Source organism: Colletes gigas, unplaced genomic scaffold (genome assembly GCF_013123115.1).
Source record: "Colletes gigas isolate AHSC1104 unplaced genomic scaffold, ASM1312311v1 Colletes_gigas_Sc00016, whole genome shotgun sequence".
Classification (NCBI taxonomy): Eukaryota; Metazoa; Arthropoda; class Insecta; order Hymenoptera; family Colletidae; genus Colletes; species Colletes gigas.
The window spans coordinates 5,982,348-6,224,401 of NW_025106645.1; the positions used below are offsets into that span (position 1 = coordinate 5,982,348).

A 242,054-nucleotide genomic window follows, 5' to 3' on the forward strand; every position below is an offset into this window, starting at 1 on the left:
AATATCACCATTTTAATATCATCATGTAACGATATTCTTCATTATTGCCCCAAGATTTTTTACTAAAAAATTCTGAATCTTCTTGAGCTCACGGTTTACGCGAAACGAATCCGGCCCCAGTTCTTGACGATAAATAATTACAGCGAGAACTTTGAAAACTATAAAAAATGTGTTTCCTGTTTCATGGTGGTTAAGAATCACTGGCGTAGAAAATAAACTGGTAGCCTTTATTCACCGGACCTGTCGACGACTCGTCGCCATTTTTTCAAACATCTCTTACGGTCACGGTCTTAACACGTTCACTGCTGGTTGAAACGTACAGGGTGTCCAGTAATCAGTGATCCAAACGATAGTTTAATCATTCTAGAAAATATGGAATACAAAATTTTTCTTTGGATCCTTCTTTATCTTGTTGACATTGGAGTCATTTTGTAATTTATGGTGGTTCCTTATCTACAAGGAATACTTATAAAAACGATTGAATCGATTGTCGGAGAAGCTTTGGTATATCAAAGAATTATGTAAATAAATGAATAATATCAAATGTGCAAACTTGAATGATAAAATTTGTGATTATTTTAATTTTAATAAGAGTAGCAGCGATCAACTTCTGTAGACTCGGAGTCACTGACAAGATGGCGCGGCGAGAGACTAGTCCGCGCGATATTTGCTTTGTTTTAACATCCTTTATACGTGCATGGAAAGCAAGATCGATACAACTATTATAAAAGCAATCTCTGTTGCATAGAACATTTTTTTTTAAGGGGTTAACCCCTTATCTTTATTTTTCGACAAGGTTTATTTTTCTCATCGCCTCCCCTTTGCGTTACTAATTAATTTTACCGAACATTGATAATATTCTATGAGAAACACTTGTTTTAACGATCTAAAGGAAACGTACAAAATTTTGTTCAGTCAATAATCTATTCTTACACAAAACGTGCGATTGTATTACTAATAATCTCAAATAATCTCCAATAATCTTCAATAATCTCAACAAAAGTTGACCATCGATCACGAAACCTTACAGTGCATCCGAACTCACAAAATTCATCAAACGCATTGATCACGCGATCAACACACTACGTTCGTTGGCATCAGACGTAAACAAACGACTAGAAACAATGTTTTATTCCCCCCCTCCCAAAAAAAAAAAAATGAAAGCAACTGTAACGTTACACCGCGATCAATTTCGACGGTTTCCGGAAGTCAAAAGGGCAAGTTTGCACCATCGTTCGGGTAAGATCGACGATCCATTCTGTGAATTGATTTGGCTTCGATTACAATCACAACTTTGATATTGCTGGTTTTAAGTAGATTTATATATCGCCAATGTTTGATGGAGTTTGATCGTTGCCATCTTGACACTTGCAGGATATTTCAACCATTCTTAGTCCCAAAAGTGTAGTTCTACGTATTTTACATTTAGTTTTCTTTTTTTAAATGGCTAATTTTCAGCGTGTACTTTCATCCAAAAGAGAACGATCTAATCCTCTACGAAGCTCCCATTTCACTAATTCTATTTATAAGAATATGAATGTAAATATGATAAGAGTGTTCAATGCATATAGATCCGCAGTGAAATTCTAAATTTCGATGGTTCTCGAATTAGAAAGGGCAAGTTTGCACCAAACGACTCTGTGAACTGATTTGGTTCCAATTATATTCACAACTTTGATACTGTTAGTTTTACAATTAGTTTTGCAAATTAGTTACACCGTGATGAATAGACTGCGGATGTTTATGCATCCAATGGAAAATTTTAATTTTCAAAAAGCTACAAACGTATGAGAAATAAAGGAAGATACGAATTATTATATCGAAGGGTCGAGACAACCCTCTACGAAGCTCCCATTTCATCGATTCTATTAAGAAAAATATGAATTTGCATAGAGATCCACAGTCTAGCGATGAATTTCTATGGTTATCGAATTCGAAAGGGCAAGTTTTCACCACCGATCGACGAACGACTCCGCGAACTGATTTGGCTCTGTCAGGGACGCGTAGCGTCTTTCGGGTGGCTGCGGCCACCGGGCGTCGAGGACGCGATCGCGTAAGCTGGAGGACCCAGCGGCGACGAACGTAGGAGGCGCGAGAGAGAAGGTATCGCTTGTACGCGAGAAAGAGGCGAAATAAAACGCAGAGGAGAGGGTAGGGTACGAATCGATTAGGTCTGTCGGCCATTTTGTTGGCGGCTCGAGCCGGCCAAGTGTGCCGCAGCTGCCCCCAGGAGGCGTGGAAGCGACAGAGTCGACTCCATCGGGAGAACGAATGGTTCGACGTCGGCGTGGAACCGAGGCACGGATCCTCGCCACCGGATAGGACGTGATCGAGGAACCTGGGGTGGTGGTAACCGACCTCGGAGTGGGGTCGAAAAGGTCGACCTAGAAGGTGGGGGCCTCGGGTGGTTAGGTTGGGTTCTATAGGAGCCTAACCGGCAGTCAGTGCCTCCCAGGGCCCCGCGCCGTCAGTTTCGTTGGTGTTGTGTCGTGTAACGTGTCCTCTCTCTCTCTCTTTTTTCTCTCTCTTCCTTCTCTCTCTGCCTCGAGCCCTCTCCCTCTCCCCCGTCCACCCCGTTCTCGTCGGTATATATCCTCTCGCGTTCGCCACCACGATCGACGCCCGCTCCCGCCCGCGAGTGATAACGGAATAATCGTACACGCGCGCGACTCTCGACGCTCCTTTTTGGTGATGGATGGTGCGTGTCCCGGAATCCAACCCCAGGGTCACGGTTCCCGCTGATCCCACCGGACGTCCAGGTGGCCACGAGCCTGGAAACACGCTGAAAACCCTGGGATACCGGCCACGATCGACGCTGGGATCTATCGAAGGGTACGCAGGACCAGCCCAGCAATCGTGCCGGACGGTGGATCGCGAAGGCTCGACAGATCTGCGCAGAAACGCGGGCAAGAATGCGGAGGATCGATCAGTCGGCTCTGGAAAGGTAGCCGTGGACGACTTCGGAAGAATTCGAGTGATCCAAACGGATGGATTAACGCGAGTGACGAGGTATTGAGAGCATCCGCGATCGAGGTAGCCGTGTTATGACGGCCGGAAGTCGCGCGGAGAGCGATCGTCGTCGGTAACAGTGAGTTCCTGTCGGCGTAGTACCCTTCCCGGAGGACGTAAACGAAGCAAAATGGCGTGGGTTCCGGCGAACTGTCGTCGGACGTGCGAAACCCGATGCGCGGATCCGTCGATCGGAGCGTGAAACCTGTGCGTACGAGACTCTGAGCGATATCTGTGCGTCGATTTTTTTGGTTATGTGAAATCAACGATTCTCCGAAATCTAGCGCGAAACTTCCGGGGATGAGCGAGTGTTGATCGAATTATTCCGTACTTTGAACGATCGAGGAGACTGGGTTTTTTTGGTTTTTGAGTGGAAAGTGGAAGCTCGAATCGTAAAAATTTCGTTCTCGACGCTCGGACGAGGTGTCGTCGAGTGCACGAAGATAGAAACAACGACTTGTCCGCGGCTCGTACACTGTGATTCGAGAAAAGGAGGTGTAGCCTTCGAGGTTCGAACTTTCGTCAAGTTATTTCGAGAAAGTAAGTACGACCGGCGGTCGTACTTGGCGCGAAGGCCTCAAAATTGCTCGAAAATCGTCGAAAGAGGTGCGCAGGGCTGGAAGAGCGATGGAAATCGGGGGTGCGGCGATGCAGAGGTTGGGCACTGCCGGGGGGCCCGGGCCCCTCAGCCTTCAGGGCCCTCCAAGGTCAGTGAAAATCTCACCCGTTAACATACAGCACGAGCCTGGTGACCTCACTTCCCAAAGTACGTATACCACCCATGTATTCCAACTTTTTATTAACCGATCGCGGATCTTTCGTCTCGAAACTGACATAATCGTTACTGACGAATCACCTTTCGCCGGGGAAATAACGAATAAATTAAAAAATGCTTAACGAACGTGATTTATCACGCAAACGTTTCGACACGACGCGACGGTTGGATCCCCCTTGAAATTGTGTTCTCGTTTGTTCAAGAAAAGCTCCATTACAAAGCAAGATGTAACACAAATATTAATTTAACCGAATTGTATTGTAATAATTGGAAACATTAATTACAAAGTTGAAAGTATTGAAAACTTCGTAATCTTTTATTTAAATATTTGTTTCTTTGAAATTATATCGAAGAAGAAACGTCGAGTCGAAAAGTTTGAGTGTTAAGTAAATTCTGTTCGTTAGGGCTACTTTCTTTATTTCCTAAATATTGTATTCGTTGTTTCGACCACGTGCATGTCCTGAACTGTCGAGTCAAATTATACATCAAGTTCGAATTTTGAAAATTTAATATCTTAAATCGAAGTGAAACATACGCGCGATTTTATTCTAAATTTAAAAACTTTTAGTAGAACATAGTTGCTTGGTCGTTGATAGAAATAAAAGGATTTTATTAATAAGAGAATTTTCATATGTGGTTGAAACGTCGAATGATGTATTGAAAATTTGAAAACCATTAAGTGAAAACAGAAAATGTTTGGTCAGAATCCCTAACAGAAGCTTCGAGTAATTATCAACAAAACAATATACGATACGATAGATTTCTTTCTTTCGTTTAACTCGTCGATTAAACGAGTGTTTTTAAAAGTTTTTCTGGCCAACGTGCTGTAGAACCTCGATAACTGCAAGAAATCGTGACCGACGTTCGTTGCAATAAGCGAGGTAGCTAATCCAACGACTACTAGCCATTCACAGTCTATCCCCACTACTGTCTCGTGTCTACTTGTTGCTTAGCGACGATCCCCTCCACTTATCGACACCCTAATAGATCGTATTAAATTGTAATGTAGATAAGTTTTAATACGTATGTATTTGCAATAATTAAATTCGTTCGAAAATCCAACAATTTTCCATTGCATTTCGCGTTTGAAACGTAGAACCGTGAATTTGCACAGCGTACGTACTCTAGATTATTCGTAAAATCCGTAAGAACGTATCCTCGAATCCAATAAATTATTTTTTGTCAAACATTAAAGCCATTACGAGACATGATAGTCGCGCGAAATCGTAGAAAATGGCAGCCGTGGCAGATCTGCGTCAGTGAATATTTTATGGACGGGGAAACGTTGGAAGCGCAATAATCGGATCGAACGATGGCTGGCTCGCGTTCGTGCCAAAATTTGCGGAAAATGTTCTAATTGATGGATTCGCGTTAATCCAATATCGTGATATTATACATCGATAAACGAGTCATCGTAAAACGACAATGGACTTCGATAAAACGTTTTGTTCCAAAATCGCGTCATTGCCGATCGCTTCCCATAAATTCTCTCAAACTTTTCCACGTCGTTTTTAATATTCATATTTCGAAACTTTTTTAGTCTTGTAATAACGATAAACAATCCGAAATAATATTATTTGTAACGATCCATCAGCAACGTCTATACACTAACCATAATATATAATTAACAAAATAAGTGTATCGACTATTTTTTGTTTATATGTTATATTTAATGAATGAATTTAAAAGGAACGATTTGCAACAACCTACACATTTTTTGAATAATATATTATTATTTATGATATATATTATTATTACAGAATAAAAGCACGTTTCAAATCCTTTTTTCATCACACATTAGTGAAATATACCATAGAAACAATTTTCTATTAATTTTCTAACATGACGGCATAACATTCACATTTAACCTAAAACAATAATAGCTTTTCTCATTTATTCCATCTTATAAACTTATATTTGTATGCATTCTAACTTCCTTGAACGTACAACGTAATTTACAAATTTTGTTTCTTGTGATTTTCAAACATAGAAAAAAATGATTATGTTTGTCATTACAATTTCATTTAACATGTAAGAACCTGTATAAACGTAACCACGTGTACGTCGCCATAACCTACAGATAGACGTGTTACAAATAAAAGGACTCAACTCCATAAAATAAAAAATTGATGGTGTTAAAAAGAAATGACATTGAAACATTTTTGTTATACAAAGACCAAAAATAGTTTTATTCGTGTTGAGACGATATTTAAATTGCAATAACATAGTTTACATTTCCATTTCCTATTATCCTGTTTTTCCAACACATTTTCTGTTACCCGAAGAAAATTGTTTTCTAGAAAATTCTGAATAACAAAACAAAGATGCCCATTTGTTATTCGTTAAATAAAAATTTCAATTATGGGATATTTTGCAAGAATCAAGCAAACATTGACAGTTCGATCGAATAAATTGCTGGAAATTGCCCTCGTTAATTATTTATTGTTCGAAGAAAATTGTGCAAAATTGTAAATTATGCGTTCGATGAAATTAGGAGTGGAATAATAGTGATTTAGACTAGATAGAAAGTTTTTAAATACGCATTGCTTGGTATGACTGAATTGAATATGTATTTTGTGGACACAAGTGCTCACGATGATAATTATTCGTATAAAAAGAAAATTAATAAATGGATCCAAAGGTTACTTTTCTTTCCGATTTTTAAGATAAGGGGACACCCAACAGTGATCAGCGAAGATATAATGATAATTGATCTCGAATGAGTATCGAACGATGTTCGACGCAACGTAATCGCAACAAATTTCCGCCGACGGCTGTCGCGTCGTGTTTCACTCGATCTAACTGCGAACCAATAAACACGAATACAGGTTTCTTCGAACTTTATGTCCACTGTTACCGCAAAAGGATAGCTATTTCGCGGCTATAATATGTGTATTTTGAACACTTCCCCGTGGAAACCGAATTTCGTCCAGTAATCAAGGAGAAACAGTCAATTTTTAAAAAATTCTATTAAAACATAGTTTTCTTGCTTAAAAGAATATTTATTCTCATAGTATTTTCACTATGGGACGATTCAGACGAAAATACAATACGTATTTTGTAATTTCTAAATTAAAATTTTGTTTTAAACATATAACATATCATATCGAAGAAATTAAAACCTTTATCAATATATTTATAATTTATTTCTATTCTATGCATTTATTTAATTTGCAATTGAAAATCTTATTTTAAATATAAAAATTGCAATGTTAAAATAATTAAAATCCTCGTTGATAAATTTATGATCCTTTCGATATTTTCGTGTTCTTTAAATTTTATTTTGAATATAAAAATTTTAATGTTGAGAGAATTACAAATTTTGTCGATATATGTATGATTCTTTCCTTTTTTATGTGTTCTTAAAAATTTTGTTTTAAATATAAAAATTTTAATTGGAAGAGAATTTAAATCTTACTGATAAATTTACGTTTCATTTCATTTTCATGTGTTATATAAAGTCAGGAATGTGAGATACGCATAACGAATAATGTCTTGGAACGCGACTCGTTCGTGAGCCGAAAGTTACCCCGCTGAAACACTGGCAGTGGTACGATTTAATAGATTTAGAAGCACTTTCTGCGACGTCTTTTACAACGAATATGAAATATGAGTTCTGGGTAAGTGCGTGCCAACATCGAAATTTTGATTTTATCAAGACACTTGTGCAAAATTCATATTTCACTTGAAACAAACGACCAACGATATCCGATTTTCCCAATGGCAGTTACTAACATCATTTATGATCTATAACAGAAAATTCATAATTTCTAATTTCCCTATCCTCTTAACTAAACACATCTCAGACTTAAGAAATGTTCAACTCATAATTTGTAGTACTGTAAAATAAATAAATTAAAAAAAACTATCGCGTCCCTATCTAACATAAAAACATCACCACTTTAAAATTAATTTTCAAGCCATTACGTATGCATTATTATTTAAAAAATATCCACAAACCGTATCTGACCAAAGATTAGGTAAACACACTTATAGTTAATGGTAATCGTTAAAACTCGTAAACTGTTTTCTATTTTTAGATTGTTTTAAAATCGAGATCGATTGGTAGCATATATTCGGTGCAACGAATATTGTAATGAATGCAATTGTGATATTATGCGCGCAGAACTATTCGAATGTCGGCGATCGAATGCTTAGATATTCGAATCGTTGGAATATTTGCGGTATATTCGAGTGGCCCCCTAGGCTCCCGGGGTGAAACATTTTGAAAGAACAACCACTGAAAGTAATTCATTGACAGAAGTCAAGCCCCCATACGTGCTTTCTCGAATCAGATAATTCGCCAACACGATCTCCCGTGGCTATAGAATATTCAGTAGCGTACAACGATACGACGATAACTGTCTATCGTTGTACATTACCCGCTGTTACGGCGGCTAGTTTAACACGTATTTTCCATGTTTCGCGAACGATCGTGGATCCCGTACATCGATCGTAATTACATTGTCCGAACACCAATATCCGTGCGTCTATCTTGTGTAATTATTGCGCCGCGACATCGTTTATGAATAAGGCAACGATGCAAATCCGGCTGCAATTTATTCGAAACGCTCGCGCCACAATTCTGCCGCGATGGATAAACAAAAATCAGCCGACGTGTTCCGATCAATTTTATTCTAATCCGGTTCCATGACCTCGCTGAGAAAATTTAACTCGAATCTATGCTAGTAGCGTGTAACATAAATAAGTCTTTTATAGTTCATCAAATTTTCATACCTTTTTTCTCAATTTTTATTCCAAGGGGGTTGAAAACTGAGAATAAAAATTCCTTTTTTAATCGACGAAAAATTTAGCTCGAATTTGTGCTCGCAACGTGTATAATAAATGGTTGCTTTTTATAGTCCACGAAATTTTCGTATCTTTTATCAATTTTTATTCCGAGGGGCCAGAAAGGGTTGAAAACTGAGAGTAAAAATTCTTTTTTTAATCGACGAAGTTATATTAGTATTCGAATTATTCATATTTTTAACATCGACGCGACTAAAATTAGTTTCGAATTGTAATGAATTCGATCTAATAATACTAATCTCTCGGAAATTTTTAGTATTATTATATAATCTACTTATTTATTTGACTAAAATAGTTTCTTATACTTTGTTTTCGAAAGGAAGGTATAAAGATAAACATTGAGTCTTCTTCGAGCTCCTCAATATCATTAGTAATGGCACATTCAATAAAATTTGCAATTTTTTATTACCTATCTTGTTACGTTATTAAATCGAATTCATTATTCCATAATAAACACTTTAAATGATTGTAATAAGAATTAAATATTTCAAATGAATTCGTTGTTGAATAATGAACTGTCAGAAATTATTATTAATAGTGTCGCTGCATGTTTGAGTGTCATAATAGGCTGATTGTCTAATTGCATAAGGACGAAGTATTTAAAGACGAAGGCCGCTTTTTAAACTTAACCTCAAATTATACCAAAACTATCTTCTGGATGATCAGAAGTGGAAATGCACTTTTCTGTCTACGTTCTTAAACAACATAAATAACACAATACAGTAATGCCATGTATCGTTTTACTTATCTAATTCTAATATAAGTCAATTTATGTCAATTAACGAGTTGATGGATGATATCGAAAATTACTTTGTTTCCTTGACAATAATTATTATTATTGCAAAACTTACTAGATTATCGAATTTCAAACATAAATTGCGAATATCGATGAGACGATTTATATAATTGCGTGAAAACAAAGTACGATCGAAGACAAGTTTCGAGAGCTAGCCTCAAATTGCGCGCCAAATATGGGGGGGCCAAACATTGTGCGTTTTCGACGAACCCTGTCTGAAATTCTAACATTAATCGACTCGTGACTACAAATATACAGGAAATAATTATCATTACATATTACAAAACTTATGTAGTTTATCGAATTTCAAGCATAAATTGCGAATATCGGTGAGACGATTTATATAATTGCGTGAAAACAAAGTACGATCGAAGACAAGTTTCGAGACCTAGCCTCAAATTGCGCGCCAAATATGGGGGGCCAAACATGGTGCGTTTTCGACGAACCCTGTCTGAAATTCTAACATTAATCGACTCGTGACTATAAATATACAGGAAATAATTATCATTATTACAAAACTTATGTATTTTATCGAATTTCAAACATAAATTGCGAATATCGATGAGACGATTTATATAATTGCGTGAAAACAAAGTACGATCGAAGACAAGTTTTGAGACCTAGCCTCAAATTGTGCCCCAAATATGGGGGACCAAAAATGGCGCGTCTTGAACGAATCCTGCCCGACATGACGTATCCGTTCTAATATTAATCGACTCGTGGCTATAAATGTACGAGGAAATAATTTCTCTTCCGAAATATGGAATAAAGTTCGCGGGTATAGAGGGTCGAGAAAGTATTCGTGAAATGAGGAAATGCAGAGTTTGGGAACGGGTCGCGTTGAATAATCGAGGCCCTGGGCTGAATTATTCCCATTGCTCGGCTAAAATCGAGCGAGACAGAGACGAAGAAAACGAGGATCGGGTCGATCCGTCGGTCGCGTTTGATTTCGAAAAACTATTTAGAGCGGCACCGAAGACCGCGGTCTTAGTTCGAATTCCACGAATTCGTTTCATTTGTTTCTACTTAACTGCCGAATAGCCGGCCGACGAATCGGTCCATGGGTGCAATCAAAAATAAACTCAAGTGAAATCCGGCTCGCCACATCGAACGATTCTAATACCGACGATTTTCGAAATGGTGAGAAATGGTTGGTCCACGGTGGCCTGCAAAACTCTCTGTACGCTTTGAAAGAAGCCAAGATAAATGTCAAATCACACAGAATCAACGTTAGGGTTGGATTTCAGAGATTACGATAATGATCGTGGCCCTCCCTGTTCAACAGTTACGAATCTTTAAAAAATAATTTATCATTCATTTTTATTACGTTACATGAACGTGTTTGAATATGTGCGTAAACAAATAATTAATGTGAACTTGACTATCGAGGCTACTAGAATGATGCAAATATTAATAAATAAATTTTTAACAAATTTTAAATGGGAGTTATAAAATAGATACCTATAAGTAGCAGATGTCTATATAATTATACTTAGCTAATTATACCTAGCTAACATCTAATGTACATTTCAAGTTGGGTACCTTAGCAAGATATAAATTGGGTGATTAGCTTCTTCTGTCAAGTGACAGTAGACGTCACTAGCAACGAAGAAGTTTATGTCTTTGGTGTCCTTCTGACAAATAATATCACTCAAATTCGTCTATTTTGTCAAAGTACTGCCAATCGCCAGTAAACAAATGTTTTCATGACGTAAATAGCAACGAAAGGGTTCAGGTGTTTGGCACCTTATTGGAAGCTAAAGTTCCTTGCGTAGTTCCAATATTTTTCCAAGCGTCTGCAAACACTGATGACAATGAATTATCCTGACGGATAAAGTCACGTGTGTAATTCACCTAATTCGCCAAGTGCTTCTGGACAGCAAGAACAATGAAAGGGGTTAGGTGTTTACAGTGCAATTCTCTCATTTTGTTAAGATTTTATCAACGACTTTGGATACCAATAGTACTGAATGAAGGTTACTTGCTAACAGATGAACCCAGTTGTATAATTTGCTCGTTTGTCATGATTTTGTCGATGAACAGTGTCTGGTACCTTCTGGTCAGCTAAAGTCACTCGAGTAGTTCAATTATTTCATCAATATTCCTTTATTTTCTCTGCCCTATCAACAACGATAGAGTTCAAGTCTTTGGTGCCTTATAAACTGATAAATTTGCTTATTTAACTCATTTGTTTCGACTAATCTGCCTCAGCTCTCTGACCAGTAGGTTGTCTGACACAATCAGAATGAAGCATTGATGAACAAAACGTATGAATCCTTTTAACAATAAATGAAACTAGGTCTTTGATAGTTTCTCGACAGAATCACTCGTGTCCTCCACTTACTTTGTCAAGATTTCATCAATCGTCTGAGGGTCCTAACAACTATGATAGAGTTCAAGTCTTTGGTGCTTTATAAACTGATAAATTTGCTTATTTAACTCATTTGTTTCGACTAATCTGCCTCAGCTCTCTGACCAGTAGGTTGTCTGACACAATCAGAATGAAGCATTGATGAACAAAACGTATGAATCCTTTTAACAATAAATGAAACTAGGTCTTTGATAGTTTCTCGACAGAATCACTCGTGTCCTCCACTTACTTTGTCAAGATTTCATCAATCGTCTGAGGTTCCTAACAACTATGATAGAGTTCAAGTCTTTGGTGCTTTATAAACTGATAAATTTGCTTATTTAACTCATTTGTTTCGACTAATCTGCCTCAGCTCTCTGACCAGTAGGTTGTCTGACACAATCAGAATGAAGCATTATTGAACAAAACGTATGAATCCTTCTAACAATAAATGAAACTAGGTCTTTGGTAGTTTCTCGATAGAATCACTCGTGTCCCCCACTTACTTTGTCAAGATTTCATCAATCGTCTGAGGGTCCTAACAACTATGATAGAGTTCAAGTCTTTGGTGCTTTATAAACTGATAAATTTGCTTATTTAACTCATTTGTTTCGACTAATCTGCCTCAGCTCTCTGACCAGTCGGTTGTCTGACACAATCAGAATGAAGCATTATTGAACAAAACGTATGAATCCTTCTAACAATAAATGAAACTAGGTCTTTGGTAGTTTCTCGATAGAATCACTCGTGTCCCCCACTTACTTTGTCAAGATTTCATCAATCGTCTGAGGGTCCTAACAACTATGATAGAGTTCAAGTCTTTGGTGCTTTATAAACTGATAAATTTGCTTATTTAACTCATTTGTTTCGACTAATCTGCCTCAGCTCTCTGACCAGTCGGTTGTCTGACACAATCAGAATGAAGCATTATTGAACAAAACGTATGAATCCTTCTAACAATAAATAAAAACTCATCAATCGTTTGAGGGTCCTATCAACAACGATAGAGTACGAGCCTTTGGTACCTCATAAACTGACAAATTTGCTTATTTAACTCATTTATTTCAACTAAACTGTCTCAGCTCTCTGACCAGTAGGTTGTCTGATACAATCAGAATGAAGCATTATTGAACAAAACGTATGAATCCTTCTAACAATAAATAAAAACTCATCAATCGTTTGAGGCTTTTATCAACAACGAGTACCAGTCTTTGGTACCTCATAAACTAATAAATTTGCTTAATTTAACTGGCTTTTTCGACTAATCTGTCCAGTAGTATGTCCAACACAATCGAAACGAGTCATTTTGGTGAACGAAACGCGAGAATCTGAATGGTGGAGATCGCGAATCCTCGAAGGGAGTAATGTTTTTCAGCAATTGCGACCGAACAAAATGCAGCTTCGCGTCGATTTTAATTAACGGCTCATACATTTGCATGATCAGAGCCTGAAAGTTGCGCGGTATCAGCATTCCGTTCGCCGAAAACAACCACGGCATTAATGACGGTATTCCTCGTCTCTTCGTCGTTCACCGACGCGTACAATTTTGCCTGGCGTCGGCTTTAAATATTCAAATATCCGCCTATCGTTCCGACTCCCTTTCTTGGTTCCATCGAGTGTAACGCGAGCTTCGATAAAAGAAGAATGGTAGAGTAAAGGTGTATTATTATAGCCTGCCACAGTTATGTGAAATTGAACGAAGCGGAAGCGTACGCGCGCGATAGCAACTAATGTCAGCGGCGTATGATTCTGGCTTAAAAGGTATTCTATTATGAATCGTTTGATACGAACGGTACTCTATTACAGTGTCTATTACGCGTCAGTCCTCCGGGACTCTCCGAGTGCAATAATTAAAAAATTCAGTTCACCGCAGGAACGAGTTCGCTCGTGAACGTTAAAATGAGGATGCAGCTTTTCACCCTTTGCGATGCATCTTCGAAACTGTGCAGAATTTTGCGAAATATGCGAAATAATATTTTGTTAAGTAGCTTTCAGGGGATATAACAAGACTCTGTTTAACTCTCTACGATAAATTTTATCGGACGTACAGCGCTTCAAAGTTGAACTGTCAAAGTGCAAGTAGTCAGCGCCTCGTTTTCACATATTGTCGCGTAAATTTTTTCTCAAGCCCCGGATCGGGAAAATGTATATAACGTTTTTTAAAGTAGACTGTGTAACGAGAAGAATGAGACCTCGTGGAGTTGTATACGATCGAAAGGACGGAAGATATTTAATTGCCAAATCAGAAACGCTTGAAGTGACAGGTTTTGGTTGAGAACCGCTGGAAAGTCATTTCTAAGTTTCGAAGTCGACTTGGCGCTGACAAACGTTCGAAGAAATATTTATTGACAATATATTGCTCTTTATTTGATTCTATTCATTGATAACGCGATGTTTAAATAATTAGAGACACCGATACAGTATCAACAACAACATACAAACAATGGTATTTTCTATTTGAACTTCTTTTTATGGACTTATAAATTCTTCATATTAATTAAATGCATTTAATGTTTTTCTTTTATTCAAATGTGCGCAAATTTTTCCATTAAATGTTTTCATAGTTGCAAAACTACGTCAAAGCAAATAAGTTTGAAATAATTGTACTTCGAAACTTTATATTAAATAATTACAGATAATTCGAAGGATTGCAATTTCGAAAAGTAATGAAAAATTACGTGTAATTATGATACGTAATCGTGAGTTGGACTATATTTGTACTAACTTCAAGTACGTCGGTATTTCAGACACACTAGCATCAATAAACAACGCGTCTATATTACGATAAAATTAAAATAGAGTCACGCGGAGGTGAGGTATAATGCAATAGTATTTATTATTATTCTCGCGGTAAAAATAAGTCGTAAAACTACAGAAGATACTTTTTAGACTTTACAGCATAGCTTGGGCAATAATATAAATTCTAATTTTTTAAATGCATTTCCAAATACTCGTATAAAAGTAAATAAATGTGAAACGATTCGTTATTTATTTATTTTGAGAACGAAACTGTTTCGTGCGAAATATCTTGTTTCCCGTGGGAACAAAGCTGCCATTTTGTAGTTTAACGAAACAGAAGCGTATCTCTTCGGGTATTATTCCAAAAAAATCAAATTTTAATAATAAGCGTTGAGAATATGTTAATACTTCTTGCAGTTTATGTTCGTTACATGTTTTCGAAGGTCTTGCATTTTTACCATAATTTATAAACCTATATTTATACTCACACCAGTGGTACTATTAGTTACAAGTACTTAGTAGCACCTTTCTCTTTGCTTGTTGCAATTAATTCTCGTGATAAAGGCAATGTGCCAAAACATACTATAAACCTGTTCTAATAAATCACCTCGAGTCTCTGTTATCGTTATACAGGTTTCGTTTTCTTTTTTTCCGGACGATATTCCGTTTCTTATCAATGGTTCTACGGAATGATTGAAAAGGAAGGATTCGAGTTTTTCGGGGCGCACGCTATTCATTAAACCGATTAGAAACTGTTCGATCGATGTAGGTCGAAAAATGAAACCTGACAAAGTTAGAACCTACGCTGAAGATCGATAATATGGCGGGTTTCTGATTGTCGCGGTTCCCGCCATTTTCTGCAATTCCATTTCTCGTGTCCGCGTTACGGAATTCCGGACTCTTAAAAAAATATTAAAATTCCAATCGCTTCGTGTATTTCACATTTTTACTTCGTTACAACAGTTTCGGTAGAATTTATTAGGAGACAACAATAATATACATGAAACTAAATTGGGAAAAATAAAAAATCTCTCTACTTTTTTTCTCGATTATTGCAGAAAAGTTTGTTTGCTTTTTTTCTTTTTGAAAACAATGAAATTTTTCAGATTTTTGCAATTGGATGGTATATTATTTATTTTTTTTTACAGTGACTCTCAAAATAAATTGCTTCTGTCTACTATTATCGATCGCTTATTACGCAAATAAATTCTGTTACCAGGAAAATAATAAAGTTATTTTTCTAGCCTTTCCAGGCGTTTCTATGTTTTCTTCGTTTCTCTTTCGGTGAAAGGTGAAAAAAATATTTATTTTTTTGTTGGTTCAATGGCTCGATATAGCAGAATTTATGGCAGGAGTATGTGGAATGTCTCGTTCGGTGAAACGAGACGAAGGCATTGATTAACATTAAAAGCAAAGGGCTCCCAGCGAGACACTGATAGATGTCTACGTGCGCCGATAGAAAAAGGAGCTGGGTCTAATTCAATTGCAGGCCGCCGTTCCGCAAACACTCATGATAATTCAATCAAGCTCACCCCATCGAGTTATACCCATTCCTCCCTCCGTAGCGACCCCCGTTCGACCAAGAATCCCGTAGGAGCACTACAGAGGGTGGAGAAACGGCTTATAATCTCCGTACGAGAACATCTGCACTCTAATCGGCTGATGATTTCCACCTAAACCTTCGTCCGTCTTTTTCTAGCCACCCCAAGTGTCCCCTGTACACACACACCGCCCTTCGTCGGTAAATCATGGGGCTGTCTATGAAAATTTTCACCCAACGTTCGTCATTTCGAAGCCCACGTTTCAATTATTTCGATATCTTAACCCCTATATGCTTCGCGTTAAGAAATTACAAGCTTTCGTATACTTTCGAACGTCGGTGGAACCTCCCAAGGCGCAGTTCACATTGAAAACTCAATGAATTTTTTAATTTTACATCTAATACTGCTTCGTTTTCATTTGATAGACACATTTATTTGGTAACATATTTTTCTCAAAATTCAAAATTCAAAGTTCGAAAAATCACTGATTTAAGTAAGGAGATTAGGCAGTCAGATTGAGCCATTTTGTAAGGACTTATTAAAAGAAATCGGTTAGATACAAATAATTTCTCTTTTACACGATGTTTTGGAAGCTTAATGTATATACGAATACAAATTTTTTATTGTAAGAAGATACATATCGATAAATAGGCTGCAAATTCAACAATTTCTGTCTCGCTGAATAATGTTTTTGGGGCAATTTTCCGGACTAAATTGTTAAAATTTTCGTTTGCATTCTGTGTACAGCCACCAATACTTTTCAGAAACGGATAAAATTACTTTGAAAACATCATCGAGAAGTGCTGGTTTGTGTTTATAACCGACGAAATTATTTTGGGCCTTTGCTTTGCCTCCTTCTTGACTAATTCCGACATCTTCGACTTCTGCACTCGACATTTTCATCTCCCAAAACCTTACTTTTCACCAGAACGCCATGAAACTTTTATTTCATTTCTGAATAACATTAATTTCGAAATCAAAATTAAAAAGAAATCGATTTTCTGACTGTCTGGTCTCCTTAAGCCCAACAAATGGTTATGGGCCCAGGGACTAAGTATATTTACATAAAGTTTTCTTTCGTTGAAGAAGTAACAGTTGTCTATAGTGTTGAGTGATTATGGTAACCACATGTTCATAAAAATTAAGATGTTTAATTTGTTCCTTTAACGAGGAACAACTATGATACTTGGAAGCTGCGTGTACAGGCACTTCTTACAAAAAATGATGGCTGGGTATACGTAAACGAGACACTTCTAAAATCAGCACCAAAAAAATTTTTTAAAAATCGTTCTTCCGACTTCCTGGTCCCCTGAACACGAAGACGTTAACGTCTCAAAAACAGCTTTTAAATTCGATCTGGAAAATTTTTGGAACTCGATTCTTCCAACGTCGCGAGAATCGAGAAATCCAGATGTGGAAAAAAACGACATTCACCGATATTTGTGATGCGTAATCAGTCGGCACACATCGTTATCAGCGATCGAAAACATCCTTCGAGTATTACTAATGCCGAAAAATAAAATCAATGCTTTTCATACATCAAAGGCGGGCCGCTACGTTGGAAAAGAGTGTTTCCCGTATCAGTGGGGCCGATAACATCGACGTTATCGGTCGAACGAATTTACTAACTGTCCGATAACTGACAAGAATCTCGACAATCGTCATCAAGTCTGACCCTACGTCGCGATTCTGTTTTTTCCTGCGTGTCGGGCGTCGATAAAAAAATCTCGACTCTCGATGACTTCGTTTGTTTACCGCGAGTTTTGAGGTTAAGTTGCCACGGCAGCCATTTTAATTCTGCAATTCGCAACGATATTTGGTAATTGATGGTAACAGTTTAACTATGGTTACCAACGAAGCATTTTAAATCTAGAAAAATTTTTATTACACCGGGAATTACCTATAAAACATTTTTTACTTTCGAAGAGAAACTTTTTATTGGGAAAATTTCTCTGTATTCCTTTAAAAAGCGTGTCACTAGTTTTGTACGCATTGCATCTTATAACATATGCAATTAATTAAATTTTTACACATATTATGCAACTGTATTATATCAAAGGGTGCACAAACCCCTAAACAAATAAATAAATAAATAAAAATTGTAAAGTATTCTCGTTCTCGATGCTTGTCTGGTGATTTTGAACAGCAATAAATCTAGTTTTCTTTATTAAAAATTGTAAACAACTCCACGTGAAAATAATTTCTATCGTGTGCATCGAGCTTGAAGAAAATTAAGTCGACGTTCGATGTAAAAATGACTTTTAACGTGGACATAATATTCTATCTTAAGTAGAATATAATACTCTATCATAATTCTAAAACTAACAGAACTTCGTTATCGTAATGGAACCAGAAGTACTCAAACTCTTATCGATAATTTTTCTAATCGACCGGATCAGTTTCAATTATTCCCGATTTACTTGAACGGCTCGAAAATCACTCTTTTATTGCCTGAAAGTAAGATAACGACTGCTTCGAGTCTGTTTCGTACGATTACTATTATCTAATAAAGTAGTCATAAATAAATGGATCGAAAAAGAGAATATGTAATACTTGATGTTGTACAGCAGACGATTTTAGTGTCGTCGAACAACTCATTAATTTCAATATTTTGGTTCCATTTGTAGAATTACGAAAAAAATATGTTCAATAGTAAGAGCATTCGAATTAAACGATTATGGGCGACTGGAAAAGTTACATAAATTATGTACGATGTTATTTTGAGAGCTATTATATTGAATGAAATGTCGTATTTTATTAAATATACAGTACTTTCTCGTTTCTGTTATTTGATTAATTTCCACGAATCTGATATTTATTTTATTTTCTTGACACGAGACTCGTTAATTGCATCGAGCTGTGCATTCTCGTTCATTATTTGTTTTAATGGCCTTTATTATTGGGAAATATGATGTAAATAATTAAAGAGTGCAATCCGGGAACTGTTGCCACATTCATCATATTCACACAACCTTGCACCGTTCGAGTACCATTTTAATTCGATCGTTGGATCTCTTTAAGTATATCAACGCGTATGCGTGCGTATCGTTAATTATTCTGAAATGGAAATTGTGGAAATAATCACTGCAATTCCGAATAAATGTTTACTATTAACTCGTATACTTATCCGATATGGTTACATCGTCGCTAATTTTTTTTCATTTCTCACTAAATATGACTATTAGTAATCGAATAAAAATTTCATATATCGTTATTGATACAAAAAAAAATACAATACAATTTTCAGTACGTATTTTGAGTAAAAATGAAATTATATGGGAAGCAATTTCTTGTTTTCTTGAGAACCTATGTATCCCTCCATCATGGTTTAATAAACATCCCAAATCGAGAGAAGTGATCAGGAAAAGTCACGTATACGTGACAGCGGCTGGTATCTGCTGACTAACGAAGTCGCGTATACACGTGAGATTGCTATGAAAATGTTAAAACATATTCCCTCTAGCAATTCACAGACATATGTTATTCACTAATCCTAATTATCCCTGGGCACACATAACTTTTATCTTAGAAATCGACGGTAAGGTAAAGCAAACAAACAGTGGCGTAGCTCCGTATCTCTCGCAGACTCTGTTGACACGTAAAAATCTCAGAGATAAAGGGCCCATCGATCCGTTGAGGGGTCAAAAGTGGGACTTATGGGCCTAACTCAGATTTATGTACAGTTTGACGAAATCGAGAACAGTTTTTATCTTAGAAATCAACGGTAACGTAAAGCAAACAAACAGTGGCGAAAAAATCAGAGATAGAGGGTCCATCAACCCGTTGAGGGGTCAAAAGTACTGATGGGACTTATGGGCCACACTATGTATTATTTATCTTAGAAATCAACGATAACGTAAAATAAACAAACAGTGGCAAAAATCTCAGAGATAGAGGGTCCATCAACCCGTTGAGGGGGCAAAAGAACTGATGGGACTTGTGGGCCAGACTGAGTATAGTTTGACGAAATCGAGAACAGTTTTTATCTTAGAAATCAACGGTAACGTAAGGTAAACAAACAGTGGCGAAAATCTGAGAGATAGAGGGCCCATCAACCCATTGAGGAGTTTGATGGGACTTACGGGCCAGACAATGTATAGTTGAACGAAATCGAGAACAGTTATTTCCTAGGGGGTAGGTATAACTGCAGGGTAAGCTTGAATCGAAGCTTAGGCTTAGAAACTACGAAACGGAAGGACAGTGGTCCCCGCGCTCGTTAAACCGAACTAATGACGGGGACCGTATCGATTCCGTGTCGTAAACCCGGGGCCTGGCGCCGGCGTTAGGTCCCCGGAAAGCTCGGTTTACAATCGTCGGGAAGAAGGTCGTGGCTGACGGGTGTCTCGTGGGGCCTTCTGCACATCATTCTCCCGAAAGGCGGCCAAATGGGCCCCGCGATAACCATAAGCTGTAAAACCATGTCGTAGTACTGGTCGATGAGCAGTCGTCAAGGTCTACTTCTTGTCAGCGACGCTAATTTCGCTGGAGAATTAGGAAACTCGGGGCCCTTATTGGGACCGATCCTACCACGTAATAACACGGGACGCGATGCGAAAGGCATGAATGTCAGTCGGTATCGCTATAACGCATGTACGCCGGTAATTTGTTGGCCGCTTCAATGTCAGTCGAACACGATGGCGGATTTGCAATATTGTCGACGATACGCGTTACTAGACGAATAAATTTCTACGGTCGAGACAACTACGCCATCCCTGGATCCTCGGAAAGGAATACATCAGGAGTTGATCCCCAAAGAAACATAGAATTCGAGGTGATTCCCCTGTTACGAACCTTCGGAAAAATCGATTATTTGTTATAAAAAAATTTTCTGCATACAATCGCAGGGGTCTGTTCTTAAAAATAATTCAAAACTTTAGGCGTGTTTTTTTCGAAACTATGATTTTCAAAATGGCGTCCATGATATGTGTAAACATAGCCCTTACTTTTTAGTTTTTTCTCGGATCCTTGAAATAGATATAAATAAACTTCGAAGTGTTTTAGCACCTTTTCTCATTCCAAACAAACAAAATGGTTGCTATCGTATTTGAGAAAATCCAGTGCTACTAATTTAAACTTTTCTTGGCCCGAAACATTTAAAAATGTTATTCCAAATACGAATAATCTTTGTAAATTTGTGTACAAGAGCTATTATCGTATTTTGGCGGTCCGTATTTGAGGTTAGGTTTAGAAGCAGATTCGAGATTAGATTCGTACACCTCCTTTTTCCGTATTAGTGTATACTTAATAATTATAACGACGTTGAGTAAATAAATAAAAAGGGGAATAAATATTTATTTAAGAAGTTGCGTTCGATACTAAACTCTTTGATGGTTATTTACAATTCGTTACTTTCTTACTTGCATTTCATTGCCCTCGGTGGTGAATCGCAGCCGAAAGCAACTTTCGAAGAGCTATAAATTTGTTATTGCAAAAGTGTTTTAACCCTTTCGAGCATAAAATTAAAACCACTTTAACCTCTTCATTTTATGCGGCTATATAATTCCTCGAAATCGTAGTCATTAAAATATAATAATCCGTACGAACGAGAGTCGCTTGGTATTAGGAAAACGTACGCGTAATAAATATTTAACGTGCAACGAGCTTTAAAAATTGCATACCGTGACTTTTATTTATTTAACAGCCAGTACAGCTAATTAGAATCTTCAAAAACGTGAATATTTCAAGCAAATTCCATGTTTCGAAGTTTTCAGAAACTGTGACATTACCTCGTTTGTTCAACATTCTATCAATATTGGTATTCAAATTTTTGAGAGAAATTGTTCCTTCGACTCTTGATGTAAGCAAGATTAATTTATATAATTTGTATTATAACAATTTTCTAATTTTGTTAAATCGTTAAGGACTCGAATCGCCAAGCAATTAACAAAAACAGAGTGTGTCGTAGTAAAGAATAAGTTTTTCTCGAAAGAATAAATCCTACAGAAAAATTTTAAATTGAGTTCAAAAATTTACAGAAGCAGAAATTTATTTATCTTTCTTTTATCGGAAATTGCATAAATTTTTGGAAAATTTCTTTTTCTCATCGCAATCGATTTACTTTGAATAAAATTGGGACGCGTTAAACCGAGTACAAATTTACTTTTCAATATTTATAAGCGCTACGTGGGTGGACCCGCGCGAATCTTTCCGCTCGAACCAATCCTAATCGTTACGTGTTCCGACTACGATTTATCCCCTCTGCTTCACTCTACTCCGAGGGTTCAACAGTGCATAACTATGCAACCGACATGTTAACCAGGACGACAAGAAAGCGCCAGTTTTTCGATCGCTGTTTCCACACACTCGCCTTGCACAAGCCTCGTCGTTTATAAAATAAAATTTTGCTTCCCACAGGGCGATACGTACAAGTGCTCAATTTTACTAAAGTTTCATTCTACTAGAGTAGGTACCATTTTCTTCGAGTTCCATTTTATTAGTTCCATTATATTAAATTTCTATTTTACTAGAATTTGATTCAACTGAAGTACCATCTTTTTGGGTACCATTTTCTTCGAGTTCCATTTTATTAGTTCCATTATATTATATTTCTATTTTTCTAAAATTCGAGTCTACTAGTACCATTTTCTTGGGTACCATTTTCCTCGAGTCTCCATTTTATTAGTTCCATTACATTAAATTTCTATTTTACTAGAATTTGATTCAACTAGAGTACCATCTTTTTGGGTACCATTTTCCTCGAGTCTCCATTTTATTAGTTCCATGAAATTAAATTTCTATTTTACTAAAATTTGATTCAACTAGAGTACCATTTTCTTGGGTACCATCTTTCTCGAGTCTCCATTCTATTAGTTCCATCAAATTAAATTTCTATTTTTCTAAAATTCGAGTCTACTAGAGTACCATTTTCTTGGGTACCATTCTTCTCGAGTCTCTACTTTATTAGTTCCATCACATTAAATTTCTATTTTTCTAAAATTCGAGTCTATTAGAGTACCATTTTCCTCGAGTCTCCATTTTATTAGTTCGATCACATTCAATTTCTATTTTTCTAAAATTCGAGTCTACTAGTACCATCTTTTTGGGTACCATTGTTCTCGAGTCTCCATTCTATTAGTTCCATCACACAAAATTTCTATTTTTCTAAAATTCGAGTCTATTAGAGTACCATTTTTCTAGAGTCTCCATTTTATTAGTTCCATGAAATTAAATTTCTATTTTACTAAAATTTGATTCAACTAGAGTACCATTTTCTTGGGTACCATTTTTCTCGAGTCTCCATTTTATTAGTTCCATCACATTAACTTTCTATTTTTCTAAAATTCGAGTCTATTAGAGTACCATTTTCCTCGAGTCTCCATTTTATTAGTTCGATCACATTCAATTTCTATTTTTCTAAAATTCGAGTCTACTAGTACCATCTTTTTGGGTACCATTGTTCTCGAGTCTCCATTCTATTAGTTCCATCACACAAAATTTCTATTTTTCTAAAATTCGAGTCTATTAGAGTACCATTTTTCTAGAGTCTCCATTTTATTAGTTCCATGAAATTAAATTTCTATTTTACTAAAATTTGATTCAACTAGAGTACCATTTTCTTGGGTACCATTTTTCTCGAGTCTCCATTTTATTAGTTCCATCACACAAAATTTCTATTTTTCTAAAATTCGAGTCTACTAGAGTACCATTTTCTTGGGTACCATTCTTCTCGAGTCTCCATTTTATTAGTTCCATCAAATTAAATTTCTATTTTTCTAAAATTCGAGTCTACTAGAGTACCATTTTCCTCGAGTCTCCATTTTATTAGTTCCATCACATTAAATTTCTATTTTTCTAAAATTCGAGTCTACTAGTACCATCTTTTTGGGTGCCATTGTTCTCGAGTCTCCATTTTATTAGTTCCATCACAATAAATTTCTATTTTTCTAAAATTCGAGTCTACTAGAGTACCATTTTTTTGGGTACCATTTTTATCGAGTCTCTACTTTATTAGTTTCATCACATTAAATTTCTATTTTTCTAAAATTCGAGTCTACTAGAGTACCATTTTCTTGGGTACCATTTTCCTCGAGTACCATTTTTCCTTGTCACCATTCTTTCAGCTTCATATTTCACTTTGGTACCGTCATACTCTGCTACCCTTTCACCATAGCGCTATTTTCCTCGAGTACCATTTTTCTCATTTACCAAAAATCTTGACCGATAGCAAGAAACATTCTGAGCTGCCTGCGAGTACAATATATCCCTCCAGAATCGTCTCAATTTTGCCAGTTCGCGCGTCAAAGTATAAAATACGAGCGGGGGATACCGTGGCGCAGCCTTTCCGCGATCGGTCGCAGCAGAAGAGAGCCGATTCGAGGAACCGAGCCGCGGTCACACGAATTAGAACCTGCTCTTGGGCGACACCGGGGCGCCGGGTGGACGCAAAGGAATGCCAGCCGGACTGATAAAAGCCACGGACAACACCTACATAAATTTCGGCCGGGGATATCTAAGGACGACCTTTCGTTCATTTAAGCATACATCCTAAATTTAGTGCTGGTCACGGTGCTGTATCGGCCGCCACGGATACGGGAGGCGCCTGCTTTGCGTGCAGGAGCTCGTTGCTCCGTCGCGACGCCCAGCTTTCGTTCGGGAACGTTATCGGTCTTTGGCTTATTATTCCGGGAAACTGCTCGAAGCCGCAGTCTCGAGCCACGGCACGTGATGGTAGTCCACGTTGGTTTAAATAATTGCAAATTTCTCGCCACTCTGTGTGATTGTGCGTGAAGATATATTTACTTGGGCCATCGACCATTCGAAACACCGAAAATTCGTGGTGAGTGTTTATTATCGAACTATTTTTTATTCTATCGTAGGTGAAGATTTTCGATGTTTAATTAATTAGAAAACAACGATGGAAGTTATGAAAATAATTGGAGAAAAAACCTAAAAATCGTGCACTAGTGAAATGGTACTTCGATAAAGTAGTAAGAATTCCAGTAGAATGGAGGCGTATTAAAACTTTACCAAAATTGAACTCCGGTGGAAATTGACTTTTAGTAGACGGGGTCCATTTAAGAGCGAATGTGCTTTAATGTCTTGCTTGAAAATGTTCAGTAATACTAGTAATTCTTTTACCGAAGTTGAAGTTTAAGCTTGCTTGAAACTCCGTTCGACCAGCCGCAAGCCACCTCATTCAAACGTTAATTTCCTTTGCTAAGAAATTCTCTTGAAACGATGTCTGCTTTTATTAAGAAGTTGACTGTAGAGTGAAAACCGCGGTAGCTAATTTCTCAGCGACCTGAACCTTTAATTCTGGAGGTAGGAGAGTGCCATTGAAATTTAACGGCACTTTTCTCAGGTGAATTTGGCTAATCATAGCGCCTGAATGGAGAATCGAGGAGATTTGAAATAGTTGCCAACTTTTATAAACATTGTTCCATTTAACATTTTGAGAGAATTATAAACCTCAAGGATCGAGTAAATTTCTTTGGTATAAATGATAAATTAAATAAATTCAATGACGCCGGACATTTTGTTCGAAACGTTCACGTGTTTGATATAAAATGAATAAATGCAACAATGAAGCACGTACAAAGTTTAGTACAAAACCCTACTTCCGGATGAAATGGTCGATCCACAAGCGCGATAAAGCAATTAAAGATGTAGCTTGGAGCATAAGTTATCGTAATAAAAAAAAAAAATCATGATTCACACGTTGAAACACGCTCGCAGCCAGAAGTGGAACTATGTAACTTGCCATTATCATTTCGTGTCATCCCAATTAACTCTCATCGTGAGATATCATCGGTACACCTGTCCCATCGCAGAGAAATTTGTTCATACATTTTAAACTGCTTCTAATTACCATATCTCTCTTTGCAAGATGACTTCTGCATTGATGTTTCCCCTGACGGTTACGCAACGCTTTTGAGGTTAGGTTTCGAACCGCTCTCTCGCTTCGATATTTCTCGCAACGCTTGTAAGTCAATTATCGTAAATATTTCACTCGTTTCTCGAGATACGAACGAATCTGAGAGGAAGGGATTATTATTTCGGTGCGCGAAAATATTGCAATTTTTTTACAAAATTTTCGATTTCGAAATCAAACCTTTGATTGGAATATATGGATGTTAGAACGACTTCAATTGCCATATAAAATGGAGCATTTCTTCTAAAATTACTTTGGATTGAAATTGAAATAAAAAAATGGCCACACCAAGACGACACAGGATGTACTATTTTAACAATGACCTAAACGATCAGAATGGTACTCCAATATACGAACGTTTCAACGCCTCCAATTGTCAGTTATATAAAATGGTACATCACTTCTAAAATGTCTGGATTGAAATGTAAATAAAAAAATGGCCTCACCAAGAGTTCTACAGAATGTACTATTTTAACCCAAACCCAATCAATAAGGATGATACTCGAATATATGAAAGTTTCATCGTCTCCAATTGTCAGTTATATAAAATGGTATATCATTTGTAAAATGTCTTTGGATTGAAATTGAAATAAAAAAATGGCCACACCAAGAGTTCCGCAGGATATACTATTTTAACAATGACCTAAACGATCAGAATGGTACTACAATATACGAACGTTTCAACGCCAACAATTGTCAGTTATATAAAATGGTATATCATTTGTAAAATGTCTTTGGATTGAAATTGAAATAAAAAAATGGCCACACCAAGAGTTCCGCAGGATATACTATTTTAACAATGACCTAAACGATCAGAATGGTACTACAATATACGAACGTTTCAACGCCAACAATTGTCAGTTATATAAAATGGTATATTATTTGTAAAATGTCTTTGAATTGAAATTGAAATGAAAAAATGGCCACACCAAGAGTTCTACAGAATGTACTATTTTAACCCAAACCCAATCAATAAGGATGATACTCGAATATTCGAAAGTTTTGATGTCTTCAATTGCCAGTAAACAAAATGGCACATCTCATCTAAAATGTCTTTGGATTGAAATTGAAATAAAAAAATGGCCACACCAAGAGTTCCGCAGGATGTATAATACTATTTTAACAATGACCCAAATGGGGATGGTACTCGAATATACGAACATTTTGGCGTCCCCAGTTTCCAGTAAACAAAATGGTACATCTAATCCAAAAGGACTTTAGATCGAAATTGAAATAAAAGAATGTCCACACGAAGAGTTCCACCGGATGTAATGTTTCAACAATGACCCCAGGCGAGGAGGACGGTACTCGTTAGACGAGAAAATGAAGAATCCAAGAGTACACGAGCCGCGATGCGTGCGTTTATAAATGATATTCCACGGACGCATTTTACATCGAGCCTCGGCTCGAGGTACCCGGACCCCGGACTCGCAACTTGTAAGGTGCATTCCCGATCCAGCTACGAAACCGGCCCCGGGTCACACAAAAAAAGGGAAATAATTAGCGGAGGTGTTAATGAAATACCAAACGAACGCCGTGGGACACCGGGTCGGCGCCTCTGAACTGCCAACCAGACATCCTCGACACAGTCCACGGCGCCGTTTTCTTTTCCTCGTCCTTCTGCGGGCGCTGCAACCACCGCTCCTAACGTATCTCCTTGTTTTCTGCCTTCGTCCTTCCCTTGCCCCGCGTTTCCGCCTTTACCAGTCCGCGTCTTATCCGACACTTTTAACTCTTCCCCGATTTTTTGACTTTCGAAGAATGCGTCCGTTGCTCGAGAAACTCTTTCTCGTTTCGGGGGACTTTGAGAGGTGGGGGGACACCGATCGCCATAGATCTGAACAATGTCGGTGGTCTTTCAGAGACCTTTGACGTTGCTTCGAAACCAGTAATTCCAAACCCATTGGAAAAATGTAAATAGAAGTATATTAAATAATATACTAATTTGTTCTATTAGCCACTGCGTGTTAACAAACATTGTACAACCAGATAAAGCTGATATCGTTCACGAAAACATTGCAGAAGTGCTTGAGGCCATAATCGGTAAAAATTGTAATAATTGGACGAAAACATGAACGAAACGATAAGGATGCGTTTCGCGCCGTTGTACAATTGGATTGTACACGTGTTATTTTTATAAATATGTATGCAAATATTTACACGCGGACAAACATATGTATGTATGTCGGTTGAGCGAGCGGAATTATTCGAAGTCGAGGAAACGTATTCGAGAAACGAAGTTTGCATATTTATCGCGATATTATTTGGTCGTTGTGTTGCGACCGTTTGTTTAATTTTCTCGGCTGATTAATATGTATCGACGACGGTTTAACGAACTGAAAATTACAGCGTTCTTTTGTAATACAACGAATTAGTTTCTGAACAACAAATTACGAACTTGAAAAGGAGATATTCGTATCTTGTTTTACTGGAAATTAAATAAATTCATTGTCAGTAATTTATTAATGTAAATGATGATGCTTTATCTTGTCACTTTTAAAATTGATGTTGATTCAAATAAATTTCTTTCTTCTAATGACCCTCAAATGGAACGTATTAAAAAATTTAATTTTTTCTAACGAATAACGTGGAAAATACGGAGCAAACGAACGTTTTTCTGATTAATGCTCAACGTTGGAAGGCAGATATGTAAATTATGATACTCGATATTCGGTTTCCGAACCGCTAATCAAACATTCTTAATCGTACATTCTTTTTCTTCGTTCTTTTACAGCAACACGCTACCTAAGATCCCTCGCCTCCCCCTCCCACCCCCGTATCTTTTCTGGCTTCACTCTCGTCCTCTTACTCTATTTATGTCCCTTTTTATTTTTGTACCCCTCTTCTTCGTCTTATCTACCTGCTCTAAATTCAGCATTTTTTATGCGGCTCCCATCGTCCTACCGTCAAGGGTTATCCATCGTTTTACACGAGTACGCGTTTCTCGGAAGTGAGGATTATAAAGTCAAAATGTGTCTCAATCGCGTCTGGAGCCCTCACTGTCTGCGCAATGGAGGCAGAAAATCCTCCAAGTTCCCCGTAAATCTCGAAATTCATCGTTGAGAATCGAACAATCTTTGTAGAAAACAATATATCGAATATTATCGAATATTCTTCGATGAATGTTACGAATTATATTTCACGCAAACAAAGAAGTCACAATCTGAAAAAATTATTTTCGGTTGCGAGGGTCAATTACGATCATTTTTTATCATTAGACATACCTGCGAAATCCTATCCACTTTCGAGAAAAAAATTCGAGGTGTGAAATTTTTCGACAAAAATAAAAAATTTCAAATCAATCTGAAAAAATTATTTTTGCATGCTAGGGACAATTATAATCATTTTTGGTGGATACATATATCCCCGAAATCCTACACACTTTCGAGAAAAAAATTCGAGAAGGTGTGAAATTTTTCAGCAAAATTAAACAATTTCAAATCAATCTGAAAAAATTATTTTTGCATGCTAGGGACAATTATAATCATTTTTTGTGGATACATGTACCCTCGAAATCCTACACACTTTCAAGGAAAAAAATTTATAAAATTAATAAAAATCGTAACTTGGAAAAAATCGAAAGTAATCGTTTCAAAGGATTGTCAAAGTTTTGAATGTATCGTAAATTTAAATTCGTTAAATTTAAAAATTTTTTAAAATTAATTTTTGTTTAGCTCCTTAGTGAAAAATGAAAAAATAGGATTTTCAAAATTTTGAGTGTGTCAATGTTAATAATTCGTAAGTTTTAATTCCTTACACATTAGAATTCTTAAAAATTAATTTTTTTTTACCTCCTTAGTGAAAAATCATATCACCCATTTATGTATAAGTGACGTTGCAGTCAATATATTAATAAGTATTGCAATATAATTGTAAAGGGATGTTTCTATACATCCTTCTGTCGTAAAACTTGCTCCTCCATATTTAGTTTAGTATTTGTCGTGCGCGTGACACTTTCTTAAAATCATCGGAATGCATTACATGTGGATTCGTCGGGAAACATTACGTTATTCTAGAACTCCGAATCACAGTCCGTATGTCGTCGTCCGAATTCTAACTCTTTTTTTCTAGTACCTCGTGTGTTACATCGGCATTTTTTCTTATACGAATACTTTCGTTCTCCAACGTACCTACACGAGCGTGTCCGCCGGTGTTCTAAAAATGTTAGAGCAAAGCACGTTTCTCAAGAGGCTCGGACGCAGCGACGAAGATGCCCTGATTTATTGTTCGAGGCGTCTCCGAAACTCTGTTGTTTCAAAATACACGGCCAGAGCGTAGTTTGATCAACTTTCACTAATGTATCACCGCTGGGAGCAGCGTTAGTAGCCAATAAAATTTAATTTACACGTCGGCGTGTCCTTCGGAGAAACAAGAAACAAGCTCGCGGGAAAGCTGATGGATAATTATACCGCGATTAAATTTCATTCACGGTTTCGTTGAACCGGAAACAAAGTTTGTTCGTACAGTGAAATTTTTATTCGTTTCTTTCGCGAATTACTTTATTTTATACTCGAAACTCCAATTTTTTATTCTCGAGTAACACGAATCTTATATTTATAATTTGAAATTTTTGTAGAATTCAAACTGTACGTAAATTTCTTTTAAAACGATTCTAATTCAAATTGAAAAGCAGAGAAAAATTTGTACAACATACCAGCAGATTTGCTTACGTTTGTAGTAATATTTGTGATTACAAATTACTAACTCTCTAAATTGAAAAATGAGAAATTTACCCAATTTAAAATTTTATTTATCTCCATTTTCACAGACACACATATTTTCAAATTGTGATATCATCTGTTACCAAGGTCTTTCAATGCCTCGTTATATAAATATATTTTCTGGTTATAATAATTCTTATAATTCATCTATCACATTTACATGAACATGTTTTTGTTCTTTACAGTGAAATAAATAAACACGTAGAAGAGTACGACATGTGACACTAAGACTGACGATGATTCGCCACCCACATTCTGTCAGTAGCAAGCTACTATAAAGTCCCCCCCCCCTTTTCTTCTTCCTTTTTCTCCTTTATGATCCCCATCGGTCTTCGACGTTATCCTTCTGCGTGTTCCAGGATCCAACCTTCCTGTCAATCAAACCTCCCTAAATATCGTAGATAATATAAATTCCCAACAGCGAGTCGAACATTCTATCAGGTTGTGTAATAAGAACAAATACTGTCAATTTTATATAAAATTTATTTAATCCATATATAAATGTCCACCTTTTTTTAGGGTCTTCTGCAATCTTTCAGGCAAATTAAATACTTCTTCACCATAAAATTTTATTTATTCAAAAAATCTAGATTCGACTGTATTTATTACAAAATAAATAAAAACCAAATTCATGGTGCAAATTAAATCCAGCAGATTCTAAGGCTGAAATTAAGGTAAAAATTTTTTTGTGAAAATTGTTTTTATTTACACAACCTAATAATTTGACTGATTTAAAAAGCCCAGGTTCCTGGATCCACCTTCGTTTCGAAATAGTAAATCGACGTCCTTTAATGTCACATCTGGTTGATTCGTGTTTCCAACGAATCGATTAACTTTGAATAATCGATATCGCGAACGACAAGGATGCACAATTACGCAAGGAGCATTTGCAGCCTCCGAATTTCTCCCGTATTGCCTTAATATTCAAATCGCGAGTAGCGGCGCCGGGATGCATTATTCATAATTTCCAGAAATCAGCCGCGTCGATGCAGCGCGAACTTTTATCGTACGGTTCAATGTCGACCATTCGGAAACGTCGTTTTTCCCCCAAATGCAATTCGTACGGCAACGGTAATCGGTAAACTCTCTATTTACTTTGTCAACGGCTGATAAGGATTTTACGAACGTGCCAAGAATTTCCGACTTGCGCGGCAGGTTCCCCCGTCAGAATGTACCCGAGGACCTTCGTAAGCGTTTAATTTGCAAATTAACGCGACAACGAAACCGACGCTTGGCAAATTATATTTTTTTAAACGGGTACAGGATCTCCCGCGTAACTGTAGTCACGATTTTTAAACGGGAACAAGTCAGTTTTCCGTAAAGCAATAATTGCTGTATTAAAAGTAGTTCTGGTGGCTGTGGAAAATTTTCAAAGATGGCTGCCTCTTGTGTTCCACGTTAATAACCAAATAGAGAAACTTATAATTTAGAGGAAGACGATATAAGATATTCTTTGGTTACTTTAGTGTGTAGATTTAGTTCTCGAAGTATTTAATGTATTTTTTAGGCATTGTGTATGAAACAGAAACTTCATCCAAAGCAAAATTAACCCCTTGTCGTACAATGACGAGTTTGACTCATAAGTTCTTGAGGCTACTCACTCGTCATCGAGTCTTGCGTGTTAAAATCAACACATTTTTACATTTGTGAAGTATTCACGAAAGAAATCTATTCTTTCTCATGGCCATTCCTTGTACGAACAAGTTTAAACAAAATTGAATAGTATAGGTTTGACAAATTATTTGAAATTAAATCGTACGTCAAGGGGTTAAAAGTACTCCTGTTAGTACTTGAATGTTTCCAAAGATGTCAGCTCTTTCTGTTGCATATCACCAGCCCATCTAGGACAATTTATAATTTTCTTGGACAAGATACAATGAGTAACTTGAGGATATCAAAGCACTGATAAGATGAAGTCAATATAGAACATTCTTTAGTTATTTTGGAGTATTAATTTAGCTCTTGTACTATTTAATGTATTTCTAAAACCTTCTATGTGAGATAGAAACCTCATCCAAAGTAATGTTAAAAGTACTTTTATTAGCATTTGCAAGTTTCCAAAGATGTCAGCTCTTTCTGTTGCATATCAACAGCCCATCTAGGACAATTTACAATTTTCTCGAACAAGATATAGTAACTTGAGGATATCAAAGCACTGATAAGATGAAGTCAATATAGAACATTCTTTAGTTATTTTGGAGTATTAATCTAGCTCTTGAACTATTTAATGTATTTCTAAAACCTTCTATATGAGATAGAAACCTCATCCAAAGCAGTGTTAAAAGTACTTTTATTAGCATTTGAAAGTTTCCAAAGATATCAGCTCTTTCTGTTGTATATCAATAACCCATCTAGGACAATTTACAATTTTCTCGAACAAGATATGGTAACTTGAGAGTATGAAAGCACTGAAACGATGAGGTCAATATGGATCATTCTTTAGTTATTTTACTTTATTTCTGAAACACTCTGTACGAGACAGAAACCTGATCCAAAGGGTAAAATAAGGGAACCCCGAAAAGCTCTGGTGGCCGAATTCGAATTCGAATTCCAATCGAAGACGTAACGACGACCACTCGAGCTGGCCGGATACATGTCGTTCATGTGTACGTTGAAAAGGACAGGACACAGAGGTGATCCCTGAAACATCATAAATCCGAACGTTCCATATTTATAAGAGGCAGAGAAACGAAGAGGCGCATGGGTGCATCGGTGTATCGGCGTACAGGCAACGTTCGGAGATACGAGGTGGTTGTCGTCTCTGGGAGCTAATGGGACGCCGCCGACACTCTCCTCTCTTTCGAATCTCTTTGATCCTGGCCGAACTTGCCCTTGCCTCTGCCTTCGCGACTCCTGTCCTCCTTCTGCTTCTCCTCGTCCCTCCTTGTTCCCGATTCGAACGTCTTGACCTTATCCGCAGCCTCCTCGGGATCTTCATGGTGGTCGCGGGTCTCATGCGTGTACGGTGTTGCGCAGAGACGATCCGTTGGAAATGATCAATTTTTGCGTCGCCTGGGAGCCGGGTCATTTGTCACGTTACTTTGTACCGCGTGGGGTTACCCGTAGCTCGTGGGATACCGCGATAGCTGCGCTCGAACCTCCACATATTAGCGTCTCCGTTATCCGAACCTTAGAACCACCATAGAGTATTTCTTTTTATCACCTTCAATCCCCGATCAAAATTATTTTTATAATTTACTATCGAAATTTATTTCCCTCCACATCTCTCAAACTTGGGAATTCATTTTTAGCAGGACTTAATCATTGTACACTACATAACCTGCAATTTCTTTCATTTACTTTTGTAAAATCCTATCTAAATTTATTTTCCCGCAACTTGAGAATTAATTTTTGTAATTCAATAGTGGTATCGTACTCTGCAAGACTTAAAACTTTGATTTCAGATCATTGTATAACCTACAATTTGTTCTATTTATTTTTGTAAAAATTTTGCCACATCTCTCAACTTGAGAATTAATTTTTCTACTTTCATAGTGGTATGATATTCTGAAAGATTTAAAACTATGATTTCAGACCATTATAAACCACATAACCTAAAATTTTTCTTATTTTTGCAGCCTAGTTAAAATTGCACTTAAAAAGCCAGCCAAATTTCAGTATATGTATTATTAACAATGTTTCTATCTCGTTGTCTTTAATAAAAATTTAGTCTTCGCCCGCTATCGAAAGTGTTAATATATACGTTTATAGTAATATTTGTAATTATAAATTGTTGGTAGAAATTTTTTTCCTTTTATATTCTTTGCATTATAGAATTTAATCCTAAATAAAATTGCTGAATTCTAAATTTATTTCTATTTTCACAGACACACATTTTTTCAAATTGTGATATTATCTATTATCACCGACTTTCAATGTGTGATGAATATTAATATACAGGGTGTTCGGCCACCTCTAGCAAAAATTTTAATGAGCGATAGTAGAAGCCAAAATAAGACGAAAATCAAGAATACCAATTTGTTGATGGAAGCTTCGTTAAAAAGTTATTAACGTTTAAAGTGCCGCCCTTACTGAATTTTTTTCTCGAAAATGCGCAAGATTTCGGGGGTATGTCTATTCACCAAAAATGACTGTAATTGAACCCTACAACCGAAAATAATTTTTCCACAACGATTTGCAATTTTTTAATTTTCTCGAATAATTTCACACCTTCTCTATTTTTTTTCTCGAAAGTGGGCAGGATTTCGTAGGTATGTCTAATGACAAAAACTGATTGTAATTGACCCCCGCAACCGAAAATAATTTTTCCAGAATGATTTGAAATTTTTGAATTTAATTGTTAATAACTTTTTAACGAAGCTTCCATCAACAAATTAGTATTCTTGATTTTCGTCTTATTTTGGCCTCTACTATCGCTCATTAAAATTTTTGCTAGAGGTGGCCGAACACCCTGTATAAGAACGTCTTTTTACGCCACCAAACTATAATTCTGATCATTTCGATCGTTCCAAAACCAATATTACGTCCATTATCTAACATAAAATCTCGTCTCGTTTGTCCAGAATAAACATATATTCAACGATAATTCGAATCGAAACGGTACCACAGCCGATGTCCTCCGCTCGTAAGAGTTAAAATATATTTGAACGAAAACAGATCGTCGTTTGGAATATTCCTGCCTTTTCCCCGATTCGGTGTTTATCCCCGGTGATTTTAATTCAGGTCAAATTCCTCGCCGTCTTAACACGTTACGTATGTATGTACGGCCCTCTGCCGCGCTCCTTTTCTCTCTTCTTAAATCTTATCCGCGCACAGTTGAGACCTTTCAGGGTGGTCGTAAATCTCAACCCTTTTCCATGCGCATTTACATCTGGCTGTACGCGCGGTGGACAGAGCAAAAAAGAAGGAAAGCTCATCTGTAAGCTTATCCACGCTATCGTGTACGCCGTGGACGTTCTTCTTATTTTCCAACCGGTTGGGAAACGTTCGAGGGACCCGTGTTTTTACCGGTTTCGAGGTAAAATTTCGAGAAGTCGGAAGCCAAGCTGGCACGGCTCGCCGATGCTCGGATCGATCGTAAAATTATAACATCGAGGCGAATCGGTTCCCAAATTCTCGTCGATTCTCTTCCCAGGCTTGTGGAATCGAGCTCACATGTTACTATTTACTAGAAACCGTTTCTTTTTTTTATGACGATAATATCTTTTACCTAAATTATATACAACGAGAAAGTAACCTATTCTGCAATTTTTCTTCGGACGATTTACACGATCGAATTCTGTTTTTAATTTCATTGCTGTGAAACAGAATTTTTGGAAGTCGAGTAATAATATTAAATTATTCAAATAGTCTATTTTTAATAATCGAGTACGTTCTCTTAATCTCGTCAAGGATACAACACATACGTGTACTTTTACCGCGTAAGTTATTTTAAATATTGCAACATTGCATACATTCACGAACATTGTGAATAAATATTCATTATTAGATTTACCAATATAACACATCTTTCCAAGATCAATATATGCTATAGGTCGATGACGGGTTGAATTTTTAATTCGAATAAAGTAATTAATTCTTCAAGAAATTCTGTGTCGAAATATTTCAAAATTCAAAAGTTTTTCGATGGATCAAAAACATAATATAACAATGCAAAAGTCCATCTGTAATATATTTTTTCATCCTCTTTGATAATAACCTTCTAATTAATTAAATATCGAGTTTAATACAGAATATCTTTCCAAATTACCGTTTCTCATGTTTGAATTTCCCGCCATTCGTTCACGATTTCGCGCGCGTTAATTGAATACCAAATTATTCACAGTAATTTGTTTAATTTGAGTTTTAAATGTTTAAGTTTCACAACGAATATTCCCAGGTACTGTTTTTATAATAATAATTATCTTTTGCTCGATATTTTTCTTTTTCGCGAAATCTAACCTGAAAATTCCTTTTCTAATTAAATTGAAAAATAAATGTTCTTATGTATCTACAGAATTATTTACCAGTGATACACTTTTTTATTTATTTCTAGACGATATATGTTACGTTCAGATTTTTGTTCCTTTTTTCAAAAAAATGGTGTGAGAAGACCCTTCATCCATCTTAATAGAATCGTTATAGATTAAATTTCATTACACGTTATAAGAATAGAAGAAACACATGTATCAACTATAGCTATACCTCGGTAACCATACTTGCGCTTGCATAATACTTTGAGATTTAAATATAGCGTCTAAAATCATAGGCCACACTCGAAGTCCTCTTATATAAACCTTTAAATAATCTTCATTGCCGGCCATATTTCATTTGTGGCATTTATTTCTCTCCTTAATAAGCCCCCGAGGGATTCTAACGTATTTCACGATGTGCATTAGAAAACAGATTGCAGAACGATTTATCGCCAAGTAGATACGCAATTTGACAACCACTGGCGCAGTATTTCATACTTGACTCGTAATAATAATTTATGTCGATCGCACAGGTTCGTTGTCCCTATCTATATTTCAAGAACAATTTCTTCCTGTTGCGTGTCTGTAGACTCGTGACCCATATTTTTCCTTTGTATTATACACGTCTACATATATATTTTAGAAATAATTCGTTAGAATTAATGTTTTTCCCCTACAAATTTTGTGTATTTTCAAACTGTAACAAGTAGCGCATTATTACACACTGTAGGTAATTCGACGGACTACACAATTTGAGGTTAGATTTTTCCCTTGTTCCCTAGGGTTGAGCCTCTCTTTACTAATTTTATAAAGGAACGATTTCATCGAATTCAATTAATAATTTCCTCGAAGACTTTATTTTAGTATTTTCAAATTTTTCCTAACGATAAAATCACAAAACAGGTTAAGAATTTTATATAGATACTAAAAATTTGAATTTCGACAGTTACTTTGCACCAAAATCATCCACAGATATCTATAATTTAAATTTCATTTGTACATTTCCTAAGTTCAATTTGTATTACCACCATAAAACTTAATTACGTTTCTCGCCGTAGCGGCGCCACCGTAGCGCAAAGGGTTAAAAAGACAAAAGTTGAACGGTTTTTCCCCGAAAGCACGGGACAGCCCCCAGTGCAGGAATCGCGTAGCAAAGATTTCCGAGCGAATTTCCGCGGAGAAATGATCGAAATGGATCGCGGATCGCTCGAAGAGAACGAACAGGCGGCGAAATAAACGAGGGAGGAAAAAGCGCGCAGCGTGGCGCTTCGTGGAACAATATTACGACAGCCGTCAGATTTAGGAGCGAGCTGGAAGGAGTGACGGGAGAGATGGTGCGCCGAAATTTATCGAACATCTCTCGACGGTTCGCCGATAAGACGTCAGGGGTTCCCCGGCCCCTCGAGCGCCGCGGTGAAACGACGCGTTCGAGACGAGAGAGGCGAGGAGCCAGCGCGCCGACTCGATGGTTTCGGCCTCGGAAATCTGGGCGGAGTTTCGAGCTACCGAGCCGAGCACGCGCCGCCCAACTTCGTCTCCTGTTCGTCCTTCCGCGCTCACCGTTCCCCACCGTACGTACGCGACGGGGCTTCCCAGCCACGGGGGCATCTTCCGCGGCGCAAACGCGCCACCACGTCGACTATTTAATTTCAGACCGACGCGACCGACGGTGGGGGGCAGACACTGGCCGCCGTCCGCAGCCGTATCGATGCTCGCCGTTTCTGATGCTCTTTGTTTCCTTTCTGACGATTACGAGCAGACCGGGGACCGCTCGAATAATTTAACCCCCGTGTCGACGACCGGTAAGGCAGTCCTGCGTTACTCCCTGTCTGAGCGCAATAATCACCAACCATATCAGTGGCAACCCTTTTCAAGCGCGACTATCTAGTAACATGCTCAATATCTACTGTTATTTTTTATGTAAAACTGTTCTAAGTGTCATATTTTTGGGACCTTTTGAATAATTTAACCCCTATGTCGACGACCGGTAAGGCAGTCCTGTATTATTCCCCGTTTGGGTCCAAAAATCACCAACCATATTAGTGGCAACCCTTTTCAAGCGCGACTATCTAGTAACATGCTCGATATCTACAGTTATATTTTATGTAAAACTGTTCTAAGTGTCATATTTTTTGGACCTTTTGAATAATTTAACCCCTATGTCGACGACCGGTAAGGCAGTCCTGTGTTATTCCCAGTTTGGGTGCAAAAATCACCAACCATATTAGTGGCACCCCTTTTGAAGCGCGACTATCTAGTAACATGCTCGATATCTACAGTTATATTTTATGTAAAACTGTTCTAAGTGTCATATTTTTGGGACCTTTTGAATAATTTAACCCCTATGTCGACGACCGGTAAGGCAGTCCTGTATTATTCCCCGTTTGGGTCCAAAAATCACCAACCATATTAGTGGCAACCCTTTTCAAGCGCGACTATCTAGTAACATGCTCGATATCTACAGTTATATTTTATGTAAAACTGTTCTAAGTGTCATATTTTTTGGACCTTTTGAATAATTTAACCCCTATGTCGACGACCGGTAAGGCAGTCCTGTGTTATTCCCCGTTTGGGTGCAATAATCACCAACCATATCAGTGGCAACCCTTTTCAAGCGCGACTATCTAGTAACATGCTCAATATCTACTGTTATATTTTATGTAAAACTGTTCTAAGTGTCATATTTTTGGGATCTTTTGAATAATTTAACCCCTATGTCGACGACTGGTAAGGCAGTCCTGTGTTAATCCCCGTTTGGGTGTAAAAATCACCAACCATATTAGTGGCACCCCTTTTGAAGCGCGACTATCTAGTAACATGCTCAATATCTACTGTTATATTTTATGTAAAACTGTTCTAAGTGTCATATTTTTGGGACCTTTTGAATAATTTAACCCCTATGTCGACAATCGGTAAGGCAGTCCTGTGTTATTCCCCGTTTGGGTGCAATAATCACCAACCATATCAGTTGCAACCCTTTTTAAGCGCGACTATCTAGTAACATGCTCAATATCTACTGCTATATTTTATGTAAAACTGTTCTAAGTGTCATATTTTTGGGATCTTTTGAATAATTTAACCCCTATGTCGACGACTGGTAAGGCAGTCCTGTGTTAATCCCCGTTTGGGTGTAAAAATCACCAACCATATTAGTGGCACCCCTTTTGAAGCGCGACTATCTAGTAACATGCTCAATATCTACTGTTATATTTTATGTAAAACTGTTCTAAGTGTCATATTTTTGGGACCTTTTGAATAATTTAACCCCTATGTCGACAATCGGTAAGGCAGTCCTGTGTTATTCCCCGTTTGGGTGCAATAATCACCAACCATATCAGTTGCAACCCTTTTTAAGCGCGACTATCTAGTAACATGCTCGATATCTACTGTTATATTTTATGTAAAACTGTTCTAAGTGTCATATTTTTGGGACCTTTTGAATAATTTAACCCCTATGTCGACAACCGGTAAGGCAGTCCTGTGTTAATCCCCGTTTGGGTGTAAAAATCACCAACCATATTAGTGGCACCCCTTTTGAAGCGCGACTATCTAGTAACATGCTCAATATCTACTGTTATATTTTATGTAAAACTGTTCTAAGTGTCATATTTTTGGGATCTTTTGAATAATTTAACCACTATGTCGACAACCGGTATGGCAGTTCTGTGTTAATCCCCGTTTGGGTGCAAAAATCACCAACCATATCAGTGGCAACCCTCTGTACGCGCGACTATCGAGTCAAATGCTCAGTATCTATTATATTTTATGGAAAAATTGTCCAACATTCCATGTTTCTGGGACCTTTCGAATAGTTTCTATGTCACAACCGGTAAGGCAGTTCTGTGTTATTCCCTATCAATGTTTTTCAGTAAATTTTTCGCGAGAAATTTAGTTTTACGATGGTTGCGCCCCGTATATAAGAATTGTAAGAGTGAATCGAATTTGCTCGACGATGGGGCTCTTTAGGCGTCGCTGTTCCCTTTTACGCGCGAAAGCTTATCGATATCCACTCGCTGAAATCTCGACTTCCCCGCTTTTTTGTACGCGTCTCCTGAAACAAAAGATGATGACTGTAATTTTCGCGAGAAGTGTCTGCAGTGGCGGCCCATTTGACGCCACGCCACCCTCTATCAAGTACCGCTTCACCGAGAGATTTTACATGCGCGAATTGCAACAATAGTCACACTTTTGCACGATCTTTTATCCCGTCACAAAAGAATTACAACTATACTATTAAGTGATTGTAATTTATACAAGGTGACTCACACGACTTAATCAAATTAATTTATTCTATTACCAACGAGTTTTTCAAATGATTCTACTAAATTTTTTGCAAATTACTTTCTTGCTGGAAGTTTTGAAGAATTGTTTAGGTTTAAAAAAAAGAATAAATTAATTTCTATTCTCTAAATGTAACGTTCGTAACAAATTACTTCACATTGGTTGAAAATGTAGCTGGTCGACTAAAGAATTAGAAAAAAGCACAATTTGTTGGATCGAACGAACATCGTAAATAAATCGTGACGAGTTCGTACAAGATTTTGCTCCTTTGGAGCCTACGCGACGGCCATTTTGTAAATCGGTGGCTCTCGAAGGGTAGACCAGTCGACCAGTACATGAGAATTGCAAGGTTACTCGACTGGAAATGGCGGTGACGTTGCCACGAAGGCCACGCCGCTAACGTAACGGGTATTTTATTCATTTTATCCATTATTGTGACCGATTTGTTTAGGTTAATTTGTTGGGGAAAATTATCAGATTGCCTTCGACCGAATCGCTCGAACATCATCGACGTGTAATCGTGTCGGATCCATCACTATGGAGCCGTTAGTTTATCGGCGAAATCTAGCTAATGAATCATGACAAAAGCGGAGAAAAGCTTGTTGAACTTAATCGACAGCGCAATCTGATTACCCCGTGACTGGTAAACCTCATTCGTAATTTATCGACCGACATTCAATGCATTAACATTGATCTCGACGCTAATACGTGACTAATACGCAACGAATGGATGACTTGTTATGATCGATTCAGCGAATAAACGAAAGGGGCATCGATATCATCGATAATGCACTTTCGCGTACTCTAGTTCTCTGTTGCTCTAGCTGTCTGCTCAATACAACAGCCATTATTGTACATTTTATCATATTTGCGAACTTTTAAACGGTGAATGAAGTATTCAAACAGTATCGAGATCACCTGGGAACCCCTACAGAGCTCTTTTAATTATCTTTACAACGTTGATCCTTTTCTGTTTAATTGTATCGAGGATGCAGACCTAGCAAAAGACGAAGTCGTTAATTTTTGTTTCGTATCGTGAAAATACTGTACTTAATATCGTATTGCGTAATAAGTACCGTCCTTAATATTGTACGAAAAGAATTTATTGACGCGTGCAAGTGTATTTTATTTTTCAAATTTACGCGTTCGAGATAAAGTCTGCGTACGTAAGGGAACCTCTTCTTTTTTTTTCCAGAAAGCACAACTTCGCATTGCGTGGGCTGCGGCGGACGAATTCACGACCAGTGGATCTTACGAGTTGCGCCAGATTTGGAGTGGCACGCCGCTTGTTTGAAGTGCACGGAGTGCCAGCAATTTTTGGACGAGAATTGCACCTGCTTCGTGCGGGATGGAAAAACTTACTGTAAACGGGATTACGTCAGGTAATGAATTATTCAATGTATTAAACGTGACAGTGTCGAAATTGGGAAAAAGTTTCAGAATCGGAACGTACGATCGCGAATAATCTGATAAATATATTAAGCGTGCCGTAAAAAGGAAAGGGAATTAAAATAACGAAAAATTGGTACGAAATTTTCTACAAAATTTTAGAAACTTTTCCTACCTCTTTTTGAAAACCAATTATCCATAAAAAAAGAACAGTTTTTGAAACGCTGTTTTACCGCGTTAATTTTCAAAGAGCCTTCCTCTTTATTTGGCGGACCGTGTTTATCTTATAATTCGCGTGCAAAGAAAATTAAAAGAAGGGCGTACGCCTTGCGAGATCTTTGGTGAAAAAGTAAAAAATAAAAAGAGGACAGGACCGAGTGCACTATGGTAATTAATGCAAAACTGGTAGCATTCTCGAACGACACGCGATACGGTCTTTTCGGTACGCGTTCGCAAACGGTGAGATTCCAGGCAAATAAAAACAGAAAAAGAAAGGGCTTCGGGCGAGGGAGAGAGACAGGGAGGGAACCGAAGAAAGTAAGAACTGACAGACCGTTTCTTCGGAGTATTTTTATCTGAGATATACTGAGCAGAAGCTGCAGCCCGCTTGGAGAAATGCATCCGTAACAAAAAGTGCAGTTCACACGTGGTTGCTTCGAACAGACGGAATCGAACGGAGAATTAATGTCTCCGACTTCACAGTGACGCACAGTAGTGGGGGCCCATTACGTACTGAACATACTAAAATCTCGTTTTCAAACATTGTTCTTACGATGAGAAATTTCACGATTATAGTATTAACTTCCGACTGTACTCTGGATTATAAAATAACAAATAGAATTATTTATGCTGCTACTATACAATTTCAATGGTATCGATGATAGAGTTAAATGAGACTTTAGAAATATAAATAATGGGCACGTGACTGTCTGGGTTAGGTAAATGTTAATGAACGTAAACTTCCAACTGTACTTTGGATTATAAAATAACAAATAGAATTATTTATGCTGCTACTATAAAATTTCAATGGTATTAAATAGATAGAGTTAAATGAGACTTTAACAATGTAAATAATGGGCACGTGACTCCATGCTCGATATTATAGAAGGTTAATTTTACACTTTGAAATTGTTAATTATTACGTAACAACGTTGTTAAGCTTCGTCATTACTCAGGTTTTAGAATATATACGCAACATGTACAAAGATAGAATATTGATGTAGTAAATGAACGTGTAAGAGGCGAGGTGAAGCTGAAAACGCCATTACAAAACCTAACCTCGTAAAATATTATTTCGGAGTATTAACTTCGTCGTTACTCGAGTTTCAGGCTGTATACGCACACATGTGTAGAGATAAAATATCAGTAAATGCATAAGAGACCAGATGCAGCTAGAAACGCCATTAAAAAACCTAACCTCGCACAAATCGCGTATGCGCGTTACCGCGAAGTCCGAGAGGGTCGAATACAACGGTAAAGTTTCTATTTAAACGTGGAATTAAGTAACCACCGACGTAAAACGCGAATAATATAAACAAATAGATGATTCCGCGCCATTTGCAACGTAATCCGAAACGAGTGGTGTCCTCGAAAAGAAAGACGAGACTTTTTAACTGGCAGCATTGATCGGGAATCCCCTCCCCCTCTCCCGCCCTTCTATCCTGGCAACCTGCGCCAAATATTTTTCTCCGCCCGGGACAGACGGTTTATTTGCATTGATCCATCGGACGTCGAAATGCCTCCGAAACGAAGAAGAAGACTGGCGTATCCGGTCGACACGGATTTGCCAGGCCTCGAGAGACACCGATGACGCGTGTTTGTTGTTACTATCGCCTTGTTCGAAAAGTCGAAACAACCGGGGCAAAATGTTCCCTTCTGGGTGTTCCCTCGCGTAAAGTTTTGGTGCTTCCATTGCCTTCCGACCGAAGGGAGAGCTTTCGAAAGTTGGCCGAATAAAATTATTTTGAAACGACTAATCCAATCCCAATACTTACCCCGACTATTCCTCCATAAATGTTACGGATTCTATTTCACACAAGTAAAGAATTCACAGCCGCATGCAGCCAATGGGGACATTGATACTAAACAGTTGACGAATAAAGCGTAGCAATTTTATATATTCTACTTTTTATTAATAAATTGTATTACTACATTACCCATGGTTGTGTTTATTCAGAATAAAAAACTAATTTTTAAGAAATATCGACAGGGGGAGGCTCAATTTTTCGGCGAAAAAAAAAATTTCAAATTGGTCTGGAAAAATTATTTTTAGTTGCGGGGGTTAATTACAAACATTTTTGGTCAATAGACATACACTCAAAATCTTATGAATTTTCGAGAAAAAAATTCCAGTAGGTGGAGAAACTTTTCGACGAAATTAAAAAATTTCAAATCGTTCTGAAAAAATTATTTTTCACGAGGGTCAATTACAATCATTTTTGTGGGGTTAAAATAATTTTGGAACGACCGTTTTCTTGCAATTGTGAAATTTATTTTTGTGGCGTTTTTCGGTGAAATTGTGCGAAACGGGGACGTTAAAAATTATCTTTTGCGAGTTTCAGTTTACAAATTTGATACAATGAAAATTATTATTATTTGTTTGAGAAAAATTGTTATGGTATGAGGTATGCAAATACTCCTTTTGCCCAACAATAAATACCTGAGCGACGAGTTGGAGGTAAAATGCTGTCGTTGTAGCCTAACTTCAAATGTCACAACAGCCAAGGTGTCGAACAATAGCATCAGAAATACCAACGCCAACGCTGCGTCAATTATTAATTTCTAAATATGATTTATCGTTATTGTTACCTTCGTGTTTCTTCATTTTTACCCGCACACCGAGTATTCCTTTCGTTCGATCCTAAAAGATGATTAAATAACCGTGTTACATTGTATCATAGCTGAAAAGCGACTGAAATGTGAACTATTTCGATTATTTGTCATTTAAACACCGTGATGTAATTAGTCGAGTAACTGTTAGTCGATCGACTGCCTCCGAAGTGGATTCTGTGCCGCACGAAACTTTATTATTAATAAAATTAGGTAATTTTGAGGTCGCTCAACTAATGAATGCAATTTACCTCGATCGGAGAAGCCGAGACACAATTAGCTTAAAAACCGATAATTAACTGTTCCATTCAACGTGTAAGCGAAATTTCGCGGAAACGTGCAAACACGTGTAAGAGAACGTAAATTGCCACAATTAATTAACTTACGAATAAAGAAAGTTTACCGCGATTTCATCTCGGATGAAAATAACTCAGCCGTTCTATTATTACTTGAGATTTTATAGAGTTCTCGGAATAGGTATTGGAACATCCATACAATTTAATTTAATGCTTGCTCGAGGTCAACGATTTTTTAAGATTAGAAATCGAAACATAAATCGACTGCATATATTAGTTATTTACCTACACTCACTACGAGGCTTCCTCGAAAATCTCCATACCAGAGACACCCAGAGACGCCGAGGCTGCGAAATAAATAAAAGTTTAAACTCGGAATCGACCCATGACATCTATTAGCGTCATGTTGCGTCGCGAAAAAGTTTAATTATGATTATTTATTCACAACTCGAGCGGTGACCTCCGTGCATACGGTATTCAAAATACGTTGAAAATTAAATATGCACGGGGCGATATCGACGAAGAAGCTAACGCAATTAAATTCTTTTTTCTGATTACCAGACTGCCCGATCGGGGCAGAAATTATCGACGAGCCGCGATCGAAAATCCGATTACTGACCGAACCGATCGATAATGAAATTTGTTCCAGGCTGTTCGGCACGAAGTGCGACAAGTGCAGCGAGTGCTTCAGCAAGGACGACTACGTAATGAGAGCGAAGAGCAAGATTTATCACATAAAGTGCTTCCGATGTTCGGCGTGCATGAGGCAGCTAGTACCTGGCGACGAATTTGCCTTGAGACAGGATGGTCTCTTCTGCAGACACGATCACGACGTGCTCGAGGGTGGAAAGCTCTGTTCGGGGGCTGGCGGTGTTCCCGGGAACGAGAACAACAACAACGCGTCCCTCATGAACAACAACCACCATCTGCATCCCAACGACGGCTCGATATCAGGTAAACGGACCATTTTGTTCGCGTTCACTGCCACGTCACCCACATAGAGACAGCATGATTTACGAGGGTCGTTCAATAAGTCCTCAGAAAAAGATAGAAAAAGAAATTATTTTAGGTAGATTTTTCTTTATTTTTCGACATAATCTCCTCGAGGCGTTAATCCGACTGGAAATTTTCATAAAACGGTGCACGATTGGACACTGGATGACTCTTATCGCGTGGTTGGATGGGAGCAACTTACTTGAGGATTAAATTGTCTGAACATGGGCTATCAGGGCACAAAGGGTAAATTTGCGAAAGGGTACACGCTCTAGGGGTAGCTCAAAGGGACCTTCTGACATAACGGTATTGTGTTAGGATCTCGGGTCATAATTAGGTGTTGATAATTGAAGCCGCTAAGACCTGGAAGGCTTGACCACTTCCCTCCTACGCAGCGGGATTACACAGGATTACTGTTTCTCGAGCCAGCCGTCCTAATATGTGAATACACATTGAATGGATAGGCTGGATTAAACCTCCAATGAGGCTCGCGTTCGTGATAATTTAATTACACGAGTTCGCGTCGCATTACACCGCCCGTGGGTCGCGAAAATACGCGAAACGTTAGAAGCTGACGAACTTTATAGGAATGTGTACTTTTATACGTTTATTAAATGGCACTCAAGCAAAATGGTTCTCAAAAATGTCATTCGAGAAAAATGGTACTCGAATAAAATGGCACTTGATTAAAATTGTAATGGTGATAATCGTACTCAGAAAAGGCACTCGAGCAAAATGGTACCCAAAAATGGTACTCGAGAAAAATGGTACTCGAATAAAATGACACTTGATTAAAATGGTAATGGTGATAATCGTACTCAGAAAAGGCACTCGTGCAAAATGGTTCTCAAAAATGGCACTCGAGCAAAATGGTACCCGAGTAAAATGGCGCTTGATTAAAATAGTAATGGCGATAATGCTCGATTAAAATGAATGTGACTAAAAGATATTTGCATGGAATCTATTGTGAAGCTCGCGAGGAAGAGGAGATTTATTCGATTGTTTATTTTTTCTCTGACGAAACTGTGAATCGAGACGAATATTTTTGTTATCCAGCGTACATTTAGACGTACGTTCTAACGACTTGTCACGGCGTTGGTTAATTGGTGATAATTGGAAATTGTATAGTATGGGAGACAGGGGTCGGCCGGAAACACGTCCCTCCTAATTCTCGCCGTAAACAATTTCGTAGAGTCGCGCGCGACCCGCCTATATTCGATGGTGTTTGTCACTTGGCTTCCTTATGGAAATTGTTGCGTCTAAACATCTTTTTCACCGATCCACGACAAGACGTGTACCACGGGGACCGGTGACGGCAGTGGTTTGACAACTCTTTACAGAGGCGCCGAGGTGTCAAATGTAACACCTCTCTGCCAACTACCGTGGCACATAACTACGCACGATCCCTTTCATTTCTATTTTTTCTTCTTCTCCTTTATGAAAGTTTATTCATTTTTGTCTCCCTTTCGGGAGTCGCTTCCTTCTTACCCAACTTAATGGGAGGACCAGCTATGAAAATCACGTTCCAAGCAAGATTTTTAACCGTCGTTGGCCAACTTCTTTTCTAAAATTCTTGGCGTTTATTAATACTCGAGAGGAACTGACACATGTAACACCTCGGGTTACTAGTTGGCGCGGATTTCAAGACGCGGCTAAAGCCTTTGTAATCGAAACACCGTTTGATCGCCATTGATCATTCGCAGACTTTGCTGAAATTTTTGTTTGTATAGAAATTGAAAAGTTTGTATAGAAATATTTACTTTTTCGTAGATTTTTCTTCACGACGTATCAGACTCTTCGTTTATATTTGTTGTATATTTGTTTGCTTTTTTGTACGATTATAATTTTGTTTAATAGCATTATATTGCTCGACTAGTTTCATGTAATTTCTTTCAGTTAGGGATGAAAAGATCTTTCTTCGTCGCCAAAAAAACCAATAAAGGTTTTAACTATTCCTACATCTACAGAAAAGTTCATCCTTCAAGTAAAAGAAAATAATGATCTTCTGTACCGTTCGTTAATAGCAAAATGATTTGAACAACGCCATATTTTTTGGAATAGTCTGGTAGCAAGAACCCGTAAAAATAGTCGTAGGATTTCGTTTGCTCGTCTTAGCATCCGCAAACATTCGATTTCGTGCGGCCACCAAATCCTTCCGAAGGACGCCGCCAAGGAAACTGGATCCTTATCGCGGCACGAGTTACTTATTACTCGTTAATTGGGAGTTAATGAAATTCGACGCTCAACAGGTTTCGCTGTTTGGCCGGCTAAAATGTGCCCGAAAGGTTTGTGATTCTTCTTTTTCTGCTCGTTCGAGCGCTTCTTCGCTGATCGATGCGACCAACAAGGGAGCCGAACCCGAAATCCGTGATCTTTGTTCAAAGTTTACTGACTCGTAGAAACAAACATTTATTTTTCATTTTCAATTCCAACACAAATTTAACTAACTACAGAATCTATAAATAAAACATTGCGATGACAATTTATATTTTTTTAACATCGAGAAGATTTGGTGAAAACTCAAAACTTTTGTATTCTGGATGATCCAACGACCGCTTGAAGACTATATTTTTGTAAAACTGTTCTCGATTTCCGTGCAACCTCGAAAGCTGATCAAACTTGGGAACGATTTCACGCGAGCCAACGGAGCTCAGGCTCTTCTCGATGACGTTCGATCTCACGGAAACGGTCACCGAGACGTCTTGGATCTTCCTTTTTGGGCTCGACGCCGATCGCGGAATCGCGGTCAAAGTTTGCTCATCGACAATATTGTCTTTCGCCTCTCGAATACCCGGCAGGCGTTCGTCTTTGCGTTCTCCATCCGCCATGTTGAACCACTATCCGGATCTCCCATTAGCCAGCGAGGAACGTTTCGCAGGACCGGTTGGGACGACAATCGCAGGCATTCTACTCTGCATTCTCCTGATTTAGTCGCGTTGCTCTTCCTCGAGAAGTCCGCTTCCAAATAAGCAGCGTCTCAGCCCATGAAATAGTCCTTCGAAACCTTCCTCGTTGCAAACTTCTTCAAAAAAATATTTCTCTATTACATTCCCGTTATCCAAAACAAGTGATTTAAGGTGGTCAAGTTAGAAACACTCTGCATATCGATGAGAAACAGTGTAAGTCGATGCAGATAACTTTGTTGCAACTGGACAGGCAGGTATCCTCAAAATACATCTTCGATTCCATAACTACTAATCGTTGATAAGGAGTCTGAATCAAACGATTTATATCTGTGAATATATCTAGGGCTTGATTACTTTATTTAACTTACTTTATAGCAACCTGACAGGGAGGTATCCTAAAAATACATCTTCGATTCAATAGCTACTAATTGTTGACATGGAGTCTAAACTATACAATGAAGATCTGTGAATGTATCTAGGACTTGTTCCACTATTTAACTTACTTTGTAGCAACTTAACAGGGAAGTATCCTAAAAATACATCTTTGATTCTATAGCTAGCAATTGTTCATAGGTAGTAATTACTACAAGGAGTCTAAACCATACAATGTAGATCTGTGAATGTATCTAGGACTTGATTTCACTATAAATCATGAACTATTTATATAGAAACATTAAAATGTCAACTATCTGACCTAAAATGATCCACAGATCGAATCTCGAAAGATTGACACGACTAATCGTTGCCCTCAGATTCCGGGTCCGAAAGTGGATCGCACAAGGCCAGCGTGGGTGGGAATCGAGGATCGGGCAGCCATAAAAGCAGCGGCGGTTCTGACGGAAAGCCGACCAGAGTGCGCACGGTTCTGAACGAGAAGCAGCTCCACACTCTGAGGACCTGTTACGCCGCGAATCCTCGACCTGACGCGTTGATGAAGGAGCAGTTGGTAGAAATGACGGGGCTCAGTCCGCGCGTGATCAGGGTATGGTTCCAGAACAAACGTTGCAAGGACAAGAAGAAGACGATCGCCATGAAGCAACAGATGCAGGAAAAGGTGAGTACAGCGTGTGTCTGGACGACGATGAGCTTATTCATTCGCGTCAGAACACTCGTGAAACTTTCGTTCGCACGCAGAGCAACAATTTAACGAATCGAAGTGGTTTCCGTTGCAGGACGGTCGTAAACTAGGCTTCGGAGGAATGCACGGGATTCCTATGGTGGCCAGCAGTCCTGTGAGGCACGAGAGTTCCATAGGGATGACGCCACTGGAGGTGCAAGCTTACCAACCACCGTGGAAAGCGCTTTCCGACTTTGCTCTTCACACTGACTTGGACAGGCTAGACCCTAACACACCTTCGTTCCATCACTTGGTATCACAGGTAATTTCACTGCAACAGTATTTAGTGTAACACTAGTGGAAAGTAGCTATTCCAATATGTCTGCTTTCTCTGGACATGAGTTATATTTTATCATTGCATTCGAATGTTATATTCGAACAAAAGATGGCGTGCATGTTTGCCAACATGGAAAAGAGAAACATTTCCAACAATGATTATAATTATTACATTTACATTATTAATTATAATAGATATAACTAATAGTTTTATAAATCGATATTTATTAAAACATCATACAATTGAAATTGTATGAACAATTTTACTAATAATAATTTTAATAATCATTGCATTTCCATAATTGGAGACACTATATTTTATTGACGAAAGATGACTTGATAATTTTTGTTTCAGATGCACGGCTACGATCTCCACGGTGGACCACCTCAATTACCACCGCCAGGTATGCTCGGTGGACCTATGAACGACGGCGGAGGTGGTGGAGGCGGCGGTCCATTGCCACCACCCGGACCACATCATCCTGGCAGCGGTGGACCAGATATGGGACAGCATCCCGACAGCACGGATAGCTACGTAACTTATCTCGAAAGTGATAGTGACTCCCTTCACCACGATACAGGAAGTCCATAGTGTTGTGCAGTGGGCCAGAACGAAAGTGTCCGCTTTCTTCGTGGTCTTCTTTTAACAAGTGCTTGAAGAGAATAGTAGTCTGCGTGGACACATAGGGTGAAATGAACAGCAAACACGGAACGATGAAAGTTGTTCGGATACTTGCAACATTTCTGAAAGGTAGCTTGACCCTTTCGCGCCGGAACCACGGTTAAACTTGAGAAACCAGCGAAGGTTTGTTACCGAAATTTACACAAATACTGACTCTTGTTTTACAGTAATATTCTGACAAAATCGCAACGAAATTGTATTTGCATAAATTATTGGTATATTTATAGCGCGTACGCGTTCTACTTACTCTTTTTAAAAATTTGTAAATTAATATTTAAATGTGTATTAAATGTGAAATGTTATGTACTTTCTCTGCAAAATTGGGTTAGCGGTATGTAAGCGCATGAGATAATTATTTTACGAACAATTCGACAACGAATAATTTTGCAGCTATAGGAGTAATACATAATTACTTTAACGGTGCAATAGGAGAAATTTTTTTAATAATTTAATAACTGGATAACAATGAAGTACAATGAATCCAGAAAGTAGTTATAACCCCTACTATTAACGCTGTTAGTAGAGAAAAAGATGAAACACAACGCTACTATAGTCGTGGGACAACTATATTTTGGCTCATTATACTTTAACAGATATCAAAAGTGTATTTCGATTTCATAAAAATTATTATTAATGTCCTAAATATTTTTCTACAAAGATATTAAATATTAATGTTGTCTAATTCGATTCTGATTCCTCCTTGCCGCGACGAAATGGTTTCAAACAAAATTAACGATTTAACTCGATAACGGCGAAGTTAATTTCCGCGCGAAAGGGTTAAGAACAATCAACCTTTTCTGTAATAAAAAAACTAAAGAAAACGAAAGAATTGTAACGATGAAAATAATTCGCAGGAACAAGAGCTTAAATAATAAACGATCGAAGCGATTTTGCCGTCGTCAGGTCGGAAGGAATAATTAAAAAATTATCGTGAAAACTCCAGGGAAGAAGATGCGTGTCTGATCCGAACTTCGGGGCGAATAAAAGTCGACGGTTATTTAAGAATATTATTTTGCCAAAATTGTAAGCGTCGTGCTCCAAAAGTTTCGCAAATTAAACATTCGTGTCGTGGACGAGAGAAACTCGATTATTAATTACGAATAAAATCTGTTCGACGGAAGTCTCAGGTACTGTTGGAAGCTGACGAGAAAGGACCTGGGAAAAGAACGCGTCCGATTGGTCGGAACGCTCGACCTATGCGCACGCGCTAAGCGTTATCGAGCACACGTAATCCCGTCCTTCTAGTTATCGCGTAGTGAATCCCCGCCACTCGCCGGAACTGTGCGCGCAGGTCCTGCCCTACCATCTGCTCCCTCTCAGTGTATTTTTATTTTCTCGTTCAGAGTCAAACGAGCACAACGTCAAACAGCACCGTATCACACCTGACCTTCAAGCTGTCGCTCGAGCAACATTGTACTACCACGGACACACGTTTCAAAAAGCAGATTCGAGAAGGTTTTTCTTTGTATCATGGTACGTATCCCAGGTTCATTTTTGTCAGCTCCCAACAGTAGAATATACATATAATGATTTATCAAACTATCGACGATCGAATTTGTCGTAGTAATGGTCGAATAATGGTCGTAAATTAAAGTCGGAAACGACGAATGACCGAAGAAACGAGATTGTTATAATTTGCAAAGCGAATACGGTAGAGAAAGTGAAAATGACGATTAATTTGAATATTTATAAAGATAGTTTGCCGCCGTGCAGATATTTTTAAGCGAAATTCACCCTCGTACACTGAAACTGTCGAAGAAATTGACAGCGATCGATTGGAATAATTTCGTGAAAAAATAACAACTCGTTCATTGTATATTAATTATCGAATAATAGAAATTAATTAACGATTTCGAAATCCCGTCGAATCGTTTCGTCGATGTTTATACAGTTTCAGTGAATTTTTACGAGCGGAGGGGTGCAATACATATAGTGAAATTTTTCTTAGATCATCCCTCGAAACAATAAACTGTTGTATAATTAAGTTTTCAATAATTTGTTGGGAACGTAGTGTTGTGTTGGCGACAAAAGTTATCGGGAGGATGAACATTAACGTATCGATGTTGAACGAATTGTGATTACGTCTGAAATTCTGTTTCGCGTCTGAAATCCAGCGATTGCGTCGAAAGTTAACGGTAATTGAATTTTGTATCTTTTGTGCTTTGGATGATCTTTGTTTATTCTCGAGTTTCTTTTAAACTCGTTGAAACGACCAAAGAGAGTTTTTATCACCGAGACAAAGAAAGAGGGAGAAAAAAGGGAGAACGACGTCGCAGTTTCGTCGACAGAGTTGGGCAAATTTGTGTATAAAAAGAAAAAAAAAAAGAATCGAAATCAAAACAGTAATAATGTGTGTTCGTTCGTGGTAAATAAAATATTTATTTGAAGAAAATTTTATTTGTGAATGAAGGATAACCTTTCTGTTCAAATTTTACAAAAAAGTTGTTTTCTTTTATCATTTCGAAAGGCCCCTTTTCATCTTCCAATAATTTACATCCACGTTTTTGTTCGTGTTCTCGAAAATTATTTTATCATTTCTTTTCTAGAAATTAGTACTTTCCAGTATTGATAATTTCGATGTTATCGACACTCGCGATAATTTCTTTTCGAGTGTTTATATTTTAATTATTGCGTACAAAGTAATTGCTTACGATATTCATTGCAGGTATGTATAGAAGGGTTAAATAGATTTTGTGTACTAATATTTAAATAACCTTTTAAATTAAACATCTTTGTTAATTTTGATGAAAATTATAGTCGAACGCAACGTTAAACAGAAACTTTAAATTTCATTTGTACACATGTTCAGCCTCGTGTAAAGATCGACGCTGCATTAGAAATTTTTATTTAATAAATTTAAAAATAATTAAGTATCTCATCGGTCATTCAAATTCAAATCACTTAAATTGTGACATGGTAAGGTCTCTTTGGAGGGAATAAAATTCAAACGCGTGCAATAACACTTTCCAATCTTTGGAGGCAAGCATTTTAGTTGCGATCCAAAAAAAAAAATTATAAAAATTGTACACGCTCGTCGAAACGTTTCTCGATGTAAGTCCACGTTAAATGTTACTACCAAATTTATTCGCGTTGCGTGTAATTTTCCATAATACGACAAAAAGTGAAAAAAAAAGAAAATGTTCAACTCTGATCGCCCAGCTGCGCTGCTGAGAGCAAAGAAAACGCCTAACTTTACGTTGTAAATATAATTGTGCCCGCTGTAAATTCAGGTCGCAATATACCAACGGGCGGAGTTCACTCGTAATATCAATAAACGAATAGCCGACTCACGTTTAAAGAATAAAGAAGTTAATATCGACGATAGCACGTTATTCCCGATTTACGTTGTAAGTCGTATTGTAAACACAGGTATGTACATTCGATTAATACCAAAGTGTGCGGGAGTTTCATGTGAACACAGGAACGCACTGAATTGTAAATAATAGTCCCCGAAACCCCCCTCAACCCCTTCCCCCATTTCCCCCTACGTTTCATTGTCGCTAATTAGTGGTTCGTTTTAGTGGTGATTCGTTTAGATGTTTGTATAGAATCGTTCCACATCGCTCCTCTTGTAATGTACATGTATAAAAGCGAGAACATCGTAAACCCAACGTTTTCGTAATCTACCCGGATCGTCTTCGGATTTGTATAACATTTCTATACCGGCGCACACGTAATAAATTGTCCAATTAAATTACTGGTATCTCGATTCATTTGTCACAAGACCTGTAACACTTTTTGTTACCGATTTTTTACTTATAACGTCTTCCAAAGGTACATTAGGCAGCATGCATCATATTATTCATTATAACTACACCCAGTTTATTCGAAATTTCTTTTTAGAATTCTAATTAAAAATTTTCAGAGTAACATTTTCATTAAAAATTTCGTTTTTAGTACAGGCATACAGGGTGTTCAGTAACCCATGGGGAAAATTATAATGGGGGATTCTAGGTGCCAAAATAAGACGAAAATCAAGAATACCACTTTGTTGATTGAGGTTTCTTTAAACAGTTATTAACGTTCAAAGTTTCGCCAGTAGAACGGCAATTTGCGAACAGCTGCGCGCGCACGTTAGTGGTTCTCATTCACAAAACTGTAAGACTGTCGATATGTCAGACAGTTCTACGTTAATAACTTTAAACGTTAATAACTCTTTAACAAAGCCTCGATTAACAAATTACTATTCTTGATTTTTGTCTTATTTTGGCCTCTAGAATCTCCCGTTAAAATTTTTCCCATGGGTGGCCGGACACCCTGTATAAAGTAACACTTTAAACGATAAAATTCATTAAAAAAAATTGTGAGCATATTTTTTTTAATATTGCATGAATAGTACAATATTATTTTGTTAATTATGAAAGAAAATATACTTACCGATGGTGGTGGAATGTTTTCAATAGCCATAACAAGATTCATCGTTCATAATAATTAAAATTAATTATTCATTATAAACATGTATATTTGTTTCAAAAATTAATTTATCATATCGAATTTCACATATTTATAAATTTAAATGTAGGTAACCTAACAAAAGTATTATGCATGTATGTTTCCAAACATTGTGTTACAAAAAGAAATTTACAATCTAGAAAACATAAATAGACGACTTCTAAATTATAATTTAAATTATCGTTATTATACAGGAATTATATCGTATGACTTTAACAGTTATATAGCAGACATCTATTGATTTTAATTAGTTGCAGTACATTGTAAAATCTGTAAACTTAAATAAATTGACGTTAGGTGAAAATGACCCGTATACATTTCAAGCTGAACTACTGAATTGTACTGAAATAGGTGTACACATAGAAAAACATAGTCTTACACGTAGAAAATAGTATTTAGATTCTTAAATTTTATCATTTAACGAGAACGCCGAGGTTTCTATCATTACGAAAAATAAATGCAACAATTGTATCGATAAGTGAGATATAGATCGAACATTCGATCCGACGATAAAATTTAATAGCCGACTGACTGGATAGAAGACAGCGTATAAAAAGTTACACCAACAATAATTCAAACTTTTATCAACGAAATCCATGAAATTTTTCTTTGCTGGTTTATGTTACACATAAACCACAACTCGTCTGATGACGATCAATAGGTACTGTACACATATCTGGTTAACTGTGTCTTACATATATGTATAACAAGGCATACTAAATACTAGGGGTGTGCGAGATATCGAAAATATCGAAATCTCGATGTTTGAGACGAGACGAGAAGAATCGAGTCGAGATCTCGAAAATCTTCGAGTTCTCGAATGTATTCAAATGTACCCTATTATCAAACAATGTAAAACAATTAGCATTTTTACATGTGAATTCTATATAAAATATTATATTATTACTTACCTGTCATATACCTATTTCCTTTCTCCTAATGCGAGATTCTAAAAGCCAAAGTAAGACGGAACTCAAGAATATCAATTTCTTGATTAAGGCTTCGTTAAAAAGTTAATAAAAATTTTCAAATTATGCTGAAAAAATTATTTTTAGCTACGGAGGTCAATTACAACCATTTTTGGTGAACAGACATATCCCCGAAATCCTACGCACTTTCGAGAAAAAAATTCGAGTAGGTGCTGAAATTAAAAAATTTCAAATCGTTCTAAAAAAATTATTTTCAGCCGCGGGGGTCAATTATAATAATTTTTGGTCAATACACATACCCCCGAAATCCTACTCGCTTTCGAGAAAAAAATTCAAGTAGATGGACAAATTGCCGTTCTACAGCCGGAACTTTGAACGTTAATAACTTTTTAATGAAACCTCGATCAACAAATTGGCATTCTTGATCGCCAAACACCCCGTATGTCTTTTTATATTCTTATCCCAATTTTTTCCCCGTTAATTAAAAATAAATATTATTATTATCATCATTTAATTAAGTTCTTGAAATTTTCGAGAATTTCGATATGTTCGAGATTCTCGAGTATTTCCAAGAACTCGCCTCGATCTCGACTCGAGATTTTCGAAACATCGCACACCCCTACTAAATACATATAAATATTAAATAACGTTTCACATATCTATACATCCAACATGAATCGTGTATACATATATATATAAATAATATCATCTAATCTAACGTTAAATAATAGAAACAATCTTGTACATTTATGTAGTAATAAGCGTACAGTACGAGTGAGCTTACAAATATAGGAATGTATATCGCGCGAGAAATGTGAAAACAGTTATTGTTGTTCGTCAGCTGAAATAAGAAAAGACGTTTATGGCATACTTTCCAGGCAACTCTTGATATGCTGCCAAGCTTGCAGCCCCTGCAATTGTTTAAGATAACGTCGATCTATCGGTGCAAGGATACGGAATTAATCGCGGCTATGTTAAAAAGTGAACTACCTACCTTCCTAGCGAGCTTGAATTGTAAAATGCAATAAGCTGCCAAAATCTCTTTTAAATCTACTACCTTTTGATGTTGAAATCTCTCTATGTCCATCATAGCTTTAATAGAAAAAGATCTAGAAAAATCAGACATAAAATGCATAAAAATTGTATTCTTATAGGGGAGTTAATTTTTTGAGCTAACGTCATTTCAATTTACGTTCGTATGTTATCTGCGAATTGCAAACGATGGTAAAAAGGAATACTATTTTAAACGCAATATTTAATCAAAATTTCGTACTTTAAATCTTCATCCACTTGTTTGACAGCTTCTTCGTGCTGTGCAATTCTTTGCTCTAGTTGCAATATCTTCAATTCACGAACTTCCTCTGTATCCACGGAACCAAATAATCGTGACATTAAGCCTGACTTACCTATAACAGTGCACGTTAATACGTAATAGATCCTATAACTTTAATTAGCAATAATACGTGACGTAGAACAGAACCTTGCATGACTTTTTCCTTCTGATCAAACGTATTAGTCAATGCATCGTGAGCTTCGTCTTTAGCTAACTGTAAAGCCTCCCTTCGTCTGACTACTGCTTGTAGCGCAGAAGCACCAAACAACCATTCTTTTAACTGATCTGCTATCAGTTCTTCCTCCTCAAGAATCGTGTCTATCATTGCTGCTAACGAGTCCAGATAGTGGCCCGATTTCTACGAAAATAGGCTGTAATGCAGTGTGTTTTGCAATACACATAGTTGCTAGGGTGTATCATAATCTTATTATTTAAAGTTATCTCGAAGCCGTTCGGAATTCCCGAAAACGTCTGTGATTCCCAACATTTTTTGTTCCCAACAAAAGATAGGGGTGCGCGAGGTCTCGAAAATGTCGAGTTTTTCACGAGATCGAGATGAACCCTCGAAAGTATCGTGTCAATCGAGAATATCGATATATTCGAGATCTCCTAAACATGGAGATCTCGATATATTCGAGGCCTCGTATACTCCTAATAAAAGGCTAATAATTTTAATATTTTCACGAACAAAACAATTGTAAGACATTTTAAATACCTACCTGCAAACCATCACCCATTTCCCTCTCTATGGCACTCCACTCACTGAACACGCGACCATAATTTGCATGTAGTTTGTACAAACTGTATTGCTTTTCTACCAATCGCGCACGCACACGAAGAAGATTGCATAAGTTATTCTAAAATGGATATTAAAAGAGTATTATATTCAATTCGTACTTACTTTCGAATAGTTAACTAAATAATCAACGTACTTGAAGTTCAATTCCATAATTTTTTATTGTTTCGAATCGTTTGTCCGGTTTTCTTAATCGCACTGCTACGCTCAGTGCTTTTAATTTTGATTCTGCTAGCTGCAAGTATCCTATGTAGAAGTAGAAACGATTACAATAGATTTTTGGAATATATGATATAACTTAACAGTAACGTATTTTTAATAAGTTATTCAATTTACCAGTCTCTTTAATACTTTCCCTCCAGCCATCCTTCTGTTGTAGAAACCCCATAAAATGCTCATCGCGAGACAGTATAGGATGCGATGCTACCCTTAGAAGGAAATTCTTCAAAAAAATTGTTAACGAATTTTAAAATATATGTAACAAAATAATAAAGAATATGAATATGTAGACATACTTCAAGACCTGCTCTACGCCGGTCAACAAAGTCTGGATCAAATGTGTCGGTGGTAACTTTTTGCCATGCGTATAGTACTTTTTTTTCTGGCAATGGAGGCAGTACAATGTACGGATAAGAAATCTCTAAATAAGCTCGAAGCAGTTCAAATTCTGTGTATCGACGCCACAGAGAACTTACTTTGGTGAGTGCACCTTTAAAGTCAGGATCAGTAACTCTACAATAATATTGTACACTAAAATACTTTCCACTTTCAAAAATCTGATATTAAAACAGTATAAATTCTAACGTGAGAATATTAATTTCGTTACACTATTACTCACTTAGTCTCAATGAGGTAGACTGTATAAAATTCTCTTAAATTCAATGCTCCGTTTGCTCGTTTTTCAGCCTCAGCTATTGAGATCTCCATATGCTCGAATAATGAATCCTAATACACAAATTAAGTAATGCAAAATCCCAAGGTACAGGAAATGTAGGTATATGATTTATTTAGAACTAGGTTTTTGTACACGAAGTGCTAAGTTTCTACCATTCTAAATTATGCTTTTGTAACAAAAAGTTAACAGTAGACATTACATGTTATATGTGGAATTAAAACATACAGGAATGTTTTATAAAGTAGGCTAAAGCATTGTTTTGAACAATGGAAGATTTGCATGAAGCGTTGTAGGGATAAAGGAGGGGTATATGTTGAAGGTGATAATGAGTAAATATGTATGAAATCAAAATAAAATGTTTTACAGCGTACAGTCCCATTATTTAATAGCCACACCTCATATACTTCACAACAATTATCAATAATCTTTGATCATTTGATACCTTCATACCAATAAAACACTGAAACTCATGCAAAAGGTAAATTACTATTCAAAAAAAGATTATAGTGACAGTTCAGTATAGGTAGTTATACATTAGTATTTTGTTAAATTAGACAGGAGAAACCACAAATGCAAAAAATAGTGTGCAGGATTCCAACAATTGTGTAAAAAATTATATATGAAATAGTTTTTACTAATTGTAAACATTCCATGTTGTTCTATTACTGCATAATAATGTTTAGCTGTAAATGGCATGTACAAAGGTACAAGTATAAAATTCTCCCTCATTCACCATGGTTATCATACATATTCTTCAAAATAATAACAGTACATTGCAAAAGAATACATAAAAATTAAGAATAACCTTAAATATATGGTATAAAATAATGTACAAGCACATGAGGTAAATGTGTATACATTAAATAATTATTACAAAAATTTAACAACAGAAATTATTAATGACATGGTATTTTATTATTAAATTATATTAAAACCTATAAATATAAAATCATGCAACTGGATAACATTCATTAACAACGATTCAATTTTAGTTCGAGTTTGTACATGCTTAGATGCCTGTTTAAAATATAGGTTTAAATGCTTTGAAACAGTCGCGTGTATATACATACTCTAAGTACCGCCAACACTAATGCAATGGTGCTCACAAACAATTTATGACCTACTTCCACGTAATTCCAAACAAAACGAAATCTTTCGGTCTATCGTTTCCTTAACGAAATTAATCATTTTCGAGAAACGCGATACTTTTTTTTATATAGACGCAGAAATAATTATCACTTCCTGTGCAGGTATTTTCATTAAAAATAATATAATAAATGGAAAATTTCAAAACTGATGACATCCATCGATTGAATGCACACCACCGTAAATTCATTAAGAACACAAACATAGTTGTCAAAAACAAGGTCATATAGTCACATCAAACACAGAGGCGTGAAGCTTTAATTTCTTATATCAACCATAACAAAGCATGAGAAACACTGCGCACCGTTTCAATTCTTTTAGAACAAATGTACGCGTGATTTCAGTATCGTTGTAACTAAAATCTCCGGTTAGTGCAACGTCGATGTCTGCGATTCACAGAAATAGAATGACAATCAACAAATTCGCAAAGCTATTCAAAGAGGAACGCGTTTAAAGCATAGTATCGATTTGGCGGACGAATTAAAACGGAAGGAGACTCGAAGCGTCACTTACCTCTTTCTGCGTCTCCGCGGCTGTCATATTTGCGTTTGCCTCCCTCTGGTAATTTCCGTTTTGAAACACCTCTTCCATGATTCCAAACCGGCCTACAAATCTACGAAGTAGTAAAGGAATTTCGAAACCTTTCACATCACGTACACTTTCTCCATTACTGGCGAACCGCTCGATTCGACTGAGCACTGTTCATTGCACCTAGCTAAATTCCCTTTGAAACTCTCGATAAAAAGGCCGTTTTATCAGTGTCTCTTTTTCAAACACTTTTCGTTAATTTGATGGTCGCGTTCGTTATAATTCTCCTAAATAATTCACTGGTAGATGTTCGTTTGGAACACAGTCGCATCTTCCGAATATTTGTAACTGACGACGGTTTAAATTCTGTCTAGGGATTTTTTGCGGTTACGTTAAAAACTCCCGAAATGGGCGCGCACATTTGATTCTTTCTAGGGTTGAAATAGCTTCCGTATTATGCATTGGTATTCATTCATCCCTCGCATTGCAAATGCGAAAAGAGGTATAACAATTTATAGATTGGATATAAGTATTACAGTTTACTGGACAGGAGTAAGAAATTAAACTTCTAATGTCGCGTTTACTTTAAAACAATAATAAAACGGATTTATTGTATAACAAGATTGCTGTTTCATTAATACGTTATTTTGATATTTAATTAATGTACTACTTAACAATTCACTGGCTGGTAGATTATTTAAAACCGATAGGGAATCGTTCTAAAATAATTTCATGCCATGCAGTCACGAGATTTACTAAAAATCTCACTTACGACACGCACTCAGTTCCGCGGCTCGCTTGATTTCACGCACACATATAAAACGTGAGGAGACCTTAATGCTACATGAGTGCAATTGCACTGTATTTACATATTTACATGATGAAAAATCATGCACCCAAATTACACAGTTGGTGAAAGACCAGGGACAAAGTATATTTACACGTAATCCTTTCAGCTATAATTAGCTGATGCTACAATTTCAATCGGCTAAGTTGACCTCAATATTCGTAAACACTGATGTCAAGCTATGTCCTTTGATTTTTCCGTTTGTGGCTTCTTTCGAGGTAAAAGAAGCACCAAAAAGGCTGATACTGAAAAATAAATATTTAAAATAAAGCATTAAACATTATAAAGTCTCAGTGATGATGCAGAAGCTATCATTTTTTAAAATAAATCACATTGCCTCTTGAATGGTGACTGAAGTACTACTTCGTGTGAGGGGAAAGTCCCTAACTTTTACACCAATTATGTTTTTTCTCCTTCAGGGAGGGGTCTTGATTAGTACTAGAGCTAGTGACTTTTTTCTTATGGCGTGAGAGTAGTATTTTAGTCGCCGTCCAGATGGCGCGCATGGTTTATTCTCAAAGATGGCAGCTTTGTGATTATTGACAAAACTTTACCAATCCATTTGCATTAATAATAATAATTATTATGCATTATATGCATTAATAATAATTTTATAAAACTTTACCTAGAGAAGCACATCCAATCATAACGAAGGGACCCAGGCAGGACAATTTGAACAGAACTGGGAACAATGTATTGCCTAAAACTGCTCCAAATCTACCAATCATCATAGTTAAGCTAACTGCCATAGTCCTGTAGACAAGTATAAAGTGATTGATCAGTGATTGATCACGTAATAGAAAATAATACGCTTTATTACAAAATTGTTGTACCTGAAACGCGTTGGAAAATTATCGACAATAACGTTTACGACACAAGCACCGCCTATGCTCGACATAGCGACGAAAACTGAAGATAAACCGAGAATACTGTTTGAGCTTGCCGCCCAATAAAGAGATCCGCAGCAGGCAGCTGCTACCATGAAACAGGTCGCTGAAAGTAGAAATTAAAAATGCGTTCAAATTGCACGGACTCTGTATTTAATTGAAGATTTTTTATTTAGTAATAATTTCACTCGAATAATTTTTTAATTTAGCAATCTCACCTATGAGTTTCTTTTTTCCTACCACGGTAATTAACGTGCCAGCCAACGTATACCCGATAACTCCTGTAGTAGCTATCACGATGGAATTAATAAACACTCTTGCATTCAATTCCGCCTAAAATTAAACATATATAAGAGCTATGACGATCGTTGGATTTTTATTAATTATAACAGTCTTGACAGAGTAGAGTTTGAACAGTTGCTTATATGATATCTTTTACTGATTTTTGTGTATACTCTGAACAATTTTAAAAGCTAGGACAAATCGTATCTTTTTAATTGCAAGCAGACAAATATGGATACTATCTTTTTTTTTTGTATATTTCGAATTGAGTCTGTATTACTAAAATTAGTAACTAGCAAGTGATTTCAGACGACAGTCGTTAATGACTCATTCAAGAAAATAATTATCACTGTAAATGTTGTAATACCGGTATGCACTCGTGTGCAAGGCTTAAAGTTCCATTAACGGAACTTGTTGGGAAACTATTCGTTTGATCTTGGCCTAACATATAGCAGAAGCGTGGCTGCGTACTCGAGTATTCGATCGTATGGTAGTTGTTCTTGAAATGTTCCATCATTGAGAACAATTGAGGCATCCACAGTCTGATTGAGTTCGATCTAAAAATTGAAAATCATGTTGTCATCTCGTGTACGGTTTTGCTAATAATGAAAATGATACCACGAACACCGCGACAGCGAGATTGGATTAAGAGAAATTTATTTATTCTGACCCTAGTGTTGCGCCAAGTTGAATCAAACTGATCGCGAAGAGTTTGTAGACATTGGGTGGCAAGAAAAGGGGTTTGACCTGTTGCAAGCACGATCTCACTTTATCCTTGAAGTTCTCTTTCGTAGTTTTAACGGAATACTCATCCTGAAGATCCTTTATCTGTTAATGAAAATTCATGTTCAAGCTAGTCCCGAAAAATAACGATTATTCAGTCCTTAAATTAAAATTGATTCTAAAAATTCTGCAATAGTAAATTCACTTTGAATATAGTAAACTGTACATTTAATCAAGGAAACTCCGTCGTTAAAAATCATTTTTAAAGAAGAAACAAATATTGTGAACACTGGTAATGCAAAATGGCGTAAGTCTCGAGCATTCATGATTTATGACCAAAAAAAACAGACGCAACAGAGTCAAAGAAACACGTCAGGCCGGATGTAATTATACATACATGTAAAATTTGATTTTTATCTATAGACTAATAAGTATAATTTGTTCGTGCATGGTAATAACTGCTTAACATTTTTTTACCGGATATGTATCTGGATCATTGCCTGTATTAACCGAGTAGATTTTCTTGAAAACCTCCAAAGCCTCTTCCCTTCTGCCTTTCAACAGGAGAAAACGCGGACTTTCGGGGAACGCGAATATTGCTATACAAGCAAGAAACTCTGGTAACGAGCAAATTGCCAGAAACACTCTCCAAGAGCTGATTTCTACCGTTCTGCTCAGGATATTTATATTCCATTTCTGTGGTATGATCAGCCACGCGATGCCTGCAATAATTATTTTTACGTTTCTGTACAATTTATGCCAAAAGAAACTGCAAGTAGCTGAATCAATTAAACAACGAGATAGAAGAGTTAATAGATAATAAACAAAATTTATTCTTCGGTTTTTATTATGGAATGAAATTCTAAAAACTAGTACATCGACGATTATTGAAGTAAGTACTCGTGAGGTCATTAGCAGGCGTAGTAGCTTTGTTTTGTGGTTTCTCTTGAATGTAGAAAGTATATTCAAGATCTATTGCTATACTCTACTACAGAATTATGTAAAAAACAATGGAAAGCTCATCTATATTGGAATTTATTTATAACGTATTATATTCGTATGTTACAGCTATTATCAAGGGACAGTCTTCTGCGCATCTACCTTGCGCACATGCAACTCCGCTGATGGCGCTAGTGTCCTGTGACCTCGTGGAAACTTCAACCATCGTTGGTCTACATATGAGTAACGTATCTTTATTTTTATTAACTTAAGTTTATATAGTAATATATAGTAATATTTTGTAGAAATTAATTATTCAATTTCATCGCCAAATGCAAGTTTTAGAAAAAACGAAGTTAAATGGGGAAATGAAAATCGAGTATTAGAATATAATGAGGAATTTAATATCAGAATATGAAGAACGCGATACTTACAAGGCAAGGAAATATTTCCAAGCGAAAAAAATACACCTAACCACATGTAGGTTCGAGATCGTTGTGTTTCGTTGTGTAATTCCGCCAAATACGACATCAAGGCAGCGTACGGGCCAGATATACTAAAAATATTGAAGGATTCGATTAAATTATCGTCGCGAAATCATGTTTATGCTCGGACCATAAATATACGCGAACATTCATGCATGATTTCTATAATTACTTTTACATATCCCGAAGAAAGATAATGTGTGAAGATATAATTCTTATTTTGACGAAGTTTTAGTCGAAGAAACGTTGATCTTTTATTTATTTTTCATTTTAAAGTGATAATTTTTTTTTCCTCTTTTTTTTTGTTAATGACTCATACATATAAAATTACTTCGCGTAAAATTTGTGTGATAATAATTATTTGAAACGTTCCACGATTTCATGGTATTGATCATCTTTGTATAAACTTACATCACGCCGTCGAGAAATTTGAACAAAATTAAAATCCAAGAGGTATGCGAGAAACATGTCGCCAGACTCAAGATCCCGGTGAACATGTAACCATAAAACATGATCTTCCTACGACCATACGTATCGGTCATGAATACCCAGAAAAACGAAGAGCTGATCATACCTGAAAGCAATCGAATCTTCAGTAACAATTGCAGCCTCAAAGATTGCTGTTTATCTGTGACATATAGTAACGATACAATTTAAACTGTATAGAAAATTACCAATTAATCGCATAGGAAAGGAGAGTTTACGTTTTCAGAGAATTCAACCTGATCGAAGTATTTTGTTCGAAACAATAGGGAAAATAAAGAACAAATCCGAAACGTAGATAGCCGGTGGTAGCATTATTATTTAGAATAATATGTTTCGACTTCTGGTTTAGGTTCTCTTTAGTATTTAAAATTAGAATCTAGGAAGAAGCATGCAATAGAACCTCGATTATTGCATGAAAGCCTCGTTCATTGTACGATGTTGACAAATGGTGGTCGCTAAATAACAAATATACAGGGTGTTCAGACACCCCTGGGAAAAATTTTAATGGGAGTTTCTAGAGGCCAAAATAAGACGAAAATCAAGGATACTAATTTGTTGATTGAGGCTTCGTTAAAAAGTTATAGAAACATTTCTGGCCACACAGTATATTTTCGGTGAAGAATTTTTTTCTTGAAAGTGCGTAGGATTTCGAGGGTATGTCTATTCACCAAAAATGATTATAATTGTCCCTAGTATGCAAAAAATAATTTTTTCAGAATAATTTGAAATTTTTTAATTCAATTTTTTAATAACTTTTTAAGGTAGCCTCAATCAACAAATTGATATTCTTGATTTTCGTCTTATTTTTGTCTCTAGAATCTCCCATTAAAATTTTTATTCTATATTTTTAGAAAATATAAAAAGTTTTATTCAACATTTTGGATTTATTTTTTTTCACGTAGAATCATTTCTTAATATTTAAATACACGTGAACAGGACAGTGACAAGGCAGGTGCAGAAGGGGCCCTGGGCGTCATATCATAACAATTTAAAGAAAATTACTTTAACACTACACTGTCCACATGATTTGTGTAAAAACTCTTTTGTACACTCTGAAAAATGCTTCTATTTATTCCTGCTTTTTCTACCAAAATTCAAAAACAAAATTTTGTCGCAACGAAAATGCAAAATATCTGTATACACTACTTCTTAAAAGTATTTGATCATGCGTGGCGTCGTTGAACTTGCATATATTTATTGTTATAAAAACAATAAAACGACATATATTATTGATTTCTAAAAAAGTGGTAATCAAATACGTATCTATGTTAAGTTAGCTCCCTCCACCAGCACAAATAAAATATTGCGCTATTTTTGTGCTAATAAAGTATGCAAATAGTCATAATCATCAACCATAATGTGGAACCCCGTCATTCCTTCCATTTAAGTGGAGGTTACGCAATTAATTAGTAAAAAAAATAGCAGAATATTTTACAGTAAATACGAATTCTTTTTGGTGGGAGAAGGCTAACTTAATATAGGTAAAAGTCTAATTCTTTTATCAATCGTTCGTATAACAAATGATCAAGTCAAGGTAGTGTATGTGTATTTGCTACAAGGAAACGAAGAAAGGGTGTGTCGATATTGTCCCAGGGGCCAGGATACCTAGGCACGGCCCTGCACGCGAAATAGAAACCTCTAGTTCAAATCAAACTCGAAGCGTACCGAGTGCACTTTGACCCCTCTTGACAGGCATAAGCTCATCCGGGGATTACGGTCGCGATTACGTAACTGCCAATAACTGAATACCACCTGCGAATGTCATCGAGTTGAGTAGACCCTTGCGGATCATAGTGAGGCCCAGGTCGCATTCCGCGGACGGCAGCACGTACGATATCGCTGACGACGAGAAGATGCTGGAGAAACTGGCAGGCAGCACAGCTAGCAGCAACAAGTAGTTGAACTTTCCATAACCTAGTGGCAGATTAACGGCGTGGTATGACACTTATCATCAAATTAATCTCGTGGAATGACGCTTGTCACTCGGGGCTTACAAGGGTATTCGACCATCTCTGGGAAAAATTTTAATGAGAGATTCTATATGCCAAAATAAGACGAAAATCAAGAATAGTAATTTGTTGATAGATGCTTCGTTAAGAAGTTATTGACGTTTAAAGTTACGCCTGTAGAACGGCAATTTGCGAACAGCTGCGCGCGCACGATAGTGGTTCTCATTCACAAAACTGTAAGACTGCCGATTAGTCAGATAGTTCTACAGGCGGAACTTTAAACGTTAATAACTTTTTAACGAAGCCTCGATCAACAAATTACTATTCTTGATTTTCGTCTTATTTTGGCCTCCAGAATCTCCCATTACAATTTTTACCCTGTATAAATGAAATTTCGTAGAGTGATGAAACTTGGATTGCTGAAAATCCTGATATATGGATTTTGTTTAAAAAATTCGAGCCTTTCTAACATTTAAAGAACGAAAAAGTTTTATCGTAAATTTTGTCGACTATGCCACACTGTTATTGTTATAGAATCTCAATAATAAAGCAGATGATTACTTTTGAAAACACTAACGTGTCTTTTAAATTAGTAACTGAAGTTCTGTTATTGTATAAAAGGTTGTTTGAATATCGGCATACCCATTAAGAACCAAAGGCTTTGACTGAAAGCTCTTTGTTTTGAGCATTTTTTTTTTTAAGTTGAACGATAAATTAATAATTGCATAATAGGACAGTTGAGTGTTTTGTTTCTGACATGCATGCTTACCAGATTTTACTATCGCCTTTTCGAAATCTGCTGGGCCGGGCTCCTCGGGCTGTACGTCCTTACCTATAATTAAAAGTATGTAAAATTATATTTTTATCGAAGCATTACTAGAATAATTATTGAAAGCGTTAATATTACATTTCGAAATTCGTAATTATTTTGCTTGTTTACATTTTTTTTAAATTACAGTTTGCATAAACGTTCAACTTTGATAAGATATGAATATTATCAATGTATGGTTGTTGTTAACTATGTGAAAAGATAAATTATTATTGTGGAATTAAATTAAATATGGTTATCGTATATTGCATTACAGAGATAGCGAAGTTATTTGTATAATAATTATTAGACATCTATATAATTAAATTCTGTGGCAATAAAAATAAAGAAATGTTTAAATAACGTACACCGGATCTGCGAGTAGCTGAACATTGTAAGTATATCGATGAATTTTTGGAACACCATTGTTCACGCACTATGTTTAACACAATTAATTGATATTATTAAACGTTTGTTTGAAATATAATAACTCATTAATGATTTATATATTTAATCTCTCGTTTTCATATTAAAATCTATAAAATTGTAATGATAACCGAATTCTGAATTTGAATTCAAATATCTATTTTGGAAATTAAACTTGGTTAATTTCAATACAGAATTACTATTTAATATTTAATTATACTCTTACGATTTATTCGACATTTATTTAATAGCGTCTAGTAGTTACTTAATTATTTAATTTTGTACACTATTTTTCCTTGAATATTTGACTTTGAACGACCGTGTACGGACCTCGAATGACTTTTCAAAATCAAAACGTTTCATTTGCCACGTTGTTTCAGTTTGTTAATATTTTATTATTAAAAGTTTGTTGTTCAATACATAAAAATATTTCAATTGATCAATTTGACAGTAATAATTATAAACTAGAGAAATAAAAATCTTAGTACAAATTTTACTATAGTTTATATAATATAATGAAAAGTTAAAGGTAGTTAAATAGTAATCGAATTATATTAAAAACTGTAACAATATTGTTAATGATTACTGTTATCTGATCTTACGTATGATTATGTTATTTCACAGTAGAAATGGTTAAAAGAACCGTTTATAGACAAAATGTGGTAAATTTTACACTTAAAAGACAAGTATTCGGTTCAATCTTGGTTAGATTTCTAAGGTTGCAGCACAATTTTAACAAATTAGATTTAAACGGTGGCGAAACGATAGTGAACGAAACACGACTGAAGATCAACTCGAATACCAGAATTCTAGGCCAATTAGCTGTTTACATTGATGGGTTATTGTTTTCGTATATCTGTACAAGCAGAGCTCTCATACAATACCGAGTGTCTGATAATTTCCTAACATAAATTTTGTGTAGTATATTCTTATTTTGGTTTTAATAATTTTGGCCCTCTTTGGGAACACATTACACGTATATAAATTCTATAGAAACAAAAGTAAGTAATTGATTATCGTGGAAATTGTAAAAACATTTATTTTATTCATAATTGTTAAAGAACTGATAATAACCAACTGACATTCTGGATTTTCCAATCATTTTGTGTGCAATTTTGGTGAAACATTTTATTCTTTCTGGTGGATGTACATGATATTTAACTGACTTTTAGAATAAATATGATGGATAAGAATTATCCATCAAACAGAGAATAGGCTAATAGAAATGGTCTTTAAACCCTGATTTACCAGTTATACATGTTTCGTCGCGAAAGTGTGATATAAAGAGAAAGTGTGAATTAGTTTTGTGGTAGAACATACTGCAACAACTTTGCATTGATGCTAATCTCCTGCAGATGGATTCAATGCCTTTTTACGTTTCTACAAGTAGTATTCAACGTATGCGCATACATTAAATAAATCGAGTAATTGATTTAGTAATTAAAAATCGATCTAGTCTCTAGCAGTAAACTCATTTAAATTTAAAAACAGATCGATCTATAATTGAATTACAAGTTCATTGCAAAGAATCGTATCTACAATTTTTCTAATCGACTTTCCAGATCGTAATTCAATTTAAAGTGTTTAAATGTAGGCAAACAATTATAGTATCACGTCATGCCATACTATATTCAATATTTTGTCAATAGTTAATCCCGTTTAGGCTAGATATTTCGTTAGAACTGTTGTGTCATGTGATTGGTAACACAATGCTTCTGCGCACCTACCTTGCGCAGTTATTTAGCGTTTCGATGCGCGAAACCGAGACGCATAGAAAGAAGTGGCTTGAACTGAGCCACTTAGTTCTATGTTATTATACCTAACTACGTTACGATATTTGAAATAGAAAATTATGAAACAACGATCGAAGCAACAAACATGCTATATTGTATTAGTTTAAAATCTATCACAATGCAACTCTAACAAATAGAAACCAAAGTTTAGTAGAATTCTTTTGTAGATGAAAATATCAAAATATGAGTAAAACATAAATGATATAAACAATAAGTGTTTATCTGTTGCTCGATAAAGAAAATTAAAAAGTTGAATTATACAATAAAATATTTCACATCTATGTATATCTAAATCCAAGTAAATATTACCAGAATCGTATTACTACATTAACATCTTGCAATAATACAAAACAAACTACAAAAATAATATCGTTACGAGATAAATCTCATTATCTTCCAAATTATTTATAGTTACGTCCTCTAATTATAATTCGAAAATATTCATCACTCTTCAATATTTTCTATCTGATGATTGATTTAATACATATGTTTATCACAATTCTATTTGTGGAGGATTATACGAAGTTATCTTGAAAAAGTCGTACATTTTAAGCCAAATTGTTGATATAAATAAAATGCTCGTTGCTGTCACATCAATGGCGTAACGAGGCGTGTACAGCGTGTGTGCAGCACGTGGAAGCTTATATTGTGGGAGGGGGTGGAGGGACTTTGTAACAAATAAAAAACATGATATCCGTTCATTTTTCCTCATTTTTTTTCTGTTAACTATACATACTTCTTTCGCAAATATAAATTTTTTATTACACAAAGAAAGTTCCCCGATTGTTTTTATACAAAAATTTTTGGCATAATACGACAGATGTTGGTTCACAAGTTTTGTCGATAATTTTTCGTCAACAATTAAAAATATCTTTAAGCGAGCCAAACTAGCTCAATGTTAAATAGGAGAATAAAAATTTAGCAATTTTACTTTTTCTTCGTATTACATGACTTTATCTTGAACAGTTTAAACGATACAGTTTCTAATAAGCGAGTACCCGTATATAATAAGTGCCAACCGAAACAATGTCACGATTACGCAATTATATGACCATGTTATTTGTGAAGAAGTTATCGCAACATTTATAGCTCCTTTCGAGAAGTTCACACAATTCCAATACGATTCTTTTATTTTCGTAAAAATGTATACACTGCAAAATTGCCTGTAGTTATAATATCTGTTAATGGTGTTAAAATACAAATTCGTATCATTGCATCGATATATTTCAACGTAAATAACTTGCAAATAATATTTATGGGTTGTGGTAACTTTAAATATGGAATGTGAAACCCGTTGAATTGACGGATTCCGTGCTTCTGGTGCAAATAATTCTGCCATCTTCTTTTCTTTTTGTTGCTACTGTTATGCACGTATTCGATCCGACAGATAAATAGTAAATCGTTTCGATACGATCAGCAACGAGGAACAATTTTGTAATAGAAGAACGGTGTGTTTGAACATCGATGAAAATAAATATTAATGAACCCATCATTCTCTAATGATTGTTGGTCCCGCGCGTGTTTATCGTGATTGAATGATTATCTTTTTTCGATTAATCGGTGCGTTCTCTCCGAGTGTCGCAATCGCCGCCATTTAGATTTTCACCCAACGTTTCCGGAAAATTTCCGTGTAAAAGCAAAGACGAACAAGTATGTTGATTAATAAATAAAAGATAAACAAAATTGAAAATAGCCTTCTCGAGCAAATAAATTACATTTAATATTTCAACATCAACTTAAAAATACAATACAAATCTAGACTCTTCTGTGCTCGAAACATCAATGGCCCTGAAATCTTCGAAAAGTGACTTTGGAAAATATATTTTCATTTAATTAGATAGATAGATTTACATAAAAATAATTCTTGAATTTAAAAATTTTTTTTTAATTAATTCTCATTTTCAATGGAAGTTTCATTGTCAATGGAAACTTCTTAGATAATAAATAAATAGTTATTGCATTAGATATCCCCGATATCAATATATTTCTATTCAATGAATTGTTAAATTGTTAAATCGTCCTTCGATAGTTCGATAATGTTAATAGCTCTCACTATAAAAACTTACGATGTGTAAAGTTTACTATTAAATTATTTATCTTTTTAAATACGCTGGCTTGTCTTCGTTTAAATTAAAGCGTTTCCTGTTGTTATTGTGTAATATGCGAACGAACGTACAGAATTTTTTTTCGTAAAATGCATCAGCATGCGAAATTTTACTTCCGGGCGCACTGTTTATAGCGTTGCAAAAGATTGCACGTGTTTGTTTAGAAACGATACTCATCGCGTTCAATAAAACTTTACGTGACTTTCGAAAGAATTCCATGCTTACATACGTGATTTTCTGGTTTTTTAAATTCGATAAATGGAAGAAGATGTAACATTAGGGCATCAATATGAACTTATTTTTTACAGCAGAAATATTTCCCAATTAAATTCCACGTTAAATTCTTTAATTAAAAAATAATTCTAAAATTATAAAAAAATCAATTTTTTAATTTAAATTAAAGCATAATGGGTTATGTATTGAACGTGGAGTTTAATTATCATAAGACACAGTGGCCTTTTGTATTATGCATTGTGTAAAATTTGTTATTATAAGAAAGATTAATTCTTACTCCATTTTCCAAATTTTTAAAATTTTACCCTCTATTATACAATATTAATATTGCAAATGATAGGTATTTAAAAAATTTTGTAATTACATACTCTAAATTATAATATAATGATCATTTATCTCGTTTCAAAGACTTCCATGATTTTTCTGTTCATCAATTTGCGTTAGGTTCTATAACAGCATTATTTGTTGAACGTTGCCCGCAAAAAAAAATAAAATAAAAACAAACAAATATACACGGTGTCCCACGCAACTGGAACAGGCTATACCTCCTAAACGGTTGGGAATAGAAAAATATGTTATAAGTAAATGCCATAATTTCAAAACACTGGGACAGCATACAGTGACTAGTATCAGCAGCCACGAAGCATTGTAAGGCAGCACAAACATTGTAAAACAACAGAAACATTGTAATGGATTCGGAGAACTTTTATCTTCGATAACTGCCTAACGGATAAGTTTAGGGCATAAGTATGTTAGTACTTTTATGTAGAGCATAAGAAACCACATCAACTGATGCAGTAAAAAATGTAGGCTTCCATTTAAAAAAAAGGTGCAGTTGCATTTTTCTGATGCACCAATGCACAAAAGTGCATAAAATTAGTTGCATATTACACATCGTCTGATACCATTTAACTTTGAATTACAACATATTTTTCTATTCCCAACCGTTTAGGAGGTATAGCCTGTTCCAGTTGCGTGGGCCACCCTGTATAAATAATGCAGATTCAAATTAACTTTTCTTAAGACGACAGCCACGAAGGAAATGCACTCCAACGTTTGCATTAAATTTTCTACAAAATATCTTCCTCCAGATTTTACGTGTGCAAAAAAAATTCCGTTGTTCGTCGAGAATTCTGCCACCACCACTTCACAAACAAAACTTGCCTCTGTATTTCACGGACGAATTCATTAAATATCCTCTTATTTGTGCGTTTCTCTTCAATCGGTCGTCGGGTGGGTCTGACGGTGAAAAAAAACTCACACAAAGTAAACAGGGCGCAGGGAAACGGTGGACGTCGATCGAGAAAAGGAAATTGAAAAGACCGCGGGTCGCGCACCGGTAAAACTGCAACGTGCACCGCGAGACGAGTACGAACTTAGGCAGTTTCAGTCGCGGACACCTCACATGCCTGCCGCGAAACTACAATTCGCGTGGAAATCGCGCGAACGCAAAAGCCACCTGTACCGTTTATGTAAATGTCGCCCCTTGGTGGGGCGAAACAGGTTGCTGAAGCAAATCGCGGCAGAGATAGGCAAAAACGTCACCTCCACCCACGTCTGTGTGTTTGTGAAGTTGTAATTGTTCCCTTTTTTACTATAGATTTCATCAGACAACCGTTCGTCAGGTGCAACCCCCAAACCGGGGATTCCCCGAACTTATACTGGCCCAGATCCATTCTCGAAAACTTACTTTCGAATTAATATTAGTTTTTAATGGGATCCTAGAGCAGAGATTCCTAACTTGGGGGTCCATTGTTGTCGTAGATTTGTTCGCGAATTTAGACAGAGAATTACTATTTTTTTTTTAAACAATAATTTTGCTCATTTTGTGCTTCGAAACGCCGACAGTTAGACTACGATAAATCTTCCAATGTCGTGAAGTCACCATTACGTTTATTACCGAGATATTATAATCTTTCTTGACTAAACTGTCGTAAATTGTGAAACGTTGGCGAAAATGCTACCAATCGTTTTGGAATGAAATGTGAAAAAATTAGTTTTCGTTGTCAGGACGTTGACTATATTTGAGACAGAATAAATTGCTCTGTCAAGGTCGCTAAGAGGCTTCCTCTACTATAGAATTTAGGCAACCAGTTTATCTAATCTGTGGTGTGCATGTGGCATGATTAGAAACACATAGAGAGTAAAAGTGCTGGTCTGGCATGATTTATAGCCGAGGAAATGATCTTGACAAGCCAACTTTCTCTGCTTCTGGTGTAACAAAAATTTGCTCAAGTATTGAATAAGACATCTTAGTTTTGTAACAGTAGCAATCCAACGTATAACAAAGCGCAGCTATCTGGAAGAACATTTTTTATGCATCGAATCGTTAATAGACAAATATAAATGTGAGATCAAAACTTCATGATAATAATATTCATCTGAAATCCTAACCTCAACTGTTAGGTTCGAGTATTAGAATGAAATTAATAATAAATCTCTATGAAAAATTGATGTATAAACTCTGTCAAATATCTATTTATATTTGTATTATTGGAGTAATTTCTGAACCGAAGAAATATTCCAACGAATTATGAATTCAGCTACTATAGCCAATCAAACATGGCGTTTCGAAAGAAGAAAGAGCACGGTTTATTTTTGCTTCTATCAGTTGCGGATGGAGATAATTTTGTAGGAAACGAAGTAACTGGATAGTTCGGATAATAATTGACCGAGCAACAATTTTCTTTTCATTTTCTGAAGAAATTTTTATATGTTTGCTGCTGTAAACCAAACATTATCCCAGATCGCTACCGGCAGTGATGGATCTAGATCTATAGGCGTCCGAAACGTTCGAAATATTTTGTGAAAAATAATACTATTATTAACACACATTTATCACTACTCTTCTCACGCTTTGATCTCTCTCCTTGTTGCAAAATAATGGAAAAAATCTTGGGGAAATTTTAAAGTTTGCTCTTTATTAATTTGTTAATTATAAACGTTATAATTCAGGTAGTACTTCCGTGCACTTATTATAGTTTACTACCCTTCTGCAAAATAATCATTAATAAATCTATAGGTGTTTTCTAAATTAATGTTCAGCGCAATCAACAAACTCATGTACCAACTTTGTATATACCCATGTGTCTTTTGTAATAACTTTCAGTCTTTGCTTTCATCTAGCAATATGTATAACACCCTGGTCATAATTGTGTTAATAATTTAACTTGCCTAGGTGTCAGGTTCGTTCAACTACGCTCCTGCCTGTGGCTCCTGTTCACGAGCAACGTCAAGAAGAAGTCCTTTTTACTCCTCGTGAAGATGATGCATGAGAAGATGACCCGTAGGAATGTGGGTGCCATTAGTCATAATATTTACAGCTTCTAGGTCACACGAACTATGCAAAAAATCAAGTAAGTTGTCGACAAATCAAATCGTTTGCACCACTTTCAATGGGGGGCATGAGGCTGGAGTGGGACTTCCTGGCAATCTTCCAGGTCGAAAACCCCGATGGAGCTGATGTTCTGCTATATCTGGGTTACTGCTTCGGTAGTGATCTGGTGAGGAGAATTTCGGTGAAGTTGACGGGTCCTACTCTGGTCAAATCCACTCGCCTCACCTCCACGTGGGGCCCCTGGGACCCTGGCCCGACTTGATCGGGACTGGGTGCGAAAGAGCGAGTGGTAAACATGAGAATTAATTCATATGTTTAGAAAGAATGACCCAAAAGTAAATTTAGTACCAAATTGACTTGAATTGGTAGAATGATACACAAGTCAAGTTGCAACCCTGTGAATCAAGGAATTCCAAGAGCTGGAGAGGTAGAATGATACTGATTTTACCACCTCCATTTTCACGATTTCTCATTGTTGACTAAGTCAATCCGCAAGTACAGTGACACCTAGGTTCTGGATGAGTGTATCTCTTTTCAATGTGAATTGTTAAGTTTGTTGTACATATTGTGAAATCTCTGTGTTCAGTTCTGTTGAAATCTCCACGTGAACGGCTTGAAATTTGCGAGTGCAGTGATCAGTGAGTTCTGGTGTTTCAATTCCTGAATTTTCTATTGTGTTTTCAATTTTATGGCTTTGTTATTGGCTCTGTAGCAGGCAAGTAATTTACATGCATTTAAGTGAACTATAATAACCTTACTGATAACTGCATAATAGATATTTAAAGTTGTCGTTATCATCACTAAATTATGGGATGCCTGAAGCGAGGACTAACCTACCGTATTAATTTTGTTTAAGTACAGTTGTCTGTAAGTTTTGTAGTAGAAATAAAAAATATTCTGTTGTAATAAATAAGGGTAGATATTACAAGAAGACAATGTCTGTTAAGAAACCGTCTGTGTATTTAATGGAAGGCAGCAGTGTCCTGATAATGGACCAAATCCACTTGAAAACGTGTGATGTATGAAACCAAAGCTTTGAAAAAAGACTGTATGGAGTTGAAAACAATCTATTTGAAAATTTCGGGTAATATGACAATCGTTGCTCCGAGAATATACGGAGAAATTAGTGGATAGCATGCCCAAAAAATGCCAGAATATAATAGATAACAATGGAGATTAGACAACATATTCGTAAGAACGAATCGTAGTTTGAAGATACACAAAATAATTGAAAGTGGTTTTATTTAATAATCTTCAACTGTTTGAAAATAATGGCGTGCACGCTTTCGTTAGACATACTATAAGCGGATGGTTTGTTGATACGAGAACTTTCTAGTTGCACCTCGCGTGCAACGGCCAATCGTTTTACGTGACACTTGAAAACTACAAATAAAGTTGGATTAGCAATGAACAATTAACACACTTCGCAAATGTCAAGACATTCTTGTCTCGGAGGGAAAATGTCAACACATTCTTGTTTCGTATGTTTTTAATTATTTGCCATAAACGAAGAAACAGAAAATACATTTCAATGGACTTTTGAAGCCTGCCATAATCGAATTCCGTCATTCAAAACTCGCTTAGACAGTTATTAAGTCCATTTGTGTTCAAAATATCTTTTTCTGTCCTTTTATTTAGTGAACAATGATCTTCGATTAACTATAGCCTGTTAAAAATGTTTAAATAAGTTCATCGAACAATAAAAATTAATGGACCCGTATTTATATTATATAATTCTTTCTAAATGGTTTGGTCGCGTCATCCCCTTTTCTCGACGCGCGTTTTAATCACGTGCGCCAATACGCTTGAAGATTGCGCACTAGAGCTGCGCAGAATCGTTATACAATCGTTTAAACAAACAACTCCAACCTTTGCACAACAAGTTTTACAAGTTATCGCGAAATAACAAACTTCCGTTAACAGACGAACAACATGTAGAGTTTAATATTAGTTACCAATCTCAGAATTAAACTATTATTTTTTTTCCAATGGTGTAAATGTATAAATATAAAGTGGAGCATAGGAAAAGTTAGTTTCAAAAAGCAATTATACAATATATAATTAAAATTATAATAAGGTTCTTCTTTTAAATATACAACAAACGACACGATATTAAATTATGTAAAGTTGAGAAAATTAATCACAGTGGCTCTCAATGTTTGCTTCAAGCAGAAGATGCAACCATGAAAGCAAAAATACTTGTTCGAGTAGCATTATTTAGCCACGAATGATCTTTTATTGAAAATATTGTTACCTTGATGGAACAGGCTACAACCGGAAACAGTTCATTTCGAATCGATTGAAATCTTGTATGCATTAACATACTAAATCATCGGACGAAGTGTATGGAATAATTCTAAAAAATTATCAACATCCACATTCAAAGAAATTTATGAATAAAAAGTGACGTAAGATATACGTGGCAATGTTTATGCGCAGATTTGTTATTAGCATGGTATGACGCCGTGATTAGACCGGTACATTCGTAATCCAGTAAAAATATAGCGACTTTGACAACATTTTTTAGGGATTTTCCACGTGTAAAACAAAGGAAAAGATAAATATTTACTAAAATTACAATCAATCGACGATTTACACTTTCAAAAAGGACTTGAATCGAAATATTTGTGATCGTAGATCTTCAGTAATTGTACGAAAATGAAAAATTCTTGCGAGTATCGAGACTAGTGCGAAGATCGGGGTAACTATTGCAACGAAAAGACTGTAGTTATATTCCTACTACGTATAGTATAGTTATTGTCAACTACCTTACTGCATCTAAACCTGCAAACCTTCAATCTTATCTGGTGTTTTAATTATTAACCGAGGTTTGCTTAATTGAGTTCGAATAATTGAGATTCCAATCGATGAAATTGGAACGGAAACAGAAACTGGAAAGGTTATGTGCATTCTGTGAAAAATCCTTCAGCTTTTGGTACGCCTGTGTTAATTGTTAAATATGCGTTACACAAAAAACAGCAAATGCATGTTTCGTATTTAATCGACGTAAAATAATAAAATTGGAAAATAAAATAGTAAAATGGCGGCACATACATGAAGCTCAAGTTTACCATAATGATGAAACATTTTCTGCCGTTTGCAGCACCTGGTAATTCAATGGTATTTTCCACTATTGTAAAAACGCCTAACAAAAAACAGTGACAAGAAGTATGTGGTTGCAAAAATTATACCAGTTATAATGTCGTCTGTTAAGAATGTAAATTTCCAAGGTAACTAGTATTCACACATAGTATCACAAATTAATTACAATATAGACAGTTCTTTCAACTCTTCCCTCTACATTTTTCAAGCTACAAACACATTTTCTTATTATTAAACAACAACTATCTAAATTTACTATAGTACCCATAATTATTAGATCATTTTGTGAATCTTTGCGTATTTTTGTTCAAATAAATCGTATTTGTAGGAGGTACGTACAGATACGCAAAAATATTCATCATTCACAAAATGGCCATCTTCTTGTACAACGTTCTTCTAACACTAAATTAATTTATCCAAGCCATTCAAGATTATAATTTTGGGAACAATATCTCGACTTCGAAATAAATACTACTTAATAGTTTAGAAATTAATGTGTTAATTAACAATTAAAGCTTTATAAATTTATTAGTGTACGTTCGTGTATACTGAAGGTTAATCGATCCTATTAGCCATAATTTACACGTGCTATGAATATTTGTAACCGGTTTATCACCGGATAAATACTAATTGTCGAGATTACGATCACTGTTTAACAAATTGTAGGTGGCAGTAAACAAAAAAACAATTAATATTGATAGATTTGTTCCATCTTCGACTATGATTTCAGCTACTAGATGGCCATTTCTTCGTCCTGGGTTCCACGTAATTTATAATTGTTAATTATACTGTACCTGCAAAATTATTTTTAAAACAGAGACCAAATATGTTGTGTTAACCTTAAGCAATGCGACTGACATGATCTGGAACTTCATAACTGTCAATTATCAGTGACCATAAAATTATTGTTCAATAGGGGACCATAATTTGTATGATTTTAGGTTTAAGCAACGCGACTGAAATGATTTTTTCCATGCATATTTAACATTTGACCATACGTTTCTAACGGAATGTCTTCTAATAACAGACGCAACTTTCGCTGCAAGAACTTAGTATAATTCCAACCCTTCAGCCCAGAGGGTATGGAAACTGGTCCATTTAAATAATACCTCATGACGCCAATCAAAACATGCCATGGAAATTACTGCTGTCGCGATTGAAAGATAGCATGTGGATTTTCATCTGCCTAGTGCTTATTATGAAAATTCGTGATTGCATTCGTGGAAAGTACTTACATAGCATTGAGTTGAAGAGAAATGAAACTTCTGCAAAAGCAACGAGTTCTACTTTTGCTATAGAAGTTCGATTTCATTCTGTTTGCACACATGTTTATTTATCTAAACTTTCCGAGGAATCGATTTATGTAATCGGAAATGCCACGAACGTATGAGATCTCATGGCATACAACGTGATACGGAATAAACAACGTTCGAGATATTTCATTGATTAAAACGAGAAATCTGAAACGAAATCTTAAATACTTGGGAAAGTAAACAAAGATACTGGATTCTAATAAGTTCTCCATTTTATCAATATACGATTACGTGGCGCCACCACTCGGATGACGTTGAAAGCATAATTGACTGTGGAATTTTTTTCTCTATGTTTTGTACGAGATCCTTTTACGTGATAAATGTGTTTTTCGATTTAATTGACGCGATGAATCCTATAAACACAGGAAAAATTTAACGAAGATTCATGAGATTTTTTACAAACTAAACAGGAATTAATATTTATACTAAACACAGTCCGTTCAAGTTGATTCCAAAGAACTTGAAAAATCGTGAATGTGAGTTTGTTTCTTTGAGTTTAAGCAAACAGTTCATAAAAAAACGCCAATTTTATCTCGATATCGTCTCTGCGCAGGCGCAGTTGCATTTCACAGTTTTCCCGCTGGCGGCGTCAGTAGCAGGATGAACAACTTTCAGCCCATTGTACCTGGATTCGTTGGAAAACATTGCACGCGTACATTTGACTAATCTTCGAGTCCATTGACGATGCTCCTTAAGAAATCACAAACGTTCCATCCTGTTTTTTGTCCTGACAAGCGGTTTCTTGACCCCGTAACCGGGCCAAGAATAAGATAAAGCCCGATATCATTCTACTACGAACAATAGCATGTTCGGAAGTTAGCTCGCGCGCAATGTCCACAACAGTATCACGAACATTGACGACAGATTTTCTTCCGACCGCTTCTCAAAAGATTAGTTGAACGTTTGTGTTGTGCTATTGTATAAGATCGTTGACTGTTGATTTACCAACGTTCAATGCCACAACAATTTCTCTCGACGTCATTCCATTATCCGACCTTTCACATAATTGAATATTCGTATGACACAGCGTTTCGACGAACCAACGATACGGTATCTGTCTGGTAATTAACAATGAGACGAAACAGTAAATAAACGAATCACGCATAATGAATGAAGGTCAGCGCGTGTATACAAAGTAACTGTTTGTGTCAAAAATATCAGTTTTACATTGAACGTCAGTAAACGTATATACTCTTATTATCCATAGAAATTCTTGATATCGTTTTGGAAAAGTAATATACAGGGTGTTTTAAAGTAACATATTTAATGGGAGAGACTAGAAGATGTCTAAGGGATTATTATTTTAAAATAATGATGTAACTAATGTCTTTAGGAGAATAAATAAATTTAACTATCTTCTTCTACTTTATCTACGGAACAGCTAATTTCTAGAAATAGCGCCAAGTGCGTGAGAATGAAACGTTCTAGCATTGCAAGGATTTGTTCCACGGGCGATTCGCCAAGTAGGTCGAACTATTCAAGTTTAACTAGCGACCGAATACCGAAAAGTACTACGGAACCTCGTAGTTTCTGGCATATTCGCTTCGTCTTCTCTATCCGAATATCGGGGACGAATCTAAAGGCCCACTTAGAAAAGGGAGGGACGGAGAGTATGCAAAACTATATTTTTGAACCTTGGCTTGCACAATTCGACATTTGTTTGTAATTTATTTATTAATTTTGTACTTAAATAATTAAATCATAGAGTAAAATCAACAAGAAATATATGTTTCTAAGATTTCGCCTCTCCCTCGCATCCGCCATTTTTAGAAGTCAAGTGCAACCACGATCGATGAATGAAAAACGTGAATCAGAGAAACATACATCCTCGATTAATGTTTATTATTGTCACATTGTTTTAATGTATTCGTTTTCAGCTAGAAATACTCGGAAATCGCAGTATATTTTCCGGTTCGATAAATTATTCAGATCTTCTGACACTTCCTGCGCGAGTAACGCGATTGAGTCTCGTCGTTTCTCCGCTGGCGGCGCTAGCGACGTGGAGGGAACTATTTTTTGGCCAATTGCCACCAAAACTCGTAACAAGGCCCAATTTTTAGATTCGCGAAACTCGAATTCGAAACCTTGTTGACTCCTGGAACTCGAAACCTTCGAAATTTTTTGAATTTTTGAAGTTTTTCGTGGGTATCTTGGGAACATCTGAACTTCCCATTGCACGTTTCACGTTTCCCCCCGTTGACGTCGGAGCAAACGCGATAATTCGAACGTACGAGCAATACTCTTCAGAAAATCATAGATATCGTTCACTTTCTACAAACAAATGACGCGATTTCCCGCGTAGGATCCAGATAATGTGCGAACAAAACACGTTTCTCCGAGTGTCAATATGCATGCTCCCTTTCGCGACCCCGCGACACTGCGTCAGCGTATCCTCGAATTAATCGTAACCGTTAAATTACTAAGATCGAACTGGTGTTTTTCAGCGCATGATCAAACGCGTAACTTGTGCTCCACATATGTCGCACCGTAAATAAGTCGCTGTCGTTGTTTGATTAATTTTCAATCGTGTGTCGCAATTGACATGCGTGCTCGTTCGATTGCACAACGACGTCACGTTGTGAATGATATTTCCTTGTACTATGCCGCGACGTTATTAAGATGTGTACATCTTTGTTTACATAGTTAAAGCTTATAACAACGTACATTAAATCTATTTTATTCTCGTGTCAAAATTACTTTACTTTACTTTCAACGTTAAATACTTTGTGGTACATAGTCGTGCACAATTCAGTATAATTTTTTCTTTTGATACATGTTATATTTCATTTTTTCTTTTATCACGAGAACTTTATACAAAGAAACCTTTATTCTTCCTATTTTGTAATAATATTTATTTGCCTCCTATGACAAAATATTTTGCTGTTAATTTGAAGCAAATTGGCCATAAAAATTAATTTCTAGTATAAAGATTGTACTATATTCGATTAATATTGCAATATAATGATGTTTGTATGATTCAAATAATTATACACGTAAAATATACATAATAGATAATATATACATAATAGATTTTTATTTAACGCGTGCTAAATATATTACCAGACGTCGAATTCCAAACGATGTCTGAGGTGAATATAGATGTGGTTCTGCAAAGGAGTAAAACGTTGGCAAGACGTAAAGTTGACGATTGATATTAAGCAAATGACTAATTCGAACGATAAAATTCATTACAGAATTCGTAAACAAGCGATAATAATAGTGGGAGCGTGTGAATGTTATCAGATGGACTTTTCTGTTTAGGAGCAGAGTCCATTAAGTGCAAAGAAATAGATAAATTAAACTTGTTGAAGTTTGCAACATAAACTTATTAAAAATACGTACAAAAAATCGTTACGAATATATTTTGCATAGGTGTACGGGTACAACACGTGTCTATGCAATAATGTGTTTGCAATAATGATTTTCTTTTAAAACTTTTGGAGTGATCAACAGTTGGGATAATCGAGTCTCTGAAAACTGACGATTCAAACAATGGCGGATCAAACAACATTTCAAATAACGCGTTTTCCGATACGTGGTTCTGGCCACAAGTTTTAAATGCCCATTTATAATTGCAAATTTCCGCGATACGTCTTAGTGGAAATACGCAGAATTGTCTGTTTACGTGACATTATTTTTCATGTAAATTATAAGACCCTGTGCAACCAGGTATTTATATAAATATGCAACGACCGATCGTATATAAGTTATTTTTAGTACCTCGTTATTAAAGTAACGAGTACAGGTATGAGTAGTAAGAAAAATCATGAAATATTAAACGATAAAAGTAGCTTAGTCGTTATTTATATATAGTATCAACGAGCAGTTAACAATGAAATTGTGCTCAAAATTAAAAAATTGTATTCAAATGATTATATAAAAATTACAGTTACCAAACTGTGTATTCGTTAGTTGCATTTATTTATAACGGTTCTAGTCATCGATAGATAACGAAATTAATTGACTGTAAAGAAGTCGAGCTCTGACGTGTACAATAATAATTGCTTTTAATCGAGTTCGTATAATCTCTATATTGGACAGCAGGATATATTTTGTCAATAGAAACACCGTTTGGAAAAAAGAAAAACAGTAACTCCCCTTGTCATTAGCAGATAACGGAATTAATTGTCTGTAAAGAAGTCGAGCTCTGACGTGTTGCTTTTAATCGAATTCGTATAATTTCTATATTGGATAGCAGGATAACAATATATTCTGCCAACAAATACACCCCTTGGACGAAGAAAATAACAAGAAAAACAATACTCCCCTTGTCCTCGGGCAGATAACGCTATTAATTGGCTGTGAAAGAGGATTCGATGTACAATTGCACTGGAAATATAATAAAAGAGATTTTAATTAAACAGAGCTAGTCGTTTTCCGTCAACGTTACAAATCTTCCTTTTTGGATGAAAAAAGAATTTAGAAAATTATATTGTATTCGTTGATGAAGTATAATAAAATTAATACTTGGTTCCTTTGTGGTACCCATCTGTTTTGTTATAAAATTATATTATATTTGGTGGTGCCTATCTGATTAATTATGGATTATTGCATACGATTTCATATGCTGTTCTTCTGGATTGATGAACCCTGGAACTCCAACTATACTCGACTATTGATTGAAATTCTCCAATTATTCTATAACATTCTATTATATTTTGAATGGGCACTAGAAAGGAAATGGCAAAGGCGTCAGCTAATAGTTGGGTGTGTTTCGACTTCCAGGGTTCGTCAAACGAGAAAAATAGCGTATCTTTTGTATAAAATATAATATAATTTTCTTTCTAGTACCCATCTGTTTTATCATGAAATTATATTGTATAAAATGCTTTAAAATTGTATTATACAAAATATAAAATATAACAGAATATTATTGGAGTACCAGGGTTCGTCAATTCAGAAGAATAACGTATCGTCTGAAATCTTTATTTATACTTACTCAGATGGACGCCATAAAATGTAATATAATTTTACAATAAAACGGATGGATACCAGAAATGAAATGGCAAAGACGTCAGCTAATAGTTGGGTGTGTTTCGACTTCCAGGGTTCGTCAAACGAGAAAAATAGCGTATCTTTTGTATAAAATATAATATAATTTTCTTTCTAGTACCCATCTGTTTTATCATGAAATTATATTGTATAAAATGCTTTAAAATTGTATTATACAAAATATAAAATATAACAGAATATTATTGGAGTACCAGGGTTCGTCAATTCAGAAGAATAACGTATCGTCTGAAATCTTTATTTATACTTACTCAGATGGACGCCATAAAATGTAATATAATTTTACAATAAAACGGATGGATACCAGAAATGAAATGGCAAAGACGTCAGCTAATAGTTGGGTGTGTTTCGACTTCCAGGGTTCGTCAAACGAGAAAAATAGCGTATCTTTTGTATAAAATATAATATAATTTTCTTTCTAGTACCCATCTGTTTTATCATGAAATTATATTGTATAAAATGCTTTAAAATTGTATTATACAAAATATAAAATATAACAGAATATTATTGGAGTACCAGGGTTCGTCAATTCAGAAGAATAGCGTACCGTCTGAAATCTTTATTTATACTTACTCAGATGGACGCCATAAAATGTAATATAATTTTGTAATAAAACAGATGGTCATCAGAAAGTAAAAGGCAAAGGGGTCAGCCAATAGTTAAGGGTTAGTAGATCCATAAGAATAGCGTATCGTTTGAAATCTATGAGCAGAGAAATCGCAAGAAAGCTTGTTAGAGGAACGAGTATGAATGGTACTGGCAACGGATGAATTCCCCAACGAGGCGGACGTTTTATCCGGGGTGAAGATCGACCCGGAACGACCTCGTCCGGTCAAAGAGAGAGACGGGCAGATGATCGAGTCATCAGTAAGAGCGTCAAGCAGGACCGCGCTATCTAGAATCACTTGTTGCCCGATAGAGTTCGTCTTCGTATATAGTTGCAGTTAGAAAGCGAGGATCAGCCAGAAGCGCAGTCGAAGTGGCACGAATACGATCCTCGGGTCTAATATAAACCGGCCAAGGTGCCTAAAATCAGTAGCCAGTTCAACGTATTCGCGTACCAGTCATCCTGATTCGAGCGACCACGCCAACCGTGAGTAGCCTCTGTCTTTCTCCTCCGTCGTGCTCGTATCTCGATTAGATCCTTTTTTTTTCTCCTTAATTAATCTGCTTTGTCGTGGCGATCCCCGATGACTGTAACGTCGAACAGAGACATCTTCGAATTCGCGATAAGTCGTTACGTAGAATTACGGAGTCATTGATTCGAAACGTGCTCGTCTTTCAGCCGTAATCTCAAACGCCTCGTTTATAATACCGATAGCTTATTGGTAACTTATTTTTCTTGCTTTGGGCAGATTGTGGTAGACTTAATTTTTCTTTGTGTTCAAATCTCCAAACGTTTTTATTGCTAAGTTTATATCACTGATAGTTTATTGGTAACTCATGGACCAAACTGATCTGGTCTCACTTGGCTGGAGGAATATTTTTTATTTTTGCTTTGGGCAGAGATACCAAATTTTGATAAACTTAATTTTTCTTTGCGTTAAAGTTTATATTATTGATAGTTTATTGGTAACTCATGGACCCAACTAATCTGATCTCACTTGGCTGGAGGACTATTTTTCATTTTTGCTTTGAATAGATATCCCGAAATTCTGGTAAACTTAATTTTCTACATTCGGTGGTTGAACAAACGAATTTACCAATGAGATGAGTGACGTAATATTGTCGTTTGTGCTACGAGAATTTCGTAGAAGGGGACTCATGGTCGGTCGGATCAGGGGTCGGCAACCTCTTTTCTGACAGGGACCAGTGGCCATAGCGGGTGGATGGCCACATTTATATAATTAATAAGCTTCTGTTCTTGCAACCACCACCACCGCGAGTCCTTGCATCGCAGAAATCTCCCTCAAATGTATTTTATGTTACATAAAACCGTGGATCAACAGAGTAGAAAAAGTTTTCTTTCATTTCTGAACGGCTTCCAAACATTTATATGGCGGAATACCGATAGAAACTATCAGAAGTGTTTACGTCAAGTCTAATATAAACACAAGAATTATTTTATTTAATCGTTGCGATTTAAATACTGCACATCGCGTAATGATAAAATGACAAACGAGTATGCGACTATAGGTTTTGCAATAGGTGTAAAGTGACCTAGATTCTGATGGTTATTTTTAAAAGACGTCGAAGCAACTGTTGATAACGGAGATACTACGCTGCGATTTTTTAAATGAATGAAAATTTTATCTTTGGATGCAATCGCTGCTACGTAAATTACAATTATTCGTGACAAAATCAAAGTTATAAACTACGATATGTCCCTGTCGTGGTAAATTTAAAAATTATCACCGAACTGTACCGAAGCTTTTGCAAAAATACACGCATTAGCTAGTGCTAAATAATTTTATAGTAGTTTTCGTTCCTGTTGTTTAAATTTATTACTTTTGGTGTAAAACTCGGAGTGTTAATCGTCTCTGTTATTGTTAATTTAGTTTTTTCGTATCGAAGTCATTTAAAAGACCGTCGCCGACAGTTTTATTCTTTCGTATCAAATTTCAAATCAAATATTCCCGCCAAAAGTGTAGTAATCGCAGTTATCGAACAAGCAGAGCCATGTGTAGTTCCATGCTGCACGTAATAGATGACGTATTCGTCGCACTGAATGATTTCGTTATTACGCAACGAAGACAATTTTCGAAAAAACAAGGTCGAATCAGAAACTTTCGTTTTTGATTTAATTTATAATATCGTTAATTTAAATGCCCATTTTAATAGGGTACATTACGAAATTCTCATTGATTGTTTCTAAGAGTAAATTATTATTAACTTACTTCGATATAAATACAATAATTCTATAAAACTTGTCGATTCGATATAATTTTTATTTTCTTCGTGGTCTACTGTTTCACAGAACAATTCAGTTGAAACTAGTAATTAATAGCACAAGTTACATAATTTTGAATACCAATAGTAATCACATAATTCGTGGAACAGTTATATAATAATAGTGACTGAAAGAGTAATATAGATTTCATTATTTTATCGTGGAAACGTACAGTAATAGTCCAAATAGTATATTTTAAACTGTCCCCCTTATTAAAAATAACACGATGAGCATCCACAGATACACTACAACCTGTTCGTTGCGAAATGATAAATAAGAAGTATAATATATGTGCAAGCTAAAAGCCTTGAGTTAATAAATGTTTACAATGTACGCTTCTTAGTTCCCACCAAAGATATTTCGATTTCTGCAATCCCAAATGTTTGAATTTTTTAATTCTTCGAAATATTCTGCTCGAAATAGTTATATAATCGTTAAGCTTTATTATTCTTTTCTAAACGAAACAGGGAAGAAAATTGTCTCATAAAATGCTCACATTTTTTAAATTCAATGCCGTTTCAAGGTCATAGTTTTACGAGGTCTTTGAACTTACCTCGACGTTTGTTACGACACAATGAAGTAAAAATTAACAAAATCAAGACGACCTTAATTTTTGATGGAAAAAATTATTCTTTAGAAATTTTTAACATTGCAATTTGTAATCGATATAAACTTATTTTTTACAGAATTTCTTATCTCGAATCTTGATCGAAAATATCGTACCGCCTAATTAATTCTATCGTTAAACGTAATCGTTCGAGCAGGTGGAAATCGATTGGTGTCGGTTGCGATAAGCAAGAAAAAGGATACCGGTAATTTAACCGACTTTTCAAGTTTCTCGTTACGAAGCTTTTGTTGTGCAAGGTCTTATGTTCTCGCTCAAAGAGACCACGCGTTATCGATATATTCATTTTTTGTTCAGTTATAGGATATAAAGGTTATAATAACAATTTCATTGCAACGTTATGAGTCGTGGTACTTCATGGTCATCCCGCGATCTGGCGACTTTGGGCATAACAGGCCACTCCTTTCCAAAATAAATTAAATATTAAAAAGTCTCGCGGTCCTTGTATCGAGATTAATATGGGATTATGGTTTCCACGAAGGAAGAAAAAACATCACTTTTTTTTCTAAAATGAATATTTATAGTGAAAAATACCATTCTTCTGGTCATCTTCTTCTGGTAAATCTTGTCATTTTTCATTTCTTGTTTATATAAACAGTAGAATATGCGAAGTTAAATACGTGGAATACACTTTTATACATCATTCCCTTTCACGTTGTCACAAATTCGAGACCTACATTGTGACAACATGAAAGGGAGAATTGTGTCAGTCCAAAAGAGAATACCAACACCAGAATCACTAAGTGGTTGAAACAGATTTCTGGAAAAACGTAAAACAAGCCTGTTTATAGTTCAGAAGTGACATTCAAACACTAATTCAGGGCCAGTTAATTTCTATATCAGTATTCAACTCTTGTGCCAGTTACAGTTCATTAATATTCGACTGTTATATCAGTGCTACTTCGATACCAGCTCCAAATTCTATTTATTCTATTACTATATTCAGTGAGACACCATGTATAGTGCATGGAACAAATGTAGCGATCTCGTAAGAATCACAAGCATAGTTGGGGGTTAGGTTAACAGTAAAATTTTGAAGATTTGATATAAACAGTCCTCAGAAGCTACTTCAAAAAAGAGGTTCCAATATTACCATAATATTTCAAAATTTTTTTACGAAAGTATTTTCGTTCAATTTTTTCTCTGGTACATTGTACATTTAGAAATAATCGAATTAAACGGGCCATTAAAATGAGTATTACACTTCAACTTAGAAGCAATTTGTTGGTTATAGTTAATAGTTGGCCATTCATTCGCTGACTCGTTCATCGCAGGGAACAAAATTGCTGCGCACAAACTATCATTAGTCCATTTAAAGCGATTTCAATCATAAAGGAAATTGCAGCCCCGACCGCTCCAATCGAAGCTTTCATTTTCTTTGTCGCTGTCAGCTGATACGCACGAATCCATATCGTGTTCATTAAGACTATATTCAGACGTCTCTAAACAGAAATGCAACAGCCGCAGGCAACGTACAACAATTTTTAAGCTTTCACAAACGTTCATCTCCAGAAAACAAACAAGGCAATCTCAATTTTCTCTTTCTAAATAATTTTTATTTCATGGTTCTTCCATTCCACAAATATCTTGCACTTATTATTATACAAATTATACTTTAATAAAATATTACTATTTTCCGGCAGTTTAAAATTACAAGTCAAAAATTAAAGGATTTAAAATCACCGATACATTTTTGTATTCTTGCAAAATACGTTGAGATTTCAGAAATTGGCCAAAACCGCTCCAAAAATTTAGAAAAGCCTTATTTAAAAAAAAAATTCCCCAGTATGTCAAACCGTTTGAAACACGTACGATTAAAAATAAAGGCTATTCGATAAAATATCAGAGGTTTGCAAATGTGATATAATTTTGCTTTTCTAATTAAAATAAATGAAGTGTTTCGATATTTTTTAAATATGAAATTCCGTATTTCTCGCAAGAAAATCTGGTTTCGATAACTGGAGTTCCACTGTATGGTTGAAAACGAGCTACAACTATAACTATAACTATATTATAGATGGGCTATCGTTTTGTCCCGCGCTGTAGAAGTGCAATCTGTTCGGAGCAGACGCAAGAAACGGTAAACGCCAGCCGGTCGAGCGAGCACGTGATACACGCGTGCTGGATAAGCATTCCAAACAATCTTCCTGTGGCCTGCCATCCCCCACTCCCCGTTGCAAAGAAGTAGGGTCGTTGGTTTTACCATTCTGCTCCCACTACCCGTGTATTCGCTTTTTGCTACGTGACGGTTTCTCACGACGTAACAGGCGGACCGGCAACAGCGATAATATTCCTTTTCGCTTATTTATTCTCCGTGTGTATCGGCCAGCCTGGATATGCGCATTAATTAAACGACAGTATTTTTAGAACTTGTCATGCCCCCACCGAATGAATTTTTCTCGTTCGTTCGTCCTCCCAACAGAAACAAATCATTATTTCAAATCCTTTCTACGCGTTAATTAACGGATGCTCTCCGTGCAAGAATCTGGATAACTCCGTTTAATTGGAGCGAGGATCTACGTTTCTAAATATCTTTTTTTTTAATTAAAACGCCAAAACACAAAAATGTACCGGTGATTTTGAATCGTTTAATTTTTGACTGCAGGAAAATAGTAATATTTTATTAAAGTGGAATTTGTATAATAATATTGATACGTCTAGAGAAAGAATTATATATTGTCCTTAAAAATTCCTCGATACTATTGCAAAATTCCGGTTAGTTAGGTTAGGTTACGTTAGGCCTACGGTAGGAAGAATTTCTGTGATCGTCAAAGAAAATTCCTCGGTGTTATTGCGAAATTGCGATGTTCTCAGTTACCGAACTAGGATTCGAGCAGTTCTAACCGAATTATTACGAATAGCGATAGATTCGAACTACTCAAAAACAACTACTCCAATCTAACAAGAAAACATTGTAGGCTATAATATTGTAAGATAGTTTTATCTAAATTTGGGGTTATTTTGGACTTAAGTAATCAAGTAAACTACTACTAAACATAAAAAATTATCAATCTGTGTAGATCTCAACTTTGTATCCTGAAAATTACATATTTAAATAAATTTTACTATTGGCAAAGAGGTGCTTTTTTTAAATGTTTCTTTACTAGTGTACCGATACGTAGTTTACGATGTTTAGTATAAATTATTAGGGTAATAAAACGTAACCCTCAACCCTAGAATCGATCGTCCATCGTCTACAGAACATTATCGGTTCTATTGTTGGCACGCATGGGCGCAGGCATTGTCGTTCCGGGAGCGGCGCATGCGCATCGCGGATAATATTCCGGAGGGGCAGGTTTCACCGGGAGAAGTCGAATTCGGGTGGTGGATAGTGCAGGAAGTACGTCCAGCCTGTGAGTGTTCCCTGTGCATCTTTTCCAAAACGACGTTTCGTTTATTGTTCGTCGTAAATTTCTCTTAAAAATTGCATTCTGTCGTTGGAAATTTATCGTCAGAGAACGGAGGACGCGTAAGACAGTGTTTGATAATTGTTGGTCGCGTTATTGATCTCACGGAAGACGTGTTCCCTGCTCGTCGATTTTCCTGAAACTTGAGCCCGTTCGCGTAGGGCTCCAGCAGCCCCCGATCACTCGATTTCCCGGCGGAAAAATGAGCGAGGACGTGTTGGGCTTCCTTTCCGAGAACTTGCGTGTCGAGCGCTTCAAAAAGTCGTACTTAGGTAAGAGACAGTCAACATCCATTGGCGTAGGCGCTTCACCAAACTGAATTCTTATGGTAGACATTTTGAAGTCATAGTTAATTTCCTTGCATAGCAATATATTTTTACAATTTGAAATAATTTATGTTATCGTGTCAGTAATGTAAAGAGGTAAATTACTTTGGAAATAAGGGCTTGTTGAAATACACAAATATCCTAATCCCTAAAAATTAACCAAACTGAATTCTTATGGTAGACATTTTGAAGTCATAGTTAATTTCCTTGCATAGCAATATATTTTTACAATTTGAAATAATTTATGTTATCGTGTCAGTAATGTAAAGAAGTAAATTACTTTGGAAATAAGGGCTTGTTGAAATACACAAATATCCTAATCCCTAAAAATTAACCAAACTGAATTCTTACGGTAGACGTTTTGAAAAGTGATAGTTGTGGGGTGCAAATGTTTTTTTTTTAATTTTAATCCGTTAATTACCATTTGGTAATGGATATTTTCGCTGGTGTCGAGATCAAAAATGAAATTACGCGAATAAAATCTGCTCGATTCTGCGTAAAATGATTTTAACTTATGTTATACATTATGTTATAATTCACGTTCGTTCTTAAATACGAGTATCCGTGTATAATGATTAATTTTCATTATAGATACGCTCAAAAATAGCTTTCTTATCACCGATTTATAAAATTCGAGGAACGCGTGGCCAGTTCACGAAATGCGAGGTCGCCTAGGGGTTAATTTGATAGGAGTTTAGTTTTTTATTCGAGCATTAAATCTCTTAACTTATCTCACAGCTCATTTATTCTGTCCTAGTACAGTATACGATAATTTAATGAACGACGAAGGCGTTAAAAAAATTTCAATTAATTTTTACCAAAATCGAATAACAGAGTTTTACAGTGATGCAACAAATAAAGATGATTCTTCAAATATTTTGTTTAATACTTGAATATGTACTTACTTTGAATTCTAAATAATGATTTTAAGGAATTCTCGAAATTATCTAGCTACATTTTTAAATTTTAAAATAAATTTTATATCAGAAACCAAACCAAACAAATATGGCCACTAAAACCCCCAAAGGGGGCATGCAATTTGGAACAAAATAAATATTAATGATTGATTATTATATAGTTGAAAACAAATTTGGAAATAACGTGAAATTTACAGCATTAAAAAAAAAATGTTCAATCAATAATTCAATCAATAATCTTTTCATTGGTAATGTTATTAATTGTAAAGTAAACGTTGGGAAATAATATGAATAGAAAATATGCAGGCTTTCTAAATCAGTCATGCTATCACAGAAAGTGGACTTTCATTGGATGGCAGGAATCGATATAATCTAACTATAATACATTGTACGAATTGAATAATCTTTGATTCCTTTTGAATGTAAAAATATTACTAAATCTCAATTCAATGTTGGAACTTCTAAATCGTTTTCATTGTAATGAAAATACATAGTAGAATTGATATAACGAGGGTATAGTAAAGTTACAACAAAAACATTTTAATAGCCTTTACTTCGACATCGTTCAAATATGTTGACAGAGTTCGTGTCAACGAAAAGTACGAAAATTAGTATGTTTTCGCAAATACACGCCAGAATGTTAATTTCTGTGTTCACAATAATTATGCAATAGAACGAGAAGGTCAAAGTGGCAAATTTTTTTATGTGCATAAATTCAGACGTGTTTACTGCGTTGTTATGAAAAAATTATTCTTTCAGTTTAAAATTGCAGCTGAATTTTGTGTTCCCCTTGGAAATTTCAAAATTCCTCTTCTCAATTAAAAATGTTTAATGTACATCCAAAGGTTTTTTGATTCAATAAATTTGAAAGGTCCAAAGTAATAATATTAAAAAACAATTATGCAACTAATCTCGTCCATATATCGTTTATAAATAGCGATCGTTATTATTCTCCTTGGTTTGAAATCATGAATGCAATTGTGACGTCATTGTTGCAGCTTTCGTACGGAGTACTCGCATAATTTACTCATCCAATACGTATTTAAAAAGAGGTTCAATTGACTTATCACCCTTTCGCTTGTAATTGTTCTCGTTTCGCTGATTCTTTGCGACTATGACACAATTTCTATTTCTATTTCGGTGTAGAAAGAACGAACAGTAATATTTTCAAATGTCTAATTTAGTTTGATTACGTAACGTATAATTGCTCAAAGAAAAGTGTGAAAAAATGTTGAAAACTAGAAATAGTTTTAGCGCCAGTTTGTATTTGCTTGACAATACACGCCTACTTTTTGTCTGTTAGTTACAATTATGACAAATGATGTTAACCATAAATAACTGTGCATATTAAATCGATAAAATTACTATATTGGGTATCTTATGACTATACTGGATTTTCTAATGGTTTTGCTATATTAATTTCATTAAAATTGTTTATTATTAACAGTTTATGCAAAATAATGTTCCCTCTACTAATTAAACAATTGTTCTAGTAAAATAACCAATAAATATTGCTGCAACATAATTAATATTTAAATGTATACAAGTACAAAATTGCACAGTTAAATAACCTCCAATTTTAAATGGATCAAACATCAATAATAGAATATAGTAACGATATTGTTTTTCTGTATGAATTGAAATAAGACAAAAATGACAATCCAAATATAAAAACAGTAATAAAATATAGTAAAATTGCTTATTATTATTAATTTATATTAGAGAAACATGACAGTGTTAAATATTTCTTTCTTTCTGATTTGTTGAAAGATGTTCCAATTCTTCGTTGAGATATAACGAGATAAATAAATGTCGATTTGTTGATATCGATTTAACGTTGAGTTTGCGCGTTTGTCTAACTAATATGCTCTTGTTTTGTACCCTTATAAGAACGAGAACTGCGCAGGACAGAAATGTCCAGTGAAAGCAGTGGAATAGTACTGGAATGGTTGGGAGGGTACGATAAGCCAGTAAATACGGTTAAAAGGGATTTATAGGGTGCAACTAGAAACACGGGGGTCTCTTTCTTGAACCAGGTATATTTATAGAGTTTCTCGTGTCCCTAAGTTTCTTAGCTCACAGGGAGGGACGCTATATTTACATCTATCTTTTACTTATACTCGAGGATTCGAAGAATTCATTGAAGAAATCGAAATACGTTTATCTAGGAATATTTAAAATTCAAACATTGAAAATATGAATCGAGCATTTATTATTAAATGTAAGTTATGAAGAAATCTTAAAAATTTTGGTTAATTACGAAAACGAGTCGAATAACGATTGTTTTGTTTGGAAAATAGACGATTCTTTTGAGGTTGGAGCGACAGACGAGTACAGCTCCATCTACATTGCGAACCTCCTATTTAGGTTGAATCCTAAAAGAACATGAAATACATTTTTAACACTAGAACTATCAAAGCAGTCAAAATGATTTGTAATTTCTAATGAAATTTGTAAAAAATTTACTCGACTGAATTTTAGTCTGAATTTTATCTATTGTTTTAATTTCTTTAGTAGAAATGAATACACTATAGTTGTCGATAGTTCTAGTGTTAAAAGATAACGAGTTGGGAAGGAGGGTGAAATATATTAAATCTTCCATAAAATAAAAAAAATGTCCAAAAGAATTGTTATTCGGACGACACAGAACACTTTTCAGAAGATAACAAGCGCTCGGTATAATTTTGTTTATGTGAACGTACCGAGTGGCCTTCAGAATATAATTCCCACCGAGTCGAAACATTTTCACAAACAAGTGAACTTAACACGCAAACACGTTAAAGAAAATAAACCGATAACAGGAATTATGTTCTCGGCGAAAAATATTTCCAAGAGTTGGGTTTCCCGTGGAGGGTTGAAAGGGTACAGTTGGCAGGCCTGTAGCCAGGGCGTAGCGGCCCCTGAACGCTGCTTGTTTGCTCGCACCGAGGAATATTCTCACGGACTATGAGCTTGAGGCCTGTTCTAAATTCTATAGAAAAGGCTGCACAACGGAACGTTCGAGACGGAACGACAGAGAGAGACGGGAGTATCGCGAGAGAGAGGGACGAACGAAAGACAACGATGGAAAGAGAGAGAGCAGAGATTCGCTTAGGCTCTGTGGCCACGGTGCTCGCGCGTTCAGTCGTCCCTGCTCCCTCGAACGCGCCTCTTGGCTCGCCTCTGCGTAGTTTTCGCAACTTTAGCGTATCCGCGAGTAAAAAATTTCTCGTTTGCACCTGCTTCACCAGGTGGTCGTGCACACGCGAGGAGTTTCCGTTCGCGGCCGCGAGTTAACGAGCGAAAAGAAATCGAGTACGTTTCGAGAATCAGCCAAAGAGGGGATTCGGGAGTCGAAATCGTTTTGAAGTTACTTGATGTTTCGGTAGTATACGGAATTACCGTTTCACCGTGTACAACGCAGCTGTTTAGCTTTTCGATAGAGAATGTTTCTTCTCGCGCCGGTCGACAACAATCGCTGGGCCTACACGATGCACGGTTTGGAGAAACCTATGGATCATGTGTCCGGTAATTTGAACATTTATTCATCCTCTTTTTCTTTAAATAAAAACAATACAATAACGAGTGTTTAAACCGATTTAAGTTAGGATCGTGTTCTCGAGGCTATGGTACACCCGGCCATAGTGATTCTCGGTCCGTCTAGGAGAAAGTCACGAGCTCCGATACCAAACATGACGCCCGCCCGAATGAGATGGAGGCCTTGATTGGTGCTGGAGCTCTGGTGACTTATTTCTGCAAGGACGACACTGTGGCCAGGTGTTTGGTAAATTATAGCAATTCCGTCAGAGAGGGTTTTTGTTTACTGATCAAAATGCCATTTTTAGGTGTGTTGATTGGTAAACAAATAGAATTAGGTTTGATTGTTATTTGGGTTGCTCAAGTTTGCCACGTGGGCAGAATTCTATTAGTTACAAAAGTAGGAAGAAAGGATAGGGTTTTCGATACTTGAATATTCAGTTATTCGGTTTAGTGAAAGTTGGTACGACCCGCTATCAAGTAACGAGACCAGTTTTCTCGAATACGGGGTAGGTAGCGAGCTTATCATTACAGTGATTGAAAAATCGATCACGTGTTGCATATCTCTTATCGGCAACAATTCTCTGTATTATTATCGATCGAGATGGGTCCCCCGATAAAAATGATCCCAAACACGACTTCGGTTGCTGACATTCTAGTCTAGTTGAGATATCAGACGTTCGTTGATTATTCATAAATAAATTTCTGTCAATGCAAAATATGATAAAGACTTGATTAGGAAGGAAATGAGAGAATAATTTGCAAAAAGAAATACTTGTTTATTCGAGTAATCTTGACGGACAGTTGTCTGAAAATAATGCTCCATCAAAGAAGATAATTTATTATTCCAACAGCCTTTCGCCTTTGCGTTATTCCAACGCTGATGGTTGACTTACGAACCGATGTTTACTAATATGTTTCTGATGTTTCTGTCCAAAGTTATACACCGTGTGTTTGTGAACACGCCGTGTGACTTAATTAGCAATTAGTGGTTCAGTTATGATGAGGTCACACAGATCTTTCAAACGTTGCCCAATGTTTCTGTGTTAACTTAGTATTATCTCCATTTAGTAATTAAATTAAATAGTCTACTTTGGTTGATAACTACAATCGTTAATACCGTAATAATAATACTAAACAAAGTGTAGTTCTGATTAGACTTTACTGGTTATTTCACCAGATTATCAAGCTTGTATTTTGGAGCAAATTTTGTTTGCATGAAAATTGTTAGACACTTCGTAGGAAATGTACCGGTTCGTAATCTACGACTATACAGCAAGATTATATATCCAAGGCTATTAACGTTAAAGAGAATAAACAAAAAAATTTTCTGCAATGAACAATAAATTCTTTTTTGTATATAACTTAATTATCATAGTATTTTAAGGGTATAGTTCAATAACAATATATTCAAAGCACGTGCTAATAATAGTTGGACTGTAAAGTAGCTATTTCTAGAGAGCAAAAGAATTTGAGGAAAAAGTATGTGGCGAGAAATAAACTTATTCCTCGGGGGAAAAACAAGAATTTAGTGAAAAAGACTTCTCAAAATTTGTTATTGAATATTAGAAAAATTGTATTGTTATTATTATTACGTTCAGTCGTGTATACAATGGTAATTATATATTGCATTATATTATGTACAAAAGTATCGTTGAGACAGAATTAAAAGTTGTTGAAATTCCCAAGTAGTATACACATTCTAACGATAACTGAAACACGCAAATAAAGGAAATTTTTAATTGCTGCGTTTTATTAATTAATTTTCATTATCAGGTAATAAAGGACTTTCAGATAAACATCGACAAAAGTAAATCTCTCTATCTTTTCCTTTGTTTATTATTCTGATACTTCTAGTAGTCTTCCATTGTATATCCACGTGTTCTAAAACTACGCCAAATATCCGCCATCTTTGTATTTTTAAGTACACTGAAATCGACTCTAAATCCCTCTATCTTACATACGTATACTATAGTACAGAAGTTGGAATGTTTATAAACGAGATCACTACAAATTATCGAATATTTGTAAAAAAAAAAATAGAAAAAGTGAAAGAAGCTCCATTTTGTGAAGATGAGTAATATTACAAAGTTCAAAGGGACATTTTCAATTTAGAAAAACATTTCTTCAACGTTGCTTTATATTTGTATTTTAACTTGTTATTCCAGATGATTATTCTTGCATCGTGTTTTGCCAAAAAAATTCATTAAATTTTATACGCCAACGTTGATTTTTTCGCGAGCTTTCGTCGCCTTTTTGCAAACGCCACACATTATCGATCATGCTGCAAAGATTATTTACCCGATATCGTAACACGTGCCAATATTGTTTGAACAGAAAATGGAGGCGTGTTTACGTGAAATTGGTAACCTTTTAAAGACGGTCATCTTCTGTTTCCGAAGAGTCTAGAACGCGATCGTAAACGAACGATTGATTATTATGCAACGCGCATCGTGTGGAAACGACACAATGCATAATTCAAGGTCTGTTTGCGATTCTTTATAGGCGCTAGCTTCGCGCCGTACTTGGTATTACATAAACGAAAATATTCTTCCCTGCTGGAATTTGCAAACGTTCGTTTCGAATAAAATTAGATCGACGATAAACTTATTTTTCCGTGCCTCGATAAAGAACTTTCGTTCGTTCGATGCCTCGTAGGCTGTTTTATAACTAATATTTTCGCAAATTAAACAGCCTATATTTCACGTTGGAGAATAAAGAGCGACTGAACAAAATTTCATCCGAATTTGACAAAAATAGTAGGAGTTATAGGCAAATCACGAACACACAGACTCTGAATTTTACAGACGATCGCAGTAGTTGTAAATAGTTGACGATTGCACTATGCGTTCTAGATAATGCAAGTAATACGGGACCCGTCGCCTTTGATTAGTTTCAATGGTAAAATTGCTAACTGTCACTTATTTCTGCTGGAAACAATTTCACAGTTAAGGTCTTGGTTATCTAGAATACAGAGTTGCTATTCTAGTACTTCTAAAAATGTCGACTTGTTAGAAATAGAGCTTGGTACTGTTCGAATAATTTAAGATTTCACTTAGAATATTTGCCTGTTCGAATATTATCAGTCATCTTTGACTATTTTTTAGATTCGAAGTGAAAATAAAATAGTTGATTATTAATAGTACAGCGTTGGTTGAATAGATTTTTAGTTATTTTTAAATATTTTTAAATTACGGCTACGCAGTCCGATGCTATTTACAAAACGCGTGCTACGTAATATTACTATCTTTATCGTTACCTTATCGTTGTTTATATTCCGCTATCGCGTCGAACCAATGACACACAATGCTAACATTCTTATACGTTCGAACGTTGGAATTTTTCCATAATCTGATAAACTCTTCACTGTTTGTAAATTCCGAGACAATGCATTTGCAGACCTTAGACGATTCGTAATTTTCCAGCTAATCGTCGACGATGGAAACCGAGACGTTCTTTTCGATCCATCGATTCATTCAAATCTCGATTAATATTCAATTGGATATTTGCGTTTAATCGAAAACAGTTCCTCGTGCCATTTGACGTTTAATTTTAGCCACAGACGAATTTAAACGGCTCAATGGAAAAGAATAGGAGTTGCAAAGCAGCATCGATGAACTATTAATTATCATACGAATCTCATTCACGAGCGTATAATTTCAATTGTACGGCGCTTATTTTCCGAGCAGAATATATTCTGGGTTAGGTTGAAGGATCTGGAGGTCCAAACAAAGGAAATATTCGAAAACTATAATTTCCTTTTCCCTGTGATATCTTCAGAATGGTGAGAAATATTCCCATGAACGTTTCAATAAAAGATGGAAACTATTATCGAGAAATCCCTACTTTTCAACATTTAGGATTTTTGTATTTTTTAAACGTTTGCAAAGATATTCTTTCTTTGTTCAACTGCAAGAGTTGGTTTTGGAGTATATTGACAATTGCTTCTACTCTCATTGCTCTTAAAAAATTAGTATTACACACTCTGTCATGTACATAAATTTGGATAGAATATAGCTTAAATATAGTCAAACTGTATCACTTGTGCAGTACCCATTCGCGAATATATACCAGCTTTTAAGTCAAAAGTTCGTGAAGTTCTATCATACTCTGTACTGGCATTAACATTTTTTTTCTATTATTGGATCTATTGTCCAACGCGTTCAGTTCATCATAAATGCAGATTGAGCGTTCCAACGAGCAACAGCTGTAACGCATAATGACGTGTGACGCAACGCCTTTTGAAACTTCAGTTATGTAGATTATCGGGAACCAGCAACCGACGATATAAATAACTTTGAAGAACGTTAACAAAGATCGTGACAAGTGTCGTTTACAGTTTCCGAATAGTCTGTCTGGTTTGTGTTACGAAAGATCGTGTCTATTCTCATCCGCCATGACACCACCAATTTTCATTCCTAAATTTATGTGAATCATGTGACAGTGTCTAGGAGAAAGTTGTTGCATCCTAAGAAGCAAAAAAAAATAAATTCATTTGAATTTACGCTGTTTAGATGTTTGTTAAAACGAGGGACTTTCATTGGAGTCGATTCCTTGCGTAAAAAGGAATCGAAAAGTCCTTTACCATTTTTCAATCTCAAGCTTCGTTACCGAGATATTAACAGTTAAAGATTACCGACGTGATATTCCCAGTCAGCTGACCGCGTGACCGCGCATGCGCAGTTGAATTCGAAAACCGTTCTCGCGCGCAAAAAGTTTAACTGCCTGTATCTTGATAACGAAGCCTCGGATCGTAAAGTGGAAAAGGAGTTTTCGATTTGTATTTGCACAAGGATTTCGCATCTAATCCACACGCTGCAAGAGAATTTTCGGATGATAAAACGACGAGTGCTCGATTCCATATACAAGGTGATTCCGTTATTCGTGGTACAACCTGGCATAGGGTGATTCCTCGTGAACAAAAGACAAGTGAAATTTGTTCTTTTCAAGGGGGTCGCCTTCTACAAATTTTGGGAACTATTAGCTATTATTAAAATGTCATCGTTTTCGTACACGAAAGTGGTGGTCGAGACACTATTTCTCGACCACCACGCGAATTGTGAAATCGATGCTTAGTAGAACGCAATAGAAAATAAAAAATTGTCTTGTTTACGGTGCACGATTCGTCGTGGAGATTCGACGTTGGGAATAGGGAAACACATCGACGCGCGACGAATTTGAATCGTAAAGGTTAACGCCAGGAATAAACAAGCCATAAATTAGCAATCATAAGCGCGCAAATTTTGATTAAGTCGCAGAATTGAAACAAAGGGGGGATAAAATGGGTAAAAAATTGTAAACAACGAGTTTATGACGACGTTACTCCGGCGATCGTATAAAACAGAATACACCGGAGGAAAATAAACTCAGTTATCTATAGTGCTTCAAACGAGAACGTTCGCTGAGCCCCGACACAAGAGATTTTTCTTTATTCCGAGGATGATTTATCTATAGTATAAGTAGGAGGGAGCAAACCACGTTTTTCCTTATATCGTCGCGAACAACGGTAGAAAATTGATCGATCGTGACAGTGGCGAACTTGCAACTCTCTTGTTTCGCAATTCTCCAAATCGTTGAGAACGTTTATTCAAAATTTGTTAACGTGAGTATTTGGGAAAATTACTGAAAATTCAGAAGTCTGATTCATAAGTCTCTAGATATTTGTTTGTAATTATTTTTTAGCCGTCAGAGTGTTAATTGTGGTTGTTGATACCAGATTAAGTATCCAAACTATTTAAAAATATCGACCAGAGATTTGTATTCCTATTTATATTTCTGTGATTAGATATGATGCTATAGAGATGTAAACACGCCTGAAGCCACGTGTTATTTACTAACAGTACGTTATTAACACCGATTGGCATCCACGACCGTTAATAAAAATATTCAAAACTTGAAATACTTGAGGCTATTTCAAATTTTCGTCGCGTCTTCGAAGCTAATTTAAAAGTTTACGTAATTTAAATATCAATGAATAGCACTTGGTTTTCTTTTGCTTTAAAATGGCTGAATTTTCGGTTGGACGTAACGAAACAAATGCTGTGCTTCGTTCGTTATCAGAAACGATTCAGCTAGCAAATCCAGGCCACGGAGTCGATTGCGACACCCGGCTTTTTGTGATAAAAACGACACGAAAATTCAGCCTCGGATCGATTCTGCAAACATGTGCGTGGCGCGTTGATACGCACGCGTTGAATCATTCGTTAGGAAACTTTAATGAGGAGTAAAACGCGAATGAATCGTTTCGTTCTGTTGCAGCAGGTAGCCTAATGGCGGGTTCCGTGGTGACTTTGGCGGTCCTATGGGTCTCCCTGCAGACCATGGGATTCCTTGGCAATTCGCACTCTATCGGTGCTTACAAGTTGCCGGTGTCCTTGCAGAACTACCTCGTTAGTTACGCAGGTAAGTGGGTCATTGCTTTCCTGCCTTTTTTATCGAAGGAAAACTTGATCGTAAGTTCACTCTCGATGATAAGTTCGACTCTCAGGGATGGGGCAAGTCTATTCAAGCAATAGACCAAAAAAAAAGTATCGTAGTATTATTTGACCAAACGATAGCTAAAATAATTTTTGTTCCGAAAAATTTGACCTTTACATACTGGCAAACTGGCCTGATTTGGCTATTTTAAAAATTTTTCAATTTACATTTATTTCTTGCACAAATTGCAGCCTGTTAAATTTTTTTTTAGGTTCTTTACTTTGTAAGTACTTTGGAAATGATATATTTGAAAAAAATACCTTACTTTAATTAAAATAAAAAATAATAGAAATAAGTAAAAAATCGAACAGCTAAATTTAGTTTCGTTTACGAGTAATTACAAATATATTTGATACTTCTATTTTGGAGACTCGTCGCAAATTATACAGCACCAGCTTCCACCTAAAATAGAGAAAATGAAATAATATTAATTCGAACCTTTATTTTTTTAATATTTAAATAGAGATTAAACGGATCAGATTTTTATTCGCTGTTTGATTGGATCACTGACAATAAATTTTAATATTATTATTTCTCGATCAACATTGAAGAAAAGACTAGGTGTGCTAGATAGTTGATATATACAGATTTCATGGAACTAAAATTTATCACACTCTTCCTCTAATATACAACGAATTCGCCTGATTATTAGATTACATTGGAAAAAAGTAATGTCGAAGAGCTAAAAAATCGTCGATTATTAGCTCAAGAATTACGAGAACGAGTAAACGAGATAATAAAAGTACGTAATTAAAAAAAATTAACACAATTGGATTTTAGATATCTCGCTGGAATTCCTTAATAACGTTTAATAATCTGTTAGCATAGCTATAAAGATAAAGAGTACCACTATAGAGTGCCTAACGAAGAGGATTCAAAATATTAAGTTATCGTACATATTTCACTTCACATTGCTTTAAAAACAATGGACGCCATCAGGCAACTTGCGTTGCACGTGCTCCGTTAACAACGTTTAATTCGAGAACGAACGGTCATTGGTGCTCGTAAAAATTTGCACCAGTGCTCGGTGTATACACGAATACGTGGTGAAAATTTGAAACGGACAGGATCAATAGTTTTTTTTTCTTAAATAATCCTTGGTCCTCTTCCCCCTTTAAATACGCGAACCCATCCGAGCGACCGAATCCTTTTTACTGACGTTTTCAAGGGATCCTTTCAGGTTTGCCGCTGTCAAACTACCCTTACGAAGTCGTCGTAGACACGGGTCGTTTCCAAAATCGGCGTTTACCTCACATTGACGAGGCAGTCTTGAACAACTCGATCACATTCGCGCAAAGCTTGGTCAATCGTATGAGCACCCTCGAAAGGAATATCGTGAACGCTGGCGTCGAAGTGAAGGCTCACACGCCGGTTGGAAAGCAATTCCTTGATTCTTATCCTTCCGAGGATGCTTTTAAGAGAGGCCTCGACGCCATTGTAGCGACGAAAGCTTCGTCCTATCTCCTTCACCAGAGCTGCCGCAGGTAATATACCTCTTAGGTCCGAAGACACAAGTCGGTTCTAGTTGACCACTTTTATTTAATTAAATTGTACAATGTTCGCGTAATCGGTCGTAGCTGTTTCACGAATCGATCAAACGTTTAGAAACGGTGGAAAAGGTTCATGCAAACAGACGGTCAGCCATTTTTGAAGCTCACGTCGAAGCAGGAGTTTGAACAGTACAGATGGGTGGAAAGTGAGATAAGTTTGCAAACATTCGATGGGCAACATGTTTGATTGAACGTTTTTTATTGTATTTAAATGTTGGATATTTTTCTGATATCAGCTGCATCGTAATGGGAACATGTACCTTACATTTACAATGATCTCATGGTTTCTGGGAAGAGAAGGGTAATTGTGCAAAAGGAAGATTGTACGGAAATATTAATCAACACTGTTTGTTTGGCATTTAAAGTAGAATATTTAAGGAAAATACTTTACAGAGATTATTTTTGCTGAACTTTCTATACTGGTTCATTATTTACAACATTTCGTATCTGAAATTTTATTAAATTTTAACTCGAGATGAACGAAGTTAATCTCCAGAAGGCAATTTTTATAAATCGAATTTGCTTTTTTTATCGAGGAATCCAAGATTTACACCATATCTCTATAATTTAATCTTGATTTAGAATAGAATTGAAAGATTCCCAATAGAAATATCTTTTTGCACAATAGAGAATTCCTTGAAGATACTTTGTGTTATTGGAACACAACAGAAACGGCGCTTATGAAGAAGAGACACTTTGTCGTGTTTAATGGTAATCGATAAAATTATGCCAGTAACGTGTCTGTCTGATGCTATGCGAATACAGTAATTTTTTCTTTCAAATAAAATAATAAAAATCGCGTTCGTTTCAAAAGCAAAGTAGATATTTTTATTTTTAACCACGAAACATCGAATCACCGATGTGAAACAAGTATTTTTTTATTTTTTTTTACGATAGTATTAGCAATGGATTAACGAGGTTTCAGACTATGTTTAGTTACACATTGTTTGTATTGCTTCCAACTACGAGTAATTAAAAATAGTCTTGAAACGAGGTCGTGTTTGAACACACAACCATCAGAACTTCGTCGATCCATGGGTAACCTTCATAAAAATATAAAAAAGTTTCCCCCAAAGGATCGAAAACGAATGACCTGCTCAAAGATTTTTGCTCGAACGAGAAATTACATATATCAATACAGCAATTGAAATAAAAAATTATTTGAACACACTTTATTCGAACTAAAGACAAAACAAAGTTAAAAATTGTTTCAGTATTTGTTTTTAAAACCTTGTTAAAATTCAGAAATCCTATTTAAATTTATTTCTCCAAACGTCTCAGCTTGAAAATTAATTTTTCTAATTCCACAGTATAATATTCTTCAAAATTTTAATCTTGGACTATTGTAAACTACATAACCTAGAATTTGTTTTACTTATTTTTGTAACTCGACTCGAGAATTAGTTTTTCTGATTCCACAGTGACATAATATTCTGCTAAATTTTAATTCTAAACTATAGTAAGCTACCATAACCTAGAAATTTGTTTTACTTATTTTTGTAACCTTGCCGCAATTCACAAGTTCCATTCAAATTCGTTTCTCTCAACTCGAGAATGAATTTTTCGTGACGATCAAAGCGTTAAGGCGGAGCCCGATACATCTCGAGGACGAGTGGTACCGAGAACACCCGAAGTGACCCGAATCGTTCCGAGTTGTCTCGGGCTCCGTCGAACCCCGAATTTCGCGCAACGAGCGCGCGAGTTTTCGAAAAAGCGAAGCAACGTTTATTGTCTTTTGCAGATTCGGGCTGGACAAGGACGATTGCGTGCGTTTCATATCGACGCTGCCGCTCCATGGCACACTCTTGAGCTCTGCCTGTTCGACGTCGCCAGTCACTGACTGTAAAACCAACGCCAAATATCGAACCATCGACGGCAGTTGCAATAACGTCGAAAATCCAAGTTGGGGTAGTGCGATGACCGCGTACACCAGAATTCTCTTCCCCCAATATTTCGACGGTAAGGATCCCCTCCCTACCGTGTGACGTTAAAGATAGGACATTTTCATTTAGTATCCCCGTTCACGCGAGCCCCCGCGATCCGGTATCATCGGTCTCGTTGATCGTTAGCGGCACGACTCGCGATCGGTTTGTCCAGCGTCTATCGTTTCCGTCCCCTCGGGTCCACCATTTTCTAATACGGGCTTACGATTAGGACGGGAGTAACGAAGATTCGAGATGCACCAAACGTTTACCGCGTTACCGTTATTTGTGTGGAATAATAATCGTACAATTATTTGCAGCCTCTGAACGCTTGGCGCTTCCTTCTCCTCATCTCTCATCTGTCCTGATCCCTCCGCGATATCTGGTTTTCTCAGCTCTTTATCTCTCGTTTCTCACGGTTCTGTTACACTTTCCTCGAGACATCAACTTTCCGGGACAATGGCCGACGATCCAGGATATTTAACACTAAACCTACCGACACTTCGTGTATATTCCTCCCATGACCGGTCAAATGACCTTTCGTTTTCATTTTTAGCAAGGCAAGCTACTGACCGGTCGTGGTAGGTTTAGTGTTAAATCACTGCAGTTGCGTTTTCTTATCGCAGTTTTTCGTTTAAATGAGTGACTCTTCAAGAGTGCAACTATGTACGCAAAGTATCCCAAAAGCGTATTGCTCCAGTCATTGTGTCGTTCTGCAGTTTCGAAGGTTAAAATTTTTAGCTAGAATTGGTTTGGAAACTGTGTACATTGATTAGATTTGCGCCTCCTGTTTATTAGGATGTATCATAGTTTTTAAAGAAATGATGCAAAGCAACACACGCTTAGAATATCGAAATTCCGTTCAAATGTAGTTCTAGGACATCTTGCACGTTTTAACTTTTTAACATAATTTTCACCATGTTCGAGATAAAAGATTACTTTCGATCGATCACGGTGTGACTAACTTCTTCTCTCGAGGTGTGAATGGGTTCTCTTTTAACGACAGGTTACAATTATCATGATATCATTTGGTTCTTCGTCAGGCTTTATTTGTCGGCCATTTTTTCGAGATCTCTAAAGGTTCAGCCTAGCAATACAACAAATTGCTGTTCTCTATACACGAATATCGTGTACACTCGAGTCGCCAACCTCGACCTACTAACCCACCCAATCCGCTCACATCGACACCTTGCAACGATCGCATATACTCACACACACATACACAGACGAGAATCAGACAGATACACATTACACACGAAACATCCAAAGCAAAGCAAAAAAGATTTTAACGAATACACTCTGATCCTTGGGCGCTAATGGATGATAAGAAAAAAAAAAGAAAAAAGAAAAACGTTCGTCGATTGGCTTAACAAATTATATTCTGTGATTTGCATTACAGTTGTTGTGCGATAAGGCACATAGAGCATAAAATGCCTGAGTGTAGCAGTGAATAATACTGTCTACAATAGGGTGCCCCGGTCGGGAGATTCTATCCAGCAGTAGAATGTGTATGTAAACTAATTCGGATATACCTAATAATGTATCATATTTATTTTTGTAACACTAGTTCAAATATTTTCTGTTGTTCGCGGTATACGGGTCTCGTTAAAGGTGTCCGAGCCAGAGAAGCGGAAATTGGGAGACGTTCGCGGTATCTCCTGTTCCTTTCGATATTCAAAGAAATTTACGACGCACAGGATCCGACAGATCGCTGAGATATTCGTCTCTCAGTTTGATTCTCTCGCTTGGGCACCTTCATCAGCCACCTAGATAAGTCACTTGATTCCTTCTGCGAGCGTTCTCGACGCGATCGTTCGGGCAATTGAACAAATTTTTGCCCACGCATGAACATTCCGTCGTTCTCAATTAGACAAGGTCTGAACGCGTCCCGTCGACAACGCAATCAGAACGTCATGTCGAAGTAGAAGCAAGTATCTCATACTTGTGCTCTGCAGCGCGAGAGCCGCTGTTTGCCAGTCGAGGCAGGGGATCTATCGAGGTCGACAATCGATCGTCGACGCGGGGTCGCGGATCGAGGCAGGTTTAGGCGCGCGCGGCTAGGCGCGAGATTCGAACAGGGCTACCTCGATTCTGTCATTAACGATCAGAGACGCGCAAATCGTGGCTCGCTCTCGCGCTGCACCGGACATGTTTATTACGCACGCGCGACAGATCTCGTGGAAATCGGAGTAATCGTTAAATGTGGACAAAATTCAAACCGTCATCGTTTCACCGATGATGCTCGAATTGGAGCGAGGAAACGTTGCAAAGTGAAAGATCACGTTCGATGTATGGACATTTGTTGAGACGTAGTGCAGATTTACTCCGATTCGACGACGTGAAATCACAGTGGGATTTCGAGTGTCTAATGCTTTGTTTGGCGACCAGGGATTCAAGAACCGAGGCACATGGGGCACGCCAGAAAGCCGCTGCCCGGTGCAAGGAGCATAAGCGTGGCTCTCTTGACTTCCAACGATCTGTCGGATGTCAGTAGAACGTTGGCGGTTATGCAATGGGGACAGTTCATTGCAAACGACCTTTCTTACACGCCGGTGCGCAAGATGGGTAAGGCTCGTTTACGATGAAAACTGCTATTTCGAATAGTTCTCGTATAACAGTTATTGTTACACTTTTAACTATTCTGTTAAAATTTAAAATTTAACTGATCATACAATTAATTGTAATTGTTGTTTTCAGTGTCATCAGGAAAGCCAATTTCGTGCTGTCGATCGGACGGAAGTACCTTGTCTCCGCGACACATTCATCCCGATTGTTCAGCGATTACGGTGTCTGAAAGGGATCCCGTTTATGGCGAGCATTATGTTCGATGCATGAATTATGTACGATCGATGCCTGCTCTTAGACCCGAGTGCACTTTTGGACCCGTGGAACAGGTTAATATATTTTGTTTCTATTATTTTTTTATAGAATTTCTTGACAGTATTTATAATTGGAACAAGATTAATTTTGGTAAATTTTATTATTCTCTTTCTCAATTTTTCTTGCATATATTCATCACCTTGAACCCATAAATAAATTTCATTGATATGCTACCCCAAGTGGAGGGTTATTATTTCAAATTGTAATCTCAATTTATAAACTTGTATTTATAACACAATTTATTCTATTTTTTTATATTACGTTTGCAACAAATATATATTTTTGATTTATAAATATATTTTACTGGCTTGATAATAAACCACAATTTTCGATCGATAGATGAATCAGGCGAGCCACTTCCTGGATGGTTCGATGATTTATGGTTCTACCGTAACAAAATCTCGAGAACTCCGTACGTTCCAAACAGGACGACTACGGGTTCGCAAAGAAAACAATCACGATTTCTTGCCTGCCGGAAGTTTGGAAACATTGTTCGAGTGTGACGAAGACTGTTACAATACTGGTAACTATTATTTTTGAGTAATTCGTTATTACGATTCGACTACATTAATTGTCTCATTTATCTTCGATTTCAAACATAAAATGAAATTTCTTTCCACTTAAAAATTCCTCTGGAAATAAATAGACGTGGTAGGTACATCAGGAATGCAATAATTGCAACAGTATAAATCTGTGACTTTTTCCCTGAGGTGGCAGAACATCTTGTATATATTTGCTAATTGTAAAATCCTCTTTCTCGTTCTACTCGGTGAATCGAACATTCTTCGTTCGAAATTAATCGTTCCTTTGAAATATTCACCACCAGGCGATCATCGTGTGAACACACACCCCCAATTGGCCGTGTTGCACACTGTCTGGCTTCGCGAGCATAACAGAATCGCCGAGAAGCTCGCCGAGATGAACCAGTATTGGTCGGAGGAGAAAGTCTATCAGGAAGCTAGGCGAATAGTTATTGCTGAAATTCAGCATATCACTTACAAGGAATGGTTGCCTATACTGCTTGGCAAGAGGCACACTCAAGCTGTTGGGCTCGGCGTTGGAAGTAGTTACAGTCATAACTATAATTCCGCGGACGACCCAGCAGTCAGTAACGAGGTTGCAACGGCGGCTCTGCGTTTTCTGACTTCCTTGATGCAAGGACAGTTACGGTAAGTTACAAGATTTAATTTAATATTGCTTCGAGCGACTAGAAGATCGTTTCTATGAAAGATCCTTTCACGTTAAATTAATTGCATGCTTAAAGGAAACGTCAAAATGTTTACTTATCGATTCACCAGTTGCTGTTTCAACGTATTTATCGAATACAATTACCATAATTGCGATAGTATGTTCTATGTTTACTTTTCTAGCTTGACGGACGACACGCGCCAGGTGAACACGACGCTCTCGCTAACGGAATCGTTCTCCAACCCTAGCGTGATCGAGTCAGACGAAGTGTTCGACGGGCTGCTTCGTGGTATGGCTACCCAGACCTCCCAGAAAATGGACATCAACATAATTTCAGACGTGAGTATAAATTACTACCATGAAGTAGAGAGTAGTTAGATGGTAAGATGGTGGATCAAGGAAGAGCTTTTTCTCCTCACTAATTGTTACAATGCAAAGATGGACATATATGTGTCTGGGTTAGGTTAAAAGTTTTATAAATCACGACGAGTTAAGTAGAGTTAATCAAAAGCTCTGGTTCCTTTGGAAAAATTGTTTGTCTGAGGAATAATTATTTGCGGTTTGCAGGTGACGAGCAAATTGTTCGCTAGTAGAGGCAATCATCTTGGTTTGGACGCCATCAGTTTGGACATTCAACGTGGTCGCGATCACGGTTTACCGGGTTACAATCACTATCGTAAATACTGCGGACTTCCGGCCGCGAAGAACTTCGAGGACTTCCTGGATCACATTCCACTGGAGGTGAATATCTAAAAAAAAAAAAATAGAAACTTGGTACTACCATACGATTCCATCGAGAGGATTGGAAAGAGTTCCAAACGAAAACAAGCATCGTGGAATTGTTGCAACGATTATTAAAAATTACTGTTCTTCGTTGTTGATAGATGGTGAAGAAATTACGGACAACGTACGCTCATCCTAACGACGTCGATCTTATTGTTGGCGGAATGGCTGAGAGGCCAATAGACGATGGGTTGTTGGGACCCACTTTCCGCTGTTTGATCTTTGAACAATTTTCGAGAACTCGTCGCACAGACAGATACTTCTACGATTCCATTTATCAGCCATATCCTTTCACACCAGGTAAGAGATAATCGAATCTTAGACATATGATAGACATTACAAAAATTTAATTTAATACTGAGCAACTGTACGCTAAAATTGACATGACAGAATTAAACACTGTTTTTTCATCTCCTTTTTCAGTTTGAATTATGGTCGTCTTAGTGGTGCCGTTTTTTGAATATTTATTCATTTCTGTTATAGAACAACTGGCAGAGATTCGCAACGTAACATTGGCAAGAGTATTCTGCGATAATGGCAACAACATTACACACATGCAGCTTAATGTTTTCCTTAAGCCACAAATAGGGTAAGTCATTATGTTTAGAATATGTATACATATATCCAGGGTGTTGGCTAACCCCAGGAAAAATTGTAATGGGAGATTCTAGAGACCAAAATGGGACGAAAATCAAGAATACCAATTTGTTGATAGAGGCTTCGTTAAAAAGTTATGATCGTTTAAAGTTCCGGCTGTAGAACGGCAATTTGTCCACTTACTCGAATTTTTTTCTCGAAAGTGTGTAGAATTTCGAGGGTATGTGTATTCACCAAAAATTATTGTAACTGATCCCCGTAACCGAAAATAATTTTTCCCGAACGATTTGGAATTTTTTTTTCGCCGACAAATTTAGGCATACCCCTGTCGATTTTTCTTAAAAATTAGTTTTTCATTTTTAATAAATTTGGTTGGCACTGTACAGAAAAGTTGTCCAATACTTTTTTGTAGGTATCCATGAACTCTACTTTCTCCTAAAATTTCAATCAGATACCTTCACTATTGTAGGAGTTATGGTCGTTTGAAAATTGGACCATTTTTAGGGGGTTTTTCTCATTTTCCAGGGTCAAGATACAACTTTTCGAATGTTCTTAAAATATCTACATATTCTTCACTAAAATACGCGTTGTTTGCATTTTTGAACATTAAAATCGTCCAATCCGTCCAGGAGTTATGATGTTTCAAAGATTCACATGATATTTCAGTGAAACATATCAACGGTATGGTCAGACATGAAATTTTCGGTAATGAATTTTTTTCTCGAAAGTGCGTAGGATTTCGGGGGTATATGTATTCACCAAAATTGATTGTAATTGACCCCTTCAACCAAAAATAATTTTTTTAGAACAATCTGACATTTTTTAATTTTGTCGATAAATTGCACACGTACCCGAATTTTTTTCTCGAAAATGGGTAGGATTTCGGGGGTATGTCTATTGACCAAAAATAATTGGAATTGACCCGCACAACTAAAAATAATTTTTCCAGAAGGATTTGAAATTTTTTAATTTAATTTTTTTAAAACTTTTTAATGAAATTTCAATTAAGAAATTGATATTCTTGATTTTCGTTTTATTTTGGGCTCTAGAATCGTTCATTAATATTTTCCCAGGGGTGGGCGAACATCCTGTATATTAATCTCCTTGTTTATGTGAATATCCTTGACATTTTACAGTAGTATTTCAAATATGGTAACTACATTCTTTATAGTATAGTTAGAGTACTTCGAGTCGAATTTATCGTACAATTTTTATTTCATTAACCTCTACAAATTGATTACCGTTTGGTCTGTTAGAAGTTATATTTGATTTACAAGAAAGAATTTACGTTCCAGAGTGCTACCATATCTGTTACGATTAGACTGTGAATGTTTATGCATTTGTGGGAAATTTTAATTCTAAAAAACCTACAAAATGCACTTAATATGCAAAAGTATAAGGAACACTTAAAAATACGAATTATTATATTTAGGGGTTGAGGCAACAAAGCTCCCATTTCATTAATTTCAACGTCTCAAATCTAGAAAGGGTACATCAAATCCCACAAGAAAAGAGACTACGTCACTTAGGATCAGAAGCTAATTTTCATCAGAGTTGGCTGTGAATCGCTTATAAACGGAAGAATTTTTGTTTTCCAGTAAAAACGAGCTGAGATTGTGCTCGGACCTAACAGCGATCCCCAGCGTGGACTTGTTTGCCTGGGCGGAAAAGGCAAAGGCGTACCGTTGAAATCTCCCCTTAATTGGCTGGTCACATAGCCGCGTCCGATTCGCCCGAGTCGCAGGATGGGCGTGATAGAGGCCACAAGTGTGATGATAAAAGCCCACAATCGGAGGACACTGGCGATATTTACTCGAATTGAGTCGGGTTACAGGGTCGCTATGTGATTGGGGAAAGGAACGAAGTTCAACGCTTGATGCCGGGCCCTGCTAGCGCGATGGACGACGAACGGGCACGTTGAAAGGGGGGCAGGGGGGGTTAATGGGATTAAAAGTAAAATAATTATGCACTAGACGCAGAATAAGAACGATAAAAGGTGCACCTGCAAACGTGACTAGTCGATTAAACGAGCACGCGATGGGGCTACGCGTGAGCAACGCAAATACGTCGATCCGTGAGAAAAGACGACCGCGAACGTAGATGTTTAAAGGGCTACAGAGAGACTCTTGTATGCGGAGGGACGTTGTTTAAAAGTAGTATAGGAACACTGCGGAGAACACTCGTTTATCTTCGCGGTAGACGCGAGAAAAGCTGAAATTTGTAGTATTCGAACCTGATCAAACTTAATCGTACCGTTACTATGCGTTTCAAATGAGTGTTTGTTTCGTCTTCGCCCAGAAAGCGGGGACATTTTGTTTCTTTTCTTTACTTTTGGCATCCTTTCTTCGTTTCGTTGTCGCGAGGAGCGTCAGCAAGTTTGTTCTCGTAGACCATAGTTGTACGATATTTAGAATGACCCGTAGAGTGTATAGTACGTAAGCGAGAGTCTTCGTGTTTTCGAATGTTTTACGGTCGTGTGTGTATCTTTTTTGTGTGAATCCGGATTACAAAAGAATCGTTCACCGACAGGGGGTTTTAGTATGTTCGTGACGACCGAGTAACTCCAGTTCCCAGAATTTAGTTTGCTAAAACGAACTCGAAACGACAACTAGCCCTGTACAGCTAGAAAGTGCGTCGTCGTTTGTTCAAGTTTCATCATCTTTTTTTTCCCACAGAAGTAGTCCCTAGGAGGTCTTACGTAGAAACGTAATAATCGAACGGAATAAGTTTATAAATGAAATTTATCACAAAGCGTGTTTAAATTAAGCGAAACGAGCTATTGTTTTCTGAGCGGTTTGAGAGCAATGCACGAAAATGCGAAAGGAACGATAAACGAGACTGCATGAGTGAGTTCGATGGATTATGTCGAAATAGGAGAATCCTAATGAGCAATAACTTTTGGAAAAATAATCGATATTGTAACATTTCGGAATGAATGAATTGCATTATAACTATGGAAATCATAAAGTGTGTGATCGTTTGTACGAGTTTCAGAGAGAGTAAAAGGAAATAGTTAAAAAATGTTCAGATTAATTGGTTTCCAATAATTATAAATCTTACGAAGATTTGTACTGTGGTATATAGTATTTTGTTTAAGAAAGTCTACCGAATTTGTCGAATATCGATTGCTATAAGAGATTATAATACATAGATCTTAAATCTGTTATTTAGAAGCAGATATTGAACCCGCCTGAAAGAAATTTTTTTTTTCATTTGTCCAGTCTTGAGGAGTAATTTCAACAAAATTCTATTCAATGTTCAAGTTTTGCACGGTTACAAGCGATTTACTGTTCAAATATGGAGTATGACTGACTAGTTTTTAAGAAGAGAGCAACATTGTTGAATGTTTTGTACACGATTAGGATTAATTGTACTTACCGCGTCCAATACGATCCATATTTTTATCGAATTCGATTAAAAATGGGGCTTAACCGTATTGCGCGTTTAAAAAATAAAATAAAATCAACGAATTTGTATGCTTCAATATTCTATAGATACACCTTGGGTAATAGCAAGTTCCAGAACTATGTGTCAGAGATCTATTGGAAAGTAAGTATATTCTTTCTTTATCAACTTAAAAAGTTTATTGAAAAGTTCCACGAGACCATACTTTTATTGCTTTATATATTTTACGATTAATCAAGAAAAATTGGTGAAATATAACTTAGTAAATTATTCGATAATTATTCATTAAAAAACGTGATAAATGATCGTAATTGATCTTTCCAACCAAAAATAATTTGAAAATTTTTAATTTCGTCGAAAAATTCCAGCATCTACCCCCTGTCGATTTTTCTTAAAGTTTTTGATTTTTAATAAATTTCTTTGACGTTGTACGGAAATGTTATCTAATACTTTTTCATAGGTATCCATAAACTCTACTTCCTCCCAAAATTTTAATGAAATATATTCGCTATTGCACGAGTTATGGACGCTTGAAAATTGGACCATTTTTAGGGGGTTTTTCTCACTTTCCAGGGTTAAGATACAACTTTTCGAATATTCTTAAAATTTCCACATATTCTACGCTAAAATACGCGTCGTTTGTATTTTGAAACATTAAAATCGTCCAGTCCGTTTAGGAGTTATGATTTTTTAAAGACATGCATGAAATTTCGAGGAACCATTTCTGGCCAGAAATTATACTTTCGGTCACGAATTTTTTTCTCGAAAGTGCGCAGGATTTCGAGGGTATGTATATCCACCAAAAATGATTGTAATTGACCCCTTCAACCAAAAATAATTTTTTTAGAACAATTTGACATTTTTTAATTTTGTCGAAAAATTGCACACCTACTCGAATTTTTTTCTCGAAAATGGGTAGGATTTCGGGGGTATGTCTATTGACCAAAAATAATTAGAATTGACCCCTACAACTAAAAATAATTTTTTTAGAACGATCTGACATTTTTTAATTTTGTCGAAAAATTGCACACCTACTCGAATTTTTTTCTCGAAAATGGGTAGGATTTCGGGGCCATGTGTATTCACCAAAGATGATTGTAATTGGCCCCTTCAACCAAAAATAATTTTTTTAGAACGATCTGACATTTTTTAATTTTGTCGAAAAATTGCACACCTACTCGAATTTTTTTCTCGAAAATGGGTAGGATTTCGGGGCCATGTGTATTCACCAAAAATGATTGTAATTGACCCTCGCAACCAAACATAATTTTTCCAGAACGATTTGACATTTTTTTTCCCCCTGTCGATTTTTCTTAAAAATTCGTTTTTGATTTTTAATAAATTTGTAGATAATTTGTAATCAATTTTTCTAGATATCCATGAGCTCTATTTCATAGATAAATTTCAATAAAACACTCACTATTGTAGGAGGCTATTAGAGTCAACTACTTCCTCGAACCCCCGAAGCTATACGAAGCGCCAGAACTCATATAAAAGATGGCTATGCATCAGTGTGAGTAAGTGAGTAGTGTGTGAGTAGTGTGAGTAAGATTGAAAGATCAAACGCGCAGCGTGTTTTAACAAGGAAGAAATTTTCAGGTCCGCAACTGTCGAGTACTGGATATGCTATAATCAGTGTCAAGGAGATTCGACTCGATCGCAAAACAGCCATAATTGCGCGTTTGCACGAGGAGGTATTACCCGGGTTTCGATCTGAATTTTGGCAAACGTTCACTTCTACTTTCGAAAAGGACACAAAGCATTCTGGGGAACGCTGGATCTGACAGGACACGCAACTTTCTTTCGTAAACACGGGCCTTCTCTGTCGCCCTGGTTTCTCTAGGCAACAGATTCTCCTTCCTCATTGTAAATTTCATGGTAAAAGTGAAGTTCGATGCACTGGTTCGAAATATTTTGCGACTTTTCACCGTGAAAAGAATATTTCAGTAGTTGCAAGGGGTAGTTACTCGGGTGGTAAAACAGTTTCTAAACTATAACGGTCGGTAAGTCTTTCAAAAAATTCGAACTCCTTGCTTTTTTCCCCATAATTCTTTACTTCACGAATATGCTAAAAAATACTTTAAACGCGTCTTTTTATTTTTTTTGTAATTCCAAGAAATGGTGATGTTGACTCGTGGACATATAAGCATATAAATTTGTGCATTATTGTATCTCGAAAACGAAGCTTCAGATCGCAAAATGGTAAAAGATTTTTCGATTTCTTTTTGCATAAGAAATTTTAACGCTTCGTCAAAATAAATTATAATTGATTATGAATTGTTTATTGATTATGAATTTATAATATCTCATATTCTTGATGTTATATATATCAACCTTTGTTGATCGTTTCTTAACTTCTGCTCCACTCTTCGGGATCGTTGTGCAATTTATTTAGAACACGTATCTTCAAATTTTCGAAAGTACCCTTTCTCCCATAAAAAAAACCACTCGTCATGTTGTGCTCTTTGAACGGCACTCTACATTTCTCTGTTCACGTTCTTAAACTACATTTATAAACCTAATTCGGTAACATAATATCATGTATCATTTTAATGATCCGATCCTAAGACAACCTAACTTATGTTATATCTACGTTCTCACTATTAGAACCCATCTAATCGGGTCTGGCTCGGAGCAGTTCACACAATAAATTATTAAGTTTTACAATACGGAGCATCGTCGTGGAAACATACTCATTTGTTTACGTTTCTCTCTGAATGAACTCCTGAATTATACTTTGGTCGTAGATTTCGTTACTTCACAATCAGATAATTAAATTCAAGCAATTACTTTAGGATCGCGTAATATTTCCTATTGCGTGTGTTTCGAATTGTTTTGTCTTCGTCCAGGTTGTAGAAAAAATATTTAAAAAATAATAGATGATTCAATTTTTTACAAAATATCAACTTTAAACCATCGAACCAAAATAAATCTTTCGATTTCGAAGTCTTCGAACGTCTCAAAGTGCCATCTCGTCTTCAATTTTGCAGAGTCTACGAGCTTCGATGTATGTACTTTCAAAAATAGACTGTGGTTAAGAACCGTTTTAGACCACTTTCGATAATTAATTTCGAATCACGGATCAGAAAAAAATTACAGTCATATTCGACGGTTCGCTGCTTTCCCCTCTGCAAGGATCAAGGATCGAAGTTGCGCGGCGCGGAGTGACTCGCGCGTAAGAAATAAAAGTCGGAAAGAAACCGAACGTGTCGCGGTGAAATAAAAAAAGGAATAGGGGAGTACGATCCTTTCTAAAACGGCGTATCAAGACGTTAACATCGCTGAAGGTGGAAACGACACTAAAAATCAAGGTGGATACGTCGAAGCTTTTGGGAGCGTGGGGTACCTGCCGATCAACGATACCGTGCCTCCTGTGCACTTTCTCCCACCATTTATAAAGTTCGGCTCGTATCTTAGGCTCGCTCAGTCGTCCTGGTATCACGTGTTCGGTATATATCGCACGATTAAACGCGTATGAAGTGATCTCGTTCAACTTGTGCGTCGACGAGAAGTTCCGTCGGGTCAGCAGCTTGGCGTTCGAAGGATCCGAAGTTTCCTTTTCCGGTAAGTTCGAAACATCACCCAGCGGATCGAAACATCCGCAACTTCCTGAGGGGCGGTCCACGGCTCGTTATCTCGCGCCTCGATGCGTAGAATAATTAATTGTATTTTTCTAAAAAATTATAAAAATAGAATTCGATTCGTCGGTGACGTTTTCCAAATGAAGATAGATTTTGAATTGTTACTTAGGTTTTACCAAATTGTACTTCTTGCCTTACAATAGTTTTTGGCTTCATAGACACTTGAATTAAATCGACGCTTGAATTTGAAATTTTTTATGCGAGTAAAAATTTTTTTTTAGTAGATTCTTCCTTATTTTGGGCTAAATTTGTTTCACTATCGAAAATGAATTTTTTGAATATTTTTTTTATTAATAAAACTATTATCGCCAGTTTAGTATTTTGTCAAAAGTCGATTAATATCTGTCATTAATTTCCCACGGCGTAAATTTTGTAATTCCAACGAGGTATAAAGGTCCTAAAATTTTATATCGCCTACTAAACGAAAAGAATTTTTTTTTACAATAATTATCCACATAAATTGCCATTGCTTTCGATTTTATTCGAAATTCTTTGTTCCCCGAACCATTTATATTACAATCTGCACTTATTTTAGAAAAAGTTGAACACTTGAATCCGAGTGATGATATTTGGGATGAAAAATAGATTTTGCAGTTACCTATGTTGTAATTTCCGAGATTAAATGTACTTAACTTAAGGTGCAATTAATTCGCAGAAAATATTCGAGAGTGTTTCGCGAATTTATCTGTCGCGCGAAAATGCATCAACTTCCCTTGCCCCGGGGAACATGATTAATGTTTCGGCTACTTGTGACAGCTGTTAGGAATGCAAAGGCATTAATCACCAGCGCGTCGTGATAATGCAAGTGAATTCATTACTTCGTAAATTATTCCTTAGAAATTGACAAGGGCCTCGGATTATTTAACAAACATCACCGAGCGTGGCGTAACATTTTTTTTTTTTGATTAACAAAATTAGACATATACGTGTAAAAATAATGAAATAAAAGCAACAAAAACGAAATACGAGTTATGTTCACTCGTTACAATACGAAATGAAAAGTGTAAATATTGTAGAAGTGTACTGAGTTCCTAGCTCTTTTAAATCTGCCTTATCTTTAGAAAGTTTATTTATAAATAATTCGTATCCAACAGATAACAAAAATATTCCTTTAGTTTCTCCAAAGTCATAGATTATTGCATTAATTTCGTTTGAGAAATACGTAAAACGTATTAAATTATATCAGATGAGTGAATTAAATTAAATTGAAAACGCAAAACTGTTAATTGGTTATGATATAGTGATGAAAATTCATTTATTTACCCAAGAAAAATATAATTCAGTTTCGATATTTGCTATTGTAGATATTGGTACGAATTTTAAATGTTGAAAAATAATAATCACAACATAAAGATTTCGTTGGTCAAAAAATGGAGTCCACCTTATGCATAATGTTTTTATTTGATTTTCTTTCTTTTCTGATCAACCAGCAACTCATAGTGATATATAATTAAATGATAGTTAATTTATTCTTTGTTTAATTGCAAGTGGCATAGAGAAGTGTCCTCGGTCGTAGATGAACCAGAGAAAATACCTTGGACTTGCCATTTAGCATCTGCCGTGTGAATATTCCGACGATTAAAGGTTAAACAATGCTTAAGTTGAACTATTAGCGAGCTTCGCTCGATACATTGCCTTCTATTCCGAAATCGACAGCTCCCAGATATATCCCTGTTTATATACTAATATATAAACCTAATACATCGTACAATTGTTCATTTTCTCAAGAAATATAATGAACAACACTCGAAGTCTTCAATTGTCTGTTTATGCCCAGAAATATGAAAATTTCGACGAATTTATATTATTTTCTTACTGCTTTTAAGTACACTCAGTTTTAATAAACATAAACAGGTATATTTGTTATAAAAATAATATAAATTCGTTGAAATTTTCATATTTCTAGGCATAAACGAACAATTGAAGACTTCGAGTCTCGTTCATTATATTTCTTGAGCAAATAAACAGTCGTACGATACGCAATGATGCAAGAAACAGAAGAGATATATTTAAAGAAAATGCAAATTATTTGTATCTTCTGATCGGTGTATTAATTAACACACAATGTAGTAATATCGTTGAGAAGTATCACGGTTGCAACGAGTATTCCAAACAATTTATGTCGAAAATACTAATTAAATAATGCAATTGGAGACTAATAAATCACACATAATGGACATTATTACATGCTGTTTTGTTAAAATTTCTGGCGTCAATTATAAAGGCTCGTGTCATCATTTCTTTTAATGTTGTAACGTAACACGATCAATTATATTAATATTTTTAAAGAATCCTTTTACTACAATTTCTTATACATCTTATGTTTGTTATTATATATTTTTGTTTTAATAATGAACTGACAAAATGTTTATTACACCTGTTCAACAACAATTTTACAAAATCTTTATACATTTTTTATGTATCTAAGAACGAATAGAAATCAAAAAAATTGTAAATAATCACTTTTGTAAACAATATTTACGAGGATACAGAACTCTTTGAAATTGAGTCTTCAGGTAAATCAATCAGGTTTGAAAATTATTACAATACTAAAGTATAATAATTTTTTTTTACGACAACTTTCGCGTAGTGCTTTAAAAAGAATGAAAATCACTATTGTGAAACGAATTTATCGTATACTGCAATCATTAATGTATACCGAGTGGAAATAAATTCGATGGATTTATAAAACTAACGAACGCGAACGATAAATGTGTCAGATAACTGATAGTTCCAGAGATATTCATTTAATTTGAAAGTCAGTAGTTCTTTTTCTGTATCCTGTGCAATGATTAATGAGCTCGTGTAAAGGAAGAGTGCAAAAAATTGCGTTCAATTAACCCGCCATTATTCCGACCATTTGCCAAGTATACGATATTATTAATTTATAAATTGAAAATACGTTTTTTAACCAAAGGAAACGATTTAGGAGGTTGAAGCAGCAATGTCTAATCAAATCAAACTTCGCAGTAAGCGAAAAATGGATCGTTCAACGTTATTTAGCGTACTTCCATCGAGCAAATTTTGTTTTAACGCATGCGTACGCACAACCAGCGTAAAAATGTGGCTTAATTATCCGCATTCAGAAGATAGCGATCTATTTTCCGTACGTTTTAGCTAAACACGCGTGCACGCAAAACTTTCTCCTAGCATTATGCGCGGGGATTTGCATTTCTTTGATCTTCGCGCAACAGGTATCATTAAAGAAATTCAACGTTCCTTGACGCACGTCCTTGATTCGGTCGTTCGAAGAACGCCACACGCAAAGAGAGTTACGAAAACGCGACGGGACAGAAGTTTATTATTGTAGTTAGGATATTCAATAAAAGAACCGAAAGGTAAAAGAGTTTGATTTAATTAAATATGAAGAAAATAAAGTCCGTGATCATTCGAGGCTCTGGAAGGACTGCCGGCGCGTGCCACGCTGCAGCCGCCCGGTAACGCATTTTTGGAAAACAAAGACCTAACGGGGACTTTCCGTCTGCATGGTTCCCCGATCGATAGAAAGACGAGAATGTTCCAGCACACACATACATAAGGAAAACCATAACGGTCGAGGATAGACATTGTAATATCTCAACATTTATTATAATTCATTAAGTTATATTGCGATTTTCATCAAGGTCTGGGTTAGGAATATCTTGCGACACAATACAGATTATGCACCTCGTGCTTTTAATACGATTTGTAAACATTGTTGTAGATACAATTATTTATTTAATCGTCAACTATACTTAGAGTGACATAGAGTGTCCGAATCAACTCTTTTTTTCTTTAAATATGAGGTAATAATTCTTCCGCGCATCTACCTTGCGCACACGTTTAAACGATGGCGCTAGTGTCTCGTAACCTCGCGGGAACTTCAATGATATACGTTCAATATCGTCGTAAATAAAATGTTCTACATAGTTGTAAATTAAAATAACATACTACGTAAAATTTATATTAATTTCTTTTTTTATTTATAATAATTTCGTTTAATACAACTTGTACATTTAATACAACTGTGCTCAAAATTAAGAGACGATACCCAACGGAGCAAAGAAAGGATATAAATTGTTACGTTAAATTTCCGTGCAATTTCCTTGTCACTTTTTTTTTTGTAAACTGTTGTCCTTCCTGTGGTATTTCGATGATTCACACGGATCCTGGGAAATTCGTTCTTAAACGTTACGCCGAACGAATAAGAAATGATCCAGCGGGGGGGGATCGATTGTTGCGTAACGGAAATCATTCACACTTTGAATGGTCCCAGACTTTTTCTTCCAAGGCGGAAAGGAAAAAAAAGATCTAAGGCTGTGTCCGCCGGTTCTTAGTTTCGGGCTACGTAACGCGACGATTCCTGCGCGCGTGGAACACGTCACCGATCGTGAAAGTGCTAAGCACTAAATTGTTCAATTACAATCGTTATTGCACAGCGGTGAAATATACAACTCGATAAACGTTCGTTGCGAAACAACTCTATAAATGGATTATCGAGATAAGGCGTACGCTACTTTTCCTAAGCCCGCTCGATTCGTATCCATTAACAGCCACGACTAGATAAATATTAGAGCAAGCTAATAAAAAAATGCACTTTAGATTAAAAATTAGAAAAATTATCAAGAAAACTTTAGACCCAAAGTTTTGATTATTTTCACGGAGAAAATTGTTCGAACCACTATAGAAATATTAATAATCCTGCATAATTTGAAATGCTATAATTGAGACGCTTTTTTCTCTTCTACAAGACAGTAATAAGGGAGTTACGTCTAAAAATTAGTAATATAAAATTTATTGTTATTTAAAGATACTTGAAGGCATTTACTTGCTGAAATTAATTTTGATATGATTGAATACGTACATTACGAAAACTTTCAATTGCAATAACTTTTAAATTAGTAGTTTTAAGAAATAAGTCTCTTAATACTTTCTTGTAAAAGGTTAAAAAGTGCATAAAAAGTGCAAAGATAAACGCAGTGCAAGTTTTTAGTAGCATTTCTGGCGACACTTCCCGCGCTCGCCAGTAGAGGGCTACGCTCGACCTGTACCTTTCTCACTAGTACTCGACCGACCACCTATAGTGAGATTCCAGTATGTATAGTGTATATTATGCATTGCACCATAACGATTGCGTCAATGGTATTTTCACAAGATAAATAATTATTACCATTTGAGAATCTATGAATGTTTGAGAGACGCGGGAATGAAACAACTCGACCACCGTTTACGGTGACATTCGCTTGTAAATTACCAGTACATCCTCGCAGAACGAGAACGTCATTCTCACTTCCGACCGCAGAAAATTCGACACGCTATTTCTCAATCTGTCCACGAGATGTCATTTGCCAGGATTTCAATACGAGGCTCTCGCCCCGGATGCAACCCATCTGTAACGATTAAATCGAAACATGCGGGTAAAAAGGAAATAGCATACTTTCCCAGACAGGGTGAACAAATCGTTCCGCTGTTTCCTGTCGAAAAATACTCGTACAGCATTGCTGGGTAAATTGGTCGTTACGTTTGGAAATCGAGCAGGTTTTACTCCCCGTTCTAAGAAACACTTGTTTCCTCGTCCCAACGGAAACTAATGAATAACGTTTCTTTCAACGTTGCGGAAACGATCATTATGTTTTACACGAAAGAATTTTAGGCCCATCGATGTAAATTTATCGAGCAATGGACACGATTAATTAGCGAATATTATAGGTTTTTCTTTAGTTTACTGGTGGACCAGAGTGACTCGTAATTAATATTGTTCTTCGAGGTTGGGGGTTGGGCGAAAGAAAATGGAGAAAAATATTATTTTTTAATTGATTTCACTGTTATTAAAGTCACTGTGGAATCTGGTAGCTCTAGCAAATTTACTGATACGGTGGTCATCGATGACTGGCATTTCAAACTTAATAAAATCATTTATAATGAAAGAACGGATACGCCATTGAATTATCGAATTATCCACTGAAATTTGAACAAATGTCGAGGGTATTTCCAAACACATAAATCTGACGTGGCAGCCAACGTGTTAATCGTCCGATTCGAATTTTCAAGCCTGAAATTTCGACGTCAAGTCCTGCAGGTGGGATTTAATAAATATCTTTAAGTAGTTATTAACCTTCCATTCCATCGAACCAATCAAACCATTTTAGGCAACTTGCAAGTCGAGTTTCTTTTCCCGCCAATTACGCCTAGTATTCTCGTTAGCATTTTATGAGCGGAGTTCTATAGGCGAAGGTTGTTAAACAGTTTTTTGCGCGAACTATGGTATTCGTGAATTCCTTGCAAATATGAAAATTGAAAACAACAGAAAGTTCCAGAAAACCTTCTTAGGTTAACAAATATGCAGTCTACATTTCGAAATTAAAAAAATCTATTTACTTCTATAATATCGAAATTATTTGAACACCCATTGTGACAATGATCCTTTATTTGTTGGATTAAAGTCTGGTGCAATAATTCTGCTGTTTGAAAGGAAGAAGAGACGATTTAGAGGCGATGCACACAACTAACGCAATGGCTTCTTTTCTACAAAAACAGAAGTTGCTACCGCGAAGTTCTGTTTGTGTGAAGTTTCTAACAAACAAAGAACTCTCCAATTTTGCAATTCCGTTTAGGCAAAAGGTTACGGAATCTTATTGCCCCAACGTTTCCGATGCAAATTTACGCGCCGTAAACATACAATGCGCACTACATCCTCCGCGAGGAGATCATTAGAGGCTTGGAAACGAGCTTGGAAACTCGATGTCGCTTAAACTTCATCTGTTAATTAAATTTTTAAATGGTTGTAGCTGATTTATGAAACGAACCCACGCTTTCACGATGCAACAAGATGATTCATACGAATATCGATACCCCTCGAATTTTCCACTGTTTTTAGACAGTTGGAAACTAGCATTCGACGACTGCTTGAAGACTTTCCCAAAATGGAGGTTACGATCGAAGATTATAACCTCCAAAACACGAATACACATATATCCATTTAATTTATGAGTTTGCTGTTACCTTGCCAGAGAATAAACTTTGTTTAAACCTAAATTTCATACATTTCGATGTAAACACACCGGATTCCCGCGTTGTGTAATTTGGCAAACAGTTATGGCAATAATCCAAAGTCTGGAAGTTATTTATCGTTGACCTCATCGATTTTGGTGACGTGAAATTTAAATGGAGTTGGAGAGGGAAGGTCACTGGAGAAGAACATTCATAAATTATCCCCTCACCTGATTTTAATAAAGTTTTGCAGATTTCTAGTCTATAATGGAGGACAGTCAAAATGTTAAAGTTGAATTTGATTTATTCGTCGAGTAATCATGAATTAATACAAAAAAAATATTATATAAGCATGGTTATAATGAATATATTTACTGGAACGTTAAAGTTTAGAAGTCGTGCAAGCTTTCGACGAGGACCCCAAGAATTATGTTACATGATTGATATCCTCATGAGGGACCCATAAGTTTTATGTTTCAAATGATCAAACAGACGTTTCAATTACAGTTATGATCAACTTTTAGTTTGTTTAACGTTTCTCGTGTTTCATTTGATGTTCCTAATCCACGGTCGTTGGTTTATCGCAGATGCAAGTGCTCCGAGATCCTCGAAGTCTGGGAATATCGATAGAGTAATTACATAATATCGCAGAACGAGAACGATGAATCAACGATCGGTTCTCGCGTTCTCCTTTCCTGTTTGATAACACACAGCGATTGCACTAATTAACGACCGACGTTTGCTCAGCTTGGGAGAAACTTGGGGCAATTTAATGAAGCATGGAAAAGCGTCTTTCGTGGGTGTAACTTCGTCCTGAAATATTGGTAACGCTATACCGATATTTACGAGACTTTTACAGACCTATAGATCCCCATAAAAAATTTAATCCTTTGCTATTAAAATTATAAATTCCATTTAAAAATCTCGTGAAATGTGTTTTTTATTCGATTCAAATTACACTTACCTTATATATCAAATTTTAAATGAATCCTCTGAACCCTTCGGAGAACTTAAAAGGAAGTTTTAAAAGTTTCGAGTCACCACGGTCACCGAGCATTAAACTCGCGTAACCTTCGGGTGTAATCGAAGCCAGTTTTGTGCAATTGCTACAGAGAATGCACTTGTGCAGTTGTGGCGCGTCTAATTACCGCGTGTAAACACCGAGCTTCCTCGTGGAAAACCGTCTGAAGAAAGTGCTAAATAAAAATTCCTCGGTACTCGCGCGCGAATCGTTAAATCGATTTCGTCACGTCGCCTCGTTTCCAGCAATAACAACGTAATTAATCCGATCGTTGCTAGTTTTTTTCGTCGATTCTCAGGAACATTTACAGAAACGATTGCGTTTCTATAAAGACGATTTCGAGATCGAACGCAGATTATCTTTTTAAATTAAGGGAACATACGTGGAAACGATTGTGCTCGTACTTATTATACCTGGGGAAATGTAAATGGTTGATTTATGTGCGAATAGATTTTTGGTAAACGGGAATCCATTCCACGGAAAGTTGAAAGTGTTTTGTTGTGTTTGATTATTAGACAATAAATTCCAAGAGCAATTTCGATTTTCTTGAAACCGTGCTGTCTCTAATTAACGGGTAACATTGTACAATTTTTCATTCGAAGCGATGAAATAATATGGAAAATATGTTAATCTTGATCTGAAATGTTGGGAATTCGAACGGATTTATCCAATTTCTGTTCATAATAAGTGAATAATCGACCCAATCATTTTGGTTTGTATTTTTTTTCTCTACTGCAACTTGCTTTTTAGTTTATTTTATTTTTAGAAATAAATGGCGAATGAATTTTGCGATCGAACCATGGGAATAAATAAATAAATTAGAACGTTGAAATTTCAACGAAGTGATTTACAGTCGAGGAATTTCTTACATCAAGGAATACGCTTAACATAAATTTCATCAGCTTTGGAAGTCAATAAGAAACCCTTTTTTTTGGTGCACCTTGTTACGAACAGGAAACATCCCAGCAAACACATTTAATCGTTATGTCATTTTATCAAAATATAAACTCGTGTCTTTTTTCACACCATTGTAAGGTATCTATTCTCGGGACATTTCACAATTCGCAGGTGTGACTTGCAGGTGCGCTTTGACTCCTGGCTCAACAAATAACTTTCTACTTAATGTTATCCTTGCTTTTTATCCGGACATTCTGATTCTACAACGCCGTACGAAGCTGCACTAAACGGTTCGAGAAAATTTCTTCACCAAAGTCGTAAGTCACCTTACAAATTATCTTGGCTCGATTGCGTGGCAGGCATTACTTCATTGCAATTATCGTGTCGCATCGCCTTCTTTCGTCTCATCAATCAAGCGAGACATCGCGTAGAACGAAGTTCGAGAATCCAGTATAGAAAATTCTGAAGATCTTTTAACAAATTTTCCCTTTCCTTCTAATTTTAAAACATTTTAAGATACCAGAAATGTTTCGAGAATCTTAGAAAATATTATTAAAATAATTATTTTTAGAGGCAAAACTATAGTAACGTTTGTAAGGGGTTACCATGTTTGGTGATTCATTTCTAAACGACGAAAATACTTTATCAGATGAAAATTTTTCAACAAAGTCAAATACTAGTCTAAATACTTTGTCGTTTAGTTTTTCTTTAAAAACAAATGTGGCAATCGAGAGTATTTAATGTACGCCATATTGCATGGATACAGAGCAGGCGCCATCTAGCGGGAAAGAAGCAAACTTTCCCCCTAAAAGTTTTTCGACGCGATTTCGCGAATCCCAAGGACCAAAATAAAGAAGAATCAGGGAATTCCCGAATCTATAAAATTAAAAATTCGAAGGAAACGCAATAACTGGCCTAGGCAACGTGAAACAGGTTCTATATCGAGGTCGTATCGCCGAAAACAAGATGACATAATACGGGGAACTCCACGATAAATTAGTATACTCGCCATCGTTGCCTCAGGCTATGTACTTTCCCTAATCCTTGTCCTCAAACGTGACAAACTGTAAACAATTTCGTCAGAGCAGGATGTTTCAACTCTCCCAGAAAGCGTTCACTGTGGTCCATTCATCTTTCATGATAGTTTATGCATTATTTATGGGTAGAAAAATTGGAGTAGGCTGGGAAAAACGACAAGAACTGAATCACGTGATCAATTAAAGAATGAAACAAGATGGAGTTGCCGCAGCAGTGCTAAAAGAACAGAACACTTCGAATCGAATTAAATCAATTCCAATAATTGATAAAATTCCTTCAGAATATATATCTAAACACACACATATATTTATTGTGATTAAAAGTAATTTTCTATTTATCAACTATTTCATCTTTGATAGATTACTGAAAAGAATATTAAATGAGACAACGATGCTGCACGTTAATTAAGATAATGTTTGCTTTCTTTATTAAAAATTTATTACGAGTGGTGGCTAGTAAATAAATAAAATTAAATAGCGTGCGCAAGAACGATCTTTTCGTCGCGTGCAAACTTCCTTTCATCGCGTTGCGATTTGACACAGATTTCGCGTTATAAACAAACATTAATTGGCGGTTTTGATTAATACGCCGGTTTTTTCGCGAAGAAGTTCGCGACATGCAACCGGAAGGCGATCGCGAGCCGTTGCACGTTACACCCGAGTTGCTTTTACCGAGTTTCTCGTGCACCGTTAGTGCAAAATTTCCCTGCTCTACGTAACTCCGCATTTAGAAACATTTATCCACGAAAATAAAAACGAGATGTCAATCAGTGTTTTAGGTTCGTCGTGCTTTTTAACCGCCGCGGACGCATTCATTCGCGTCCATTAATTTCTTGCAAGTCGTAAGTCGTAAGACAGCTTTTTTTGAGAATCGAAAACCGATTTCCCTTTCTTTTTGTATTGGAAGTTCTTTCATTGGTGTTTCTGTTAGAGAATTTATTTACTTCAAAATTTTATAACTTACTTTATGCAGTTAGATAATATGATTTGTTACTAGTTGCTATTATTTTAATTATGAGTTTGTTATTGGCTCAGTATGCTGAAAGTGTAAAACTTACAAAATCTGCAATGAATTTTCTCAGGCAACCATACAGTTTCTGATTAACATTGACGTATTGTGCCTCGGTTTATTAGATCGAAAGGAAAATATAATTACGTATAAAGAAACTGGTGCATAGAGAGTTATTATGGAGGACCTCGAATGCAACTATGTTGCACGTGCATTCACCGTAGGAATGGTTCGGGAACATTTTTATAGACCTGAGGTTTTTTCCTCGTAAATCTGGAAAGTGCAGAACGCGTTACAGTCGCGCGGTGGCAAAGAATTCCATTATAAAATCGCAATTTTTAGTTTTAATAACGAATAACAAACATTCTTGATTGATTCGTTATCATTTTTTGTCTCGAGACGATTTTTTATCCATCCCTGACTGAAAAGAACAAAGTTTGAATTTACGTTCCGTGAAATTAAAGCAATTCATCATGGACAATGCGATAAAAGAAATAACGTAAACTCAGAGAAGCGTTAAAAGCCGTGTAATGGCTTTTTACGATTTTCTTGTCATTTTCGTTTCAACGTTTAGCCGATTAAGTAATTCTATACTTTAGCGATTGCTCACCAATTTCGAGGACCTTGAAATATGTCGTGGCGATTACTATTATGAAAATTGTTTTCCTAAACATGTTACCGCCACTCGCCCTTTAAAAAATAATTTTATGTCCGAATTAGCCTCGGTTTGAGTTGGAGATAAAACATTAACCTTCATTCTTAATAATGACAATTATTATTATCGTTATTATTAACAGAAATTGGAAAAATGTCTGCCATTATATAAAAAAATGCAGGCATTCTTGTATTAGAATCATGACGACCAACGAGAAATAATGTCTACCGTGTCGAGCTAATATCGAATAATATTAATAAAGAAAATTGAAATGGAAGATGAACGCGTGGACGGCCGCCTTGCGGCGGTAAGGAAATCTAACCTGAACCTAATCCATTATATTAATTACTAGGTAGAATAGTTAGGTCTGGGTTAGGTCTATTTAAATCAAGCTACTTAAAACGGCTACTTAAATCGAGTTTTTAAGCATATCCGTTGTACGCATATTGCCGGTCGCCTCGACGTATCTAAACAATAAACAACCGGCGATTCAACGCTTACACACACGCTGTCACAGTTACGTACGTATAGATATAATTAATTGTAGTAGCAGCGATCTTTTTGAAGAAAAATCACGGAAACTATGGCAGAGTGGCGATTATACAGGGTGTTCGGCCACCCCTGGGAAAAATTTTAATGGGAGATTCTAGGGGCCAAAATAAGACGAAAATCAAGAATAGCAATTTGTTGATCGAGGCTTCGTTAAAAAGTTATTAACGTTTAAAGTTCCGCCTGTAGAACGGCAATCTGCGAACAGCTGCGCACGCATCACAGTGGTTCTCATTCACAAAACTGTAAGTCTGTCGATACGTCGGTAAGTAGAGTTTCTCATGCTGAATGAGAGAAAATCTTCATAACAGTGACCTTCACAACATATTCAAAGGTAATCGAAATTGGTGAGGAATCGCTAAAGTAAACAATTACCGCCGATTATAGAATTTTCAAACTGCTGATAAGAAACTTTAAAAACGTGAGAAGCCAACATTTTTACGCAATCATTTGCAGTAATTATTTTTCACCGTAGATAAAATATTAGTTTTCGTTTCTACTCGCGTTTTTCTTTCTCACGCAACGGGGAAATGTCTAATAAGTATAATTTAATATTTAATTTTATTGATTTTATGTTATTTACTTTTAATCAATATTTTACCATACTTATACTGTCTGTTAAACATACTTAATGATAAAAGTGCACTGCATCGTCGGAAATTATGCTGACGGAGTTCACGGTCAGAGGAAAAATCTAATAGCAAACTTTCGAGAAAATTCGTCTTGCAGTTGCGGTTAGCTTTACCGCAACTTTATTTCTGCACGCCTTCCTGAAAATTAGTATGAAAATGAAGGGAAAGTTGAGAAACGCTAACCTTGATATAGATTTTGTTTTGTTTATTCAACACGTATTCGGGTCAAGAAATGGGAGAGCCAGTTGAAACTTAATATTCTTTTTTTACTAATATTGATATTTGCATGGTATAAATATATGAAAATCTTGCATTGCCTGCGTACTTATAAAGCTTCGAAGCCTCAGAACGGAAATCAATTATCTAGAAAATTCAATAGTTTATTGTGAAACGCGCTTGAACTTAAAGGGATAGTCTCAAACATTGTCAAAATTGATTTTTTATTTTTACAATCTCTTGGAATCTTAGGTTTAGAGACTATGTATTGACAGACGATCAAAATTAAAGTTAAGATGAAGTTAATCGACTTATTAAAAATTCTATTTCTCTACAAATTAAACGTAGATTTCCATAGTTTTTTCTTTGAAAAGATTCTGCAATTATTCCCCAGCCACATGAGATTAAAAATTTCTGAGACCTTTTCAACTTTTGTTTCAGAAATATGAAAGAACGAACGGTGCATTGGATTGCAACAATTTTTCTTGTCGCGATAGTTCTGAAAAGAGCATCTGCGGCGAGTGACGAGAAGATTACGTTAGACAATGGAAAATCCTCGGAAAATGAAGGTAAGAACAGTCTAAGAAACATTCGATTCGGAAAAAAAATTTCCATTTTATAATAATGATGTTAATATTTTTCGAATCTCTCGATTTTCACTCAGGTCAGTTTTTAAATATCTATCATAGGATACTACTAAAAGAACCTTGCACTTGAGATCGTAATAACTGGTGAAACTTCAATTTTACAAAATTGTATAGTTTATCTTATGCAATCAGACAACATAATTTATCACTGGTTACTATTATTTTAATTATGAGTTTATTAACTCAGTATACATATCTAATTCGATACCGTCAAAGTCCAAGATCGAATACGCCATTAACTCGAGCAGGATAAACCAATTCGTCACTTTTTTTTTTGCTCGAGGGTTGGCTTTCTCGAATGGCGTATCGAGTATTAATAATCAAGGCAAGGGGCAGCAGCAAGTTGGAAAGGAAACTAGGGCAATGGGTTCCTTATGCAACAAGTGGAAGTTAATGGCAGGGAACAGTTCTCGAGTTGGAAAACGTTCGACTGTGTAACATGCCGGAATTCGAGTTACGTTCTCGAGGGACGTTCTATGCCCACGATATGTATAAACATAATGCACCTTTATACTTCGACAAACGTATGTGCGCTGTGCGTTAATACTTCGACTGCCACAATTATGGACACGTGTCTTCACTTTCTGTGTACATGTTTGCTTATTCGACTTGCACTTTCCAAGGAAAATTTCAATGAACCACTTGTTCCATTACAATATATATTATTTGAGATTAGTTTAAATCGAGCAGTACATGGATTAATTATCTATCATTTCATCAACTCATTACGAATAAAGCTAATGTGCTTTGGAGTAAGTTTCGTGGTCGAAGTAGAAAATGAATGAAAATTAATTGGAGAATCAATTATACAATCGTAATCGACTTCACTTTCTGTGTACATGTTTGCTTATTCAACTTGCACTTTCCAAGGAAAATTTCAATGAACCACTTGTTCCATTACAATATATATTATTTGAGATTAGTTTAAATCGAGCAGTACATGGATTAATTATCTATCATTTCATCAACTCATTACGAATAAAGCTAATGTGCTTTGCAGTAAGTTTCGTGGTCGAAGTAGAAAATGAATGAAAATTAATTGGAGAATCAATTATACAATCGTAATCGACTTCACTTTCTGTGTACATGTTTGCTTATTCAACTTGCACTTTCCAAGGAAAATTTCAATGAACCACTTGTTCCATTACAATATATATTATTTGAGATTAGTTTAAATCGAGCAGTACATGGATTAATTATCTATCATTTCATCAACTCATTACGAATAAAGCTAATGTGCTTTGCAGTAAGTTTCGTGGTCGAAGTAGAAAATGAATGAAAATTAATTGGAGAATCAATTATACAATTATAATCATAGAGTAAATTGTTTTTTCCGGTAAATCATCAACTAAGATACTAATTTTGAAAATAATAGAAATTCAGTGATTTCAGATTTTCACGTTAACTGAACACTTCTTTTGATATGCTTTTTGAAACATTTTGGAGCACGATGGGAAAAGTTTGATTTTTAACTTAGACCAGTTTAATATTGATATTTTCAAATTGATCGAAATTCGTTGGAGAGTTTGCTATAGAGCCTAAGTCAGTCACAGTGGTTCATTCGTCGAGTTACCTGGTCGCATCGATATGATCTGTCGTTGGTATAACATTTATCGTTCCGGCTGAAAGCAGTGAAAGGCATCGGGGCGCAATAACGAGCCTGTTTCACGATCTATTACGTCGACATTGGATCCCTACGATCGTCCATGGTACGGTGAACGTGCCTGATCAGATGGTATGCACGATAAACGTTAAAAAAAATGATGATGGCAAAATGAATCGATGCAAGGTTCGTTGGAGATAGGCATCTCCTATGTAAGGAAGACAGAAAATTATGGTAACCGATCGTTTGTCTTTTTTCGTGGGAAAATAGTAGCGTCCTTCCGTCGATGGGGAAGCACAGTGGCGTGGCATTAAACGACGCCTTTGTCCTGATTAAAGTGATTTCAGTTACGTAGCGACTACTGTGGTTCCGGGTAAATACGTTGGGGAATGGAAACGGGAATGAGTAAGCTGAACGAAATGCTCGATCGAACCAAAGCACGTTCTTAGTTGGTTCTAAATACGACTGGGAGTTGTACGAATATATGTTTCTCGATCGAACAATATTTTCGGAGATATTTCACGATGAATCTTGCGAAATGCTAGCAAAACGAAACGTCGATGCATGAAAAATAAGTCGACCATATAGAATCACGTGGACAGTATACTAAAAAATTATAAAATATACGATCGTTTATGTGATTTTATCGAAAAATATTTTATCAAGATCTCGAGGAATAAAAAGTATTATCAACCAGACAGTATAATCTTGCTCGTATTAATTAAATATAGAATCTAAGTGGAATAAAACATGGCATGGGAAATGTGATTTACTGGATAAATTTCTTTCGAAGATTTTAGTATTTCTAACTGTTTAGAATATTTAATTTATTAACTTGAAATTGTAGGGGAAGGTTTGCAATTTTGCCTCATACTCGCTGTATATTATTGACGTTCGTGGACCACGAATTCTAATTAGCTTGGAACACAATCCGATTATATCAATTAATGCGGAATAACAACGAAGAATAGAATTTAGAAGGAAAATCGTACGACGTGTTAGTCGAGTCAATTTACGATCACTGTTGCGTTATTCTTTTCCAGATTCCTTGGACTTAAAGGCATCGGAATCTACCTATAATTTCCCTTTATCCATCAATTTTGGAAACTCCTTCCACTCTTTTGGGTATTCGCCACAACCAGCCAACTTGTACTCAAAATTCCTAAATACAGGGTAAATATAAAAAATATTCCTTTTCTATTATTACCCCATCCCTCGAGATTCTTCACTATTTTTTCCACATCTTTATGCTGGAGTATATTTATTAATTCGTTATAATAAATTATTTATATATTATATATTTCTTTGATAACTACTTTTATAGTGGGTTTAATACCTAATTTTGAACATGATTTTAAAAAAATTATTGCTCTATCAACATTAAGTCAATTAGGTTTAATATTAACTTTAAGAACTGGATTTTATAAATTAGCTTTTTTTATATAAAAATCAGCTGCTTTCTATGATCGTCCCATATTAAATTTTTAACCGAACTTCTTCAGTTTATTAAATATCTGTTCCAAAAATAATGGACTCCAAAATCTTTTTAATGAGCTCTAATTTAGATCTCTGCGTCAGGTGTTAAGGTCACCATCGAGTTCAAGCTTTTGAACTCCATAGCTTTTGTTTTTAAAATATTTTTTTTAACGATCCTGAAATATTTTAAGCACCTTTTATCTTTTTCTCAATTTGTATATGTGTTTGTTAAATTGTAATACGGTTTTAATAACATTTTAGCAGCAACATTCATCAAGAAATTAGATGTGGTGACACGTATCCACGAGGCTGCGAGAAATTACGATACCGGACGTACGATGGCTCTTGCAACAATCTTCGAAATCCTACATGGGGTATGGCAAACACGAGATACGGACGTCTTTTACCAGCGAACTATGGAGACGGTAATCTTGGAAATTTTTTTCAATTTTCTGTGACATTAACATACGTACTTCCTATTTCGAAGTCTTCTTCAAACAAATAATACAACCTCAAAGCAATATAAATAAATGAAAATCAGCAAAAATAATAGACAATTAATATTTACGAGAAAATACATAAAAATAGCGAAGTTCCATGAGCGTTCAATTTCCAATTTAAATATTTATAATTCATAATTATTGGAATTAAAAGGCTTATAGAAATTGGTAATAGAAATTATGGTAATTTGAATAATGCACATTATCATAATTAAATAACGTATCTCGTGAACAAAGAAAGTGTTTCACTTTCTAGAAATTGCTTTGTTCGTTGTCAGGGAAATAACTTTAGTTCACACAGGGATCGATGACGATCGATTTTCTCTTTAACTACCGAGCCACGTACAAAAAGTTTACGTTGTCATAATTTAGATAAATACTAATAAGACAATTGACAATTCATTGACCTTTTGATAAGTTTCTCTTCCTTCTCTTGAAATTTTTTAAATTATTTTAATTACTAGATCAAATTAACGAAGACACACGCAAAGAATACATTTTTTCAGTAATTACCATTGTTCGTGTACGGAATTTTACTGTTCCAATACTTATGCCCAAGATCGTATATTTATCGTTCACACTCGACGGACGAAAAACTTATTCATCCGTAAAACACGTGACTTTCATACTGCCAGACCCCATCATGTGCAATATGACATTTTATATTTTCATTTACGCAGTCTACGACCCAGACTCTAAAAGAGTCCGTAAAAGCAGTCGATATCACCCACAATCGTTCCACGTCGATGAATATGTATGTGTGTGGGGCCGTGAGTAGTCACACGTTTTGGTAACTGGTTCAATTAACCCTTTCATTGCTACTGTCGCCTATTTCTGTTGGCCAGTAATTCTTAATCACTGTGCTATACAATAAAACATCGTAAAGCCAGCTATACCTCAATGTCTACTTCAAGAAGCCATAAAGAATGCCCCTGAATGATATTTTACGACGCGATGGAAATCCATCCTTCCTTCCACGTATTGCGTTTTCAGAATAGCAATACCATTATTTAATAATCAATGCAATACGAAATCGTAGTCAACAGAAAAATAGCATTTTCTTCAATTGTAATTACTGAATCTCAGTTCCATTCAAGGATACTCTTTTTAGCTTCCAAGTATACTAATATACTGAATATTTATTTTTCCTTCATAACAGCAAAGGTGAAATAACCTTTCCTAAAAATTTTTGTCATTAAATTTGAATTTCTTTCAGGAATATTCTCATTAATTTTCCAGTATATTAATCTGCTGAATCTTTATTTTCCGCATAGGTCTCAATGTTCCTTTTATTAATAATTGTTGTGGTTTGACATACTTTTTATATATTTTTTGACTTGCCACAATGAGAAAAGAAACTCAGTTTCGGAGACGTTGTTCTAAACAATGTCATGAGATTTAAAACGTTGACCAGTGTTATAAATTCGTTGCTCAAAGCCTGCTTTGCTATTGAAATTCTTTTTCGCGCTCATTTGTATCCTGCTATTGACAAAACCCGCGCCCTTAGGCTCCTTGGCATCCGTTTCTTTGTGATTACACTCATTTTTCCGATACGCCTATTGGAAGGTTGTTTCTATCTTCGTAGCGAAGTAGCCTACGCTGGTTTTTAATACTCAGATCCTTCTTACACCCACCAAACACGATTACCGTGAATAATTATAAGCAATAGAAATGGAAGAAACGATAATAAACCAGATACAACTAGATAAATATATCGAAAACAATCTGAAAACCTACGTTGATTCAATTTTCCATTTCTCTTTTCATATTCATATAATTTACCGCGGAAGACTAAAATTATACAATCATGTTTGCAAAGACTACAATGAATTTTCATAATTCGTTCCGTGACATTGACACAAACGTTAGAATTAATCGTCAAATTAATTACAGCAAAGATCGTGGCAAGTGAAAGGTTTATTATCAACTTCCGGTCTAGCACACTCGAGCTCTACACCAGCTACGTAATCATTTTTGTCACCGTTTATTCCCACTAAAAACGTTACTTCCGTGACCGTCGACAACATTGTTCAACACGCAACTTTCACAGTCTTTGCATTTCTTCAATTCATCCGAAGCTATGCTTGTCAGTAAACGTATTATGCCACCAGTCGTAAATAATTACCACTCCGGTGATTTGTTTGTCGCTACACTATAACGAACCATTTTACCAACCATCTATCGATTTCTCTTTACGTTCAAATGCCCCTTTTTTATCGCTTTTCCGCGCAGAGTTTGCATTTATTTGCAGCAAAAAACCAACAAAAGCATAGAACAGTTTTCTGGTTACGATTCGTTGCTCGCTAATTCATTTCCTATCGAGTTTATTTATTTACGAGGAGCGGCCGATTGCGGGAAAAACGTGATTCCGTAATTTTTCGAGTACGTATGAATACACGAAGCAAAATCGCTGATACGTAATACGTTTTAAACACAGCGGAATTCCATGTTTCTTTTCACATGTTTTACAATATGTTATTTCCGGGGGCCATAAAAGTTTATTGTTGCGGTAGGGAAGCGTGCCTCTTGACAAATAATACCTGCTTTCGCGGAAACTCGTTTTTATCCCAACGGAACAACGTCGAACGTGATTAATGCGCTCGCGCGGGAACCAGTTTCCCTCCTGATTTATCAATTTTACGATGTAATGTTAATATTTCTAAATGCACGAGATCACACTGAAGCATTCTTAGTCTTATGACGATTCTTTCGTTCTTGGAATCCTCGTTCGGAAGAAAAAAACATTTGAAAGTATTATACTTTGGGTTAAAAATTTTAAAGGGAGATTCTAGAGAACAAAACAAAACGAAAATCAAGAATACCAATTTGTTGATTGAGGCTTCGTTAAAAAGTTATTAACGCTCAAAGTTCCGGCTGTAGAACGGCAATTTGTTCACTTACTCGAATTTTTTTCTCGAAATTGCGTAGGATTTCGGGGGTGTGTCTATTCACCAAAAATGATTGTAATTGACCCCCGTAACCAAAAATAATTTTTCCAGAACAATTTGAAATTTTTTAATTTTATCGACTTTGTCCATCTACTCGAATTTTTTTCTCGAAAGTGCGTAGGATTTCGGGGATGTGTCTATTCACCAAAAATGATTGTAATTGAGTCCCGCGACCAAAAATAATTTTTCCAGAATGATTTGAAGTTTTTTAATTTTGTCGAAAAATGTGTCCACCTACTCGAATTTTTTTCTCGAAATTGCGTAGGATTTCGGGGATGTGTCTGTTCATCAAAAATGATTGTAATTGAGCCCTGCAACCAAAAATAATTTTTCCAGAATGATTTGAAATTTTTTAATTTTGTCGAAAAATGTGTCCACCTACTCGAATTTTTTTCTCAAAATTGCGTAGGATTTTGGGGGTACGTCTGTTCACCAAAAATAATTTTTCCAGAAAGATTTGAAATTTTTATTCTAATTTTATAATAACTTTTTAACGAAGCTTCAATCAAAAAATTGATGTTTATGATTTTCGTCTTATTTTGACCTCTAGAATCTTTTATTAAAATTTTCCCAGGGATGGCCGAACACCCTGCATATTTCCTTACCTTCCTCGGTTTCATATTCATCCTCTTCCCTGCACTCTGATAATCTTCTTCCCCAAGGATAGGGGCTATGAGTTTTAACATTTTAATTCGCTTCGTTACATTTTTACTATGGTATATTTACTGCCATTCAACTTTCTTGAGAATTTCTGCGCGGAAGAATAAATCATTAAGGGACAAAAGTAGGAACTAGAACCAGTACCACATTAGATTTCTCTTCGATTCAATTATCTTTGGTGAATATGAAGAAATTAAGAATGCTATGTATGGCAGCTGTAATATAACATTTGTGTTGACATTTTTAACATTCCTGCTCATAGAGAAGGAAATTCCTACGCGCGGAAATATCGAATCTTTATGAAGGGAAATGCCACTAAAAAAATAATGAATGCACCGTCGTGCATTGTTGTGAAATCTCTGGTCGGTGTAAGTGTTTCGTTCAAGACATGTTTTGCAAATGATGAACTTTCTACAAACAAAGTACTAAAGAATGTGTAATTGATACTAATAAATACAAAAATTTGCGAATATTTGACGGAAAATGTATGGAGAACTACTAACCGAGCAATTTGAAAATACCTGTTGATATAAAAATTAAATAAAAAAAGTTCCAGAATGCCGTATATCTGCGTAATTCTTACCAACACGTAAGAGTTTAATTGCAGTGGCAATTAAGTGATAATATATTCGACGTTATAAGAAAATAATTTGAATAAAAAAACTAGTGTAAGTGAAGCCAGTTTTTCATTTAGATTTTGTTACATTTTACGTTTAATTTATGCAGGAATCCGATCGCCTACGACTTCGGTTACTGGAGCGGAATTGCCACTATCACGAATGGTCAGCTACACAATGTTCCCCCCCGTCGATATTGACAATCGAAAATGGACGTTGGTAGCCATGCAATGGGGACAAGTTATTACTCACGACATGGCTTTGATCGACGGAACTACTCAATCAAGTATACATAATTTTCTATCCGCCATATTACTTAATAGTATAATAATTAGCATTTGGGTCTGCAAATATTTATTTATATGTAATTGCTGTCGAGTCTGTCCTATTCCATTTTTCTTCTGTAACATTATCACTTTCACGTTTCAATATATGTATGCTAATTAAATTTATTACAAGTAGCAAATGATTTTTATTATTCTAGCAACTCGTGCGTGTGAATTTATACAGGAAAGCTTCGTTACTATGAAGAAAATGCAGTTCTAAAATGATTCATTTCCACCATTTTGTTTGCCCCACAAAACCAACCAAGTTTCGTTCCGCACACTTTCTCTTAACTTTAACAATGAACCAATCATTCATTTTGGACCACGGGAACTGTTTATTTTAGGATCCTAAAATTTTGGATTTTTTGAAATAACAATAAGGAATTAAAAATAACAAAATGAACCCATAGTTCTTATAATTAACTGATCACTTATTTTGTTCCAGACTCTGGGTCCATTTTGAACCATGAAAACTGTTTATTTGAAGATCTTAAACATTGTTTTTTTAAAAATAAAAATAATAATGACACGTGAGATTGTAAAAATAGAATTATAGTAATAAATAAAGAATTGTTAAATCTCACGCAAGAATACGAAAGAATGAAATTAATATTAGAGTCAAAACGGACCCAGAGCCCTTATAGATAACAACTTACCTTTTATTTTCTGTTGTAGAGCCCCACGCGACCAAGTGTTGCACAGACGACGGACAATTGGTGGACGAGGCGATGCTTCACAATCTATGTTACCCCATACTTATTCCTTACAATGACCCCGTCTACAGCAAGGCCAACACAAGATGTATCAACTTCGTCCGTAGTACAACCGACCTTGACCGTGGCTGCTCCTCGCAATACAAACCAGCAGAACAGGTTCGCTATTCCTCGCGGTTATTGACTTTCCTCGCAATCATCTGTTACCTCATCCGTGGATACCCAGGGTGCACTCGGTAACCCAGATCAGAACTAGTATCAGAGTTCACGGACACCAATTACGCTATTTACGATCACGTAAACGTCTGCGCCGGAAGACTGTAATTAGTTACACTCGAACGAATGTATCAATCGTTACGTCGATTACCGATCTTAACGTTACGCGAAAATTTTAACAGGTCCAAGGAGAGCATTTTTCATTTTTGTTTTTTAATATTAAATTTTCTGTTTCGTTTCTACGTCATTTGAACATGGAGTAATTATTTTTGTTGACGATGAAATTTAACTTAATTGTCATTTTTTGAGATTTCAAGTTCATCAATACTTTTGAAACGAATAATTTACATGTATATATTCTATCAATTTTCAAAATTAATACAAAAATATTTACCATTCTAAATGCCATTGAAAATTAATTTCTAAGGAAGAACATGTTTTCTAAACCAACGCAATGGAACCTCGATAAACGCAACCTTGATGATTGCATGAGAACTTTATTCACTGCGTTTATAAAAGGAACATAATGATCATTTAGCAGCGAATAAACTACTTGGAAATAAAATTCGTAGTAACGACCATAGATAGTGGAGACATACTAAGCTTCTTATTGGATCAGTTACCTCGATAATTGCGTGAATCTCGACGCGTAGAAGACACTTCGGCGCCATTTTCTTGCAATTATCGAGGCTCTACTGTATTTTAATCACTTTGCGCTACAATCGTTGCAATATAATGCATCTTTTACGAAATTATGCACGTGATCTTACAGCTGACCGTCGTTACGCATTACATGGATCTCTCCCTGGTTTATGGATCCAGTGATCAAGTTGCAGCCAGTTTGAGGGCGGGAGTTGGAGGCCGTTTGAACGTAGACGTTCGACATAACAGGGAATGGCCACCCGCGGCAACCAATAAGAGTCAAGTTTGCGATACTACGGAACCTGACGAAGTTTGTTATCAAACCGGTAAGCTTCGACATAGCGACCGTCTTGGTTTTACAGAACATATCTAAATTTTCGAGAATCGGCTCACAGACGGGAACTAAAACACGAATATCGATTATTATTCATGGTATAACTCTTTGCGATCCATCTATTCCATGTAATAGCCTGTCAACAGGTCCAATTTATTTTGGAGATAGATTACTAGCCTGAACTGTCACCACCTGACTATTGTTACTTTTCATTCTGGACAGGGAAAGATTAAACTTGCAGCAATCTATCACAGCCCGTGTTCATGCAACGTTTCAGATTTATTTTATGATGGCAACTGTTGTGCCACTTACATTTTATTTGGGAAATTTAAATGCAGGAATTTTAATGTGGTATTTTTTTCGAATTGACAGACCATTTTAAGCAAAAGGTGCAATCTTATTTACCAGCTTCGAATTAACTTTTCTCGAACTTCTTTTTAATTCTTACGATTTGAAAAATAACAAAAATGGTAATTTCCATATTCAAGGTCAATGTCATCTTTACTCCTTAACACTAAACCTGTTAAAAGAGTGTCTTTGACAAAATGATTAGAAACTATTAATTGCCAGTAATTATTCCACGAAGCATTTACAGAGATCTATTGTAAAAATTGATGTGACTGATATTGTTTTTGTTATTACTGATAAAAATTTCAGGCGACACTCGTGGTAATCAGAATCCCCAGTTGACCGTTTTACAAATAATACTGCTCAGAGAGCATAATCGTGTGGCTGATGCTTTGGCTCGTCTGAATCCACATTGGACAGACGAAACAATATTCCAAGAGACGCGACGAATCGTGATCGCAGAACATCAACATATTTCGTACTACGAATGGCTGCCAATATTTTTAGGTAAGACCACTTCATCGCAATATAGCAAATAATTTGTTTCCATTAACCTCTTTAAAATTTTTATGATACAACGATTATTAATTTTGATACGAACGTTCCTGTGTTAGGCGTTGAAGGGACATACGGTAACAAGATTTTGTACGACACAAAAGATTACGTGAACGACTACGATCCTAACGTGAACCCGAGTGTCCTGAACGAACATTCTACAGCAGCTTACCGATATTTCCACTCTCTTATCGCTGGATACCTCAAGTAAGTCGAACAAAATTTATACTAACAGCAGTACAACTGGTATTTCGATCAATTTTTGTCTCCAAGGATTTCAGAAGTCATTTTAGAATGTTGTTTAAATATCACTAGTCGTGCCTTAATCGAACAACGATCTTTAAAAATAGCCTCGAAAAATATAACACTTGGTTCGTAATTATCTGTCTGGGAACCTTTGAGAACCAGTCCCGTGCGTGATTGGTCCACAATCTAATGGCGAAACCTTTGCAACTTAATCTTCAATCAACATTGTAATGTACCAATTTTCTATGGATACGCGCTGATGGATTTTATCGTATTCTGCAAATTACAGAGATTTCGCCAACAATCTAACTAATGAGATCCTTAGTTAGACCTCATTAAGCTAAAGTAAACTAACAATTTTTCATTGCCTGACAAAAATGAATCTTTTTCCAATTTTCTTTATTCAAAAACACAATTTAAAAAAAGAAAATTATTCTACATTATCTAGTTCTCGGGACATTCAATAGAATTCTACATTTAATAGATATACGTAATAGTATTTTCTTAATTTTGTTTCTTCTCCGAGTATTCCATGTTTTTTCGGTTCGTTTCGCAATTCTAGTTAAATATTGTTGTTCAATTAAATAATACAACCTACGACCCTACAATTCCAATACACTACATCGATAAAATGTTACCGGAGACGATATCGCTGAGTTTTCTACGATTTTGTTCAGCTTAGTGACCGAACATCGATTCGCAACCGGTGCGTTGAGGCTCAGCGACCATTTCAACAATCCAGGCGTTATCGAAGAGCGCAACAACATGGACGACCTCATGAGAGGCATGGCTTATCAGCCACACAAAGCAGGCGATCAGTATTTTGACGCGGAGGTACTACGAAACCGTTTCGACGAATCGTAAAAAACAGAGAACGTCCCATGAACATGTAAAATATGTTTGACGTGTTTCAGATTACGCAATTTCTATTTAGAATGGGTAGACCACTGGGATCGGACCTTCGGGCGACGGATATTCAAAGGAATCGCGATCACGGACTCGCGTCGTACAACAGTTTCCGCGAGTATTGCGGTTTACCCAGAGCGAAGTACTTCGCCGATTTCACGGATTATATTTCCATCGCGGTAGGTAGAAACGGGATTTCTAAATAAGCTTAGAACTGGTCACTTTTGACCCACGCTTAGAAGTTCGTTAGACGTCTGATTAAAAATTTTATAACAATTCGATGCTGATACTAATTAAATAAAAATTGTTATGAATGTCTTTTGTATACAGAACGTGGAAAAGTTGTCTGAATTGTACGCAAGTCCCGATGATGTTGATCTAACTGTTGGTGGATCGTTAGAGGCCCACATACCAGGAACACAAGCTGGACCAACTTTCCTATGCATTCTTACTAGACAGTTTTATCGAACGCGCGTGGGTGATCGTTTCTGGTTCGAAAGAGGCGACAACGAGGTGGCATTTACTATAGGTAAATACTACTTTCTATCGTTAATTACGGTATCGAAGTTAATCGATTTAACAAGTCTCCATCTAATTAAATTTCTGTTACTTAAAATCGAAAGATGAATAATTACTTCTGGTAATTTTCTAATCTTTTTGTTTCTATTGTATGTAAGCGATGCAAACATATTTTATAAAATAAAATTCATAACTTTGATCTTAATTTTGTAATTTTTTCAGAGCAACTAAATGAAATACGAAAATCTAGCATATCAAGACTATTCTGCGACAACAGTGATCACATTACAAATATGCAACCAAAGGGATTCCAACAAGTTTCTCAATCGTAAGTTTTCTTTCTCCATTTCTACGACGCACGTTGTAATAATTAGTAATTATATTTAATTCCATCAATTTTAGTAACCCTGTCGTGAGCTGCGAAAATATTCCAGCAGTGGATCTCTCGTTATGGAAAGACTATGCACCAGAAATAGGAAGTCATCAAAATATAGGAAATCATTATTTTAAAAAGTAAATTTAAGTAATCCAAATAATTGTTTCAACTTTCTACACAATTTCTAGAAAATATCGAAACCTAATTAGACGTGGGCATAGTTATAGTGACACGTGGAGTATTACTGTTAGTCGATATAATTTAATTGTACAAATTGTTACTAATAAACTGCATTACTTTTTTTTGTAAAACCAGGCAACATATTCAAACGTTATCTATTTACACATTTTTATATCCACGTAATTTCATGCCTAAATGTGTTTCAGATCGTTCGTGGATACAGTAAGTAAAACAAAATTAAAATTTAATTTCCTTTAATTATTTATGTACTTTTACAGGAATGCATTTCCACTTATTAGATTTAACTTTATGATGGAAATGACATTAAATATTTGTAATGTATACCGTTTAATATCGATAAAATGAACAATTTTGCTTATATTATGTAATATGCATCCTTGAAATACAAAGCAGTTCGTAACAAAGTTTAAATGCTTAGACAAAAATCTAACAAAATAAGATAATAGATTTAATTATCATTTTGTAATTGTAGAAAACATATGGTAGAACATCGACTGTAAGAAAATTATCTGATCGATCGATTATCGGAAGGAACGAATTAATCACGCATAATATCGAGTGCTTGCGTGTGTAATACGTCAGCGATTACACTATCTCTCAATACAAATTACGCCCTCTTGAAACGATCAAGCTTAAGGTTAGTATCCTGAAAGTATTAGCAAGATCTTGCACGATGTAGGTCACGAAACAAGTAATAATGAGAAAAAAGTATCGCTATCGTTAGTAGAAAGTCGCCATGTCACGATCCACTCAACTTATTAAATTTGTTTGGGTCTCAGTTTTATATCGTACGTTCATAGTTCCTTGTATAATCATTTTCTTAGTATCCTCGCGTGCCCAACGTTTGGTCGATTAACGTCAGTCTATCCAGAAAGCTGTTTCAAATTGTTCATCTCAAACGACACATCTTCAGAAATAGAAATGAAAATCGAATAGCACGTATAATCGCTAGTGAATTAATATCAATTAGAGCGACAAAATCAAAGTGTGGAAAAGCTGGAAAACTTTGAGAACATGCACGTGGTGAAACGGACGATAATGATAAAGATAGTGCAATTTATGATTAAAACTTAAAATTCTTAACTTTGTTTAACGAGTAAAGAATCAACATTTCTTTATCATCTACTCGTTATTTCGAGTTTGTATCTAGATAAGAATGTCCATTAATTGACGTTTGCAACATAACGCAACAAACGGGGCGCTCGTGCAACCGTCAGAGTTGCACTTATCGAGGTCCTACTGCATCGATAATTGTAAAGTATAAAATATGCAACAAAGAATAAAAGAAGTCATCGATGTGTTCGGAAATCGTCGGTTAAGCTATCTACTGCTACGGATAAGAAATAAATCTGTAACATGTGAACTCGAATTGGAAAACACTTGACAAAAGCCTTACCCGTTTGGAGTCCTCGTGTGGAAGAACGTACGTACCGTACATACATGCAGAGTTTCCAAGAACGATGGCAAATAACGAATTGGCACGTCGTGTGAAGCGAGTGGCTCCCATTCGTAATCGCTGTAACAGTCGACGCTATCGTACAAATATCGATATGCAAGATAAAATTAATTTTAAGATGAAAATAGTTGTCGAGAATGACTCGGCATACATGAAACGATTACTTGTATTAAAATTATTTTTATCGAGACATTTAGCGATTTAAAAATTCATGAATAAATTAAAGATTTTAAATTTTCTTAAACGTCGATCGAAGAATTTTTTGATAGATATTATTGAAACAAATATTAGATGATTATGTAGCTGTGCAGAATATAAAAATTAATCTGAAAAATGTATAATAACAGTTCTTTTCATTCTTACATGAAAAAGAAAACAATTTGGATACAATTTTACTAATTGTTCTCATATTTGTATCGTCAATCGATAAACACATATTTAACTTCGATCTGTTGAAGTCGCGTTGCGTTAATTAATCGGATGATATTTTTGCATGACTTATCGGCTACTGTTCGCAACATATGCTGGCATGAAACGGAATTTACCACATATTCTAACTCGTTCAATAAACTTTCTTATCTTAAACATGTTTACGATTGTCTGGGCAGCGTTTCCTAATAAGAATCGAATATCGAATCAATCTTGAAACGATCTATCTCAAAGGGTTCTCGCAATCGTAACATTCTAGAATAATATTCTTATCGATAAACATAGATTGTTTCGAGCGCGGTAAAACGTCGGGGAATTTTTATCTTCACAAATGCAGAAACAATTCAATAAACGAAAATTGCAAAAAGGAATCGGAATATCAACATTCAAAATTGAAAAAAAAAACAAATAGAAATAGTTGTCGAAAGTTTAAAGCAATGGAATAATTAAAAAGGATAATTAGAAACAAAACATGTGGCTGACAAATAAAATGTTCAAAAGCAAAAAAACAAAATAATTCGTAAAATATTAATACGTAAGCCAAAATGTTCCGAAATTTGATTAAAAATTGGAACGTTATTTTAAAACATAAAAACAGCGGGAAAATCAAAACCACGGATTAAAAAACAATTATTATAAGCAATCACATGATGATCTTATAATATAAATTTTTTATTTATTATTGCCAGTAGTATAAAATATACAAACGCATACAAATGTATGTAACAAGTGTATAGTATACAATATTTGTAAAAAGTTATTGGGAATTAAGCAAAGCTGAATACTTTTTAAATTGTAGTTGAGTAACATTAATCAATAGAAAATGCCCATAGATGGATGTGCTCTTATTGAGCTAACGTTTGTTGCAAAATCTGTAATTAATTTATTGTATACGAATTAGTCTACTATACTACTTAGACTGAAGTGTAAAAACGATTAATATAATCATGTACCTCAGTGTAAATTGTATTTTAAATTATTTAAACATCTTGTTGATTTGTTACTGCCCCATGCAGTGGTTTACTGTCGTTTGTTTTTGTATAAGATAAAAACATGCGCGTCTTGCATTAAATGTTATTCTAACTCAGTAAAAGTAAATAGCTTTTAAGTAGAATCACATTAATAACTTAATACTGTATTAAATAATAAAGTTTGTTCCCCTTGCTTTTGCTTTGTAAGGCAGTGTTGGTTTGGAAAATATGTTTGCAATTTTATGCTGCAGCTGTTTAATGCATTCTGGAACAGGAGTATACTCCGTAAGGTTTTCTAAAAACGGCCGTTTAAAAAGCCTTTTTCCTTCCAGACGTTGTTCTGGTGTCACAGTTCTGTCATCCAGATGTACCAAATGAGGGAACCAAGATATGATGAACAACCTTTTTTTAAAAAAACGTTCCTCTAAATATCCGAATAAAGTATGCACATGCACCATAGTTAGATAATTCTCTTATTTAGAAAACTGGAATTGGCCTATTTGTACTATTTCTCATACCTGTACTGAAGGTAGTCATAAAAGGTTCCACCGTTCAAATAACTTGGTGCTGCCTTATTACCCATAAGGCACAAGTATCTGAGGTTGGGTAAACTCTCATGGAGATTCTTTATAAATGGATACAATTCCTCTACGTTATTATGATTTAACCACAGAAGTTGAAGTTTTGGCATATGTGGGAATACAGTGTAGTCATCTATATTATTGTGATCTAAGTTAAGAGACGTCAAATTTTCAAATTCAGCCAAAAATTGTAAGTTTCTAAACAGACAATGGATGAAGAAAAGATTCACTTTATTCTAAGCCTTTTGTCCGTAGTCGTGCAAAAATTTTTGTATGCACAAATAGTTTTAATGATACATACCTACTGAATTTATTGTGACTAATATCCAGAGTATGCACGGTACTACTATAATTTTCAATAATGTCAAATGGCATGTAGAAAAGGCTCTCAAAAGCAAGCGATAAAGAATCAACAGTATCTATAGATGACTTATCTGTAGATAAAGACTTTGAGTGTCTGCAATGTATATCTACAAATATTAGCTTCCCTAAAGAAGTCATGGCTAATTGTTCCACCTCGTCTGCTTCTTTTTGTAATTCTAACTCATCTCTGTAATCCAACCTGTAAAAATTGTGTTCTATACATGATACATTGATGTTGCAATATTCTGTATCTTCAGATCACAAATTTTAGGTATTTCCAAGCGCTTAATAATCAAAAATAGTTTAATAAGCAATGTGAGTAGCTAGCAAAGTATTTTCTGCATTTATCTACTGGTGAAAGATATATTCTTTTATATATAAATAAAAATTACCAAAGCACCAACTATTAATATTGATAATTTATTTTAGAATTCTGTTAGTTAACATTGCAAACATTATATCTTGAATGATAAAAATGAACAATTTAATAAATTTTCACTTGGAAACTTTTCTACATATAAAAAGACTATTATAAGTACACATGTTCAATATATTTTAATGGCTCACAGTTATTAACAATTAGACTCCCAAAGAAACCCATAACCATAGTACTTACATCATGCCTCGACTTGTATCACCTTATAGGGCAGTAACTTTGAACGAACAATCAACGCGTTAGAATCATGCAATATACTTTTCACTCACTACATTTATCAATATTATTCACCCTAACATTGGCGAAAGCTACAGCTTGCATTGACAGATAATATTGCGTAAATAGAAGAACTTGTAAGGCTTCTGTGTAATATGCAATGCTGCATATAGTGATTGGGTCAACCATAGTGAGTCTTACTGCGGTGTGATTGATACTGAACTCTCAGATCGCAAGGAGGTAACAGGTAGAGTTTATCGTTTATCAGATGACAATGGGCGATAAGATACGGATGAAAGGAATTAACACTAAAACGGTATCTAGGTTTCAAGCGATTCCGATAGAGACGAAAGAGTTTGAGGTTAAAGCATCGGCTTTTATATAACGTTAAAATGTTAGGTAACGCATTAACACCATACACAAAATGTCAGTAACATTAACCGACATAGAAACATAAATAGTAATTTAAACCATGCTATGCACTCACCGAATTTTCCTGCATATCTTGTTTTCAAATTTTCCCATCGACCAGATTACAAGTTACGAGACGATAAATACTTCGGTGTGAAAGGAGATGGTGCTGCTAGTATGAACTTTTTTCAAACGTTACTGTCAGAGTATAATCGAAGTACAAGCATCGATTAATCGTTCTCTACAATCGTTCTCCATTATAGTCTTCAGTTTGGCGGTTAAACGTTATCTCCTGTGTGTGTTACATTTTCAAATATTTTATGATAAAGAGAAAGGTAAGTGGTACGAAATCGACAGAAAGGTAGCAGTAAAAGCAGTTCAAATTCGGTATAACACAAATATGACAGCAAATGAAATGTGTGGTAAGTTTTATGATAGAATTATTTTTTTCTTTGCATGCTTCGCAGGATAAAATGGCGTCATAGTAGATGTCATACTCAATATGCCTATTTTCTGTATATTGTTTCGATATAATTGTATATTAAACAGAGTAATTAGGAATTCATCGTTATCTATATAGAGTTGAAGGAAAGGGTATGTGGATAATGAATATCTCTTACGATTAAGGAAAACAGTATGATTTAATATAAAAAAAATTAAGAAGTAAATGATTTGCTCGTTCCGTTGTTGATGTTACATTTTAAGATAGTAATAGAAATGAGTAAATAAAAAAATGAATGAAAACAAATCGTTGTACGTCGTATCCACCTTAAAGAACGTATCCAGACGTTAAAGTCTGGAATATATGCACCTCGACAAACGACTCGCTAACAAATACTATTTCGTAACGAAATGAAAATAACTCACAATAAAGACGAGAGAAATGTGCTGCTTGGATATAAATCCCAGCCATCCCTCCATTATAAAATGCTCCCGTATAGAGTCACGCTTATTTCCATCTGGAAGTATGGCATTCAATTGCAGGGACGTGCCAAGAAGTAATGTACCAACGTAATTTAGTGATTTCAAAACAAATCCCTGAAAGCAATTACAGCCAACCCTTGGCTCATTAGGAACGAGATACTATACAAATATCTAACGATATACAGTATTGTCTCTATAGAAGCGACGCTCTCGGGGCTCAACGCTCGGCTATATCGTGGACGAGAAACGATTCTTGATACTTTGTTGACGCCTACTGGAGGCGGCGAGTATAGAAAAGAACAGCGAGCATATGACAAAGAGGGACTGAGCGGCCGAGCATCGCCGAATTTGCTATCGCTTCCTTCGCTTCGGGTCGGCTGTAACGAAACACAGGCGATGTTTATGCGAGCCTATACGAAATCGGTGTTCTAATTCTGACCTCTACCTCTCTTGGTAGAGGTCGCAGAATGAAATACTGATTCTGTATAGGCTCGCGTAAACATCGCCTGTGTTTCGATACAGCCGACGTGGAGCCACTTGAGCGATGCATGCCTTTGATTTCTTATTGCGTTAGTAAATAGGACCTAAATTGTATATCGTATTTGGTGTCATTTTAATTAGAAAAGTGTCACGAATATGTTGATGAAGTTCGAAAAAAGGAAGAACAAAAATAAAGATAAATTTCGTTGTTGATTTAATATTGTATATGTACTAGTTAAATCGTGTCATAACTAAAGTACATATATGTATGTATCGCTCATTTACTGCAATAGTGATATGACTCAAAAAGATACAAACTTGCGAATTTGAACTGTTTAACCAACTTATTTTACTCTGAGTTCTCTCACGATTTCAGCAAATAAATGATAGGTCAATTAAATTACAATTCCTTTTTTCAGACGAGGATACACTTTAAAGAAAGGACAAATGTATATTATAATTTATGAAAAACAATAATAAAAATTATGTTGTACTTGATCTTAGTTAAATCAGAAAACTGTCACAGACATGTTAAAAGTTTTAAAACAAGAAAAGGAAAAATAAAAAATTTGACAATGCTCGACGACCGACCGTCAAACGGGCCGCTATCCTGGGGAACCGCCCATAGGAAGGCACACTCGCCGGTTCAACGAGTGCTGGGTTCTAACGGTACGCAGTGGGGATAAGTAGAGGGGATACGATATTTGTCTATATCGTGGACGAGTTCTGAGCTTATATAGAGAAAATACTGTATTACGTTCACGAAGAAGTTGAAAACTTTGTCACATGGTATAAAAATAAATTGGTTAAACATTCTAAACTCGATACTGAAAAGGGTATCTTATTTAGTATCTGATATATTACCAATATAGTGAGGGGGCTGGTGGTTCATTTAACGATCCGACTATCTACCCCACAATTATTAAATGTTTATTTCCGCGGGTGTGGGTGTGTAGCCACACGTAGGTTGATGTTAACCCCGATACTATCACGTCGTTAACCGACTGATTCTTATGGACTGCACAACGTCTTTACCAGACTGATCGTGAACGCGTCTTTACCCTTCTCAATATTTCCTTACCCTAATAGTAAAGGTAGAGAGAAAGAGACAGGACAAAAAGATGGAAAAACGAAACTGGAAAATACTTAGTGTAGAGAAAGTTTGGGCGAAACCTTGAAGGAAAACAGGCGCCTCGTACGGCTCTGGTCGCCAAGTGTTTAACAGGACGACCAGGCTCGCACGAGACCTTGGGAAAATGGAAAAATAGAAAGGTTAAAACTATCCTTACATTCCATCCATACCATGGCATAGTGGCAATACAATGGCCGCTACAATAGTATAAGAAGGAACATCAAAGAACTACTTATGAATCAGGTTTGAAAAGACCATCCAGATCGCTGATAGCGTCCCCGATTCTCTTGATTGAAATTCCCAGCGAAGAATGTTTAATGGATGTACCAAACTGACCTTTTTCCTGTCAATAATAAACATGGGTCGCGATTTATCGTCGCACGCTGTACAGACACTTCTACACAGAACACTATTTACACGTTTCATGACTTCGACGCGCATATTTATACGCGTATCTTCGCGGGCAGTGATTGATGATAAAAACGTATATCAATGCAGACTTTACATCGGTTCGTGCCTTCCGATGATAAAATTCGTGTCATATCTGAGGATTATTGACGTACGTACAAATTGAATGTTTATAGTATACATAAAGAACATCGATAGCAGTATATTAAATTTGAAACTAGTTATAGTCTCGCGGGGTTTGCATTAAGAAATGAAGATGCTTACTTTATAGCAATAATAAAGGTGCAAAGAATTTGCTCAGCTCTTCCAGGTCCATTCTCTCGAAGCACTAGCAATATATGAAACTTGTTCCAGCAACTCTCGAACCCTAGCAGTTATAAAGACACAAGTTCTATGGTTAAAGCAATCAAGTGTCTTGTTTCAATCAATTTTATATATTGAGACCTTGAACTGCGAGCGTCTGCTGTAGACATTTAATATATGTATATTATCAAGCTATCCGTCATGTACGAAGCAAGTGATTATCACAAGCAGACGTGACGCACATTAGTAAGGAATGCATTACAGCGACGATGCATGCAAATTCTTCTAACAGTCGTAAGCGAGACGAATAAGTCCAGACACGTGAATTTAGTAAACTGCGGATTGTTTATTGCAGAGAAAGTTCTTTTAGCCTTTATCGTAGATGGTACCTTTGATATATTTTGAGGTTGTTACGAAGGTTGATAGCCCGACGCTATTTCGCTTTCTGAACGATTATGGCTGGGTTAGAGGGTGAGTGAGAGTGTGATATAAACCATGCACCCTTATGGGCAGCCACGACGTGGATCGAAGTCACTTAGCTTTCGGGTGTCGTAAGATTGAATGTTTAGAGTGGGCCTGGATGTGTTTAGAAAGATAAGTAGCATGAAGTTGCTTTGTCTAAGGATAGTGTTCCGAGGGATCTGGTGTAGGGAAAGTTATGCCATCTGGTAGGAGGACTACGAGGAACAATATGGCGCACTGAAACGTGCGCCCTTCCAAATAATAAATTTCTTTAAACGGAGAAAACAATTTGGAATTTGAGAAGAAATATAATTTTGAAAATTATTCAGTGCATATAGAATATTATACATGATACTGAAATATATTGTTGTTATAATATTTACGATGTAACTTGGCTGACATAATATTTATCAACACGTTGTAACATATTTTTAAGTGTTAACAATTTACTTATTTTATTGATTGACTTTTTATTAAGGGTCTTCCAATCTCCCGTTAAATGTACAATAATTTCTGACTCGATGAGTCGAACTACATCCATCAAAGAGGAGGCTACTTTCAAAGTAATTTATCAGTTAACAAAGCAGATGATTTATTAATACTTAAAAGTGTAATACATTATTGTGATATACGTATGCGATGTTACATGCACCGCAGTAGGAAATATGATACTGTTTCGTACGAAGTTCCAGAGGATTGTCAAATGCACGCGTACATCCATTAATTTTCAAAGTCGTTTATTTCAATAACAAAGGCTCGATGAAAATAAATTATTCCGAGTATTTTGTTCAATCAAAAATGGAGATGTGAGTTTCATTTACGATTTATTTATTAGTACTTCAGTTATTTATTTATTTAAATGCACACTCAAGAATATTTATAGAATCTTTGTGGAATACAGATGTTAAATGCTTTAAATAAATAAATAAATTTCGGGCAAATCCATTTTGAAAATAAGTTCGACCAAGTAATTTTCTTCTCGACGTGACGAACGCTTCATCATGTTTATATAAAAAGTTCGTGAAGTTTCAGGGAAAATATAAAATTATATTACGTAGTTTGAGTTTGAAACTCCCAGGAACACGAACAACTCTTCTCTTTTTTAATTAAAAAATGTTTTCTGAAACTCTGTCTGGAAAGTAATTTTGTTATCAATGTTTATTGTAGATTCGAAGCTTAATATTTATTATAACGTTTTTGTAACTTTGGACCTCTTCGGTAGATCGTGTAGCTTAATTAAAATGTATACATACCTGCAACTTAGGAAGGTAGAGATTTCTTAATAATAGAATGATTTTTGTTATTTGACGTTTCATCTGCAAGAATGAAAATCGAAAAAAAACATAAACCATCGAGTTAATGGTTTTAATTTTCTTTTATTGTACACTCAGAATTACATGACAGGCTATGTTAGATCGCGACAACAACGTTATTGTTTATCTTGAAGCAGAACAATGTTTCGAACGGTACAAATAAACGTAAATATCTCTCAGTCGTATTCGTACGCATGACCACAATTTTGGAAATATTTAAAATTCTTAGATAAATGATGTTTACGAGAAATAATTACGTTTCTTTACAAGCAACGGAAGAGCTATGGAAACGTCAACAATTCCAGAGTTAGTAATTATTCAGTATAAAAATGATAAGAATTAACAGAGAATAAATATAAGTTAAACAGAAATTGTAATTCAATTTGTTTATTTAAACAATGATGAAATTGAAACGAATTTTTACTGTTATGGCTGAATTATGATGACTGTATTCAGTGCCTATGCTCTTCATGAATACGAATTCGAGTAATTGTCTTGTCTTTTTATTTGCATTTAAGGGGTCTATCTAGTTTAGAAATGAAAAGAAAATTTTAAAGCATGAAGTTTCCTCTACATTTCGTATCAAAACTAATTCGATATTTGTGAAGGTTTCCTTATCACTGGTAAAGCCACAAAAATGTATGATTTTTGTTTTTTTTTATTTCTGGCGACCAGAATGTTTATTATATCAGTTACGAAGTTTACAACAAAATCAGTATGCCTTTACAAATTTTGAATTAGTTACGTCCAATAGGTTGCTCTGAAAAAAAGCTTAAATATTGTTCAATTTTGAAAAATCGAGAACTAGACAGACCACTTAAGTTGAACCTCTATTGCCCACAAAAAGAACATTATTCTCTCTTTGAAACACGTTTCTTTCGCCGTGAACAGAACTAACGGCACGCAATAGAAATTATAATAATCATTAAAAGTGTTTTACAAAGATTCTGTCATGCCTACAGGAGTCTCACTGAAAAAAACCGGGCAATAGACGGTGAAATAGCCTAAAATTAAAATACGTACCAGCATTCAGTTCCCCGACTGTCCCTTCAAGTCAACATCGATTAAAATTTATAAATCTCTTTAATCACAATTTATTGAAAACTCTGTCATTCAAATATATACATATATATGTATATATATATTTATATTTATATATTTCTGTAGATATACGTATGCTCCTTTTATTTCTCGATATAACAGCATATATATATATATATATAATGTCTATACAAGACACATTTAGGGCGATACCGACAACTCGTTTAAAATATGTATAACGCCTCGTCCGTGGATGCTCCGTACACGATAATTAAGCCAACTTGTTTGAAACTTCTAAAACGTTTCCAGTCGTCGTGCCGATGGATACGAAGTTACTTTTATTTTTTTCTTTTTCTATTTTTTCTCAATGCCGTACCACGTCGATCTTTTCCCAACGTAACACGACAAACGCCTGCATCTATGTGGGTGCCATTATTCCGGAACAAGTTTTATTTTAAACTCTGAAAACACCGTCCGCCTTGTCGCGGACTGGAGGGAAGCATTATTCGCTAATTAAACGCATCGTCTGATACACCGGTTCAAAAAACGATTTTTACCGCCGAACGAAGGTGACTCGCGCAGCTCGTGACCGTTACAGTTCGTTTTTCTTACAATTAAATACGCTACCGATAAAAACATACAACGAGATATAAATTATTACGGGACTGGGACTATTCGAATATTGCGAATAAATTTCGAACAGTTGAGTATTAAAAATATTAGCTCGCGTAAAGCGTCGTATTTGTGTTACGTCTTATTAGTCGAAGCGAAGCCGATGATTCTTACGAGATGATCGATAGTACTTGTACGAGTACATAGAAGTCTTTTTCTGTTTGTACAATGAAGTTTAAATATAAGGAACGTTGTACGATATCCTAAATGAAAATAAAATTTAACCCTCTATAAACGAAATTAATTTTTACTTCTGAAATAAACGATGGAATAGAACGTTGTTTAGTGTTGATGATAGGATATTAATTGAGCGCTAAATTTTAATTGAAACCTATCGATCTTATTCACCCTGATGCAGCAAACTATAAAGGGTTAAGAAGTAATGATGAATTTATGATACTTGATTAATACCAAGATGCACAAAATACTCGATACTCAAACATTCGAATAGTATTCGAATTATATTCGCCGAACATATGAACCATCGAAGTGTTCTAATGCAGTAAGTCCTCGAGTTGCACACATTATGGTCTTATAAAATGGACCAAAAAATGGTAGTCCTATCCTCTAGCGGAGAAACGATGAAACATAATCTTTTATAGTTGCGCGTGAGTTGGCAGGAGGATATACTGTATATGTATATTCTGCGCAGATATAGTAGTTGTGTTTCACAGTTTCTCCGCTAGAGGCGCTAGTAGTAGGAAGGACAACTATATTTTAAATAAATACCATTTATTAAATTATTCTTTATACAAAGCAGCACGAATTTACTTTTCGAAATTAACGTTGATTAGCTAATATATTGCAGGAAGAAAGGATAATCCTGGATAGAATGGCGAGTAGTACGTGAATACCGTCCACATTATCTTTGACCTGAGACTGATTTCTCTTCTTCCCTGCCAATATATCGAATTTATCATCGACTTTGGTACAAATTAGCCGAGGAAGTCGAAAACTTACTGTACTCGAATACAGAAAACTTCGACAAGCAGTCCCAGCCCTGCTTCGCCGCCATGTTTATCGAATGGTGGGAAGAATTTCGTTCCGCGCGTCCATCGTGAATTCGGGACGGTCAAAATTTTCTTTAAATAATAAATGACGAATGGGACCAACATATAGCAATTTAATCGCGACGCTGACTCGATCGTGCAGTTAAATTTTAATTGTTTGATCGTGAAATATTTAATTTTGTTTTTTATTCGCTATCTGGACGAGAATGGCCGTCTCTGAACTCGCGAGAACGATTGTTTTTACACGGCTAGGAGTCAACGAAATATCTGCTGCCGAATGATCGCGATCGTTCGTTACGGAATCGATAAAATCAAAAGGTTTGCCTTTTATTTCGTTGTCAAACAAGAATAACCTCTGACCGGTGATTATTTTATGAGTAGAGGTAAATTGACCACGAGAAATCAGACGAATGGACGATACAATGGCGACGCATAGGAAATGGTAATAATACGTCTCCCGGTTCACGCGTAACGGGAGAGTTAGAAGGAAGTTTTTCCGAAAATAAAGTTTCCGGCTGTGGTCAGCTCGTCCGAGGAGAAATATTGCTTCCAGAGGTTGCTGAATTTCTCCCAGGTTATTTCCTGACCCTATGCAAATAGAAATGTCGTGACAGTATTAGTGGGTAGTCTCCAATATCGTGTCGTGCGATTTACACTTACGACTCCTAATTTTTTGAAAGCCTCCTTGGCCTCGGCTTCCGGTACGCCATGATATCTGCACACGTTACAGAACTCGGTCTCGTCGATGGATTTGTCACCTGGTGAACATTACGATCAGCGTAAATACCCTATTTCCCCTTTTTCGAACCAAATATCATTCCTTTTATGGCGATATTTACAACTAAATTACAAACTAAGCTAATGGTTGAGTATTTTTCTATCCGCATAGCTCGTCTCTGGTTTGATTGTCTTAGCTACATTGCGTCACAACATTCTCGTATTTTTAGTAGAATTCTGTTGGTCGAGAAACAACTCTCGAGTTGGAAGGAAGGCAATATAATTCTTTTCCATCGTTTTGAAGAATCGAAAGCACAATAAACTTACCAGACGCATCGAACAACTGGAACATCAATGTCATGTATGTTTGTTGCCATTCGGATGGGTTCGATGGATCTTTCGCGTATTCTTCCCAAAGTGAATACCATTCCTCTCGACTAACCTGAAAAACACAAGTGGAAAAATAAAATCTCTGAACGGAAACATGATTCAGACATTCTTTCACCCCTTACGCAGCGACCGGAATATGATAATGACCGTGTACAAATGAAAGTTTCTTTCGACGAAACGATGTAACACTTTTTATAATTTCTTACTTGTCCATCTTGATCTGCGTCGGCCCTTTGCCTCAAACCGTCCCACATTTTTAGCAAATTATCCCTCGTGCTTTGAACTTTGGGATTGTCAGGAGTCCAGCCTCTGCATTCGCTGATTCGCTAATATTAAAAATAAAAATCATATAAAAATATCGTTCGAGTATCGTAATTCAATCATAAATTTATTAAATTGTTTTTAACAAGAAAAATGTATTAGCTTGTCACCAAGTATTATTTGAAGTTGTCAATGGGAGTACGATTCCTCAATTAACTGTTTCTATTTAATAAAAACGAGACACTATCGATTCTTAATTAAGAACAATTAGATGCTTACTTGCACAGCAAGGTCAAGATCCTTCTTATCGATCGCGCCACTTTGATTGCAATCTAAAACATTGTAAATTCAATAATAAGTCACTGATGAGTCATGAATCTCGAAATAAATGTTTTTCTAAATTACTAGACTTAATTATCTTGATTACGACTTGGTATCGAAAACAAAATAAAACACACAAATTTTGTATATTTACAATTTCTATTCACGAACGCGTTTCGAGGCGTTAGATTGTCTTTTAACTAGGGGAATCCTATTCTGAACAGTTACGAATCAGCCTAATGCTGGTAAATCTCGGGCCGAGTTGACACAACGGAACGGTACGACTTGAACCAAGTACTCTCGATCGCAAAGAAATTGAAAAGACAGCTAGCTGAGGAAGAAGTAGGTGTTTGGCACGGGACCAAAAGAGAAAAGTGTGATCCAAGAGATAAAGCGTAGGACGTTTAACATCACGTTCGGGTTTGGCGTCAGAGCCATCGTCGCATTAAGTTCACGGAGCCCGCGTTAACTTCAATACCTCGTTTCTGGCGCTATTAGACTCGCTGGGGCACATTAGGCGAACGGAAGACCCCCTAAAGGACTTCCAGGAAACGATAAAGATATTTATTTTAGCTTCTTTTTCTGATTTTTTGATAAAAACCCAGTGTTCTATATTATAATCTCCATTTCAACCCTTAACGGGGGCATTTCTATACCTCAAAATGTACTATTAAAAAATATAAACCAGCCAACTTCTTTGCACGATTGTCTTCATTTTATGCGGTTCGTTGCATAAAATATCAGAGCACAATATCGAGTGGAAATAAAATAAAAAATAAGCAGCCCACGATAGCAGTTGAGGGTTGAAATCTATCTATCCATGTATTTAAAATTAATAAAATTCTTCCTGAATTTTGCGGACTTTAATTAAAAAAATAAAATGTAAAAGTGATTTGGGACAGAGGGAAAGGGTAGAAAAATTCAAGGAAAAAAATGAGAATTAATCGATAGGATGGGAATGTTTGCTACGCGACGGAAAAATGTTGGTTTCCCGGGCTCGTGTAGTATATCGTTCGGCTCGAGTCGATGATCGAAACAAAACCCCTACCGGTGGAGGTTCGCGTTTCACGGGGAAAGTTATCTAGGAGGATGGGGGGAGGGCTCGATCACGTAGGCAAAACACGTGACAAGGAATCGATGTAATGAAATATGGGCGTGAAACAGGAGTGGGTAGCCAGAGGGTTGGAATTTTGGCCTCTGTCCAAAGAGAACCCTGGTGCAAGATTTCACGGTAGACCCGCGGAAAAGGCGACCTCTTGTCGATCGTGCCATTCATCGTCCGTGGCAAGGTTGTCGCCGTGTGAATCGGACGTCATTAGTTTTCGCTGGTCGTCCCAATTTCGTGGCTCGTGACTCGACTCTTTTGCTTCTTTCAACCGTCGGCCATCTTTGGATCTGTTTATTAACGCCATAACGACTCCTTCGTGCTTGGGCCAGTTTGGACCCACAGCACCTTCGTTTCACTTTATATTGTTTACCCGTGTCTCTCGACAGAATATTTTATAAATTTAAAAACGCAGAGGAAAAGTTGTCTGCCACGTTTTTTTAATAAAACTAAATTTATATCACGCCAAACGTAATGATTAGACTGCGGATGTTTATGCAAATGCATATGTTTCTAGGAAATAGGTAGAAGAGTGAAACCTAAATATAAATTTGTTTTATCAATGGAGGTCTTTAAAAATATTTTGCATATTTTTTATAAAAACATATGTAGAAACATACTACCTATGCCATATATCTTTTTATGAAATTAATGCTTACATTCAACGTTTGTATACTATAGTGGTGGCAGGAATGACAAAATAGACGTATATTTTGTCATGCATTGGTTATCCTATTCCCCTTTTCAGGATTTCGAAAGTAGTACAGTGCGCGTTGTGAAATAATCTGACAAAATGGCAGCTTGTCGAATATTTATGGAATTGTTCGGAAGCCAACTTGAATTTTTAAAAAACCAAAAAGCATAGCTCGAAAGTTATAAATATTACATCAAGCATGAAGTAGTAAATTACATTTCTTGGGTTTTATTTTTCAATATTTGTTGTCATATTTCTTATAAATTATTAAATTTGCCAATGAATTTATTGTCAGTAATTTATTCGAATTTATACAAATTAATGCTGGTATTATTAAAATGAATGGTTAATCTTCATTTCACTATGATTTTAATGAAATCAATCACTGTCTGGTATATGTCACGTGAAATTTGCCTACTAAAAATCAGTCCATAAAATGAACTTTTTACACAAGCGAACTTACCTGTCGCGTTATAATTTATTACCAGTCGATGTTAAACTTGCTTCGTTTGTTATTACAATCGCACAAATCTTCAACATATTTGCTTCTGTCAAGCTTATGCGTGTTACAAAGCCGCCTGCGCCGTGAATAACGACTTTCATTAAGAAGCTCATAAATCTTTGGAATAAAGTTTGATCGAAATTCGGACGCAGTCGTTTAGTCTCGCATTTGGAACTATTATAAACAAATCAGAAACTATGCTACCGCCGCTTTAATAGCTGAAATGCAAACTTTTCCCGATATCTATAATCTCATTCTTCGTCCAGAACTTTTTGGAATTTACTCTCCAGCACTAGTTTCCACTCGCCCACCCGCTTCCCTTCAATTTATAGATTCTTCAATTATCAATAACCATTTCATCGACTCCATTCCACCCAACTCCTTGAACCAGTGTTTTCCAAAGGGAGCAGAGGTAAAATGGAATTTTCAATTTACAAGAATGCAGCTGACACGTTTATTTCTATTAATATTATTTATAAATTATATAACTTATATTAATAAGTTATTAAAGTTAAAGAACAGTGTAACGTTATATCATTTATTAATTTTAGGTATAAAAGATTTTTTTTTTAAGTCTATTGAATGTGTTCTTTCTTGACAAACTTCGATATTTCATCAACAGTTCCGCCATTATTCTGGTGCATCGATTCATTTTTCGGTGCTACAACGCCTTTTATTCATTTAACAGATAGCGTATTGCATCCATTTGATTAATGCATTTGGTACTATAAATCGTAACTTGTTGCTGGCTCGGTAGTTTAGATATAAATGTTACGGGTTTAAACTGGTTCCGTGCGTGTCGCTTGCAACAAGTGAGACTTAATCCATTTCCGACATTTTGTGCGAAACGTTCTATCTACTGTGGAGTGTCTGTTTACGACCAACAGGTACTTCGTCCCTTAAATAAATAGTGATCATTCTAACCAAAATCATAGACTTTATAATATTTTGTTTCATCTCTAATGTACATTCAAAGGCAAAAGTTGGTATCTTTTATCAATGATATTAAAGTTAGCTGTTTCAATAAATACAAGGCAATATGATCGATTCATTGTGTTTAAAGAATCCACGCTAGAACACAATCGTCGCAAATGGTTAACAATTTCTTTTTAAATGAAACTTAAAATCTCGTAGGAGGTCGTAAAAATATAAATGGCCGTCATCGTCGAAAAAATGCTGATGAAATCGATAGCAAAGCTGACCTAGCATACCTTGCCTCAGACACAAGGTTAACACTGTTAGCTCGCTGCTAAAAGTTTCACGTAAGAACTTTAAAGACAGCGTCAATCGGAATCTAGTTACGTCGGAAGCAACGAGCGCTGCGTCAGCCATATTGGCGAATTCACCGACGCTAACTGAACGAAACGTCAGTTTTTATTTCTATAACCTTTTCTTGTGAATTTATTGTAGCTTTCTCTGTAAAATAACACGTAAAATTTTATGTTCTATTATTTGTTTTCTACGTTTCAACGCGATTAGTTTTGGAGTCCATTTTAATTCGTGCAAGTAAATCTAAATCGGGGAACAACGTACCGCCGCTAGAAATCTGGTATCGTTATCTGGAATATTGTGCTTGAAGCGGGGCTGCTTTTTAAAATCTAGAAAGGGCGGACGTGTCAAGTGAAAGCAACTGCAAATGAAACAACGTTCTGTTGTTTAAAACGCCACTTGCGCGACAGTTTACTTTAAATTGCACCTCCTTTGCCATCTACGAACGGAACGGCTCCATTAACTGGAATCAACTGCAGAAAAGGCAGCATCCTCTCTTCTTATAATCCTATTTGTTTCTTTTAACGCTTTACTGTAAATTGCAACTCAAGCCGAATGTCCGAAACAAAAGTTGTATAAACAATCAGGGCTACTACGGACGAAAGTTGCATTTTTTAAATTCATTTTGCTTCGTTTAGTACTAATTTCAATTTACAAACAGATCCAGAAGAAGACGATTCTGTTAAATCGGAGCAATTAACCCCCTTGCCATACAATTACGTGTCTGACTCGTTACAAGTTCTTGATGTCAAGATTCACCATTATGAGGCCACTCACTCGTCATCAAGTCTCATAAATTAAAATCAACACATTTTTACATTCAAGAGGCATTCGTAAAATAAATCTATTCTTTTCCTGCCCATTCCTTGCACGAACAAATTTAAACAAAATTAAATAGTATACGTTTGAAAAATTATTTGGATCGTAAGTCAAGGGGTTAAAGGTGAAATCACATTCTGTTGGTAATCTTTAAAAGTGAAGGGAAAAGTATAGAAAATCGAATAGAATAATCTATTATTTAATTTTAGGAGTATTGACCTCGGATAAAATCATCTAATTTGAACCTAATAACATTTACGTTAGAGAATTTCTATTCTTATATAAAATGCACTATAACTATTGCGACATAACCTAACTCGATGCGTGGAATTGCACTGAAATGCTCCAGCGTTTTGGTGGATATGACGTCTATTACCTTAAACCAACTATGCAAGCGGTGACATCATTGTCCCCGGGGGTGTTTTTCTAAAAACGAGTCTGGACGTCTCGATTGAAGTGAAATGGGTCGGCGCGGATAGAAAAACATTCTGAAAATTCACATGCCGCCATTTACCGCGAAAGAGACACTCCTGGAATTATTCCAGCGTGTTAATGATCAGAAGATTTCGGTCACGTTCGTTCGGGGATTTTATGCAGTGAGAATAATCGATGCTTTGAAGTAGCCAGTCGCCTAACGCAAATTCCACGAATAATAATACCGTGACAATACAGTGTTAAACAAATGGTATTCGAAGACACTGGATATTTTAGACACTCTATATATTAGTAATGTCCTTAGAGGTGTGCATAATTAATGTCAAGTTTGTATCCCATGGTCAAAGAAACTTAAGGAAAATAATGTAAAAATGTATTGATTTTGGTCGGACAAAATGATAATAAGAAGTATGTATTTCCCTATCAACAAAAAATAATTTTCCCAGAATGATTTAAAATTGTTTACTTTTGTCGAAAAATTTGTCCACCTTCTCGAATTTTTTTCTCGAAACTGGTTAGAATTTCAGGGGTATGTCTATTCACCAAAAATGATTGTAATTGACCTCTGCAACTGAAAATAATTTTTTTAGATCGATTTGAAATTTTTTTTTTCGCCGAAAAATTTAGGCACCTCAAATTTTTTTCTCGAAAGTGAGTAGAATTTCAGGGATATGACTATTCACCAAAAATGATTGTAATTGACCCCCGCAACCGAAAATAATTTTTCCGTGAATGATTTGAAATTTTTTATTTTAATTTTGTTGATAACTTTTTAACGAAGCCCCAATCAGCAAATTGATATTCTTGATTTTCATCTTATTTTGGCCTCCAGAATCTCCCATTAAAATTTTTCCCAGGGGTGGCCCAACACCCTGTATAAAGTGTCTAAAATGTACACATATTCAATTATATTACGCGAAACATTAAAAAATGTCAAACGTCCTATCATTTTGTCCGACACTGTAGCTAAATTTAAACGTACGAAGCAAAGGCGAGGGTAAGGCCATGGAGCCAAAAAAAAAAAAAAAGAAACGCTCAGCTAAATGGAACCTGCCAAAGTCGACCCAAGAAGACAAACTCGACGAGAGTTAATTCCCCTAGTAATCCATCACGGGAACAGTGCCGAAACCGCGCGAAATCCACGGAAAGTCACGCGCAAATTCGAAACTTGTACGTCCTCGGTCTTTTCTCTGGGTCACGGTGAAAATTCCGTATCGACTCCGAAGAACAGCCTCGTAGGATATGTTTAGCTGCCGATCGACGGTCAAAGAAGGGAAGAAAGTAAGGGGCTAATGAGGTCCGCGAAGCGTGTACACGCCTGTGACCTCCGGGGGCTCCACACAACCGCACAACCTGAACACGTGTCCACGGTTGGGAACTCTATTCCGCAAGTTTCGCTCGTTAATTGCGAGCGGTGTTCACGCCTGGGTGTTTGCTCACGCGATACTTTGGCGCGTGACGTGACATCCCGCGCCGGTTCCCAAACTCCGCGCGGGAAAGACGCCTGCGGAGGCTGTTCCCTGGAACACGGGAGGCGCATCCAACTTGTATGAATGATTGCCTCGATACACGGATACGTACGCGTTCCGAAGATACACGCACGGGCACCGGGAAACCGTGTAATTCCAACGCGGCGCGGCACACCCTTAACCGCGTCCATTGTTTATCTCCTCTCCCGTTCGTACCATAAATAGGTGTCCAGGCTGGCTCACTTTTGCCCGAGCAGGCTGCAGCAGCGCGTTGGTGCCATACAGAGACCGAGCAAAATGTACCCGCGTAGCCTCGATCCCGCTTCCAACCCCCAAAAATGCTCTCCAGAGGGTGGCGACCGCCCCTCGACCACGGATCGTATTTCATCCCGGCAGCTGTTGTGGCTCCGGCGTTCTGGCGATAGCCCCGAAAAACGACGGGATAAGATCGTTAGGATCCCCGATCACGGAAGGATCCGTACGCCCCCGGGTAGCGTGGAAAGAACAATCGGTTTGGAGATATTGGCCCCACCGTCGACGAAGCCTCGGATTATCGTCACGATGTAGCCAAGAACGAGACGAACCGTCTGTATAATTTCCTTGGGACTGTCAGGTCTCGTCGAGGATATGAGGTAATTGCCACGGAATTGGATTACTTGGAGCATTAGCACAGCACGCTAAGCACCTGCGGAGCGTGTCTCCCGCGAAAATACCACCGAGCTTGTATCTTGTGGTCTTAACATATTTACCGAGCAACAATTTTATGTTTCCGTTCACGGCTGATGGCGGAAAGGTGTTCTAAGATTATCCCCTAACATTTAACCCTGGAATATTCCGCTTATATAGAATCTTTTTAACGCTGTGCTGGTCAACTGCGTAGCCTAAAATACCTTTAATAACTTTAAGTATTCGACAACTCAGCAACAGCCTTCGTTGTACGTTCTCAAGGGGCCTTTCTACTTTTTGGGATTAAAAAGATCGATTTTTTTTTGGCGTTTTCTTTTAGTATGTAATCTCGAAAATATATTCCATATATTCCAAATATACGTCCATAGAATAGCTATGTTACGTCAAATACTGTTTGTAATTAGTAAAATAAATTGCTCGAGAGAAACAAAATCGAAAAGTCCTTTGCCATTTTGCATATCCGAGGCTTCATTTCCGAGATTTAAACAATCGAAGTTTTACTGGAACAATTCATGGCGCCCGCCATTTGTATTCCAGCCAGCTGATCGTGCGCCTGCGCAAGGAAGACGTGTCATACGCGCAAAGCCTTTAACTATTTCTATCTCGATAACGAAGCTTCGGATTGCAAAATCGTAAAGGACTCTTTGATTTCTTTTTGCACGTGGAATTTGCATATTTTAGTATTTCCTGTATATCAGTGTTCACTTCGAAATAACAAGCACTTTATTGAACTACCAAGTATTTCAATAAACTAACGTTCTTAAAATTGAAACGATTGTTGCTAACAATTGGAGAAGTCCTGTTTAAATATCATTCATAACAAATACTTTTTACTGCTGTTAAAGTTCGATGCCTCAAGCTTAGAAATCATTCGATTTTAACTTAGATTCTAACTTAGACATTTTGAAAATTCTAAAAGACTTTGAATGAATTTAAAAGAAAATATTCAAAGATTTATTAATTGTCAGTGTCTTATCTAGAGGATAATTGGAAAAATATTTTTCACTTGTATGAAAAGTTATCCTTCAACTTCCGTCGCAAATGGTATTTGATATTACTAATTTCAACGACATCCGCGTCGATTAAAATGGCACGCTTTGCAAACGTCCCGGCACAAATTACGCGTTCATTTGTATTCAATAGTTCTTGCAATTAATGCAGATTTGATTCTCGCTTAATATCCGTGAAATCCAAGTTAAACAACACGATTGAATTTAGCAAACCAGGCTCCAAGGGAGAGCGCAGTTATCCGGCTGCAGGAGCTGCGCGAACCGTGTTGCATAATGTCAACAGTGGTTTGCTATTATGATGTACAGTGTTATACAAGAAGCCTTACAACCTTATCATTGCCATAATTTAATCCCAAATTGGATACGTTGAAGCAGTTGTTATGGAACAGACTGTTAAATATCAAACACGATATATTTCTACTTTCAAACATTTCCCAATAATTCCTATTGTGTCACTAATATTAAACTCTTTTAATTCAATATATATACGCAAAATAATAACTAACTTAAAAGCTTGTTAAAATTGAAAAGTGTCTAGAATCAAATTTGGCAAACTATCGAACACGATAAATTCGCGAGAGTCGTTTATTGAGGATAGAGATTTTACTGCGCAAGATGGCCGTTTCTCACTCACCGAAGAAAGTGTTGAAGACGTAGAGTAACTTCTTCTTGCGGAATTCCGACAGTGACATCTTGTCTATCTGCAACAGAGAGAACAGAAGAGAATGGTTAAAGTTTTGCTCGTTTGCGTGTGTCGTGTTAATATTCATTCTCGATAGAATGGCGATCAGGGTCGATTGTCTCGAGCGACCGACCCTTATTTTATCTCGTCAGTAAAAAGTAATCGCAGCTTGCTTTTATCGAGCTGCTTTATACGTCGCCTCGATATTTACAAGGCCGTCGTGAAGATACAAAATCAGCTTGGTTCGGATACACCGAACGGGTGTTCAATGTTAAATGATCGCATTTCACTTCGATCACTTTCACAATCTGTTAAATCAATTGTGGCAACTTCGTGCCATTATCTACAAAAATAGATCCTTCTCAGATATCCGTGTCGCTCTTATCTTATAAACTGTGGTCTTACGTTTGCACGACGATGAATTTTTCGAAAAGCAAATGGAGATCTTTTCGTCGGCTTCGAATCAAAATGACTGAATACACCTGCGAGAGGCGACTCTTTATATAATAAGATTTAAAGGTCTTGCTAAAGATAATGCGTGTATTTGAATACCAAATGACGTACATTTCGTCGTAATTCTATTATAATAGTGTACATGTAATTTAAGATATCCGCAAACATCGGAATTCTATCGTTTACGATTCATGACGCAAATCTGCGTTAGTGTCGCGCAGGGGACCAAAAATCCGTTTAAATGCTATTCTTTTTGCCGCGTCATCGTCGTTCCATTAATAATAAATTATTATTCAGGATGCAACGGCGATTGTACAATCTTTACTTAGAAATGTTGCGAGTTACAGCGCGGATGATTGTCAGCCATGGATCATCGAACGCGCGGAAGTTGCGCAACGCTGATCTTATCGAGAATACATATAAATTTTAACATCTAAGGTGTTTGGAATAATCTGAATTTTATTCTACGTTTATTTTCTAATGAATATCGCGATTAAGAAGTAGCACAGAATTTAATTGTTAATCTATTACAGACAATGATGTCAGGGTAATCTCTTTTGTAATATTATGTTACATTTTTTCTTTTTTCTTTTTTAATGTGATTACTATCTCTTATAATGGACACTTGATAATCTATTTTGTGTCACGAGCAAGTTATGCATGTTTGAATAAATTTAAGTAGGTGGATCTGATAAGAATATACGTCTGCCAGCTTTACATATTAATTCTACAGTATTATAGTAGGGCATTCTTTTTATTTGCATTTTCCAATCAACAGACTGGAAAGTTTGTGTTATTCAGTATTTGATTAATAGTAGTTTTATCTTGATGGTCAAAAATTAAGTCACAAACGTTGATGTAACATCGATAAAAAAAAAATAATAGCATAAATTGAATTAAAAAGAAGTTATAATTTTATTTTGAATATAGCAGGATATTTTCCAGCTAAAATGCTCTTTTATGCGTCGCGATTTTCAATCAAATGTTTCCATTAATATCTTAAAATCATATTGCAGCTTCTATAATCATTCGTGTTGCATAAAATCGTCATTCGAACGTATTAATTAAATTGGTTCAATTTTTACGTTTGAAATATTTCACGTCGAACGGAGAAAATTATCAGATAATAAATAATTGCAATAATATAGATATAAATATCGACTTTAAATATCAAACAGACACCAAGGGTATTTCTGACTGCTTCATTTTAATAATAAGTCTATTAGAAATTAAGAACATAATTCATTTTTGGTAAACGATGTTTCCAATATTTACAAACGTTAGACTTGCAATTTTGCCGTAGTCGCTTAAAACGATCCGATAATATTTATTTTCAAAACGATACGTGAAATCCGTAGAATGAATATGTGATATTAATAAATTATATTCGATGTTTTAATAATTTTATACGTTCGATCGATATTAGCTACGTTTATCCTGCATTCATTTTTTTATCTGATTAAACTCTTTTGCAGTTTAATTTATAGCCCGCATAAATACTACACGTTGGAATACGAGTAATTAGAATCATCTGATAAAAACGAAATATTGCTTTAAATAGTTCCCCGTACAATTTTGGTCAGTTAATTTAAAACATATCAAGATATAACTAGTATGGTAGTTTCAATATGAATAAATTGTATATTACCGACTTCGAATATTCAAAACTCGCGCCATTTTACATAGAAGATGCAACAAACCTGTGAAATAGCTCAAAGCCACACGATTTAATTTAAAAATTCTTTTCTGTGAATTAAACAACAAATCTTGAATAAAACAGTGAGCTTGAAACCAAAGTCACGGACTTTGGTTCGTACCGCGGCACTATCTGTCGTTGAACGTACGACAAGTATAAGAAACCGTACAGTCGCCATTGTTATTTTTAGACAGAGCCAGAAAAACCGAGTAACGACCGCACCGCACAATGTAGCATTATTAATCTTTCCTTAATCTACAATAAATAAGAAGTAATAACACGTAATCAACGCTGATAACAATCGATTCGGGAGAACCAGTTTCGAGAAAGCGTTGCCAGCGTTGTAATCTTCTGCGGTATCATTACGCGTCAAGGTGATTGTTGACGTCAATCTTCGGATCAGTTAATGTTGTGTAGTAATTTTTTTCGTTTCCCGATTCTGTCGGTTAACTGCGTTAAACGACACAAAACGCGAGAATATTTGGAAACTCCATTTTTTCTTTGTACGCGTATTCGCAAAAAATAATTATAATTAACCAAATACATTCTCAGCGTTGAAAAATTAATAAAGTATTGAATGAAATTCGATCTAAATGGTTTAGTGATTACTTTAAAAATATAAACATTCTCCTCAAAGTTTGTTGGTTTAACGCCCGTTTGGAGGATTATAGAGTTGCCTATCGCTCACTCTGGCAATCGCGGTGTTAAAGCGATACTGTCTGGAGTCGCGGTATGTCCTGCTTTGAAATCACGCGCGCCGCATTGTCGTGTAATTTGATAATAAGTCAATCACGAAGTCTGTCGGACTGAACGACCATCTCGCGGAATGTCCATCGTTCATTCATGTATATAGTTTGCCTACAACTTCTAGTTGAATTAGTAGTGTTGCCAAGTAGTTAGCGGACAATATGCTACGTCATGGGACAGTGGTAGCAAACCACCATGTTGTCTCCATAATTTAGCCAGATGACTAACTGAAATACTGCGAGTGTCAGGTCACCGCCCTAGCATTCAGGAGTAACTAGGCTAGAAGCCTATAATCACCTTGGCCCCGAAGATCATTGACATATCCCGCCCTCTAGGACGTCACTACCAATCAAATCGTAAAGGAACGGCTGTGGAAGACCCGTCAGACTTCTCTGAAAGGGAGACAGGAACTATTCTGTGCAAGGAAGTTTCGTTTTGGGTCCTGTTCTCAACTAATGTGTAACTCTCGAAGGGATAGGATGTAAGAAAAGGAAGACTCTGATAGGACGGAAGTGTCCTCTTCAAGGACACCCAGGTGTAGAATTCAGACTCTGGAAGGGAGGAAGTAGGCTTTGTTTGGAAGTTCAATTTTGAGTCCCTTTTACAGCTAGAGTCTAACACAACTATCAAAGAGATAGGGTTTAAAGACAGGATGTCAGACTCTGGAAGGAAGTGGTCTTCCTAAGGAAGTTTTATTTTGGATACCTGTTTTGCTGCCACAATCTAATACAACTGCTCCAAGAATGGAGTCCCCGCTAACTGAAATACACTGCTTTCTCTTGGTCCTACCATTACTAGAGGGTTGGGTTACTAGGCTTGGAATAACATTCTCTTCTTTATCCAAGTTGTAAATAAGTATTCAAAAGACCTGACCCAATTGTAGGACCCCCTGTTAACTGAAATACATTGCAGTTCTGAGGCTTTATATGGCCACCATGAACATTCTTCCTACCCCTAGCTCTATCACTAGGGGTATTAGTCTTATCATTGTTATTCTAATCATAAAAGGTACTCAGAAGATTCATTTGACCCAAGTGTAATAATTGTTTCTAAAGATGTTCTCTCTTATTGATAAAGTCAATGTACTGATTAACTTCCCCAAAGATAGAGCTTATTAATTTCAAGATATATACTCAATTTTTTCATAAATTTTGAAGTCAGTTTATATTTTTCATGGTGCTAACAAGAAATAATGTATTTTATTACTAACAGCAATATTAATGCGTTTAGATCAAACTTTTGAAAAACAAATTTTAATAGTTGTCTAGTAAAAAAATAAAAAAGCGTATTTTTATAATATAATAACACTTTCAACGCTAGTCAGAAAATATGACAAATATAGACTTGCTTAGTTAAAAAGCATTGGAATTTATCGATAAACACATTATTTAAAAATCGAATCTAAAAACGTTTTAAATGACATTACAACACGTTGCTGGACTACGCCGCTCGTTATGGCTTTTACGCGAGTAATGGTTGTTTTTGTGTAAATAATACGGTTGCAATAAATTCCATAGATGACTTTCAAAATGTAAAAGTGTCAAACCACATTTTGCAATACGCAATACCAACAAATAAAATGAACCATGAAATATATCTCATATTTTAAAAAGGAACATACGAATGCATTTACAGAAAATGCAATTTTTTAAAATTATTTGAACATAGATTAATATTTCTGGTTTAAATATTAGAGGCTTTTTCTGCAATAAAATGCATTCGATAATTCGTATCTTTTAAATCAGAGATTCGAGCAACTTTAAAAATAAGTGCAACAATAAAAATTGCGAAATATGAGGCTCCTGAATGAAAACCTAATCTGTGGCAACCTGATGTACTACTTTCAGCCATGCCACCTCTAATCTTATAAGGTCGAGTGTACTCATACTCCGCGATTTCTTAAACTTAATTTTCTCCAAAGCTAAACTGCATCCGGACATATTTATTTATTAAACAGAAAACATTATTTTACATGTTAATTTCAAACACTGATAAACATTGTTATAGCGTGGGTATAATTTAAACAAAAATGTTAAAGTTCATGCATTTCGAGACAAACGAATAAACACTTATAGTTCCCAGTTTATTGTATGTTTCCATTTTATCTTCTATATTTTCAATTTTACATTTAAAGTTTATCCCTTACATTTATAGTTTATATTTCGAGCGTCCCATCTCGTAGTTGTATTTTACACTTTACATTTACATTGTAGATTTTATAGTTGGGGTTCCATTTTCAAATTTATATTTCAGGATCCTCTCGTTGCATTTACATCTCACGTTCTACATTTTAAAATTCTGTTCTCATATTTTGGGCGAAGGGGACGAAGGGGGGGCGAACGCAAATCGCGCTCGGAACGTTTAAACATATCATTATTTACATTACAACGAGCGTCGAGCATTTTTCATTTTATTATTTCACGCGTGGCCGTTGGTCCTCGCCAATCAATAACACGCCCGCGAGCCGGATAAAATTCCGAAATAATAACGCTGGCGGGGGGGGAGGGGGGGAAAAAATGCCCGGGCGAAACTACGCGACGCCGCGCGAAATACAGTTTTCGCTAAAAACTTTTAACGGTTATCGCAAACCGATAAAAGCTTTCGCACAGCAGTCCGCAGACAAGAACGAACCGCGAAGGGGAAAAGGGAACGATAAATTATTGCGCTCGAAATTCGGCGGCGTCTGTGCGATAACGGGGCCGCACAATATGGCGACGCGACACAAAGATCTGGAGTAAAGCTTTAAGTCCATTGTTTCAGCTAACACTATGAACGACCTCGATTCACTTGCCGCGTGAAATACACGCGAGATGCGACACCTACCTTCGAGCCTCGTTATCTCCTACTGCCAATATATCAAACTGCCAATACGCTAAATATTGCTGGAACTTGATGGGCCATGTTCCGTGAAGATTCGAGACGCTACGGGGCAGTGGTTCTTAACCTATGCTCCGCCATTTATGCTCCAAGTAGATAGAAACTTTGAATATTTATGTTCGATTCATACACTCTGCCTAAAAGTATCAACTTTGTCTTTTTCGATGCTCACAACACCTACTGGATCAAAATAAATCTTTCGATTCGAGGTCTATGCTCCGCCATTTATGCTCCAAGCAGATAGAAACTTTAACTATTTATTTCCGATTCATACAGCTTAAAAATATCAACTTTGTCTTTTTTTATGCTCACGACACCTACTGGAGCAAAATAAATCTTTCGATTCAAGGTTAAAGCTGCTTAGGTACTAATTATGAAGTTGAAATTAAAAATTCTCTAATATCTTTTTCCAGAAAGGAATTATGCAAACACTTGGAATCACTATAGAACTCTTTTGAAGATTATTTTCATTTCGATAAAATTAAACCTGCAGACACAGTCAATCTTCTTGATCTTAGAACTAAAAATTGATTAGAATCGAAACTAAAAGAAGTCTTTGAGGTTTATGATGTTCCTTGTAAGTTTATTTACGCCTTGCGGAGCAATCTGTGCAGTTTTTCGACTTGTTTTAAACTTTGCAGCTTCGCTGGAGTGCTAAAAGGGCTGAAAAAAGACTAAGAACCACTGCTGTAGCAACAAGTGTCGAGAAAACGTGCTGTAAGCTCGGGAACTTTATCGATCTCAGAATTATCTCGCGTCCTGATTTTTGTCTCTTTGCTCCATATATACAAATTGCTTCTCATACTGAATATTAACCTCCTAAATAATTATTCGAATATTTCAACTCGAAAAGACCTTTTCGATTCTAAAAGTTGATAAAAGTGATATTTTATTTTTACTTGTTTTTAACATTATTTCAAAGTCACTTTAACCTATGCGACTATTTGCTTTACGTTTTCTTAAATATAGAAGAGACATATAGAATATATGTGATATTAATATTCGTGATAACGCGAACGAAAAATGGGAAAACAGAGTCAGCGTTTCCTTTGTACTGAAAAGGACGGATGAAGTCCCAGATTCCCTTCAGAAACGAGTTTCCAATAGAAAAAAGATTCTCATTACGTTTTATTCCTGATTTCGAGTAACCGCGAAAATTTCTAATAATATAGACGTAATTATTGTTGTACGAATTATTATACAAATAGTTTTATAAATAAAATTACCGCTTAAAGAAACGAAGATTGATTAGATTCGATTAGAAAGTGGGAGTATATATTTCTCTGTTTCATTTTTCGATGGAACTGCCATAGTTGGAATTTTAGACTAACGAAACTGTAAGACGGCGCAACTAAGCGAAGTTTATGATCGTTGACATGTTCTCCTTCGCAGAATTCATGAAAGTCACACCGAACTTTACGACGACCTTATTTGCTCACTAACACATTAAAACTCGTGCCTCGTACTCAGCCATCGAATTTCTGTACAGTCTGACACCCATCATTCGAGTACAATAAATATTATATTCTTCGAAAAGGGTGAAACTTTCCAATCACTTAATTACAAATTATTCAAATTATCGATCAAAGTTATTTTATTCGTTGTTATTAACTTTTCAATTTCTATTTCGATTCAGAAATACTAAGTATAAAAATGGCAAAAAAAAATATACATAAGTGTTAAAGAGAAATTAAGAGACAGATTTATATATGTCGATTAGGATCTTCAGATCTCCTTTTACTCAGATTGATAAAATTACTGTCATCGTTTTCAATTAATACGTACGAATATATTATTATTGCATATGAGGGATTGTAACTTAAGCTTCAGCAGATCATTTTGTTTCATTAAATTTTTAAAAATTAGTATTTTTAAGTTACAGAAAGTTAAATAATTAATGAAATTAAAACTTATACCATTTGTGTAGTTTTATTTAGGACTGCACTTGTTACCTCTTTTCTCTGACTCGTTCAGTATCTACACTTCCTGAGACCCCTAATGAAGCCAACTAGCCTTCGAACTTTTGATCGTGTTTCAAAATCCTCGGTCGATACTTGTTCCTTTCTGACACTGGACAACTGTAGGAACATTAGGTCTTATAAAGGCGCGATATCTCTGCTTTCGAAGTACGAACGGTTATCGCAATTACGTCAAAGCAGAGGAACAACGTTTATTATCTGAATCTAGTACCATTATAGGTGTGCACACGGTGAACAAAAAATAAATACATAGAATCGTGATTTAAATGATGTAATGTATAGTGAATCCTCCAATTACGTTGTCTCGAGTTTCATGGATTCAAAGACACATGATCAGTGATGATTTCTTAATAAATACTTCTGTTATTTATACGACATATTTCTTATCATTTCATATTTCAGAATCTTTAAAATATTCTGAGCGTATTTGAAATTTGTTAAGTTTGTTTAATTAACGAATATATACATTAAAATTATGTAGAGACGTATGTTTAGTAAAAATATTTACAATGCTGAACCATACACTAAAACTCTCTATTTCTAGCCCACGGGGTATGAGTTTTTCTTTATCGACGAGATCATAAGATAAAATAATAAAGGAGCAGGTGAAGTCATCGATCTAGAAAAGTATAAACGACAAGTGTCCTTACTTACGATAACGGAGAGTGTGGATAATTTTGCATGCAATAAGTGGAGCAATCGTGCTTTCATCTATCGAGTGTCGTTAATTATAGGATAAGAGCACCTGTCCATTTCGAAAAAGAAAAATACGTTTCGTAAGAACCATGTGCCTGGGGCTTAAATTAAAAAAAAATACTTTTTCAATTAAATACAATTGCATTGTATGAAATTTTATATTTCAGAATGCTTAAAAAAAAATATAACTAAAATCGAAGATCAGTTTATTGACTATATTATAAAGTATATTTGGACTTAATTTAGTCCAGAAGTACTAACCAAATTATAAAGTGATTATATAATGTAATTATCTCTGAAGAAGTTAACAAATTAATAAATGTTGAGATAAATAACTTTATTTTACAACGTCACTTCGTATTTTATTATATTTGGTGACTTATGGACGGGAGTGTACATCCAAAGGGTTGCGTGAAGCAAGATTTAACATGGTTGCCATTAACCCTAACCTATAATTTGTAATATTCTATGCACCGACGGCATATCGTGTTTTTAATTTAAGAATCTTATATATAGCATTTCTTACTATGATTTCACACGAAACTCTTGTTTTTTAATACATCTTTTGGTCTCTTGCTTCACCAACTCAAATAAAAAATACATAATATTCATAATATTTTTTATCTTTTCGGCGTCAGAGGGTCAGGGGGTCTAGGGGTAATATTTAAGGGCCCACAGTGCTACTATTCAGTTTTAAGGTGTCAAATAAATGAATTTTTCATCAAAACATAATGAACTATATCATATCAAAAGTTCAGCTAATTTAACCGGGGGCCATTTTCTATAGGATCTGTGAGGGGTCCTTTATGCATTATCGCGATGGAAGTCGCTCGTGCGTCCTTCATACAAGTGCCATAAAAAAAAATATGGATAATGCAAAGCAGTTCTAGATGTTACGGGCAATGTTACGTGGAAAGTTCCCTGCCATGAACATTAATCTCGCAGAACATTCGTCGATAAAAATGTGTTTCATGCGATGGTTCAGCAATAAATCTTTTCATATCTGATTACCTGAAATTTATGTCCCGTTGCAATTCACGTCTCAATAGTTTCGATCATTCCTCGCGATTCCCGCGAGACTCGTGGACATTCGAAAATAGATTTCCGTATTTTTATTTAATTAATCATTCCGCGCTGTAATCGTCCACGGTCCCGACAGCAATTTCCAAGCCGTTGTTCACGCTCGTCGGGCCCGCGTTTACCGATTAAATAAGACACTGTTTTAACATCAAACAAACGACGGAAGAATTCGAGCCTGGATTAACTCGATGGTTTACCGTTAGAATTTCTATATTAAAATATTTCCCCGCGGCGCAGCGAAAGTAATCTTGCTTTAATTATGGCCCCGCGTCGACCCGTATCCAAAGTTGTGAAATGTAGGTTCACTTCGCCGTTAACTGCTGTATTATCTAACAAGAAAGTAAACTTGCCGCGCTGTTATTTTGAGTTAATCGCGGGGACGAAGTTAGAGCGCGACGGGAATTACGCGACGCCGTAGAGTAGAATTTTGTTAATTCGTGAAATTCGTATTGTCGTTTACTCTGCAATTCGGCGGGAATAACAGTAATAGGCCGAAGTAATAAAAGACCGTTTCAAGCTTCAAATGGTTCATCTGCTGAACGACGATCTGATTACAGACGGCTCTGAAATGTGTCTGAACGATCTCGAGTCATTTGCACAGTTGGAAATTCTATAATCTGTGCAGTTTAACGATTACCACCAAAATTTTGAAATAATAGTTCCAAGAGGTTTACTTATTTCTCGTTGATGGTCCCAATTTTCTGTCATATATCGAGACACTACTGTACAAAACATTATGTATCAATGGATAGAAGAGTGATCATGGTTTACGACACGTTAAATAGAAATGTTAAATGTTAAATTATGTTCCGCAATTTCTCGAATATCAATGGAGCAGCTTGGACGCTGCTTAATATTTTACGTCCACTTTCGTCACTCGTTCTTAGTGGATTTTGCTTCGAAAGAACGTTTCCTCGAAAGGACGCGTAAAACTCCTGCCAGAACGCCGTTCCTGCAATCTGCTTTTAATTATAATGCCGGGCAGAGTTAATATCAGTTTTTTACGACAATCTGTTGTTATAAAACAATGTGGACCGCCTCGTATTTAAATCCGACCGTGGAGAAACGTTGCACCGTACCGATGAAAAAAAAGAACAGCCGTTTCAAGATTTTGTTCATTGCACGACGCTTAAAAAATTTAAATTACATTGCTCGTAAAGGTAAACATCCTTTAATCTTCTCGTATTCCTCCTTTTTTTCATATCCAACCCACTGCAGCAACATAATTATTGCACGAAGATTCTTCCGAGTTTTTGTTAAAAATAAAAATCGACTGAATTGAATTTTTACTTAATTCTGGAATTTAATATAAAATAAATAATTTGCTAAGCTTGGGTCGCCTCGCGAGTAACGTTAAAAATTGAATATTTCTATAGAAGAGCGGAGCAACAAAAAAATTATTACGGAAGTGTGCATTCCTCTCCCGTTGGTGTCGCTTTTATTCGAAATATATATTCGCGCGGGTAATTTACGAGTTCTGTTTGAAGTCGTCGCGTTACGACACACACCCACTGTATGGAAACACAATTTCTCTACTGGCATACCGCGGGAAAATAAAATTTCAACGATCAAACGGTATAAGATGATTGGTTGCACCGTGTACCGGTGTGACGTGCACCGAACAAATAAAGTGTGATGCTGGCACACTGAAAGGAAACTACCGATTGCCTACGAAAGGGCCACGAGTACGAGAAAACGCTAATGCGTGTGCCTTGTAACGTCAATCAAATCTCGAACCGACTTGATTTTATCGCACGGCGCTGCGAAACTGAAAAGCGATTCCTCGATAATGCAATTTTTTCCGGTCATGGAATAGTTTCATGAAAAAATTCCATATTAAATATATTACATCCATGAACCGTGCTTCTTGATTTCTTTAAAGCGGCGCTCTAAATAACTCTCGTTTATAAAAGTTTACAGGTTCGTGAAGTCTTTCGTAACGATTTAAAATTCACAGCATGAAAGTACGTTTAGTATAAAAATTTCTATTTGACAGTGCACTATATGACGCCTGTAACGCTCGATCCAACTTGTTTCGTCGGACGCGTTCAATATTTAATTAAAATCGTACTCAATAAAGCGTGGAATGCAGCGATGTTATCGTCAAAATGATCACATTGTCACTTCAATTTCATCGCGTGGAAAATACGAAGAAGTATGTGAAACTGTACCAAAATAATAAAAAACAGATCGTAAAACGGGATCGTTTTATCATCCTTGCAGCTTTGGACACGTAATTCTTGTTAATTATGGATTATCAGTCGTTCGCGCGCCAAACTTCAATTAAATCAACTTGGAATAAAATTGTTTAATTATAGGAATACATCCAAACTTCATTTAAAATTAATGAGAAGAATCTGACGTGAATTTACATGGAAAAATGAAGAGAAAATGTGCAGCAAGTTTATCTGTACGAGGTTTGGTTTTCAAGAAAATCGATCTTGAAATTATTTGGTGCACCGTCGCATTTTAATACAATTCGATTTAATGGGTCTCCACAATATTTACAATTACATTTATCGGAAGAATATTATTTTCTCATATTAGATTAATTTTAACATATTTAATAGACGGTTCATCCAATTTTAACGTAGTAATACAAAGATACTCACAAATCGACAGAGCGCGCAACTCACTCATTTTCAAAATCGATTATCTCGAGAACGAGGCCTCGTACAGGAAAAATTTATTTCTCATTTTTTGTTTATTTTTGAACACAGAATCGATTTTGGGCTGTAACAATAATATGAGATATTAGTATCACTGTATTTTCTCCGTTTGGTAGTCACTAAATTGTCCGAACATGGACGAAGATGAAAAGTACATATACGGAATATTTGCCTACGCCTCATGTGTGTTTAATGTTTGAAAATTGTTTGTAGGTTACACACGGTGCATTCAAAACGTTCCCTTTGATATTTTTATTCCGAAATTGCTGCCACCAGCTTGCTTTCACGACGAATGTCAATAAACGCCATTCAACGGAGGAACTTTGTTGTAAAATTTGGCTCTGAGCATTTTTTTTTTTTTGCGTATAAAAAGCTCGTACGAACGAGGGAAACAAAAAATTAGGAAAGCGCGTATGTTTATCATTCAAGCTACCGGCAAAAAGTGATTTTAAGGGGTCTGATCAACTATTTACGCTTTTAGTGGCGGATGCACCCTTTTATGCCCTCACATATTTATGAAACAAGCTACGTTCTACTAATGCTTGTTTTAAAACACGTACACTGAGCGAAAATGGCAAATTGTTGGAAGCTTTCTTACTCGAAAATTATTAACTACTGAGAAAATTCTTTCTCGACATGTTAGTTCAACATTCTCTTTAAGTATTTTTTAAATTTTTTTATGCACGGAGGAAATATGACGAAAAATCTCTCAAGAACGTCGAAAGGGAAATGAAGACATTCGAGGTAAGTTTCAAATTAAAAATTATTTTACATAGTTATAAAAATTCTAAAAATTTTCTTTGGATCGTTTTATAACATTATCCTAGTAATTGTAATAAATTATCAGGATATTTCGCGAAAGAATGGTACGCGTGCCCCATAAATTTTCAAAATTGATTCTCTCGGAAACGAAGCCTCGTACGAAAGAATTATATTTCACATGCTCGACTTATTTTTATGTGTGCAGTCGTCACTTAAAGTTTCAAATACTATGCATGAAAAATAAGTATTTTCACATATGATTAATGGTTCTCATCATGAGAAAATAAAAGTTTATGTTAATTAAATCTATTTATATAATTTTAAATAGAAATAATCATTTTGATGCTTCTTATTGCTTTTGATATTAATATCATGATACTGTCAGATAATGTCAGAACTTCTACAGGCAAATCTACTACTAAGTTGTATAAATTATGGTCCTAGATTTGCCAGGGTGCTCATCAGTTAGGCTTTTCTAGTTGATCCTGCCCTAGACGCAGAAATATCTCCTCGTCATAGAGAGTGTTCAAACATCTATTAGCAATTCAGCCACGAAATGGCAGATCTTTCTTACCACTGAGTCTAATCGAAAGGCTGCTCCCATAAGAAACTGTTTCCAACTAGGAGTCTAAAGCAAGATCCGCTGAAAAACCTAAGCGTTCAGTTCTCAAGCAGATCTAGGACAAAACGTCATAATTTCATTCCGATCCAACTTGCCTCGGAGACCATTTGTCATCACATCCTCAGTGTCGAGACTAACGTTCTGATTTCTATATATTATTAGTTTAAAATCACAGTGGTATAAACTATTTAGACACCTGAAAATATAGTACAGAAGTTCAACAAAGGTACATCTGTCCCCTGTAGTCTGTTTCTGTCAGGTTTTCCAAACAGTTCCGTGGACTTTCATTTTTCTTTTCTTTCGTAAATATCTGGTGAAATTTCTGGTCGTCGCGTTAAGCTCCCCTTCATCTTCAGAATGTCTGGAATTTTGCCAGATACTTCTTATTTTGCCTTTCTCCAATAATTCCTCTCCCCAATATTACAGCGAAGTTTTTTTTCGACGTTATCTCCTACCGGTTAAAACATCGAACTTTGTGCGTTTGGTTCTCAATTTAAATTTAATTTACAGTCGATTTATTAAAATGTTCGCGAGAGTAGTTTCAATCTCGGCGAATCGTTATTTACCTATTATGAAACTACGTTGCTTCCAGTTCCCCCGACAAAAGAGCTAAGAAACAATCGAGAAATGAAAAATGAGAAACAGGAATGCCCGGTAACGTTCGCGAAGAAATGAAAGTGCAAATTATATTGCGTCCCTGGTAAATGATAAAAAATATAGAGAACCTAGCAAGCTACGATTCTCCCGTTTGATTATTCCGATGCTTTCCACCGTCTTGCTTGCTATACAATCTTATTGTTTGGCGGAAGAATCTTAGTTTTCTTTCCCTCAAACGATATTTCATGCACTGCTCGCCGAGGAAATAATAATAAAAAAAAAAAGAAACACGCCTTTCTCGGACTTGGGATTCTATAAAACGTCGAATAAATCACGAGCAGCCGTTGATGCTCGAGACAGAAACCTGTAAACCCGAGCAATTTCATTTTGAGAACGGAATTCGCTAACGAACGCCTCATTATTCTTCGCGAACAAACGATAGCAGGAATTTATAGCAAATATTTTCTACTCCGAAAGATTTCACGTCGTCAGCATCCGTATAAATTATTTTCTAAACAGAACGAGGAACGTTAATGGCTATCGATTTCAAATATCACGCTTGTACCTACAAGAAATTAATTTTAGAAATAACGAATTAATATAACATAAAGGATAACTCTCGTCGACTCAATTTGAAACTACAGCCAAGTAAATATTCTATCCAATTCATATTCTTAAGAGAATTTATGACACTGCAGCGAGGGAGATTCCGATTAAGAGTCCTGAGTGAATTCTAAAACTTCATTTTCTCCTGCTTCAGAAAAATGGTTCAGGAGGAGGAATCCTCTCTCACTTCATATAAAGGTCATATTTTATAGAAGGTCTCGCGGGATCACAAAACAATGTATCATGAATTTATTCAGTGCCCAATTCTACCGAAAGAGAGATCAGCCTGATCGCCAAGGCTCCATCACACCGTTATCAAAGATTTATTAACCATGATTGCCGAGAAACGTCTAATTCTTGTTTCACCCTCTTCGAGTCACACAAAATAAGTATTCTCTATTTATGTCTCGAGTGGTATTTTTGAAAATATTTGTTTAAACAATGCCACGAATTTCTTTATAATACGTTCTCATTTTTTAAACCTCACAAGTTACAGATTTTATTATTTTAGATTTCTGCTTCGTTTCCTGTAATTGTGAAACTGAAACCACTAAATAATTATTACTAATTCGAGGTCTCATCCCTGGAAATAATGAATTCTTTATAAATATAAAAAAAATAGACTCATATTGGAATTGAATGATTCTAAGTTCGAAACAAGTTTTTGGTTCGATAACCTCCCTCGTGACTATTAAATCGACTAAACGTTTCCATTGGTCGCCTATTGTTCGAGTGAAATCCAGCCCGTTTCTATCCTAGACAGAGTATCAAACATTCGTCCTTCCTCGAAGCGGATCCGTCTCCAAGAAGCATTTTTCGTTTCGAGGAAAGGCATTAGCTCTTATTGAGGGTATTAAAGTGTCGCAGGAATACCGATTGGCCTTAAACGGAGCAGAAGCCGAATCATCGTCGGCCTACACAAACGAAGCCGGAAGTTTCATTTGAATCGTGTCGCCTTCGTCGGTCACCAGCCGTGCTGGCAACTGATGAACAAAGTGCACGTGCAAATGCACTCCTTCGTTCGCCTAAGAAGCTTACCAAATTATGGCTCATGAATCGCGGCATTTATCCGAGGCAACGACGTCTTGTTGAAGCTGCGACATCGCGAAACGTCGAAGGATACTGCGAGGGCTGCATCGCGGAATCTCTTTCCGCCCGGAGGCTCGACGACAGCTGGGGAAGATTTACGCGCGAACGGGGGCTAACGATTTCAACTGTTTTGCTTCCAGTCGTGAGAACACCCCCCGGGGAACTTTCCCGGGACACCGTCGTACTCCGTGCACTGGATGGAATTAGGATTCTCAGTCCTTTCGGGGTCAATAGTCGGGAGGACTTCATAATTAATTGCGGATATTTATGCACGCAAAATATCCATAATACGTATAGGGGAAAACGTACATGTGTATTAAAAAATATATTAAACGTGTACTGTGCAGAGATCAGAAGTTGACAAGTGAATGTAATTATTTATAGTGTAATACATTTTCTATAGATCGACATAAAGTATACATAATATGTACGAAAGAAACGTACATGTGTGTTAAAAAATGTATTAAACGTGTACTGTGCAGAGATCAGAAGTTGGCAAGTGGATGTAATCATTTATAGTGTAATACATTTTCTATAGACCCACATAAAGTATACATAATATGTACGAAAGAAACGTATATGTGTATTAAAAAATATATTAAACGTGTACTGTGCAGAGATCAGAAGTTGGCAAGTGGATGTAATTATTTATAGTGTAATACATTTTCTATAGATCGACATAAAGTATACATAATATGTACGAAAGAAACGTACACATGTGTGTTAAAAAATGTATTAAACATGTAGTGTGCAAAGATCAGAAGTTGGCTAGTGGGTCTGATTATGTATAATATAATCTACTTTCCCTAGACCCACGTAAAATGTGCACAAATGTTTCAAAAATATGCACACGTGTACCAAAAATGTATTAAATATGCAAGCAATATGTATTGTGCAGAGATCAGTAGTTGGCAAGTGGGTCTGATCATTTATAGTATAATCTACTTCCCAGAGATATAATTTTTTATGCATACATATGTGTACGGAAATAGAATTTTTAAACGGCCAGTTTCCCTGAAAATTAGCTCCCTAAAATTATGTAAATATATTAAGTAAATTATAACGCTAAATTGAACATAATATTACTAATAATTTAAATATTCAATGATGAATAGTTTATGTTCTCGAAATTGTAATATTCAGGGTTATAAAATTTGCATTGTTCCTGATTATTGAAATATAGAAATTCAATTAAATTATTATTTAATTTATATACTTGATTTCAACACATTTTTCACGATATATTATAAATTTATTTCAAATATTTTGTTCTCGCTTAGAATGATAAATAATCATTCATAATATAAATTAATAATATCAATTAATAAATATGAATACGTAATGAGAACCCAGTAGTGTAGATAAAAATACAGTAAAATGTAATATTTTACTGAAACAGATTACTCGAATAAAATGTACCGAACAATGTGTAATTAGGATTAAAAATGTAGCGTGTAAAAATGACACGTTTTCCACAAAATGCAATGAATTTTAGCAAAATTTTACATCAAAATGTACGGCCAGCGGTAGTTCTATAAAACTAGATAATGTATGACGAGTCCAATTCAAAAATGTAAATTCAAGCTTCCATAGAACCTTTCATGGAACGAACAATGTAGAACTTACAACGTTTCTTTTCCTGCTTGAATTTACATTTGTGCACAGTACAGAGTATTCACAAAAGAATGCCAGGTTATAATCAAACCTAAAGATTTGTCATGCCCCTAATCTGACTTAAAAATTAACATTAAACGTTTCAAAAATATATATTGCTCTTTACAATTTTTTAAAATTCTTTATAAACCATTTCGTCGTTACAAACCTGATTCTATTTTAAAAATTATTTTTACCAGTAAATATTCTTGACGCGATTCTAAATATTTGCAATACACTGTGAACAATTATTTAGGGATCGCGTACTCGGTCAGTTCAGGAGAATGAACCATATATCGGAGGTCAACGAAACAATGTGTATCGAACGTGATAAAACGGTGTAAACTGTTTGGTACGAACTTTATCAGCGTGTTTCGCTAATCAAATCGATGGGAAAAATGCAGATATAGAAAGAGTCCGACATTCCAATAAACTGTCGACCATGTAAACATTATTTAAGACTGCACTGGCGTGATAGTAACGTGTAAGCAATCATATGTTACACACGAGGCACGTGTTTATCGTATCTTTGTTCCTAACATATTTCATTAAACTTACGTTACGTTTTAGTATCGAATAAACTAAATGTGAATTTCTAATTCGTTCTTACTCAAAAACAGAATAATAATACTACGAATTATCAAAATTAAAGTATCTCCTATCTTAAATATTATTGTTTCTGCATAAAAAAACGAAGAAATGGAAACAGCTCGTCGGAAAATGGCAATTTAATACAGAGTTGTTAAATGCAAATTTTGTTATGCGTTTGATCAGTTTGGTTCGTTTTCTCCATAAAACGAACAGGAAAAGATCGTCCTAACAGATATGAAACTTCACTACTGGGGTGTAATTAAAGTGTCTACTAGGCACATTTTTCATGCACGGCTAGATATGAAAGTCCAGTACGGGGTGCAATTGGCCCGCACTGCCAAATATGAAAATCCCCCAAAAAAAGGGAAATCCTCGCGGATATTTTGAAGAGATAATTTAGCGAGTCCGGTGAAAGAAGCAATTTTTAAAACTTTCATCCTCCGCGGTTTCCAGCAATTTTGTCTCAGTTGTACGTTTTTAGAAATTCGTCCCTTTGAATATTGCAGTGATAGGATCAGAGGAAACAAACCTTCGAAGGGACCCTATTGGTCGAAATATATCCAAACCTACAATAGTATAAACACAGTTGCTTTCGATGTACAAAATAATTAGTATAAAATTATTAACAATGACATCAGGTGCAATGATAATAAATTATTTATTTATTAACGAGAAACAAATTTCCGTGAAACCATCGATAACTTTAACAAACCATTCTGTTTGAAACCAACATTGTCAGAAGATTCAAACGGAATAATTGAGTATTAAATTGAATGAAAATTAAGGACGAAGCCACGAGGAAAGTGAATAATTAACGGGACGTAAAGTTTAATGTCAACTTGTTGTCACCGTGGAAGAAATTAACTAGCCAGACTGACTGGAGTTTCGTCGAGCACATGAAGTACGAACAACGCCTTATTTAATTATCCCGCTCGATTGCGTTGCGCTTTCCACGTGGCAGCCGATACACTTTCAATCTGGAGTTTGCAATTTAACTCTTCGGGAACTTACCAAAACCCTTGGCGAAAGAAATTCGCTGATACACGTAGAGCTTAATTGCTCGCAATTAACCACATTCACGGAGATCTTATTTTTCTAAATAAAAGACAAATTTCAAGCATTTCACGTTTCATTTTACAAACGAGTATTGAAAACTGATTTGCATGTCTTCAAACATATTTCAAAAATACGAAATCTTAAAATAATTAAGATTTTAGAATTTTTTTATAAAAAAAGGAGCTATTAATTTTAATTCAAAATTTGTTAATAGGAGTAAAATTTATCTTGTCGATAGATAAGATACGTGCTATAGTACGTTCAGAATCAATAGATTGCTATTAATTTATGAGATAAACATGGGTATATTTTAGCGAGTTACGATAACGTTTAGAAAATGGCATCCAAGATTTTTCACCAGAAAATTTGACGTACAGTTTAAAGTATTTAACAATATGAATCGTGTTAGATAATAATCTTGTTTCTTCCATTAGTTTTTCATATATCTTTTTTATAAAATAAACTAATCACTTTTCATTGTCGTATATCGTATGTTCGTGTAATCAATAAATTCGAATTTCTGAAGAGACCTGATCAAGATATGGCCACGTTTGAATTGTGTAACGTCACGTCAATGTTGATGCAGCGTATGTGCTTCTAATTAAATTTTATAAAATCACGAAGGGTGCCTAGTACCACCCAATTATCGTGTACTATATTGCAGGGAGAGTTACCTGACACAACGATCTTAAATATTTCGTAAATTGCTTACTATATGAGAAAAATTGCTTATGCAAAAGTTTCTCGATAGTACACTTTATACAAAATATAATACGTAACAGAATCATTTACCTTTGTTTCTTTTTTAATAAAATTTCACTCTTTCGAGTGCAATTGAGTTTTTAAAAAGTGTTTAGAATTTGTCCTGAATGAATCTAAACATGAGTAGAAATAGTAAGTAATAGTCAGACGATATTCGAGTTATACTCAGTCGCGCACGTGCCCCAAGGATTTAAAAAATTTATTTTCTCGAAAACAAAGCATCGTATAAAAAAATTTCATTTCGCCTTTTCGATTTGTTTTTACACGAAGAATCACATTAATATTTGTTATTCTCCAATTGCCACCCCCGCACGCTTAACAGAGAATATTCGACTTTTATAATTATTAATATTATAACTAAACGATTTTAGAATTATCGGTTATCAGCTTATCATGTTTATCCAGGGAATCAGGTGTTATTTATTCTGTGAATGATTACTAACGCAATTGAATCAAACTTCTTTGTTATGTCGCTTCTCGTAAACTCCGCTCGAAGTTTCATTCTCATCTTCGATGAAAAGCGGCAACGTCAGGGTATAAAGAAGCAACCTTCTGTAAGGTAATTCGAAACATAATTAAATTCAACTCGACTTCCTTGAATTACGTTGAGCACACCTTATAATCTCGTTCTGTCACGGAAACAGGTTCCTCGCCTCAATTTTCTAATTCCCTTATATTCCTCTTTCTCTGGTCGATATTAGTGTTATTACTTTGGGTCGGTTGGTCATAGAAAATATTAAAAAAGTGGAAGTTCCATCCACGTAGTTAATGAAGCACATCTGTGCACCCGGTTCTATTATACCTTCGACCTTATTTTTCATAGAGCTGCCCGTTCTTTCGATCAAACTCCGCTACGTGCAAGAAATTCTGAGATATCGACACGTTATCCAAGCGACGACGAAGATTCATTAACAATCCATTCTCTGATTAATGAACTGATTCAATAACAACCACATCCTGCAAAAAACGATAAACTGAACGACACGTAGTGCAAATGCTACGCACAAAACACTTGACTACTATTTTTATCGATTCAGTTTTACAAGAATAATTAGAAAAATTTATTGACTATAAGCGTTGAACGAGTTACAATTTTTTAACAGAAAATGTATGATATTTATCGCGTTGCATCGAACTTGACAGATTTTCGATACAAAGAGTTCCTTGCAAATTCGTGGGAAAGGAAGTTATCAAAAGTCTGTAATCGGATTCGAAGGAAATCCATACGGGTTTGAACGAGGATTCAAAGGTATAAAACGCTCTTAAGCATGGAAAATCCATCGGTAGACATAATCCGGGCGATCCATCTCGACTATCAATTCTTTCGTAATTTATTCAATGCCACGTTTCGGGAATGCCATTATTGTTCATGCTTGTGTCGAACGTTTATTGAGCACGGCCGCCCGATGAAAAATGCAAAATGTACAAAAATGTTTCGCGCGTGCGATTGCTGAAGTTTCGGCTATATTGCCCTCGGTATGAAAATTTATTCTACATGGCTAACATCAAATAGAATATATCAAACTTTTCTCCGACGGATATATTCAAAATAGCGCAAAACGGAGAAAAAAAAAATACGATCAACAACCTATGAAAAACACACAAAAGAGACTCAGAAAAATGGTAACAAATACAGTTGGAACTTTTTATTAGTATACTGTTTGATATTTATTTGATAGAAATATGAGATTTTATTTATTATGTATATATTTGGCTGAGTCATAAGTGATTGCCTATTTTCTATCTCAGTTTGTGCAATAATGAATAATTATTTAATAAATTAATTTTGAGTGTATTTTAAGGGTAGAAGTCACTTCTAAAAATAAGAGAAAGACCCCATTAAAAGAGGAGTGAACGATTAACCTCTCGAAACACAGCTTCAAACATACCCCAAACAAAGATCCGCTTCAAAGAAACTATTTCTGAAAACCAGCGTCCCCATAATGATTTATGCAACATTTCTGGAAGTGCTTATGACCGAAAGAAGTATGTAAAATTGCCAATACTTAACGTCGTGTCGGTTCTTAAAAAAATTTATTCTATATGGCTAACATCAAATAGAATATATCAAACTTTTCTCCGACGGATATATTCAAAATAGCGCAAAACGGAGAAAAAAAAAATACGATCAACAACCTATGAAAAACACACAAAAGAGACTCAGAAAAATGGTAACAAATACAGTTGGAACTTTTTATTAGTATACTGTTTGATATTTATTTGATAGAAATATGAGATTTTATTTATTATGTATATATTTGGTTGAGTCATAAGTGATTGCCTATTTTCTATCTCAGTTTGTGCAATAATGAATAATTATTTAATAAATTAATTTTGAGTGTATTTTAAGGGTAGAAGTCACGCCTAAAAATAAGAGAAAGACCCCATTAAAAGAGGAGTGAACGATTAACCTCTCGAAACACAGCTTCAAACATACCCCAAACAAAGATCCGCTTCAAAGAAACTATTTCTGAAAACCAGCGTCCCCATAATGATTTATGCAACATTTCTGGAAGTGCTTATGACCGAAAGAAGTATTTAAAATTGCCAATACTTAACGTCGTGTCGGTTCTTAAAAAAATTTATTCTACATGGCTAACATCAAATAGAATATATCAAACTTTTCTCCGACGGATATATTCAAAATAGCGCAAAACGGAGAAAAAAAAAATACGATCAACAACCTATGAAAAACACACAAAAGAGACTCAGAAAAATAGTAACAAATACAGTTGGAACTTTTTATTAGTATACTGTTTGATATTTATTTGATAGAAATATGAGATTTTATTTATTATGTATATATTTGGTTGAGTCATAAGTGATTGCCTATTTTCTATCTTAGTTTGTGCAATAATGAATAATTATTTAATAAATTAATTTTGAGTGTATTTTAAGGGTAGAAGTCACTTCTAAAAATAAGAGAAAGACCCCATTAAAAGAGGAGTGAACGATTAACCTCTCGAAACACAGCTTCAAACATACCCCAAACAAAGATCCGCTTCAAAGAAACTATTTCTGAAAACCAGCGTCCCCATAATGATTTATGCAACATTTCTGGAAGTGCTTATGACCGAAAGAAATATTTAAAATCGCCAATACTTAACGTCGCGTCGGTTCTCGGTATCGTCGAGCGTAGTCGAAAGAGTTTATTTGGATCTCCATTTTTAGAACTACAACGAATCCCGTACAGCGTTCGTTATTTTTTCCAAATTTCGCTGGCTCTCGGATATAATTTGAATTTTTTCCCTAAACGAGTTGCACGCAAACGTGTTCTAAATATCAATTACACAGAGTATTTCATAATACACGAGACATTAAAAAGTTAATATAAGCATTTCACCTTGTTCTCGAGCTGTAACAATTTTTATACTCCAGCGAGTGCTTTCAATACGGTGAAATGAAATTCCTAACGCGAACTGCATTTCATTATGCACGTGGAACATTGTTTGGGACTTGTTTGAAAATCAGTACGAATGAAAAAATTATTTAAGAAAATCTATTAGCGTTTATCAATTTCTTTAAAAATACTAATTGACCGGTGTCCGTATGACCGGAAAAATGGCCTTAAAAATATTTTTGACTGCTGTAAAATAATTGCACATCTGTGGCCCGCGCAATGATGACAAAGTGCAAATTGGCCCTCAGGCTGAAACGAGTTTGACATGCATGGTTTAATCCTTTCGCGGCCCAATCTAGCTACAGTAAACATTGTTTCTTTTTCCTAATACACATCAGCGTGTTACGTCGCGAATTTAATTAAACTGCAAGAACAGAAATATAATTTAAATTATTTTCTCTGCTATTTATATATTTTATAAAATCTTTTGTATCTTACTCATTCGAGGCTGAATTGATCATTATTATAAAATTAAATAAATTACTTGAAAGTGACGCGTAGAGAAAACAATGAGAAGGGCATAAAAGTATTTATAAAAAATTTTGTAATAATTATAGAGAAGATGGTGAGTTTAAATTCAATTTAAGAGTACGTTTCATATAAAATTGTAATTTCACTGATACCTGTAATCATCCATATTTCATCAACGGCGTTATTAAAAGTTGAATACATTAGGGGGAGGGCTGTTGTACAATATATTCAATATTTATTAACATAGGAGCAAATCAATAACGTTCCATGTATAGAGAGGGAACTTTCATCGACGCGATTTTAATACAATTACATTTTGTTCCATTATTTGCAATTAATAAGCGTATGATAACCCTTTGAGCTTCCGCGGATAATAAACAACTAATAACTTTCAAACTAAATCCAATTTTCTTTTACCTCTTCTTTTTTTACGTTAATTCACTGGTAAAAAAAAGTTTATTTACTCTGATCTTTTCCTATTTAAAAGGGTGAATAAATTGGTCTACGTTAATTTCCATTGGCCTTACAATGTGTGAACAGTGATATAAATTATAAAAGTATTCTATATTGAGTCTACGTTTACTTTTCTGCTATAATTAAATCTAAAACTTTGGAAAGTTTCTTGTTCATTAATTTTCATAAACATTTTCCTAGCATTCTCTGTTCATGAAAAATAGATTTCCGACAGAAATAAATAGTATAATTCATTCACAATATTATGCATGAATTTCCCCATTTGGTTGGACTTCTTTAATGCAAAATTATTCATTACAGTTTTAATTAAAAATTTGTCCAAAGTTAAAAAATCATACATCAAATATTATGGAAATTTTCTGGGTTAAAACAGAAAAGAAGTTAAATTCATAATGTTTCTCGTGTACTTCGATAATGAAATAGAATTTTATTTCATAATATTAAGACCAGATACATCCAACAATCCTGATTATCGGCTAAGGACAAAATTAGGATGCGAGACAAACGGTTGACTGACGTACTTCGTCAATCAGGTTTACACCAGACCTAATGGACGAACATCCTGCCGTGCTGATAATTATGCTAATCTCCATAATGGAGATAAAGCAGTCAGCGCCATTAATTATGATTCACAGAGCCACGATGCAGACGATTTAAATGACGTTTCATTGGAAATTGAGATTCGAAAGTGCAGAATTCCGACAGAATTTCAAGCACCGATCTTTCGATGATAAGTAACTCGATAACTGTCAGTACAAACATTTTTTCAAACAATAAAAATACAAATACATATGACGATTACCATATTTAAAAAATGGTCAAAATAAGGTTACTTCGTATTCAATAAACGCTTCGACCGTTCATTTTGATAAAAATATTGTGTTACAATTCCATAAAATATTTTTCAAAATGTTTTTTTAATTTTTATTTCACTTCTCCAGAGCGAGATAAATGCAATATTACTTTAAATTACGATATTTCCATCTTTAGGAACATGAAATATAAATTATGATGCAACGTGATTTTTTTTTAAACGATTCGTAGTCATATAAGAAAATTTAACATCAGAGAAAAATTAATTATTTACGAATAACTTTATTATGTCTAAAAATCATTTTAAAAATAATCACGTAAATTATTGTTAGATATATCTTTAAAAAATTATATATATGTATATAGAAACATATAGGATATCATTTAAAAGTTCATTACTAGCATGATGTTTGTTTTTACATCGAAGGTAACAATTTCAATATAAAAAGATTGATGCATTGACTTTTATTTAAGATATATTTGTCAATAACATAGAAATTTGATCAGTAAGTACATTAAAGGTTCGAATCGTTTTTAAAAGAATACCATGGCGTCATATTTTGTAAGATACTTATGTCTCTGAAGAGGGCCGGAAGAAAAGGTCGAAATAAGATTATACCTATATTGCTCTACAAAGAACGAAATAAACTGATTATAACGTAACAAACTTGTGTCAGTCTATACCTAAAACAGTATACAAGTGACACTTCGTATAAAAATCGAACATCTATCAACTAACGTAAAATAGTAATTCGTAAGACTTTCAGAAATCTTCCAAAAGATACAAAATACGCAAATTAAATCGTTAAATCGTAAAATATTTACTAAGTTCGTATTACAAAATGATATAATCAGTAGTTATTATCGTTACATTAGAAAATAATTAATCTTCATAAAAATGAAATATTTTTCGAAATGATGGAAGCCATCTTTGAAGCAACGATATATTAAACTCTATGACATGTAATTCTTACTCCCTCAATATTTCTTTAAATATTCCAAGAGTCTTATATTTTTGTCGAAATTAGTGGACAGCTGATTGTAAGCGTTGAAAATTACTAACGTTCCGTTCGAATACTTTCGTGAGCCCCGTGTGTACCTATGTACCTATGTATATAGCCAAAGGCGACACAGTTCGGTCGGTTGCATCAGAAGTTCGTCGAATGGGAAGTGTCATTGTTCCAGCATTTCGAAATTAATTATCGACGCCGTCATGGCTCTCTGTCGCGAAAACAACTTTCTAAGCTTCTGTTGAGAATTGAAATCCCGGCGAGGATTTCTAAGCAATCGAAACCCGGTCTGTTTGGCCGGGACCACCAACACCTACGATGCTCTTCCGCAAGGTGCATTGTTGTACAAACGGGCCGCGACACTCGCAACAACCGGCGGTCTCTGCACCTAATGATCGATCGAGGTATCTTGGCGAGCTTCGACCGTTAAATTAGTCGACAACCTTCAAAGACTAACTGCCTTGTCCTTTGTACCCCGAGTGAGCCAGACCCGTGTCTCTGACACAATTCCGGTCTGACGTTCTCTCGACCGTCGTTTGGACACACGGGAGCAAAAAAACAACTACACAGTAAGACCGCAGTTAACGCTCGGAACGTGCTACTGGACTTTAGCGAGCCTCCAACGACTTCAAAACTGGAAATAATTTCGTGTATACAGTGCTGGGCATAAGCATTGGCAGAGCATGGTAGTGGTGATGCAAACGCTTATAAACTTTTTTACATATTCATTTATGATCTATTTTAGAAGCAATAATATAAATAGATTGATTCACAAAACAATAACAAAAATGTATTTACTGAACATTTCATGGGTGCACAAATGTATTGACACTAAGTGTAATATATCTGCATTTGTTTGAAAAATTTTCTCGTAAATTAGACTGCTACTAAGTTACTTTACAACACTAAGGTGTTATACTCCCAAAAAATTCTCCGAAAATGGCTAAGAAAGCACACTTCACGCTAGAAGGCCCCTTTAAGATGTTGACCCTTTGTAATCCATTGGCGCCGCCATGGCAAACACGATACGTACTCGATTGAAGTTTCATTTATGATAACAGAAATTGAATTTAGAAAATATATGAATGAAATTTAAATTATAGACATTTATAAGCGCGTGGAAAAAGAATATTTTGTTATTTTTAGAAGTCACATCACAAAATTGCTTTAATGTTTTGTATACCTATGTAACAATGACGTTGACAATTTTAATTTTTCTTACGATTATAGTTTTCGAGATTTCACGACTATTGATGCCCCACTTCCCCCCATGAAACGATGTATAATTATTGCTGGACGAGCGTTATTGATCTTGCTGCAGCGAGCTTTTGTACAAACAATTTTGCACGAAACTATTCCTGCTATTGGTTCAGCGAGAAGTTGAGAAAGTTTTTCGCCAAAGTAACGTAAAGCTCAATTATTTGTTCGGAATTTGTCTGTGCAGGATGATTATCGAAACTAGAAACTAGGACGAGACATATTTTCTTTTGTTTCGATCAGAGATAACAGAGAATGTTCGAAAAGTGTTTCTTTTTCATCACACTTTTCCCCTCAAGCAGAGTACATCTACTTCTTAAATGAAATCTTAGTTTTTTAGAATATAAATCAAAACGAGAGGAGATTCTTTACTATATCTATTGTGACTCTTATCAACACATCTAAGTGAATCCTGAAATTTCATATTCTTCTAAGAAAAGTGGTTCAGCTAGGATCTTATGACTCTCTTTCATAAAGGTGATGTTTTGATATAAGATCTCTTGAGATTTATCGATATTACTGCTGTTTTTAAAGCATACTCGTGTTTTACATTTACATCTGATCTGGATCTAGACAAAGATATTTATAAAAAAAAACTCCAATGAAAATTGAAAGCTATTTCTGGCATTCTGATTTTATCTCTTTTATCATTCACCAAATCTGTGACTGTATCAAACATTTTATTGGTCACTTCACATAAATCATTTTACGTTACATAATAATTTTTAATATTTTCAAATAAAGATGAAATATAAAAAAAGTATTTCAGGAATTTTCACAACGACTTCAATATTACAGACAAAGGTATTAATAAAAATGATGTCAAATTATAATGGAAACGAGTCAATTAATTTTTGTCCGGAAATAAATAAATAAAATAGAAATGGAAGTAACTACTGTAACTGAGAATTAATATCAGCCATTTTAAAAATCTTTTCACTGTTCATCGACATTATATTCGGTTGGATGAAAGTTTTAAACAGACCATCGAATGTAAATTGAAATTGAAATTGAGCAATTAACAGGGTTAATTGTCTTAAGTTCCAATGATTGTCATACCAACGATTTTTATCATAGATATAAAGTGCAATAAAAATGCACGAAGCACATTACGCCATCTCTCGATTGCTCTTAATCTAATATTAGACAGGCGTAAGAGCTTATTATCAATTCAATGTTCGTGATCGTCTGACATAGGGCTTAGATAGATTGGATTACAATTGTACCATTTAACCAAGTTAATGCTATACTGCAACCTTTGCTGTACCAACCAGTTCTTCGTGAATTTGTTAAACAGTACATTAACAAATGTAATTTAAATTTTTATTCTTTTTCAAACAGGTAGAAAATTATTCTTGTAAAAAAATATTTGGTATTTCTCGTGTATGTCTCCTAGTATATTAAATCTAAATTGAAAATTGAATATTTACAAATACAGAAACATCGTTGATGATATTTTCAATTCAATATGGTTCAATTTAAAATGATAATTCGCCATTCGTACCTGACAGAATAGCAGCATTTAATTTATTAGCTTCTCTATTAGAATTTAATGTTTACAGATATTGAAACATCATTGATAATAATACTATATTATTTTCTATTAGAATGAAATATTCAATTTTAAAGAATATTTTATTGAATAGTTTCAACGATCAAGTATATCAAATTATCAAAAATTTCCAGCGAAATATTTGTTTGTAGATTATTGCTAAAGTTTTGTTGAAATTAATTCCGACAGGAAAACTTTCGCGAAAGCAAAAACGTTCAAGATATTTAAAGTAGTCGCGGAATTTGCGGTTTCTGGCCAGCGCCAACCATTTTTTCTCCATAAAATTCAATATACCAAGTAATGTGTGTTTACGCAGACGTTAATAACACGATCGATCTTTGAACACTTGAAATCCGTTCCGAAGCCTTTCAATAAACATTAAAACTCGTACGATATATCGAGCAGCCTTCGAATAAAAATTCATTTTCTTGGAATTAGTATGTTTCGAGTGGGGAAATTAATTCATGCGTAACTGAACGCACCAGCAATTCGAAAACTGGTTAAACTAGGCGGAATATATCAGTTTTTAATTTAAATGCATACAAAGTGGAGGGCGGTCGTTAAAGTGTAATTTGACGTGTAAATTCAAGTATCTTTTCAATTAAATGAACGTTCGTTTTCTCTGAACGCAACCACGCGATAACTTTTCCAATTTTCGCAGCTATGTGCTTGTAACTCGACTGGGAAACATTTAAAGAAGATTTGCAATTATTAGAAGGCGTAATTTTAACGTAGAATCTGAAACAATGGAGTATTACATCTGAATATATTATGATCGATCTGATGTCGTTTGAAAAATCAAATTTTGCTCTAAAAATTTTTTAAATTTTCATTTTAAAATAATAATTATACAGGGTGTTCGGCCCTCCCTTATGAAAAATTTTAATGGGAGATTCTAGAGGCCAAAATAAGACGAAAATAAAGAATATCAATTTCTTGACTGAGGCTTCATTAAAAGGTTATTAAAAAATTAAACTAACAAATTTCAAATCATTCTGGAAAAATTATTTTTGATTGCGAGGGTCAATTACAATAATTTTTGGTGAACAGACATATCCCTGAAATCCTACCCACTTTCGAGAAAAAAATTCGAGTAGTTGGACAAAGTCGACAAAATTAAAAATTTTCAAATCGTTCTAGAAAAATTATTTTTGGTCCCGGGGGTCAATTACAATCATTTTTGGTAAATACACATACCCTCGAATTCCTACACACTTTCGAGAAAAAAATTCGAGTAGTTGGACAAAGTCGACAAAATTAAAAATTTTCAAATCGTTCTAGAAAAATTATTTTTGGTTCCGGGGGTCAATTACAATCATTTTTGGTAAATACACATACCCTCTAAATCCTACACACTTTCGAGAAAAAAATTCAAGAAAGTGGACAAATTGCCGTCCTACAGCCGGAACTTTGAACGTTAATAACTTTTTAACGAAGCCTCAATCAACAAATTGATATTCTTAATTTTCGTCTTATTTTGTTCTCTAGAATCTCTCTTAAAAATTTTTTCTAGGATTGGGCGAATATCCTGTATATTAGTGAATGAAATTATTTTGAGAAACAGTGTCTTGTCATAATACTGACAGAAAGTGACTATTTTTTAAATTCACTATAATTTTATACAAATTACTATTTTGTAGTCAATGCAACGTTAAATATTATTTTGAAAAAAAATATTTCACATCCTAGTCGTTGTACAATTAAAAAGGAAGTCGTTCAAGTATCTCAATAATCGTAACTGCCGAAGTTAATAGAATTAAATTTGAATCGTGATTGCGTTTGCACGTAATTGTTTTAAAACGAGATACAGGCTGGATGGTGTAGAGCAGAAATTATTGAACTGGGACGTTGCTGATTAGCGAAATTAAGCGTATCCGATATATCGGACGCCGCAAAAAGGTTAAATCTCGACATTGCACCGTGTTTTAATAAGACTAAGAATTTTGATGGCCGTTCGTGTATTTATTACACGTTCGCATCCATTATCGATCAGCGGCGTTTAATTATTTTTAACTACGACGTACGCCAAGTCATTAATGCAGTGTAAACTTTTCGCTGCCGCTGGCTACGTGGAACCGTCAAGTGTGAACATCGATGCCACGAACAGATTGCACTCGAATAACAAGAAAATTTCATGAATTCCGACGAACCGAAAATATTAAGATTAACTCCCGAAATTACGCTCGACGTCTAAAAAAAACATTCACAATCGCTAGTAAATGTCTATAAATACAACTCGTACTCCAATACAAACAAATGTTCTCAACGTACGTTTTCATTCTATTTTAAAAATAATTTTTAACAAATTTTGTTTAACGACCAAAATGTTTACGCATTTGCGTATCATACTTCGAACGGTACGAATTACGCGAAAAGTTAAAATTACGGTGTTGCCTTTATTTCGTCAGAAAATCGTATCGAAAACAAGAATGCAGAGAAACAATATAGAACTTAATTAACGCTAAAATTAAATGGTTACATTTTCGCAAATATGTATTAAATTCGCGCGAATGCGAATAATTTTGTTTTACGTGTGTACATTATGCTTGGCGCTATTAATTTCAACGAGCGTTCTTCTTTTTTGACCCAAAAACGAAATCTTCTTTGGTCGAATTCCGTACATTGTACTCTAATGAATTTATTATGGCACTCGAGGGACATAACGATTACAAAAGCATCGTGAATGCTCCTTTTTTTCATATTTTTGAAAGTATAATTATTCGACGAATGGACTATTTGTTTAGCCTTAAAATAAAATTAAATTCAAGTAATTTTCCAGGTTTGCTTTGAGATGAATTTTGGGTCGCGCGAAGTCAGAGTGTAATGAAAGATAAGACACTAGCATGATCAAAGAACATGTACTCTACTTTAGGGCTAGAGAAGTAATTGTTTGGAAACTCCGAGATGTCATTGTGTTCTGCTGAAATGGTAGACCCTCCGAACTGAACATCGAAAACAAACTCTTAGTATATAGAATGATCCCAGTAACTGGGCCAGGTTATGCCCTTGTTGGAAACTGAAAATGCAATAGATATAGAAATTTTTATGAAACGATTTACTTATTTAGTAATGTTATTTGTAATTCCTATATGTTTAATAATTTTAAGATCAAATATAATTATATTGAGTTGAGATGGACTGGGATTAATTTCTTATTGTTTAATTATTTTTTATTAATGGCCTCTAATATCTTATCAAATTTAGTAAATTAGGATTTACAATGCACTTGTGCCACCAGTATACTGTTTATCTCTATTTACATAAATTGAAAACGAACGAATGATGCTCCAAGTTAAACTGTTTATCTTCGATAGAACTTTGAAAAATATTCTAAAATTTCGAGGAACTTTGTAAGGGAAAAATGGCGTTCCTTGCACGTGGAATGACGCGACACGCCAAACGACAAATTGCACAATTCACACGGGAGCAGAACGTACTGCAATCCAGAAGCTTAAATTCTCCAAACACTCGCCAACCAAGCAATCGCGGAGTTTGATTAGTTTAGATCGAGAAGCTTAAATGTCACCAACTGTACGCCTTCCTTTTTGCTACGAAATACAGTACAAAATTCATTTTCTTTTGACACTTTCGTTAATTAATTTAAAAATCAGTTAGCACTTGTGTCTCGGTTGTTCCAAGCTTCAAAATAGGTTCTTGCAAAATTCAATTGTTTTTCTCTACTTTATTCTTTTGACGTTTATTTATTAACTGTATCAACATCGAGAGAAAAGAATTTTTAATTCGCGTACAACACAATGATATCCAAAATTGAACTCTCGAAAGTATTTCTCAGATCTGTTTTTATTTAAAAATTTTCTACATTCTCAAATCTATGCAATAAATTAATGGAGTCCTTCTCTACGTAGGATCAAAGTATCGAGTATAAATTAATTCAAGATTGTAAAATGCTACAAACATTTATGCATCACCATCAACTAAAAAACATACGATCAAAGAGTCAATTCTTAAAGGAGAAGCGTCATTTTACGTCGTTGTCTGTTAACGCAACCCTTTGACGCAGAGTAGATACGTTAATAGTACGCAATCAGCGTCTACGCCACAATAGTCTCTATTGAACAAGAAAAGGCTATTTTCTGGTCTGTGATAAGACAATTAAGCGATTCAATTGAATTCGTACAAGGAGCATACCAATCCCGCTTCTGACGCACGATCAATTCTAGGTAAATAGAACGCGATACAAGATCAAATCAAGTGTTGCCTAACTGTAGATTCGAATCTAAGCTACTCGAATTACAAATTAAACTTTCGTAGGTATTGTGTTTACGTAACATTTATTCTACGATCTTTATTATGTACAAATTGATACATACAGAGATAAAATATAGCCAGAATACGCGTGTGGGACTTTAGCGATTCTTAAAAATTTTCAAAATTCTGAAGTCGTGCAAAACGTTTGGAGACTCGTTGAGTTTCGCTCCTTGACTCAAGATCTCTTGACACGGTCTGAACCTAATCATTACATATGACTGTTTGGTATCGATTTCCGATCAATCGCGTTCGAGTGATTCGAGGAATGCGTGTGCGGCGCGGGAATCTGAAGATGTGTTATTTGCGCGTGATAGGTTAAAATCGAGTGTTCTTGGTTCAGTGTTAATAAATTACACGCGTTAATGAAACAATTTTTATTAGAAATTCTATCCACTTTCTTGAATTTACCAACCAGTAAAAATAGAATTTTATCAATTATCGTCGCTTTCAAGCGACAAGATCGAGTCCCTTAAAATTAAGGACCAGTAAGGACAGATATCTCCGGATTATTGCAAAAAATTAATGGAAGGTATGTCGAAGCGAATTAGTGCAGTTTTGTAAGCAAAAGAAGACATTAACTACTAAAGAAATTTCTTATGTTACTTCTAACTCGTGATAAAAGTAACTATAATGTTTATTTTTAATGTTCTTAGCAATATAATGATTTATACAAAAGTTGTGATTATTGGTTCAGTGACTCCTTACTATACATGAACATAAATAGTGGAAATGATAGTTTGTAACTTAAATCGAGAGTAAGAATCGTCACTCGAAAGCGGCCATTTTCTATTTTGCCCACTTACGACGATACTAAATTAATTACAAGAGTAGTAATGTATTACGTTTAGCGTCCAATTAAGGGTTTGAATCGAAACCTTTTTGCGACAAACATAACCGACTAAGGATGAGTTTGTAGCGCCAAGATAGCCGGAAGAAGTTGTTGTAATAGCACTGTATATGCTATTACAACATATAACACAGTTTACGCAGTTCCTGCAGCCGGATAACTGTCGTCATTTAACTTTGATTCCTCGGGTGTTAAGCAATTCTGCATTAATTGCAGAAATTATTGAGTTCCACTGGACGTGTAATTAGTGTTGCAGCATTTACAAAGCGTGCTATTTTAATCAATCACCATGAATATCGTTGAAATTCACAACGGCATCGGAAAATGTTCGAGATGTAAACAAGTATAATCCTCGATAATGGTCGGACTATAGAATCCCATTAAAAATTCAATTATAACAAAAATTTTAATCTGGAATTTTTGGACAAAACATCGAAGAACGTGAAACAATTTTATAACTGGAAAATGAAAGGGCAAACAATTATGGAACTTAAAATTGAAGTTTTAAAGCATGAGAAGAGCATTTGTTTTTGAATATTATTTTGCAAATGTGAAATTTGATATAAATTGTTTAGGGTTGGATAAACTATTGAATTTTCTAAAACACCATAAACTATATTTATTGAATTTATTCTATATGTATTATTTGTATTATTTTGTGTCATTTTGTAGATAAGAAAGGTACAAAGTATTCGCAATAAAAGTTGTTAAACAGATTATGTTCCTTAAATGTTCCCTTTCTCTTGATGAGACAGCATTTTTAGTAGACTGGAGTAGATAATCAATCATGGTTTTTCAATGTTTAAATTAGATTCGCCAGAAGTGACTGATGATATTTGACTAGTATGGTAGCTCATGCGCGTCTGGTAGATAAAAGGGTATAATGGGGCACGTGTTGCACGTCCTTTTTATCTTATCGAGCTGAATAAAGAACAGCCAAACTGTTAACATATTTTACAGGTCTATTAAAGCTACCCACGTAATTCTGAATATATTTTAATGAAACTGAAATGGTAAAAAGATTTTTAAAATTGTTAACCAAAGGAAAATTAAATTTAATTAAACTGATTGACATTAAAATGGTAAATTTAGTAATTTAATGTTTAATTCTGTCTCTAACCTAATTGCAGTAAGATTTTTAAATTTTATTTCTATTTTCCAGATCAAGCAGCATCACTGGAACGTCCAGAAATATATTATTAATAATCAGCAAATTATTCTAAGCGACTACGGTGTTCTACTATAGAATTAATAGAATATTCGAAGCTTTTCACAGCGTCTGGAATCTTCATCATTTTTCAGTTCATCTATATGCACAGAAGGGGTGAAAACAGCCCTCGAAGTTGAGGTTGAAAGATTTATTCGAATTGCCATCATGAAAGCCATTAGTCGCAGAGAAAAAGTTCAAATGCGAAAATTGTGTATTTTTATCAACCTTAAACAAGCTACTTTTATCACGACAGTATTTATTATATTAACATCCATACTCTTAAAAAAATTAAATCTTATTCTACATAACACAGAATCTAGATATACAAATGTGATTATTGACCTGTAACAGACCAACAAAACAAAATCAAAATTATGTAAAATATTATAAATTTAATTCACAGTTACTATCAATTGATACAGAAACATTTTTGCTTATTCGATGTGCAATTCCCTCCTGGCCGTGGACGAACAAAACGGAATGCTAAGTTTCGTTCTCAACTGGATAAAACAGCCCAGCGAGAATTAATTAATTAATCCTCTGAATTTATCGCCTTGGGACTTTTCTTATTTCAGACCAAACAAACGAGAATTGCTAGTCCGTCTCTATGCCAACATTGAAGCCATTCAAGCAGCTGTGACACAGCAACTGGGCAGCATTCCAGAAAGTGCTTTCCAAAACTGCTTTAAGAACCTTATGAAACCCTGGCAACCGTGTGCCAGTCCAGGAAACTATTTCGAAGATCATTAGCTACAGTGATTACGTTTAATATATTAAGAATGACTCGTTAAAAAATATTTCGATAATTTTTCTCCACTCAATGAGTATGAATATCTTCCTATCGTTCGAGGAAACAATTAAACTACAAATGTAGCGAATTTTAATACAAAATTCTGATTTTTATAAAACTTATAATCATATGAACATGATTAAAAAAAAACATTCTGCATATCTAGTAGAATTTGCTTAACAATATTCATAGTAATAGGGTCAGTTGCCCTAATTTGGAACACAGCAATATAAAGTTATTTAAACAAGTGAAACATGCGTATAAAAAAAGGATTCCATATTAGAGCAATTGGTCATAAGATAATTATTAATTAATATTTTATTTTTTTTTTCTATAATATTACTAAAATAATTATATTTTACATAAATATTTATTAATATCCTATATTTTATTGAAAAGAAAAATTTGACCAATTTTCAATTCTTTAAAATCTCAAAATCAATTCAAAGCATATTTCCACCCTTCGTGTCGTCTTTAATTCGACAAAAATAAAACTATAATATGCAGTACGATGCGAATAACAAATTAATAAATCGAACATTATGGATTAAGGTTTAAAATTTTGAAAAATCAAATCGAAACGAAATTTCTTCCTACGAGCGTTTCATCGAGTAAAAAGAGCAGCGCAAAGAGGGTAGTTTCGTTAATTTCCTGCGCGCGTTAATTGAAAATTCCCTGCAGGGACACAATAATTGTAACACCGGGGTTTTAAACGGTCAGAAAATTCGACGGTTTTTCGCGAAACGAGCGACGCGCGTAAATTTTGGCGGTCGCGCCGGCAACGCGTGGAAACGTACAGACGCGATATCCATCGTAGGATATAGAAAACTTCTGTCGAAGGAAATTATTGTGGACGTTCACTGGACCAATCATAGATAACTTCCTATAAGCGCAACCTGGGGAAAATCCCAGACGCTATTTCCCGTAATTCCAGATAAGCCGTTGCCAGGCATTTTCATATAAGCAGCGTTTCTATGTCTGCTTAAGGAGCAGTTCGCGAGTGTCGAGCACTGGCACCGTTCCTTCCCTGTATTCGATACACGGATGCGCGTTGAATCGCTGTTCGCTGCTTTCTCACACGCTCCAATATTCCAACTTGTAAAAACCCGAGGCAAAACGTAAGCTAAAAGTAGCTGTAATTGACCGTGTACCAGCAGTTGACATTTCCAGTAAAAAGGGTGAAAACAACACCCCCGACGGACATATTCCTGATAAAAAAGGCGTCGTTCGACACACGTGATGTCTGCAATTTTTAGTAGAGCTGTGAATTGGGAAAGCTCGAAGACAGGGCTGAAGAAAAACATTCGAGATTTCGGAGATTCAAGAATCGTTGTCAATTCTATTGGTTTGACAGCAATTTTTTTAATAAAATAAAACACAATTTTGTCACGGGTCGAAATAACTTTATTTAACAATGACCTTTTGCTGTCTTTCAGGCAACATCATAATTCCAGGCTCATAAAAGTTCTGGTTTTTATCGGCAAAAAACTGGACCAAGTGTGATTTGATATCATCAAGTTTTACAAAGAACGAAACCAATATAAATATATTTCTAGTTTCAAAAATTTCTTAAGGAATTTGAGAGCAGCCACTTTCGATTGGCAATCCTTATAAGCAATATTTTAACAGAAAGAAAGGGGGGACTTTATATTTCGAACCGACGAAAAGCCACTCAGCGTTGAATTTCGAAACGGTTCGCCCCGTTCAACTTCGGAATAACCGTCTTCAGGGCAATTTCCAATCGCACAAAGCGTCCACAGTAACAATATTCCCTCGCTCGATGAGAGAATCTCGCGCAAGGAGAGCGTTCTCCTTAAAGGCCTCGTTTGTTCTCCGGCGAGAAAAGGGCGCAGTCGAGGAACGGCTGAGAAAATAATGCGATTATGCTTTTTTCCCCCCCAAAGGAGTCGCCAGGAATCGCGTCGTTTCGCTAATCGTGGGTCAACCTTTTTTTTTCCACCAAACGATTCACCGTTTATGAACGATTCGCGATTCAAGGATACTTCTGGGTGTCGTCCAATGCATTTTCTCTTCCGTTTGTCGCGGATACGCGGGGTGGATCAGAAATGCTAAGCATTTTCGTAAACTATTCTCGCATTAGAATACGAGAAACTCTTAAGGATATGAACGAGAAGAACAATCTCTGAGTACGAATCCCTGGCGTGATATTCAAAGAGCGAATTTCTTGAAAGGATTGTTCTAGCTCCAATCCCACGGAGGATCCAATTCTTTTCAGTTCCGCGACGCCATTTCATAATTACGTCTGTTTAGATGTATTAGGTATACACGGAAGAAATTATATTCATTTGGTAACCATTTTTGTCATATTGTTTTAATTGAAATTCATCCTATGCTATATCGAGAATTCGTTTCATTAGTTCCATAGTGGCGGTTAACGCGTCGGACAAAGTGTATTTAGGTTAATTTATGACCTGGTTAAGATCGTAAAATGGTTAATATCTACAGTAATCCTCGCGTAAACCAAGTATCATTAATCAACACCTGCAAGTCGTTTGAGAATCAGATCAGCTTGCCTTATAGCCTGTATCTTAACTAATGGGTGTTGCGGCGACGCTTCCCATACTCGCCACCAGAGGGCTACGCTCAACTTTTCTCTCTCACAAATACACGAAAGCACAAGATGTTCTTCAAAATGAATCGTTAATTCAGAATTGAATATTTATCGAAATACATTCTCAAATTTTGCTCGACAATAGAACAGAATTAGAAACTATTGGACCGCCTTAAAGTGAATCGATGGAATTAGTGGCGAATATAGATCGAAATATTAGGAACCTTCCTGGGATTTGCGGTGATAAAATTATAACAAAATGGAATGCAATTTTAGCAAGAAATCCCGGTTATAAAACAATATTCAAAATTAGTGAACCTGAAACAATTAAGGCATGCTAGATCAGCGAATTGATATATGCCCCAATCACATCTAGTAATGTTGAGCGTTCGTTCTCAGCTTATAAATTGACTTTAAACGATAAACGTCATCAACTTGTTGGAACTGTGTTTGGTTCATTCTAAACAATTCTAAACAACACATTTATTTCTATTTTAACAATGAACGTGCATAGGTATTTCTACACGTGTCCCCTCACAACGTCATTACACACTGAACACTTTACCACGGGATTCCCCCTTATATCTTCGTTCCAACGCTACCAACTACAATCAGTAAAAATAACTACACACAACTAACCCTTGATAATACTCGTAACATATTGTATTATAATTTAAATTATAACTCATTATTATTATGTTTAAATAATAAAATTATTTGAACATATTTTGAGTATATTTTTCATATTCCTGTATATTATATATTGATACATATTTGACATATGTCACTTACATATTTTTACATATTTTATTGACATAAACATTCGTAGTCTACTAATAATATAACAAAAATTTTGTGTGTAAATATCTAATTAATGATAGGAAAATTAAGAATGTAATTTGTATTGCAAACAAGACAATATCGGATGTAGAATGATAGATAGGCGGGGAAAAAGGCCATAAGCCTTACAGGTATATCTCTAAACGATTTGCTATTATTTGTCCCGTGAAAGATCTTATTAAGACGCCAGATTTTTCCTTGTAAATCCTACTCGACCAGAAGATGGCGGGGATTGATTCTGGAACATCGATCCTTATGAAAACACTAAGCTGAGACATTCCTTTTCGAACGACAGTTTCGCGAAGCTACTAAGGTACATGCATCAGACGAAATGACCACAAAACTATGCGACAAGAGTGATATTCGAACGTTTTAAAAGCTATAAAACTTAAAAAAAAATTATCTCAAATATTCTACACATATTTTCAGAAATAATTTAATTTAATTCAATCGAATTTAATCGTTCCCGAATAAAATTTGCTCGACTCTGCTAACCACCCTGTGTTCTAAAAAAAAAATTCAGTCTTTTTTGTCACGGAGGTTGAGTAATCTTTTAATAGTTCCCAGAGTCTTAACGTGTCCCAGTAAAGAACAAAGCAAAGATTTTTCAAGCAGCTTGCGCCCGTTGGAAAGCCTCGAGAAGCAAACCGCGGATAATTTATGGGGGATACAGGGTGTTCGATCGCTCGCTGGCTTCGCAATATATCACCTGGCACCGACGAGGGGGTTGGCGCGGTCAGTCGCGGCAGATTTTTCCTCCCTTATAGAATGTTTGTTACAATGTTTCCTGTTTGTCGCCTGGGTTTCGAGTATCGCGTTTCGATAATTCTTCATTCTCGCGGTTCCCGGGATCCTCGAAATCGTGATGCATCGCTCTTGGAAAGATCTTCCTCGGAACTCGCCAAGTTACAAACGTTCGCGAATACGGGACGACGAGCAATTGTTCTCTGGCGATTTAATTACAAACTGGATCGACCGTACCAAAAAAATCACTGGTTCGAAACGTTTCGGTTCGTTCTGTAATTAGTCTGGACGCAGTTTTATTTCTCAGCCTCGGAAAAAATTTTCTGCAAAATTTGCAGAACACAAAGGGGGGAAACAGGTTTGGTAACGTTGATTGGATGTTTCTTGATGGAAAAATTTCTCGAGCAAAAGTTTACTGTTATGATTAACTCGTTGCTGTAAACAAATTAATTTACGTAGTATTTAATAACATTAAAAAACTGATAACATAGGATCATCTATGATTTTAATTATTTTCGTTTGTTTCTTTGATAATTTTATAGAATCTTTTTCGCTTCGTGAGATTGAAAATTACACAAATTCTAAGTTCAAACGTTTATGAAATATTTTTTTGCTGAATTAATAAATTGAATTCTATTATTTTTTATTTAATTCTCTATTCTGGAAGATAGGAATAAATAAAATACTGACTCCGCAGGATTAAAAACAGATTGTCTTCTGCTACACGTCGCAGAAAAAGATACATTTGGAAGATATTGGCCAATTGTGCTTTTATGTCAAATGAAATATTGCTGGGTCAACCTTATTGGCAAATCCACAAGAAAAACTTGCAAGAAACGGCAATTAATTTTCTATAACTATTTCAAATATCGAACATGTCATTTGATATATGAATTTAATTCGTTACAAAATAATAATAAAAATAGATGTAACAAAATGTTGAATGAATTTTACCATTACTAGAAAGTGTCTTATTTCAGTAAAATTAAATTTTAATATTATTTATAACGTTCATATTTTACTATAATAAACGGATATAACCAGAACGCGAAGTTAAAAGTCGAATATATTTTTTCAAGTACAAAGATCTCGACCAAAGGATCTATGCTTCAAAATTGTTCGCTCAAGATTTAAGAGGTAAACTTTGCGAAGTTTCGCAACGAGATTTATGAAACTTGGCGATTTCTTACAAAAAACTTTAATACGTGGAATGGACCGATTCCAAAATCACTCATGCGTGACAATTTAGCTAACAAATCCGTGTTGAGATAACATTCTAATTTCCACAAACGTTTTCGGTAATTTATTTCGTCGTTAATCCTAAATTTCCTATCTCAAGCAATATACTTTCTTACTTGAGCTATTAGCAATTATTTAAGAAATAAAACGAGTTCAAGATTATTATTAATGGGCTACTATTTATTACCGAATAATCAAACTTTCTTGCTCCGTCGAATCGATAGATTGAAATATAAATGGAGAGTAGTCTGGGTTAGTTAAAAATAAAAGAAAATATAATTTATTTTCATTACAGCCAAAGTCTCGTTAAAGGTAAACTTTTGTATCATATATCAGCCTCTGGGTGAATCCCTGTAACCCCTATTCCTTCTAGCTAATTTTTTACTCGAAGAACTATAATACCAGAGTCGGTTAAACATAAGCCAGGTACAATTTATGGTTAAGTTGAATACATCGCCATTGCTCAAATTCTCTTACATAAAATTATATATATAATACACTAAAGAAATTTAGTGATCATATTATATTATACTATAATTTTTTTATTTACGAATAATATATATTATATCATACAATATAAAATGTATATTTTCTAAATATTCAGGTTTCTAATGCATGCTATAGTCTTCTCTGATTATTAATTTTTGCAGAAAGAAAACGGAATTCCGGAATGCTGTTTTATCTTAATAAAATAGATACAGATGCTCGTAAAGTGATCCAGTAGCTGGCAACTGTGGGAGAAATGGCGTCCGGGACCGTTTCATTGAAAACAATATGGCAGTCGGCGCGTTTTAAATAAGCAGCAGCTTTTACGGAGTGAAGTTTTCGCTTTTCCATTAAAGTTTCGCTTCAATCTCCGTGAAGGCAACTTTCGGTAACCATTCGTCCGTGACTACAAACAATAGTGCTGTCCACGACTTGCTCTGGTGCTTCCTTCACTTTGCCTTCCGTTACTACGTGCGTGAACATTGTATAGGGTGATTCTGGAAACTGGGACGAGTCGTATCTACTTTCTGATTATAAATGAAAAGAATGGTAGTTGGACGCTGTTAAACGATCAAGGAAGTCCATCTTCTCTTAAAAAACTCTTTTTGCAAGTAGAACCATGCAAAGATACACCACCTCTAACACACATACACGCTTGTTTAATTATAGCGTTAGCAATTTATACAATTTCTTCTCTGGAATTAATGAAATTTACGTTTGGGGAGAAATCTAATCCAATTTTGATAATTTTGTGTTTTGTATTGATCTTTTTTATTTAAGCAATGCACGGTAATAAATAGGAATAAATTGCGATGAATTGAATCTGTTGGAAATATAGAAACGTATGAATTTAAAGGTGATATTGCAGAATAAGTTGTGATTGAATAAGAGGTTAATATTCGAGATATTCAACTTGGTCGAAGTAAGTGGGACACCCTGTATACGCTAACGTAGTAAGCCGTGTTTCCCACAACATTTTTCAAACTCGTTGACGTAGTATCTCGAGAACAAATGGACCGATTGACTTAAAATTTTTCACACGTATAAAGTAAATCTCTATTTTACACATTTTCTTATTTTTTACCTAATTTTACTATTTACATTTTCCATTTCGATATTATCATACTGTCTATGTTTCCCTCAAATCATTATAATTGCTTTGATTTTGTATTTATAGTAATATAGTTTGTTTCTGTATGGTAATTCTTCCATATTTAACAGTGATTTAAAAAAAAATGATTTAAGGTATTTCAATAAAATTTTAGTTGAGCAGAGATCCAAAACAAAATAAACATATATCATCGCTCGAATTCCATCCCATGAAAACAAAATGGGGGGCTGATCTCGCAGAAAAATTTGCATCCAGATAAAATCGAAATTGCCATTTTATATGCAACGCATTTTCTGAGAGTGACGAACGCATCGAATGATTATGTAAACAAAAATGGAACCTGACATGGAGAATGTAAAAACAAATCCACCTTAAAAATCTGAAAACTTACACAGATATAATTTGGAAAAAACAAATGATTTTGTCGATAAACACAATGATAATTTTAAACATTTTCTATATGGACTTTGAACTGGAGAAGAATTAATTAAATTTTGCAAAAATATCAAAGCAGGCAATGATATTTAAAAATAGTGTCAAATAATGTGATCTAGCATGTATGATATTTTTATACTTTTAATTTTTAACTTCTCGTATTTCTACGAAGGAATGTAAATTTGAAGAGTTATTACTATTTATTTCTCAAGATCGATGTCACAGAATTCCGTGAAACTATGTCTTCCAAAGAGTAATATTAATAACATGGAATATGGTTAATCTGATCGACGCCGACGAGAGAAATGTGATTTATGTATCTGGGAATTTATTTGCATTATAAACCGTACGGTGCTTCATTGCAATCCAATACTGATAGCGACTAAGCCATTCGTCTTATCGAAATATTTCCTCCAAGAGGGACGTCATTCCCATGGAAGGAATAATTCTAAAGGCACCGGAACGTCGATCTCGCCGCGAAAACTGACGAGGGAGAAGCTTTAGATTGCCGTATGGGGAAATCGGATTTATTACATTAGACAGGAGCCGGACAATAATACCGTTATCGTTCACCATACGACCCAATAAAGATACATAACTTCGATCATGCACATTTTATCAGAAACGGGCAACATTATACTCGAATTTTAAACGACGAATAAACGTACAGCAATTCAAACGCAATCCCACTGGGATCGAACACTTAAATTCTGATTTGTTCGTCAATATTCTATTGCGCGATTCGGTTTCAAATTTTTATTCGACCAAAAAATTTTTACCATGTCTGCGTTTAAAAAGCTACACCATCCAACATTGCTACAGAAATTTTCCAGATAAACAATGAAAAATATATCAAAAGTCTCCATTTATTCTAAAATATCGAAAATAAATTGTCACCTTTTTCTGTTTGTAATATATTCAATTTAAAAAAGTTTCTTTAGTTTCTGTTTAATAACTATGGAATGAGGAACTTCTAAATTGTTAATTAGAAAACTGCAAAATAATTTGAAAAACCCAGCTTATATTATTATTTTTGATATGAAATAAAATCATAAAAATAAAAACTTTCTTTTAATGATTAATTTTGACATTTCTCGAAGTTGCTAAGCCATGAAATTAGAAATATCTCGAAATCACTAACCGCAGATGTAAAAGTTCCTAGAAATTATTAACCGTGAAATTAGAAATTGCTCGAAATAATTAATTATGAAATTACACTATAAAACGACGAGCAACACACGTATAGGTGAGAAATGTTGGAAAACTAGAACAGAGGATAATAAAAATTCCGAAGTCTTCGTTCAAAATTTCGAAAAACTTGATTATAATAATATCTGTTGGTTCGAATAATCAGGGTCCTATTATATTTCTATTCCGTTCGGTGCTTGTTACTTTTTGCCCAATCATCCATAAATCCGTGAAATTGTGCCGCTGTGCCACGGAGAATAGAATAAAATCGAAGATCTTGGATGTGCACTCAGCGATAAAACAGATATTTACTCGAATTATCGTTCAACTACAACGATCCAACTTGACATCCAATTTATAAGTAAATCTTCTAAAACGATAGAAATCTTCATCGACCTTCCACTTGTAACCTTACAAATTCAACTCACATTTAATTAACAAAACGTCCTTTCGAATATCTCAGCAATATTTCTCTTTTTCTCAATTTCTTCGTTAAAATGGAATGCTTCTCTTCGTGTATCGCAAGAAGGAAATTATTGTTTTCTGTTAATAAAATATACAAATCTTGACTTTATTCTCGTTGGGAATAAAAATAATTTAGAGACCAAACACGTGTGAACCAACGTTCTCCAAGAAGTAATTTAAATTTCTTCTCAGAAACCTTCGAAGACCTTGAAGTACAGTCGATTCTATGCACATTACGAATAAAATTAAGAAAATGTTTCGTTCAAACAAAATTGTTCGACCTTGAAATGTCCCTACCACTTCTCGTTGGGACTGAAAAATGAGCAATTTTTTCAATCGAAATCCCAACAACCGAGCTTTTCCTCGACCTTCCACTGTTAACCGTCCATTCCGACGCGACCAATAGTCAATTAACAAAACGTTCGCTCGAATATCTTAGCCGGTACCTCGCAAATGAACCTTTAATTGTATATTTGTACATGCAATTAGTGTGCAGTTCAACAGATCCCAGCAGTTAAACGACACTCGACCCGCTTGTAATCGCCGTTTCGGCAAATTGAAGGAAACTTTAGCCGTCCCTGGTCCACCCATTCGTAGATAAAATCCGATTTGCAGACGGAACACACACACAAAAAAAAAAAGAGGATCGAATTTGGCGGGAAAGCTGGGTCTACGACGGGTATTAATCTCACAACGAACTACCAGGATTATGGACCGTATTTACTAAGAATTTCTAATCCCTCTATCGTACAAAGTCGGGCAGTGTTTAATGAAAGTTCTCTTTGAGTCACCACTCGTGTGTAAAAATATTACGAACAACGCTACACGATTATTATTTTAAGTTCAAATTTTTAATAATACTCACTTTGGTCGAATATTTATTATTAACGATTATAATATTTTCGTTGTTTCGAGCGTCTATTGTTTGGCTTAAATCAAATTAAACGAATCGAAAAATATAAAAATTTTTAAAAATAAATGAAATTAACAGAGAACGATGTTTGTGGATTTATTTGTATTTATAGATTCGATTGTTAAAATTCGAGTTTGTTGGAAGTCATCGATTAAAATTGATGACGTTGGTCAGAGATGGTTCTGGAGGGGAACGCGATAGCTTATTGTTAATCAGCGAAATGTTGGGCCAATTTCGTGCCAGCGATGTCGCATCGACGTAAGCCTCGTTCTCAATGGTTGTCGAGAAATGAGCGTCTGAATATTGCCGTCATATGGCCACCTCTCTTCCCTCCCCTTAAATCCTTTAGATTCCATCGTCCGGAGTTAATTGAACGACACTGTGTATCGTTTAGCTAAGCCAGATACAAGGGAACGATTGGTACGAACGCCGCGGGAAGCAGTCGCTTGAAATCTTCCATGGTTTTCTTGGTAATTCTCATTGGGAATCACGTCTTGAGACACGTGATACAAGTATTTAGTTTCTTCTGTTGGCCGATTTCACGAAAGCATTTTTTTTTTTAAATATCGATAACATTCGACGTCCACCGAGTGGTCAACTTCTTGCACAACTGCCTCCTGTCGCTCATTTAATCGTTAATATACAGGGTGTTACCCTGGGAAAAATTTTAATGGAAGATTCTAGAGGGCAAAAGCAGACGAAAATTTCTTGATTGAGGCTTCGTTAAAAAGTTATTAAAAAATTATTTTTGCTTGCAGGGGTCAATTACAATCATTTTTTGTGAATAGACATACCCCCGAAATCCTACGCACTTTTGAGAAAAAAATTCGAGTAGCTGAAATTTTTCGGCGAAACTAACAAATTTTAAATCGTTCTAAAAAAATTATTGTTGATTGCAGGGGTCGATTACAATCATTTTTGGTCATTACACATACCCTTGAAATCCTACGCACTTTCGAGAAAAAAATTCTTTACCGAAAATATAATTTCTTGCCAGAAATGGTTCCCTGAAATTTCATGCGTATCTTTAAAACGTTATGACTTCTGAACGGATTGAAGGATTTTAATGTTTCAAAAGGCAAACAACGCGTATTTTAGTGAAGAATATGTAGAGATACCAAGAATGTTCAAAAACTTGTTCCAATCATCCCATAAAGTGCGAAAAACCCCATAAAAATGGCCCAATCTTGAAACGTTCACAACTTCTACAATAGTGAAGGTATCTCAATGAAATTTAGTATGGAAGTAGAGCTCATGGATACCTGCAAAAAAGTATTAAACAACTTTTCCGTAGGACGTCAAACAAATTTATTAAAAATGAAAAACGAATTTTTAAGAAAAATCGACAGGTGCTGAAATTTTTCAGCGAAAAAAAAAATTTCAAATCGTTCTGGAAAAATTATTTTCGATTGCAGAGGTCAATTACGATTATTTTTGGTGAATACAAGTACCCTTGAATTCCTACGCATTTTCGAGAAAAAAAATTCATTACCGAAAATATAATTTCAGGCCAGAAATGTCAAACAAACGTCATTAACAACCGTCACAAACAAATGTCATTACAATTATATTTAAGTAGTATGTATAACGTGTTTCATAGAGATAAATTTCAATTTATTTATTAAAGAATTGGATTTTCAGCTGCCTCAGCTTTGAAACGAATTCTTTCACGACTGTAATGTAACGAAGAAGTTACGATCAGTTAAATGTTCGAAATTGAGCACAATTAATTAAGCAGATAGTACGCGTTATCTCGAGTACGATTAACCACAATGTGGTTATTACATATTAAGATAAAAAAAGTTTCAGAAACTCGGTTCCTTTACAACAGAGATTCTCGATCCGAAGGAATATGGCGCCAGAACTGCTTTCAACATTTGTGCGATCCTAACTTTTACAATAAGACGTAAGTAATAACGTTTGAAAATTCTAGAAAAAGTTGGCAGCAGGGCCGCGAAAAGTTCATATTTAAAAAAATTCTAGAACTCAGAATTAATAAAAAAAAAACTTAATTGTTCAACGAGAATAAATTCAAAATATGAAGAATCGATGTCTCGATATTTTCCATACAATTACTATTTTTAAAATTGCTTTTGCAAATAACATGTTAGGTCGTCATGGAAGAACAAATAGATTTATTATTTTAAATGCCCCCAATTTGTATTCGTATGTTCTTCAACAATATTCAAATAAATTCAGACTTGTTTCAAGACACGTGGGAGATTCTCTGAGAACACGAGCACGCATAAAATCCACTTCAGGTCGAAAGAAGAAATCGCGGTCGCATAGAAAGTGCGCCATTTAAAAGTTGCCCGGTTATGTACCCAAAGTCTTACTTAGCCAGTGTTCAACAATGATCATAGACTGGTACAAATGATTGCTCGAGAAGAAAAGTCTCTCCACAAGAAGTGTCTTCTCTTTCCTCGAGTAGTTCACCCAGTAGCTCTGAAACTACTGCAGATCTTTGGAGAGGCATGAGAAAAGGAAGAGGCTTATGTTTCTCAAAGAATTGGTTGAATACTTGTAAGACGAATCATTTCGAAGGAACGATTAATTTCATCCGACAGAAGTCTCTGAGAACATTAATCCCGAAGGGAACTAACGTCAGAAGAGAAAATTCATTCCTCTCATAATTTTTATATTAATAGAAACACAATTTATTAGTATCTTGTAAAAAATACATCAACAATTGTTTTCGAACAGCATCGAAATATTATCAAAGACTCGTTTAGTTTGTTAATAGTATTTTTTTTATGAGAAAGGATCCTAAACGGTGATTCTTCGACCGGAGACGCGACAAAATGCCGCCCTAACTCGTCGAAAATTCTATTCCGTTTTAATTTGTTATTTATTCATGGGAAAAATGGCACGTTCCAGCGGCTAAAGCCGATTTACAGCTTAGGAACTTTCGCTAACTCGGAATGTTGTTCGGGACAGAGCAATTCTCCTTCTTTCCCCCGAGGGCGCGTCCACCGAATTTGACTTTTTATTCGCGCGGTCGCGAACGAACGCGACCGAGAGTCAAGTTATTATTTTCCAGTAGGATCCTATGCAATGGACGCTGAGTGCTCGTAAACTACGAGTTCAAACTGTAAAACCGTGGGAACGGGAGGGGTGGAAAAAAATGTTGCAACGCCTGACATAAAACCATCGACTATTCGTATCTTTACTGCGTTCTCGTGTGTCGCGACGGCGGGAAAAATGCAGGATTAAATTGATAACAGACAACGTTCAAGAGACGTTTCTTTATCCTTCGTTAACTTTAATCTACGAAGAACGTGCCAACACAGGGAATTCTAATGAAATTAAAAATAAGACTAATAAAAAAAACAAATGACAGATTATTGTATAAATAACTATGGGTGTCCAGAAATAATAGTACCTTGGTGTCACACTAGTAGAATACGATCGTCTGATTAGGCCAACTGTGGTTATTGAAATAACGTGGGTCAAGTTTCATAATAAAATAAGATAAGATCGCGATTCTTTATATAAAAATCGTATCCTAAGGGGCTTCATTTTCGAAAAAATCAATTTACAACAAAACAAATTTCAGTCGAATAAATAATGAAGGAATGCTTGATTATTATGCAAATAAAGTAACTATAGAAATAATAGCATCTCATTATAAGTAGAACCATCCGACCAAACTATTGTTATTTAAACAACGTGGGTTAAATTTAGTGGTAAAACAAAAATAGAGAGCGATTGTTTGTGTAAAAATGAGCGGAAAATGTAGAATAAATGTTTTCCATAGGACGCTTCGTTTTCGAGAAAATCAATTTAATAAATTAATACGACTAACGCGTCTGATCACTATTCGATATTTTCACTTATTCTGTCTTCTTTGAATATTAACGAAGGTATTATTGGTTTTACCTGTTTCCAGCTAGTAACTAAACACTGAGCTCGACAAAAAACATGTACATATCACATTACACATTAACATTTATTGATATTAACGTTTACTAATGCAAGTAGAAATGATCGATAATTGTCAGACATTTGAAGGGAAACGTACTCCATAATTTTTCAAAGTTTTCTCGTAAACGAAGCATCGTACCAAATAACTTTATTCTACATTTTCGATCTATTTTCAAACGAAGAATCGATTCCCCGATTTATCGCGAATTTTTTACTCGCTTTGAATAAATAAAACGAAATTGTGTGTTTTTGTTGGGGTGGCCCGTCTTAAAATTTAAGGTACGCGATGTCACAACGTTCGTATCAAAATGGCGGCTTATAACGAGGAGGGGGGAGTAAATCACTAGCCGTAAAGATCGACTTCGGAGACAGATTACAAAAAGAAAAAAATTTTGTAAAAAAAGCATTCGAAGGGAAGATAGGGATTTTGAGAAACCCTTTTAAATAATTAAAACCTTGAAATAGAATTATTTTCGAATTCGTACACACCCCTCGATGCATATGGATATGAAATATGGTAGATTTTCGCAAGACCATTAACTTAGTACTCCATTTAAATACAGATGTTAATCTCCGCACGCGAGATAGTATTTCAAAGATACAATCGGTGATCCATAGTCATTTTTCATGTTGCGAGATAAATATATGTGTTTATATGTACGCGATGTGGCTATCAAAAGAAAGGTCGCAAGGATTGGATAATTTGTCAAAAATTCTATTTCGAGCGACTGAGAAATATGTTACGCAATAATAAAGCATAATGGAGATAATCACCGTAAAAATTTAGTTAAATTTTACAGGATTCTCGCTCGATGCTCTTCCATGACAGCATGTAATAACTCTGCAGATTTAACTACATATTGTTCGGCTCGAACATTAATTAATTCATGAATATGCGTGTAATTAAATAAGCTCTTTCTCGAAAAATAAAAAGAATTCATTCAACAGAGAGTTAAATGTTCGTGGCATGTGATGCATTTATATTTTAATCGCTTTTCTGTCGGCTATTGTTTTTTTGCAAAACTTACGAACAATCGCTTGATTTATTTGATCATGTTTTTCATTTAGAAATATATACCTCGAGAAATTATTGAATTATTTATTAATTACTGTATCGTTGTAATCGTTCACTTAACTCGTTTAAAAATTAATTGTTATAATTGTATTAAAGTCGTGAACAATCGCTAAAGCACCGAAATGATTCAATTTTTTTCGAAAATTCATATTTGGAACTTCGATGTAGCTTCTTGGTCGATTATGTGACAACTAATTCTTGCAATTATATTTACATAATTGTCCGAGACAATCACTTATTTGCCAAGCTACTGGGTTTTCAATAAAATTAAAATTTGATTTTAAATTATTATATTAAATTCTAATTGAAATTCATTTCCCGATTAAATTTCTTGCAAAACTGCAGATAATCGTTTTTCGATTGCAATTTGTACAGATGTTCCAATCGATCATCCAATTTCTGAATAATTATAAGTTGCTGAGCTTCTATTCCATAATTGCACGACTTTCATGGGGGCTATATAATTTCGTTAAAAGCATAATAGCACCTGGGCCAATATTTCAATGAAGACTATGATTACGGTTTTATTAAAATTAATGACGATACTTTAGTTTTCTACCGCGGTATCTTCCTTTTCTGTTTAGTGTCGCAAAAAAAACTGCGTACTCTCGTTACATATTTAAGCACGTTTAAAAATAGTTACAGGATCACGTATTCGAAATACTCTATCATTTTTATTTCACAAATAAACGAGATAATGTTTACTAACTACGGAGTCAGCGAATAATTAAAATTTTATTTCACATCCAGCGTTTGGTTACAATCTTTATCTCGTTCGTTTAAAAAATAATTGGAATCCATTTTCATCCGAGCAACGGTTTCCTTGCGAATATCAATTTCATCGTATAACCATCTAATTCGATTAAAAGCTGATTGTACGCCAGGCTCGTGTTTTAATAAGAAAAAATGATGATTGTTTTGTTGCAAATAGTGATAACACTTTAGCTGTCTCAACAGCTTTCCTCTCCAATAGATGTCGCAGAAAACTGCGTCCTTTTATTTCAGTACCACGACATAATGGGATAATAGAGACTTCATAACGGAATATCACTGTTTGATATTTATTGACAATCATCGTTTAATAACTTCCATTGTGGGAACACGTACATCATTGTTCTCGGTCCGTTATTATCCGCGTATGGAACGGTGTTCTATTACCAAATGCAATAGAAATATCCTCTGTTTGCAAAATAAAAGTCTCGCGGATGCATAACGACTAAGAATACGCAAATAGAAAATCTAATTCTGTGACAGCGAACGCGATAAGAACATAATACAGTATTACATTAAAAATGTTACGCTTTACGATTGAAAGATTTAATATTCATTTCACATTCTTCACTTTGGTAAATTACAACACTCGAAAATGTAATTCAACCACCATTTATCAAATATATTTCTCTTCATACGGATAAAACAATTCTTCGCTTTAATCTTAGTGGGTTGATCCTGCTAAAAACAAATTAACCAACTACTAAATAACGTTACGTTGATTATTATAACCAGACTGCGGATCATCATGCAAATTCATATTTTTATTAATAAAATTAATGAAATTGGAGCTTCGTAGAGGGTTGTCTCAACCCCTAGACATAATAATTCGTACCTTGCTTTAAGTATTTCTTATATTCTTGCATATTAACTAAATTCTGTAGTTTTTTGAAAATTGAAATTTCCCATAAATGCATAAACATCCGCAGTCTAAATTATAACATTCCGTGCCCCAATTTTCGCACGAGCACCGAAACAAACAGGAACAAATCTCCAACGGGGTTTAAATAATTGATGGAAACGTTGAGCCCCGCGTTGAGACATTTCCCATAACAAAATACAACGTCCCGATTTAAGATCGTGTATTAAAATTAATAAGCTGCACGGCGACCGGGAAAGTTTCCGGAATTAAACGGAACGGCACCCGCGGCGAGCGCGATTTTTCAATTCCGCGAAACGATAACAAAAGTTAAACGACTGCACAGGTGCGGTGAAGTTTCGGAAATTAAATCTGAAAATTGGGAGAATTAACGGTCCGTTTAGTGCGATACTCTCGATCGATCAAAGTTCTCGTTGGTCAGGGTAAAGAAAAAAAGAAAAAATCACTGTGAAGAGATCGGGCTGCTTTTACGCGATGGTATTCCTGTAAAAGTTCCCGATACGCCCAAGTATGCGGAATTTTCAAACACGTTAAGTTTCCCCCACACCTCCACCCCTGCCACCTTAAGACAACTATCGAACTCAGAGTACTCTGTAATTGAAGGCTCGAAGAAACAACAGAAGTAGATGGTCCATCATTTTCTGCTTCTCGCAATCGTATTTCCGATAGCACGAATTACTGGAGAAACTTCGCGGAACTTTAAATAAGATTTTCTGTAATGCAACGAACCCTTTTATTAACGTTAATATTATTATAATTATTTGCAAATAGTTTTATTTACAATTACAAGTTACGTTAAAAAAGAATATATTGAAATGGAGAACATTTAATATTGAAATTCTGTATAGCTTGTTCTATTTTATAAAAAATTTTAAATTGCAATAAATTGTTTAGCATATATTTTAATCCATTTTAGTCTACGTCTATTTAGTTAGACAAAATTTGTATCTGAACGTCTATTTATTCAGTGACTCGATAAATATATTTATTTATTTTTTATTATTTCTTGAAACTGTGAGAAAATACATTTCTTTCACATTTCTTTTATTTATTTTTATATTCGTGTTTGAAACAAGAAATTTAAAATATTCGTATAGTCTTTTCATATGTCGAAAGTTGTCATAAATAACACAAAATTAAAATATTATAATGTCTGGTGTACCGTTTGCTTTTATATTTTTAAAAATAAATTAAAAGATTCAGAATGCATTCGACACAAATAAAATATAATAGTATATTTTGCCCTGTCTGTTAAAGAATTACAAGATAAAATACGAATTATATTTAAATAACTGGGTTGTACGATGGATTCTGTATTCGAGCTTTAAGAAATAATATTGATAAAGACGACAATCGTGTAACATACACGATTTCTCGACTTAATGATGCAAACTACAATTAACCAATTGCACACTTAAATTAAATGGAATGTGGTCGAACGTAACTGGCTTATCGAATCTACTTGTTCAGAAAGGACTTTAAGAAACGACTGGAATTCCTTTAACATACTATTCTCTCGCATAGAATTTCATCGAATTGAAATAAATTATATAAACGTAGTTTAAAAATTGATCTCAATCGCCTAAATAAATTCCCGTACAAAGAGTGAAACCTTTCTGGTTTTTTCATTCGTAGTCCAAACGGTCACTTTTTAAAATTATCATTCTCGCACGGTACGAGAAAATGGTTACGCGAAAATTGTTCCTTTCCAACGAAACGTGTGAAATAATTAAACAAGAGAGAATATCGAATCACCACAGGTTTGAAACGTTTCTCTATTAATTCTGAGCTAAATAGATAAAGATATTCATTTTGACAGATATTTAAAAAATCGCCAATTCACTTTCACCGATCGTTTCGACATCGCCAGAAGCCAAGAAAAATTTATCAGAACCAATCTGATCACTGTGATCGCACTTGCACTGATCCATTCGAGGCTCGATATCAGAAACCGTGTCAGCTCCCGTCACTTCGGCTCAGAGATAAATTTCAACGCCGCGAATATATCGAGTGAACATTATTCCCCCATCGAATAAAAAAAAAGGAAAAGAAATAAAAAATTATTAAAAATTCTTCGCACCTACCTGCGTGGGTCGAGCGAGCCTGGGCTGAGTCCACGGAGCGTAAAGGGTGGCAGGGCAGCGAATAGTTCCCTGTGCAGCGATCGGGAACCCAGGTGGAAATGAAAAAACGAGCAAACCACCGCGAAACAGCGAACGTGCGACGTGAATGACGGACAGATGAAGCACAAAGTGCGCGCAGCGGGCTCGGGCTTCTCCTCTTTATACCCTCGAACTTGTACCTGTGCTTGCGCAGATCGGCCTCTTAAGCTACGTCCACTAGGCTCCTTCGTCGCGCAAAAACCACCACGTGCTCTAATCGCGCGTCCCATCGATGCTGCGTATTTTAAATCGACTACTTTCCTGGCCAGATTCAGCCCTCATTCTGATATCTCATTTTTTTGGCCCTTTCAAAGATTTTTTTTATAAAAAAAAGTACAAGTTTATAAATTTTAATACTTTGCGTACATATTTACTTATGCTTTAGGAATGCTCATAATTTTTTTCGAGCGAATGTAATAAAAATTGACTGAATTATATGTCATCGAACGAGCACACTAGATCTGGAGTCTCATTTTTTTGGCCCCTTCAGAGATTTTTTTTTATGAAAAAAGTACAATTTTATAAATTTTAACACTTTGCGTACATATTTATTTATTCTTTGGGAACGTTCATAATTTTTTTCGAACGAATGTAATCAAAATTGACTGAATTATATGTCACTGAACGAGCAGACCAGATCTGGAATCTCATGTTTTTGGTCCTTCCACATATTTTTTTTTTTCTAAGAAAAACTATTAGCTTATAAATTTTAATACTTTGCTTACATATTTATTTATGCTTTGTGAATGCTCATAATTTTTTTCGAGCGAATGTAATAAAAATTGACTGAATTATATGTCATTGAACGAGCAGACTAGATCTGGAGTCTCATGTTTTTGGCCCTTTCAAAGATTTTTTTTTCTAAAAAAGTATTAGCTTATAAATTTTAATACTTTGCTTACATATTTATTTATGCTTTGGGAACGTTGATAATTTTTTTCGAGCGAATGTAATCAAAATTGACTGAATTATATGTCATTGAACGAGATTGCTTTTAAAACTAAAGTGTTCTATCAGGTGAGACGGTTCTGATCATTCTGGTTGTTTGAAATGGAAAAATTACGAGGGTTTTGTATTAGTACGATCATGATTATGAATCTAAATGAGAAGAATATAGTGAAAATTTACAAAATGGTGGAAATTTGAATTTTGAGTGTCGATTTTCTTGTTTGTGGTATTTAACGAGCTGTACAAACAATAAGAAAAATTCTGTTTTTTGTTATTTTGGGTTCAGATAATAATCGCGATCATACTGATCCAGAGTGTGGAATTAAATAATCTGGAAGAGCCTATAGAAGTCAATTTTAATTCCCTAAATGGCATCATAAATTTTTAAATATATTACTCGATGTATAAAAAATATCAAGTTATATACGATTCAGGATTATTAGTTCAAGAAATATTTTTATTTTAGTATGCTAAGATGGTACTTCTGGTTGTATGAATGTTTACAAATTAGTATTGTTACATATATTAGACCATTCATTCAGTCAGAAATAAATTTTGAAAATTAGAAACTGCAAAAGTGAAAGTGAAACTAATTAATTGAATGTTTCTTGAAGACTCTGGATCAACAATGTATAAATTGATGGACTTGCAGCAAAGAATAGAAAGTGCCATATGTTACAATAGAAGACACGAAACGAGTATTTAAAAATGTACGTCGATCAATGTCAGTCCTGTATTGAAATGGATGGGAAACTCATCGATCATCTTTTACAAAAGTGAAAACAAATTTTTATATTTTTACAGAGTTTATTTTAAGACTCACGTTGATCAAGTAATTTTTACTCCCCTCAATGAGTAATATCAACCTTGCACAACTTGGATCCTTCGTTTTAAACACTCTGTATATAACGAGTTTATAAAAAAAATTCATAATTTCCCTAAAAGAAAGAAGGGTTAATTTTCGTAAAGAAAAAGTGATTTTTTCGTGATACAATGCAATTGTGGCTAAATTCTTAGGTCTAACGAACGTTTGTGCAAAGTTCCATCGAATTGTACAGGTCACCAGGGGATAAGATTATTAAAATGGCAGATTACACTTCGAGTGACGTCATTGACATAATTTTGATTTTAGGAGAATACCGTGGAAATTGCAAACACGGTGGAATCGTGAAAGACATATAGATCAACGACATCCAAATCATAGTGCTATTCGTCGTTGTGTGATACGTGCTCGTCAGGGACACTTATCCAAGAATGTCAATCGACCGTCAGAATATTGCAGTCGCAGCGTTAATAGTTTGGAAACCTTTATGCAGGATGCTCTTCCATGAAAACCGAAAAGAAATCGGTGGAAACTTAACAGTTTCAACCTCTTTGTTATAAAATCCATTCGCCATAAATAACTAGCCTGTTTAACGAACTTGTAAACAAAATGTTCAGTGCTGTATGGAAACTTTTAAATACGAACTAAGGTTATTTTGATAAAATCACTCATTAAATTTCACTTTCCTTTTTATACAGGGTGTTCAACCAACCCTGGTGAAAATTTTAATGGGAGATTCTAGAGGCCAAAAAAACACGAAAATATTTTCATAATATTGCAATATTGCTTCGATTCAACATTGTTATGTAAAATATACAAAATGGACGATGTATTATCCGGAACCCTTTGTAGAATCAGTTTTCCGGGAATATATACATCTACACGAGCATAACTAGTCTACTAATAGCTAAGCCATTATTATGATTTAATCTACTTCAACAAATCAGGAAGCTGTGGTCCCAAGTGCCAATGGACTGTTGCACGAACTTGCTATAATGTTGTTAGGGCAAGTTGTCTAACCGACGTCGTACTAACGCGATTAAATATTACATACGACATATTATTAACTTATTATTTCTATCGAAACCCTGCTATTCGCAAAATAATAACCTCCAAATTATTTTCCTTTACTAAGATTACCGTAACTTCTAAAACGTTGAATATTTTTCTACGAAAAAAATTGTGGATATTCCTCGAACATAGACCTAAATATATCTATTTGAACTTGATACAAAAATATTTTACCGTTTTCCCCCCAAAAAATTCCAAAAAAATCTAAAGTAAAATACCTTCTTAAAATTTTAAGAAATAAAAAAACAAGGACGAAGGACATTCATACGTAAGTTATTAAAATTATCGTAAGGAATTCGACCACGAATAGACGTCGTTTATTCACGAGTGCCAACTTCGACTTCGATTAATTTTGTAAAATACAAGCGTCAAGAAAAGGAGGATCGATCGAAGTCTCGCGAAATAAATCCCTCGACGCCTGTTTGAAATTTTAAATCGTGGAAGACTCGTTAAAGAAAAAAGGGAGACGGTTAAAACCACGCCTAATTAATAAGTCACAAAGTCATCGTGCGAACGCTCGCAGAGATCGATCGGTTACGGCGAGAAATTCGTGTATCGCGAACAATGGAAGCAGATGGAGGATCAATCGGTTACGCATTGCCGTGATTGATACGTCGACAGTCCTACAATGGAACGTCGATTAAACGAACCAATTGGTATCATAACGAGGCTGCTCGAATGGCCAAAAAGCCCTCGACTTTTCAGGATCATTTTCCTACGCCAAAAGTCATCTTAACGCCTACGAAATCTGCAATTCGATGCTCGTTTCGATCGTTATTTTGAACACCTCGATATTAAAAAATCGTAATATTGCTATTACAATCGTTATAATAATTTTATTCCATCCTTCTCTTCCATAGCTAACCCCTTGTCGTAAGATTCAATTTTAAATAATTTTTCAAACGTGTACTATTTAATAGAAATAATAGATTTGTTTTATGAATACCTCGTGAATGTAAAAATCTGTTGATTTTAATAGATAAGAGGCCTCATGATTATGAAACATGTTCTCGAGAACTTGCAACGAGTCAGACTCGTCATTGCATGGCAAGGGGTTAAGTACAAACCACGTTTTCTATGAACATTTTGCAGAAAAATAATAAACACGGACAAAATCCAATTGCTATTCACAGAAGTGCAGCTTTCCTCGAGAAAAATGACAAAATTAATTGCACCGGTTCAACGATGTGCCCGATCATCCCCGAGCTATCAGTTTAAACCGCAGAAACGAAACTTCGGAACGGTTTGCACACCTGTGGCTGCGCCATGAGCCGGCATCTTTCGTACGAAAACCGTCGCGATAATTTTACAGGAAATTTTGCAACGAAAATATCGTGCGGATTGTCGGTTATCGTGAAAATTTCATTCGCCAATTATTCGATTCGTCTGCCTTTGGCTGACACGGAGAGGTCAAGGTGTTCCGTGTACCGTCATTATATAAAAAAAAGTTTATATAAACACACGTCCTATTCGACCTTGTTTTCGAGCTATAACGAATTGTATTTGGAATATACAAAGTGCCTATTAATTGTGGTAATGTGGTTGTCGTAGATTGTGTGTGTTGAGAAGGTATGAAAGTGAACGTTATTTGTATGGAAGGATGAGAGTGACACGATGGAAAAACAATGTGTGTCGTGGCCATGTTTCAGTGTAGTTTCATGTTGTAGTTTCATGTTTGTAGTGTTCATGTTTGGAAGTGAGCGTGACAAAGTGTGTTTAGGCAGCGAACGACCGAACAATGTATGTAACGAATTAAGAAACAAGAGATTACTGAAGTAGGTGACAGAGAGAAAACATAATCAAGTGAGAGTAAGAGAGATCCAAGAGAGATGCAAAGATCTCATTTCGATCATTTATTCTAAAAGTGAGCAAATACAGTGTGTCAAAGTAGAAACCCGCCATAACTCGAAAACAAGATCGAATATATGAATTTATGTGAACATTTTTTATTGTTTTCATGTGTAGAATCTAGTCACACATACAATGGGGCAGCCTGTATATCTGTACGGGATCGAACACTCGACGGTTGGCGAGATATTTGCGATGGAATGGTTTCTATCGATGACTGGAAGGCCCGACGCTGTTCTTTTACGAAACAGCGCGTGTGAACTGGATTTCACGGTGTTTACCAAGTGGAAACTGATTTATGATTTATTTAAGAATTCTGTTACGCGTGTGTGGATGGGACATTGGCCAGTGGGAGTACCGAGACCTCTTTATGACGTGCCACGGATAGGCGACGCTCCTATTTGCTGGCTTCCGTCAATCAAACCGCAACTTACCTACCACCTTCGACGCGGATTTCATGGGTTTCGTGCACGTCGCTTAACTTGATTTATAAGAGGCATAAATTGCGATCGGTGGATCCGCGCGTCTAATACCACGTCTATTAATTAGGGCTTCTCCTTTCAATTTCGCGGGTATAGGCTCTGGTTACGGTCAAACTCGACCAATTTTTGGCACTTAACGCCGGCACCGCGGATGGCGGGTCTCTTTCGACCCGGATGAAACTAAATTTTCACACGTTCTCTTGTCTTATTTTCTAAAATGTTAACAGTTTTGGTACACATGCGCTCTGTGACTATTTTTCATTGATATTTCAAGAGGTCGAAACGTTCTGGAAATTCTAAATAAATAATCCTGAATAAATTTCAGACCCCCGCGGCCCAATCGATCGATACGAAAGTTTATTATCAGGATCTGGAACGATAGCAGCGAGCGTTTAAAAAGAACTGGGCTAATTTCCTTCGAAAAGAGAGTGTCCAGTTCTATCGAGACGAAGTTTCGACTACATCCGACGAATCGTACGATGATAAAAATTTATTAATTCGAGTTTGAGTTATACGATTCCCTTATCACGTTGTATCACTGATTACAATAATTGCAAATGAATTATTTCGTTTCATCCTTGTCGAAAAAGGAGATATACTCTCATTAAGGTAAAAGCAGCAGACCCTTAAGACACCATAGAAAACCCATTATCATTTTATTTGCTTCCTGTTAGGCTGTCATATAAAATCTCTGGATCGGGCGGTTTCTTCTCGTTTATTATTATTGTTGTTAAATTATAATCAATTGAGGAGTTTGATTTGAGACCATTGTAAGCTACATAAAATTTGTTTCGGTACTTATTTTCGTAACCTTTTTAAAATTCACAAATTCTATCCAAATTTATTTCCCTCGAGTCTAAACTTGAGAATCAATTTTTCTAGCATCATAATGGTAAATCCTGTCACCCATATATGGATGACGTGGCAGTCAAAGTGTTAAAACAGCTAAAGAATTTACAGAGGAAATAAAAATACTGTCAAAAATCCATCCTTTTCAAAGAGAAGGTAGTATTAAAAATAGAATCCATAGATTACAGAAAAAACTAACTCCCGATCTACGACTCTACAGATACTATAGACACCAGACTCCGATATTATGTAAAAAAACCGAAAGAAAAGTAAAGACTACGATTATACAATAATGGAATATTAATGGAAACAAGCTTTAAAAAACAACACCACCCATCAAAGAGATGCACCAAATTGCAACTCCTGTGGAAACACGCCACTGACAGCAAACCACATTCTGTACGAATGCAGAGAATTCAACCAGCAACGACAGGTGTTGGCTCCCACAAAGTTCATGAGACTGATTGTTTAGCAAATAGAAAATGTAACAACGCCTATTTGCCAACACAATAATTTATTAACAATTTGTTACAAGTTCATGAAAATCTAATCCTTTAAATCTTGCATTCTCTTGCATTCTGTGCTATTAAGTAATTTTGAGGGTGTTAAACCCTCGTATATTTGAGAAAAATAAAGAATAAAGAATGTTCTAAGCTGTTCGACGATAAACAATGTTTCACTCTTTTGTCTATTTCCTACATACATATGCTTTTGCATAAACATCCACAGTGTACTAATGACCCAGATGTGGATACGACGTAAAGAAAAATCAAAATAAGAGGAGAATCGTTGCGATCGTTTAATTCGCGAGAGCCTGACGCGATTCTCTGCATCTTTGACGTTTTCCTCGTATCAGCGAGCATCTGGCGGACCTCGAATAATAATCTTTCGCTCGACATTGCAGTGGCCGTCGAGTGGTTCCGCGCGAGGGGGTCTGAGAAATCAAGAGCCCGAACGGAAAGCGAGAAATCGTCGAATTCGATCGAGGATGGCCCGGGTCCTCGAGCCTACTTGTCTCCGGCGATGTCTCGAGACACCCTTGCATTCCGTCGGCCTCGCAGAGTCGACTCAGCAGTCGCACACGTCGACGATTTTTCGAAACTGAACAATTCCTCCTGGCCACCTTTCGGCCCAGCGAACAGCTGATCCGTATCTCGGCCGTCGACAAGCCGGGAGAGACACACTTTGTGACCCTTCAGCTTAAATAACGTAAGCAACTTTCCTCCTTCTCTGCCCGGCAATCTTTTATCACGGTCTTCCTCGGGGTTTCGCTCGATCGAAAGTCGATATTTTGCGTTCCGTTCGCCTCGGAAAATTTCACGCGAAATAAAACGACGATATTTCAATGTTTACCTTTGCTTTTGGCTCGTTTTCTAATCCTTTAACTTTGTTCGCGCCACTGTGGATGTCGCAACGTGTTTTATTTTTAGCAATGTATGGTAGGATTATTTTAATTTGAGCTCCGGGAGGCGTCAATCCTGCTCGAGCAACAATGAATGGCGGAATATCACGTTAATGTTGACAAATATGCCGTCCATTACATTAGTTTATGTTTCAAAATATTTATTTAGCTTTGTTTCAGCCATGATGAAGGAAATGTCTAGAGAACCCCTAATTTGTCTAAGGAAATATCTCGATGCAATTATACTCTATCCATTTAAAGCTAACAACAAAAACATAGATCTTGATAAGGTGTCTAAATCAACCCCTTGCCCTACAATGACCTCTTTGACACGTCACAAGTTCATGATGTCAAGTATCACAATTATGAGGCTACTCACTCGTCATCAAATCTTATAAATTAAAATCAACACATTTTTACATTCACAAGGTAGTCGTAAAACAAATCTATTCTTTTTCGTGATCATTTCTAATTCGTACGTCCAGGGGTTAATTACAGAGAAAGATTGTTCTATTAAAAGGATAATAAACCTAGGAATAAAGTTTCAGACCTAAGATAGCCCCAGTATATTTTATGCCCATGGATTCCAAAGTTAAACGAGTATTACTTGCTCAGCTGTTTGACCCGCGATACACTTAGACCCATCGCTAGTCGTCGTCGAACAGAGTAGACGAAGAATTTTTCCTATCGTTGGTGTAAGGTCACCCCTAAGTCAATACCTTTTTCCGTCTCTTTTCTTACATCCTGGACTCGATGTGCTCGTAGAAGTCAGTTCACAGAAGCAACGCTACAAAGAACAACGTTACTAAACACAGCCACGTCTATGGCGGGTAATTCCCAGGTAGAACATGAAATCCTTCCGTTGCAGTGGCTAAATATAACCCAGTAATCATTCCAGCAGTGATCCAGAACGAAGAAAGGAAAAATATCGCGCGTTTCACGCTTCGAGCTGTGAAATATCGATATAAAAAGGGAATGAAGCCCATTATATCCGGGGGCGACAATATAAGGGGGCGACGTTACGACGGAAAGTTGTGAGCCAAGCAATTTCGTTCTTAGGAGGCTGTGTGTTACAGTGGTGAATAAATCTTGCGCTAGCTACTTGCGTCTCCTTAACCCTCCCCGCGATCCTACTTAGAGATTATTATCAGTTAAGATACGTGACAAAGCGCAAAATGTATTCCACGTTACCAAACTTCTTCTAAAACTGAACGTATCGAATCTACTGTTTACGAATGCAATTAGCAAATTACTTCTACAGGACATATACAGAGTGTTCGGCCACACCCTGGGAAAAATTTTAATGGGAGATTCTAGAGGCCAAAATAAGACGAAATCAAGAATATTTGTTGACTGAGGCTTCGTTAAGAAGTCATTAAAACATTAAATTGAAAAATTTCAAATCAATCACGAAAAAATTATTTTTGGTTGCAGGGGTCAATCACAATCATTTTTGGTGCAGAGACATACCCCCAAAATCCTACCCACTTTCGAGAAAAAAATTCGAGTAGGTGCTAAAATTTGTTGGTGAGATTAGAAAATTTCAAATCGTTCTAAAAAAATTATTTTTTATTGAACAGCTCAATTATGATCATTTTTGGTCAATAGACATACTCCCGAAATCCTGCGCATTTTCGAGAAAAAAATTTATTATCGAAAATATAATGTCTGATCATGAATGAATGATTCCCCTGAAGTGCTATGCGTATGTTTAAAACATCATAACTTTTGAATGGATTGGACGATTTTAATGTTTCAAACGGCAAACAACGCGTATTTTTGTGAAGAATATGTAGAAATTTCAAGAATATTCAAAAAGTCATTCCTTAACCCCGTAAAATGAGAAAAATCCAATAAAAATGGTCCAATATCCAAACAGCCATAACTCCTATAATAGTGAAAGTATCTTATTGAAATCTAGTACGGAAGTAGAACTCATGGATACCTACAAAAAAGTATTAAACAACTTTTCCGTACAACGTCAACCAAATTTATTAAAAATGAAGAACGAATTTTTAAGAAAAATCGACAGGTGCTGAAATTTTTCAGCGAAAAAAAAATTTCAAATCATTTTGGAAAAATTATTTTCGGTTGCAGGGGTCAATCACAATCATTTTTGGTGAATAGACATACACAGGACGAATATAAAACTAAACCGACAGGGGCAATTTTGAAAAGATTTAAAAAACGAACACGTGTTATATTTACGAAAAGCAGACGAAAAATAAGCGATTCTATAGAAGACAGTAGGGAAAAGGTGTCCACGTAATGTTTATGTATTTAGCATCGACTTACTGGAAGGACTTCCTTTTCTAATACTAACGGTGGCTGTTGCATATCATAAATAAATATGTATCGTAAAATCTCGGTATTCACGATCTTTTAAAATGTAGAATTCTTTTGTGTTGGGGGACGTGTGTAACAATAGCATCAAAGGAATCGCAAGAAACAGTATCGTGTCTACTTAAACGCATAAAAACTGACGGTGAAAAAAAAACATATTTACGACACGTGCACTGGTTAAACTCGTTACATTAAAAATTTTTAAACAGACATTTTTACCGTAAGATATTTTTACTGAAAGCCATTTGTAGAATAATTCAGTGTATTGCAAATATAAAATTAATTTTATAATCATTCTATATTTTGAACGATTATAGCCATCTATTTTCTATATTTCGATTAAATTAATGCAAGTCTTCACACGTTTATAATATTATTGATTTATTGTCTGTCGATAAATTAATATCACTTTGTATATAATTGTACTATTTTGGAATACCTTCGAAAAAGTTTCTGATAAATAAAATGGCTGAAATTTTCCAAAGAATTAAACGAATTTTGTAAAAATTAGAAAATATATTTTCTGCTGCTGATAATAAAGTCTGCACAAGGTAACCTGGAGTCGCTACAAAAATATAAAATTATTAAAACTTTATTTAGTGAATTATTCTACTGTGCATATAATTAACATTGTCTTACAATTTTAAAAGCAGTATTTGGATAAAATTGTATTCATTATTATTTAAAAACAATGAATACCCTATTAAGTAACAGACTTATTAATTTATATAAATTACAATCATTTTGAATAATTTGTTATATATTATAACACAGATAATGTACAAAATGGACATTTCATCTGAAGTGATTTGGTCACAGACGAGATATATGAATAGACGTTTCACGTAATATAATTTTTCGGCCGGAGTTTCTGGGGTCCCGGGACCCCATTACCATTTTCGTGTCACTCGCAACGTTATCAACAGATTCAGAAATTAACACAAGAGGAAGTGGGACAGAAAATAAAATTGCATAAATTTTATTATTTTTTAACGGAATTAAAGCTGTAGGGTCTATCATTGGACATTAATCGATTAATTTCATTGGAGAAATCAATCGATTAAGAGTATTTACAAATTTCAAGATTATTAAAATTCCTAAGGATGTATTTCATTGATACGTACACCGCAAATTCTCTATTTTTTATTTTAAATTGTAATACATCATTTATTAAAAAAATAACTCGCCAGAAACGTATTTGCGACTCGAAATCAGTTTAATCAGACTGTGCATCAGGGCCTCGGAAACTTCTCATTCGTCACTTTCGCACACTATGCCCAATTGCGTGTACGTGAGCTCGTTGAGTTTCGGAATAGCCGAGAAGAACAGGCTGATAATCGCTGTCCTTCTCGCTCTTGCATCGCTGACGTCGCTTACATTTCTCGAAAGCAAGCCTGCTGGCATCGCCACCTGTTCGAATCGTTAGTAAACGACAAAAGCCATCGTGACTGACAAACCTTACATTTCTCGAAATCGGACCTGGGCGCTTTTTGAAGATTCATTGACTTTCCATACGAAGCGACCATGCGTTATATACATATACATGTTATACATGCTAGGAACTATAAGTTGTATAACTTTCGTCGTATATCTACTTTCTAATAACATGGGAAAATTTTAAAATATAAAAAAATGTAAGAATACTGTAGAATTTTTGCAATGGAGAATTATTGAAGGAAAATGAATTGATTATATACATATGTATATATCGGACACATCCCTCGCAAACACGCTGCAAACATTAATGAGAACAAACCTGCAAATCTGTCCTTTTTTAAAACCCCGCAACTGATTTTTGACTCGGAACACGTCCTCTTCATTTAGCAATTATAATAAACGTAGACTCATAAAAAATTCGTAAAAATAACAAAGTTATAGCCATTTAGAAGGAAGAGTACCCAACGGTTAATAATCATACAAGAAATTTTAAATGAGTTTTTCTCGAAACCATATTTTCGAAATTGGCTGACATGATATCACAAATTCATATTGATTAATGGATTTGAAATTTATAGAGACATGCCTGTATGTTAGAAATTTTGCCTTTGACGGTTCTGGGGTAAGTCCTGTGCCGTTCCTCACAGTGCTCTTACCGGAAGGTCCCACGCCTTCCCCACTCTGTGGCCAGATCCTTCAGGACAAAGTCTTCATTTTTTCCAGCAGTACGACGTCAGGTCGTCTGCCTCTTTTAACTACTCTCTCTCTATTCATAAACAATCAATGCCTCGACACGTGCTACCTGGAGACCCAACGCGGTCGTCCGCTATCGCGTCACCCGTTGCCAGGCCTGTTTAGTCTCATTCGCTCTTTAGGCCACATGCACCCCAAAACTTTGTCATAAATGTATCGTAGACTGAGCGTCCTTCAGTGGTCCTTACATTCGACTCTCTTGGAAAATACATTGTCGCTAGCGTTTCTGGAAAACAAAAGCCGATCCTCTATTTCGGGGGAATGCCCACGCGTCGCGTCCAACCATTGTTGCCGTGGCGAAATCGACTTTTTTGCCTTCGCCTTCGAAAAAGATTAAGTAAAAGAGTTTCCCTCATTGAAAGAACAAAAATTTTCCAGTCCTTTATTTTCAGTAGGGGCGGTGTCAACTTCCATTCATTTTCATGATTGATTTTAATGAGTCAGCGTTTTTTTAAATTGCTAAACAAAGAGGACAAATAGGACAGTATTCTCAAATATTTTCAGATTTAAAAATTAAAAATTACAGTGAAATTTATTCGGTTGTTTAGACCCAATAGTATTAATAGTATAAATATATGAACGCACGTTCATAAGCATAGTAAAAAAATGTCTTTTTTTTAATAGTTAAAATATGATCAAGGGGTCCTAAAACGTGTATTTCCGTAAACAAAATTTTTGTTTCATTATGGTATTTTGCTTATACGCCTACATAGGTCGGAAAGTCAAAAATGCCTGGGCAGTCGAGAATCTCGGCTCAAGATTATGCGAAATCGAATTTCGGCTGTGTTAAGAGCAAAAAAGATAGACTGACATTCGCCGCCTTTCTCGAATCCTCGAAGAGATACGAAACGCCAGAACTCATATACAAGGAGGTTGGTATTAGTGTGTGTAAGTGGTGGGGCAGCTCCCTTTGGGCACGGGTCTGCCATCTGATAATACTGCACTGTCTTTTTCAATTCCCCCCATAGTCAATTCACATGTATTTACGCACTCATTCTGCTGGCTGCCCATTAATGCTAATTCAGTGCCTAGTGTCTCAACTAACCGCCATCCATGAGAAGAGGCCGCTAAAATCACCTCCGAATTTTCAGGTCGGTATGGCAGTCAGATTCAGCCGCGAAAGTCCATAAGGTGAAAGGTCTATTCATATATCTCGTCTGTGGCCCTACTCACCCTATGCCAGATCATGCGTACTTACGTGAGCTCATGGAGTATCGGAGAGTCGACAAAGGCAAACTGACACACGCTCTCTTTCTCGATTCTCCGAAGCTGCCCGAAGTAATTTCGTACCGTCTCGTGGGAGTCGAGAGAGGAAGACTCATTTATGCTTTATGAACTGCGGTAACTAAATATCAATTTTTTAATTTCATCAAAAATTTCAATTCCTTTAGGAATTTTTTTCTCGACAGTGGGAAGGATTTTGGGGGTATTTTTGCTCCTAATATGATTGTAATTGACCACCGCAAGCAAATATACTTGTTTCAGAAGAAATTGAAATTTTTTTTTTTTCGTCGAAAATCTCTGGCACCCCCCCTTCCCTTTTTTTCGAAAAATTCGATTTTCACTTTTGACAAATTTACTCGACGATTTACAGATAAATAGTCTAATACGTGTCTGTAGGTACCCATGGGACGTATTTCAAGCTCTGTTTCAAAAAATAATTGGAATAAAATAACATTTAATTTCATCAAAAATTTCAATTCCTTTAGGAATTTTTTTCTCGACAGTGGGAAGGATTTTGGGGGTATTTTTGCTCCTAATATGATTGTAATTGACCACCGCAAGCAAATATACTTGTTTCAGAAGAAATTGAAATTTTTTTTTTTTCGTCGAAAATCTCTGGCACCCCCCCTTCCCTTTTTTTCGAAAAATTCGATTTTCACTTTTGACAAATTTACTCGACGATTTACAGATAAATAGTCTAATACGTGTCTGTAGGTACCCATGGGACGTATTTCAAGCTCTGTTTCAAAAAATAATTGGAATAAAATAACATTTAATTTCATCAAAAATTTCAATTCCTTTAGGAATTTTTTTCTCGACAGTGGGAAGGATTTTGGGGGTATTTTTGCTCCTAATATGATTGTAATTGACCACCGCAAGCAAATATACTTGTTTCAGAAGAAATTGAAATTTTTTTTTTTTCGTCGAAAATCTCTGGCACCCCCCCTTCCCTTTTTTTCGAAAAATTCGATTTTCACTTTTGACAAATTTACTCGACGATTTACAGATAAATAGTCTAATACGTGTCTGTAGGTACCCATGGGACGTATTTCAAGCTCTGTTTCAAAAAATAATTGGAATAAAATAACATTTAATTTCATCAAAAATTTCAATTCCTTTAGGAATTTTTTTCTCGACAGTGGGAAGGATTTTGGGGGTATTTTTGCTCCTAATATGATTGTAATTGACCACCGCAAGCAAATATACTTGTTTCAGAAGAAATTGAAATTTTTTTTTTTTCGTCGAAAATCTCTGGCACCCCCCCTTCCCTTTTTTTCGAAAAATTCGATTTTCACTTTTGACAAATTTACTCGACGATTTACAGATAAATAGTCTAATACGTGTCTGTAGGTACCCATGGGACGTATTTCAAGCTCTGTTTCAAAAAATAATTGGAATAAAATAACATTTAATTTCATCAAAAATTTCAATTCCTTTAGGAATTTTTTTCTCGACAGTGGGAAGGATTTTGGGGGTATTTTTGCTCCTAATATGATTGTAATTGACCACCGCAAGCAAATATACTTGTTTCAGAAGAAATTGAAATTTTTTTTTTTTCGTCGAAAATCTCTGGCACCCCCCCCTTCCCTTTTTTTCGAAAAATTCGATTTTCACTTTTGACAAATTTACTCGACGATTTACAGATAAATAGTCTAATACGTGTCTGTAGGTACCCATGGGACGTATTTCAAGCTCTGTTTCAAAAAATAATTGGAATAAAATAACATTTAATTTCATCAAAAATTTCAATTCCTTTAGGAATTTTTTTCTCGACAGTGGGAAGGATTTTGGGGGTATTTTTGCTCCTAATATGATTGTAATTGACCACCGCAAGCAAATATACTTGTTTCAGAAGAAATTGAAATTTTTTTTTTTTCGTCGAAAATCTCTGGCACCCCCCCTTCCCTTTTTTTCGAAAAATTCGATTTTCACTTTTGACAAATTTACTCGACGATTTACAGATAAATAGTCTAATACGTGTCTGTAGGTACCCATGGGACGTATTTCAAGCTCTGTTTCAAAAAATAATTGGAATAAAATAACATTTAATTTCATCAAAAATTTCAATTCCTTTAGGAATTTTTTTCTCGACAGTGGGAAGGATTTTGGGGGTATTTTTGCTCCTAATATGATTGTAATTGACCACCGCAAGCAAATATACTTGTTTCAGAAGAAATTGAAATTTTTTTTTTTTCGTCGAAAATCTCTGGCACCCCCCCTTCCCTTTTTTTCGAAAAATTCGATTTTCACTTTTGACAAATTTACTCGACGATTTACAGATAAATAGTCTAATACGTGTCTGTAGGTACCCATGGGACGTATTTCAAGCTCTGTTTCAAAAAATAATTGGAATAAAATAACATTTAATTTCATCAAAAATTTCAATTCCTTTAGGAATTTTTTTCTCGACAGTGGGAAGGATTTTGGGGGTATTTTTGCTCCTAATATGATTGTAATTGACCACCGCAAGCAAATATACTTGTTTCAGAAGAAATTGAAATTTTTTTTTTTTCGTCGAAAATCTCTGGCACCCCCCCCTTCCCTTTTTTTCGAAAAATTCGATTTTCACTTTTGACAAATTTACTCGACGATTTACAGATAAATAGTCTAATACGTGTCTGTAGGTACCCATGGGACGTATTTCAAGCTCTGTTTCAAAAAATAATTGGAATAAAATAACATTTAATTTCATCAAAAATTTCAATTCCTTTAGGAATTTTTTTCTCGACAGTGGGAAGGATTTTGGGGGTATTTTTGCTCCTAATATGATTGTAATTGACCACCGCAAGCAAATATACTTGTTTCAGAAGAAATTGAAATTTTTTTTTTTTCGTCGAAAATCTCTGGCACCCCCCCCTTCCCTTTTTTTCGAAAAATTCGATTTTCACTTTTGACAAATTTACTCGACGATTTACAGATAAATAGTCTAATACGTGTCTGTAGGTACCCATGGGACGTATTTCAAGCTCTGTTTCAAAAAATAATTGGAATAAAATAACATTTAATTTCATCAAAAATTTCAATTCCTTTAGGAATTTTTTTCTCGACAGTGGGAAGGATTTTGGGGGTATTTTTGCTCCTAATATGATTGTAATTGACCACCGCAAGCAAATATACTTGTTTCAGAAGAAATTGAAATTTTTTTTTTTTCGTCGAAAATCTCTGGCACCCCCCCTTCCCTTTTTTTCGAAAAATTCGATTTTCACTTTTGACAAATTTACTCGACGATTTACAGATAAATAGTCTAATACGTGTCTGTAGGTACCCATGGGACGTATTTCAAGCTCTGTTTCAAAAAATAATTGGAATAAAATAACATTTAATTTCATCAAAAATTTCAATTCCTTTAGGAATTTTTTTCTCGACAGTGGGAAGGATTTTGGGGGTATTTTTGCTCCTAATATGATTGTAATTGACCACCGCAAGCAAATATACTTGTTTCAGAAGAAATTGAAATTTTTTTTTCGTCGAAAATCTCTGGCACCCCCCCCTTCCCTTTTTTTCGAAAAATTCGATTTTCACTTTTGACAAATTTACTCGACGATTTACAGATAAATAGTCTAATACGTGTCTGTAGGTACCCATGGGACGTATTTCAAGCTCTGTTTCAAAAAATAATTGGAATAAAATAACATTTAATTTCATCAAAAATTTCAATTCCTTTAGGAATTTTTTTCTCGACAGTGGGAAGGATTTTGGGGGTATTTTTGCTCCTAATATGATTGTAATTGACCACCGCAAGCAAATATACTTGTTTCAGAAGAAATTGAAATTTTTTTTTTTTCGTCGAAAATCTCTGGCACCCCCCCTTCCCTTTTTTTCGAAAAATTCGATTTTCACTTTTGACAAATTTACTCGACGATTTACAGATAAATAGTCTAATACGTGTCTGTAGGTACCCATGGGACGTATTTCAAGCTCTGTTTCAAAAAATAATTGGAATAAAATAACATTTAATTTCATCAAAAATTTCAATTCCTTTAGGAATTTTTTTCTCGACAGTGGGAAGGATTTTGGGGGTATTTTTGCTCCT

The 242,054-nt window shown here is 35.6% G+C and overlaps 7 protein-coding genes across 21 annotated transcripts; 3 read left to right on the forward strand and 4 right to left on the reverse strand.

Moving 5' to 3' along the window:
• Positions 1-3,364: 3,364 nt before the first annotated feature.
• Positions 3,365-51,324, forward strand: LOC122400115 (insulin gene enhancer protein ISL-1). Its single transcript, XM_043401364.1, has 6 exons — positions 3,365-3,775; positions 42,000-42,186; positions 45,968-46,272; positions 49,970-50,271; positions 50,390-50,596; positions 50,966-51,324. Exons 1-6 carry the CDS (start codon positions 3,637-3,639, stop codon positions 51,200-51,202), a joined length of 1,377 nt encoding a protein of 458 aa, XP_043257299.1. The 5' UTR covers positions 3,365-3,636; the 3' UTR covers positions 51,203-51,324.
• Positions 51,325-57,012: 5,688 nt separating this feature from the next.
• Positions 57,013-61,684, reverse strand: LOC122400127 (sorting nexin-4-like). 2 transcript variants are annotated; one of them, XM_043401386.1, is made up of 10 exons: positions 61,357-61,684; positions 59,641-59,747; positions 59,318-59,534; positions 59,139-59,244; positions 58,939-59,048; positions 58,726-58,863; positions 58,154-58,364; positions 57,947-58,079; positions 57,668-57,782; positions 57,013-57,514 (listed from the first exon to the last, which is right to left on the reverse strand). In XM_043401386.1, exons 1-10 carry the CDS (start codon positions 61,432-61,434, stop codon positions 57,383-57,385), a joined length of 1,347 nt encoding a protein of 448 aa, XP_043257321.1. In that variant the 5' UTR covers positions 61,435-61,684; the 3' UTR covers positions 57,013-57,382. The 2 variants fall into 2 exon arrangements, with proteins under 2 accessions (XP_043257321.1, XP_043257322.1); XM_043401387.1 differs by having other exon boundaries at positions 57,382-57,584.
• Positions 61,685-61,957: 273 nt separating this feature from the next.
• On the reverse strand, positions 61,958-74,761 carry LOC122400072 (synaptic vesicle glycoprotein 2B-like). Of its 3 annotated transcripts, none has more exons than XM_043401279.1 (12): positions 69,146-69,288; positions 68,739-68,801; positions 67,773-67,934; positions 65,946-66,108; positions 65,484-65,605; positions 64,588-64,832; positions 64,058-64,215; positions 63,755-63,944; positions 63,324-63,438; positions 63,052-63,211; positions 62,844-62,971; positions 61,958-62,463 (listed from the first exon to the last, which is right to left on the reverse strand). In XM_043401279.1, exons 1-12 carry the CDS (start codon positions 69,201-69,203, stop codon positions 62,393-62,395), a joined length of 1,635 nt encoding a protein of 544 aa, XP_043257214.1. In that variant the 5' UTR covers positions 69,204-69,288; the 3' UTR covers positions 61,958-62,392. The 3 variants fall into 3 exon arrangements, with proteins under 3 accessions (XP_043257214.1, XP_043257215.1, XP_043257216.1); XM_043401280.1 differs by lacking the exon at positions 69,146-69,288 and adding an exon at positions 74,500-74,761 and having other exon boundaries at positions 61,959-62,463; XM_043401281.1 differs by lacking the exons at positions 68,739-68,801; positions 69,146-69,288 and having other exon boundaries at positions 61,959-62,463; positions 67,686-67,808.
• A 12,280-nt stretch (positions 74,762-87,041) lies between these two features.
• Positions 87,042-115,424, forward strand: LOC122400178 (peroxidase-like). Of its 7 annotated transcripts, none has more exons than XM_043401495.1 (13): positions 87,042-87,190; positions 104,037-104,180; positions 105,436-105,739; positions 107,547-107,764; positions 110,116-110,292; positions 110,425-110,621; positions 110,947-111,130; positions 111,434-111,776; positions 111,978-112,134; positions 112,363-112,536; positions 112,680-112,878; positions 113,062-113,167; positions 114,774-115,424. In XM_043401495.1, exons 2-13 carry the CDS (start codon positions 104,048-104,050, stop codon positions 114,862-114,864), a joined length of 2,283 nt encoding a protein of 760 aa, XP_043257430.1. In that variant the 5' UTR covers positions 87,042-87,190; positions 104,037-104,047; the 3' UTR covers positions 114,865-115,424. The 7 variants fall into 7 exon arrangements, with proteins under 7 accessions (XP_043257430.1, XP_043257432.1, XP_043257429.1 ...); XM_043401497.1 differs by having other exon boundaries at positions 87,052-87,190; positions 104,040-104,180; XM_043401494.1 differs by lacking the exon at positions 87,042-87,190 and adding an exon at positions 92,241-93,291.
• A 4,594-nt stretch (positions 115,425-120,018) lies between these two features.
• On the forward strand, positions 120,019-147,064 carry LOC122400179 (peroxidase-like). 3 transcript variants are annotated; one of them, XM_043401500.1, is made up of 14 exons: positions 120,019-120,144; positions 133,648-133,775; positions 136,500-136,629; positions 137,197-137,357; positions 141,767-141,943; positions 142,659-142,855; positions 143,685-143,880; positions 144,546-144,743; positions 144,851-144,998; positions 145,715-145,871; positions 145,952-146,122; positions 146,274-146,472; positions 146,685-146,790; positions 146,865-147,064. In XM_043401500.1, the coding sequence occupies exons 2-14, from the start codon at positions 133,652-133,654 to the stop codon at positions 146,977-146,979; spliced, it is 2,079 nt and encodes a 692-aa protein (XP_043257435.1). In that variant the 5' UTR covers positions 120,019-120,144; positions 133,648-133,651; the 3' UTR covers positions 146,980-147,064. The 3 variants fall into 3 exon arrangements, with proteins under 3 accessions (XP_043257435.1, XP_043257436.1, XP_043257437.1); XM_043401501.1 differs by lacking the exon at positions 120,019-120,144 and adding an exon at positions 132,295-132,330; XM_043401502.1 differs by lacking the exons at positions 120,019-120,144; positions 133,648-133,775 and adding an exon at positions 135,491-135,588.
• Positions 147,065-149,649: 2,585 nt separating this feature from the next.
• LOC122400132 (leucine-rich melanocyte differentiation-associated protein-like) lies at positions 149,650-154,844 on the reverse strand. Of its 3 annotated transcripts, XM_043401398.1 has the most exons (5): positions 154,775-154,844; positions 151,979-152,194; positions 150,778-151,038; positions 150,414-150,674; positions 149,651-150,297 (listed from the first exon to the last, which is right to left on the reverse strand). In XM_043401398.1, the coding sequence occupies exons 2-5, from the start codon at positions 152,014-152,016 to the stop codon at positions 150,063-150,065; spliced, it is 795 nt and encodes a 264-aa protein (XP_043257333.1). In that variant the 5' UTR covers positions 152,017-152,194; positions 154,775-154,844; the 3' UTR covers positions 149,651-150,062. The 3 variants fall into 3 exon arrangements, with proteins under 3 accessions (XP_043257335.1, XP_043257333.1, XP_043257334.1); XM_043401400.1 differs by lacking the exons at positions 151,979-152,194; positions 154,775-154,844 and adding an exon at positions 151,456-151,932 and having other exon boundaries at positions 149,650-150,297; XM_043401399.1 differs by lacking the exon at positions 154,775-154,844 and having other exon boundaries at positions 151,979-152,327.
• A 2,123-nt stretch (positions 154,845-156,967) lies between these two features.
• On the reverse strand, positions 156,968-224,920 carry LOC122400070 (calexcitin-2). 2 transcript variants are annotated; one of them, XM_043401276.1, is made up of 7 exons: positions 224,764-224,920; positions 169,961-170,027; positions 161,295-161,347; positions 160,961-161,080; positions 160,692-160,806; positions 160,308-160,405; positions 156,968-160,235 (listed from the first exon to the last, which is right to left on the reverse strand). In XM_043401276.1, exons 2-7 carry the CDS (start codon positions 170,016-170,018, stop codon positions 160,128-160,130), a joined length of 552 nt encoding a protein of 183 aa, XP_043257211.1. In that variant the 5' UTR covers positions 170,019-170,027; positions 224,764-224,920; the 3' UTR covers positions 156,968-160,127. The 2 variants fall into 2 exon arrangements, with proteins under 2 accessions (XP_043257211.1, XP_043257212.1); XM_043401277.1 differs by lacking the exon at positions 224,764-224,920 and adding an exon at positions 170,414-170,465.
• Between the last annotated feature and the right edge of the window lie 17,134 nt (positions 224,921-242,054).

What these genes read in the sequence shown, in the direction of transcription:
- LOC122400132 (XM_043401398.1), bottom strand. Translation starts at nt 152,016, where the DNA reads ATGGGAAAATTTGAAAACAAGATATGCAGGAAAATTCG. An exon ending in AGTCACAATAAATTCAGTAG is followed by an intron (nt 150,675 to 150,777) that starts GTATGTATCATT and finishes TTGTCTGTTTAG; the next exon opens with AAACTTACAATTTTTGGCTG. An exon ending in TATGACTACCTTCAGTACAG is followed by an intron (nt 150,298 to 150,413) that starts GTATGAGAAATA and finishes TTTTAAAAAAAG; the next exon opens with GTTGTTCATCATATCTTGGT.
- LOC122400178 (XM_043401492.1), top strand. Translation starts at nt 97,688, where the DNA reads ATGTTTCTTCTCGCGCCGGTCGACAACAATCGCTGGGCCTACACGATG. An exon ending in CTTCCCCCAATATTTCGACG is followed by an intron (nt 107,765 to 110,115) that starts GTAAGGATCCCC and finishes TTTGGCGACCAG; the next exon opens with GGATTCAAGAACCGAGGCAC. An exon ending in CTTTTGGACCCGTGGAACAG is followed by an intron (nt 110,622 to 110,946) that starts GTTAATATATTT and finishes TTCGATCGATAG; the next exon opens with ATGAATCAGGCGAGCCACTT.
- LOC122400072 (XM_043401279.1), bottom strand. Translation starts at nt 69,203, where the DNA reads ATGGTGTTCCAAAAATTCATCGATATACTTACAATGTTCAGCTACTCG. An exon ending in CAGCTACTCGCAGATCCGGT is followed by an intron (nt 68,802 to 69,145) that starts GTACGTTATTTA and finishes TTTTAATTATAG; the next exon opens with GTAAGGACGTACAGCCCGAG. An exon ending in TGGAAATATTTCCTTGCCTT is followed by an intron (nt 64,833 to 65,483) that starts GTAAGTATCGCG and finishes TAATTATTGCAG; the next exon opens with GCATCGCGTGGCTGATCATA.
- LOC122400115 (XM_043401364.1), top strand. Translation starts at nt 3,637, where the DNA reads ATGGAAATCGGGGGTGCGGCGATGCAGAGGTTGGGCACTGCCGGGGGG. An exon ending in AGCAACAGATGCAGGAAAAG is followed by an intron (nt 50,272 to 50,389) that starts GTGAGTACAGCG and finishes TTTCCGTTGCAG; the next exon opens with GACGGTCGTAAACTAGGCTT. An exon ending in TCCATCACTTGGTATCACAG is followed by an intron (nt 50,597 to 50,965) that starts GTAATTTCACTG and finishes TTTTTGTTTCAG; the next exon opens with ATGCACGGCTACGATCTCCA.
- LOC122400070 (XM_043401276.1), bottom strand. Translation starts at nt 170,018, where the DNA reads ATGTCACTGTCGGAATTCCGCAAGAAGAAGTTACTCTACGTCTTCAAC. An exon ending in ACGCAGATCAAGATGGACAA is followed by an intron (nt 160,807 to 160,960) that starts GTAAGAAATTAT and finishes TGTGTTTTTCAG; the next exon opens with GTTAGTCGAGAGGAATGGTA. An exon ending in CTTTCAAAAAATTAGGAGTC is followed by an intron (nt 160,236 to 160,307) that starts GTAAGTGTAAAT and finishes CTATTTGCATAG; the next exon opens with GGTCAGGAAATAACCTGGGA.
- LOC122400127 (XM_043401386.1), bottom strand. Translation starts at nt 61,434, where the DNA reads ATGGAAGAGGTGTTTCAAAACGGAAATTACCAGAGGGAGGCAAACGCA. An exon ending in GTCTACCTCATTGAGACTAA is followed by an intron (nt 59,535 to 59,640) that starts GTGAGTAATAGT and finishes ATATTATTGTAG; the next exon opens with AGTTACTGATCCTGACTTTA. An exon ending in ATTATGGAATTGAACTTCAA is followed by an intron (nt 58,864 to 58,938) that starts GTACGTTGATTA and finishes TATCCATTTTAG; the next exon opens with AATAACTTATGCAATCTTCT.
- LOC122400179 (XM_043401500.1), top strand. Translation starts at nt 133,652, where the DNA reads ATGAAAGAACGAACGGTGCATTGGATTGCAACAATTTTTCTTGTCGCG. An exon ending in AAAATCCTCGGAAAATGAAG is followed by an intron (nt 133,776 to 136,499) that starts GTAAGAACAGTC and finishes ATTCTTTTCCAG; the next exon opens with ATTCCTTGGACTTAAAGGCA. An exon ending in ATGGCTGCCAATATTTTTAG is followed by an intron (nt 144,744 to 144,850) that starts GTAAGACCACTT and finishes TTCCTGTGTTAG; the next exon opens with GCGTTGAAGGGACATACGGT.